The 288,358-nt window shown below is 37.0% G+C and overlaps 2 protein-coding genes and 1 long non-coding RNA gene across 11 annotated transcripts; 1 reads left to right on the top strand and 2 right to left on the bottom strand.

The window, feature by feature from the left end:
* Positions 1-59,939: 59,939 nt before the first annotated feature.
* LOC117196096 (uncharacterized) lies at positions 59,940-69,002 on the bottom strand. The gene is made up of 2 exons (XR_004476104.2): positions 64,981-69,002; positions 59,940-62,426 (listed from the first exon to the last, which is right to left on the bottom strand). It is a non-coding gene; the product is annotated as an uncharacterized LOC117196096 (long non-coding RNA).
* Positions 69,003-69,187: 185 nt separating this feature from the next.
* FBXW7 (F-box and WD repeat domain containing 7) lies at positions 69,188-277,010 on the top strand. 9 transcript variants are annotated; one of them, XM_033403279.2, is made up of 14 exons: positions 69,189-70,429; positions 129,638-129,677; positions 183,850-183,899; positions 184,548-185,117; positions 247,087-247,169; positions 250,155-250,296; positions 259,827-259,961; positions 265,150-265,273; positions 267,021-267,157; positions 268,103-268,216; positions 269,476-269,657; positions 271,672-271,897; positions 274,097-274,307; positions 275,090-277,010. In XM_033403279.2, the coding sequence occupies exons 4-14, from the start codon at positions 184,617-184,619 to the stop codon at positions 275,356-275,358; spliced, it is 2,124 nt and encodes a 707-aa protein (XP_033259170.1). In that variant the 5' UTR covers positions 69,189-70,429; positions 129,638-129,677; positions 183,850-183,899; positions 184,548-184,616; the 3' UTR covers positions 275,359-277,010. The 9 variants fall into 9 exon arrangements, with proteins under 9 accessions (XP_049565033.1, XP_004263680.1, XP_033259170.1 ...); XM_049709076.1 differs by lacking the exon at positions 129,638-129,677 and having other exon boundaries at positions 69,188-70,429; XM_049709077.1 differs by lacking the exon at positions 183,850-183,899.
* Positions 178,669-180,265, bottom strand: LOC125964225 (oxysterol-binding protein-related protein 9-like). The gene is given in 3 exon segments (XM_049709133.1): positions 178,669-178,801; positions 178,804-179,285; positions 179,288-180,265. Coding segments are annotated over 3 exon segments (1,230 nt in total). The 5' UTR covers positions 179,956-180,265; the 3' UTR covers positions 178,669-178,721.
* Positions 277,011-288,358: the final 11,348 nt, after the last annotated feature.

Below are 288,358 nucleotides of genomic sequence, written 5' to 3'. Positions count from 1 at the left end.
AACTGATGCCTGCCTTGATTATAAGCGTCATGAGAACAGATAAATGTTTGCCCTTGATTGTAAGCATCACGAGAATAGATTATTATCTGTTTGGCTTACCATCGTACCCCAGTGCCAAGCATCTCTTGAGATAATACGCCCTCAAAACATTAGATCAATGAGTGGAGAAACTATAGGATTTGATAACTGATTAAGAGGAATGGAGGCTTTTGAACACTAGTGACAGAAAAAGTGGCCCTGCCACTTACCGCAAAAGGGAACAGGAGAAAAAGTTTCTAGGGATGATTATGAATCCGGCATTGTACATGTTGATTTGGAGGGGCCAGCAGGTGATGAATTTGGCCAGCAGGATGTAGCAAATTTAACACTACAACTTAAGGGAAATATTACAGCTAGAGGGAAAGAGAGAAAGAATGAAGAGTTTGTAGGTATATCTGTGAGAGTTTGCAGAATAAAATCTAAAGACAGAGACTTAAATTTGTAAAGGCTTACTTTTCTCTCCCCTAAAAGAAGTCTGGAGGTAGGAAGTCCAGGGCTGGTCTGGTGGGTCATGGTCCCCTGAGCCCACACTCTCCCTCTCTTTTCTGTGCCACCATTCAATCCTCAGAGTTGCCTTTGTCCCCGGGTGGCTGCTGGGGCTCCAGTCATCAAAGCTGTCTTTCTGGCAGCAGGAAGGAAGAAGAGGGAGGTGAAATGGACTCCCCTGAAAGCCCGACCCACTTCCATCTCATTGGCCAAAGCTTAGGCAAGAGGTGCCTCTTGCTTTAAGTAAAGCTGGGAATGTAGCCTTTGAGATGCGCGCACTGCTACATTGAAGAAAGTCAAGGATTCTTCTACTAAGAGTAATGTGTATCAGGTGGGTGAGGGCTGATTCTACCACACAAAGTAACAGCCTAGAGGAGACCGTGGAGGTCATGAGAGGAATGTGAGGTTTCATAAATGTTCGCCCAGCTGAGATGCATGAGGGTCCAGTAACAGACGCGTGGAATGCTAGAGCAACAAGGAAGTTTGGGAATCACCTAGTCAGTCCCCGCATTTTGCTGATGAAGAGACGACCCCTAGAGACGAAGGGACTTGGCCAACATCACACAGCAAGTAGGAGGCAGAGCTGGGCAGAGCCAGAGCCCCTGGAGGAAGTGAGGGAAGAGTCAGCGGGAAGAGTTCGTAGCAGCTGCACCTGAACCTGCCTGAAGAAGGGCTCACTTTAAACAACTTTATAGTGACTCAGAGGAGAGCTGGCAGGGAGCAGGCTTGGATTTGAATCCCAGCTGTGTGACCTTGGGCTAGTCACCCAGCTTCTCTGAGCCCCAGCTCCTCTGCTGTGTGAAGGGGGAATGGCACACAGTAGGCAGTCCAAAATTGGTAGTCATTATTACCGGTATTATTAGAAAGCAACAAATCCTTTTTGGAGTCATTGAATGAATTGGTGAATAAATAAAACATGAATGAATGAAATGAGAACAGCCAGCCAGCCAGCCAGCCATCTGAGATGCTTTCAATGTAAAGCTGGATAGGTAGCTTCTCATGGGCCTCAGCCTTAAATTCCATCATTCCAGTTCTCCGCATCTGTCCTACTAGCATCTCTGCTTCCTTGGACTCATTGTGGTCTGCCTGCCAAACCATGCCACTCTTCTCTGTGGCACCGATCCGCTTCCAAACACACCAATCCTATAAAGGCTTCCTCCACGCCTTGATTTCATTTTCCTTTCTCACCTTCACATATCTTCTCTCCCACTATTTCACCTTCACCTCAACTCCCTCTTCCATTCATCAGGCAACATTTTTGAGTGTTTCCATGAGGCTGAGCTTAGTGTTGCAGGACAGTATAAAGAAGACAACAGTCACAGACTCTGGCCTTGAATTACTTCCAATTTGATGACAAATGCACGGGTCTCTAAAGCATCATGACTTGGAGGTAAGATACAGACACCTGTATTGTAGCTATGCTTTCCCCACCTCCCCCCTTTATCCCTGACATTTCCCAACTCTGTCATGATCTACTCTTTGCTACTTTACATAGTTTTGTGTTAGCATTAGTACTTCTTGTCTAATATAAAAGGCTGGGAAATACAGTTATATTTATGGTCTTTTCTTTCCTATCTTAAAAAAAACCACTTCATCAATTCAATATCAACACTCAATGAAAAATAGCATAAAACTACTAAATGAAACATGCAAAATCCATAAACACTGTGAGATCCTCATTAAAATTAATTTATTTTCATTGGGCATATACTGGATTTGAGTTTTATTTGGAAACACAGAATTTACGTCTGTTGTAAAATATGGCAATAAGTCTCCTATGGCTGTGGCCAGGACTGGATGCCAGCTGGAGCGGAAACAGAACTCTGTATTTGCTTGTCTGGGAAGGTCTCTCATCCGGAGAGCCTGAAGTCCTCTCTGCGGTGAGAACACCCCCGAGTTTCCTCTCCTACGGACGTCTGCAACTACCACTAGCTAGCTGGGTGACTTTGGGACAGCTGCTTCACTTCCCTGGCCTCAGTTTCCCCATCTGCAATATCAAGACACTAGATTAAACCATTTCCAAGTCACCAGTTCTCACACTAAACTGTGCATAAGAAGCATCTGAGCAGTTTCTTAAAAATTCATAGTCCTGGGAATCAGCAGCTTTTTTTTTTTTTTTTTTTGCGGTACGCGGGCCTCTCGCTGCTGTGGCCTCTCCCACTGCGGAGCACAGGCTCCGGACGCGCAGGCTCAGTGGCCATGGCTCACGGGCCCAGCCGCTCCGCGGCATGTGGGATCTTCCCGGACCGGGGCACGAACCCGCGTCCCCTACATCGGCAGGCGGACTCTCAACCACTGCGCCACCAGGGAAGCCCCTGAGCAGCTTTAATGAGCACACCAGATCATTTTCCAGCAGGAATCTGAGGACCACACTGTGAAATCCACTGTGACATCATATTGGATACCACCTCAATATGCTGGGTCTTCCTCGGAAACATATTTCAAATAAATTCTCGAAGAAGAAGAAGAGGAGGAAGAGAAAGAAAAGGGAAGAGAGGAGCCTGTTAGCCCTGAGAAGAGCGGTCTGTAGGGCAGGTGTTACGGTTCCAGGGCCGAGCTGTTTGCGCTGATCTTTTTCTGCCCTGAGCACCCGGGCGCTCCCATCCCCACAATACGATGGGGAGGCCTGATCAGAGGCTGCCTTTTACATTATCCAACTGTTCCCACACTGCTTCAAAGTGTGAGTGCTCTGGCTGCAGGTCTGCTTTGACAGCCCCCCCCAGTGTCAAGTGAGCCCCCCAGGACTTGATGAGATACCAACACAAGTGAGGCATGACCAACCGTGAGTCCTGGGAGAGGAGATCTTTTCAGTTTTTCACCCGGAGGAAAACACAAGCACGGCTCCATCAGCACCCAGGAGCAATCACCCTCAGAGACCAGCTCCCTTCACGAAGGCTCTGAGAGGCGGGGAGGAGAGGCTTCATTTCCCCCGACGAGGTCTTCTTATTGCCTATCTAGGGTGATGGGCGCCATTGGGCGCTCTGGGGCATTTAAAGCGGGAACTGCTTAGTACAATAGTTGAAATAACAACCGTGGCTAGAACTCACTTTGTGCCAGGCGACAGTCTAAGTGATCTACCTGCACTAAGTCATTTAAGCCTCTCAGCAACCCCCTGCGAGAGGAACTATGATTGTGTTCACTTTCTAGAGACTGAGGGTCACACAGCTACTAAGCAGAAGACCCAGGATTCCAGGCAGGGCAGTCCGACTCTGCAGCCAAAGTCCTACCCTTGGCCGTACCACTTCTTGTATGTTTTGAGGAGTCTCAACTCTCCCTTGGCTGTAGCTCATGACCCCAGAGAGCTGCTTGGCCATCCCTTTCTCAATTTGCCCATCTGCATCTTTGGTCTGCAGGAGGGCTGTGCAGAGGGGGGACCAGTCAAAGAGAAATCCGTGCTCTGGAGAATAACAGAGGGCAGCCTCATGCCCTCCTTGGCGGTAAACATTCAGAAATCTGGGGAAAGCAGAGAGCCTGGTGGGCAGAAAAAATACAGGACAGCTCAACAGCCATGATCAGACCCTTGGGGGCTCTGATATAAACACACAGGCAATTGCAAGAAAAGCTGGAGCCACTGCGAGCCCCTCTACACCCGGCCCCAATCACCTTCAAGGCAAAGGTCTGATGCATTTTCCTTTGAGGGTTGTACTTTTTTTTCTGACCGAGTAACTATGCTCCTTTAGTCTTCGGGTGATTAGAAGAAAAAGATAAAACGCCTTGTGCATATAAAGTTTCCTCCTGCAGGAGGTGAGCAGCTGGGAGAGAATGCGCTGTAACGATGAGTCACCCACTGGATTTGAAGCGAACACCTACAAAGATGCGCAGGGTGTAGGTTCAGGAAATAACCAGCTGACTGGCGCTTCTAAGACCAATTTCACGTTCGTTTTCCTGATTTTTTTCCTCATTGTTTTTCACTGCTGTGGAGCTGCAGTCAGCAGCAGCCTGCTCACTGTCTCCATTAAAATGCAGATGGATCTATGTCTCCTCTTCTACCTTTGAGTCCTGGGAGCCGGGCTTGGTACAGAGGGGAGAAATGAGGGCAGGGCTAAAGAGGAACATATAAAAAATAAATGAGCCATTCATAAAAATGAAGATTATTACCAAAAGGAGCCGTCTGCCAACATCTCCGTGTGTATATTAACTCCGGATGCTGGGCTCTGTAACAACACGGAATGAAGCCAACGCATCATCTCTTTAGCAGTTGCTCGCTTGATCTATTATTGACTTTAAACAACCGATTGTGAAACGAACGCTTGGCTCTGCCGTAGCGATGATGGGGCTTCGCCCAGGACTATGTTTTACAACGTAAGCCTGAAAATTGTTAAAGTGAATTTAGCTGTGCTTAGTACACGCTCACAGCTCTCCAAAGAAACCAGATATTCGGGTGGGGGGGTGGGGGCGGGGAGGTGGGACCTGCTTCACTCAAACAGCTTCGTGAAGTCATTTGCATGCATTCTAAAAACTGATTTTCTTTCTCTTTGACTCAGCATATCTTCCCCTGAAAAACCGATATGCCAGGATGTTGGGCTTTTTGCTGCCCCCGTGAGCAACAGCAGTGGGGCCTTTTTTTCTTCACACCGAAAGACGTACGTATTGGACGCCTGTGTTTTCCTCGAAGATCTGCTAGTCTATTGAGGTGACAGTAGGAAAGAAGCCCAGAAACAGCCTTCCTGTCCCCAGTACGGTCCCCGAGACAGTCTGAGCACCTGTTTCTTACTTCTTCCTTGGCATTTTGCTGGGTCGCACGAGTCTTTTTGTTCTCTGATTCTCACAGTTGGTGCTGTGCTCAGGCCCCTCTGGTGAGCTGTGACTCTGAAAAAAAAACAAAAAAAAATACTGATTTCCACCTGTGGCTAGTGCAATCGGTGTTGTGACTTTGCAGCCACACCTTGTAAATCTCTGCAGGCTACAAGCTTGCGTCTGTCTCCGTGGTTCCGAGAATAATGTACCGCAGACACTGACAGGTAGGACCGTTATCGTCGCTGATGTTCTCACCATCTGGAATGGTTACAGTTGTCAGGATCTGAGCTGACTCATGGTGCTGAGGAATCATTTCACTAATAGCAGCTCTAATCAGGACGGATGAAGCCGTTGCTAAGTACTGCTGCATGAAGAAAATACCCTGCCAGATGAAGAGGAAAGGCTGTTGATTTGCTCTTGCCCATTTGAAAATAAAGTGGCTTGGAATGTCCTTCTCGGTTGCATCTAATAACGGGTCATCCTTCATGCCAGGATCCAGGCCAGACTTCAGGAGCTTGGGCTGGGGCTATGCGCAGAGGACCTGTCCTTCTCTGTGGCCACCTGTGCCCTGAGGAGACGGAGCAACCCCCTGATGGAGGCTTAGCAGTTTGGTGTGGAGAGAGCTGCACAAACAGACGTGGATAAGGTTTTTCACCCAACACCCTGCCTCCAGCATTTGCCCTCGTGCTGTTCTGTGCAAACCCTGAGCTCACCAGAGGCACGCTATTACTGTCACAGTCTGGCCCTGTGGAAAGTTCCGTCGGCAGCTGGAGGCTCGGAGGGGGTCACTGAGCTCATCCTGAACCTTAACTGTTGACTCCAGAAGGAATCGGCTCTGGCAACCCCTTGATCTGGGACTTCCAACCTCCCGAACTGTGAGAGAACACCCTTCTTTTGTTCTATGCCACACTCAGTTTGTGATCATTTGTTATGGCAGCCCTGGGAAACTCATCCAGTGGGGGATCAGCAGACCTTACGTGTCACAAGAAGCAGCCAGCAGACCAGAGCGAAACAGACTCCCCTTATGACTGAGGGTTTTCATCAGCTCCTCCGTGAGCGGCTACACCAAATATGTTTGGAGTCTGTGCTTAAGACTGTGTCATAAAATATAGAGTTTTCATCTCATGACGGGGACTGGCCAGGGGGGGTTGATTTCCTTGCATCAACTCCTTTTGTTACCATCAAGGACCCTAAGTCTAGGCTGAAGCATCACCCTTGTCCTTCTCCCCCCCAACCCCTGCACTGGGCAGAAACAGGGGTGCCATGACTACTTCTCCTGCAGGTGACAGTGCAGGGTATCCTTTTAAACCATTTCCTGTTCATTGCCATGTGACGGCCACATCGTCCTCTTCTTCGATCGTCTTCCCATATCCCCTTAACCCCTGGCCTTGCCTTCTGTAGCTGCACACGCATTTCACCAGTGATCCTGAGAAACATTGTTATAAGGAAATCCACCAGTATCCTTAATCTTACAAGAAAAGCTAACACCTAAGTAGTATTTACATGTTACCCAATAAACTCATTTAATCCTTACAACCAACCTGTTGCATCCCCCCTTCACAGACAATGAAATTGAGGCCAAGAGGAGGCTAACTTGCCCAAGGTCAACAACCAATAAGCAACAGACAAGAGACATAAACCCACAAAGTCTTGCTCAAGGGTCCGATGGGTAACTACCATGTAAACTGCTTCCAAGGTGGGCAGCAGAGGAAAAAGCACCACCGGGGCTGGTGGCCAGATGCCATCTTCTGCTTCCCATGCTCACCATCCTTTTGGGACTGTCCCACTTGAGACTGGAGTACCCCCTTGTAACACAAGCTGCCCCTTGACCCAGGAGAAGATGAACCACCCTACCTTTAACTCCTCACAGCCACAGCCACAACTGAGCTAAAATCATTAAAGCAAGCCTAAACGAAAGCCGCAGAGAGTAACAATGTGCTCCGATATCCACTGGAGCCCAGCATGAGTCTCGACACCCTGCTCCCAAGTGGTCTCCACGGTGCAGAATTATGTCTAAATCCTGGCCCTAGGCCAGGGAGAGGCCATGAGAGGAAGGGGTTGCCCTTCCTGTCCGCATGCCCTGCCCTCCCACTTCTAGCTCCTTCCCGAGGACCAGCCTCCTTCCCTGGGAATGACCAATCCCCGCCCCCTCCCCACTCCATGCCAGGAAAATTTCTCTCCTCACCCACGGGGATACGGTCTTACCCTGTGCTCTCAACAAGACCCCTGTCCTGACACAACACAGCAAACCTGACATCACACCCTGAGACCTGCCAGTCCAGGGCCAAAACGTGCGAGTGTCCCTTACATCCCCTGTTCAATGCAGGGGGCAGGTTCTGGCCATCGGAACTGTCGCTTCCTCCTGCATAACCTGTCAATACAGACTCACTCGTACCTCTACTAGCCATTTATTTACTCCTTGCTACAATCAAAATGACATTCCTTTAAAAAATCTACCGAAGAGTATAAGGAATATTTGTTTCTTATTTCAGGTATTCATGGCAACGTGAAGGTGTTGTGACCACAGCGGACTCACTGTGCTGTCCAATCAGCCCCAAACCCTTAGGAAATGAAACTGACAATGACACTGCACTGAAACAACACCTGGCTTCCAGCAAGCTGTCCTATGTGCTTTATTCTACCCATTCCTTACTGCCAAAAACTGGCGTCTGATTTCTGCCTCTGCCAATGACTCCAACTGTTAACTCGATGCCAGGGTGTGGCGTGTTTGAAAATTATTGCAAATTTAGTGACATCTCAGTGCTGGTCAAAGGCTGTGCTCACTGCAGAAGTGAAAATATGGTTTTTGCTTTGGGAAAATCTGCAGAACACTTTCTTAAACCACTGCCTGATGAGAAAGAGAGGGGTTTTTTTTCCCCCTAGTAGAAACCTATTTCTGATTTTGAAGTAAAGAGAAGTTGTATGTTATGTACTGAAAATGAAGTTATCTATCTTTAACCACTTCTGGTTCAAAAAAGCAGCTTGCTATAGAGATTATGATAGTGCTTTAGGATCAAGTTCTTCAAAAGACAACTAGGATATTCCCAAATGTTGTCACATTGAAATACAAAACATTAAAATCTCAATTTATCGACAGTTCATAGGATATTAGGAAAGCACTGAGTCAGTTATAGGGCAGCCTCCTGCAGAATCTAGAAAGATGCTTAGAAAATGAAAGTTATTGGTTTTTTGAGTTAAGGAGCAGGAAAGAAACTTAGTGATTCAAATTCTTATCTCAAAGATGAAGGGGAAAAAAAGGTGTGCAGATAAGTTGGAAAAAGTCATCCGCCCCCAGAAAGGACCGTTTTTCAGCCCCGCAGAGCATTCACATCTGCCCACTGGTGCTGTGCACGGAACTGCGGGCTATTTTGGTGTCTAACCTGAACCGAATGCCACAGTGAACCAGACATGGGCCTCCTCGTCGTTTTTCACACCTCCCTTGCACTTAGCTCCTGTCCAGCTCACTTAAGGTTGGAGGTATTTCATCTTTTAAAACCTCAGGGCCGCACTAACCAACTCAACCACGCTCCCACTGTCTCACCAGCCAGAGGGGGAGGCTAGCACTCACAGCATCCTGTTCTTGTTTGCTTGATTTCTCGCTCTTTTTTGTTTTTGTTCTGTTTTATAGCTAATTAAATTCCTCTGCACCTCTGACTGGCTTCATTTTGGCCCATCAACTAAGCAAGAACCAGCAGGGCTTACCATCAAGTTTCTGAATATAAAAAGGCCCTTAATTTTGCCAAAAGCTACCCAGAAGACAACCTTAACCAAATCATACTTAAACATTTCCTCTATCCCTTCTCTGGATCATACTTTAAAAGAGACTAATTTGGGCAGGAAAAAGGAATTGATCGTGTATTCACTTAGGCAAAAGAAAGTGGGGCATTTAAATTTGAGACCAAATTCAAAAAAAGTAGAGCAGAAATCTACTTTCATACATTAGTAACCAATACAAAACAAACAAAAAGTGGTTATACTGTTAGGACCCAGAGGAAGGCTAAGGCAGTGATCAAAATGGGAAGGCCCTCATGTAAAGAGATCCTTGTACATTGTTTATATCAACATAAAATTCAAACTAGCGCTCTATTCCTAAAGTTATTTTTCAAAATGGGATTTTTTAAATGTAAATGTAATACCTACCTATTATTAAAAATAAAATGAAATTTGGACATCAAAAACCAAGCAAAACAAAGCAAAACACGAGGAGGTCTGGATTTGAAACTTAACCCTGCTATTATAGAGCGGTTTGAATTTAGAGCTATCATTTAAACTCCTCTGCACCGCATTTCCTCCTGTGTAATATGGAACTGCAAAGTAAATAATTTTTAATTTGCTGAGACCTTAGATGCTTTTTAGTACAGAAAAATATTTTTTCTCTCTTTTTGGTAGATGAAGAAATTGAAAATGAAGGACGTTAAATGAATTGCCCGAAACTACCACCTCAAAGGATTGAGAATGAAAATGAAGTAATAAGCAAAGAATATATAACTTATTTAATACTCTGAATTTGTCATTGTCTTTGGCAAAACATTGGGGTAGATAAGGCCTGTTTTCTGAGCTGCCTTTCAGCCCCGACTTCTCTCTGAGCATCATTTAACTTTGCAGCTATTGTTTGCCAGGAGGGCCGGGGGAACTGGTAACGTAGTTGTAGCTGTCTGGTGTGGCTTTTAACCTTACGCTTCAGGACAGCTGGATTTGTATACCTTGGAAAATATACTGCGAGGAATATTGAGAATTAAGCAGCTTTTGGAAGTGTGAAGGTTGGATGCTGGTAGTTTGTCAATCTTAGCCTTTTATGGCTGCTACAGAATCTTGAATGTAAAAAGATTAAGGTGCAAGGAGACAGCCCCTGGAGAAAAGTGGACAAGATGTTGGCAGCTTAGAAGACAATTTCTGGGTATGAAAACCATTCTGTTCTTCCTTCCTAAAAGCTGACCATTTGGAAGGCAGCCCAATATAAAACAAAGTTAATTTAGAAAGTGCACGTGAATGAAATGTGATTAATTTTCAAATATCTTCACTTCCATATACTTTGGCTATTGTGGTTCAGAAATGCTGGCCTAAGTTCCTAAAGTGGACCTAGAACTGCATTGGTTCAGGGCTACAAACCATTGGTTCCAGTTGCTGGGGGTTCATGTTGGACTTTGGACCAACAGCATTAGAATCACTGTGATACTTCCTTAAAATGAAGATTTTCCAAGTCCTAGAACTAGATTTTTTGAATTGATTGAAGTGGAAAGGAGCCTGGGCATCAGTGTTATTTTAAATGTCCAGGTGCTTGTCAGTATTGAGCAGTCATATGCCCAGGAATTCTTTGAGGGGTGTTCAGTTGTTTCAGGACTAAAGTGGAGAGAGTTTGTAGCAAAAGTTTAGTGAAAGTCAGACCTGGCCGGGAATAGATGTCACACTCAAACTGGGTAACTCGAAGAAAGATTAATCAAGGGAGAATTACCAAAGCATGGCTAGGGTATAGGGAAGCCCACAAGGCATGGTGCAGAGCCCCAAGACTAGCAAGAGTAGGGACCCCTCACCACCCTAAGCCCAAAGGGCCAAGGGAAAGGGAGTGTTATTGGAACTAGCAGAGGATAGCTGTATGGACAGGACTACTGGACAGGATGTATAGCCTTGAAAAAAGATGCAGACATTGTACAGCCATGTTCATAGAAGCATTATTCACTACAGCCGAAAGGTGGAAACAACTAAAATGTCCACCAACAGATGAATGGATCAACAAAATGTGGTATATCCAGACAATGGAATATTATTCAGCCTTAGAAAGGAATGAAATTCTGATACATGCTATGGCATGCACGAACCTTGAGAACGATGTGCTGTGTGAAATAAGCCAGACACAAAAGGACAAACATTGAATGATTCTCCTTATAAGAACTTCCTAGAGGAAGAAAATTCATAGACACTAAAAGTAGAATAGAGATTACCAGGAGCTGGGGTGGGGGGCGGGGAGGGTGAAGAGCTGTTGTTTAATGGGTCTGGAATTTCTGTTTGGGGTGATGAAAAATTTCTTGAAATGGATAGTAGTGATGATTGCACTGTGAATGTACTTAATACCACTGAATTGTGCAACTAAAAATGGTTAAAACTAAGCACTGAAATTGAAACTGTGATTAAAAATCTTCCAACAAACAAAAGCCCAGGACCAGATGGCTTCACAGGGAAATTCTATCAAACGTTTAGAGAAGAGCTAACACCCAACCTTCTCAAACTCTTCCAAAATATAGCAGAGGGAGAAACACTCCCAAACTCATTCTACAAGGCCACCATCACTCTCATACCAAAACCAAACAAAGATGTCACAAAGAAAGAAAACTACAGGCCAATATCACTGATGAACATAGATGCAAAAATCCTCAACAAAATACTAGCAAACAGAATCCAACAGCACATTAAAAGGATCATACACTATGATCAAGTGAGGTTCATCCCAGGAATGCAAGGATTCTTCAACATACGCAAATCAATCAACGTGATACACCATATTAACAAATTGAAGGAGAAAAACCATATGATCATCTCAATAGATACAGAGAAAGCTTTTGACAAAATTCAACACCCATTTATGATAAAAACCCTGCAGAAAGTAGGCATAGAGGGAACTTTCCTCAACATAATAAAGACCATATATGACAAACCCACAGCCAACATCGTCCTCAATGGTGAAAAACTGAAAGCATTTTCACTAAGATCAGGAACAAGACAAGGTTGCCCACTCTCACCACTCTTATTCAACATAGTTTTGGAAGTTGTAGCCACAGCAATCAGACAAGAAAAAGAAATAAAAGGAATCCAAATCGGAAAAGAAGAAGTAAAGCTGTCACTGTTTGCAGATGACATGATACTATACATAGAGAATCCTAAAGATGCTACCAGAAAACTACTAGAGCTAATCAATGAATTTGGTAAAGTAGCAGAATACAAAATTAATGCACAGAAATCTCTTGCATTCTTATACACTAATGATGAAAAATCTGAAAGTGAAATTTAAAAAAACACTCCCATTTACCATTGCAACAAAAAGAATAAAATATCTCAGAATAAACCTACCTAAGGAGACAAAAGACCTGTATGCAGAAAACTATAAGACACTGATGAAAGAAATTAAAGATGATACAAATAGATGGAGAGATATACCATGTTCTTGGATTGGAAGAATCAACATTGTGAAAATGACTATACTACCCAAAGCAATCTACAGATTCAATGCAATCCCTATCAAACTACCAATGGCATTTTTCACAGAACTAGAACAGAAAATTTCACAATTTGTATGGAAACACAAAAGACCCCGAATAGCCAAAGCAATCTTGAGAAAGAAAAACGGAGGTGGAGGAATCAGGTTCCCTGAGTTCAGACCATACTACAAAGCTACAGTAATCAAGACAGTATGGTACTGGCACAAAAACAGAAAAATAGATCAATGGAACAGGATAGAAAGCCCAGAGATAAACCCATACACATATGGTCACCTTATTTTTTGATAAAGGAGGCAAGGATATACAGTGGAGAAAGACAGCCTCTTCAATAAGTGGTGCTGGGAAAACTGGACAGCTACATGTAAAAGAATGAAATTAGAACACTCCCTAACACAATACACAAAAATAAACTCAAAATGGATTAAAGACCTAAATGTAAGGCCAGACACTATAACATCTTAGAGGAAAACATAGGCAGAACACTCTATGACATAAATCACAGCAAGATCCTTTTTGACCCACCTCCTAGAGAAATAGAAATAAAAACAAAAATAAACAAATGGGACCTAATGAAACTTAAAACCTTTTGCACAGCAAAGGAAACCATAAACAAGACCAAAAGACAACCCTCAGAATGGGAGAAAATATTTGCAAATGAAGCAACTGACAAAGGATTAATCTCCAAAACATACAAGCAACTCGTGCAACTCAATATCAAAAAACAGACAACCCAATCCAAAAATGGACAGAAGACCTAAATAGACATTTCTCCAAAGAAGATATACAGATTGCCAACAAACACATGAAAGGATCCTCAACATCATTAATCATTAGAGAAATGCAAATCAAAACTACAATGAGATAACATCTCACACTGGTCAGAATGGCCATCATCAAAAAATCTGTACAAACAATAAATGCTGGAGAGGGTGTGGAGAAAAGGGAACCCTCTTGCACTGTTGGTGGGAATGTAAATTGATACAGCCACTAAGGAGAACAGTATGGAGGTTCCTTAAAAAACTAAAAATAGAACTACCATACGACCCAGCAATCCCACTACTGGGCATATACCCTGAGAAAACCATAATTCAAAAAGAGTCATGTACCACAATGTTCATTGCAGTACTACTTACAATAGCCAGGACATGGAAGCAACCTAAGTGTCCATCAACAGATGAATGGATAAAGAAGATATGGCACATATATACAATGGAATATTACTCAGCCATAAAAAGGAACAAAACTGAGTTATTTGTAGTGAGGTGGATGGACCTAGAGACTGTCATACAGAGTGAAGTAAGTCAGAAAGAGAAAAACAAATACTGTATGCTAACACATATATATGGAATCTGAAAAACAAAGAGAATAAAAAATGGTCAGAAGAACCTAGGAGCAAGATGGGAATAAAGATGCAGACCTACTAGAGAATGGACTTGAGGATATGGGGAGTGAGAAGGGTAAGGTGGGACAAAGTGAGAGAGTGGCATGGACATATATACACTACCAAATAGATAGCTAGTGGGAAGCAGCCGCATAGCACAGGGAGATAAGCTCGGTGCTTTGTGACCACCTAGAGGGGTGGGATAGGGAGGGTGGGAGTGAGGGAGATGCAAGAGGGAAGAGATATTGGGACATATGTATATGTATAACTGATTCACTTTGTTATAAAGCAGAAACTAACACACAATTGTAAAGCAATTATACTCCAATAAAGATGTTAAAAAAATGGTTAAAACTGTAAATGTTATGTGTTTTTTATTATCACAATTTTTAAAAATGCAGATAAGATAAAAAAGAGGATGCAGCCAACCTGCAGCAATTCTTCATGGGGCAGTCTCAGGGATAAAGATGCAAATTGTTTGTCCTTTCACCCTCCAGTTGTGGCCAGTCTCTCATCTGTTGATCCTACTGGAGTGCACAGAGCAAGGGATCCCATTTATATCGTTCATGAGAAGTCTGAAGGGACTAACAGACGCTAATTAGCTGGGTCCCGCCGTTCAATCAACTGTTCTCTAGAGGAAGCAACAAACCTTCTACCCTAACCTTAACCCTAATCTTAACCTTAACTCAGCATCAAAAAAGGGTTGGAATGAAAAGAGCTGATGGCAGGTGTTTCTCCTGATCCAGAAACAGTCGCACACAACAAATAAACACAGTGGTGTGTTTTCCAGTTAACCTAGAAAATCTTTGTTTAAATGCCATGATGTTCATTTCTATCATTTGATCTAGAAATCCCACTTCTAGGAATCTACCTTAAGGAAATAATCAGAAACATAGACTGAAAATTACACACAAGGAGATTCACTGAAAATTTTTTCATAAAAAATTTTACAAAAAAAGGAGCAACTAAATGTCCAGAGGTGCAATATAATATTAGATGAGAAAGCAGGCTACTAACTGAATATAGACTGTAATGCCGATTGTGTAAGAGGCTGCAAAGAACACTAAAATATTAGTATGGTTATCTTTGAATGATTGAATTAAGAATGATTTTTTTTTCGTATTTTTCAACATTTCTGTATTGAAGGCGATTAACTTGGATAAACAAGAAAATACAACACGTGTTAGTTTTTTAAACCTCATGTCTGCCTCACATGATAAATATTCCCAATATAGAGACCTACAGAATCTCCTCTGCCATCCTGCATAAAAGGCATTGATTACCTGCTGGCTGCCTAGTAACTTGAAGGGAAGCAGCGGGGGGAGGGAAACCATGTCCTCTGAAATAGACAGCATGCGTGGCTGAGGGTGCAGCTTCCTTTGATGGAATATTGCTAAACAATGACATTCTATCTCCTGCAAGAAATTATTTCTGCTGGCTGTGCAAACATCAGGCTGGAGCCTGCCCTTGGAGAGGCGGCTGCATTACTATGTATTTGTAAAATCAGCAGAGCCTGGGCATGAACGGTCATAGTGGTTGGTTTTACAAGCTGCTCACGACAGGCATCTGCACACAGAAAACCATAACTCAGAGTAGATTTAGCCTATTGTGATTCCTCCTTATTTTAGGTTTTGCCATTTTGAAAGGGTGTCATTTTACCCAGGAGAAAATGTGCTTTGTGTAAAATGACTTCAGAGATATGAAATTACAATATATTAACCTAAACTTGGTACATTCTAGTCTACCTTTTATACTTTGTTTAACTATTTCTTATCCTTGCACCTCTCATGCTATGGGGATGGCGGCTTTGGAAGGTCCACTCCATGGATGGTCAGTGGACCCCAAGGCTTCAGGGATCCTCTCCAGGAAAGAGGACACCTACGCAGGTAAGAGGCCCTGCTGAGTCTGCTTGGTGCTCGACCTCTATACTTAAGACTTCCTGTTAGTGACAGTGGCCGCGCCAGTATTTGGTGGTGGGGAGGCACCGGTCTGCTGCTGTCTTGGCATCAAGTCTTGCACAGGGTCAGCAGCAGATGGCAAGAATTTTTAATCCCCACAAACGGTGCTTCCTTCAAACTGAAACTTGGTGAACTCCCCAAACTTTCCATCCCATCTGCCTAGCCCCAAGTATCATTTGCTGTCAACTTTACCCTTCAAATCATCTTCTGGACTTGTGGTATTTTAACCGGCAAAATTAATTTTGCCATCAGTGAAATCAATAAAACATTGCAAAAAGTTCCAAGAGGGCTTTAAATGTTTTTTCCAGTTTTATTGAGAAATAATTGACGTGCATCACTGTATAAGTTTAAGGTGTACAGCATGATGGTTTGATTTACATATATTGTGAAACGATCACCACCATAGGTTTGGCTAACATCCATCTTCTCATATAGATACACTAAAAAAGAAAAGACAGAAGAAGGGAAAAAAAATTTCTCCTTGTGGTGAGAACTCATAGGATTTACTTGCTTAACAGCTTTCCTATATATCACACAGCAGTGTTATAGTCATCATGTCGTAAATTACACATTTAAAAATTTTTCAATACAAAAATAAACCATTTGAGAGAAGTTGCTCTTAGCCAATTAGGGTAGGCACAGCAAAAAAAAAAGAAAAAAATTGTGAAGCTTTTTGTTTTTTTAAAGAAGTGTAGTTGATTTACAATTTTTTTGTTGTTTTTTGGGGGGTATTTTTGGCCATGCTGCGAGGCATGTGGGATCTTAGTTTCCCAATCAGGGATGGAGCCTGCACCCCCTGCAGAGGAAACACGGAGTCTTAACCACTGGACCACCAGGGAAGTTCTTGTGAAGCTTTTTTGACACACTGCTTGGGTCACATCCCAAAAGATTCCAACCTAGTTAAGTCTTGCGTGGAAACTGCATCATGTCTGTATATTGAAAAAGCTCCACTTAAGAGCAATTGCATTAAAAATGACTGGAAGCAATGAGGCAATTTTAATAGCATTTATTGTTAGTAGAATATCTTCTGAAAAATATGAGTTTTTTTCTTTTACACTTGGTTGCATCTGGACCAAAAAAAATGTTTACCCACTGCTTATTCTCGACCCCAGATTACTGACTTAAGGTTTGAGTGAGGGCCAAGGAGATAGCCACCTTGACATAGAGCAGAGGGATTATCCTCCAACATTAATAATGTCTTTCATAACTGAGCAGCTTACTTTCCCCACGATTTTCCAAGTTATGGCTGAAAGCTCCCTGATCTCAAGCCAGAATGAGAGGGAATTCATATTTCTTAATGATTAATATGGCATTCTTTCCAGAGAGAAATCAAGTGTGAGCATAAATAACTTGGCTGAGCGTACGAAAGATGAAGACAGACATATCTAAAGAGGCCTCAAGATGCAGAATGTAATACTGTGGTTGCGTTTGACTAAACATAATGTATCTATTCAGAGAGGAAAATGGAATTTTTAAAATCTGTATTGAGCAAAAACTGAATTCCTTTTTCTTTTCTTCTGTCCTACGTAAATGTATCACACTGTTGAAGTTATCGAAACAGTATCAGAGAAGGCCAGAAAGGGATGCAGGGTTGCCAAGGTTTTTTATGCATGTGATTGAGTTCTGAAAAAGTTTTTATATGACCAGGTCAGGTGACAAACGTTCAGTGAACACAAAGGAAAGTGTTGCAATCAAAGAATCATTCCTCTATAAACTTAAAAATACAGAGTGGTAATTGTATGTTACTATTACTTCATAGCCAATGATTCCATCTGTCTGGGTTGAGCCCTCGGGAAAGGTCTTGATAGCGCCTGCTGCGAAGGAAAGACCCAGATTCATTTTCAAGGAAAGGACACAGATTCATTTTCAAGCGGCAACGCTTTCAAAAACAATGACGCTTTGTGGGCTCCCTGCAAATACCAAATGATCCATACAGAAGAAGTTGGGGGTTTATAGTTCCCAGAAAAAGAGATGCTACCAACAGGAACGAGCCCTTCACAATGTCTCCAGTGGTTTCGGATTTCTGTCCCCTCTCTTATTAGGGATAGGTTAGGAGGAGAGACTTCCAAACAATATCTGGGAAGAAACAATAGTAATAGGCGGAGAAGAAATTCCCTTGAAGATGAATCTAACTGAGATGAGGTCAAAAGCAGAAACACCCTGCCGCCCCGGTTTGGGGGACTGCCCTGCGAACCCGCTGCTGTTGTCTGGGAGTTGATGTTTAAATCTCTGCAGCATCTCCCCTAGATCTTTCCAGAGAAAGGATTACTAACCAGGAGCAGGATGGTCACATCGTTCCCACTTGAACTCGATGCGATGAGCACATTTGTTTGTCCTCATTAAGCGCAGCGTGGCCAGCTCTAACGGACATGCAGAGGCAGCGTGCTGGGGCCGGGCCAGCGAGCCAGGAGCTGGGCAGGAGAGGGGGACCCAGCCCACGGTCTGCCTGAGACAAGCTTTGCCGCCTGGGGAAGTTAGGTGCTTCCCTGAGATCTTGGGTAACTTGTCAATAAGCAGAGGCCTTTAGGTAGAGGTTTTCCAGAAGCCCCTGGGGTCCCAGGAAATGCCCAAGGCTACCTCAGGGGTGGCAGGATGGCCAGACAGGGGCATTGCCTACAGATCCTTGCCCCCACTTTAAGCAGGGCATCTCTGATTGGATCCTTTATATATATTGAGTTCTAAGTAAGACAGATTTTAAAGGTGTGAAGCCACAGGACTAGCTAAGCTTCCCATTCCTTACTTACGAAAAGGCAAAGTGAGGAATCTGATCATCTTTCTTCGTGGCCAAGCGTAATGGTGGTTAGAAGCATGGACTCTGGAGCCGCTTGCCTGGATTCAAACCCTCATCCCTTCTGTCTGGAGCCAGGTGGCCCTGGAAAAGTTTCTTAACTTCCCCGTGCCTCAGTTTCCTCATCTGTGACATGTGTGTACTAACAGTACTTGCCTCACAGGATTCTCGTGAGAATTAGATGAGGTAATATGTACAAAGCCCTCAAAATAGTGCCCAGCACAGAAACAAGTGTTTCTTATTATCCTTGGCCCCAGTGAGCAGCGAGCTTCTGGGCCAGCATCGTGAATAAAGCCACAGAAGGAAATGCGGAGGAGCTCACTCATTCCGTGTAAAGGTGCTTGGGAACGTCGTTGGATTGGCTGAAAGTGCCTTTTAAAATGATACTGTTGGTTTCTGAATCATACTTAGTAAGAAAAGCAGAACAGAAGGTGATAAATGCCTTTATGGGAGAGCTTGGCACGAGAGGCAGGTGCGACAGTAAAGTTAATTGGTGACTGGGAGGTGGAACCTCTGGGCGAGGCGGGGTGACAGCATGAGCTAGCTCCTCTCCTGCTCTGCTGTATGGTGATTAATTCATTAGGGATTCTGAAAGCCCGTTCTTGGGTGGCTGCTGGTCCTGCCTTTGCCCAGACAGGGATGATGTCAGCCTACAGTTCATGGAGTTCTGCAATCCTCTGGAGGATTCCGGGAGCTTACAGAGCATCTCCAGGCTGCCAGCCAGCACTCTGAAAACTAAATCCCATTTGGACCTTGCGCATACTGGCTTGCTTGTGTCTAGCAGATCTTTGTGGCTGTTGCTCTCTGTACAAGCACGGGGGCATGAGAAGCAACCTCCGGAGTTCCTTATGAAAGACTCACTTTTCTAGCCCCCTGGCTCGCTGAGAATCCGGCTCCGTTTCTCAGCCTCTTCCCTCGTTCACAAAGGGCAGGGAATGGTCTAACACAGCAGGGATAGATGGAATTTAAGATGCAGGATTTCAGATCGTAAAATGTATCGTTATTTTAGGTACCACTAAGCAAGAAACAAATACCTGCTAATTAAACTCGGACACAAGCTTTAAAAAGTCAGTTTGAAAATGCTCTTTCAGACATACTCAGGGTTTTTAAAAAGTCACATAACACTCTTGTGCACAAATAAAAAGAAAAATAGCAGGTTGGGGTGTTCCTAAAATTTTTGCATGCAGAGTCTGTCTTCTGAATCACTCTTTATCCTCAGTCAACAATATCTGTGTTTTCTTCACGTAACATCATCCTCTGTGTGGTCGGGAGCCCTGTTTATGTAGAACGTCAGTCAAATCATAGAGTAAATTTCTGAAGACATTGTAAGTGGCCTGGGGACGCAGCACAGGTAGTGACAACCAGGCACGTATCTCAGTTGAAATGCCCCACGAACAGCTGTGACAGGTCTGTACTTGTGCCAGCAGCGACAAGTACTCCTTCACGGCCGCCACCAGACCAGCAGTAACTGTAAGGTGCATCCCAACTGAAAGAACCTTGAAATGTGAAAAAATGTGCATCTTAAGATCCATGAAATTGGCAATAAAGATTTACTCTTATTTCTCTAAGAGGATGGGTTACATTCTCAGGAAACTTTTCATGGATTATTGAAAAACTGTACTTCGTCCTATTAGTGAGAAGGTATATAGTGAATTTTTGGCCCTTTTCAAAAACTTGACACTTCCTCCAGTCAGGGTATGCTGGAGGATCAGAGGATTCCAGAGGTGAGAGTCAGCCTTGGGAGAGGACAACTGCTGTTGTGATGTGTTTTACATTTGCTGAAAGTGTTTTCCCCTTAAGTAAGAGTCATTCATTTGTGTGATGGCATTGCTATTCGCTGTGAAAATACAAGTACCCTTAGAAAGGTCACTCGGTGTTCTTCCTGCCTGATTCATGATTTCTGCCTTCTAGGGTGGATTTTGCCAGAGGTTTATTTAAAGGAGCCAACCTTTTAAAAAGAAAAATCTCTGAATGTTTCAACAGCATAAAGCTTAGATCATAAAACACCACATATTGTATGATTTCATTTACATAAAATGTCCAGAATAGGAAAATCTATAGAGACAGAAAGTCAATTAGTAGTTGCCAGGGACTGAGTGGAGGGGAGAGCAGGAGTGATAGTTAATGGGTACAGCGTTACTTTTTGGAGAGACAAAAGTGTTCTAAAATTAGATTGTGGTGATGATTGCACAACCCTGTAAATATACTAAAAACATTGAATTGTACACTTTAAATGAGTGAATTGTATAGTATATGAATTATATCTCAACAAAGGAATTTTTATTGAAGTATAGTTGATTTACAATGTTGTATTAGTTTCAGGTGTACAGCAAAGTGATCCAGAATTTTCCAGATTTCCAAAGAATTTTCCAGATTCTTTTCACATATAGATTATTACAAAATGTTGAGTATAGTTGCCTATGCTATACAGTAGGTCCTTCAACAAAGAAATTTTTAAAAACACTTAAGAGAATGTGCTGTGTGTATATTAAATAACCTAAACAGAAGATCTTTTACATTTATCCCAGTGATATTTATTTAATAAAAGCTTAGAATTATTTTGTTCAAAGCAATTTGACAGACTCAGCAAAGCAAACTGTTACAGGCTGTGGCAAAGAAGAGCTGATCTCCCCTTTGAGGAACCCACAATGAAGGAGGGGCAGGAGAGAGACACATAAATAACTCCGGAGGACAGAGGAAATATTCTGAAAGGCTCTGAGGATCTTTGCGGGTGAGCTCTGGATTTGACTTTGATAGGTAGGTATGAGGGGAGGGGACGGGGAACATATACGGAGCAGAGAAATGTCTCAGATCCTTTGCAGCTGAAAGAGACTTTCTTGGAAAGAGGACCCACTGAGAGCTTCTCTGGGGTGAGTTCAGGAAGCGATGAGCCAAAGAACATGTGGGCAGGTAGAGTCGATCCAGAGAAGGTTCTCGATCTGAGGGGGAGAATGTTGTCAGCAGGAATAGATCATGAAGCGATGCGAAAGGATCAGGAGAGTTGAGCAGGGTCACTCAGCTTGTTGCTGAGACAGATCATGAACTCAGATCCAGTTTCCTAACTCTCGGTTCAGTCATCACTCCTCGGAAATGAATGGCATAATACCTTTGGTGCCGTCCCCAGCAATGGCCACCAGTGGTCTTGGGAGACTGCAGCCTAGTGGACAAACACAGTCTTTGGAAGGATGAAAGACAAAAGTCAAGGAGATGGCAAAGTAAGAAGGACCTGCCATTGGTCCTTTTCCTTACTTCTTCAACCTCTCCCTTTAGGATCAGAAGCACCCATGTTCCATTAACATCCACTCCTGCAAGCGTGGAGTAAAACCCACCTGGCAGGAAAATGTCCCCTCCCACCCCTGTTCTCTAAGGGATGCTGCTGACCTGGTCTGCCCACTCTGGAACCTTGATTGCAATTAAAATTGGCTTCATGGAGGACAGCTTTCTTTCTTTAACAAAGCCTCAGATATTTTTAAAAAATTCAGGTCTTTATAAAGACCCTCAAATAAGTAGAGATTGATTGAATCTATACTCTGGCAACTGACAATATAGAGGTAACTAGTTAACCCAATGGTTGACCCAAATAGTTGACCCAAACAAAACGTGTATGTACTAAACCTATAAAAATATTCCGAACAGTTCGAGAGTTAACTTTTAATCCCTCCTCACAGGGGATTTCACTGAGGTCACTGTGTCTGTGTTGGCCTGTCAGCATCTTCTCCTTTTCTTGCCCTGGATGTTTTCATTAAGTAATCCCCTACTAGACTTCATGATGTTCTTTAGCCATGCTTGTCGTCATCAGAATGGTTATTTCCGTGCACGAAGGCGTTTCATTAATTTCCCGTCTCCATCTGCAGTTGCCTGAAGTGCTCCTTTTAAGAACAGAGCCTTCGTCAGCCATGTCTCTGCCTTGGGCCAGTAAGTCTACGTGGGGAGCAGAAGGCAAGTGTTTCCTCCCGGGGCTCACGTACTGCGGCGGCCCCCTGTTATCCAGGAAATTCTCCCTCCGCCCTCTCTCTCAGCTGATTCTTTGCTCTGTGCTGAGCTGTCCCCGTAAGCTCTCAGAGAAGTGGAGAGGATGTTTACGACTTCTAGTTTTAGTGCTACCTTAAAACAAATCTCCTATCCTGCTCAGAAATCCTTGGTGTTTGCTGTTGAACCTGCTCTGTGTAGGCTCTGCTCAGCTTCTGCTCTTGGTGTGGGCATCTTTGCTCCCTGGGGTGGTAGACTTACATGCACCACAGGCACATGTGTCACTTCTGCTGTGGGGATTATTCCATTTAAAGGAAAAGCTGAAAAAGACAAATATCATATGATATCACTTATATGTGGAATCTAAAAAAAAAATGGTACAAACGAACTTATTTACAAAACAGAATAGAGTCACAGGTGTAGAAAACAAACTTATGGTTACCGGGGGGTGGGGGTGAGGTGGGGAAGGGATGAATTAGGAGATTGGGATTGACATATACACACTACTATATATATAGTAGATAACTAATAAGGACTTACTGTATAGCACAGGGAACTCTACTCAGTACTCTGTAATGACCTATGGGAAAAGAAACTAAAAAAAAAGTGAATATTTGTAAATGTATAACTGATTCACTTTGCTATGTACCTGAAACTAATGCAACATTGTAAATCGACTAGACTCAAATAAATTAAAAAATAAATAAAGGAAAAGCTGAGAGGCTCTGGGAGGGCCCGCCTGGCCTCTCAGCCCACCTCTCCCCAGCCTTCATTTTGTACCTGAACTATTTCCTTACTTCATCAGTAGATACATGCTAATATACTGCTATTACTATAGACACCTAATTCATTCAAGCAGTGAATATTCCTGTCCATTTCTCCTCTCATGGTGGACGATCAAAAATTTGCACACTTATCTTTATTAAATAAAAGAACAGTGTACAGGTAACTTGCTCTCTAGTTCCATAACGTCACTCACCAAAGACTCCTTTCTTACAAAGTATTTGAATAGACTGGCTAATTCATGCTACGTGATCTTTTAAACTGCTTACCAATTTATCGAAATGGAAGGAATTCAAAACAGATGTTTTTAGAACATGCATTCTTCACAAACCAGGAAAGGATCCCTAACTCTGAGAGAATCTTAGATGTTTGAAGGTTTTATCTGAACCTGTGATGATAACCATGATGATAAAACCTTCTTGTCACTCATTTTGTCAGATCAAATGACTTCTTTATGGTGACTGATAATCGAACAAGAGCAGCCTTGGCTAACCCCTTTCTTGACATTATCTCTTCCCATAAATACTAGTAGAGGGAAGTTCTGAATCCTTAAGGATGGTCATGTTCTTTGACTGACTCTTCTGTGATTATTTCCACCAGTATTCTTGATCTTCAGTTAGACATTCCCAACAAATATACAAATCAATGCCTTTCTTGCCTTGTAGGTCAATTTATGGACAGCACTGTTACTTAAAATTATTTTATTGGCTTAAAGTGTCAAATGATTATAAACCTAGATTCCAAACAATGGAAATTTTCAAAACTTTTTGAAAGTTTAAATCGTCTTCCCCTCCTTCTTAAAGCCAATTATCTTGTGCTCACATTTTGTAAATTATTCATTCAACAAATATTAATATTTGATCAACTAGTGAAAACATAAGTGGCAGAAGCAGTTGATGGTCAATAAACAGATAAAGAGAAAATGCACAATTAAATATGGTATAAATGAAAAGATGTAATGGGATACTAATGGGGGGGGTGTGTGTGTGTGTGTCTATTAAGGTAGAGGGAGGCCTCTCGGAGGAGGTCATACTGAAGCTGAGGCTTGAAGAATGAACAGAAGGTAGACAAGCAGAGTAGGGGAGCAGGGTCCCGAGCAGAAGGAAGAGTAAGTACAGGGCCTTGAAGCAGGAAAGGGATTGGCATATTCAGTTAGAGAAAGGACTTCAGTGAGGCTGAGAGCAAGGGAACAGGTGGGACAAGATAGGAAAAGGGAAGAGGCCATGTCACATAGGCCATGAAAGAAGTCAAGATTTTATTGGGAACGTAATTCATTTAAGGTTGTCAAACGATAGTGCATCATGATTCAATTCGTGTTTTTAAGAAATTACTCTGGCTATCTTTTGGCAGGAAGCAAGAGTGGGAACAGGGAAGTCAGTTAGTACACTACTGCAGTGATCCAGGAAAGAGTGGAGAATGACTTATAGGTGGAGAGAAACTGCTGAAGATGAGAAATAATCAAGGAAGGAGAAATGGCAGGATTCATTGAAAGCGGGAGAAAGAGGGAGGGAGGGAGGGAGTGTGACACGGCCTTTCCGATTTAGCAACAGGATGGAGGATGGAACAACTCAATGAGATGAAGGGAAACCAGGAGAGGGAACATTCTGAGGCGGGCATTGGGTTGAGTCAAGAGTTTTATTTGGGAGACACTGAGTCGGAGGTGCCGGTGAGGAGAGTTCTGAATTCTAAAGTACGGTCATGCTCTAAGATTCTTCTGTGATTGCCTCCACCAGCATCTTCAATCTTCAGTTAAACAAGGGAAAAGGCAAGGAGGCAGTTTGATAAGTCAGGTGAATGTATGGGATATATGAGCTTAAAGGAGAGGCTTGGAGAAGTATTTAAATCATGGAAATAGATGACCTGCCCTGGGGAGAGGATATTGATGAAATTAGGGCTCCAGACTGAACCCTGGAAAACTCCAGCATTTAAAGAGGAGGAGAGAGAGAGAGACAGATTGGGAGTTTGAGATTGACATGTACACACTGCTATATTTAAAATGGATAACCAACAAGGACCTACTGTACAGCACAGGGAACTCTGCTCAGTACTCTGTAATAACCTAAATAGGAAAAGCGTTTGAAAAATAATAGACACATGTATATGTATAACTAAATCACTTTGCTGTACACCTGAAAGTAACACAACATTGTTAATCAACTAGACTCCAATATAAAATAAAAATTAAAAATTAAATTAAATTAAAGAGAAGAAGTCATCAAAGAAACCTGAGAAAGGGTGGCTGGAGAAGTAGGAGGGACACCAGGAGGATGTGAAGTCAGGAGAGTATTTCGAGAAGGTGGAGTTGATCATTCATTTCAAGAGGAGAAATTTTAATGAAGTGGCAGAAGCTGAAGCCACATGGAAAGTTGGGACAGCCCAAAGATCATTGGTTTTAAATGCTCTGTTTAGTCCAGCTGTGTATAAAGTTTGGGTTACAAACTAAAATTCCACGGACAGCACAAGTCCAAAAGTCAAGCAAAATGTCTAAGGTCCCGCAGGATCCTTCATTCCTGGAAGGAAAGAGGAATAGAAGAACTTAGGCAGAACTTGTGAAGTAAAAGATTTGGCAACGTCTGTAGTAAATTTCAGTCAACAGATCAAAGAACAGGTTTTTATTCAAGTGGTTGGATTTATTTGCTGTTAAATATCTCTGCATAATATTTCTGTATAAATACACTATGAGTGTAACTATATTTGAACTATTCATGTGGGAGGTAACATGCAAAAATGAAGTTTTGTTCAAGTTATGATATTTACATGGTTTTTAAAAAATTATAATGTTTATATTGCTATTTTATTATAGTTTTCTAAAAGAATGAAAAAAATCTATTTCATGTGACATGGAAAGAAAGGAACTCAGGTTTCTGTAGTTTCTGCTCAACAGGTATATATTTTTGCGCAGAGGCGCACTCCCCAGGTCCCCAAGCCACACAGAGAGGCAGTGTGGGAGAGTCAGTAACAGGTATTCTTCATTAGCGTGTGCAATTCTTTTTCCGCTGTTCCTTCAATATTACCAGATAACCAACCCATCACTCTAAAATCCATTTTTCATTTTATTTCCCTAACTTCTTCTAAGTAACAAGATCAGAACCGGCTATCAAGGCCGCGTTATTTATCTGCCTCATTTCCCACTGTGATTTTTGAACCTAAACATGATTCCGGGGGTTTGTTTCTCCCGGTGGCTGGACCACCATGGCTTCCCTGGCAGCTGTCCAAACCCCAGCTGTACTGGATTTGGGCGGAAATCCAGGGGAGCAGTTGCCTTAATGTTATCAGCTAATATTTTGTTACTTCATTATTGGCACCTTCCTGCCATGAGCCAGCAGAAAAACCTCAATTTAGTTCCTGAGGTCGAAGGTGGGATGGAGCAAGGGAAGAGAAGCGGCAGAAGAAACCTGGATCAATCTTCGCTGACCTCTCAGCCCAGTGCTCGCTGAGGTCAATCTCAACTTCAGCTTTTGTTTGCTAAGCATTTGTTGGGATCTTTGGATGGTCACAGGGTTTGTTGCTGGCCAAATTCTTAAAGCAAGCCACTACTATTATCAATTATGAGAGACAAAACAGTGTCAGGATATGTGTCTTTTCGAAATACAAATAACCTGGAGAAAAGTAATAAGAATTGCCACTGCTTTTGTAAAATTCAGAAAACTTATACCCTGCTCCTCTGAGCCCCATTTAACACCTTTTACACATCTACCCACTCAGAGGAAACTGACAAGGTGAGAGGCATAGAGCTTTCAGATTAAAATTTATCTCAAGAAGTTTTTCCATGCTCCAAGGTAGACTTCTAGATAAATAAAATCTCCCTCTTTTAACTTTACAAAACTGTTTAAAGCACCTTTTCCCGCACTGTAGTCAAATTATTATTTCTTATTCCTTATTTTTAAATGTGTTTTATTTTAGAGTCAGCTACTTCTCCTCTCAGTTACTGTGACATCCGTTTATATTTGAAAGAATATAACCTAAGGTCAGGCAGTAATGATATTATTTGAAAGGTGGGTCATTTACTTGCATTAAGAAAAGACAAATTTTTTTCAAATGGCATCTTCAGAATGTGTGTAAGCATCTTTAAGAAGCCACTCCATTATGACATTACAATTCTCTTTAATAACATGATTTTAAAGCTCATTCCTTTTCCATGACATCTTTTAATGCTCCCTTTGCACAAAAGGTTCTCAGAAGGATGGAGAGAAAAAACACTTAAAAAAAAAGGTAAGATGTTACATAAAAGGGTGGTATAAAAGCAAAATGGCTTAGAATCTAGAGACCTAGATGAAGCCCTTCTGAGCCTCAGTTTCCTCTTCTGTATAATGGGGATAATAACAGTACTCACCTCCTAGAGTTATCATGAGGTGTGCGATAGATGTGGCTATCATTATCAGAAAGTTTTATTTGGCATTTGATCCTGATGAGTTTGCTTTGGGAGGATGATGCCCCAATTGGGAGTATAAGGATAACTCGAACCTGTAGGGCCATACATGTATTTTTTGATTCTGTGACAAATTCACATTAGATATCCCAGTTTATAGGACATGAGAGAAATTTCAAAGCCTTTGTAGAGAAAGAAATCTTACCGAAGTCTTCTTAAAAGAAACATTCATTTATTAATTCAGCAAATATTTATTGAAACCTGCTATAAAGGAAGCATTGGGGTAGGTACTGGGGTGTGAGCTAAATAGTTTCTGATTTCATTGAACTTGGACTCATGGAGGAGATTGTGATTAATCAAATAACCACCAATAAATAACACAGTCTATAATAAAAGCTATGAAGAAAAATTCTGATTTTTTAAATCTTGGAGAATAGAACAGATGTTGAAAAAGATACTTTGGAAGTGTAATTTTGCCATTTCTCAGTCTCAATCTCTTTCAAAATTGACAGTTATGATGTTAGTACTTGGGCTTCCTTGTTTGTGTGTGTGTTTGTTAAGAAAAACTGTACCAATTACAGCTTGAATTTTCAAAATTGGATTAAAACATGGAATCATTAAAATGACAGATGGACAACTCTCTGAAGCTTCAATTTCATGTCATGGCCATGCACACATTTTCAAGGGGCAAGAAACTCCGGACAGGAAGCCTGGCTCAGAGCTGGGGAGTGGAGGCATGAGCAGGGAAGGTCAAGGTTCCCAAGGCAGCTATTGAGCCCCCTTGATCAGGAAACCCTGAGTCAGAGCGACAAAAGGAGTGGGGCAGGACCAGAAGGGCTAGGTCATGGCACTCAGGAAAGCAAGCCTCCAGCGGTGCCCCTTTTTATGGGTTTTCACTTGTATTCAAAGAATTTATCCAGAAGGCCTTCCTTCTCTGAGTATTTTTCTAAAAGTAGGTCATGACCCATTCGTGGGGCACAGAATAAACTTAGTGGGTACTTACCGGCATTTAAAAAAATGAAATAGAAAAAATTAAGGTAGAAAATGTCAGTGTGCTCTCTCTGTAGTAAGGGTGAGGGGTTCTGTGTTTTGGGGTGTATGTGTACTAAGTGGGCTCTGGAGCTCGGAGCCTATCCAGTAGTGGGAGTTCTCTGAGGAACATCCTGTCCCCTACTTTTCTCAGGATACGGTCCTTGTTAAGTTCAAACCCTCTCCCAAGCAAGCTGGGCAGAGACAGGGGCCGCAGTGCAGAGCTCCTGCCCAGGCCAAGTGCAGGGATCAGTTCAAGCTAAAGATGGTGTCTGGATGTGGGGCTGGCCTGCAAAGGAACAATCCAGGAGAGAGATCCCTTGGAAGGGAATGAGGTAGAGACCAGGTACAAGGCAAAGCTGCCACCTCCCCAGGTGGGAAGGAAAGGCATAGGTTGGAATTGCTTCTATTTGGCCATTTTTGATCTGCAAATCTGGCAGTCTCACAGACGAGACCAACAGGTGGGCTGGTCAGGCCTTAGAGAGGTCTCCTGAAGACACGGCCTCCTTTAGGACTTCGCCTTGAGTGGGAAAGGTGCTGATAGCAGAGACAATTGGATTAAACTGAGGGCTTACATCCATATTTTCTTTGCTGGGTTCTTTGCCCTTGAGCAACTGCTCTGGGCACCTGTCAGCTGCCTGTAACTGAAGCCTTTGTGTTTTAAACAAAGTAGGCTCAGAGGGAGCTTCCTCCTCTCCTTAGCACCTTTATGACTGACTGCTTTCCAAATAGTGTAAATGTTTTCAGTTTTATTTCCCCACTTGATAAGATACTTCTTTACCATAGTTAAAAAAATTAAGTTAACTTATGTAAGAACTTTTCCCAGAACGATAAAGGGGACACAATTTCTAACTTCAGATCTTCCCACATTGTTGTTTTTTTAAAAAATAACAGCTTTATTGAGATATAATTCACATGCCATAAAATTCCCCCATTTTAAAGTGTTCAATTCAGTGATTTTTCCCCCCATGATTGTAAGATATTTTTTTCCAATTATACATATACATGTATCTATTCTTTTTCAAATTCTTTTCCCATTTAGGTTGTTACATAATATTGAGCAGATTTCCCTGTGCTATACAGTAGGTCCTTGTTGGTTATCCATTTTAAATATAGCAGTGTGTACATGTCAATCCCAAACTCCCTAACTATCCATCCCTCCCACCCTTCCCCCCAGTAACCATAAGTTCATTCTCTAAGTCTGTGAGCCTATTTCTGTTTTGTAGATAAGTTCATTTTTTTTTTAGATTCTGCATAAAAGCAATATTATATGATATTTCTCTTTCTCTGACTTACTTCACTCAGTATGACAATCCCTAGGTCCATCTATGTTGCTGCAAATGGCATTATTTCATTCTTTTTAATGGCTGAGAATATTCCATTGTATATATGTACCACATCTTCTTCATCCATTCCTCTGTGGATGGACATTTATGTTGCGTCCATATCTTGGCTATTGTAAACAGTGCTGCAACGAGCACTGGGGTGCATGTATCCTTTTGGACCATGTTTCTCTCCAGATAGAAAACGAAAAGGCAACCCACAGAATGGGAGTAAATATTTGCAAACAATGTGACTGACAAGGGATTAGTCTCCAAAATTTACAAACAGCTCATGTGGCTTAATATCATCAAAACAAACAACCCAATTAAAAAATGGGCAGAAGACCTAAATAGACATTTCTCCAAAGAAGACATACAGATGGCCAAGAGGCACATGAAAAGATGTTCAACATTGCTAATTATTAGAGAAATGCAGATCAAAACTACAATGAGGTATCACTTCACACCAGTGAGAATGGCCATCATCAAAAAGTCTACAAACAATAAATGCTGGAGAGGGTGTGGAGAAAAGGGAACTCTCCTACACTGTTGGTGGGACTGTAAATTGGTGCAGCCACTGTGGAGAACAGTATGGAGGTTCCTTAAAAGACTAAAAATAGGGTTGCCATATGATCTCACATTGTTTTGAGGTGACAGAATTCTCGAAGAAAAAGGAACGGATAATTGGTCTTCCTTAGAGTTCTTAGAGCATTCCAAAGAGGACTCCTTGAGGACAAAAGGGGAGGAAAGTCAAGGGGTGACTTTGTATGACAGTGTGGTCACTTTCTGCTGAAAGTTATCAGCTGGTGGAGAGGCGGGGAGAGAATAGGCTTGTCCCTGGGATATGGACAGATAAGACACGGGGGAAGAAAAACTACTGCAGCCATGAAAGATGCCAGCTTTCACGGCAGGTGTGAGTGCTGAGGGGCAGGGCTGGTTATCTACAGAGGCTCAGAGAGGAAGGAGAGACTCCATCCAATGACCCAGAATGTGGCGGAAACCATAAAGACGGAGATGGCAGATCTCAAGGATCACCATCCTTTTCTTTTCTCTCTTAAAAAAATTTTATTGGTGTATAGTTGATTTACAATGTTATGTTATTTTCTGCTGTACTGCAAAGTGAACCATTTGTACATATACATACATCCACTCTTTTTAAGATTCTTTTCCCATATAGGTCATTACAGACTATTGAGTAGAGTTCCCTGTGCTATACAGGAGGTCCTTATTAGTTATCTATTTTATGTATAGTAGTGTGTATATGTCAATCCCGATCTCCCAATCTATCCCATCCCCTCCCCTTTCCCCTCTCGTAACCATAAGTTTGTTTTCTACATCTGAGGATCACATTTCTTTGAAATGACCTACCCGATACTTGCTACTTCAGCCTAAGTCTCTGATCTACTCTTCAAGAATGTGAGTTCTTCCACAAGCTTTCCTTGGTCAAGTCTGAAGGCCTATTTACTTCACATGTGGAGAAAGAGCGAGGGAGAGAGACGTATCTTTAAAACTCTAACATAAAGCTTTTATGTTGTAGAAAAAGTGTGTGCCTGGAAATGACACAGACCTGGGTAGCACTGTTTAAAATTCTCACCTCAGACTAGCTCTGAGCCCTTGGGTAAGATAGTTAGCAAGTTAGGCAGCTCAAAGAGCTGCAGTTTCTTAACCTGAAAATAAGGGAAATAATACTTCTTTTGTAGGGTTGTTGTAAGGATTACATAAGATAAAGTGTATAAAGTGCAAGGCCGTTGCTGGGTATTCAGTAAATGAAGTCGGTATGTATGTTATTATCTTTCCATTCCAGGAAGCAGTTAAAGGGCAACCACAACAGAATCTGTGACTCTTTTAGAGCACCAGTGTTGATCATAATATAAACATTTGGGGCACATTTACAGAATTATAATTCAAGATGGGGTCTTTTTAAAGGCTTTCATGAGAGTGTTGCATGAAGTTGTTTAGACAGTTACGTTAAAATCCCATGTCAAAATAAAAGGAAACATATCCAGTTTTAATTCTTCAGTGAGTCTCAAATCTAAGAATTATCTAAGCACTTTGCTTTTCTTCCTTTCCACTTCTGCTGTGTAACCTTCGTCTGTTTCATTTAATTTTGGCTTCTCTAGTATGGTTAATGTGAGCAAGTTTTGGAACAAGGGCTTAACAATTATAGACATTTTAGACTCAGAGCTAAAACATACCTTGGGGATTATCCAGTGTAGTATTTTCCAGATGTTACTCATTCAAGAATAACATGTCACTATTTTATGGCATATCCTCATAGCATTTACTTAATATTTTTCTTTATGTTTTCTGGCTTTTAAAAAAACTTAATACCTACTTTATTTCTAAGCGGTAATATTCACAAACATCACAGGTTTTTATAAGCTAGTAAATAAATACATAACTTCAAGCAATTATCCACATACCACCTAAAATCATCTCCTCTACAACCAGTGCCATGGGTAGCACACTTGGGTAAACACTGATCCCATGCACCCCTCACTTTATAGATGAGAACACTGAGACCCAAGGCAGGGGGGTGATTTGCCCTGTGTCTCTCTGTGATGGCAACTCCAATAAGAGTCATTGTACGATGAAGAATTTGGTAATTAAAAACCATCTAGGTATTTCATTTGGACCAACTCTCCCTTTCCATATTTCCCATCTCCTCCCCAAGATCCAAGAGAATAGGCAAATTAAGGATTAACCTTGGTGACAGAGAAAACACTACTTATTGTATGTACCCCCTTCAAAAAAAGCATGGAGATGGGTCAAACGACAGAGAATTAGATCTGTAACTTGTTTCTCTCTTAAAACAACTATAAAAGTCATCTGGGGCTTCCCTGGTGGCGCAGTGGTTGAGAGTCCGCCTGCCGATGCAGGGGACACGGGTTCGTGCCCCGGTCCGGGAAGATCCCACATGCCGCGGAGCGGCTGGGCCCGTGAGCCATGGCCGCTGAGCCTGCGCGTCCGGAGCCTGTGCTCCGCAACAGGAGAGGCCCCAACAGTGAGAGGCCCGCGTACCGCAAAAAAAAAAAAAAAAAAAAATCATCTGAACACAGCAAAAGCTGAAACACGTTTCCCTCTTTGCTTATACCTGTTGATGGAGTTTATTCTTACTGATCAGATTCAGGTCAGCAGTACTGGCCTCCTCCTGACCCTGAATGCCTTGTTCATTGAAACCCAAGTGTTAGTTCCTGTTTGCACCATTGAACCTTGTGAGGGAAGGTATTTCTATTCTCCAGAGAGTGAACAATAAGCCACTGTATGTTTGGCCTCTACAGTTCATTTCTTCATGTTTTCATTAGTTTTATTCATAAGATTCTATTAGAGTCAATTGTTAAATTGCTGGAAATGTCCCCAATGAAGGACAAAAAGGTTCTTCTATAAAACAAGAACAGCCCATCCCCTGCCCAGACTTGAAGGACCATAAATTAGTGTAATAAATTGTAGAATATAAGCAAGTAACTTTTCTTCCTACTCTCCTAGGGGCCTGGGATTTGAGAGTCCACATCTGAAAGTAGGTCAGTAGCATAATAATAAAAAAAAAATCCTACTAAATACAAGTTGAAGTTCATTGCTTTGAAAGATTGTAGTCCCATCTAGTTAAATCAGAGTCCACTATGTTCATTTTGATGGATTCAGGTTATGGTACATAACCTGAAGTAATTGAAATGATTGTTAAAAAGGTTAATAATATCTCCTTTGAGGTATTCCTCTTTTTTAAAAGTTCTCCTTCCACTTCCGGAGGTTATGGTCCGAAGAACATTCCTCAGTTTATTCTCAGGGTTTCATTTGACACAACTCCATTGTAGCGTCACGTTTCTCTAGTGTTTTGAAGATCCTAGAATCCCTTCCTTTCTATTTTGAATTGAAGGAAGCATTTGAATATAAATTTATTTTAATTTGTTATCACAAAAAGCACATTATCCAAAAATGTGCAAAATTTGAGAGTATGCCTGATTATGTAATTTCTAGCCAAGAACATAAAGGGAAATAAACCACTTAATATTTATTAAGAATTAAGGGGCTTCCCTAGTGGCGCAGTGGTTGAGAGTCCACCTGCCGATGCAGGGGACACGGGTTCGTGTCCCGGTCCGGGAAGATCCCACGTGCCGCAGAGCGGCTGGGCCCGTGAGCCATGGCCGCTGAGCCTGCGCGTCCGGAGCCTGTGCTCCGCAACGGGAGAGGCCACAACAGTGAGAGGCCTGCGTACCGCAACAACAACAAAAAAAAAGAATTAAGTATTCGTGGGGTTAGTCACTAACAAAGACAGAAACACACGCGATTCTATGTCGAGTGAGAAATTTGAGCATATTCATTGGAGCAAGCCTTAATCTTTTATGAATAGTACAATTTAAAATAAAGCAACATGAGGGAAATTACAATAGAATGAAGAAAAGAGGCAATTTTCGGGAATTATAATGTATTGAAAACACATGCCAAATACTTCCCTCAATACTGATGAATGGGATCAAGCCATATTCTATCTGATCTTCACATTGTTTTTCCATCCTACATTCTAACAAAGTCTGAAAAAAGCAATGTAAGGAGGTAGGGATGGAAATGTTGCAAAAATATTTGTTTTATAGTACAATGGATGTTTATCTTATTTTAAATTAAAACTTCCCTAACAGACAGCTTCTTAATGGCCCGCATGCACTCCCCTCCCCCCTCCTCTCTTGTAATTTTTGCCCACAGCATTCCCCTAAAACTGCTAGAGTGGCTTTTGCTGTTCTTGGAATTTTAAAAAACAAATGGCCAACCATCTCTCTAACGTGCTGGTGGAGTGTTCCCGGAACAGTTATTAGGCCCTCTATTACACATCAATGCCTAGTTCATTCCACGAACTTCAAGACAATGTCCCAGCTGCTTATTTGCCTTTAGCACTTTTCCCTGCAAACTCAGAAACCAGCTGCCATTTCCTTTATACCCTTAAAATGAGGTGGGAGTGTGTAAAATGATGAAGGGCCCCATCCCTCCCCATTGCACCCGTGGAAGAATTTCTTTAGGAACTGAGGGAACTTCCAGGGGCACTGCCCCTTCCTGGGCTGCAGCCCCAGCCAATGGCACCTGCAGAGTCTCAACTTGCTGTGGAAGAGAACACACCTGCCAGGCTATGTCAGCCCTCTTCGTCACTTGCATTTAAAACCAAGGCAGAGGAGACTCCTGATTTGGAATCAAGAATCATGTTCTGACAGTGCCCTTGTGAACTGTGTAATTTTAAGTAAGCAACATGGGGACATTACAATAGAGTGAAGAAAAAAGGTAGTTTGGGGCATTATAATGTATTGAAAACATATGGCAAAAACTTCCCTCAATGCCAGTGTATGGAATCAAACCTCTCTGCTTATCCTTCCGGCCCCTTGAGCTGGACATGCTTTCCATCCACTCCTTGGACCCTTATCTGGACACTTGGACTCCAAGCTCTGCCTTCTTGCCAACTCAGGACCCTTAGTTTCAGTAGCTATTTGCCTGCCCAGAGGCCCCATTTTGTCATTCCCTCTTGGTCATTCAGAGTCCCCACTCTGCTTGCTCCTGTGTGTGGCCCCTTCACGGTCTACTAAGCCAGGTCAGTCAAGACAGCGTCACCCTGGGACATCCTCCATCCTGGTTCTCTGTAGTCTATGCTTCCCCCCACCTCCTGCAGTCTTGCACTGACTCCACTCCAGTTCCCAAATTCATGAAGTAAGGAATCCAAAAGTAGATTAAAATTCTGGCCCCAACTAAAAAAAAAAATGTAATTTTGTTAAAAATGTGAAAAATGTAAAGTACTTAGGTAATCAATATTCTCAAAATTTATCATTTACTCAGAGGAATTGATAGTTTAAGCCAATAAGTATTTCTTAGTACCGTGTTCTGGAGGGAAAGCGTTCAGATCTTCAGTTTGAGGGGAGAAAGTAGAGAGAGGGTAGCAAAGTGAAAAATGTGAAAAGGGCTGGAAAATGGGACCAATGGGAAAGATGAAAGGATGGATTTATTTGTGAGAAGAAATTATTTTGCGACTTCTTGACTCCCTTTAAGAATGTGATGTTACTACATGAGCATTGGATTGTATTGTCCTATCGTCCTCTCATTTCTTTTGTTCAATGAATTCTACTGACCCACCCCCCAATAAAGGAATGTGAAGAGAATTTATTCATTCTAGTGTTTACTGAGGGTGGGACAGGCAGTGGCTTAAAAGCCATATCACGAAGATAAGGAAGATCTTCTTGAGAGTCGCCAGACCAGTATTTCCCAACACCCTTATTTCCTCTCCTGTCATCAGCATGGCCCAGGTCACATTGTCTAAGGATAAGTAATTGACTGTTCCCACTCTGAGGGCCAGTAAGTCCACTTTGAAGAACATACTCCAAGGACAAATAAAAAAGTAACTTCCACAAACTCGTTCATAGCAGCATTATTCATATCCTTCAAAGGTTGTGATATCTTTTAGGGGTCAGTCCAACCCATAATCCCTCTTCTCTAGGAACTCCTCCCATTTCCCACCCCATGTGTGTAGTGGATAATCCCACCTCCTGATCTACAATTCAACCAGGAACAGATTTAATGCAAGCTAGCATATGGAACTGGAATGCAAAACTGCAGGTCAGTCTCTGTAGTGGATGGTCAGTGTGGTAAAGTGAACCAGGCCATGGGATAACTCTATTCCCCTATGAGGAAAGATAATCAGGGTAAGAGAAGAAGAATGAAGCAGATTCACCAAGAAACATGGAGATAAATAAAGGATGGACTGACAAATTTCTGGCTTCTTCCAGATGCCCAAACTGAATTTTTTTCCTTTGACTCCACGATACACCCCTCTATCTTTGTAATAACCCTTTCAACTTCAAGTAACTTCAATCACTTTTTTGTTGCTTATAACCAGAGTCTTAACTGAGACACAACAATAAAAAATCAGAAGCAATTCAACCCCAAATAAGAAAATTATTAAATGAATTGCTATCTGTTAACATAATTGAGTATCTTTTAAAGTGATGAGGTTTCAAATTGTTTACATGAAAAAAATGCAGGCCATAAAGCAAAATGAACATACTGCTTGCAACTTTTAAATTGTAGATTTAGTCAACAAGGACTGGAAGAGTATACAAAGAAATGTAAACACTTACTAAGTGTATGGGATTTTTTGAAACACTGTTTATACAATATCTTTAAAATAAAATTTAGACCACTGACTTTTTTTTTTAATTATTTATTTATCATTTATTTATTTATGGCTGAGTTGGGTCGTTGTTGCTGGGCACTGGCTTTCTCTAGTTGCATCGAGTGGGGGCTACTCTTCGTTGCAGTGCACGGGCTTCTCATTTCAGTGGCTTCTCTTGTTGTGGAGCACAGACTCTAGGCGTGCGGGCTCAGTAGTTGTGGCACACAACTTAGTTGTGGTGCACGGCTTAGTTGCTCCGTGGCACATGGGATCTTCCCGGACCAGGGCTCAAACCCATGTCCCCTGCATTGGCAGGCGGATTCTTAACCATTGCTCCACCAGGGAAGCCCTAGACCACCGACATTTTGAAATAGTGATTTAATAGTATCCTCAAATCTTTCCCAGCATATTCATTATTCTGATACCGATATTTCCCATCAGTCTTCGCCTGAAATACAGAAGTTGTTCTTGAGTCTTTCTTTTCTCCAAGGAACCTTTTATTGGGAAATGGTATTTAGAAGTCACAATTCTGGGTGTGATTTTAAAATCATCCTTGCTTTTATTTATTTATTTATTTATTTATTTATTTAACATCCTTGCTTTTAAATAGAGGATGGAATAAAAGCAAGTTGAGTGGAATTGGAGAAACTGGTTAGGAGGTGGTGTGGTAATCTACTAACTACCAATAAAAGGAATCAGGGCTCCTTGGAGAATAAGCTGCTTACAAGTCTGGGGCAAGAAATGTGAAAGACTAGCCTGGAACATCTTGCTGTAAGATAACAGTGAAGCCATCTAAGACTACTGAGAACATGTCAAAAGGATTCAAGAATCAATGGGAAAAGATGCCCACTGGCCCCACATGGGATAATCATATACTGGTAAAAATAATAATTGCAAGAGATTGAAACAGATTAAGGTAAAACTAACAATGATATATTAAAAAAAAAAACAACCTTTGAAGGATACTAGATGATAACTTATGTAGAAAATCCCCAAAATCATTTTTAAAACTCTTGAAACTGATTCGTGATTTTAGTGAAGTTGCAGGATACAAGGTTAATATACAAAAGTCAACTGCTTTCTTATATACCAGCAATGAGTTTGAAATTAAAAACATTAACACCAAAAGAAATACTTAGGTATAAATTTAACAAAGTATGTTCAAGATCTATATATAAGGAAAACTACAAAACTCTGATGAAAGAAATGAAAGATCTAAATAAATGGAGAAATATTTCACATTCATGGACAGGAAGACCCAATATCGTCAAGAAGACTCAAGATGTCCGTTCTTTTCAACTTAATCTATAGATTCAACACAATCCCAATCAAAATCTCTGCCAGTTGTTTTGTGAATATCAACAAACTGATTATAAAGTTTATATCTTTTTGATGCTAAGGAACCTACTCATTATTTTGAAAACTGGTAAATAAAGGTAAAGAGTAAAGCAAAAATAAAAGCAAATAAGATATGTCACTTTTCAGATTAAAACCTTTCAGCTGTTTCAAATTGCACTTTATTCATTTATTTTTTAGAATTTTAATGTAACTTTTTTTTCTTGGCCACCATGTGGCTTGCAGGATCTTAGTTCCCCGACCAGGGATTGAACCCACACCCTTGCAGTGAAAGTGCGGAGTCTTAACCACTGGACCACCAGGGAATTCCCTCAAATTTCACTTTAAATAAAAAACAACCTGTAAATGTTGTGCTTGATCTGCCATCTTCTAACCACACTCATCTTATTTTGTGCTACTTAACTTCTTGATTATGATGTTCCAGTCATAATAACCCTCCAATAAACTCTGTTTTTTCCTATCCTAGGCTGACTCCTCATGCTTCAAATCTCAACTTACCTTTTCAGAAGGACCTTCCCTGACAATTTTAGCAAGAAATCCTATTTGTTTCCCCCCTAGAACTTACCAGCTTTTAATTTATTTTATTTGTTCACTTGGTTTTGCTTGTTCCTCCCAGTAAATTGTAAGTTTCAAGAGGGGAAGAATGCCTTGTTTCTGCCCAGGACCTACAACATACAGGCATGACATAACTATTTGTGGAAAAAGTGAATGAAGTTATCCATCAAGATGAGGCTAGGTGGCTGAAAAATAGGTGAAACTCTCAATTAAATCATGGAGGGTGATTGTGAGAGCTCTGAGAGGGCAGAAGTGCCAAGGTCCACACATATGAAAGAGCCAGGAGAGGACTGGGAATATAGAGAAATGTGATTTTTCTGTTTTAAAACAGGTAGGATTACCCTAGGCTTTTGTGGTGTGCTTAATTTTTAAAAATTGTAAATACCACTTTAAAAATAAAAATTGTAGAATTCCTGGGCCTTAGACTTTTATTCTCAATTAACTTTTCCCATGTTACAGGTAATAAATAATGGACCCTTTACACTACGCACTCGAGTGTGGCATTGGGACTAATAATTCTAAGAACTTTTTAAATTGTGTCTGATCATTGATATGTCGTAAAGTAAGCTACGTGTACATATGGAAAACCCATCATGGCTATGTTTTGTGATTTGGCAGCTTTAACAATGACCCAGTGCAAGTTTATCCTTTATGATTAGGAGTACTATCATACCAAGCACTCTTTTAAATGTTTTTTCAACCAAGAGATTTTCTGAGGTTAGTTGTTGGTGAAACCTGTCGTTAGAATTTCTGAAAATTAAGACTAGGGTAACTGAAATTCTTCATAAAAATGCCAGGAAACTAGTGGGTTCTGAAGAGCATATGACGTTTTTCTATCTGTGCCCTAATTAATCAAACAATATAAATACATTACAGAAAGTTTGGAAAATCAAAAAAAGGTGAAGGAAATCAGACATATCAGGTCTCATCACCCCAGTGTTACAAATGTGATATATTTTCTCATATATTTATTGTTTCCTAGTTGTAATCAGTGCACGTACAAGTTTTTATTCTAAAATTTTCCTTCATTCTAAAACAGAAGGCAAATACAATAAATAAAATAATTTAAGTTGGACATCGAAAATGTGAAATAAAAGAGAGTAATGTAGAGTGAGTAGTTAGGAAAAGGATCACAAGTGTCATTTGAGGTGGGACTTGATTGACAAGAAGGAACCAGCCTTGTGCAGGTCTGGGCCAGTGCAATCCTCACACATGGGACAGCAAGGGAAAGGACCCAGGACAGGAATGGACTTTGAGGAACAGAAAGGTGGCCAGTGTGGATAGAGTAGATGAGCCAGAGGAGCATGGAGGGAGATGAGTTGAGGGAAGGATGGTGTGTGTGTGTGTGTGTAAGAGGAGAGAGGATCCTGTGGGACCTCATAGGACGTGGTAGGGAGATTATCTCTTGGTCTCAGAGCAACGTGAAACTATTGTAAGATTTTCAACATTTTAAAGAGTACCCTGGTCACCAAAAATACTGTACAGAAATTATTTCTGCATGAATGAGGACACAAATGTTAAGGACTGAATCCCAACTCAAATTGGCGTAACCATTGTAAACCAAGTGTCAGGAATACTCATGTAAGTGAGAAGTATAGGGGGTTTAGGTAGGGCTATATCCAGCAGTCTGGAGGATGTCCTCACATCTTTCTTTTCTCTTTAATTAATTCTGTTTCTCTTGGGACTTCCCTGGCAGTGCAGTGGTTAAGAATTCACCTGCCAGTGCAGGGGACACAGTTCAAGCCCTGGTCTGGGAAGATCCCACATGCTGCGGAGCAACTAAACCCGTGCGCCACAACTACTGGGACTGCGCTTTAGAGTCCGTGAGCCGCAACTACTGAGCCCACGTGCCACAGCTACTGAAGCCCGTGTGCCTAGAGTCCATGCTCTGCAACAAGAGAAGCCACCGCAATGAGAAGCCCGCATGGCGCAACCAAGAGTAGCCCCCGCTCGCCACAACTAGAGGAAGCCCGCAGGCAGCAATGAAGACCCAATGCAGCCAAAAATAAATAAATTAAATAAATAAAATTTAAAAACATTCTGTTTCTCTTTGTATATTGCCTCCATCCTCTCCTCTGCCCTTCTAAATCCAGTCAGTGGAGGGTAGAGGTGCCAATAACCCAAGATCATCCAAAAGGAAGAGAGCCTCTGTCTACCTTCACTTTGGAAAAATCTGGGAAAGGACTCAAATTGGTCAGACAAGAAGAATGTATCCTTCCTTTGACCAATTACCATGCCCAGGGTCATGTTACATTATCACTAATCCAACCTGGGTCCTATGCTCACCAGTTGGCAGAGGTGAGGTTCGGCCATCATAAGGCACATTCCCACCAGGATCACACAAGATTGAGAAAGATTCTCCGAAGAAAAGGGATGCTGTTAGCAGAAGGAGATTGGTAAGCAGAGGGGGGGAAAACCCAAAACAATAGCTGCATTGCATGGTCATTCAATTTGCATAATGATCTCTTTTTTTGCTGAATAATATTCTACCATACGTATATTTCAACCATTCAAATGTTTTTCTTCGAGCTATCATTTGCCAAATTCTATGTTTAACTAAACTAATTCCTGGTTGTTATGTAATTTTGTTGCTTCCAATCTTTTATACTCATAAACAATATTTTATGATTGTCCTGGTGCATATGGCTTTTCCATACCTTTTATCTTCTTCATCTCCAGAAAAGGGACCCTGGATAAAAGGGCATAAGATCTTTTTTCTTCTTAATACATTTTGTCAAATTTATTACTGTCTAAAAGGTTGTATCCATGTGAAATGTCACTAGAAATGCGTAAGCATATCCATTTTTCTGTCCCTTCTACAGTAATGAGTATCATCACCTTTTAATTTTGCCAATTTAATAAGTGAAAATGACATAAATTTGTTTTATTTTTTGCTTTTTAAAATCACAACTGCCAGTGAACATTTTTTGTCTAAAAGTAGTTGTAGTAGGTCTTCTGTAAATGTCTGCCCATGCTCTTTGCTGGATTATCTATTAGAACCTTAGTAATTTTTATATCTATTTATCTGAATTATTTAAAGTTATTAGTCTCTTCCCATAAATGATTTCTATTTTGCTGTTTGCCTTTTTAACTTTCAAAAGTATGGTTGTTTTTTTGTTGTTGGATTTTTATTTCTTCTATTTTTTTCAAGCTTAGAAATTCATCCTTTTCCAGAGGCTTGAAAAATATTTAATTCTATTTTCTTTTAGTGTATCTGAAGCTAGATTTTTCTTTTTTATCTCTTTACATATTCTGAAATTTATTTTTAATTTATTATGTGAGGTGAAGATATGAGTTGATTTTTCTCCCAATTGCTAGCTGTTCAGACTATTACAGTTTATGGAATGAGCTTTCCTTCCCAATTGATTTGTGATACAATATTTAATATGTACTTTATACATACTAGAATCTATTTATAGGCCATTGTGTTCCAGTGAGAAATTTATCAACTCAATCTTCATACCAGCACGACAAAGTTTTAATTCTTATTGCTTATTTTTTAGTGATGGATAAAGCTAGCTCTCTACCTCATTTTTCTTTAGAATATCCATGTTGTTTTCATTTGTTCCTTCTTCCAGATGAAGGTTAGGATAACTTCCAAGTTAAAAAAAAAAATCCTATTGAGCCGTTGATTGGAACTGCATGACCCTTAAGGGAGAAAACTGGAACAGACCCAATTACTAGAATCAGAGTTCCCTGTCATCAAGTAGACCTTGTTCTCCTCTGTCCAGTTCGCTCCCTCTTTTTGAAAATAAAATTCATTTGGACAAAGAAGATATTTCCTATTCTTGTGGAGTTATTATTTAAAATTTGCTATTAAAATAATAGCTTTATTGGTTTTCCAGGCAAAGGGGGACACACAGTTTTGAGGGCACAAGCCCGCTATTCTTTTCTACTTCACCCAAAACTCTGTCTCCAAGATTTGATTTGGCACTGGTACACAGAGGCCGAGTTTTCAGCATCAATCTCAGAATTCAAGGTAGGACTTAATCAGTGGGTTTTATTAACTAAAATTTCTACACTTTTTGTTGTCTTTTTTTTAGTTTTAGTATATATATATATATATATATATATATATATATATATATATATCTTTTGGCACTTAGAAAAAGAGACTTAGAGATTCAGGATGGAAATTTTACTCATTAAATTTATTGTACTTCTCAAATTTATTTGAAAATATGAGGGTCATGTACCACTTGTTTGGATAGCTACCTATCTGGTTTGCTTAATCATTTATGAGTTTATTATAGAAAGTAAGATCTGAAATTTTTACCAGTCACTAATCCTTAGTTTTCTGCTGCAGATCCCAAATTATATGAATGTTGCCCCGTAGAGTTGGGCAGTGTATAACTCACATGGCCATGTGCTATAGTCTTGGTGATAACCATCTGCTGAACTTGAAAGCAAATATATATATTTCCAGTCTTCCAAGGTCACATCAAGTGTTGCACTATACCCTAAAATTACTTAGGTGCTTTCCTGGGTACCTCTTGGACAACCTGCATTTTTCGAGGGAGTAAAGAAATGATGGTGATGGTGTACCAATAACTTTTGTTTTCATTATCTCATCTTATCTTCTTATAACTCTGTTGTGAAGGACAAGTGTTATTAAACCCCTATAGTAGAGATGTGGAAAATGAGGTTCAGGCAGACTATGTGACCTTTCAGGCTAGGAAGTAGTGGAACTGAGCCTTCTGACTGTAAAGCTCTACCTCCACACTATTTCTTCCTTTAGAGATAGTCAAGGACTGTCCCCCACCTGTAGTAGTCCAACACTTTAAGGCACTTTCCTAATGTTTGGAATCTCAGGGGATTGTGTGTGGGTTTCTTTCAAAATCTATCTTGAGTAGGTTATAGCTCTCAAACTCTATATTCAACTTTGGGCTCTCTGTGTGTGTAGTGGGATTTAGGGAAAATCGTACTGCTTTCCTTGCGTCATATTTCTTTATCACTTGATGCATTGCAGTTGTTGGACAGATAAAACCGGCTTAAATATACACCCAGGCCAGATTTGAAGAATAAAGGAAGTAACAAAAGGTCAGCCAGAGGAGTGCGTGTGGAAGAAGGAAGGGGTAGCACTACCTCTCTGCCTTATTGGTGATGAGAAAGATGTCCTAATTGTATAAGCCCTTGTTTTGCTTTGTTTTGTTTTAAGCATCAAATAAGAAAGCTCCTTCTCCTCTCCTTCCCATGGCTGTGTTCAACCGGCTATAACTTGGAGATCCTTAGGAAGAATACAGCCTGTGTGTGGGGGGGGGGGGCGGGGGGGTGACTATATCGGTCTCCTCCGATGACTTACAAAATCATACACAAGCTTTCTGACTGCTTCAGGAGATCGTAATTCTTCCATCCATTTATATGCAACATGGACTGTTTCACCTTCACTTTTATTGAGGTGCTTTCCCTGACTTTATATATTTACTTAGTCTTTGAACTTTTGTTTTCGTCCCAATCCGTTTAATTTATATCCCTACTTAATTGTCACACTCCCCAAAGTTTTTCTTTTCCCTCCTTTGGCAGGTAAACATATGCTCTCCTGAAGAACCTTGTGGTCAAGAGAATAAAAACCTCTTTGTAGTTCTCAGAATAAGGAGCAGTTTCTTTTCTTTCTTTACTGTATACTGCCTAGCAGTGCTTCAGTTGGCACGCAATAGATATTTATTTACTCAAAATAAAATATATTCTAAAGAATATTACCTCAAATGTAACATTCATTCATTCATCTAGTTCCTGTTAGCTCCTTTTATATTATGCTGGAGTGCAAGTCAGGAGCACAATAAAGCTTCATAGACTTCTTTTTAATTAATAGATTTCATTATTTTAGAGCAGTTTTAGATTTACAGAAAAACGAGGGGAAAGTACAAAGCGTTCCCATATACCACCTTCCCTCTCCCCGGTTTCCCCTATTATTAATATCTTTCATTAGTTTGATATATATGTTATAATTGATAAGCCAATAGTAATACATTTTTATTAACTAAAGGCCATAGTTTACATTAGGCTTCAACCTTTGTATTGTATGTTCCATGGGTTTTGGCAAATACATAATGACATATATCCACTGTTAGAGTATCATACAGAAGAGTTTCACTGCCCTAAAAATCCTGTGTTCCGCCTATTCATCCCTCCTTCCCCCAAACCCCAGGCAAACCACTGATCTTTTACTGTCTCTGTAGTTTTCCGTTTTCCAGAACATCGTATAGTTGAACTCATACAGTATGTACCCTTTTCAAACTGGCTTCTTTCACTTAGCAACATGCTTTTAAGGTTCCTCCATGTATTTTCAAGGCTATAGACTTTTACAAATTTATCAACAATATGTATTAAACAGCAGGCAGAGTGATAGGTGCTAAGTATACTGCAGTACACAAGACAAGCAAGATTGCTGTCCTTGACCTAAACTTCAAAACGGTCAGATATTCAGCACTCAGCAACAGTAGGTTTTCCAAGACCATGAGTACTGCACCTGTTACATTAAAGGTCTTCTCTTTCTTCCCTAAGGAAATCATTTGTTTACATCATAAACATAAGGAGACCAGTGGTGCCCACAAATGATTTACTGTATTCCCGACTCACCAGTTCTCTCTCCATAGTGTAACAGGCATGCACCTTCTGGTTCACAATGTAGACGCTGTTCTAATTCTTGACTAGGTAACTTGATGAAGCAAGAGAAATGCAACTGCCCCAGAAGGTGGTCTCCACCTGTTTCCTTAGCCTGGAATACATCTGGATCTTTCTTCCTACATATATAAATTTATTTCTGCCTATAGTCAGTGATAAAATCTACATCTGTAGTTAAACTCTCAAAGATAATTTATGAATCACCAATAATATTGATGTAAATGAAAATATAAAGCATCTTCTAAGTCATTAGCTGCTTCCTCCCCCTGAGATAAGCAAGATGCATCTTGTATGTACTAGATTTCATTGGGTTGACAAAATAAGGACTCTAGTCCCAGGCTCAAGTCAGTTCTATTTCATATTTTAAGGTTTTTGTTTGTTTATTATTGTTCACTTAAAAGATGGAACTAAAGAGATGGATCTCCATTATAATTCATAGTAGTTTAAGTTTCCAGTGAATGTAGGGCATAATTTACCTTAATTTAAGATATTTATCTTCTGTTAAGACCAAAAAATATATCACCAAACAAAGCAGTATTACATATACAATTATAAACAATACTACTAAGAACCTGAAAATGTACAACAAGCAGATCAGTGAGTTATGTTAGGTGGTTTTTTTTTTTCTCTTTAAACCTTGAGGTTTTCTGTACTATAAGGTATATTTACAGAGTAATAAGAACCAAACCAGTTTTAACCAGATTAGAAAATAGACTGCATATGATGATATCATGATGTCTGAAGAAATAAATTGAATAATTAAATCTCTGATTAATACACAAACACAATGGTAATACTGAGATACCCTACTTGTCACTCAATACTTTCATGGATTTTATTTTAAAGTCTTCGGCCCACAAAAGAGGACTGTCAAAATGGTTATTAAATCACAAGGAACATGAACTCCCACAAACAGACAATTCTTTTCATCCCTACTGCAAGAAAGAAATCTTTAACTGAAATATGAGAAACCCTGGAAAGGGGCTTTAAATAATATATTAATTTTATATCAAGAATGTGCATCTGTTTATGACCAAAAAAATTCTACACCAAGATAAGAAGGGGACATGATGATTTCGATTATTCAGGATGATTATTATTAGTATAAAAGAGCATTTTAAAATGAGAAATATTTAAGATAATTGCTTGTTTTTTCCCCTGTGGTCTATTGTCACATGCAGGATGCAGCTGAAGTTCTTTGTCTTGGAGACAATCTGTATTCTTTTGCTTACAGACCTGTTATATTTTTTTCCTTCGTTAGTTTTCTATCCTTAGATGTCTTAATCACAGCCCCTGTTTTCTTTCCTTCCTTTAATGAGGGAAGTAATACATGGAAGGAGAGAAAACTATGATCAGATGAATGGGTACCTGGGACCTGTCAGGCCCTAGCAGATGTGCTGAGGGGATCAGGGTTATGAGCCTGTCATTCAGGCAGAGGGGGGATGAGCCAGTGCTGCCTGGAGCCATGTTGGAGCCTGAGGCTCAGGAAAAATCAGTCATACTGATCCTGTCTTTATTTAAAATTCTGATATCATCAAATATCATCATCCATGTTTTGCATTGATTTTGATTTTTAAAATGTTTACATAAAGTGTTATATAATATAAATAAATATTATAAAGTGGAGCTAGTTAATATGTACTAGATATGGTACATTCTGTAAGGTACATGTTTTAAAAGGTGATGGGAATGTTCTAGATTAAAAAAGACTAAAGAGATAACCAAATGCAAAGAGTGAAATTTGACTGGGTACTGATTTGAAAATACTTGATTACCAAGTTTTTTGCTGTCCTCTTAAAATTTGTATTTCAAGTGAGTGCCTCCCTTGACTCACCATCATGCCAGCCCTGGAGTGGACAACAAGGGCAGTGTAAACCACAGGCTAAACGATCTAAAGGGGAAGAAGACACATCTTTGCTGAGTGTCATCAGCAAAGTTTTCAGAAGAAGCCTTAAAGGGTGAATAGAGTTTCTGCCTGCCGGACACAGGTGAAGGGAGAGGAGGGCACATGTGAGCAGAGGCATCTCATGCAGAAAGAACACTATGGACAAGGGTACCAGCAGTGCAGGCATGAGGGCTGCAACTGGCAGGCAGGCCAATCAACCTGGGAATGGGTCATGGACAAGGCAGTAACAAAAGAAAAAGCTGAATGGAGAAATTTAGATCCTTCAGTGAACTGCCTCTATGTTTAAATCAGGAGGCAAGGGGGAGCTACTGACAATAATTTTTCTTTTGGTTTTGAAATTAAAACGCATCTTAAATGTTTTCTTAAATTATTTTCAAGCACTTTCATAGAAGTAGCTTAAAACTTAAAATGTATTTTTGCTATTGTTCAAGATATAGGCCTCTGGGCTTCCCTGGTGGCGCACTGGTTGGGAATCTGCCTGCTAATGCAGGGGACACAGGTTCGAGCCCTGGTCTGGGAACATCCCACATGCCAAGAAGCAACAAGGCCCGTGAGCCGCAACTACTGAGCCTGTGCGTCTGGAGCCTGTGCGTCTGGAGCCTGTGCTCTGCAACAAGAGAGGCCGCGATAGTGAGAGGCCTACGCACCGTGATGAAGAGTGGCCCCCGCTTGCCTCAACTAGAGAAAGCCCTCGCACAGAAACGAAGACCCAACACAGCCAAAAATAAATAAATTAATTAAAAAAAAAAAGATATAGCCCTCTTCTAAATCTAGTGTAAAGTGATGTGAGTGAAAATAGGATATCAGAGAGAAATTTAGAGACAAGGAGGATAAAGCCTTGGTGATTGATTATAAGCACGATTTCTATGCGTGCTGAATTTAAAAATTTCCCATTTTAAAATTTTTTGTCCTATTATTTTTACTAGTATATTCTGCCCCCCCCAACTTTTTAACAGTTTTGTTACATTGTAATTTATATACAATAAATGGCACATATTTAAAATGTACAGTTTATCAGTTCTGATATGTGCATACAACTGTGAAACCATCACCACAAACAAATAATGCACATACCTTCACATCAAAAGTTTCCTCAGAATCCTTTGCAGTGCATCCTTCCTTCCTCTCACCCTCTGCCCCATTCCCAGGGCACCACTGGTCTGCTTTCTGTCACCATAGATTAGTTTGCACTTTTTTGTTTTGGGTTTTTTTTTTGTTTGGTTTTTAAAATTTATTTTTGGCTGCGTTTTGGGTCTTCATTTCTGCAAGAAGCATCTCTCTAGTTGCGGTGAGCGGAGGCTACTCTTCGTTGTGGTATGTGGGCTTCTCATTGCGGTGGCCTCTCGTTGTGGAGCACGGGCTCTAGGCGAGCGGGCTTCAGTAGTTGTAGCACGTGGGCTCAGCAGTTGTGGCTCACAGGCTGTAGAGCGCAGGCTTGGCAGTTGTGGCACATGGGCTTAGTTGCTCCGCAGCATGTGGAATCTTCCTGGACCAGGGCTCAAACCCATGTCCCCTGCATTGGCAGGCGGATTCTTAACCACTGCGCCATATGAAATTATGCAATATGTATTGAATATGATTTATTCTACAAGATGCATTTTTAAAAGGTGGAGGAATGTTCTAGATTAAAAGAGACTGAAGAGCATATCAACCAAATGCAATGGGTGAGAACTGACTGGATGTTGATTTGAGAACACTAGTGACAACATTAGGGAAAATCTGAATAGGACTGGCTGCTACATGACAATAGGGAATAACTATTAATTCCCTTAGGTGTGAAAAGTCATACCTTTTTGTAGGGGAATATCCTAACATTGCATTTAAGTGTAAAGTGTCATGGTTTCTGCAATTTACGTTCAAATGGTTCAGAAAGATAAATAAAGCTATATGGAAACACTTTAACAACAGTTGAATCTACGTTGTGGGTACAGGGGTGTTTATAAAGGTTCTTTTCAACTTCTCTGTATGTTTGAACTTTTTTAATAATAAAAACTGGGAAGGGGAGAAGGACATAAAATTAAAAATTGAGATTTTTCCTGGAAAATCTAAGCTATAAAAAATCACCAAGTCTTTTTCCTACTTCTAAATCTCTCACAGAGAGATATAGATATTTCTCTATATATTTAATCTTATCACCCCACACCTGATTTGAAATAAGCATACATCTTAACCAAGAGCAACATTGAATCTTGACCTTCACCTCACATCATATATAAAAATTAACTTAAATTTGATCATAGACCTAAATGTAAAGGCTAAAATTATAAAATTTCTGGAAGAAAACAGAGAAGTATATCACAGTGATCTTGAGTTTGGCAAAGATTTCTTAAATACAACATAAAAAGCATAAACTATAAAAGAAAAAATCAATAAATTGGACTTTATAAAAATTAAAATGCAAATTAAAATCACAATGAGATACTACCACACACCTGATAGAATGGATGAGAAACTTGTTCATAAATGTTCATAGTAGCTTTATTTGTAATAGCCAAAACTGAAAACAACTCAAATATCCATCAACCAGTAAATAGATAAACAAATTGTGGTATACCCACAACAATGGAACTCAGCAATGAAAAAGAAGGAAAAAAATCCTCAAAATAATTATGCAGCAGAAAACCTACATAACCTTGGGCATGATCAATGAAAGAAATAATTAATAAACTATACTTCATCAGAATTAAAAACTGCTGGGCTTCCCTGGTGGCGCAGTGGTTGAAAGTCTGCCTGCCGATGCAGGGGATGCGGGTTTGTGCCCCGGTCCGGTCCAGGAAGATCCCACATGCCGTGGAGCGGCTGGGACCGTGAGCCATGGCCGCTGAGCCTGTGCGTCCGGAGCCTGTGCTCCACAACGGGAGAGGCCACAACAGTGAGAGGCCCGCGTACCGCAAAAAAAAAAAAAAAAATTAAAAACTTCTGTTTTATGAAAGACAAAGTTGAGAGAATGAAAAGACAAGCCACAGACTGTAAGAAGATATTTGCAAAAGACACATCTGATAAAGGACTCTTATCCAAAATATAAAAGGACTCACAAATTTCAACAATAAGAAAACAAACAACCAGGCTAAAAAATGGTCCAAAGACCTTAATAGACACCTCACCAAGAGAGATATACAAATGGCAAATAAGCATATGAAAAGATGCTCCACATCATATGTCATCAGGGAACTGCAAATTGAAACAACAATGAGATACCACTACACACCTATTAGAATGCCAAAAATCTGGAACACTGACAACACCATATGCTGGCAAGGATGTGGAGCAACAGGAACTCTCATTCATTGCTGGTGGGAAAGCAAAATGGTACAGCTACTGTGGAAGACAGTTTGGTGGTTACTTTACCATACAATCCAGCAATTGTGTTCCTTGGTATTTACCCAAAGGAGCTGAAAATTTATGTTCACACAAAAACCTGCACACAGATATCTACAGCAGCTTTATTCATAAGTGCCAAAATCTGAAATCAACCAAGATGTCCTTCAGTAGGTAAAAGGATAAATACACTGCAGTAATCCAAACAATGGGATATAACTCAGTGCTAAAAAGAAATGATCTATCAAGCCATGAAAACACATGGAAGAACCTTAAATGCTTATTACGAAGTAAAAGAAGCCAGTCTGAAAAGGCTACCTACTGTATGATTCCAACTATTCCAGAAAAGACAAAACTACGGCGACAGTAAAAAGATTGGTGGTTACTAGCATTTAGCAGGGAGAGAGGGATGAATAGGTGGAGCACGGAAGATTTTTAGGGCAGTGAAATGATTCTGTATATTATAATAGGGCATGCATGTCATTATACATTTGTCCAAACCTATAGAATATATGACACCAAGAGTGAACCCTAATGTAGTCTATGGACCCTAGGTGACTATGACGTGTCAATGTAGATCCATCAGTTGTAAAATGTGTACTACTCTGGTGGGAGATGTTGATTCTGGGGGAGGCTGTGCATGTGTGAGGGCAGGGGGGATATGGGAAATCTCTGTATCTTCCTTTGAATTATGCTGTGAACCTAAAACTGCTCCAAAAAATAAAGCTGAATAAAGAAAATTATGGTAAGTGAAAGAAGCCAGACAAAAAAAGACTTCTTTGATTATCTCCTTGTGGTGGTGTTTAACTTATACCTCAATGCTTTGGAAGGTAAGTCTAAAAGCTTGATTTATTTTGGGTAAGAATATTTCATAGGTCATGCTGTGTACTTCTTATTACGTAACATGAGGAGGTCAATAGATTGTTCCACTGTGTGATACTCAATTTGATCATTTGCTTAAGGTGGTGATTGCTAGACCTCTCCCCCATGTAGGTCTATTTTTTCGTTTGCAATTAGCAAGTGATCTATGGACTACGCATTAGCAACAAGTGAATATCTCATCTGCGTTCATGGATAATCCTTGCATGGACTGATTATTTTATTAGGTTTTTTAAAGCATTAATTAAAAATTGCCATTATTCTTCCTCAGTGAATTAGCTGGCTTTCTTCTTAATCAACTGAGACTTAAAAGTTTTTGAGCAGAACAAATTTCTTGTGTTTGTTTCCCTTGACAAATCATGCTCATCCTTCAATGAGCCCCTCTTCTGAAACCCTAACCTCCTCCTTCCTAACTTCCTAACCACAGAAGCTAAGTGTTTTCAAGCCATGTTGCAAATAGTACCGTTTTTTCATTCACTCACTCATTCAGAAATACTTATTGTGTCCATGCCATGTTTTAGGCACTGTTCTAGGCATGGGGCACATAGTGAATAAATCAGATGAAGTCCCTGGCCTGTACTGTAGTGTGTGTGTGTGTGTGTGTGTGTGTGTGTGTGTGTGTGTGTGTGTTTGTGTGTGTGACTATGAGTAAATAAATATAAACACAACAGAATGCCATAATAGAAATACTACTGTAAAGAAAAAGAAAGCAATGGATGAGGGAAGGGTAATGATGGGGTGTGTGTTATTTTAGATAGGAAGTCAAGGAAGGTATAGCTGACAGCCATCAGCGCCCGGCCCACATTCCCATTCCCTAAGCACTCTGGAATGATCCAGTTCAAGCCAATCTTACTGGCAGCACTTGTGACCCTCTGTCCGTGGCCTGAGGGCTTCTCTCTATCTGTTTGTGTGACAGGTTCATGCTCGAGGAACAGCTCTCAGCCAATGGTCAACAGGAGTGGAAGGACAAACATCCTGTTTCCCTGCCCCCTTGAGTGGAACATCTTTGATGTGTGGTCCATGTTTCCCAGAGGATCCCTGTGGGCTGAGCTCCAGTTGTCATTGGTAGAACCCTGCTCAAAAGTGCTCTGGATTGTTTCTTTTCCTCTGCGCCTCATGTCTCCACTCCTCTACCACTGCTTCCTGGTATCACATTTTACTCTTCAAACATATCACTCGCACTCAAATCCTTAAGTTTTGGAGGAACACAGCCTAAGTCAGTAGGTCCTAGAAGTGATGCAAGGAAGGAGACCCTCAGAATAGGATTCTAGAATTGGATCACTTGCTGGTCAGATGGCAACTAAGACCCTGCTACTGTTGGTAAGTGAGGCCACGATAATGTCTGGCTACTGTAGCATCACTACCACTAAGAGTCTTACCTGTGGTGAATGGGGCTGGTGTGCAGGGGTAAGACAATGTTCTGACCTATAGAGTAGCTCAAGAACAGAATGGGGAGCAGCAACAATTATTAGAATTTTGGAATTGGTTTGTTGTTGTCAACTGCTAGAGAGCCATGAAAGAAGAAAATAACAGGATCAGGTCAGGTAAATGTTAATTTAGAATTTGGGTTGAAAGAAAGCCAGAAGTCTTCCATCTCATCTTTTAAAGCAGGTCTCATTTCCTGTAGACAGAGGGTAGACTGAGCTGAAAAATAAGACCTCAAATATGATCTTAAATACAGTAGAGCTAAAAAAGGAGGGTGAGTTCACAGCCCAGAAGTGTTCTTATGCTAAAGTCAGGAAACAGAAAGGGAAGGAGAAGAGCCCATTTGGGTAGATGGGATTGAGGATTTAACTCTCTAGATTCCACTGAATAATCTGAGCCAGAATTCTCTGGAGCCCTACCTCTTGCTAGAGGAAACTAGTCTCCAACTGACTGGAGATTGTACAAAGGTCTTACCTAGGGCAGATGCCTTGCAAGATGATGCTTGTCTGTAAGATCTTTCCTTCCCTCTCTTTATTGCTCCTAGACCAATAATTAGAAGTCTTACTATGATCCCAGCAGAGAAATACCACTATGTGGAGAAAGAGATTATTCACTGAAAGCACTGCAGAACCTGGCAGTGTTATGTACCACCAGGAACTGGGAGAATTTGCCTGGAAATGGATATTAAAGGTGGTGGAATCATGCGGGACAGACTGTGAGGCTGGATAAAAGAGAGTTTATTAATATGGGTGCATTATTCAGTGACTCAAGACTTACTGTCTTGGTAGGATGCCTAGAACGGTCCCTGGTACATTGCAGGAATAGCTCTTCGAAACTTGAAAACAATGATGAGATGGAGGTGCTTGCATTTTGTAGAAGAAAGCTGAGGAAGGGGTAAAAATATTCCAACAGACTAGATTTAAGAATGCATTTATTACCTAATACCAGATAACCTACCCGCTAACAATGTTCCCTGGGCGGGGTGGGGGGGTGTTCAGAGGGCACTCCCTTCACTAAAATATGGAATGTGCTAGTACATTCTGAGAACCTCAGAATTGTTTGTCCTCTACATTAAGCTTGTTGCCCCAGAATCAATGGGAATAACAGGATTCTAGGGGCCAGGCTGGCAGCACTATACCGTCAGAGGCAACAGGGATGTAATTATGATCACATATATCAACCTGAATAAATCTTAGGGGTCTAACGTTGATGGGGGAAAGTGAATCCCAGAAGAACATGGGAGTTATTTAGATTTTGAAAATACACAAAATGAAAACGTAAGTGTGTGTGTGTGTGTGTGTGTGTGTGTGTGTGTGTGAGATGAGAGGTTAGTAAACACAAAACTAGAAGAACGCTTCTGGGAGGAAGGGGGAAGAGAGAAGGGTTGGGGAGGTTATAACAAGACTTCTAAGGTCTTGGGAATATTCATTCTCTCAAGCCAGATGCCGAGCACACAGGCAATCACTTTACTGTCACTATTTATACACATAAGTTATACTTTTTGAATGTATTCAATATTTTTTAAAAAATTTATTATTTATTTATTTATTTTTGGCTGCGTCAGGTCTTAGTTGTGGCACGTGGGATCTTTTCATTGTGGTGCGTGGGCTCTTTGTTGTGGCACAAGGGCTCTTTGGTTGTGGTGCGTGGGCTTCTCTCTAGTTGTTGCGTGTGGGTTTTTCTCTTCTCTAGTTGTGATGTGCAGGCTCCAGGGCACGTGGGCTCTGTAGTTTGCGGCACGCAGGCTCTCTAGTTGAGGTGTAGGAGCTCAGTAGTTGTGGTGCACGGGCTTAGCTGCCCCGCGGCACGTAGGATGTTAGTTCCCCGACCAGGGATCAAACCTACGTCCCCTGCTTTGGAAGGCGGATTCTTTACCACTGGACCACCAGGGAAGTCTTGAATGCATCAATATCTAACAAAAATTATTTAAAGAAATAAAGCCTAACCACAGTTTCTGGCTGGTTGTGGCACAGTAGAGAGTAGTGAAAGGAATGCAGGTATTGGGCTTTGGCATCAGATAGAGCCAAATTCAAGCCACTTACTGGCTACACAACTTTAGGGAAGTTACTGAGTCTCTTGGAGATGGGTTTCTCATCAGCAAAATGATTTTGATAATAACTATCCAGCAGAGTAGTGGTAAGGATTAAACGAGATAATTCACATAAATCTTATAGTCAGCACCTGGCACATATCAGGGGCTTAAGATACAGCAACTGCTATTCAAAAAGTTTGTCCATGCTTCCCATTTTTTTCCCTTTTAGGAATTGTCCATGTTCCTCACTTGAATTTGACTGCATTCACCTTACTTATTTCCTGAAAGCACAGCTTTATGTTCGGTGGGCTATGTCTTATTTAAAAAAAATTTTTAAAGTTAGTTTCAAAATACCATTATCTCATTTGACCCTCTTTTTTAATCCTAAATTCCTAGCACAGGTTGGAACATGAAAGGAGCCCCAATAAATCTTAGCAAATGAATGAATGTAGCAGGTAGGTATAATGGGCTTAATTGTGTTCCCGCCCCCCGAATTCATATACTGAAATCCCAATCTCCAGTACTTTCAGAATGTAACTGTATTTGGAGATAAGGTCTTTCAAGAGGTGATTAAGTTCAAAAGAGGCCATTAGGGTATGGCCCTAATCCAATATGACTATTGTCCTTATAAGAAGAGTAAGAGGGGACTTCCCTGGTGGCACAGTGGTTAAGAATCTGCCTGCCAATGCAAGGGACACGGGGTTCAATCCCTGGTCCAGGAAGATCCTACATGTCACAGGACAACAAAGCCTGTGCGCCACAACTACTGAGCCTGCGCTCTAGAGCCCATGAGCCACAACTACTGAGCCTGTGTGATACAACTACAGAAGCCCATGTACCCAGAGCCTGTGTGTGTAACAAGAGAAGCCACTGCAATGAGAAGCAGGTGCACCACAACGAAGAGTAGCCCCCGTTCGCCACAACTAGAGAAAGCCCGCGCACAGCAACGAAGACCCAATGCAGCCCAATAAATAAATAAATACATAAATCTTAAAAAAAGAAGGGTAAGAGACCCTGCAGATGAGCTCCCACAGGGGAAGGCCATGTGAGGACACAGGGAGAAGGCCAAAGAGAGAGAGGCCCCAAGAGAAACCAACCCTGCGACACCTTGATCTTGGACTTCCGGTCTCCAAAACTGTGAGAAATACATTTCTGTTGTTTAAGCCACTTGGTCTGTGGAAGTTTGTTATGGCAGCTCTAGCAAATCAATAGAGTAGGGCAATATTACTATCCCCAAGTTATAAATGTATAAACTGAGTTTCAGGGGTTAAGACCTGTACAGACTTAACATAAGCAGTAAAAGGGTAGAATTGCTCACTGAATTGAATCTAGGTATCAGATTCTGACATTACAGATGCTTCAATCTATACAAACAATTTTTAAATCAAATTCTTATTTTTATCAAAGTTAATATATGGGTTTCTGAAAATAACAAGATTCACCTGCCTTTCCCTCATCTAACATGGCTTCCTCCAAGGCAACCCCTTTGAGCACTTTAGGTATTTCTACGCTTGGTATACGTGTCTAAATAACATGCTGATACAGAATATGTGATGATTTTTCAAACCAAGACATCACCTATGAGGTTCGTTATTAAAGATGAGTCTTAATTATCTCCACACACACACAGAGACACACACATAATCACTATCCTTCGCCTTTCATCTCAAAGTTTTATCACGACCTTTGATAATTGTTCTTCTTCTGTGTTGTCCTAGTTTTCTCCAGGTTAATTTTATTTTTTGCTTTCATATTAGACTTTCCTCAAATGTCTGGTGATCCTTGGCTGTCCATTCACATTTAAGAAAAAGCTTTTTTCCACTTTACCCTGCTCCCATCCTTCAAAGGTGACTAGTTACTTCCATTTTTGACATTTTCTAGGGTTTCACATCAGAGATTGGCCAGCTATTGCTGGACACTCTGCAGGAACTTAGGTTTTAACTTCATTTTCTCTAAGTTAGTTGTTCATTGTCTATCTTTCTATCTTCTAGAATTTCCTGACATCTCCTCTCTGCTGTCATTTCATCTCCTGTGCTCTTTGTACTTTTTATGCCTTTTTATTCCTTAACTGCTCTTTTAGGGGTTTTTGAGAGTAGAGACAAACACAGGCTTTTAAACAGAAGCCTACATTTCTAATTTTGACTTCTCTTGGGTTTTTACTATTCGTCAGTAAGTAATGGTTAGTATCAGCTCAATGCAAATGAATAAAAATATCCCTATTTTTTCAGTTGCCTTTGTCAAAGCCTCTTTTACTTTGAAAACCTTGTGTTATGAGTTATGAGTGTCACGAATAAGAAGAATAACAAGAAATTTCTTACTTAAGCATCACTTATACCTGAAGACGTCTGTGCTCAGAGCAAGGTGAGGAGGGTGTACACACAGGACAAAGGGCTGGTGTGGAGTTCCACGGAGGCTGCCCCAGTGCGTGGTGACAAAGCCTGTGCAGGGAGAGAGGTGAGAATCTGTGCAGGGGCAGAGTCGGGGTGGGACGGGTCCCGGCCAAACAAAGAGGTCACCCACACTATGGGGCGGCCTGTGGTGAGGTGAGTGAGAGGGTGTCCACCTGCGGGGATGTCCCAGCATGGGATCTGAGCACATGCAGGGTATCCTCATGGGGGAGGGGGCAGGGACAGTGATGGGAGTTTGGTCATATATCAAGAGATTGATAAAATAAGTAAAAAATACTAATGGTAATGAGAGCCAGGGTTCTCACCCTCATAGAATGAAGTCATAAACACAGAAAGGGAGAAAACCAGAATACACCTTCAGCATTGGAATTAGAAGTTATCAGTGTGAAATCACGGACTGCAACGTATCTGTATCTTTATGGCATCAATGTTGATATATAAATATAGATGTAAATGTCTGCGTGTGTGTGTATACATGTTCCCTAGCTCCGAACATCAAGAGAGCCTAAAAGCTGGGAACTCAAATTGCAACAAGCAGCCCTATCCAGATTGTGGATTCTAAATACCATTTGCTACGTAAGGGAACCAGGGCTCCTTGGTAGGGTGCCAGATTTAGTACATAAAAACACAGCAAATATTTAGCAAACAAGAAATTATTGCATGGGACATACCTACCCTAAATATTTATTAATTATTTATCTGACTTTCAAATTTAATTGATTAACCTCTATTTTATCTGGTAACCCTATTCCTTGGAAAAATGGCCACTTGCAATACTGGGGCAGGGAAAAGACAACATGAGCCGGGAACATTTTGTTGTGTCAGAAAAAAAAGAAAATACTCACAGAAGGATGGGGCAAAATGACAAAGAAGCCAATTTGAAGGGGTTCTCAAATATGGGACAATGTGAGCATCAAAATAAATAATAATAGTAACAAATTATAACCCAACGTACAAAATAGGAAACCAGGAGCTGATACTGATGTGAATAAAATAAAGGCGTGATAAGGAATAGGATATTTATTTAGATCTAAAGTAACTCTTCGCAAAATTAATACTTGATAATTCCAAATGGAAAAAATAGTAACTTCATTTTGGAGTTACCTCCTTGTGGAGAAGCCTGGTAGACACCATTTTAATCAAGCGATTAAAGTGAACATCACCAGTAATAGGACAAATCAAAACTGAGTGTCACCTGAACACAACATCAATTTGGTGATATTCCTGCCAAACACAAACACACCCAAATTGAGGAATATTCCACAAAATAACTGAGTCTTCAAAAGTATCAAGGTCATGAAAGTCAAACAAAGAGTGAGGAAACATTTTTGACTAAAGGACACTAAAGAGATGTGACAATTAAATGCAATACATATTCTGAAGTGTAGCCTTTTTTTTTTTGCAGTACCAGGCCTCTCACTGTTGTGGCCTCTCCCGTTGCAGAGCACAGGCTCTGGACGCGCAGGCTCAGCGGCCATGGCTCACGGGCCCAGCCGCTCCGCGGCATGTGGGATCTTCCCAGACCGGGGCACGAACCCGTGTCCCCTGCGTCGGCAGGCGGACTCTCAACCACTGCGCCACCAGGGAAGCCCATGTATCCTTTTTTTGCTATAAAAGATATTACTTGGATGACTGATGAAATTTAATGAAGGTCTTAGGATTGTTTAATATAAATGATCCGTGTTTATTTTGATGGTTATATTGTGATTACGTGGGAGAATAACTGATTGCACTCCCTTAAGTATTTGGGGATGATGGGGCATCAGGTTGGCAACTTACTCCCAAATGGCAGTTCAAGATAAAAAAGTTCTTCCTGGGCTTCCCCGGTGGCGCAGAGGTTGAGAGTCCGCCTGCCGATGCAGGGCACAAGGGTTCGTGCCCCGGTCCAGGAAGATCCCACACGCCATGGAGCGGCTGGGCCCGTGAGCCATGGCCGTTGAGCCTGCGCGTCTGGACCCCGTGCTCCACAGGGGGAGAGGCCACAACAGTGAGAGGCCCGCCCGCGTACACGCAAAAAAAAAAAAAAAGTTCTTCCTACTGTACTTGTAATTTTTTGTAAGTTTCAGATTGTTTTAAACTAAATAAAAGTAATGCTTATGTTTGGTTTTAAAAGGGAAATGAATATTTAATCATTCTTACACATGGGTCTAAAACAAGAGCTTAAAATGCCACTAATAAGCAGTGTTTTGCAATGATGATGTAAGAGATTAAAAATGAGCCACATGGAAGTCACAAATTCATTTATTAAAAATGCTCCTGAAAGTATGTTGCTGGAATTTTTAAACTACAAGAAGCCAAAAAGAAAATTCTACATATTACTGATGTTTGTATGCCAAGCATTGGGGAAATCGCCATTTGAAACAAAAACCATGGTAGCTGTTTCTGGGGTTTAGACCTTGGCATTTCATCTCTGGGGTAGATGGTCTTTTTATGAAAAACATCTTTAAGGGAGCTATGGACTGAATGTTCGTATGTTGAAATCCTATTCTGCCCTGCCACCCTCCTCTCCTTCCCCCATTGTGATGGTACCAAGAGGTGAGGCCTTTGGGAGGTGATTAGGATTAGATGAGTTCATGAAGGAGGAGCCTCATGAATGGGATCAGTGCCCTTTTAAGAGTTAGGAGAGAGGTTGCTGCCCTCTGCTCTCCATCATGTGAGGATGCAAGAAGTCAGCAGTCTGCAACCTGGAAGAAGGTCCTCTCCCCAGCATGCTGGCACCCTGCTCTCAGACTTCCAGCCTGCAGAACTGCGGGGAATAAATTTCTGTTACTTATAAGCCACCTAGTCTATGGTAATTTTTTATAGCAGTCAGAACAGACTAAGACAAAGTGTGTCAGACACTCCTAATTTCCTACTCCTTGTCTATTCTTCCCGCTTTCCTTAGTTACAGAAATCCAACCTCTTGTTGGGCAACAATGCCCAGCTAAAATACTACTCAGCCTTCTTTAGATCTAGGTGTGCCCCAAGGTACCACTCTATCAATTAGACCTAAACGGAAGTGTGCTGGAAATGCTGGGAGAAGAATCGGCTTTCCCTCATACAGGCACCACCCGTTCTCCTTCCTTCCAGTCTGCAATTTGGCTGTAGCTCCTGAGGAACAGCAGCCTGTTTGTGACTCATTAAACAACAGGCTTGATGATAAAAGTCAACATGACATTGATGGCAATGAGGACGGCAAGGAAAGAAAAGCAGCCTGGGTACTTGATGGCATTACTGAACTGCTGTGTCAATCTTGAACTCCCTACCAGTGGATTTTTTATTAAGAGAAACAGCAAACTCTCTACATGTTTATGCCAGTTGGGTTTTCTGTTATTTGCATCTGTATAAATTATTAACAACGAGTTTGATGGGCTTTTTTAATCAAAGGTGGAGACCCAAGACAGTTGAATTGCTTGTAATAAAGTAAAAGGAATCTTGTATTTAAAGAGACTGTTCTGGAGAGATGTGAGGGGGATGTGGAGTTAGAGTAGCAAATCCAGGGTGACTGGAAGAGACCTAAGGAAAGACATAATCAGTGAGAAATTCCCTAAGGTTGCAACTGACTAACAGTTTTAGGAAAAGTTATATCTGACATCAATTTTGAAATTGTTTCCTGTGCTGTAAGTTGGTTCTTATACTATAATAACCATTTGTTACCCCTCAGCCTAAAAGTCTGCTACATAGAACAGTCTTATGTTGATGAAATGAAACACTCGTGTCCAGTGAGGGGCAAGGCACTGAAATAATTTGAGGACACCAGCCATAGTGGAGAGAGCTGGCTCTGAACTTTTCATAACATATAAGATGGTAGGTCATAACATTTTGTTTGGTTATTGAAAGAAATGTCAATCCTGCAACGACAGGCTGGAGAACCTAAGGATATATTATCCTCGAATTGGAAGCCTATTGGTTGACAAGGAAGCCTTCAACAAATATCTGGAGGGTGCTGATGTTACACCATGTGATTCTTTCACAGAAGAGTCAGTACCTAGGATTGTTGTTTTCTTTTCCCTAAATGTCCTTTTATAGCTTGAATTGGAACTCAGAACTCATATTTCTATAAAAATATAACAAAAGGGGGTTGCATTTTCTCGTCAGGTCACAAAAGCTTACTTATATCACTTAACCTCACTAGATTAGAATACTAACATTCTTTATGTTTTAAATGCAGGCTTGTTATTAAACTCAGCAACTTAACATAACTTTATATGTTTTGCTCTGTTAACTGTTTGATTTAAGTCAGATAGCACTTCTCTAAGCAGCAACTAAGGAATCTGGACTCCTTCTAGCATGTGATCCAATATCTGCACATCCTTTGCTTCTAAGCCTGTAGACAGAGGAGCTGATTATCTCATGGGAAACTTTAGGGATCAAGCCTGGGCATGACACACATTACTCCTGCCCACATTCTGCTGGACAGACTAATCACTGGACTCCAGCCTAACTGCAAGGGAGGCTGGGAAACACAGTCTTCCTTTGTGGCCAGGGAAGAGGAAAAAGGAACATGGGCATCTTGCACCTACTTTGCAAGGTTTTGTGAAGATTAAATAACTGCACATTCTAGGTTCTTGTCAAGTGTGTCTTTTCCTTCCTTTGGAATCAGCTAAGTACATACTGTGGTGGCAGGCTGCAGTGGTGGTGGGTTCTGGTGCACAGGACTCCTAGTGAAAGGGTTTTGGTAACGAAAATCAGATGCAGATTCTGGTCGAGTTAAGCAGAGGTTGTGGTAGCCTGAAAGACAGGTAGAGAATGAGAACATAAGGAACTGTGAGTTAGATGCTCTTGAAAGGGCTCCTAGAAATTTAGGACAAATTCAAGGAGAGGAGAAAGAGGGAATAAGGGTTTTGGCTGGAATATCAGAGCCTTCCGGGAAGACATGGTGGGGCAAAGGAAGAAGGAAGCAGCGTCTGAGAAACGTACAGGTTGCTTTCGGAAAACAGAGTAATGCTGAGCACCTCCCCCAACCACTGAAGCCACACGGAGTCAAAGGTGAGTGAAAAAGCCACTGAAGGAAAGGAGATCACCCTTTACTGAAAATATATAACGTTCTTAGTAGACTTAAAAATACAACATTTTAAAAAGGAAATGATATAATGTAAAGCAATTACTTCCAAATAGTATTGGAGAGCCCAGTTTTTAGTTTCCCTAAAAATATTTACATTTAAATATGATTGAAGAATGCAATGTGTGAACCTTGATTGGATCAGGTTGGGGGGGGAGGACACAAGCTATCAAAAATAATGTTGGTATTTTATGCTAGAAATTTGCTAAGAGAGTAGATCTTAAATGTCCTCCACCCCCCACCCCACAACAAACACACAAAGGTAACTATGTGAGGTAATGGATTTGTTAACTAACCTTATTGTGGTAATCCATTTCACAATACGTGGGCATATCAAATCATCACGTTGTACACCTTAAACTTATACAAAGTTATTGTCAATTATATCCCATTAAAGCTAGAAAAAAATATTGTTGGGGACAATCAGGAAAATTTAAATGTGAACTAAATTTAGATATAGATTTTTGTTAATTTTCTTAGATCTGACTAAAGGTTGGGGTTAGGTATATCCTTTTCCTTAGGTGATACCTGCTGAAGCATCACCTAAGAAAAAGGATGAAGCATCATGATGCCTGCAAATTAGTTTCAAGTGTTTCAGAGAACATACATAAAGCAAATATAGCAAAATGTTAACAATGACTAAATCTAGGTGGAAGGTGTATGAACAGAAATCATATTGTTCTTTCAATGTTTCTGTATGTTTAAAAATTGTCATAATGAAAATCTGAAAAATGACAATATGACTGAAGGTTTCTAGCCTGTGATCATTTATTTGCTTATCAAGAGAACAAAGCAGTCACCCAATTATTCATAAAATATATCATCAGATGATAATATAGCTCAAATAGTTTTAGATGGAACTGGCTGGGGTCAAGTATAAAGCCTGGGACATGTTGGCACCGGACCGTGAACTCCATGAAGCCAGGACACCATTGTTTTCACCATTATACGTCTAGCACTTAGTCAAGTGCTAGGAAATAGTAGGTGATAAGTAAATTTGTTCATTGAATGGTGAAGTAAATGTGAAAGTTCTATGCTTAGAATAGATATTCCAACCCTTTTGTGTTTTCTACGTACCACTGCTTTTTGGAAGACAAAAAATATACAAATAATATTTATGCATCTGGTACCTTTGGCAACTCCCTACCGTTAATTCAATAACTCAGTTTTGAATTTCAAGCCAAAACATTTAGAAACCTGTGCTTTTCAGAGCTAAGTTATGTGTAAGCCTACCTTAATATTTTTATGAAGTTATTTTCTTTAAGTCTGCTTTCACTTGATATTTTTTTTAAAAATAACAGTCAGATTTTACTGGATAAAAATAGTGACTATTAATGACAAAATCAAATGAAGGATTCTTCTGAAACTTTAAAGGTAAATTATCAAACATAACAAAAGTATTTCAAAATTATTTTATTAATTTATTTTCCATTAAAACTAGTAGTCATCTATCATTCATTTTTAGAATCAATCTTTATGCAAACCTAGATGATGATAAAGGCCACACAGGGACAATCTTATCAAACAGTTGATAAGTTTTCTAGATTGATTTGTTCTTGTATTTAAAAATGTCTTTCAAGTTCTGATATCTTCCAACATTTTTAACAGCATTATGATATTATTAGGGAGCTGATCACCAAATCCGAGGGCGTTTGCTGCATCATTTTGACACTACCAACCACTTTTTTTTCAGTTTTTTCAGATGTTGAGGAAGTATGATAATTCTCTGGAGAGGCGATGGGGCCTAGTGACAGACTGGCTATAAGGGATGAAGGCAAGAGTGGAGAAATCTGCTTTTTAAAAAGCAGGTTTCCATGTAACCCCTTTTTAGCACTATTATTTATATTAATCTCTAAAAATTTTATTCTTTTATTTTTAATTTTTTTTCGGTACGCGGGCCTCTCACTGTTGTGGCCTCTCCCGTTGCGGAGCACAGGCTCCAGACGCGCATGCTCAGCGGTCATGGCTCACGGGCCCAGCCGCTCCGCGGCATGTGGTATCCTCCCAGACCGGGGCACGAACCCATGTCCCCTCCATCGGCAGGCAGACTCTCAACCACTGCGCCACCAGGGAAGCCCCTATTCTTGTATTTTTATTTAGACCAATCTTAATCTGATCCTAAAGCTGTTAGGCTTAAAATAAAGTAACCTTATCCAACGGTAGAATAAGAGGTTTGCCATGTGGAAGTGAAAAATACTCTACAGACCAGGAGAATTAATTTACCTTACTGCTCCAGGAGCCTGAGTGCCACTGTGATATAATAGCGAGCCTGAGGGCCACTGTGATATAATAGCGAGCATACTCTATTTTGAAGACTTGGGGCCGAGTCCAGGCTTCCTTTTTACTTGCTCTTCTGACCCTGGGTAAGTCATTTAATTTCTCTGGGTCTTCCTCCAGCCTTATAATATCACTGACTCTAAACGAAGAAGTGACAGAAAAGAAAATGATAAAACAGTCAAGTAGAATATGCTGGGAAAATTTGCCAGGGAGTGACATGGATAGTATGTATTTGATATTAATGAGTAAAATGAAAAAACAAACAAAGTATGTATTTTAGCAGGAACTTTAGGAGGAAAGAAAAAGCCATTGTGATTTTTATAAAATGAATGAACATTGGAAACGAAAAAAAATTTGTGCTGGTGAAACAATTTGTTACACAGTTGCCTATAAAATACAAAGCAACAAAGAATAGACTTTAGTTACACAGATTCAAGAGAATAAACATCTGGCTTTACATACTTGAGGGAAACTAAGTCACAACAAAACCGGAAACCACCATGATGGATTCCAGCAACAATTTAGTAGCCGAAAGCATGGCATTATTTTGGAATGTAAAAAATATAGCCTTATAGGGCTTCCCTGGTGGCGCAGTGGTTGAGAGTCCGCCTGCTGATGCAGGGTACACAGGTTTGTGCCCCGGTCCGGGAGGAGCCCACGTGCCGTGGAGCGGCTGGGCCCGTGAGCCATGGCCGCTGAGCCTGCGCGTCTGGAGCCTGTGCTCCGCAACGGGAGAGGCCACAACAGTGAGAGGCCCGCATACCGCAAAAAAAAAAAAAAAAAAAAAAAAAAATATATATATATATATATATATATATAGCCTTATAGTCCTACTTTTAAGAAGTTTATCATCAAATTCATAAGAGATAATTAGGTAAACTATAATTATCCTTATTTTGGAAAGAACTTGTCCCAAATGTAACTCATTTGGTAGTATTACCTTACCTGAACTATATTATTCAAAAGTGGACTATAAAAGGATATTGGAAAATCGGGTATCTCGGTGATTAGGCATGAAAACGATAACACATTTCACAAAATAAGAAATACAAATGTCTAGTTGATCTATGAAAACGTCCTCAATAGCATCAGCAATCAGGGAAGTGCAAGTTAAAACCACAATGATAAGTATACACCCCCACCAAGCTGGCAAAGCTGAAAAGGACTGACTACACCAAATGTGGTTGAGGGTGTGGAGCCATGAGGCTCATACACAGTGGGCGTGAGTGTAACACTTTAGAAAACAGCGCGGCATGATTCGTTCACATTTATAATACACATAACCCCTCCCAGGTATACACCATACAGAAACTCACATAGACGTGATGGAATACATACATGAGGAATATTTACAGCAGCATTTATAACAGTTCCAAACTGGAACAACCTAGATATCCATCAACAATAGAATGCCTAATAAATGACGGCATATTGCTACAACAGAACACTGTAATATGCAACAATTAAAATGAATAAATTACAGTTATAGGAACAACATACGGATTAAAAATGATGTTGAGCGAAGCCGTAAGCACAACAGGTTACATATTATTTTGTTCCAAGAAAGGGCAAAACCAAACAATATACTGTTTAGGGATGCATGCATACTTGTGATAAAACAATAGAGAAAAGCAAGGAAATGGTTATCACAAAAGTTAGAATAATGGTTACCTCTAAAAGGGAGGGAAAGAGTTGTGTTCAGGAAGGTCACTGGGGGACTTCTGGGGTGCTGGCAGTGTTCCAGTTCTTCACCTGGTTCGTTACATGGAGGTTTCTTTTACAATTACTCATTACAACTGAATAACTGATTTATGCATTTTAATGCATATGTCACAGTAAAACCGCTAAAAGTAACTGAATATTGTAGATGGAATTTCTAGAAAGAAATTTTGCTAGAAAATTTAGCTTATGAAATCTTTGACAGCAAAAGCTACTGATGTGGGATAATAAAACTGATAAAATAGTTTCTCAGACGAGCTCACTTTCAAGTGTAGCAGAGAAGAGCCTTATACAAATATCCCATTGTTATATTTTAACATAGTATGCAGATCTTTATCACACAAACCGATGTACCAGGCAAAGAACGCTGTTACCTAAAACTTCGAATTTTTTTTGGAATTGCGAATGAACCAGCTGTTTTCTCCTCTGGATTAATAAGAAGTAAAAGAACTAAAGAGATGCAGACCAAGTTGGAAATGTATGAACTTCCTTCTCTGCCGTCACCAGTTCCAGCTGTTTCCTCCAGTTACCATACTGGGTGAAGTGGGTGGATCTTGCCTAGTAAGCTAGTGCAGCTGTAACTTCATCAGTAGGTGGCTGAGTGCCATTCTGCCTCTCAGCACCAAAGTTCTCTGGTGGAGCCACTGACAACGAAAACAGATCAGGCTGCTGAAAAGCTCCATGTGGTTACACACTTTTCTGGAGGCGTCCTCTGCTGGGTTGCAGAGCTCTGATGTTTGCATTCTTTTCATCCAAAGCTCTCAGAGGTGCTTGGCTTTACAAAATCCCCTCATTCTGTATATTTTATTCTTGCCATTTTCATCAAAAAATTAGGAAGAGGAGCAAAATCCAAAAAGATTTACTTTGTAGCCATGTGGGGCCATCACTTGCTGGTTTGATTTCCTGTGAGTCTTATTTGGAAGGACCTGGCAAGGACTGGTCACGAGAAGAGAGTCAAATCCAGGGTAGCTGAAAAGTAGGAGAGTTAACCTGGTTCTTAGAACTTTGGATGAAGGGCAGCTGTGCAGACGCTACTTTGTGAGTCTCTTCTTGCTTTGGCAATATCCATCTCCCGCCTCCCATCACTTTTACTGCAGCATTTTAATAAAAATGAGCCCTTGGATTTTACCCAGTTACAAGTTTCCTTGGCCTCTTTGCATATGGTGGTGGCAGGAGTGTCAGGAACTCTGAGCTCCCCAGATCTGCCTATAAACACTTGCGCCTCACCCCCTGAGGTGGAAAGACCTGTAACAGCCACTACTGCTGCTTCCAGACGAGGCAAGGAGTGCCAGAGTCCGGAGACCCAACTGTGGAATCTGCTTCCTTTCATCACTGCTGCTTTTATCTCGTTCTCACACTATTCACCAGGACAGGTTCAAGACAGATTTCTGAGGATTCTGAAATCCTTTTATCTTAAAATTTCTTGTCCTAGAGAACCACCCTTTCAACCTCATGAGTTTTTTACTTTGATTTACTTTCCAGGATAACACCCGTAGGAAGACCTGCCTAAATGGTAATGATATTTTAGAAAGGAAATAGCCTTTGAGTCAGACCTGAAACACAGGCCAAAATTTCTTGATGACGGTAATGGACACTGATTAACAACGAATACCAGCTCTCCAAAGCTCCAAACCACAAGCAAGAATGATTCCTGAAAGGGAGGCACTGCTAAATTCTCCTCCTGAAAAAGTCAAAAATCCTTCCACACTCTCCGGGAGGATGGCTCCCTTCCCTCGTCCCAGCAATTCGCCTCCTTTTTCACTAAAGACTCAAGTTGTGTGACTCCTCACTCAAGCCGCACCCCTATTTCCTTGCGGGGAGGGGGACGGGGGGGGGGAGAGGGATGTGTTACAACTCTCATCTTTACAATGCTACGCAGTTTACAAAGCGCTTGCACTTCCGTAAAACTCCTCTGAGCTCCGCGAGGGAGGGAGGGAGGCATTCATTCATTCATTCATCAAACATTTGCTCGGCCCGACCACGCGTTACCGGGCGCTGGGTCTCGCCCCACACGGCGGGAAGGGTGGGGCGCTCGCTCCCTCGAGCAGGTGCAGCGGATCAAGCTGTAAGATAACTTCTCGCTCAGCCGGGCTTTTCGAAGGCCCGTTGGGGCCAAATGCCTCACCTTCGGGTGATGCGCGCCCGAGCATGGCCGCGCGGCCTGGGCCTCCTCCTTGCTCCCCAAGGAGCAGTCACCACCTGCTCTGAAGGAAACCGCTACGGAGCAAGCTCTCTCCACTGCCCTCGGGTCAGGGGTAAGCTTAGGCGGCAGCTTAGGCTCCAGGCGGCTCCTCCCCTTCCTCTCCTCAGTTCTGACGCGGCCGTAGAGGCGGCGGCAGCGGCGGCGAGTCCCGCGGCCCGAGGCGCACCCACCCGCTCGCCGAGCCCGACTTCCTCTTCCCTTGGAGCGTCATCGGGCGCGCCAGAGGCGCCCAGGGCGGGGTGGTTGGAAAGGGGAAAAAAGGCCCGCGGAGGAAGCCTCCGAGCGGAGAGAAAAGGGAGGGGGGAAGAGAGCGGTTGCTAGGTGACTTGCGTCATCGGTCCGCGCCGTTTTCCTCCCGCCCCTCTCTCTGGAGTGAGGCGAGAGCCCCGCACTGAGCGAGGGAGACAGCGAGCTGAGCTCGGGGCGCTACCGCCGCCGCCGCCGAGAGCGTGAGAGCGAGGGAGCATCCGAGAGACCCAGCGCCCTTGCACTGGCCGCCGCCGAGACCTCCGCCTTAACCTGGGCCAGAGGGAGCCGCGGCCACCCCTCTTCTCCCCCCCTCGCCTTCCCGGCCGGCAGCGGCGGCTGCACACGCCGGAGCCCGAGCCCGAGCCGGAGCCGGCGGCTGGGGGGCAGGGAGGCGGCTACCTCGGGTCGGGACTAGTCGGCTGCTCCGCGGTGAGAGGACGCTGAGGAGGGGCCGGAGCTTCTGTCCGTTCCGGGGCGCGGGGCGAGGGACCCCCAAGGTGGAGGGAGGGGGTCCCAGCCGCAGCGACACATGCTGGAGCCGGGAGCGGGGGCGGCGCCGAGCGGAGCCGGCCGGGTCCCCCACCTCGCCGCCGCCTCGGCCACCCGCCCGGGGCCGTAGCATCTTGCCCTGGAGTGTATGAGCCGGGACCCCAAGCCCGGCAACCACCCCCCGACCGGGGGGGCGGGGACCCCGATGTGAAGCGGAGGCCGGGGCGGCGGGGACAGCAGGACCGGCGCCGCCGTCCTTTCCTTCCCTGCCCCCTCCCCTCCGCCCCCTCGGGGGTCTTCTTTCTTGGCCAGTCGCCGGCCCCCCGGCTCCTCGGCAGGACTCCGGGAGGAGTTCTTAGAGCCCCCTCCCCTGCCCCAGCCCCGAGGGCGGCGGGGCCGGGGGGGACCCGGGGGGCCGGCCGCAGCCTCCGCCCAGAAGAAACTTTTCAAAAACAAAATCCGGAGCCTCCCAAACGTGACTGTCTGGGGAGAAGTGGCCCGGGACGGGCAGAAGACCCAGCCTGAAGAGACCCAGGAAGAGGAAAAGAGGAGGTAAGCGGTGCCGCCGCCTCGTCTGCTCCGGCGGCGCGGAAGAGTCCCGGGTGGCCGCCGGCTTAGCGATCCCAGCCCCGCTTCTTCCTCACTAACGCTCCGGAGCCTGCCGCAGCTGCCGCCTGAGTCCCAAGAAGGAAGGGAAGCACCCCACGCTCTCAGCGCCCGGCTCTTCTCTAAAGTGTGAGTGGCCCTGGGAAAGGGAATGGAGGGATAGAAAGGGGGAGGATGCTGGGGCGTCCTCCGGAGTTTTGCCGGTGTTTTCTAGGAGTGTTAGGAGTGTATAGCCGAGAGGGGTACCTTAGTCCTCACTGCGGGGAGAGGCATCCGGCAGTCCAGTGTTTTGTAACCTTTTAGCGCTCTGTACGTGTGATACGCAAGCCCACAGGTTTCTCTTCGAGGAGTTCTGTCTTTCTCCAGGGTGGACACTTGGTATCTTTCTGGCCAGTAATTGGCAAAAGGAAATTGAGGAAGCCAGAGCCTGTGTGCGCACAAGGGACATCTCTGTAATACACATTTTCCTGGTACACCCGGTGGGAAACAGCGCGGTAGTTTTTGTCTCTGGGCAACTCTTATTTGGTTCCCAAGTGGGAACCCCTGACTCTTTGAACCCCTGAAAGTAAAATTGCTTTCTTTTTTGCCAGTCTTCCTTGAGAGATTTCATTTCAGTACCTAGTGGTACAGGAATTTTTTTTACCTTCTCATTTCCTGGGTGCAGTTCCTGCGTATCAGGAAGACACTGTAACATTTCAGTTACTCAGGAAATTCTGAGGTCTTTTGATCACAACTGATTTGGGGGAGAGCATTTAGTACTTTAACCAGTTTATAAAAGGTGTTAAATTTTTTCCTTACCCAAATGCTTTTTTTTTTTTTTTCAGTAGCATATGTCCTAATTGCTAGCAGTTTTTTGTTTGTTGGAATGACTTGAAGCTTTGCTTATTTGAGTTATCTCATGCTTCTGTATCAAATGAGGAGAAACTTCTGATGTTTAATTCTTTGAAGAATGATGTTTTTCCTCTTCCTTTATTTTAAAGGTGAAGTCTGTAAAATCTTTGATTTGTAATTTAGGTATCCCCTCAGAGTGCCAAATTAAGGTGCAGGAAAGTAATTGACATTTCATATGTTTATACAGACCTTAGGGTTAAGCATAGGGTGGAATTTTATATAACAGAACATAGGCAGTACTAAGAATTATGGCCCCTCCAGACAATTGTGTGAGCTTACACTCTCTGAAGCCACTGCTGAGAGAAACTTTGTGGGAGTGAATGTAAGCCTGGGATTATCCATGCTAACTTTTCCATTCAGGATCTTGATTAAACTTATTTAAAACTTTCTCAAACACTTTTCATCCTGTACTTTTTCTCTTTTGAAGAGATGAATTCTGCAAGTTTACTAGCCCCTGAATTATGTAACAGTTCATTTATTCATCCCAAACGTTTCAAGACACATCCCAAGTTCGTATTTTGAGAATTGCTAGAACAAGCTGGAGTTCATCTTTTCCTGGTTTGTAGATTTTGATTGTTCCTCATTACTATCATCTTTCCTGACTTTTTGTCTTAAAATAATTTCTTCCATCCTTTTGATCACTTTGCCCTCCTCTGGAACTTCACCAGCTGTTTTGTTTTTCTTTATATGCCTTTTCCTTGTTATGCTTTTGTTAGGAACCTTTAATTCTACTTTAAATAAGTACTGGCATCAAAATATTGAGTAGTGGGGCTTCCCTGGTGGCGCAGTGGTTGAGAGTCCGCCTGCCGATGCAGGGGACACGTGTTCGTGCCCCGGTCCGGGAAGATCTCACCTGCTGCGGAGAGGCTGGGCCCGTGAGCCATGGCCGCTGAGCCTGCGTGTGCTCCGCAGCGGGACAGGCCACAGCAGTGAGAGGCCCACGTACCGCAAAAAAATATATATATATATTGAGTAGTGGATGTAGTGTTAGACGTGGAATCAAAAACAAATTTCGCGGGCTGCCCTGGTGGCGCAGTGGTTGAGAGTCCGCCTGCCAATGCAGGGGGACATGGGTTCGTGCCTCGGTCTGGGAAGATCCCACATGCCGCGGAGCGGCTGGGCCCGTGAGCCATGGCCGCTGAGCCTGCGCGTCCGTGAGCCTGTGCTCCGCAAGGGGAGAGGCCACGACAGTGAGAGGCCCGCGTACCGCAAAAACAAAACAAAACAAAAAAAACAAATGTCTCTAGATCTGTTATTTTGTGACCTTGAGGAAGTCATGTATCCCATACTTCACAAACATAGGAGGAAGAGAAATCTAGTCTTGCATAGGCTGTTTTTTGGGGGAGGAAAAGAGGACAGACCAACAAACTAGTTTGAGCGTAGATTATACTCCATCAAAGTTGCTTACAACTTTGACTTGTATTGTTTTGACTATAGATTGGTTAAAAATCATGGTAATGTTTAATGTATATTTGGGTAGCAAAGAAACAACAGAGCATTTGTGGGTCCCTGCCTTTGAGATGCTTTTGCTTATGGGTGGCAGAGGCAGTGAAACGCAGATTGCACAAAATTATATAAAAGGAGGAATGGACCAGTTTTTATCTACGATGACTGTATGTCAGCAACTGTTTGATACCTTATAGATGTACATGTATTTGTACATTTTTCACTAGGGAAATGTTGATGTTGGACTATACAGAACTTATTGGAGTGTCTGAGCCAGGAGAAAGTGTTTTTTAGGAAGAAAAGAACAGGTGGAGATAAAGTGTTTAAGACTTTTGGAATTGGAGGGGGTGAGGGACAAATGTAATTAGGAAGTTAGCTTATGGGAATACAGAGGGAGATTGTTGAGTAGGCTTAGGGCCAATTTGTGTTTGTGTGGATACATGTTTACAGCCCAAAGAATGAACTGAGAACAATGTTTCTGAGAGGGTAGTTTTAGACCACTGAGAAGAAATCGTATTTTAAGCCAAGAGGCATTATACCTGGATTAGGGTTTTGTTTTTCTAGAGAACTAACATTTTTACACTACAGTCATTGAAGAGCTGTACAGATGGAGGGGTGAAAAAGAAGGTGCTTCCAGTATGTTGGTATGGTGCTAGTGGTTTCTTATAAAAAGTAATTCAGAAGTGAGGCAGTGGACTTTGGACATTAAATTTTAGGGTTAAAGTTGGATACCAATGCAATCTTAAGACAGTAAAATAATGAGTGATATGCTGAAAATGTAGAATTGGGAGTCATTATAAAAGTACTAAGGTTTCTCTATAGTGCTGATGGAGAGTAGAGAGCTGAAAAATGGGTATTTTGGGGGGAGGGGAATGTGTTAAAGTTAGCAAAGATACAGGAAGAGGAGAATGGATGAGACTCTCCTGTTTTAAAAGTGAATAAGGGTTGAAATTGAAAAAGGAGGAACAACCTTTAAACATGGGCACCAGTTCAGTCTTAGGGCAGATGATTATTTTTGAAATACTAACAAGCTTTTTGTAAGGTATATAGGTCCCTTGAGATTGTTCAGAAGAATATATAAGATTTCAGTGTTAAGGAACTTATACATAAAAGGACAGATCTGTTTCATCAAATTCATGTTTTTAAAGTTTGCCTTTCATTATTATCCTAAGTTTGGTCTCTAACATGACGAAGTGGGGCTAAAAATAGCTGGCAAAGAACGCTGCTTCCCCTGCTCGCAGTTGGTGTGTGTCTTTGTGTCCCATACAATGGAGGGGATATCCCTGTGTTGGCACAGCAGTGCTGAAAATGCCTTAAAAAAAAAATCTTTTTATTAAAAAACAAACAAAAACCAATTTGGCACTTAAAAAAATTCAGACGTCTTCGAAGCATTTATGGACATTGGAAGACTGATTTTTTTAAAAATTAAAATTTTTGTGGTGAAACTTGCATTTAGTGTTGACACTAACAAGGATTAAGAATTGTGAGGTAGGGAATATGTATATCCACACTTTTTTGTGTTCCTTAGTTCCAATTCACCTTCTTAGTAGCCTGTTTGGCCTCTTCTTAAGAGTGATAATTCAAATGGCAGGACCTTCTGGGCCACAGCTATTTAGACAGGGAGCTAGATCTATGGTGGTTCTAGGATCTGGAATATATGCCATATGAGTGCCTTCTCTCCTCACCCACTATTTTCCACAACAGTTTTTATGCAGGCGAAATCATGTTTCGATGAACTTTAAAGGGCAGCCTTTTGGGGTTAACATGATTTACTAGTGAAGGCAAGTGGGGAAGGTGGGACCCTGGTAGTAGGGAGTGATCACCTCGTGTGCTCTGCCTTGGCAACTTTGGGACTGATATGGGATGATTAAAGAGCCTTGAGGGTGTGTGTTTGTGTGTTTTATCACCGGATGGTCCCAAAGCCCACACCTAGGCTAGCAGCAGCCCAATTCGTGTACTTGGAGATGGTTTTTGGAGAAGTCTTGTGTTGCCTCCGGCATCTCATTGTGTAGAGGAGGGGTTGGCATACTTTTTTTTGGTGAAAGGCCAGTTATTGAATAGTAAATAGTTTAGATTTTGTGGACCATATGGTCTGTGTCGTAACAATGCAGTTCTGCTCTTGAAGTGCTCTTGAACGCCACAGACAGTATGTAAGTGAATGAATGTGAATGTGTTCTAATAAAACCTTATACATAAAAACAGGAGGTAGGTTGGGTTTGGCTCGTTGTTTATGGACCCCTGGTATAGAACACTGACTGCCAAGTCCACCAAAATGCAGTATGAGCTTCATTCCACTACAAAGCTGGGACTGGCTCTTTTAGCTGGTCTCCGTTTTCTAAATGAGATGTGTTCCTTGGAGGCAGTCTTAAAATGATTCTGCATAAAGCACAGAGTCTACTGTTCAAGGTACTTTTGCCTCCACAGTGATGAAAACTATGGACTGAGGAGCAGGGGCAATGCCATCTATAAGGTGATGAAGCTAAAAAGTAGGTAGGACTACTTGTATTTCTTATTCAAAGATACCATACCATATAAGATACCATATAGTGATATACTGGCCGTGTATCATGGCCAGAAGTATCTTTGAAGAAACTTGTGAGTATAATTTTGAAAGGTTCTGAAAATAAGTTGTAAAGCATTTACTTTAGATGTAAAATTAGAAGTATTGATGGTTTGTTTGAATCAGATGAAAATATTTGTCAAACTATAAGAACATTAAGGTTTGGTACTTCTGTTTCTTAAAGCTTTTATCTTTTGCAGTGACCAAGTTCATTGTGTAGAATTATTAGCTCCACAATTTTTGTTTTGTTAATTTCAAGTATTATATCTTACCAGATCACTTAAATCATTTAACTCTGTACTTTAAAAAGTTTTGCTGTGTTCTTAAGGGTAAATGTAGCATGGGTTAATAGATTCACCCAAAAAATAAATCTCAGATGTGTTGTTTAGAAAGGATAATTCACTTTGTGCAATTTTACATCACAGCTAATATCAAAACATCTGTTTCATATGTCAGCATTGGACGGTGGTATATTTTTACCCTGGTTTCATAAATCTTATTTATCTCAGGAGTCCCCTGTTTATGGCAGGGGAAGGGGTTATTCTTGCAGTAGTGACCACTTTTTAGTTTCAAACCTGCTTTTACTTTATATAATGTTTCTACATATATAATTGATACTTCAATTCCTCTTCCTTTAAAAAAGAGGTCTGACAATTTTACATGACCTGACAATTTTAGTATACCTTTTAGAAAGAAGGTCACTGTAAAGTTGCTTTTTTTTTTTTGGCGGTACGCGGGCCTCTCACTGTTGTGGCCTCTCCCGTTGCAGAGCACAGGCTCTAGACGCGCAGGCTCGGCGGCCATGGCTCACGGGCTCAGCCGCTCCGCGGTGTGTGGGATCTTCCTGGACCGGGGCACGAACCCGTGTCCCCTGCATCGGCAGGTGGACTCTCAACCCCTGCGCCACCAGGGAAGCCCTAAAGTTGCTTTTTTATTCATTAGGAGAGGATTCTTTCCTTGCTTTTTAAAAAAATCTTGCTTTTATTTCAAGCTTAAGGATGAGTGGCAATTTAAAAGACACAAGGTGTCCATCTGCTATCTCCTGCCTTCTATCCAAATAGAAATATTCTGTGTTGGTGACATTTCCAGTGGACCAGGGAAAAGAGTGGTGTATTAGGTTTCATTTATTTATTTATTTTAATGTAGCTGAATTGTCATTACAGATGAGTAAAGTTGTTTTCAAATAATGAAGTCTTGCTGTTAAACATTTCTACTTTGAGACTTTTCCCCACTGAGTGTCAAACCAGTCTGTCTTATGCCTTAGTTTAGTTTTAGATTTTTGCTACTTTTTTATGATACCTTATTGATACTGTCTCATGATCCCTTTCACACTGTGTTTGGAGTCTGTTTCCTAAATCTACATGAAATTTCCTGAACACTATAGGATATATATTTTCTAATAATTATACTTTTACACACATGTATATTTAAAATTTCCTCCTGTTCTACCTTCAGAATTGTGAAATATTTGAGGGAACATCTGTACTTGATCTGGATATTGAGTGACAAACCAATGTATACAGTTTTTTCTAAAATGTTCCCTTAAAAAATTTTGAGTAACAATTGATTTCTCTAAAACTAAGAAAATATTATGTTTGTGTTGTATTATCCTGCAATACAGGTAGTTGGAAAATAATAAAAAAAAATGGGCAAAGAGACGTTATTGTTTGGTATCTTATTTTTTGCTCTTTCGCCTCATCTAAGGGATAGCTAGTAGATCAGTCTGATATTGTGCAGTTTCTGTTGCTCTGCTGTTTCACCTCAGCCCTTTTTTTCCAGCTGAAGGTTAGCTACTGGAAATTTGGGTGGCTTTAGGCAGGAGGTAGCATGTGCTGTTTGTGTGTCTGTGTGTACATGTATCATGCTAGATGCTCCTTCATGACTGCTGTGGAATTTAGGAAATATTAAAAGATAGTGGTACAAAATATTTTTAATATCACTTAGCCTTTCCTCTGAGAGGATCACCATAGGAGAAGATACTGAACCCATCAATATATGTTAGGCCAAATGTGAAGTGTCAAGACAGATTGCTTGTTTGTTTTTGGAAGAATGTATATAACTTAATGAGACTTTTAGGATGGCATGCTTTTCAGGGTAGTGTAAGGGGTAGTAATAGACCTTTGCATGACATCCTCTAGGTCTGAGAAGGACTTGTCCCACTAATAATGGTGGGTAATTTATAACTATCTAATGGTTGAAAATATGCATACATGGAGCCAGCAACAGTTGCTAATTCATTTCTCATTTCCCTCATAAAATACTTTGATACTCTGGAGGCAGAAGACTCATTAGTCAGGCAGTACCTTTCTTGGCTTTGTGGCACGGGACAAGCTACTTATCCTTTTACTGTCGACTTTATCACCTGTTGATGGGGACATGTCTTACACAGGGTTGTTGTTAGGATTAAATGAGATAATGTAAAATATGCAAAGCTCTTCCAGTGCCTGGCATATAGTAAGGTGACCCATCACTGTTAACTTATTAAGTTAAAGATCTTTTAAACTGTGGCATAGACGGAAGGCTAAAGTCAGGCTTTATATTGCCGAACACTTAAATTCAGCCACTGAGTTTGACAAATAATACTGAAGTAATTCTGCCGTGTTTCCAAAAGCCTCTGAAACAGTGTATCATTCATTAATGTTTTTATTTTAAAAAAGTCTTAAAAAGTAAAGAAATGGCAGAACTGCTGTGCTTATTGTTTATAGAAAAGAAAGACTGATTTGAACATAACTGGAATTTGAATTCATCCCTAAAGACTTCAATAGTGCTTAGATCAGAAAGGACTCTTTTTTGAATAATTTATTATCTCTGAAAATGACTGTGGTTTAAATTGTCCATTTAGAAATATCAGGATGTAATTGGATTATCCAGTCTTTAAACTATTCATCTCTTTAACACTGGGAATAAAAAACTTAAAAAAAACCCGTGAAGTTTAATAAGTTTTATTTGTATCGTTACATCTCACATTAAGATTGAAGGAATTTTATTTGAAGGATTTTATTGAAGGATTTTGTTTTAACTAAATTTTTAGTTTTCTCCTTTTCCTAAAATGATGAGAGTGAGGGAGGGAGGGTTGGCTATTCCCTTTTCATGCTTAATATTTATTAAATACAGGATCAGTTTTCAGAAATAACTTTTCCTTCAAACTTGGCATAATCAGTGTTCTATTGGCCAATTCAAGAAATAAATGCTTCTTGATAGTTTTTTGTATTTGGAAAGTATTTCTACTTTGAGAACAATTCGTCTATGCCTTCATAGTTTGTTTGTTTAATAGAACTGTATATTTAAGATAAGTGTATGAAAAAAATCCAAAGGCAGAAAGAAAAGATTGAGCTATGTTCCTTAGCACTGTTTGTCTTGCCAACTCTTGTTCTCATTCTTTAACTTTTAAGGCAGATTTGCTTTAGATTTTGGTGTAAATGCAGAAATCAGATTGACTTATATATTAGTGGATCTCTGGTTAAGTAGTTAATTTAATGAATATTCTAGTTTTTAAACAAAGTCAGTATTTTAAATATTTCTCTCTGTTGGTAGTGATTGGAGTTATAATTCTGGAGTTAGCTTCTTTCCATTTTAGAGATTTTCAGAAAGAATTATAATTATGAATAGGTTACTGGATAGATGGGAGAAGAGCATAATCTCTAGTGAGTTTAATTTCTTCCTGTTTATTTATTATGTCTATAATACCAGGTTATATAAATAAATATGCTGGTCATCAGCTTTCTTTTGCATGATTGGTTGTCTCTTCATTGACTAACATAACTTTTGGAATGCTGCTCTAACGAGTAGGGAACCTTTTTTCTACCTGAGTATTACACAGGTAGACTTTTTTTCCTTAGAGAAATATAAAAGTTTTAGCTAGATTAGAAATTGAGAGTAGGAAACACAAAATTTCCAAGTTTTTGTAAAGGCCTTTTAGTAGGAGAGGAGAGATGGGATGTATAGAGGAGGGGAGAGACGCAGAGCGAAGGAGGGAGGGAAGTGGCAGATTCGGGGAGAATGGGTCAGGAAATTTTGAGGTCAGCCTTAGTCAGAGGTCACACCCTGTTATTTCTTTGGGTTGTGGACACGGGGTGTTACCACTCGTTATCTACCACCCTTTGAAATGTTGATTAGATGATTGACTCTAGCTCCTAGTTTTTCAACATCTGGATTCTTTAAACCATTGAAGTTTTAATCTGTATGGGATAATCAGTGTATTCTAGGGTGGGAAAAAATCCACAGTACCTGCTAGGAGAGGGGGCGGACATATGGTTTTTGACTACATTGGAATTTCTTTTTGGTTCTGGTTTGTTGTCTTTCCTCATTGGCTACATTTCCCTAGCTTTGCCTTAGAAGGATACTTGTAATTAATGTATGTGACATAGTAGTTGAGAGGCAAGCCTTGGAGTTGATAGACCCAGGTTCCAGCTGTGCTGCTTTGTGACCTTGGTCAAGTTGTTTATTCTGTGTGTGAACCTGTAAAACTGGGATGATAATAATAGTACCTACCTCTCTAAAAAGGTAGTTAAGGGGATTGAGATAATGGATCACAGTGTCTGGCTCAGAGTTAGTGCTCAATAAATGTTAGTTGTTGCAAAAATAATAAATATTACAATATTGTTATTTTTTTGTGGTTGCTGAAGGTCTTTGTAACCTTTGTTTCTGAATATGTCACTATTTTGAATAGTGCCTTTATTCAGCAGCAGATATTTACTGAACACTTACTGTGCCAGGCATTGATCTAAGTGAACAGAACATTATAATCCCTGCCCTCTTGAAACTTACATTTTGGCTGAAGGAGACAAAATACATAAAGCAAAGTAGATGACCCATCACTCTTCTTATGAAATTTGGTGTTTGACTCATATGTCTAAGCCTCCATTAACCAACCCTACCAGTCTTCACCTTTAGGTCTTTTGCATTCATTCCTGTTGCTGTGCTTGAGAGTGTTTGTGGCAGGAACACCCTAAAAGCACACAACTAGTGTCATTGTCTCCAGCTATTGGGCGATCTTAATTTTAAGACAGACTTATTACTCCATCATTTCCTTGGCTTACTGTTTAAGTTGGCTATCACAAATCTTTCCTTTCAGTCCTCATACTTCTGTTTCACATTGTTTACAGAAGTGTTGCTCCTCCCCAGCTTATCATGTTTTGCTCATCCATTTCATTTCCAAAAGGGGATAATAGAAACCTCTTTTCAGAAGTATTCCCTGACTAATCTAACTATATACTTTCCTTCTGCTCTTTTTTAACTTCTCACCTTCTATGTGTTGTTAACGGAGATATTTAACTTGCTTATTCTGTCTTTTTAAAAAAATACTGTTCTTTTATCTTCAATTAAATTGTAAGCCTTATTAGGTCAGGGACTACTTTTCTATTCTGAGCCTTAGCTTCCTCACTTGAAAAAAAGATAATACCTACCTCACAGGGATGTTGTGAGATTTCAGAGAGAGAATGTATGGAAAAGATAATACCAAATCCTTAATAAACATAGTTTTCTTTTCTTTGAACCACTCTAGTTCCCGAAATTTGTACGGGGCATGCATACAGTCAGTGCTTAAAAAAATACTTGTTAATTTATCCTGAATTGAGGTTGGGAGTCTTTTAATTTAATTTCCACTTGTGTGGATAATTTTAGTTTTTACTTCCAGATAAGATTCAAAATATTAACTTTCCAAGTATCTGATGAAAAAAGCTGAGGCATGAATAAGAGACAACAGAACCGTGCTTAGAGTAGGGATTGAATCCCTGTTGTGTGGGTTCAGTTCGGGCTGGTTGTGTGACTTTTAGCAGGTTGTTTAACTCTTGGCCTCAGTTTCTTTATTTGTAAGATGGGGAAAATAATAACTACCTCATGGATACTATGTTGTTAGATTAAATGAGAATAAATGAGAAGCACAGAACATTGCCTGGCATATAGCAGTAGCCTCAGGGAACATTTGGCAATATCCAGAGATGTTTTAGGTGGTCACAGCTGGGGGAGAGGTATGTGTGAGGGTGCTACTAGTATTTTGTGGGGAGAGGCCAGGTATAATCATTGTACACAGGACAGCACCCCGCGAAGAGGGATTATCTGGTTCAAAAGGTCAATGGTGCCAAGATTAGGAAACCTTGCTTTATCGTTAAGCTGTTTCTCATTTGCTTATCTTTGTAGTATAAGGTACTTTGCCAGTTAGATTCTGTATAAATACTGACATCCTTCACTTGTATCTAAAAACTGACTGTATATCCATTTGTATGCAACATATGCATATTTGTGTGTGTGTGTATGTATATGCTTTTACGTATGTCTCTGTACCTTGCTATTTCCTCTGCCTGGAGTATTATTTCCCTTTCATCTGTGAAACATTTATCTCTTAAGACTGTACTTAAATATCATCTCCTCTAGGAAGCCTGTCCTGGTTAATGTGAGTAGAGTTAGCTGTTCTTTCTTCTGGTTACCCACAGTATCTATGTGACTTTTACAGCACTTAACATAGTTACTTGTATTTTTCTCTTTTACTGGTCTGTCAAGTTTTTGAGAACAGGGGTTCTATCTTATTCATCTTTTCAGTAAATATCTCCTTCTGCCAAATGCCTAACATTTGCTGCCACATAGTAGGCATATATTAAGTTAATGAATGGAAGAGAGAAAAACAAACTGGAAAGATTTTTTAATAGGCTCTACAAGAAAAGGATATTATCTTGTCACCTTTGTTTCCAAGTGAGTGCTTAGTGTTCAGTGAATATTTATTGAATGAATTAGAGGCCAGTTGCAAAAGTTGATAGATATTTCATGTGACCTTTTTTCTTCATTTCTACAAAGTGTATCCTAGAAGTAAAACAGCCTAGATACTTGGTGCATGTGATGCATTAAGTCGACCTTTCTTTCCTTGACTCGCTTAATGAGACTTGATCCAGCAGGTACTTCCTGAAAGATGTTTTTGGTTGATTTCTTTTTCACCTGTGTGTCCATTCTAGTGTTGAGCTTGTTGGAAAGATGAACGTGTGGTATCAGTCTTACATTATAGATGAGCTGTCATTAAGTACAAGTGTTAAATAAGGCTTTTGATCTCCTTTACATTTGGGCCCAAACTGAGTGAGTATGTATTTACTCTCAAGTATGGATAATGACTGAGGCTAGTGAAGCATGGGAGAAAAGGAGGGTGAGGAAGTTGCCTACTAGGTCTCTTTTTCTTGGTAATGACTGCTTTTTACCTCAGAGCTGCCCCCAGCTATTTATAAAGCATTAGCTAGGAGAGGGTTGTGAATCTAGAGGATAAGAATATAGGTTTGATAATTTGATAAAATCAATTAATAATTTGACAAGTCATGGTTTTTTAAATTTATTTTGTTGAAGTATAGTTGTTTTACAATGTGTGTTAATTTCTACTGTATAGCAGAGTGATTCATTTATACATATATATGCATTCTTTTTCATATTCTTTTCCATTATGGTTTAGCACAGGATATTGAATATAGTTCCCTGTGCTGTACAGTAGGGCCTTGTTGCTTATCCATTCTATTTACAATAGTTTACATCTGCTAATCCCAAACTCCCAATCTATCCCTCCTCCACCCCCTCCCACACCGCCCCTTGACAACCACAAGTCTGTTCTCTATGTCTGTGAGTCTGTTTCTCTTTTGTAGATAAGTTCATTTGTGTCCTGTTTTAGATTCCACATATAAGTGATATCATGTGGTATTTGTCTTTCTTTTTCTGTTGACAGTCATTGTTTTGATTATCATAGTTATCACTTATTGAATGTTTGATATATGTCAGGCACTGTGCTAAGGAATTTTACATGCTTTTTAAATTTATTCTTCACAGCAGTGCCTATGAAATACATACTAATAAGCCTGTTTTATGGCAGAAGAAACAGATTCACAGAATTTTCTAAGAACATATAGCTAGGAATTTGAACGCGCAGACCTGAGATTCAAATCCAGATCCATTGACTCTGTGGTCTATGTTTTAATGACTGTGCTGCTGCCTCCTAAGTTTCAGTGGAGGAGTTTTGTATTGAAAGTGGTAGTACTGAGGTAGGAGGGGAAAATAATAGGATTTCATCCTGTACAGATATTAGAACGAAGAAGATTAACAGACTCATGGAGAAGCAATTCCCAAGTTTATGTCCTTATACAAAATAATTATGAAATTTAAACGTGTGATTTAACTAACTTACACTAACCTGCATTTTTTATTAAATTTAGTCTTGCTCTTGGTATCAACATCAGGACAGGTGTCCCAGATACATCTTTAGCAGTAGAAGAAAACTTTCTAGGTAAAATCTAAAAGATCATGAAGCAAAGTGATTTTTATAAATAATTTTTTTTCTATATGTAAAATGTGTTTTGTAGTTAGAGTTAAGTCTTTTGAAAGAGATTCTTGTTTAGGGGATAAGCCTCAGAATTATATTATTTAGGACTTGAAAACCTATGATTTGTTATGCTTGGAAGGTGTAGCAGAAAATTTGATAATTGACACTTGCTAGTCTCTAAGATATAAATTATTTAAGTCAGTGGATATCTGTGGAGTACGTTTGCTCAGACGGTGTTTGTCATTAAAAAAAATTACTTTTTCCTTCCTTCCCATACTTTGTACTGGACTATTTTTTACACAGCTAGTTTACTTATAGGTGTTGTACATTTAATAAATAAAGTGAGAACATAGTTTTGACGTCTGTGCACTATTATTTTTATTCATTAGGAGATTTAAATAGTTTTAAATTTTATTTTGTTACCTTAAAAAGAGCTAAACCTGGATATTGGTCTTAAAAAAGTTTCTTGAAAGATTTTCTCTTTCCTCTTGGTTGTGTTTTAATACTGTATTTGTAATCATAGTTATATGCATTTGAACTTTGCTCCTTTCAGAATTATAATTCAGTGCTTTTGTAAGATTTTATCAAAAGTTACATGCAAACACTAAGAGCAGTGTGCTGAATGATGTTATATTAAAGACTAAAGATGCCTGAATGAAATTGAGCTCTGGTAAATAAGAATTTAGGGTTGGGGTACAGGGAATCAGATAATCACGTCAAGATTTTAGGATTCTAAGTCTTAGGCTTGTTAGTGCTTTCACATTATCTACCACAGGTTGCCTTTCTTTTTTTCTTCCAGGCAAACAAGTTTTATTTTCACCTTACAAGCTTGCATACTTATAAAAAAATGTAGTTTTGTAAAAAGTTTAAGGTTATACAAAGTTTATAAATAATCCTGCAACCATACATAGTAGACAATCAAGTAAATGTGCATTAACTTTGAACTACATCAGCAGTAAATAACATAATTTCTTTGTAATTCACGGGCTTGGTCATAGGTGCACTTGTCTCCAGGCGTAAAGGTTGGGTTTCAGTATTTTAGTGTCCTGTTTCCAGCATTCATACATTTTCAAACTCGATCAGGTGGAATTGCATTCAATCTAGTGATGGAAAACTTAGTATAAACTTACTATACCAGAACCACTATTCTAGTAGTTCCCGAACTTTAGCATGCATCAGGATCACCTGGAAACCTTGCTAAACCATAAATTGCTGGTCCACAAACCTAGTATTTGATTCAGTAGGTCTGGGGTGAGACCCCAAAATGTAATAATTCTTACAGTTTCACAAGTGATACTGTTGATCGAGGGACCAAACTTTGAGAACCACTGTGTTATACTAATGAGGTGATATCAAATCAGTTATTTCAAAAGTTCAAGTACTTGCATATAAAGATTAAGACCTTGAATTGTAACCTTAATTAGCAGTACCCAGTCGTAGGCATCAGTTTTTCATGTTATAGTTGTGACCTAATCCCACTTCTTGGTGGCTTGTGCCATTTTTTGGTTATAAAGCAACAACATTAGCTGTAAACCAATATTTATTTGAATTTGAATATTGCATTCTCGTATTTTATTTGCATAAAATAATATTTTTGAAAGGCTTCTATGGCCTAAATAATGTTATTTTCTCCTTAAAATATCCTGAAAAATAGTGTTTCACGTGCTGTGAAAAGACTGAATAGCATCCAGGAGCCTTAAAGGCACAGAAAAGGAAGTAATGAGTATTAAGAGAAGAAGAAAAAAGCCTGCAATGTTATCCCTCCCATGGAAAAGAAACATAAACTATATTGGCCAAATGCACTGTGTCTTTTGGGATTGTGCATTTCTAACAAGCATCTAGGTGATGCTGATTTGGTGGCCCTCAAACTATATTTTGCATAGCAAAGCCCTAGAATGTCAGTTTTTAATGTTTCCATATAAGTTTCAATTAGTATTTAACATAGGAACAGACATAATACTCAAACCCGTAAACATATCATTAAGGTTAAAAAATACAGTAATAATTTTTAACTGTGCCCTGGCAGATTCATACAATTAAATAAAACTAAAAGCCACCCAGGGGGACAGTCCGGCAGGTTCCTCGGCAAATACACAGTTTGCCTTTGTTAGAGGTAACTGTTAATATGATATTATTATAAAAATAATATTGATGTCATCATTTGAGTGCTTAATATGTGCCAGGCATTCTTCTATGTCCTTTGTATATATTAACTCATTCAGTCTTCACTATAACCCTGTCAGGTAAGTATTGTTAATGTCCCTATTTTTTAGTTGAAAATTTGGCCCAGAGAAGTTAAACATGCTCAAGATCTCACCTTTAGTTAGTAGTGGACCTGGGATTGTACCCAGGCAGTCTGGTTCTACAGCCTGGGATCGTAATCACTATTCTGTACTATATTTATCGTCTATACATTTATTTCTTATATATTATTTAGAGAACAGTGCCTGGCACACAATAAGATCTATAGAAGTGCAGGCTGTTTTCAGTGGCATTTAACTGTATACTACATAAGGTTGGCAGAGCAAGTGTTATTATCCATTTTTGTATGTATATTTTTCTTCTAGTAATTAGATTCCAGACTTTATTCAGGTTTCTCTTAGTCTTTTTTTTTTTTTTTTTAAATACCTGAGTTCCCTGAGGTCTTAGAAACTGGTTGTCCCAAATTATATGGCCTTGCTAGATCTAAAAATTAGCTTTTCTTATCACACATTCATCTTTACTTTCATTCCTTTAGAAAGTGATAAGGACTGAGATATTTACTTATTTATTTTTGGTATGTCACTGGTTTAGAAAGACAGAAGCAAATATACTAAATTTGTGTGCCCAGTTGATGGAGGAAATAAATTCTTAGATGTTATAAAGTTGTTTTTTTTTGGCCTGTAAAGTTTTGAGAGTGGTATCACTTCATCCTACTGATTTGTGAAATTGAATAATAACACTAATAATAATGTGAAGTATAAGAAATTGTTCTGATGATAGAGCAGATTAGCAGCATTTAAGAGAAATAATATAAACCATATTTCCTCAAATCTAAGAAGGCATCTGTGTTAGTTTTCCATTGCTGCATTGCAGATTACCACAACTTTAGCAGTTTATCTCACACTTTCTGTTGGTCAGGAGTCTAGCCGTGGTTTAGCTGGGTCCTGTCCTCAGGGTCTTACCAGAGTGAAATCAAGGTGTCATCCAGAGCTGTGATCTTATCTGAGGCTCATGGTTCTCTTCTAGGCTCAGTGGTGGTTCGCAGAATTCAATTCTTTGCGTTTGTAGGAATGGCATCCCTGTTTTCTTGCTGGCTCTCTGTCATGGACCACTCAGTCCCCTAGAGGCTTCTAGAGGCCACTTTGAGTTCTTGCCGTGTGGTCTTCCCTATGGGCAGTTCACAACATGGTGGTTTGCTACTTTAAGGACAATAGGAGACACTGCATTCTTTTAAGAACTGATCTCTTTAGGTCAGGCCTACTACAATAATCTCAGTAATTTAAAGTCAACTGATGAGAGATTTTAACTACATCTGTAAAATCCCTTCACAACAGCATTTAGATTAATATTTGGTTGAATAACTTTGAGAAGATGTGTACACCAAGGTGTTAGAATCTTGGAGGCCATCTTAGAATACTATCTACCACATGATCAATTTTAAGACAAATTGTTATTTTATTTATCACTAAGGAAGAAAATGCTGGCTTAAAGTATGATACAGTACATTATTAGTACTTGGATGTTGTCTTCTTTTAAAAAAAAAAAAGCGGAATTGTAGTCATTCTTCTAAGCACAAATACTTGCTTCACGAATGTCAAACTTATTCCCCATTGCTGCTTTTCTGTGCTTTTTTGCAAGCATAATTTTTTGTTTCAATGCTGAATCATAGTGTAGTCTTTTAGGGGACATTTAAAATTGGGAAGTAGACTCGACATGTGTGTACCAAAAGTACACAGAATTCAGTAAAAATTACGGTGATATAAACTGCCATGACCAAATTCCCACATGCACAGGGAATGGCAGCTACATTGTGACTGCCACAGGGCAAATGGTGATTGCTTTTTTTTGTTTGTTTGTTTCCTATTTCTTTTCATTCAGCTTTATTGAGGTATAATATGTACAGTAAACTACAACCATTTAAAGAGTTTCATTTGATGAGTTTGACAAGTGTATACATGAAACCATTACCACAATCAAGACATTTCCATCAGCCTGAGAAGAGTCAGCCCCAGGCAGTCACTGATCTGTTTTTTTGTTAGTGTAGATTAGTTAGCATTTTCTGGTATTTTAAGCGGTGAGAAAAAAATTAACAGTGTTCTTAATTTTTGTGTTTTCTTCAGATGCCCCTCATTCTTAAAGAAATAGTTTCTTTGTTAGGTCCTAGGTTTATTCCTTCATTGTGGGGGTAAAATGGTTCTCTTCGAACCTTTCTGAACTCAATTCTGGGATGTTCTTGACTTCTTCTTTGCCTAGGTATTTTTTTCCAGCATAATCAGGGTTGGCTCTGCTAAACCATACTTGTGCTTGCATGGCTTCCTGGTCCACTTTTCCTTACTGTCTTTGAAAGGGCCATAAACAGAAGCAGTTTTCAGCTGGAAGTTCTAAGCTCCTAAAATATTACACTTTGTTATTGCCTGAAGCTTTTCCCTTGTTACTTAAGATAGTCCTAACCCCCAAGAGAATCTCAAAATGTACTCATCTCAGTTTTTCTTGTTAAGATTCATAGTACAATTTGAATTTTAGGAAACGTAGGAGATTTCCCTCCTAGTCACTTCTTAGGATTATTACTTGTTTCATGTTGCCTGGTGTGTGCAGTGCTTTCCAGTATAAGAAACACTCTGGGAAAAGTCTTACTTCCTGCGTATAAGACAAAGGGAATTGAAGGAGGACTCATGAAGCTCTGAAAAAGCTCATTTAGCTGCCATTTAACACAACATTGTCCAATAGAAATATAATGTCAGTCAACCTCATTTGAATCAGCCTCTGATACATGAACTCAAAATCATTCATTTTCTAGTTAACACTATTAGCAGTTTGTTTTTTCTGTTTTTAGGCCTCAGTTTTTTTTTTTTTAACTTATCTAGATAGAGTCAGTCTTTTTCTGCTTTTGACACATCTGAAATAGTAAAAGTAAAATATTTTTACACCTATTTAAAAATTATAGAATGTCTTTATGTGCATGCGTGCATGCGTACACACGCAGAGATACAAGCACAGATGTATAGTGGTATTCTCTCCTATTTTACAGAAAAAAGAGCATAGTATACAGACTTAAAAAAAAATTTCACAGTGTATCCTAGAAATCTTTTCATAATAGTACATTGAGAACTTTCTCATTTTTTTCCCCTGTAGAATAATTTCTTCAAATTACTGGCTTAAAAAGTGTATCCACTTGAATTTTGATTACCTATACTTAGAAAAAGAGATAAGGGAATATCAGTGCGAAAAAGGACACTATGAATGGACTTTTGGACTTTGTTTACAAATGAAAAAATGGAGGATCAGAAATTTTAAATAATTGCCCCTGGTCATGCAACCAGTGCAGGGTCAGGATGCTAATCTAGGTGTGCCTGATTTTAACTAAGCTCCTGGCCTTTCTGTTATATCCATATTGCATTTGATGAACAAAAGGGGAGATAAGTCATGCCAACTTCTTTTTGGAGAAAAATAATCAAATTCCAGACTTTATTTTTGGGATCAGTCCTTTAAGAAGCTTTGCATTCTGAAGCCCATAGGTGTGCTTTTCAGTTTTCAGAAGAACTATTTCTGATATTAAGAAGTATCCTGAAATGATAGTAAATGAAACACTCTAGGATGAATTTGAGAAAAGTACTTAAAAAAGAGATCCCAATATACATAGGTATTTATCACAGGCAGCATTTCAAATTGGTGAGGGAAAAGTTGGCTGATTTGGTAATTTATGTTGCAACAACTTTCTTATCATTTGGCAATAACAAAAATCAACTGTTCATTGCTTTACTTTTTACATAAAAATAATTAAAAATTAAAACAAAAGATAATATGAAAAGACTTTGTGAGGTTAGCCTTTTTACTAAAAAGACTGAACTCAGTGAGTATAGTCATGAAAGTTTCATTTTTTTTTCCCAGTCACTATCTTTTGAATTTTCTTCAGTTGCCCCTTAACATCATCTTGGGTCAAGCTCATAGCTTTCCCAGTATTTTTTTCAGTTACAAAATGTCTAATTCTGCTCTTGTCCCTTATTAGGCTTGACCTGTGGCTGGAGGGATCTATAGTACTCTTTCAGGCTCCTTCCCCCGTTGTTGGGAGTGTAAATTTATGCAACCTTTTTGGAGAGCAGTTTGACAATATCTGTGGAAAAGAAATGCAGTGTGTATGCCCTTTGACTCAGGAGTTATACTTCCAGGAATTTAGTACTACAGATATACTCACACTACTTTATTTGAAAGGTGAGTCCATTAGGGGTGAAAATTCTTTGTTAGTTCTGATAGAAATTCAGAAAACTTAATGTAACTTAATGTTTGTTAACAAGAGCGCTGTTAAACTTATTCTGACTCTTCCAGTGAAATGGTGAGATATGTTATAATTTAACTACTGGACACTTAAGTTGTTCCCAGTTTTTTAAATAAATATAAAAAAATGCTGCAGTGAACATCTTTGTGTATATGCTACTCATTCACGAGTGTTGAGAATGTTTCTTAATGGCCGTATTGAGAAAAGTCTTCTGCTTTATATTTTGCGCCCCCCCCCAACGCCCCCATACTTTAAGGAGCACAGGAGACCTCAGTTTAAATCACAACTAATTGTCTAAATGGGTGTGTGACTTTATGACGGCACTTTAACCTTCCTGAGCAGGAGGTTCTGCAAATCTGGGTGTCTCAGACTGACATTTAACAGCTGTAACAAATGCACTCTTCATTGTTGCCCACTATCACATTCTTCACCATCCTGTAGAGAGTATGTGTCAATAGGGGTGCTGTTAGTATTTTGGATAAGACAATCCATTGGTGAGATAGTCCCATGCTTTTCTGGTCTCCTCCTCCATTGTGATGTCACTGTGCTGCAATTGTGTATAATTACAGATTCAAAAAGCAACTTCAACAGTTATTAAGGAGATAGTACTGCTCCCAGTTGAAAACTACTATAGTAAAAACTTTTGGCAGGAATTATATAAGATTATTTCTGATTTTTATTGGCTTTTCTTTATCGCATTCTTTTAGCAAGAAGCAGTGGTAGTTTAAGTTATTTAATCTCAGTATCTACCCTAGAACATGTCATTTTGTTTATTATCCCCATAAAAGACTGGGTCAACAGTAATAGTTTCTTCACAGATACATCAATAATTTGGTATGATATAAAAACAAGACTGTATTCTGATTTATTAGCTTTGTTTTTTAGGTGGTTTTACATTTTTTTTTTTCAAACTGAGGAAAAGAATGGCAAAAATATTGCCACGAATTCTCATACAGCCTTCATCCAGGTTCCCCAAGTGTTAACATCTTACACAGTGACAGTGCAGTTATGAAAATCAGGGAACTAATGTTGATATAATACTGTTATCTAATCTCCAAGCTTTATTCAGATTTCACCAGTTGTCTCACTAATGTCCTTTCTCTGTCCAGGATCTAATGCAGTTGCATTTTAGTATTCATGTCTCTGCTTAGTTTTCTTTAATCTGAAACAATTCCAAAATCTTTGTCTTTCATAACTATTACACTGTGAAGAGTACTAGCCAGTAATTTTGTAGAATGTTCCACAATTTGGATTTATGTGATTTCCTCCATGATTCAAATAATGTTGAACGTTTTGGTTGAGAGTACGATAGAAGTGACATTTTTAAGCTTAGTAGGAGGCACATGATACTGATTTATACAATTACCAGTGATGTTAATTTTGTTCATTGGTTAAGGTGATACAGTTGTCCCCCATAGTTGTGTTTTTCCTTTGTAATTAATAGGTATTCTGTAAGAAGATACTTTGTGGTCAGATAATTATCTTATTTTTCATCATACCTCTCTACTTTTTACTTTCATTGATGATTCATACCTGAAATGATTATTACTAAGGTGTTTGCCAAATGGTGATTTTCTATTTCCATCATTCCTTTTACATTTTGCACTAATTAGAACTGGAGGATTTCTTTATAAGTTACATTGTGCCAAATATGTTATTTCATGGAAACGTGGTTGAAAATTTTATTTGGTTTTATTGGGTATTTGATAATAACAGTTTTAAAAACTTTTCTAAGAGCTTCCTTCTAATGCTTATGGCATAGAAATGTTTGTATCCTTTATGTATTTATTTAGTATAGTGGTCTCAATTTTTTTTCCTTAAGAAAAATCTTGACTTTGACTTAAGTTCTTGGTTCGTTTACAAAAGGTGGGTTGGCCATCTATCCAGAGTACATTTTTAGTTAAGCTGTACAATATCTACAAAAGATTTCAGGCTTTTCTGCTCATTTAACTTCTGAAACACATGTTTGCTCTTAATATACAATATACATTAGATCCCTGTCCCAGACTATAACTTTAAATTTGCAGTCTCTAAAAGTCGGAAAAGGAAAATTGTAAAGCATTATTTACAAGCCATCAGCTCCTAGATATTTGAGCTTTTAACTAAGGGCGGGATGAGATTAGAACCTCATGTTCTTAGACTGTGTTGTTTTGGCACCACAGAATTCATTCATACTGTCCATTAATTTATCTTGATTTTACCTTGAATTTATTTGTACATTGTCCTTACCAGTGGTTCTCAAAGATGGTCCCCTACCATTAGTAGTGTCAACCTCATGTCAGAACTGGTTAGAAATGTAAACTTCTTAGGATCCACCCAGAGGAAGCAGTCTGTGTTAACCAGCCCTCCAGGTGATCCTGATGCGGGAGAAACATTGCAGTATACATTTCCTATAAATTGTTTTGGATTGTTGGTGGAGGTAGAGAATAGAGTGCCAGTTTATCCATCTGCTGTGTTACATTATCTGTTTTACCTAGCTTGTAGGGGTAGTGAGATATTTTGAAGATTAACTCTCTATTCTCTACCCACCCCCGGCCCCCGAACCTGGTAACCTCAAATTTACTTTCTGTCTCTATGAATTTGTCCATTCTAGATATTTCACATAAGTGAAGATTCATGCCATATTTTTCCTTTGTGTCTGACTTATTTCACATAACATAATGTTTTCAGGGTCCATCCATGTTGTAGCATATACATCATAATTTCATTTCTTTTTGTAGTTGAATAGTAGTCTATTGTATGTATATATCATATTTTGATTATCCATTCATTTGTTCATGTATACTTGGGTTATTTTCACCTTTTGGCTATTGTGAATAAGTCTGCAAAGAACCTTGGTGTTAGAGCCCCTTTTTTCAACTCTTGGGTATATACCTAGAAATGGAATTTCAGGTCATAACGGTAATTTTGTGTTTGTCTTTTTGAGAAACTGCCAAACTATTTCCCACAGTGGCTGCACTGTTATACATTCCCACCAACAATGTACAGTTTCTCCACATCCTTGCCAGTACTTACTATTTTTTTCTTTACAAAATTTATTAAAAATAATTATAGCTATCCTAGTAGGTGTGAAGTGGTGTCTCATTGTGATTTTGATTCTCATTTCCCTAATGACTAATGATGTTAAGCATTTTTTCATATGCTTATTTGGCCATTTATATTTCTCCTTTGAAGAAATGTCTGTTCAAGTATTTTGCCCATTTTAAAATTGTTTTTTTTGCCTTTTTGTTGTGCTATAGGAATTCTTTATATATTCTGGATATTATTAAACTCTTATCAGATATATGGCTTACAAATACTTTCACCCATTTGGTAGGTTATCTTTTAATTTTCTTGATATCTTGATGTATGAAAGTTTTAAATTTGATGAAGTCCAATATATCTATTTTTTTCTTTTGTTGCATATACTGCTGTCATATCTAAGAATCCATTGCCATGATCGTGGCAATCCAAGATCATGTAGGTTTACCCTGTGTTTTTGTGTGACAGTTTTTTGGTTTTAGCTTTTACATTTAGATTTTTGATCCATTTGAGTTAATTTTTGCGTATAATGTGAGGCAGGGATCAACTTCATTCTTTTACATGTGGAAAAAATTCGTTGAAGAGACCATTCTTTCTCCGTTGAGTGGACTTGGCACCCTTATTGAAAATCACTTGGCCATAGATATATGGTTTAAAGTCTGGACTCTCAATTCTGTTCCATTTGTGTATATTTTCTGTCCTTATGTACTATGGTATTTTGATTATAAATTTCTCATGCCATTTTATTTACTTAAAAAAAACTCTTGGCACTTTGCTGTTTTAACTTTTTGTTCTTAATAAAACTAAAATTATGAGTAACCTTAAACATTAAAAATACTACACTTAGTAAATTCTAAATAAATAAATTTAGTATCATGTGATAGGTACTCTCCTGAGCTTCTGTGGGAAGCATGAGGATGGGCAAGACTTGTTTCTGTTCTCTAACAACTTGCAATTCAGTTCACTAACTTAAAAAGTACTATACTTTTGCTTTGTCATTCTGTTTTTTGTGTGAGTCCAACCTTGTGATGTCTTTAGTTCAGGACATGAGATGCTTACTCCTGTTGCAGCAAAATTGGAATGTTTAGCTGTTATAGTATTACTTTTTTTTTTTTTTGCTGTTGTATAGTTTGTGTCTTTACCTTAATAAGCACCTAATTTTATTACTCTCCTTATCTTTTTGTAATTTGCTTCCATTATATTCTGCAACTAGTTTCATAGAGAACGGTTCTCCCCTGTTTTAGTTTTATAAAAGACTGAGCTGTTATAACACTGAAGTTTGCCTCTTTCTGTATGTTTTTTACGTATCCATTTGCAAACAACTGAATCTTTCTTAGGCACATTTATAGTCTGATACTGAGACTTGTTCACTGTGTGTTGTGCATATAGTGGGATGGGCTATTGTAATGTGAACTTCCAGGGTGAATTTTTTTTTTTTTTTTTTTTGCGGTACGCGGGCCTCTCACTGTTGTGGCCTCTCCCGTTGCGGAGCACAGGTTCCGGACGCGCAGGCTCAGCGGCCACGGCTCACGGGCCCAGCTGCTCTGCGGCACGTGGGATCTTCCCGGACCGGGGCACGAACCCGTGTCCCCTGCATCGGCAGGCGGACTCTCAACCACTGCGCCACCAGGGAAGCCCCAGGGTGAATTTTTAGTAGTTGATAGTGATGTTCTAAAGAATGTGCTCTTCTTGCAAGAACATAATTACATTCATTTTTAGTTAATCTTGCCTAGAATAGCACTGTGTGTTAGAAATATAATTTGAGCCACATAAGTAATTTAAAATTTTCTAGTAGCCTCATTTTAAAAAGTTTAAAAGATTAGATTTATTTTAATATATTTTAGTTAATCTGACATATCCAAAATACTATCATTCTAACATATAAACAATATAAAAATATTGAGATATTTTACATTTCTTTTTTGGACCAATTCTTTGAAGCCTGGTAGATGTTTTATATCTCAATTTGATCACCAAATTTTTATCAGAAATATGTCATCTTTCTGACTTCATAAAAATTTATGGTTGAAAAAGTAGATTCACATACCTAAGTTGTTCCAAATAAACTTATGCTTTTCAATATCTGAATTAAGTGCCAAAAAATAAATTTCGCTTGTATTTGCATCCAAATTGATAAAACTGTTTCATATTTTTTTAATAGACTTCATTAGACTTTGAAGCAAAAGCTTAACAGTTTCAAAACTGTGCTACTCAAATTAAGCAAATTCACTGACTCGTGTCAACTCAGTATTATTAACCTCAGATTCCTTAAGGATATTGCATACGTTGAAAAGCAACACGCAATTCAGTCAGTATCATAGTGTTCAACTGTTTTCTTGTCATTTTCTCAGCCAGTTTTCATAAAACTGTCCATTGTAATTAAAATATTGTGTATATGGATTCATGTTAGGGAAAAGTGTGTTAATCAATCTTTATTATTGATTTGTATTGTGAAAGCTTTCAGTTTCAACACAAAAGTTTCCATACCTTGTAGCTAGGTCATAAATAAACTTTTTCTTTCTTTGATACTTCAGATTAAGCTTGTTTACATATAGTGAGATACCAGTGACAAAGAATACTGCCATTTTTGTTTTTGATTATTGCATATTGAAAAGCAATCCTTACTTGAATCAGAGTCAGTACAGTAATACAGTAAATCTTTGTGAAGTTCTTCCACTACTCAACCACTGAGCAAAGAGTACAAGATTATTAAATTATTAAATCTTCTGGTTTTTCAACAGCTTTGTAAACTGGCTAGGATTCGTATTATTTGCATGTACATACTTCTCAATTTTAACAAGTTAATCCATTACACTTTTCATAGTTTTAGAAAGCTGAGCACAGATATTTTCAATGTATATCATACAATGGAACAAAACAATAAGATAAACATCAGTTTCTTCTTTTAAAATTCCAATAAGCGTGGATGTTTGAGCTAACGTGACTGGAACTGTCTGTTGAGATAGAAACTAATTTTTTAATATATAGCTGAAATTCTTTGATAGATGTAAAAGATGAGAAGAGGTCTGTGCCACAATTTTGATTTTTTAAAGCTACATATCGACATTTCTTTTTAAATTTCAAAGTCCTTTCAAACAAAATGTGTCTAAAGTTTTAATTTGGCAGTGGCTCTCATATCACATGGCTATCTAAAGCTAAAAGAAAAATAATTTCTCAAATCTATTGATTTTTTTATACTGTTAGAAAGGTCTTCCATATGATGGACAATTGTTTGGTGGCTTAAATGAAGACCTTCCACTTTTTGTAAAGTAACCTTTTTAGTATTCCTCATAATGTTCTAACAAAATGTCTATAATTGAAATATCTTTACTATCTTTCCATTTAAATATGGTTTCCTTCCTCCCTCCTTCCCTCCCTGTCTCCTTTCCTCTTCCCCTTCCCTCCCTCTCTCTCTCTCTCTCTCTCTCTCTCTCTCTCTCTCCCTCTCCCCCTCTCTCTCTCTGTCTTCCTCCCTCCCTTCCTTCCTTTGCCATTTTATAGATGACCAGAGTCATAAACCCAGATCCCTTAAAAATCTTTTAAAAATGTTTGTGGGACATTTAATTCTATATCAGGTGACTAACTTTGTTGCTTCTCTTTTTTTAATATAAATTTATTTATTTATTTTTGGCTGCATTGGGTCTTTGTTGCTGAGCATGGGCTTTCTCTGGTTGGTGGTGAGCAGGGGCTACTCTTCGTTGCGGTGTGCCGGCTTCTCATTGCGGTGGCTTCTCTTGTTGCAGAGCACGGGTTCTAGGCGCCCGGGCTTCGGTAGTTGTGGCATGTGGGGTCATTAGTTGTGGCTCGCGGGCTGTAGAGTGCAGGCTTAGTAGTAGTGGCGCACGGGCTTAGTTGCTCTGTGGCATGTGGGATCTTCCCGGACCAGGGCTTGAACCTGTGTCCCTGGCACTGGCAGGTGGATTCTTAATCACTGCACCACCAGGAAAGTCCCTGTTGCTTCTCTTTTGACTTAGGAAACTTCTTATAAAAATTTATTGCATACTTGCTGAAAATGTCTCTTAATATTGTCTACTTTTTTATTTGAAAAATTTTCTACATAAGAAACAGCTTTTTAATTTTGCTGTACCACAGCTAATTGTGATTATTATCCCTATTAGAATTTGTGGATTATCTTCTTCCAGTCTCACTTCACTGTTCTAGTGATAGTACTAACTTCTGTGTCTCTCCTTCATTGTGCAGGGGTAGAATGCCTTTGTTTTAATTTAAAATTTTTGTTTACCCCCACCACCCTTTTGTCCATTTGTTTTTTTAAAGTTAAAGGAAACAATTATATTCAAAATATATTAAAATTTAAAAATTAAAGTAAAAATTAAAAAGTATCTCCATTTGGTTATCAGTTATGATATACATAGGCATCACTGCAACTTGTGTTCTTTGCAAAAAAAAAATTAAGTAAATGCTTTACACTATCATTACATTGGTATGTAGAAAAAAAGTCATTTCAGTTGAATAGTTAATTGATGCCGCTGAGATCACAACAATACAGTTTTCTTTAATAGGAAGACATTTTACATGACTTCAGCTTTTAAATTTAGATAAAATTAATTATAATTAAATAAAAATTCAATTCCTCGGTAATGGTAGTCAACATTTCAAGTGTTCACTAGTCACATGCAGCCAATGGCTATTGTATTGGAAATTAAACTTTGATAGTTGGTTATATACTGTATACTTCCAGGTCTGGAAATGAAAACCTTGAGAGTTGGGCTTAAAATATTTTGGTGACTTGAGACCAAGCATTATAGTCTTTTTTTGATAATGCTAATGTTACAGGAGCAGTACCAAGAGGACCTAAGAATCAAGAACCCTGGAAAGAGTTGCTTAGAACTACAGGAATACCTTGTTTTTGTTTTGCACTTTGCTTTATTGAGCTTCGCAGATATTGTGTTTTTTTTTTTTTAACAAATTGAAGGTTTGTGGCAACCCTGTGTCAATCAAGTCTGTTGGTGCCATTTTTCCAACAGCTTTTGCTCACTTCATGTCTATGTGTCACATTTTGGCAATTCTTGCAGTATTTCAAACTTTTTCATTATTATTATATTTGTAATGGTTATCTGTGATCAGTGATCTTTGATGTTACTATTGTCATTGTTTTGGGGCACCACAAACCACACCCATGTAAGATGGCAAACTTAATTGATAAACGCAGTGTGTTCTGACTGTTCCATCAACTGGTCATTCCCCCGTCTCTCTCCCTCTTCTCAGGCCTCCCTGTTCCCTGGGACACAACAATATTGAAATCAGGCCAATTAATAACCCTACAATGGCCCCAGTGTTTAAGTGAAAGGAAGAGTTGCATGTCTCTCACTTTAAATTGAAAACTAGAAACAATTAAGCATAGTAAGGAAGACATGCTGAAGCTGAGATAGGCTGAAAACTAGGCCTCTTGTGCCAGTGCGCCAAGTTGTGAGCAAAGGAAAAGTGTTTGAAGGAAATTAAAAGTGCTACTCCAGTGAATACACAAATGATAAGAAAGCAAAACAACCTTATTGCTGATATGGAGAAAATTTTAGTGGTCTGGATAGAACATCAAACCAGCCACAATATTCTCTTAAGCCAAAGCCTAATTCAGAGCAAGGCCCTAACTCTCTTCAATTCCCTGAAAGCTGAGAGAGGTGAGAAAGCAGCAGAAGAAAAGTTTGAAGGTAGCAGAGGTTGGTTCATGAGGTTTAAGGAAAGAAGCTGTCTCCATAAAAGTGCAAGGTGAAGCAGCAAGTGCTGATGTAGGAGCTGCAGCAAGTTATCCTCAAGATCTAGCTAAGATGATTAATGATGGTGACTACACTAAACAACACATTTTCAGTGTTGATGAAACAGACATATTGGAAGATGCCATCTAGGACTTTCATAGCTAGAGAGGAGAAGTCAATGTCTGGCTTCAGAAAGCTTCAAGAGAGTCAGGCTGACTCTCTTATTAGGGCCTAATGTAGCTGGTGAGTTTCAGTTGAAACCAATACTTACTTACTATTCTGAAAATCATCAGGCCCTTAAGAATTATGTTCAGTCTGCTCTACTGTGCTCTGTAGATGGAACAACAAAACCTAGATGACAGCACATCTGTTTACTACATGGTTTACTGAATATTTTAAATCCACTGTTGAGACCTGCTGCTCAGAAAAAAAGATTCCTTTCAAAATATTATTGCTCATTGACAATGCACCTGGTCACCCAAGAGCTCTGATAGAAATGTACAACAAGATTAATGTTTCTGTGCCTGCCAACAACATCCATTCCGCAGCCCATGGACCAAGGAGTAATTACAACTTTCAAGTCTTATTATTTAAGAAATGCATTTTGTAAGGCTAAAGCTGTCATAGATAGTGATTCCTCAGGTGAATCTGGGCAAAGTAAAGTGAAAACCTTCTGGAAATGATTCACAATTTTAAATGCCATTAAGAACATTTGTGATTCATGGGAAGAGGTCAAAATATCAGCATTAACAGGAGTTTGAAAGAAGTTGATTCTAACCTTCATGGATGACTTTTTTAAGGGGGTTCAAGCCTTCAGTGGAGGAAGGAGCTACAGATTTCTCTTGCTACAGAAATAGCGAGAGAACTAGAATTTGAAGTGGAGCCTGAAGATGTGACTGAATTGCTGCCATCTCATGATAAAACTTGAACGAAGAGTTTGCTCCTTATGGATGAGCAAAGAAAGTGATTTCTTGAGATGGAATCTACTCCTGCTGTGAAGATTGTTGAAATAACAACAAAGGATTTAGAATATTACATAAACTTAGTTGATAAAGCAGCAGTAGGATTTGAGAGGACTGACTCCAGTTTTGAAAGAAGTTCTACTGTGGGTAAAGTGCTATTAAACAGCACCACATGCTACAGAGAAATCATTTGTGAAAGGAAGAGTCAGTGGATGTGGCAAACTTCACTGCTTTAAGAAATGGCCATAGCCGCTCCAGCCTTCAGCAGCTACCATCCTGATTCAGTCAGCAGCCACCAACACGGAGGCAAGTGCTTCCACCAGCAACAAGATTACAACTCACTGTAGGCTCAGATGATGGTTAGCATTTTTTAGCAATGAAGTATTTTTTAAAAAATTTATTTATGCATTTATTTATTTTTGGCTGCATTGGGTCTTTGTTGCTGAGCATGGGCTTTCTCTAGTTGGTGGTGAGCAGGGGCTACGCTTCGCTGAGGTGTGCGGGCTTCTCATTGCAGTGGCTTCTCTTGTTGCAGAGCATAGGCTATGGGCAGGCGGGCTTCAGTGGTTGTGGCACGTGGGCTCAGTAGTTGTGGCTCGCAGTCTCTAGAGTGCAGGCTCAGTAGTTGTGGCTTGCAGGCTCTAGAGCACAGGCTCAGTAGTTGTGGCGCATGGGCTTAGTTGCTCCACAGCATGTGGGATCTTCCTGGACCAGGGCTCGAACCTGTGTCCCCTGCACTGGCAGGCGGATTCTTAACCACTGTGCCACCACGGAAGTCCAGCAATAAAGTATTTTTTGATTACGGTATGTACATTGTTGTTTTAGACATAATGCTGTTGCACTCTTAATAGACTATAGTATAGTGTAAACATGACTTTGTACTGGGAACCCCGTAAATTCGTGAGACTCACTTTATCGTGATGTTCACTTTACTGCGGTGGTCTGGAACCAAGCCTGCAATATCTGAGACATGCCTGTATTTGCATTTTCTTTGTGGCATGCCTCATAGTCATGAAAAATTAAAAACATTTCAAACATTGTTTATGAGTTAAAGGATATTTAGTAATAAAATACTTGGACACATGTATTATATATGAAGTCATGGCCCGCCCGCCTTTTATCCTCCAAGTGTTCTGTAGGAGTACTTGGAGAGTGGGAACATGTCTATATTCTGAAAACTATTTCATCACTTCGGTGAAAGACCAAGCAACAACAAAATTAGGGGAGTTATTTTTTTTAAGTGCTCTCTCACAAAAAATTAACATTTTATCTGTAGAGATCTATAGGGGTCTCATCAGGTTCACAACAGATCTTTAAATTATGAAATTTAATTTCAGTTGACATGGACTGTGGAAAGATTGTTAATGGAGCTTAAGTATTTAATATTCTGAGTTTGGTTAAATATGAAAATGTTTTATTAAGTATCCCTCAACTCCTTTGTGGTTCTTAAATTAGGAGGGGCCATATCTCAACTAGTTATAGCACCAACCTTTTTTCTTTTCTTTCCTTTCTTTTCTTTCTATCTTTCTTTCTTTCTTTTTGTTCTTTTCGTTCTTTTCTTTCTTTCTTTTTTGTTCTTTTTTCTTTTTCTTTTCTTTTTTTATTTTTTTGCTGTTGTCTTCTGAACAAGCAGTAAGTTCTCCAAAGTTTCTGATTTTCCCAAAATAAAGGAATGACAATGTTTATTCATTCTCAGTTATGATCTGTGAATACAGGGGGATGTCTAAAGACCTGTTTTAAAAATCAGAGGAGCAAGTCTGTGAATAAAAAGGGAAATGAAACTTGTCTTAATAGAATTTGTCCACTAGATTGTTTCCAAAATTTGTTCTGTAGAAGTAGTCACTATCGATGGTCCTTGAAGAATGCTTTCTGTGATTAAGTTTGAAGAAATACTATATACCATAATAATGGCCTATTGAAGATTCACAATGCACAGTGATATATTAAAGACTCTGGGACATCTTACAAGAAAGAAACTTGCTAAAGCTTGTTTATCCTGTGTTTCTTAAACTTCTTGGACAATGGAACTCTTTTATTTGTCAAACCTGTCTATCCTATGAGAAATGCTGCCCTCTAGAGGCATAAATTCAGTTGCTCTTGAATTTGAGTACCATAATGCTGCCTCATCTTAGTATGTAGAAGTTGTAACAATAAATAGTAAATACATAACAAAATAAAATAGAAAAATCTTATTTTGTTGAATTTTAATAAAATTTGGGGAGATGGAACAGCAATGTAAAATATATGCTCCTCTTTTTATTGGACATATGCCATATTTATGGCTGCTAATAATCTTTTGAATACATTTTCTTTATTTAGGGAATTATGAACACAAGGCAAGTCAAGTCTCTAAACACCATAAAGTCTCTCTTGCTGTCAGAAGTCATCTTTCCCTGTCTTCTTTGAAGACTTGTAACAATCTTGCTTATGAAAGTTACCGTTCAGGGGGAAGCCAGTTTCCTCATAGCCCTTCCCATAATTCTCATTGTTTCCAGATCTGTAACTGGAGTCAGATTGTAGCATGCTGTACTTTTGGATAGTCAAAATGAGAAGAAGGGATTATATATCAACTTAAAATTTTTTGCTAACATATCAGAAAAAATTTCAGGACTATGTGTAGACGTGGGTTCTGATGATGAGAGGGAAACATGCTTTTACATTTGGCTCAGAGTATTGGCATGGTGCAATTACCAGAGATTCTCAATTCATTATTCCAGCTCAAGCAGCTAAGAGAGGTAATTGTTTGTTTCTTTGACTGATCTCAACATTGGCCTATACTAATGAACTTGAATGCCTATGAACTCATGGTATAATGTAGAGGAAGAAGTCAAAAGATTAAGGGTCAGAGGACTGATGGAGTGGATTTTTCATTGTGCCCATTCACCCACCTCTTTTATTCTGTCTCCACTATTATCCACTAAGAGGTCCAGAAGACACTTTACTCACCAAGGTAATGTGGAATACGTTGAGGACAAATAGCAATAATTGCTATTGTCTGTAGGTAGGAGACCTACCTGCATTTAATTTAATTTAATTCCATTGAAATTGTCTTTCTGATTTCAGATGGTGGGAGTCTAGGGTGCCTCTAAATTTCACAGGCAAGGTGGGCATCATTTCCATAAGGTAGCATGACCCGCATGATGATGAGAGATGCAGCGACCTGAATGCTTCTTTTTGGCTGTGGCTAAATGATCATGGGATCTCTAGATCTAAAGTAGATGGGCGGACCATTAAGGTCCTACTATATCTGTATAACCAAAAGTTTTAGGTTTCACAAGGGAAGGTCTGAAGAGTGAGTTGTAGTTCTTCACACGGTTCCTAGACCCAGGTCAGGTCTCTAGAACCTATTAAGTTTTCCTTCTCTCAGTGTTTATGCATTTAAAAAATATTTTCATTTGTTTTTCCATTCCCACCTCCGTTGCAGTTTTGTCCATAGGTTATAGAAGAAACCAGGAGGGCGGGGGACACGACCCAGAGGTTCTGATATTGGAGCTGTGCACAATAACTGATGAGACTGGTTCTCATCGCCCTTTGAGGAACAGAGAGTTTTGTTTGTACAAGGCTTGGTTATAATCTGTCAGGCTTGAGAATCTTGTTTGGCGCTTGAAGTTTGGAATAAATGTGCATGTTGTTCATTAGCCAAGACTTGGTCTGTATTTGGTCTTATTTCAAATAACCTCCCACTGTTGGATAAATTGGTATGTTAGGAGTGCTACAGAAGGCAGAACTCAGTTTCCTAACATCCCTTGCAGCTAGGACATGGGCACATGACCTAGATTCTGTTGATCAGATGCATCTGTGGAATACATGAATTCAGAAGAGAGAATTGCAGGGTAGCAGCTCGTGCTTGGATTGCTTCTTAGCGTGGATGTTGGGTGCTGAGACGTTGAGCTTTTAGTGTGGCCAGACGTTCTGGTGAGCCTTACAGTCTGAGGCTCTACTTTCATGGCACCAAGGGCTCAAAGAGTGGGAATAATTAATTGGTGAGGATACTTAGGTATTTTTCTGGCTGTTATACCCCCAAGCTGATTCTTTGCTTCTTTGCAGGGAATTCTGTGTATCATCTAATGTGTTTTAATGAATTCCTTTTCTGGTGAAACTACGGGAGATAGGTTCTGTTGTTTGTAGGTAGAAACCCTGATTGATCTACTGATTGTAAAGACTTTGTTTATTGTTCAAAGTATTTTATTTTTCTAACTAAGATCCAAAAATTACCAAGCACTTGCACTCTATTTTTCCTCCCTGGAGGTGTACCATTTTTTTTTCTACCTAGAATGCCAATTTTTGTACCTTGTGAATTGCTTCCTGTCCTTCACTGCTCAGCATGAGTTCCACTGCTGTGGTGAAACCTTTCTTTTACATCGCAGCAGCCTGATGGATTCTTTCCTTCCTCTGAATTCCAGTGGCACTTGTTTAGGCGTTAAGTGCTAGTTTTTTTCTTTCTGTATGCATCTTAGCTCTCACACTAAGGGATAAGCTTCCTGAGAACTGGTAGTATACCTCTTTCTGTCCCTTGCATTATCTAGCAGAATGCCTAGCACCTGTTGGATTCAAGGTCCAGCACGGTCACTTTTATAACATGTGGTGATTAGAGTTGCTTGAGAATCACAATGATGCCAGGTCAAGTGAGCTGAGATGATAAACTGATTAGACTCTATCTTGGTCCTAGTGAGACAAAATTGTCTGGCCACGAGGCCCAATTTCATCTTCCTCAGGAAGTCTGAGACTTGCCTCTTGTCCCTGTTTTCATCACTAGGTGGCCATATCTTTTAAATTACCATCTTCAAAATGTTTTGTAAGTTTTTGCCTTGACAGAAGCCTTCCATGTATTTCTCTCTTACTTTCTAGTTACTTGCATTGTACCCTCTGGAATTGCTGTTCATAATCAATGAGCTTACTGTTTTAAATCTCTTAAAATGAAATAATTCAAACATACAAAAACGTACAGGAAGTAATATAACAAATACTTGTGCCTCGCCTCAAGATCAAGCACATGTTAACTTTTTTCATTTGCTTTTTCTCTTCTTTTAAAATTCTCCCCTCCTCATCCTTTCTTCCCTCCTTCAGAGGTACCCATTATCCTGAAGTCCTGGTGCACCATTCCCCTGTTCTTTCACATGTAGGTTTAGTTCATTCTTTTTAACTGCTGTTTGGTATTCCATGTTGAATGAAACCCAGTTTTATACTGAGAGATAACTAGGTTCTACCTTTTGGCAAATAGTATTGTAATGAATAGACTTGTACATAGATACCTAGTCACTGTGTAAATTTATCTAGACTAGACACCCAGCAGTAGAATTGCTTAATCACAGGGTATAGGTGCCACTTTATCTTACCAGGTAAAGCCAAGTCCAGTCCAAAGTGGAGGTACTACTTTGTAGCCACCAGCATGTTTTTCCACATCTTAACGACATTTTATTTTATCTAGCTCCTAATTTTTGCCTCTCTGAAAGATAAGAAATGGAATTTCATAGTTTTCATTTCATTACTTTGATTTTTAGTAGAGTAGAATGTCTTTGCATTTTGGTCTCCTAGTCTGTGAATCTTTTCTCAGTGTCCTTTGCAATTTTTTTTTCTTTCCTCTTAGGCGTTGGCTTTTATTGATTTGTGGCAATTCTTTTTATAATCTGGATATTAATGTTTTTGGTAATACGCATTGCAAATATCTTTCTAGTCTGGATTGTTTTTAACTTTGTTTAAAAGTATTTGATTTGTCTACTTTCATGTCACTATCATACTGTGTTAATTACAGCCGTTTTGATATGTCTTGATGTCTGATAAAGTATCTTCTCTCTCTTAATGAATTTTAGGTCAGTTTGTCAAATTTCACCCCACCTCAAAGAAAATCCAAAAAAAAACAAACCCCAAACCCTGTTTGGGGTTGTGATTGGAATTTCTTTGAATTTACTGGTTTACAGTCGGGATAATTGTCATCTTATTGGATGACTGTGGTATACATCTCTATTTAGGTATTCTCTAATATTTTTCAATACAGTTGTATTGTTTTCATGAAAGTGTTCTATTAGACTTATTCTTAGGTTTTTTATGATTTTTGTTGTGAATGATACATTTTTATAAAAGTACGTTTTGTAAATGGTGGTTACATACTAGTAACCACCAGTAACCAATTAATGTGGGAAACAAATTGCTATTTGTGTATTGGTTTTGTATTCAGCAACCTTGCTGAACTCTTAATTCTAATGATAGATTCTCTTGGGTGCCCTATGTAGTTAACCATATAATCAGGGAATAGTGATGTTTTTGTTGCTCTCTAGGCTTAAGCCTCTTTATTTTACTTGTCTTATTGAGATGTTCAGGGTCCCTTACTAAAATTGCAGCCCTCCCTGGGTCTATATGAGTGTTAATGTACAGAAGAGGAAGGGGAATCTGAGTTCTAAAGTCTCTCACCAAGGGCCAAAATTCTCATCTGCAATCCCTGCATATGAATTAAAGGGCAAATATATAGGTTAAGACTAGTAACCCATCCTAGGGCAGAAGCACTGCCAATTTGTAATCTTGTTAGTTTTTCCTGTATTACCGGCACTTAAAGATTTTTCTTTCATGGTAGCTAAAAGATTTATTTAAATGAATGATTTTGATTTATCCTTTCTGGATGAAGTTTTTGTGGGAAGGCTTTTCATGTGATCTAATCTGATATATTGTTGGGACTAAAGGATAGCCTATGCTTTATACATTTCTGTAATTGAAATTTCACTCTGGGGATTCTTTGTGGTCTGTACTGCTGTCACCTTGGTTTTTGATGTATTGCAGTATCATATTGCATAGTGGTTTAAGAGAACAACCTTTGTTAAATCTCTTAAAACTTCTCTGAGTTTGTTTCTTCATCTGTTGTAGTAGTAGTATCATTTTTTCCTTATAGGTTATTGAAGGAATTAAGTAAATTAATACATATAAAGCTTTAAAACAGTGTCAGTTATTGTTCTTAGCCTCCTTTTAGCTGCCACCTACTGCCTTCCTGGTAGATTCTGCTTATTTCTCTAAGACAATGGCTCATTGCTCCTATCTCCTTGTACATTCCAGGTCCTACAGTGATTCTGGATGATTTCAGCATCTGTATGAATGATGCACCAACATTCTGAGTCTCATTTCCCTGACCTCACCAAATCCAGTGACTTTCTCCTCCAGTCTACCCTATTCCTCAATCTCATGGGAATTATTATATTAATAACTGTTACATCTAGTAAATCATTAATAAGCACTTTGTATCCCTTAGGGTTGTTTGATTAGCTATATAACTGTTGATTAGCCATTATAACTGTTCTACCAGTTCATTTATACTTCGTCTTTTGGCCTCTCATTTTTCCAATCATCATACTTTTCCATTTTTCATATCTCTTGTTAACTAAGAGTCTGTTGTCTACTTCTTGTTCATATCCTAAATTTCTTTTACTTGCATGTATTTCTCCCAATTCTTTGGCAAAATCCCAATTCAGAATTATCTGCTTCCTCCCTTTGTAAAGCACATGAATACTGCAGTCAAAATCATCTGAAAGGACGTAGTTCTTTCATTATAAATTCATGATAATTTAAACCACAATGAGATATCATCTCACACCTGTCAGAATGACTGTCATCAAAAAGAGCACAAATAACAAATGTTGGTGAGGATGTGGAGAAAAGGGAACCCTCATACACTGTGAGAATGTAAATTGGTGCAGCTACTGTGGAAAGCAGTATGGAGGTATCTCAAAAAACTAGACATAGAACTACCATATGACCCAGCAATTTCACTCCTGGGTATATATCTGAAAAAAAATGAAAACACTAATTCGAAAAGATACATGCACCCCAGTGTTCATCGCAGCATTATTTACAGTTGCCAAGATATGGAAGCAACCTAAGTGTCCATCAACAGATGAATGGATAAAGAAGATGTGGTGTATGTGTGTGTGTATACACACACACACACACACACACACACACAATGGAATATTACTCAGCCATAGAAAAGAATGAAAATTTTGCCATTTGCAACATCGTGGATGGACTTGGGGAGGGTATTATGCTAGGCCAGACAGAGGAAGACAAATACTGTATGATATCACTTATATGTGGAATCTAAAAAATAAACTAGTGAATACAACAAAAAAAAAGTGCATTCACAGATATGGAGAATAAACTAGTGGTTCCCAGTGGGGAGAGAAAAGCAGGGAGGGGCAAGATGGGGTAGAGGATTAGGAGATACAAGCTATTATGTATAAAATAAATAAGCTACAAGGATGTGTTTTATTATGTGTAAAATAAGCTACACCGGGAATATATTCAATATTTTATAATAACTATAAATGGAGTATAACCTTAAAAATTGTGAATCACTGTTGTATACCTGCTATATAATATTCTGTTTTCAACTATGCTTCAATAAAAATTAATTAAAATAATTTGTGATCTTCAACCATAAGTAGGCCGTACTACTTCTTGGAAATCTGTTGCATTACTCTTGTCAGCTGGTCTCGTCATCACTGTAACTGTTTCAGTCTTCCACTCTCCTCACACTTCCTCCACTATGGCCCTTCTCCTCCTCCAGAATGCTTTTCCTATTACTTTACAGTGAAATAGAAGTACCCGTAGTTGCCCACTATCTTTACTATTTTTTCTTCTTCTTTTATGTTAAAATACAGGCAACACTGCTTTTTGTCTAAGGCTCTCTCCGTTTCCTTCCCTCCCTCTTGGGTACCTTACACTGTTAATTATCTCCTCCTTCTTTTGTATATTCAGTTTCTTTCCTTACACTGGATTCTTCTCATCAGTGTTTAAACATACCCAGTTCTCAATATTTAAATAACCAAAACTATATGTCTTCATAGGTACTAACATTACTGATCTTTTTGTTCTCTTTCCTAGCCAGATGCTTGAAATCATTGCTTAAGTTTGTTTCCATTTCTCACCTTTGACTCACCTCTTCAATTTATTTACTCCACCAAATAGTATTTGCTAATGATACCAGTGACCTCTGTGTTAATAAATTAAGTGGATATTTTTAGACTGGCTCTTACTTGACCCTTGTGTTAGTTTGCTAGGGTTGCCACAACGAAATACCACAGACTGGGTGGCTTAAGCAACAAAAATTTATTTTCCCCCAATTCTGGAGGGTAGAAGTCCAAAGTCAAGGTGTCTAGAAGTTTGGCTTCCTCTAAGACATCTCTCATTGGCTTGTAAATGGCCACCTTCTTGCTGTGTCTTTCTCACATGGTTTTTCCTTGGTGTCTCTGCATTTCCTCTTATAAGGACAAGTCACAGATTGGATTAAGACCTAGGTGATGACAGAATCACCTCTTTAAAGGCCTGTTCCCAAATGCAGTTATGTTCTGAGGTACTGGAAGTTAGAGCTTCTATATTTGGATTTTAAGGAACACAATTCAGGTTAGAACAACCTCCTGGAAGCTTTTGGCATTGTTGACAACTCCTTCAAACCTTTTGGGTCTATTACTCTTACGCCTTTTTTTAAAATAAGCTTCTCTTCTGCTTGGTTATTAAAAGTTGTAATTTCATGAGGTTTGGTCCTGGCTGGTTTCTCTTGCTTTTTTGTTCTTTCTCCCCAGGCAGTCTCACCATTTTGATTTTCACTAATGAAGTGATTTACGTGTTTGTTGCTTTAGCCCTTCCTTATCTAAGTTCCAGACCTATTTTATAACTCTACTTAGCTATCCCAGAGGCACCTCAAACAAAAAGTCTGAATCTGAACTCATGATAATTTCCATGTGATTTAACTAGTCTGTTCCTTGCTATAGCCATTGCTGGCCTCTTTATCCAAATGTGATATATCTTTTACTCCAGAGCGTTTGCTCTTGTTATTTTCTATGTCAGTACACTCCTCACCTTCATTTAAAAAATTCCCAATTTTTAAAATATATCAAAGTTATAATATAAACATTAGTCATTAAGGAAATGCAAGTTGAAACCATGAGGTGGCCACTTAAAACCAACTAGAAGGGCTAAATTAAAAAAGACTGTAACAACAAATTTTCCGGTTAGATACCCAGAACTCTCATAAGTTGCTGGCATGGGTATAAAATGGGAGAGCCACTTCGGAAAACCATTTGCCATTTATCAGTTTAAGCATACATCTACTTTTGAATCCAGCAATTCTGCTCCTGGGTGTTTTCCCAAGAGAAATGAAAACATATGTCCACAAAAAGCCTTTTTCAAGAATTTTTGTAGTAGATTTATTCATTATAGTTAATAACTGGAAAAACCCAAATATCATCAACAGGATAATGGATTAAAAGGTTTTGGTATATTCATACCTTGGAATGCTAGTCAGTAATAGAAAGGAACATGCATGCAAATAAGGTGGATGAATGTCACAAACACAGTGGAAGATGCTGGGCACAATATGGCATGACTCTATTTATATTAGAATCTAGAACAGGCAAAGCTAATCTGTGGTTAAAGAAAAAAATTGAACTCAAAATTGTTCAAAAGAATTGAACATGGTTCAGTTCTTTTGGTTGTGGGGAGTGCTGGCGCTCCACTGGGAAGAGGCAGACGGGAGGTTCCTGAAGTGATGAACACGTTTAGTATCTAATAGAGATGTGGGTTACCCGAGTTTATCTGCTTGTCAAGAGTTGTATAGTTGTATAGTTAAGTTGTATAGTTAAGAAGTGTATATTTCAATATATGTAAATTTTACCTAAAAATATAAAAACAGCAGTCAAGTTGGTGGCAGGATGTGGAGGGTATAGATGAAACAAGAATGGCAGGATGTTGATGGTTGCTGAAGTTGGGTAATGAGTATATAGGAATTTATTATGCTATTCTGTTTATTTTGTGTATGTTTGAAATTTTCCACATAAAAAGTTTTTTTTTAATCTGAAAGTTACAAAGACACAAACAGCCCCATGTTCTCACCACCATCTTAATAAATAAAACCTTACCAGTATAATTCTCTTACCTGTGAACCACACCCTGATTCCATGTCCCATCTCCCACCAACCACTATCCTGAATCCCTCTTCTCTCTTAAACATTTCCAAATCTCACTCTAAATGTCGCTTCCTTGGGGGAAGGTCTTTCCTGATTCAAAACACTCACTAGTTAAGTGCCCCTGTTATGTGCTTTCATGGCTTTTATCACAGTTGTGATTTATTTGAGTACTCCATATTATTAATCTCTCCAGTAGACTAAGTTTTCAGAGGGCAGAGTATATTTATTTTTGCCGTCTTAGTGCGTAGCATAATAAATTTATTAAATGACTGTGTTGGTGTAGTTTTTTTTCTTTATTTCAATGAAGATATCTTAAAAATTGGAGAGCTGTTCTATTATTGCATACTTAGATTGATGGGTCATGTGTTATAAAAAGTTATGAATGTGAGCGAATGATTGATAGGTAGTAATTCTTTCTGATTTTATTGGCATCAGATAAAAAAGGAGCAATAATACTGTGTCCTTAGATTGAAACCATGTCCAAAAGGACTGCCACTTGGTTCCCAAATGCTCCTGAGCTTTATTATTATTTATTTTTATAAGTTTATTTATTTTATTTATTTATTTTTGGCTGCATTGGGTCTTTGTTGCTGCACGGGTTTTCTCTAGTTGCAGCGAGCAGGGTCTACTCTTGGTTGCAGCGCGTGGGCTCCTCATTGCGGTGGCTTCTCTTGTTGCGGAGCACGGGCTGTGGGCACATGGGCTTCAGTAGTTATGGCACGTGGGCTCAGTAGTTGTGGCTCGCAGGCTCCAGAGTTCAGGCTCAGCAGTTGTGGCGCATGGGCTTAGTTGCTCCACGGCATGTGAGATCCTCCCAGACCAGGGCTCGAACCCGTGTCCCCTGCGTTGGCAGGCCAGTTCCTAACCACTGCGCCACCAGGGAAGCCCCGTGAGCTTTATTATGTTGTCTTGGAAGCCATGTGAGTGAAAGACCCCTTTCCTGTTTACAAAGATTATTTCTAAATACCTTTTCTTTTTCTCTTCTCTAATGTGCTTCCTCCTTTGGTTATTAGTTTTGGTGTTTATCAGGGATAATGATCTTTAAGGGCTTGTTGTTTTCTTATTTTTTATACTGATACTATATATTTTAAACTTTGATATGACTTACTGCCAAATGACAGTATGAACTAATAAATAATAGAGATTAATAAAAATGCTTTGCTTATAATTGTACCATTAAACATTATCATTAATGCAAATAGACATTAAAAGTATTGAAGGGGAAGGATTGTATTTTGATTTTTGCCATTTTATATTTACAAGGAATACTTAGGCAGTTTAACACAGTAGTTAAATTTCTGCTATGATTGTTTTTTGTTTTATAAACTTTTGCTGTCTCTGGAAGACTCAGACCGCCAGGGTTTGAGTCCCGGTTCCATTATTTCCTAACTGTGTGACATTGACTAAATGACTTAACTGCTTTGTGCTTCAGTTTCCTTATCATTAAAACAGATATTAATAGTACCTGGAAGCATTGTCGTGGGGATCATATGAGGTGGTATGTATAGTGACTGATACTTAGTAAATGTTAGATACTTACTACTTTTTGGGTTCTAGGGAACCTAATAAAACCTTTTCCTTTTTTTTTTTTTTTTTTTTTACTGTGGTAAAATATACATAAAATAGAAACCATTTTCACCATCTTTAAGTATACAATTCAGTGGCATTAAGTAAATTCACAGTGTTATGCAGCTGTCATCACTATCCATTTCTAGAACTTTTTCATTGTCTCAAACAGAAACTCACTAAAAAAGCTCTCTACCCATTAAATAAAGTTCTCCATCTTCCCCTCCCCATAGTCCCTGATACCCTTTATTCTCCTCTCTGTCTCTATGAATTTGACTATTCAAGGTACCACATATAAGTGGAACCATATATTTGTCCTTTTGTGACTGGCTTATTTCATTTGGCATAATGATTTCAAGGTTCATCCATATTGTAGCATGTTATTGTAGCCATTGATTTTTCTTTTCATTCTCTTGTGATTGGAGAAGATACTTTATATGAGTTCATTCTCTGAAATTTTTGAGACCTGTTTTTTGGCCTAACATATGTAGAATTCTTGGAAGAATGTATATTCTGCTGCTTTGGGGTGACATGTTCTGTAGATATCTGTTCTGTCACTTCAGGTTGACATGAAAAGACACAACTTTCATTCACATGAAGAAATGAAGAGAACCATTACTTTTCATTTCAACCTGAATGATTTCTTTTAGTACTTCTTGTAAGGCAGGTCTGCTAGTGATGAATTCACTGTTTTTGTTTATCTAGGAATTTCTTAATCTCTCTTTCATTTTTGAAAGATAATTTTGCTGGATATTCTTGGTTGACAGTCTTTCTTTTGGCATTCTGACCTCCTTGGTTTCTGATGATAAATTTGTTGTTGATCTTATTCAGGATCTCTTATACATTAGATTAGCTTTTTAAATCAAATTTTGGAAGTTTTTGGCTGCTATTTCTTGTAATATTCTTATTGCCTCCTTTTCTCCTTTCCTTCTGGAATTTCCATTTTGTATATGTTGGTAAGCTTGATCGTGTCCCAGAGGTTCTCTGAGAATCAATTCCTGTTTCTTCATTCTTTTTTCTTTTCTGTTCCTCAGACAGGTTAATTTCAATTGACTTGTCTTCAGATTTGCTGATTATTTCTTCTACCTGCTGAATTCTGCTGTTGAACCCCTCCAGTGAGTTTTTCATTTTAGCTGTTGTACTTTTTAATTCCAGAATTTTTATTTGGTTCTTTAAAAAATGTCTTTCTCCTTATCGATATTCTTCATTTGTTGAGATACTATTATCTGACCTTTAGTTCTTTTGGCATGCTTTCCTTTAGTTCGTTGAACATGTTGAAAATAGCTGATTGAAAGTCTTTGTCTAGTAAGTCCAGTGTCAGGGCTTCCACAGGGATAGTTTCTTTTGACTGCTTCTTTTTCTCTGTGCATGAGCCATACTTTGAAGTTTCTTTGCATGTGTTGTAATTTTTTGTTGGAAACTGGACACTTTAAATTATATAGTGTGGCAACTCTGGAAATCAGTTTCTTCTCCCTCTCAAGACTTGCTTTTGTTGTTACTTTTTTTTTTTTTTAAGTGATCTTTCTCAACTAGTTTTGTAAAGTCTGAGTTCTTTGTTGTGAAGCCACTGAAGTCTTTGCTCAGTTAGCTTAGTAGTCAGCTAAGAATTGAACAGAGACTTCCTTGAATTCATGGAAGCAGTAAGTCTACTGGAGAGATTGTTATGAAGTACTGAAACAAATTAATCACAGCTGTGATAAAAGCCATGAAAGCACATAATAGGGACACAACCTAGTGAGTGTTTTGAGTCAGGAAAGACCTTCCCCTAAGGAAGTGACATTTAGACTGATATTTGGAGAATGTTTAAAAGTGAAGAGTGATTCAGGATAGTGGTTGGTGGGGGATGGGACATGGAATCAGGGTGTGGTTCACAGGGAAGAGATTTATATTGGTAAGGTTTTATTTATTAAGCTAGTGGTGAGAACATAGGTACTGTTTATGTGTCTTCAGAACTTTCAGGTAAAAAAACTTTTTATGTGGAGAATTTCAAACATACACAATATAAACAGAATCGTATATTAAATAAACTTTTTTCCTTCATGTTTTTCAGTGTAGACTGGCTTTTCCACATTGTGGGAAACCTGCAGAAAGAGCCAGTCTGAATTTTTTATCTTAGCACATCAGCCGCTAAAGAGGATCTGATTAATTTTTGAGCCCCAAGCATTAATAGACTCACTGGTATGGCTTGGTCAAGTTGGACTAATTCACTGTAGTCCAGGGTCATGTAAGAACACTGAGTTCCCAAGGTAGCTGTTGGGATGTGTGTGAAAGGTGGGGAGTTAGGGAAAAGAGATGGTGCTTGGAGGAAGGCAAGGGTGCTAGGCAGACAGTACCTTGGATGTTTGCACTAAGGATTACAGTGAACTGAATTTTGTGACTTAATTTATAGATTCTAAATGCAATCTGTTGACTTTAACTGAAACTCATAAAATTGACCAATAATATGACTTTACAATATATGAAAACTGATGTTTTTCTAATACTTTGAAGGGGTTTAAAATGCCTGATTATTATTAGAACCAGTATTTTATTTATTCATTGATAGTTCTCTTTGATTAGCAATTAGTTTAGAAAATGCTAACGTTAAATTAGCAGTACATAATAGATATATAATTATACTGAGCATGAATCATATTTGAAAATCTAGCATTCATGTATTCCTGGGGTACCCTGCATGCCCCAAAGCATTATGTATTCTGAAGTTACTGAAAATAGAAGCTTTTGGGGGTTCACATATCTCAGGAGTAAACTTTCTAAGACAACAAACCTGAACACCATATATCTTATAGTCTTATATATCTTATAATCTTTTAATGACTACCCATTGCATAGAATAAAGTCCAAATTCTAGAGCAATAAAAACATGGCCTTTCAAGGACTGACAGACATTTCCTACTAACTCCCTACACATATGATACATTCTAGCCTTGCTAAATTAATTAAAAATGTCTGAGTTTATTGTGGTGTTTCATGTATCTGTTTTTGTATATGTTATTCACTAAGCCTAAGGTATACTTTCCTTTATTTAGCTTCAAGAATCTCCTCATTAAAGACTTATCTTGTTTAAGCTCAGTTAATGATATCCTTCATGCTATTATATTTAGTAGTTAATACTATTATAAGCTACCTTATAGTAATTTTTTTAGATGCCTGTCTTACTCCTTAAAATGAATTGCTCGAGGGCAAGGATTGTGTATTAATCTTTGCAGTATCTTCCATGCCTTGCTTACTGTAGTTGATTGATTAATGCTGATTGGGTAAATGAACATTTTTGTTCTTCATTTTGAGACTGTTATAGGTGTTGTTCCTTTAGTTGTTTATGAGAAGATGGCACAGATTTCTACACAACTTGGCTCCATGGGAAAACAGAAGAGAGTAATTAAATAAAATATAAGTAGTTTCATCTAGGAACAGCTTTCTGAAGTTGGAACTAATATGTTATTAAATTACCTGGAGTGGAAGGTCAGATTTCTAGAATGATCATGTTTTAGTTGTTAAAGCAAATGGCATGTAAGAGAACTTTCAAGTTCGTATGGCAAAAACAGGGAAAAATTGCAAAGTTAGAGTCTCTGAGGTTTCTGATGTTTCATAGACTAACAAAAGGTTGCTTTATTAGCAGCATTAATGAAGGAATCGCTTTATTGGCTTAGGCATACTGGTAGCTTTGTCGGTCCAAAGAGCTAAGAGTTCTTATTTCAATTCATGATTATGTTGGAGTAGTGAAGTGAAAGCCGTTGACCTTCTCTTAAGCAGAAAATAGAAAGTTTTTACAAATAGATTAAAGCATTATAAGGAATGTGATGAAGAACTAACTTATGATCAAATCACTTAAAATTTGAGTTTTCAGAATCTTTTTGTGCACCATTTTTACAACAGTAGTAGATTTTTTATAGACTTATTAATTGGTATTTAAAGTTATAACTTTAATAGGATGGTTATGTAAAATTAGGTCAAAATGATTGAAAAAAACCTGAATTATTAGAATGGATAAACTTTCAGTTCTCCAAATGGTGATACATATTAAGAGCAATATGAGATACAGGAAGTATCAAACTTTAGAGATGGTGTAATGCCACTCAGATGGTGTACCTTCCAAGTTGTTTTTTATTTAGGTAAATGAAATGCATTTTGCTTTTTAGAATCATTTTGAAAGGGCTGATTTGCTTCTGTTAATTTACATCAGAGATTAAAGCAGAAGGAGACACTGGGGGCCTGCTTCTAAATTAAAGTTCTTCAAATCAGTAGTCTTAAATACCAGGAATTACAGAACTAAGTATTATATAGGTGTATAACAGAATTAAGGTTTTTGTATAGCAGCAATTCATTTAAAATTTTAAATTTCTAAATGATGGAATATTTAAAAGTATAAAAATTACAGGGACGAATATAAAGTGCTCATGTATCCACACTGACCAAATTAACAGATATTAATATTTTGCTATAATTGTTTCAGAACTTTTAAAATAAATTAAAATATGGCTGAAGATTTCTAATCTCATTCTTTTGCTTCCAAGAGGTAATTACTAATCTCAAGGTATCTTTTAAGTTTTTTATACTTTTATGCACACATTTATATAAAAAGATAAATAGTATTGATTTGGTTTTAAAATGTAAATTAAGTAGTATCATATTGTTTACATACATTTGTAACATGCTTTTTTTCACTCAGTGTTCGAGATTTATACATGTTGATATATGTATGTACTTAAAGTTTGCTTATTTTACCCTTTGTATTATTATGTTTGTTCCATTATTTGTGATGTTAAGCTAGATTATTTGGTTTAGCTGGTGCTGCCAAATGTCTCTGTTGTAAAGGTATTACAAAGGTATTTTTCCCTTTGGTAATTAATCTATGCCTTCAGGCTGAATTAATATTGTTTCTCAATAACCTTTGACCTAATGATTTTAGTATCCTTTGTTGATTTTTGCCTGAACCGTTGATTATATTGATGCTTGAAAAATGATGATTTTCTAGTTTATTATTCTTCCCACATTTATTAGCTGGCAGAGTTTCATGGATTCTTTTTTTATTCAGTGGGCTAAGATCCATTATTGTTACATTTCTTTTGAAGGCTCAAAATGTTAAAATTCAGCAGTAGGAACTCATTCAGTCTGGTTTTTATGTCTCTTTGATATGTACCATTATTTTAGATCACTTCTTTACTTTCTGGCACAACAAAATGTTCCATTCTTATTACCTTATGCTTTCACTGCCCCTAGACCTGGAAACAGCTATTTCTCCAGGAATCCCCGTTCCTCTTGTTGGGTACTTAAAAGCTACCTCATGAGCTCTGAATGTGTTCTGTATTACTGGTCGTCATTGCTTCTAGGGGTTCTTTTCATTGGACAGAGAACAAGGAGTTATACTTAAAAAAACTACTAATATTTGTGATTCCAGTCGAGTACCCCAGGGTCCTTCTCTTCTCCTGTTTCATATTTGGATCTCTCTTCTCCCACAGTGAGGATATTGGTTAACAGTAGCATCAATATACATATATTAATTTTCTCTGACCTATAAATATACATGATGTAATATTGGAATTACCACACCAATACTACTGCCAACAATAAACCCAGTAAGTAAAGAAAGTTGAAGATTTCTGTGCATTTTGTTCATGTAATATATCCCAATGAAGGTATGCATCAGAGTACTATGCTCATAAATTATTTTAATTAGTGATATATTTTTATGCCACCAGTTTGATAAACACTAGGTTCATTTGTTTTTGCTTCTGTTCAGTTTTAGCGCCCCCATTATTGATTTAATTTTTTAAAAAATTTGAGACTAGTAAAACAGTAAAATGGCTAAAAGTCAAAACTATGTAAAAAGGCATTCTCAAAAGTCTTACTCCCTTCTTCTTCCCTGTTTTCTGTTTTCACTCTCTGTAGGTTACCAGTTTCATTAGTTTCTTGTTTATCCTTATGTGTCCTTTTATAAAAATAGGCATATTATGTGTTCATGCATTTCTGTTTGTATCTTTATTCATATTCTTATTTTATATAAACAAGAATGTGCTATATATACATATTCTCTATGAGTGAAGTTGAACATCAGCTTATTGAGCTCTAGGAAAACAGTTGTTGGTGTTTTTATTTGAATAATGTTATTCATTAACTTGGGGAAATCAGTATCTTTATGAGGCTAAGTCATACTTTCCAAAAGAATAGGGGATGTTTTTTCATTTGTTTACTTTGGTTTGTATCTTTCAGAAGTGTTCTAAAGTTTTCCTTTTAGAGGTTTTACACATTTATGTTTAATCCTAAATATGTTTTCTTTTTTGTTGTTTTTGTAAATACTGTTTTCTCTTCAAATAAGCAGTTTGAAACTTTTTTCCTTTTAATAGGAGAGTTAAGCCTATTTATATATCTTGATATGACAGTGTTTCTTCTAATTGATACATTGCACTTACTGCTGTTTTATGATGTACTTACTTTTTTTCTTCTCTATGGGCTGTTTTTCTACTCTTTTTGAAGATTATTTTCTTATTTAGGAAGGTTGATGTTTTTGTTTTAATGGCTAACTTTATAGTAATACCTTTTATAATATCATTAGGGTCCCTTTAGGCAAAGGCTTAGACTGCTGATAATTGCTTTGTTTGCATTAAATGAATATCCTCTGACATTCACTTATTACCTATTCAACTCCAATGAGCTGATTCTTCTGTTTTTTACTTGTTTTCTTCACATTAAAAAAATTGCATGATAATTTGTCAGAGAATATAATATTTGAGTACTATTTTTCTGTCTTTGTCCATATCTTTGTTTTAGTAATATATCTAAAATTAAATATAGTCAATGTTTATCCCACTGTTTAGTAAAGTTTTTGCCAAAGTTTTTGCTGTCTTTTTTTAATGGGATGAATCTCATTCTTTTGTAGATTGCTCAGAATGGGCTATGAATAGTATAGTCCCAGAGTTCTTGCATGTTTATTTCTGTAATAGACTTTGTAGTAATAAGGATACATGACTGGATATAAAATCCTTAGTTTACACTTTCATTCCTTGGGTTTCTAGAAAAAGATGCTACACTGTTACCTCACTTTGACTGTTGCTCTTCAGAAATCTGATGCCAGCCTTACCTTCAGTCCTGTGTAAGAGGCTGAGTGTTTTTTGTCTGGAGGACCCAAAGATTTTTTTCCTTACTTCCTTTTGAAGTTTTACTAGGCTATATTTTGGAGTTTATTATTCTGGGTTTTTCCAAGTGTATAGTAGGTTGTTGCCAGAATTAATGTATCTTGTACTTCCTCCTGCCCACCACAACATACAAATACATATTTGTTTTGGAAATACTCTATAAATTATAGTTTTAAATATTTATTCCTTTATTTTGCTTTTTATTCTTCAGAGTTTTCAGTTATACATATAACTTCTTTAAAGGTATATGTTAATAATGTTTTTCTCCAATCATTTTTTTCTTCTATAGTTTTATTCTCTTGGCTGACATTTTCTTGTTCCTTATTTTCCTTTATATTTTTACTTGAATCCAACCTTACTTTTTTTTTTTTTTTTTTTTTTTTGCGGTACGCGGGCCTCTCACTGTAGTGGCCTCTCCCGTTGCGGAGCACAGGCTCCAGACGCGCAGGATTAGCAGCCTCGGGCCCAGCCGCTCTGCGGCATGTGGGATCTTCCAGGACCGAGGCACGAACCCGTGTCCCCTGCTTCAGCAGGCGGACTCTCAACCACTGCACCACCAGGGAAGCCCCAACCTTCCTTTTCATTACTTTTTTTTTGGCCCTGCCAGAGTGTGGGATCTTAGTGCAGCATGTGGGTGAGATCTTAGTTCCCCGACCAGGAATCAAACCCACACCCCCTGCATTGAAAGCATGGAGTCTTAACCACTGGACCACCAGGGAAGTCCCTTTATTACATATTTTAAAAGTGATTTGTCTTTTTCTCAATCCCCCCCCCTTCCTGAGCATGCTCAGTTCTTGTTTCATATCTTGTGTTTTGACCATTTCTGTTTTTGATTTTTGGTTCAAGATTTTTTAAAAATATGTAAAAGTCTGTTACAGATTCATTTTGGAATATTATTTTACAGTTTTCTGTTTGTGGATTTTTTTTCCTTTGGTGAGAATTTTCATTAGCTGGAGTGTTTGGACTTGGAATGTCTGTGTTCTTACAGTAGCTTTTAAAATTAGTGTTGTCTGCTATTTCTGTTCATTTCATAGCTCAGCATTACAACTTGTATGTAGATGGGGTGAGGGATTTGCTTAGTTTATAAGGTTTTCAGTTCACGAAATCGCATTTTTGTTGGTATGGTGCAGTATAATTTCTTTAATCTAATTGATTTGTTTGATTGTTAATCAAAAAACAATCTTTTTTTGTTTTTTGTTGTTTTGGTCTGTGAGGGGGAAGGGGTAGGTATATTGTACAGTTTTTGAAATTCTTTTTTGTTCTTTCAGAGTACTTAATTTCTACCCTTTGCTTCCTTCTTTTCCCTTCACCACCAGGCGTCTAAGGGGTACCCAATCCAAAGTATTTTACTGTTGCCTTCCTGGGACTGCCATCTTTGATCCTGCGTACTTTACGTCCTCCTTTTCTGTTCTTTAATAGCCAGTGATCTGATCTACCCTTGTCTCAGATGCCTTTTCTCAATATTTTCTATTTTCTATTTTCTCAATATTTTCTATTCACTTTTCTCAATATTTTCTATTCAATATTTTCTATTCACTGATAGCAATAATTATTTGTATTTACTGAAACAAGGGTTCAGGCTAACATTTTAGCACCTATTGTGTGTACTTATTATCTGATTTGTTCTTAAGCGGTTGTAACATGTAGGTATTACTATGCCTGTTTTACTTTGATGAAACTGAAGCTTAGAAAAGTTAAATAATTGTATTCAATAAATATTGAGTGCCTACTATATCTAAGGTTGTTTCCTATATGCTAAATGTGGAGTCATAAATAAAACTGATACTATTACAAAGATTTTAAAAAAGACATAATGATCCTTGATAATTATAAAATGTAGAATTGCTTGGTTATGTTGTTTGTTACATATATTTTAAATAGGTAAAGAAACACATTAACCAGAATTTGCAAAATAGACAAAAAAATAGAAACCACCTGCATAATCTGCTATCCTTTCCTGAAAAAATATTGTAATTCATATCTACTTCCTTGATAGTTACTTGGCATCTAATATTTGTTGCCACAAGTTTATTTAATATTTCAATAATATGTCTAAGTGACATATGACAGTTTCTTTTTTATGTACAAAACAAAATGTAGTTGTATTGCATATTGTAAAGCAGATCATTTTTAGATACCACATGGCTGTGTTTTAGTAAATAGATTAAATAAAAGTGAACCTTTTTGGTTGGGTCTTAATGATATTGCATGATGGAAGGTATCTATATTGAGATTATGTTTATATCTGTATCCTTGTTTATAGAAAAGGGATATTCATTCTAACTTTGCTCTGAAGTCATATGTTATGGGCTGCTGTGGGGCTGGGGAGTTTCCACCAATAATATAATATATCCTAATATTGATAATGTAATGAGTAGATATCATTCTACTCTAAGGAAAAGAATAAAAGGAGCAGAAAATGATAAACTTGGAGTGCATATACAAATTTCTCTTTTGTAAAATAATTCATTTACACTTGGAAACTTGATTAAGTAATTTGGGTTGTTTGCTGTGATATTTTGCTTACTGTAATGCCTTTTTAAAAGAGGTATGCATGACCTGAATGTTAACTGAATATTTTCCATATGGAAGTAATTGGAGATAGGACGCATGGGACTAGAGACTGAGAACTTTTTGAGTACAGAGCTGTGCAGCCAAGTTTTACTTTCCGTGGCTTATTCCCAAATATTTATGCTTAGAAAAGTTTCAAGTCATCTTATTAGTTACCCCATTGGAAAGTTTGGAATCTGCTGTATATTTTCTTAAATACATAAGCTTATTATTATGCCAAGGTTATGTACATTGGTGTATATTATTTCTTTTCTTAGTGCTAGATAAAATTTGTTAAAACAGGTTTTGGTGCTTGAGAAAATGTATGTTTCCAGATTTTCCTCATTTGTAAAGATTATTATTAAAGATAAAATAGAAGACAATTCAAAACTTTTGTAAAATGACCATTAAAGATAAATTAAATGATAGGTTAAAAAGATCATTGTTACAATCCTTTCAATTATGAATGAAAACTACGTAATTATTTAGTAACTATAAATGTCCACTGTGGTCATATTTAAAGGAAAACCAAATACTACTTTTAGTTAGTTCCTGATTTAAAAATTATTATTTTGCCAAATTTTGTTAAAAGTATTAGAAATACACACACACACACACACACACACACACACACACACACACACATATCTCTATATATGCTTGTTTCTATTCAGTTATTATGAACTTATATTTTCTGTCATTATGAACTTAACATTAAAGGAAAAATATATCTTATGAACTAGTATCATTTGATTTTACTTCTCACCTTTACTGTTAGTTTCTTGTTTTTAAAGAAATTTATGAGGTCTTACTTTTATACCTGATTTAAATAGGAACTTTAAATATTTGACTGTTTAACCATAAAGTATTTGTCTATCAGGGAATATATTAATGTGTATTTTATTTATATTGTCTTGTTCTCGATTTTCTAAGGTCTGCTTTTTATGTATAATTCCCTAGCATTTGGTGGTGTGGTCTAGTATGGTCTAGCCTGTGTGAAGGGAGAGTCATGTACCCAGAAGATAAATACTATTTGTTAGAGCATCAGTTTTACTTGAAGAGTTGGAAAAAGGGAACATTAGGCAATTTAACTGTTAAGTAATTAGAAGGTTATTTATATAATAGAATGAATTCACAAATAATACAAAGTTGAATGCAAAATGTGTGTTAATTTTTAATGTGAGTCAAGCATTCCAAACAATTTGGCTTTCATGTAGGCTGTTTCAGACTGTACTTTTCATTGTCACAGGTTAGATGGAGCTGAAGAGTAGGGGGGATAAGATCGTTATATGTTTTTTACTTTTACCTTTGGTGGTTTTTTGCTAAACTGAAATGTGAGAAGTATTGTCCTAAGGTATTTACCCCTAACTCTTCAGCTGCCTCTGGATACCTTCTTTGTGCCTAGGATACCTTCCTAGGAAATCAGTTTGCCAGCATCTGCTTATCAGGACAAGGCCTGTTTCTGGGTTGGTAGTATAATACCTAAAGGCTTTCTTGTCTTGAGGTGTATCATCAGCAGAAGTTTGTCTTCCTTTCTGTAGATCTTTAGAATTTTAATCTTAGCCCTTAGATAGTGCTTTCAGTCTTTTTGGTATTTTTATTGTCATTACTATGTTTAATTTTGTTAACTAGAATCTGCATTTTCTTTTTTTCTGTCCATTTAGTTGGGCTTTATACTTTTCTTTGCAAAAATCTTGTGTCCTTGAGGTAAATTTGCATCTGAGCATTTAATAATTAAATTACCATTGTGAGTGGATTTATTTTATATGAATAGTGTGCCACAACTAAATTGTACTACGGTTGATTTTTCCTTTTTGTGGAGCTTTTACAGTGTTGACAGTATTTTTGTTTGCTTGCTCCCCCATATGTATAGCTAAGTAATTACCAAAAAAGGTGTTTTTTGCCATATTTATTCTGTAATTGCTACTGTGCAATTGAACTGCAAAAGGAGGACATTCTCACAGTGGTTATATGTCACTGCAATAAAGTGATCAGTTGAGACTTGTATTGATTTAAGGAGTATGAAGATGGTAGTGAAAGATATAAGACCCAGGCTTAATGAGAAGTATGTTGTAAAAAATTGGCAATTGACAAGAACTGTGAGGAATTTAGAAATACTTTTAAGGTTTGTGGAAATGTTGAAGAAAAGCGATGAGAGCATAACTTTATAAAGGTGTAATTGTGTAGTGAAAAGGATTATAAAAATACAGGTAAATTGTACTGAAACTTATGTTTTGTAATGTTTTAATAACTGGGGCAAGTAAGATATTTTAAAAGTATCATGTGTTTCTTTTTAAATTTGTTGGTAGTTTCTATGAGACTGTCATCAGAACATTGAGGGATTCCTTTCAAACTGTTGGAGGCATTGTGGAAGCATTCCTTTGCAGTTTTGTAGCAATCAGGCAAGAAGCTTGAGAGGATAAATGCTGAGTGCTGTGTCTTCTTTGTTCAAGAAATAGAAATGCAGCATGAGATTTTTAAAGTAAAATTTTACATCTTTTACAAAAAATTATGATAGTGTGGAGTTTTTTGAAGATATGTGAAGGATAAAATAGGATTTAGTTCTCTATAAGGTAGGGATAAACTGTCGATTTGGATTGTGTTGATTTGTGAAATATTGTAATTAGGGTAAATTGAATGGGTGATGGGCAGTTTGAGAAGTGATTGCTAATGCTTTTTTTTTTTTCGGTGAAGATATTTTATTTTTCATAAAAATATAATTGTACAATGCTCTTCAGAGAAAGAAAAATTCCTTCAGTGCCCCAAAATACCATGTGATTTAGTAGTAATTTTCCTCTCCTTTAAAACTAAAAATGTAATTGATAATAGGCAACTGATTTCTTGTGAAACATCGCATTTATGTTTTTAAATTTTATTTGCCTTTGTTTTAACTAAAGGTAAGTCTGGTTTTAACCTATAGTTTTTGGAATGAGCCAAATCAAGCCTATCAGTTCAAAGATGATAAAATAAAATGCTAAATGGTGATGCTGATAGATACTGTCAGATAGCTGGTAAACAGTGATATCAATTTGCTGCAGCAAGATTCTGATTCCGATATATTAGAAAGATTTTAGGTAAAATAGAAAAATTTAAGAACTTCAAGTATATCCTAAAATTTGATCTAGTCAAACTTATTCCATATTATACTCAGTTGCTCTAATATCCAACGAATCTATGCTAAATTAATGACAGAAAATTAATGACTGGTCTAAATTTTCCCCCTTTCCTTTCCTTCTTTGGGAAAAGGAAAAAGGAAACATTACTCTGTGTACTCTACAGAGCAAGGAGAACAGCAGAACAGATGAAAGGGGACTGAGCTCACTGACTCTTCAACCGGCTTCTGTTCTCTCTCAGCCTGTATGTTGTCCTTATAGGTGAGTGAGAGATGCTAGGATTTCAGCATGCTGCTCCTTAACTGGAATGGGACAATTACTTAATTTATAATTCAAGATCTGATATCTATGTAACAACTTAAAACTCTCGACTAGCTGAGACCTTGCTTTTTAGATATTTTTCACCAGTCTGGCTCTAACTTTTCCACCTCTAAAATTAAAATAGAAAACAGCAACAAAAAATAACAGAATCCTAAGAAAATATATCATTAGCATTATTCAAAGATGCTAGCTTTTCAAATACCAGTTTTTACATAGTTATCATTAATGAGCAATCTGTATTAGATTTATTGCTGACTGAACAGTGTGTAGTCACTGAATTCACTATGCATCTTTTGTTTTAGGGGAAGACTGCTGTGCTTACATCCTTATTGTCCTCTCTGGGATTTTTAGTGTATTACTAGAAATCATGAAGTTAGATAATTTTCCTAACAAACCTTTGTCTAGCCCTGTAGGTTCTTTAGATTTGGGATGGATCTATTGGCTCTCTGCTTCAAAATAGGTCCTAAATCGTGATCATGGTCCTTCTCTTAGTGTTTGTCTGTCTTACTTTAGTGAGATGTGTGACCTCTGGGGAGGTCTCCTTACATTTAGTAAGTTGATCTTTCTCTTTTAGGTAGATAAGCCAAACTTCTCTTGAGGGAGAGTTTTTTTGCCTGTATTTTCTAAAGTGCCTCTCAAATGAACACTGTTGTTCATTTCAAAAGTTGCCCAAAGTGGGAACCTGTAAGTCTTAAGTTGTTCTTAGTGAAAATATACAATTTAGAAAGATAAGTACCTGAATTAGAAGAAGTGGGTGTCTGGCTTGGGGGTGGGTTGACTGATGAAAAAAGTCAGTTTTGTGCAAGTGTTGCTTTTGCACCTTATGTCTTAGAACCACAACTGAATGGTTGGCTACTTTCAAGTAGAAACCTGATAAATCCTGGCTGGTTGGAGGTTTGGAGAGATCTCTACCAGGCCAGACTCGTAGGTAAGGCAACCCAAGACTGAGGAAAGTTATTGTAAGGTTTTGATGAGTCATCTAATGTTTGTCCAAAGGATACTCAGACTCTGGGAATTGTTCAGGGAACTAACCTGTTGGGGCCTATGCCATTCTGTTCCTCTGAACATTGTCTTAAGAGACTTATATGACAGACCCCACCCCCAGCTCAAGACAACTCTGTCTTATGCAAATAAGACAGATTTCCATCAATGATACAAGTTTTCAAATCTGATCAAATAATGGTATCATTTAATTTAGAGAGAAGTTAGGTTAAAAAAATAGTTATTAGGTAAATATAATGGAAAAATAAAAGGATATACAGATGAAACTGTTTATATTTTTAATAAAGAAGGTATACCATTGTAAGTATCAACGTAAAAAGTTTTAGATATGTAAGAATATTTATTTGGAAGACTTTTCTTCAAACGGTTACTGGTTTTTAATAGTCTTAAATTTTTTCTGAGAAACAGGGCCAAGTGGTGTGCCTTAAGGTTTTTATGAATGCCTGTCTTGGCCATACAATTGCTTTTAAAATCAACTTCTGAGTTAGCTATTAACACTTTTAATATGTGTGAAGTTATACATTTGTGAACCTAACTTGAGCCTATGTAGAACAGGCATTGGCAAGACTTCATGCAAAACTTTCTCTGCTATTAATAGAAAATCATAAGGAATCCCTTCTTGGTAAAATTTATATTTACATTGAAACTATTCTTAAAACTTATTAATACAAAATAACCAGACATATTTACTTTACCTTTATGCAGTCTATAGAAATAAATTGAAATACATTGTTAGGAGATCCAGATTTTCAAATGAGTGAGTTACAGATCATTAGTACAATGACCTGGAGTTATTTAACTGAGAAGTGATTTTTCATCTATTTTATTTTTTTTAAATAAACTTTTAGGGACGTCCCTGGCGGTCCAGTGGTTAAGACTCTGTGCTTCCAATGCAGGGGGTGTGGGTTCAATCCCTAGTTGGGGAACTAAGATCCCACATGCTGCAAGGCGTGGCCAAAAAGTAAAAAAAAGTAAAAAAAGTAAAAAAAAAAAAGAAACTTTTAAAATAATTGAAGTATAGTTTATATACAGAAAAGTTTAGGTGAACTTTTCTATACTGATGAACTTTTACAAAATGAACACACCTTTGTAACCATACCTAGATCAAGGTATCCACTCCTCTGAAGCCTCCCTCTGTTCTGCCCCAGTCAAATAACCCATTCACCCGAAGTTAACTACTGTTCTGACTTTGTGATCAGAGATTAGTTTGGTTTGTTTTTGAATTCAATAGAATAATATATAGGCTTCTCCTCCCCTCCCCGCCAGCTGCTTCATATAGCATTGTGTTTGTGAGATGTATCTTAATTTTGTGTATGGCACTAGTTTTCTCATTTTCACTGAGGTGTAGGAATCCACTGTATAAACTACAGTTTATTTCTCCTTCCTACTGCTGACGGACATTTGGGTCGTGAGTTTTGGGCTCCTTAAATAATGTTACTATGATAAATCTTGTACATATCTTTCTGTGCACAAACATATACATTTCTATTGATTGTATACACAGGAGTTGTATTACTTAGTCATTGGGTATGTGTATTTTCACCTTTAGTAGATATTTCCAAATAGTTTTCCATACTGGTTATACGAATTTCCATTTCTACCTGCAGTGCATGAGAATGCCATTTGCTGCACATGCTCACTTACATTTGGTATTCTCTGATTTTTCGATTAAAAACTAGCCATTTTGGTGTGTAGTAGTATCTTATTGTGTTGTTTATCTGTGTTTTCCTGAGGATTAGTGATGTTGAGTACCTTTTCAATATGCTTATTGGTTTTTGAAATTATCTTTTATGAAGTTTTTTTTTGGTCTTTAGCTTATCTTAAAAACTGGGTTGTCTTTTTCTTGGTGATTTAAAGTTGTTTTTTTGTTTTTTAATATTTCATACATGAGTCCTTTGGACATGTGCATTGAGAAGATCTTCTCCTACCCTGTAGCTTTTTCATTTTAAGAACACAACTTTTTAATGAAGTCCAATTTGCTGTGTTTATCTTTGTGTCTTGTTTAAGAAATCTTTGCCTACCTCAAAGTAATGACAGTATTCACCTGTCATCTCACAGCTTTATTGTTTTAAACTTTATTGTTCAGGTCATACTTTCTTCTTCCCTCCTGTTCCATGGCCTGTGGATGGATGTGATTCATTTGACTGATTTTGATTTTAATAGTAGTAGTGATAGAAAATATACTGGTATGGCTTACTCATAAGAAAATGTTTTTATTTTATTTTTATATATGGCATTATAATTTCTGTATGATAACTTATTGCTAGTTAAAATAGATGATTTTTATTTTGTTGATTCTTTAAAAGGAATTTAAAAACTTTTTTTTTGTCTGACTCTAAAAGAGGCAATCAGTTTTACTATATACTATGTCATGTTCTGTCTTATTTGTTTTGTTTTTGAGGAGTCATAGTGTGATGCCTTAAAGACATTGGATTGTGCAGTCAATGGCAGCTACTATATTTAAGCAGATGAATGAATCTCTATAAGGTTTGGTTTTGTAATCTATAAAATGGAGAGTAAATAAGGTGATTAAAAAAAAGTGTGCGTAAGTTTTTTCAAATCTTTGGCAATGTGCCTGACAAACACTAAGAGCACTATAATATTTAGTGCTTTTTTCTTGAATTTTTGAACTTCATTTTGAAGATTATTTTGACCTGAGACTTGACTGAAAGGACACATACTATGTTTATTATAAAATTATTCACAGCTAACTTTTGTAAGTAGTAAAATTAATTTGTAAGTTTATGCATTTCTTTTTATTGTGGGTAAAATCTTAATTTTTTTTAGTATCAACATAAGGTGGATTTAAAAATACTTATGTTAATTTTTTAATAAAATAGAATATAATAAATAAAATAAATAAATAGAAAATATATATTAATAAATATTTTAAAATATCTTTCTATTTCATTGGCTCTACTTTAACTCTGTAGATGCTACAGTTACATTGTCTAGCTGCTACTTAAAAGGTGGTAACTAGATACTAGAATGTAGAGCTTGGCATTGTATGTTGATGGTTAGGAATAATTTAACATATGGATGCTTTTCTAAGACATTGTTAGTATGCTGTTATCTGATTTGTTATAGAGCTCACTCTTTTTGTAGTCTAGTAACTGCCAATATCTGATAATTCATTAACTTTTCCATATATTACATTTAAACTTTCAGTTGTTTATAAGGTTAGGAAAAATTTTGTTAATCATTTGCCAAAGTTCAGCACGTGCTTTGGGTTTTAAAGTAGTGTGAAAAAACAAATTGCTGTCATTAAAATGGGATTACTGCATACACTTTACAGATTAGAGGTAACTCCGAAGTTGAAAAATTATTCCTGATATATTTATTTTTTTATTATTTAGGGAGTCTCAACGAGATTTTTAAAAGGCTATCAAATATTTGGTAAGTACATATTCTCCATGTTAAATACTTTGCATGTTACTTAAGTTTACATGTATATTACATTAATGGCATTTATAATAATAGCCTGTGTAAATTATAATTTATATTTCTTTTAATTTTTACCCAGTATTGGAATTTCTTCTCTTTATATTCTGATCCTCTTCTGATTCTTTCTACACATTGCATCAAGAAAATTCTTCTAGCATGCAGGCTAAGTATTAAAAGAGTTCAAAGAAAATAGTAGCCTTCATGGGCAGAAATGCTAATACTTTGTGAATGAAACAGGATTTTCCTCACTTGAGATTTTTCTAACAGTTTTTGATTAGCTGTTGATACGAGTACAGATATCAAGATTCTTCAGCCATCCCTTACTCTACTCCTTACATTAGGTCCAGTTCATCACAATAAGCCAATGTGAAGACTCCGATCAGACCTTATGCTGTTTCCTATTTGGGCCACTCCAGTTTCTTTGTAATAACATTATAATATGAAAATTTGATAAGGGCCTGTAATTAAGAATTTCATAAACTTTTGATTTCACTAGATAGTGCTTTTACTGTTTTTACTTTTTTTTTTTTTTTTTTGCGGTACGCGGGCCTCTCACTGTTGTGGCCTCTCCCGTTGCGGAGCACAGGCTCTGGACGCGCAGGCTCAGCGGCCATGGCTCACGGGCCTAGCCGCTCCTCGGCATGTGGGATCTTCCCGGACCGGGGCACAAACCCGCGTTCCCTGCATCGGCAGGCAGACTCTCAACCACTGCGCCACCAGGGAAGCCCTACTTTTTAAAATTTTTGAGTGAAAGTGGGAGAATTAATCTCAGAATGTGTTTCACTTCACTATATAGGATTTTAGAGTTTTGTGCTGTGGTGATTATATAGGTGTAACAATGCTTTGGTTGGTTACTCATGGTAGATTTAAAAATTTTTGGATATACTTCAACAGTGAGGGGAAAGTATCAAGTGGCATATGTAGATTTTGATTATTTTAATATAGTAATAAAATTTTTTTAAGGATGAATACATTTACTTGATTAGCTAAAGGAAATTTCCTAGATACATGAAGAAATATTTAATCATTAATTTCTTTTATTATACTTTTTATGTGTTTGAAACAATAAATATTCAACTGAATGATATTTCTAAAATTCTGTAATAATCATAGTTAATGTAAGTATTCAACAAATTATACCACTCTATTTACTGTATATTTATAATAAATATAACATTTTTAGGAGCAAATGATGTTACAAAAATCTCTTAAACAAAATTTTACTACTTTAAAATGTGGTAACTGATTTCTGGTGATGTATTAAGTGGAAAAAGCAATTTACTGCTGTCTTTTCCCCCATTGATGCAAATATTTGAGTTAGTTTGAGTGAACCATATTCAGAGTTGTGTATTCATTACTGCTATCTAGTTTTAGACATCTCCCCCCCCCACCCCCTAGGCAACCAGTAATATACTTTTTCTATGAATTGTGTATTCTGGACATTTCTTATAAATGCAATCATACAATATTTGTCATTTTGTGTCTGGCATCTTTCACTTAGCATAATATTTTCAAGGTTCACCCATGTGGTAGCGTGTATCATTTATTTTTATGGCTAAAAAAGATTCCATTGTATACCACATTTTGTTTATCCATTCATCAGTTGGTGGGTTGTATCTACGTTTAGGCTATTAGGAATGCTTCTGCAGTGAACATTCTTGCATAAGTTTTTGTGTGCACTTATGTTTTCATTTCCTTTGGGTGTATACTTATAAGGGGCAGAGTTGCAGGTTAGTATAGTAACTGTGTGTAACTCTGAGGAACTGTCAAAATGGATGCACTGTGTTACAATCTCACCCCAGTGTATGAGGGTTCCAATTTCTCCACACTCTTGCAGACATTGATTGTTACACTGTCAATCTTTTTTGTATTTTAGCCATCCAGATAGATGTGAAGTGGTATTTCATTGTGGTTTTGATTTAGATGTGAAATGGTATTTCATTGTGGTTTTGATTTTCATTTCCGTAATGACTAATGATGAGCATTATTTCATGTGCTTATTGACCATTTACATATGTCCTTTGGAGAAATGTCTCTTCACATCCTTTGCCCATTTTTTAATTAGGTTGTCTTTTTATTGTTAAACTATACACGTTCTTTATATATTCTGGAAACTAGCCCCTTATGAGATAATATGATTTGCAAATACTTTCCCCCATTCTGTGGATTGTCTTTTCACTTTCTTTCTGGTGTCCTTTGAAGCACAAAAGTTTTTAATTTTGATGAAGTCTGATTTATCTCTTTTTTTCTTTTGTTGCTTATGCTTTTGGTGTCATATTGCAAAATTATCTTTAAATAAATATTCATTGATAGTCTAGGTCTGTGACAAGGTTTTAATTATCACAGGGCTGTAAAGCATTGACATTTCCTGTGTTTGACAGCCAAAGCCCAAAGGAAGCAATTATCCTTGTATTTGTGCTTCAATTCCTCAGCTAATTGTTTTAAGCAAAACATTATGTTTTGATTCCATGTGTTGCCATGAAAACGTTAGCTGTGTGTGATATGTTTATTGATATTGGTCTCATGAATTCATAGTTAGTTTTTTAGATTGGAGAAGAACTAAGTATTTAGTTTATGTGGTGTTTATTGCATATTTGATTTCATACCTTAATAAACCATCGCTTTTTAGGCTAAGAGTATTATCAGGGTTCTTTTTAGCTTTCCTGTGAGGAAAAAATAGATTTTGAGAATCTTATTGATTTTAATCTTGTGCAGGTTATTTGTAGCAGTGACATTTTGATGTTTTTGTAAACCTACATATGGAATACGTATATTTTTCTTCTGCTTTATTAAGTATGTGCCTTTTTAATTTTTATGGGACCATTTTAGTTTCTTATTTTTTACATTATGTGGTTTTTAAATCAACTGGAGGCATATTTCAGGATGTATTGGCCTGTAATGTCTAATTCAGTTTTTTAGAAAAATGGCATGTGACAATGAAGTGTCACTACTCTTAGTAGATTGGCTTTCTGTGTAAGGGCAAGAGGTTGTAATACAGTATAACAAATATATTTTTATTTGGGGAATTTACTTTTGTATCTTTCATATTATCTAATAGTATTCTGTGTTAACTTCAGGTTAACCAAAGTCTATTTTAATGAAATTTTATAGAGCTAAGATCATTGATATTCTTCTTGTTAGTTGATTTGAAATCATAGTGTCCATTGATGAACAGTCCTTAAGTGCCCATTGGATGAGTGATATTGTTCTTTACATTGATGTGTGTTATACTATCTGTGGACATTTTGCAGTGGAAAAGGAAATAAAAACTGACATCTCATTCATGGTGGTATTAATTGTGGTGGTATTAAGTGTGATAAAAATAAGGAAAAGATTTAGCTGAGAGAGTTACCTCCTCCTATGGTTATATGTCAGATATGGTGATTAAGAGGATTTTGATGATCTATTTATGGCTGAATTAAGGTGAAATGGCTTTTGTGCACTATTCTTTCCCCCTTCCCTTCTCTTGTTCTAAATGCTTATTTACTAACATAATAACTGAATATATATTAATTCTCTTTGAGTATTTATATTTGAAATGAGGTTTTAATATTAGTAGAGACCTCTTTTTCTTACAAGGGTAGGAAGGATTACCCTTTAGTTAAACCACTAATTTGTCACTAAAGTCAGTAAGGCCTGCCTTATACTACAGGGGGCAGCTTCTCAGCACATATACTAGAGTTTGCCATTCCGCTGATCCATAATACCTTGGAGATATTGGTCAGGGTTGTATGGATAGAACAATTAAACTATTCTTCATCAGAGGGGTCTTTCACTACTTGCTTTTTTTTTTTTTTTTTTTTTTTTTTTTTTGCGGTACGCGGGCCTCTCACTGTTGTGGCCTCTCCCGTTGTGGAGCACAGGCTCTGGCCGCACAGGCCCAGCGACCATGGCTCACGGGCGCAGCCGCTCTGCGGCATGTGGGATCCTCCCGGACCGGGGCACAAACCCGCATCCCCTGCATCGGCAGGCGGACCCCCAACCACTGCGCCACCAGGGAAGCCCTTTCTTTTTTTTTTTTTTTAATTAATTAATTAAATTTATTTATTTTTGGCTGCGTTGGGTCTTCATTGCTGTGCGTGGGCTTTCTTTCTGTAGTTGCGGCGAGCGGTGGCTACTCTTCGTTGCGGCAGGTGGGCTTTTCATTGTGGTGGCTTCTCTTGTGGCTCTAGGCATGCGGGCTTCAGTAGTTGTGGCACGTGGGCTCAGTAGTTGTGGCTCGCGGGCTCTAGAGTGTGGGCTCAGTAGTTGTGGCACACGGGATTAGTTGCTCCATGGTATGTGGGATCTTCCTGGACCAGGGCTTGAACTTGTGTCCCCTGCATTGGGAGGCGGATTCTTAGCCACTGCGCCACCAGGGAAGTCCCTCTTTCACTACTTTCTAATCTCAGGAAATCTCAGCTAGACTTGAATTATTCTAAATGTCACACTGTTTTTTGCACAAATGTCTGAAAGCTATCGCACAAGTAGTATGACTTTTTTTTTCTCCCAATACAGTTACTGTAGTAACCACATCATGCAGAGAAGTTTTCCTAAAAGCTTTTTCCTTCAGAACTTACTTTTAAAAAAATTTTTTTAATTTAATTTTATTTACTTTTTTTATACAGTAGGTTCTTATTAGTCCTCAATTTTATACACATTAGTGTATACATGTCAATCCCAATCGCCCAATTCATCACACCACCATCCCCACCCCCCCACAGCTTTCCCCCCTTGGTGTTCATATGTTTGCAGAACTTACTTTTTAAATGAAAACTTAATCCAGATTAACTCACATTCAGTCTAGTAGCCATCTTAATTTTATTCTTATTAATATCTAAGATTTCCATTCTCTTGATCTTTCTTCAGAAATTTCTCAGTCTATTAATCCAGGGGTCCCCAGTCCCCGGGCCGGGAGCCAGTACTGGTCCAAGGCCAGTTAGGAACCAGACTGCACAGCAGGAGGTGAGCGGTGGGCAAGTGAGCGAAGGTTCATCTGTGGTTCCCCATTGCTCACGTTACCGCCTGAATCACCCTCCGCATCCCCATGGAAAAATTGTTTTCCACAAAACTGGTCCTGGTGCCAAAAAGGTTGGGGACCACTGTATTAATCTAAAGAGTTACAACCGTTCATTTCTTCTGTTTTATCCCCTGTTCGTGGACTGCTTTATTTTGCTAGAGTGATATCAGTTTACTGTCTTGAGAGGTTCCTAGTATAAATTCACAACCCCCCGGCCCTGCCCCAGTATAGCCTCAGTGCTTCTTGGTCATCTTTATCTCTTTTTCATCTTCTATTTCATTCCACATTATTAGTTATTTGGAACCTTTCCACTCTCCTCAAATGACCAGTCCTGTCCCTATTTCGCTTATTCTTTCTTCATTTCATATTTTATACTCTTTCTTTCCCCAGTCTAAGTTTACTCAAGGAATAAAATGTTTTCATTTCTTTCAAAAGCTAACATCTATATTCTCAGTCTTATTCCTCCTTTCCTTCACTGGAACCTTGTTATTCTTCCTTTTATGCTCCATGCCGGGTTCTCTGCCTTATCACACTAAATCTTGAAAAATATCTTACTTCTACTATTTTCCTATCTTTCCCGTTATCACTGAGCTTGTTTGATTTATAGTTGTTGACTCTAGGTGTCCAATTTCTCAACTTTTATTCAACTACCTTCTGCAGTTTGACTATTGTTTCTACTAGTGTTCTGCTTCCTCAAATGAAAGTAAACCACTTTTCTTACCTACCCAGATAGACATTGGTTAGGTTGATGATAGAATGTTCTGTATCATCCCCCAAATAAGACTGAGTTCCAATTGCTAATCTGTGTCTTTTCTTTTCTCATCCTGTCCTACCTTTTTCAGCATTTGGTATTTTGCTTCTCCTTAACATTCAGTTCTCCCTTGTCTTCTGTAATACTTTAATGGTTTTTCTACTACCTCTCCAACTAAATGCTTGCTTTCTTTGTTATTGCTTTTTTCCTTTACATACCCCTTATGTATAAACTGGATTGAAGCTTTGCTCCTCCTCATTATATATCATTTTTAGGAGGTGGTCTCTGCTTTTATTATGTAAATTATCACAAATTTGTGATGACTCACAGATGCCACATTTTCCTTTATTACGTGTTTTACTTGAGTTATTAGGTCTTAAGCACCACAAAATTAAATTAATATTTCTCAAGCTGAAAATATTGCCTCGATATATGCATGGAACTCAGTAAACACTTGTTGAATCACTGAATGACTCATCTTAGTCTCCTGGTCTGTTTAGTCTGTTCTTTTTGTTTTAGATAACAATTTTAACCATTCACCTATTCTCATATTGCAAGGCTTATAACATCTTTGACCACCTCTTGTCTGTGCTGGTTAATATTAATTATCGTATTTTGGTCCTAAGCTTAACTAATGAGGCAGATGATATTCCCATTTGCAGATGGTAAAAATAAGGATCACAGAGGTTGTGATTTGCTTATAATTTCACAGGTAGTGGTGGAGTTGAAAATTAACATCTGATTCCTTATCACATGTTTTCTGGTTTTCACAGAAAACATTCTAATGATAAAAGCAGTATGATGGACAAGAAATTATTGTCAGTGTACTGTGTGAGTTAAGGTAGAGAAAACAGGAAGGTGGGAATACTTTAAATTGTTACGTGATGAGATGAAGTCCTAATTTGGTGGGAGGAATGAAAATCAAGGATGTGAGAAGTTTGTCCCTGAAGATTAATAGAATTTTGACATCTGTTAGTGATGCAGGGATGCCGGTAAAGTATTGAATGATCCCTCAGATAACAGTGATAAAATCCGGATAAAATATTGAAAGAAAAACTATTTAAAAGCAGCAGAAAATGACCAAAAGGAGACAGAAGTCAGCTGAGAAGTTATCCTTTAAAGCCTGAAAATACAATGTGTAAGAGTTGTACATTTGTGGTTTTCTTGCTTTTGAGTGCATCCCAACCTCCTGTATTTCCAGTAGTACAGGACAGAAGTTAAATCTAGCCAAGTAGCTGGAAATTTATCGAGGGAAATCCTAGAAGCAAGTGAACCACTGAAAAGTAAACAAAAACTGATGGAATTTTTTGCCAGCCCACCACCATTACAAGCAATTCTAAAGGAAGTTCATCAGTCTGAAGGGAAATGGCACCAGATTTCAAGTGTTATTTACAGGAAGAAACCAACATCAAAAATAGTGAGTAATTGGGTAATTATAAAAAACTATATACAGTTGACCCTTGAACATTATGGCATTAGGAGCACCGACCCTCCACACTGTTGATAATCTGAATATAACTTTACAGTTGACTCTCTGTATCTGGGTTCCGCGTCTGAGGATTCAACCAACCATGGATTGTGTAGTACATATTTAGTGAAAAAAATCGATGTATAAGGGGACCTGAACAGTTCAAATCTGTGTTGTTTAAGGGTCCACTGTGTGTGTGTATATATATATATATATATATATATATATATATATATATATATATATATATTTTGCGGTACGCGGGCCTCTCACCGTCGCAGCCTCTCCTGTTGCGGAGCAACAGGCTCTGGACGCGCAGGCCCAGCGGCCATGACCCACGGGCCCAGCCGCTACGCGGCACGTGGGATCCTCCCGGACCGGGGCACGAACCCGTGTCCCCTGCATCAGCAGGCGGACTCTCAACCACTGCGCCACCAGGGAAACCCTCCACTGTATACTTTTATTATTAAAAAAAAATTACTGATTAAAGCAAAACTTATAATACTGTATTTTTGGGTTTGTAATGTATATATGAGAACAACAGCACAAAGTTGGGGGTGTTGTGTTCTTGTATTTCTCTGATGTTAATGTTGAGCATCTTTTCATGTGTTATTGACTATTTGAATATCTTTGGTGAAGTATCTGATCAAGATTTTAAGAATTGACATATTACACAGTATTTAATATAACATGTCATAATAAGACCTATTATGACAAATTGACATACTAAGCAATATTTAGTCTTTTTTTTTTGGCTGCACTGTGCGACTTGTGGGATCTTAGTTCTCTGACTAGGGATTGAACCTGAGCCCTTGGCAGTGAAAGCACTCAGCCCTAACCACTGAGCCCCCAGGAATTCCCAACAATGTTTAGTCTTCTAACTTACGAACATGGTATATCTTTCATTTATTTAGATTGTTTTTTCATTTCTCTCAGTAATGTATGGTAGTTTTTTTTTCTTAAGGTGGTAAAAAAAACTGAACTCTGTACACATTAAGCAATAATTTCTCATTTCCCCCTCTCCCAGGCCCCAGTAGTATCTAATTTACTTTCTGTCTGTATGAATTTGCCTATTTTAGATATTTCATACAAGTGTACTGTCATCCAGTATTTGTTCTTTTGTGTCTGGCTTATTTCACTTGGCATAATGTTTTCAAAGTACACCTGTGTTGGAGCATGCATCAGAATTTCCTTCCTTTTTATGGCTGAATGATGTTCCATTGCAGTATTCCACATTTTGTTTATCTGTTCATCTATTGATGGACACTTGGGTTGTTTTCACTTTTTGGCTGTTGTGAATAATGCTGCAATGAAATTTGGTGTACAAGTACCTGAGTCCTCTTTTCAGTTCTCTTGGGTGTATATCTAGGAGTGGAATTGCTGGGTCATATGGTAGTTCTATGTTTAGCTTTTTGTGAAGCTGCTAAACTGATTTCCATTGTGGCTTCACCATTTTACATTACCATCAGCGATTTACAAGGGTTATAGTTTCTCCACATCCTCATCAGTGCTTGTTATTTCCTATCTGTAGTACCTTTGTGGGGCAGATACCTTAGGATTTTCTACATAAACAATCATGTGAACAGAGACAGTTTTACTTCCTTTTTGATCTTTTTGCTTTTCTTTTTCTTACCTTTTTGTTTGGAATTTCTACAATATAATGTTGAATATAAGTAAGGAGAATAGACATTCTTGCCATGCTCCCAAACTTAGGGAGAGTATATTCGATATTTCATTATTAAGTATGTTGTTAACCATAGGACTTTCATAGGTACTCTATCTGGTTGAAAAAGTTCTTTGCTGAATGGTTTTGTTTGTCTGTTTTTAATCATTAATGGTATTTGATTTTATCACTGACTTCTGCATCTATTGCCACAATCATATAGATTTTCTCTTGAACTATGAATGTGGTTGAATTACATTAATTATTTTTCATGTTAACTCAACCCTGCATTCCTAGATAAACTTTACTTTGTCAGACTGTATTACTGTTTTTATGTATCACTGGATTTGATTTGCTGAAAATTTTGGCAAAACTGGAAAGTGTCCTCTTTTCCTCTATTTTGTATACTACTGGCATATGTTTATATGCCAAATATATAGTTTGTGTAAATCTGGCATATGTTTTCCTTAACTGTTTGGTAGAATTCACCAGTGAAATCATCTTGGTCAAGAGTATGTTTTGAAGGAAGGTTTTGGATTTATGGATTTTTTATTCTTCCTGGTTTTATTTTTTTATGGGTAAGTCAGCTGTTTTAGTAATTGGTGCTTACCTGGTTAATCCATTTTTCTGTTATGAAATCTGGTTACTGGATTGGATTTTTTTCTCTCTTTTCAAATAGTAGTTTTATTCCTCATTTAGTTTCCTTGGGTTAGTTACAGTAATGAAGAGAGCTACATCTTAAGTATTTAGCGATTTAAAAATATGTAAATGGACTTATATATACTACCAAATGTAAAATAGATAGCTAGTGGGAAGCAGCCACATAGAACAGGGAGATCAGCTCGGTGCTTTGTGACCCCCTAGAGGGGTTGGATAGGGAGGGTAGAAGGGAGACGCAAGAGGGAGGAGATATGGGTATATATGTATATGTATAGCTGATTCACTTTGTTATACAGCAGAAACTAACACACCATTGTAAAGCAGTTATACTCCAATAAAGATGTTTAAAAAAATGTAAATGTATAAATTGTCTTCGGTTCACCCATGTGTCACCTAGGTTTTGAACTGCTTTTTCCTCCCTGTTTTAATGTTTTTGCTTGGATGCTAAAGAGGACTTTAGTTCATTGTAGTTTTGTACTGTAGGATTCTTATAATAGCTTTTTGTGTATATGTCTGTGTGGTCCTATGTTGTAGTATAGTCTTGCCAGGGAAAACTTGATTTTGTTTGATTTAAGGTCTGGTGAATGCCATTCTTCCTCCTGTACATTTACTGCTACCCCAGCACAACCTTATATATAATAAAAACAAATTTCTTTCCTAAACTGTAATGTGAACTTTTGATCTATAATAGTTTTAACCTAACTCACAGTATACAGAGTAGGCAAATGTGAAAAATACCCAGCTGGTTATTTGGCATATGGCAGTTTAATAAGTTAAAAAAATTCCTGTTATTGCCTATTTTGAAATTGCATAGTGTTTTGAACTAACTAGTGTGATTTGAACCTAAATTTTAATGTGAGGCACGTTCTAATCCTGCTTCTCTCACTTACCCTTCTCACTGTGAATTTCGTAATACTTTGATTATATTCTTTGTACTTTATTAGAGATCCATTTTTTATTTTCTGTTGCACTTTCTGAAATTTGTTAGTAATTTTTTTTTCTTCTCCTACTGTTACATAAGATTTGAATTCCTGGGACAAAACTCTGGTAACAGTGGGTAATTCTTTTAATATTAGCACTTCTTTCTCTCATTCAGTTATGTAGTTATTGCCTGGCAAATGTCTGAAAAGATCTTTTAACACAAATTTAAAGATTTCTGTAGGTATAAGTGGCAGACAATTTGTTTGGTTTTGGCTAAAGTAATCTGAGCTGGGGATATATTTCATTTAATTTGGGTGTAGTGGTATATATTTATATGGAGATCAGTCATGACCATGTATAATTGTAGGGATGTGTTCTTAATGTCCAGTGGCTCTAGCCATTGAGACAGGAATGTATAAGGCTAGAGCGCATATACATTATGAAAGTGTCCTGCGATGGTCGTTACTAGAAGTATGAGTACACTACTAGTAGCAGCAAAGGAGAAACTAGGTTTGAAATTTACAAAGTCAGAATCAAGTCTATGGAAATGTTTACAGATACATATCTAAAACTGTAAGATTAGGTTTTCATCCTACTCATTCAAAATGTCTGTACTCCTGTATAGAAAATAATACATAATGTAATGTGTATATTGTATATTCACCAAATATTTTTCCTATTTTAGTTGAAATAGCATATTTAATAAAATTAAAATATGTGATTTCATCTGCCTGTTGGAACACTTTAGTAAAGCAAGTATGGAATAATAGACTTCTGATTTGGAAGTATGTTGAAGGTGTATTCTTTTGTCATATTTACATTTATTTAAGAATTAAGATAAAATTTAGATTAAATTAATGGAATATGAAACAAAAATGGTTAAAGATGTGCCACAAGTAATTAGAAGTTATTCTGACATTGCAAAGTGAATTGTGACATAAAAATGTTTTGATCATGCAAAAACAGTAATTCATTTAAGAGGAAAAAATATAAACAGAAGTAATAGGCTCTTGGTTTTTTGATAGTCCAATTAATGAAAATGAATCTTATGAAAATATTGGAAAAATATTTAAATAACTTACTTGTTTGAAACCAGAATCTCTGATCAGTGAACATAGCATAAAACTCATAACCCACCAAGAATGACATTGATGATTGTCTTATCATCAATGAATGTCTTAAATTTAGGGTATGTAAGATTAGTTACTGCACAAGAAAACTTGAATTGAAATCTCAAGTTTATATATGAAAGGAGCGTGATAGGAGTTCCTCATATTTGTCAACTCTCTCAAAAATTTACACGACATTCCCAATAACAGGTTGTGAAATTTGAAGTTTGTAAACTTTGAATAATAAAAAATAAATTATGATAAACTATGCTAGAGGAAAGACTAAATTATCCTCCTAATCTCTGTATAAGAAACAGTATAAAATTTTGTCACATGAAAAGCCAAGCAAAGATTACTCAACCAAAAAATGAAGGAATTATGGCATAACAGAATTGTGTCAGACATTTAATTAACGTGTTATTTTTCTGGATTTATTTATGGTATTTGTCAGTCTTTTAAAAATTAGTATTTTGTTATTTTTTCACATTTCAAATATGTATTCACTTTCATTTCTAATTTTGTATTTGTAATTTTGTATTCTTTCTTTTAAATCCTCCAATTTTTAGAAGCTTCAGGCCCCTTAAAACTTAGATGTGCCCCTATTAAAGGGATAGAGCACACACAGATGCAAGTGCAGTCTGATGGGCTTGGCGGGGGATGGTTTAGAGAGACTGTCTTTCTGAAGAGGTGGCACTTGAACAAAGATCTGATTAAAGGCATGGAGAGAACCTTATGAGGGTTTGGCGGAAAGAGCAATTCAAGTAGGGGCACTGTTGTGGGAATGTCTGGTATGCTTATTAAGAGGAGGCAATGAGGTTGGAGCCCAGTGGTTGGAGATGAGATTGAAAAGGAAAGCAAATTATATACTTAAAGCAATTATATATGGCCTGGATAAAAATTTAAGGAATCTAGATTTTGATTCTAGTTATAATAAGCTTACCATTGTAGAATTTTTCACATTTTCAAACTGGCAATGAAACTTTTTCAAGTGCTCATTTGGGGACCCAGTTTGCTTTCATCTTTTAGGTCCTTCATCCTTGTGCTTTATTTTCATGTTCCAACTGCATTAGGAAGGAGAAATAATCTGCATACCCACTCTCTTAAAATGCCCAATGCAGAAGGGCACACATAGTTTCTAAAATTCATTTTCCTTTGATGAGAATTTAGATGTAATTGTAAGGCAGAGTGCCCTGCTACATTGCCGTTACTATGGAAGGCGAGAATGAATTTTGGTTAGAAAATTTGTTGTCACTACCACATTAATACTTAGGTGTTAGGACCTAATATCTGACTTATTCTGACTTCTTCTTAGGATTCCATATGAAGGTTGTACTATAGTTTAATGTTTAGCCATTCTCTTATTGCTAGATTAACGTAATTTTTAAGTTCTTGGTATCATAAGCAAGGCTGCAACAAGCAACTTTGTTATGTTTACTTGAATATTAGGGTAGCTAACAAAAAGTATAATTGCTGTATAATAAACATTAAAAAAATGTAATAGATACTGTGAAATTGTCCTTCACGTGTTACTTTCGTCAGTGGATGGGTATATCCATTTCACTACCTCCCCATTAATACTTGATGTTGTTTTTGATAATCTTTTAACTGAAAAATATATTCTTTTTGTTTTGGTTTGCATTTTCTTAATTATTGGTGAGGCTAAACACCTTTTTGTAAGTTTTTGGTAATTCTTTCTACTGTGAATTGTCTACTTATGTATTCCCATTTTTTCTATTAAAATTGTCTTTAAAAAATATAATCTGGTTATCATTTTAATCCTTTGGATTTTCCGTCTCTTTCAAAAACATTGTCCCAGTTTTTTGCCAGTTAAAAAAATTTTTTTAAATGGTGTTTTATGTCGTACGTGGTATTTCTATATTGTTTCAATATAGAAATGGAAAATATTGATATATTACTGGTTTCCAAACTACTCTGTGGAAGCAAATATTTTACAGATTCTATAGACTAAAGTTTTTTAGATTAAAAACGTCTAATGTTTATTTATTTTCTCCTTTTTAAAAAATTTCAAACCTACAGGTGAGAAAATAATACAGTGAACACCTGTATACTCTTCACTTAGACTCAACCAGTTGTTAACATTTTGTTAATATTTTGCCACATTTTTTCCAGTCTGTATCTCTATTTCTATTCATACCCATATCTGCATTTACATATATACATATAATCTTCTTTTGATTACACATTTAGAAAGTAAGTTTTGAGCAAGCAGGTGGTTGCCAGAAGGGAGGACGGGGTTGGAGGAAAGAACTAGGTGAAGGCAATTAAGAACTACAAACTTCCATTTGCAAAATAAATGAGTCATGGGTAAGAAATGAACATTGTGGGGAAATATGGTCATTAACTATGTAAAATCTTTGTACAGTGACATATTGTAACTATACTTAACATGGTGATCATCCTGAAATGTATAGAAAAACTGATTCACTATGTTAACAGGAACGAACATAGTGCTTGAGGTCAGTTATACTTCAAAAACAAACAAACAAACATACATACATAGAAAAGGAGAACAAATGTGTAGTTACCAGAGGTGGGGTATGTGGGGAGGGTAATTGGATGAAGGCAGTGAAAAGGTATAAGCTTCCAGTTATAAGACAAGTACTAGGGGTATAATGTACATGATAAATGTAATTAACACCACTGTGTGTTATATATGAAAATTGTTAAGAGAGTAAATCCTAAGAGTTCTCATCACAAAGAAAATTTTTTTTCCTGTTTCTTTAATTCTGCATCTATAGGAGATGATGGATGCTCACTAAACTTACTGTGGTGATCATTTCATGATGTATGTAAGTCAAATCATTTTGCTGTATACCTTAAACTTATACAGTGCTATATGTCAATTATATCTCAAAGCTGGAAAAAAAAAAGTTTTGTACGTTCTGACATTTAACTGCTAAATACTAAGCATGTTTGATATAAAAATAAGATTTTTGAAAATGTATAGCAACAGTATCATTATTGTACCCATGAAAATTAGCCTTGATTTGATAAAATCTAATAATACTGTCCATTTTCAAATTTTCCTAATTGCTTTCTAAAGATTTTTATAATCACCACCCCCATCTGCTGCCTGCCCAATCTAGGATCTAATCCAGGATCACTCGTATTTGGTTATAATGGTTTTTTTAGTCTCTCTTAATCTGAAACAGTCTCTTGCCTTTATTTTATATTTTATGACACTGACTTTTTAAAGAGTCCCAGCTAGTTGCCTTGTAGGCATTTTTACATTTTCAAATTTTTCTGAGTATTTCCTTATGATTGGATTCAGGTTAAAACATTTTGGCAAAACTAAAACATAGGTGATAGTGTATGCTTTTCAGTGTATCACACATGCCAGTTTGGTTCATTATTGTTCATGATAAGTTTGATTATTTTCTCAAGGTGGTGATGGCCAGATTTCTTTATTATAAAGCTACTTCTCCCTTATCGTTTATAAGTAACCTGAGGGTGATACTTTGAGGCCATGTGGATATGTTTCCTACCAAGTTTTCATCCAACAGTTTTATCGTCTATTGATGATTCTTGCTTGAATCAGTTATTACACTGAGTTTTAGTGTTTATGGTATTTAAAAACACAAATTTAAATTAAACACAAATTTAAAACAGTTGTGGTATATCAAATTTTAAAGTGTTAGACACCACTAGTATATTAACTTGTGCTGTCAGAGCAGCTTTTTAAAAGCATTTCCTGCTTTCTTCTAAATGTATTGTCAATGCCCTCCAGCAAAGAGCACCAGAAGCATACCTGCAGTTGGACAAGTTGGGTGTACTACTCATTGCAGCAAGGGAGCACACACACTATGGGAGACCATGGGGTCCCAGTAAGAGGGTGTCAGGACTTAAAGGATTTGGGCTTTGGTTGAGTGATTTTGGGAATGGTCCAAGGTAGCAGAAGTCCACTCTGGATTAGGTACTGTCAAAAAGCAGGAACAGTTTTATGATTTCGTACCCCAACAAATCTTATCTATAGGGACAGCAGAATAAAGTGAGACTAGAGCTGTAATTGTTAAAGAAGCAGCATTCACTCATACCTTTTGCAAGAGGGGGATGTTTGGTATTTTGTGGCTTGGAGAGTGTTCATATTTTGCCTGTGTCCAGATGCGATTACTGAGTGGTCTTGTAGTCACGGTTCATCCTGATCAGAGTGACCATGTCTAATGCAAATGTTCTTTGAAATTGTTTTATGTTCAACAGAAGAATATCAAGGCTGGCAGATGGTACTAGGCAAGTTCCTGGATATTAGGAGTTCTTTTCCATCTCTCAGTGTCATTTAAAAGAAAGTTTTAAACTCACCAGTGTTTTTTAAGGAAGTTTTCCAACTGGATATATTCTGTATGTAAAGTTTAAGAATGATGACTCTACTGCATAGGTGAGGGGACTGGAGGGTGTGGGCTCAGCTAAATGTGGCTGAGACTCAGATGCATATACAGCTCCTGTGTTCTTTTTGTGCTTTGTCAATAATGTATATAGTCATTGTGCAGTTAATGAATCTGTAAATATTTCGAGCATATTGTATTACAGATAATATTAGTACTCATTTTAAATTTGGAGTGTTTAGTTTTACACATTTATAATAAGTTAACAGTTGTTGGAAACTGTTAGTGATTTAGCTTTGGATTGAAATGTTCCAATGTATCTTTTAGAAATTACTTATTCAGATACTTATCTTTATGTATCAGGATTTTCTTAATATAGTCTAACCCATACAATACAGAAATAAATTGCTGAAACTGATAAAAACTCATGACTACATATTTTTACATTTATTAGACAGCCACATTGTTTTATTAATTCTCTTTATGTAAGTAAATATAACTTAACATAACTTTACACTAATAATATTGTTAATATCTTTCAAATATAGTTCCATTTAAGATTTTGTTTGCAGATATTGTTAATATCTTTCAAATATTATAGTTCCATTTAAGATTTTGTTTGGGAGGAAATGGTTGAATATCACTATCTTATGAATAGCATAAAGTAAACATTTTCTGTTTGTTTGGTATTGTTACTTCTTTAACTCAGAATAGGTATAGTACATATTTATTTATATAGTAATGTATATTTATGTGTATTACATCCCCAGATCTTGCTTTTGAGGATTTCTGACTTCTCCGAATCTATTTGTTATGGAAATTAGCAATTTTAGCTCCAGTATAATTAGAAACTTTATGATAAAATGTAAATTCCACAGAATTTGTTCTGGATAGTAAAAAGAAAAATTTTAATGTTTTTGATATGACTATTTTAATAATATGTCGTACACTTTGCTTTTTTAAAAAGTAGCATATCATGACCATAGTTCATTTTTGGATAACTTAGGGTCCCATTTGAATCTCGGTTATTGTACAGGGATGCCATTGCAGAGAGTTTACAGTTTAACTCATCCCTGACTTTTCCAAATAGGCAAGTCAGTGCCCTAGGGCATTTTTCTTTCCGCATTCCCTCCTTTCCCCCTCCCTTAATACCTATTAAAACCATTGTTACACTCCATTTTATAGTTATGGCAGAAGGTTTGCCCTCCCCCATCCTTACCTATTATTATCCACAGTTGGAAGGTGTTAGTATTAGGGATTTATAAAGTATTACTTTCTGTACTTTGTAGTACAAAGAAAATTGGTGTTTTTATTGTAGTATTGATTGTGCTTTTTCAAACCACACTTCCCCCATGGTTTGGAATCACTGCTGTATTAATGTAAGGTCAGTCTGCCTATGATATGATTCCCCATTTATCACCAGGGTTAACTGAATTAACTGCTGTCTATAAAAAGAATCTTAGGAATGACTATTGGGTTTGCTCTTTGCATGTTTTGGCTACTCTTGTAGTTAACTTGGCTATAGTATTGTAGCGACTTATTTGCCTCAAAGAGATATGCCCCAAAGCTTGATTGAAAAAAGTGGATCTGCTGATAGTTTTGAAAATATGATGATCCTGAAGTCATCTTTCTGGCTTGACTATTTTTCTCATGGCATTAATGATAGATGGGATGTTATTTTAGGTAGTAAAGTTATGTTGTAGTCTGAACTTGCTGTACTATTTTGGCTAGTAACTTAGCGGAGAATACCACTTTCTTAGTGGCGTGCAGGCTTCTCTCTAGTTGTGGCATGCACGTTCTTTTCTCTCTTCTAGTTGTGGTGCATAGGCTCCAGGGCACGTGGGCTCTGTAGTTGTGGCGCGCGGGTTCCAGAAAGTGTGGGCTCTCTAGTTGAGGCATGCGAGTTCAGTAGTTGTGGCACACAGGTTTAGTTGCCCCGAGGCATGTGGGATCTTAGTTCCCGACCAGGAATCGAACCCATGTCCCCTGCGTTGGAAGGTGGATTCTTTACCACTGGACCACCACTTCTCACCTGTCATTTGGGGCTGTTTCACTGCACCTTGCAGTGAATATGCAGAGGAGTAACTAGATCCTAATTTCCATAAGTTGATCATGCCAGTTGGGGAACATTTTAATTGTGGTTGTCTAGCTATGTTAGGGCTGTATTGGTTTTGCTTTCAGCTGTGCTACAAAGTGGAAAAGATTGAATTGCTTATCAATCTCTCATCACATGCTAAGACTTTCCAGTGACCCATAGAAGTGACATAGCAAACCAAACATAACTGGGGTGGTTTTCCAATCACAAACTCCCACCTTCCTCTCTCTGTCTCTCTCTGTCTGTCTCTCTCTCCCTCCCTCTTTCTCTGTTTGATTTTTGGACTTGTTTCTTTTCATACCCATACTGTAAGCAGTGCTTTCCAGTTAGAAGTCAGTTGGCTCTTAACAGAGCTGGTTTACACAGAGATGGGACTAGGGTAGCAATCCAACATGAGATTATTATGCTGTCATTTTAAAATGAGCAAATGGCTCTTTATGAGATGGTGGTTTGTCTAAGATAGTATTGCCTACTGAGGTTTGTCTGACCTGGAGCCCAGATGTGTTGATTTCCTAATAATGTCTCAGTGTTATGATGGATCATGCACATCTGGATCATTCTTTTCAGTTGACTAAGTTGATACATATCTTTTATCTCTGAGAGTTAAAAATATTAAAAAAGTCAGAAATTTATTAGGCACTCTCTCTGAAGGTGAAAATAAATGTGCCTCAGAAACTAGTAAAGTTTATTTTTGACCACTGTGTCAATCTGCTTAGAAAGTTTATTTTAAACATCAACTTACAAAAGTCTCCTGAACTTTCTCCTTTTTATGGTGTTGGGGAGGATAAGAGTGGTGGAGAAGTCCAGTGGAAACTGAGTACCACTACCCTTTTCCTTTACCTTCTAACCAGAAATCTTTCCTAAATTCCACAGTTAATATCTGTATTCCAGCTCCAATTCTCAGGTGTCCTACAATTCAGTTTAATTCAGTTTGGAAACTAACTATCGTTAATGTTAAATCCCACAAGTTAAAGGGCAAGGTTTCCAACAAAACTGCCTTTACTTGAGATGCCAGTCACAAGTGTGTTCCCCAAGCTACCTGCTCTTCTGTCTGACCTGTTTACAAATTCAGAGGTTTGTACAACTAGAAAGATTGGATGATTCCCTAGAATGATTCACAGAACTCGCTGAAAACTCTGTACTTATGATTATACTTTTATTTTAAAGGATACAACTCAGCCAAATGGAAGAGAGGAATAGGCAAGGTCTGGGATGAGGGTAGGGGCCATATAGAGCTTGCATGTCCTCTCCTCACGCTTTCTGTGAATGCCACCTCCTACCATATCAATGCATCCACCAACAAGGGAGATCCCTTAAGCCACAATGTTTAGTGTTTTTATCAAGGTCTTATTATGTAGGGGTAATTGATTAAACCATTGGTTTTGTGCGATCGAATTTAATCTCCAGCCCCTCTCCTGTCCCTGGAGATTGAGAGGTGGGGCTGAAAGTTTTTCTGGTGACCAACCCCCATCCTGAAGCTCTGTAATACCACTTTTAGTCACCTCATTAGCATAAACTCAGGAGTGGTTGAAAGGGGCTTTGACAGAGGTAGTGTCAGAATGGAAGGATTGTACCTTTAATTTGTGCATTCTGACACTAACTCTGGTTAGTATCAGAATTGAATTGAATTGTAGGACACCTGGTTGTTATCCGAGAATGAATAACAAAAGACACTTTTATCACTCAGGAAAGTCACGGGCTTTTGCCGGGAACTGGGGCCAAAGACCAAATACATATATTGAATGTATTTTAAATTGTATTACAGTGTCAGTGTAACATCTTTAATCTTTCAAGTTGTCTTTGGTATTCTTTACTTTGCAGACTGTTTATTAAGATTCTACCAAAAAATTAGGTTTCAGATTTTAATTTCTCTGCTTCATTTCCATGTTCTAATTTTTAAATTTAAAAAGTTTAGTTTTATTTAGATGTAATTAATGCATAATTTGATGACTTTTGACACATGTATGTACTCATGAAGCCATCACCACATTCAAGATGAATATATACGTCATCCCCAAAATCCTCCTTATAACTCTGTAATTCCTCCCTCCCCTCCCCCACTTTCCCGGCAAACACTGATTTTCCTTTCTGTCATTACAGGTTAGTTTGTATTTTCTTGAATGTTATATAAGTAGAATCATATAATACGTCTCCTCTTTTCTCTGGCTTCCTTCCCCCAGGTTAATAAATTGGAGATTTATCCATATTGTTGGATGGACTATCAATACTTTGTCCCTTTTTATTATGGAATACTAAAATTTTGATTTGATTTTGATACGTCACAATTTGTTTTCCATTTACCTGTTGCTGTGTTGGGTTGTTAACAGTTTTTGGCTATTGCAAATCGGCTACAAACATTTGCATGGATTTTTTCATGTGGACATGTGCTTTCCTTTTTCCTCTGAGTGCAATAGTGGAATCATATAGTAGGTATATGTTTACCTTTATAAGAAACTAGTCCTTTGTGTAACTGTTTGAGGTTTTTCCCTGTTTGTGGCTTGCATTTCATTTTTTTTAACCAATGTCTTTTGAAGTTTAGAAGTTTTTCATTTTGATGAAGCTGAGTTTATATCTTTTTCTTTTATATTTCATGCTTTTTTGGTATATTGTGGGAGGTTGGCTAGTATCCCCAGCCCCAAAAATGTCCATGTCCTAATTTCCAAAATCTGTGACTATACTATCTTATGTGGCTAAAGGAACTTTTCATATGTGATTAAGTTAAGGATCTTGAGATGGGGAGTTTATCCTGAATTACCCTGGTGGGCCCAGTATAATCACAGACTCCTTAAAAGAGGGAGGTAAGAAGGTCAGGGCAGAAGAAAGAGATGGGAGACTGAAGGTAAGAGGTTAGAGTGGTACACTCTGAAGATTTAGGAAAGGGCCAGGAGCTAAGGAATGAGGCAGCTTTCTAAAAGTTAGAAAAGGCAAGGAAACAGATTCTCTTTTAGAGCCTTTAGAAAGAACACTGGCCTGCCAACACCTTGATTTTTTTTTTTTTTTTTTTTTTTTTTTTTTTTTTGGCGGTACGCGAGCCTCTCACTGTCGTGGCCTCTCCCGTTGCGGAGCACAGGCTCCGGACGCGCAGGCTTAGCGGCCATGGCTCACGGGTCCAGCCGCTCCGCAGCATATGGGATCTTCCCACAATGGGGCACGAACCCGTGTTCCCTGCATCTGCAGGCGGACTCTCAACCACTGCGCCACCAGGGAAGCCCCAACACCTGGATTTTTAGCCCACTGAAACTGATTTTGGGCTTCTGACCTCAAGAACTGTAAGAGAATAAATTCATGTCGTGATATGCCAGCAGCCTTGTGGTAATGTGTTACAGCAGCCCTAGGAAGCTAGTACGGAAGTGGGCGGAGCTGCTGTAACCAATACCTGCACATATAGAAGCGACTTTGAGATTGGGTAATGAGTAGAATTTTGAGGAATATGGTAGGAAAAGCGTAGATTGCCTTGAATGTACTGTTGGTAGAAACATGGATGGTAAAGATCCTGAAGATGAGGACTCAGAAGAAAGTAAAGAAAGCCTATAGCTTCTTAAAGAAATGCCAAAATGTCATAAACAGAATTTGGTGGAAACATGAACATTAATGGTACTGCTGGTAGGGGCTCGGAAGGAAGTGCACATGTTATTGGAAACTGGAGTAAAGGGGATCCTTGTTAGATAGTAACAGAAAGCTTGCCTGACTTTTGTCCTATAGTAACCTAGCTATCTCTCTTCTGTCTTGCCTTGTTAGAGTAGCAGTCATGTTTGTATAAATTTTGCTCTTCTTTTATGTACTTGCATAAAGTACTTCAGTTTTAATTAAAGTGACAGATTTATATTTTTATATAAATTAAATTTACATTTTAACAGAATGTCAGGATTTTTCAGAGCAAACATCTTAGTAGTAGTAGACTATGCTTATTCTTGAGATGTCATTATTACTGGTCTTTTTGCAGTTTCCCTTTGAATAAATGGATATGCAAAAACAACTTGCTGTGAAACCCTTAATTTCTGGATTTTCCTGATGACTTCAAGAAAACTATTTTTCAAAACATAATTTTAACTTACCATTTTGAACTAAAATGGCTATTATAAAACACATACCTTGGTTTTAATGTATATATGCTCATTGAAGATAAATATTTAGAAAGTAGAAATGTATTGTTTGGTAAAATAATTTTAAATGATAGCTTTTGTTAATGGTTATTATTTATTAGTATGATACAACTTATAAATATCTGTGCATTCAGTCTTTACCCTGTTCTTGCAAATCTTTTTCTTCTGTATTCTAGGGTTTTTGTTTGTTTTGTTTTTGGAGGGAGGATATATAAAGTAGTAATCATTACTATATTTTCAACCATTGCCACGTTGAAACTCGGTGTTTAAATTTGAAACTAAAGTTAGTGCTATTTAAATGTGGAATTCCTAAATATTATAGTTCCCTCTTCTGTCTTTTCAGAGCTATTGCACCACATTAAATGTTTCAAATTAATTTCAGCAAGTGTTTGAAAATTACCAATAGCCTTAAATTGCTGTTTGATTCTCTGGAGTTAGAAGGACTCCTGTGTCTGCCACCTCAAATCTCTAGTATTTCTGTTAAATTTGGAATTTGGAATAGTCATTATCAAAAATTATTTGTGGGAAATAGGAAAGATTGGGGTACAGGGTAAATGACATAGTGAAGAAGCATATAGACAGTTTCAGGATATAAGAAAACTAAAGTGGTTTCTGCAAGTCAGTGGCATGAAAAAGAGGGGCAGGGGAGTTGCTCTCAAATGAAAGAGATGTGAGAAACAAGAATCACATACCAAGAGTAGTTCTTTTTGGATTCTGTTTAGATCACATTATCTAAAATAGACATTCTTGAGGCAGTCTTAGAAATTTGAGTATTGACTGGTATTAGTTAATACCTTGGAAGCTTAATTTGATAAGTGTGATAATAGTGATTTTGTTATTATATAAGGCAATGGCAAAATTAAAGATATGTGTGTGGGTGGGGGAAGGGAGTGACATGATATCTGGGATTTACTTTAAAAATACCTTAAAAACAAAAACAAAAGACAAATATAGAAATATCGATAATATCTTGAATCATATTCCTAAATCTTTAAAAGTATTATTTATATTTCTAATAAGAAAAATGAGGCTTTTCCTGGCCATTTCGTTCTTCTTCTTTTTTTTCTCCTTATGATTTATCACCATCTCCTATAGTAAATATCTGTTTTGTTGTTGTGTGTCTTCTCCTGGAATATAAGTTTAATGAAGGTAGGAGGGATTTTTATCTGTTTTGTGCATTGCAACTTCTTCATTACGTATCCCTGCCTAGCACATGGTTGGTGCTTAGTAAATAGTTGAATGAATGAACGAATGGGAACTAAAGCTCTTGAATACTGAGGACATGGGGTTTAGCCAAAGACAACTAAGGAGAACCCCTTTGAAAATTAACCATGTGGAACTTACAGGGGAAAACGTGGCCTAGTACATTAAAATTTAAGGTGATAAGCCGTCTATCCCGTGTTAGACTATAAAGTCATAATATATCAAATATTCAACATATTCTCAGCAATAGGAGTTGCTATAAAGTAATTGTTGTCTTACTGTAATTTCTCTAGTTGTCTTTCATATAGTCTTTATCGTTTCTTCTCCCCCCAGTCATCTGTTTATCACATCTTGAGGTGTACAGCCATCCCTTGGTGTCTGCGGGAGGTTGTTTCCAGGACCCCCCCCAGACACCAAAGTTCGCAGATGCTCAAGTCTCTCATGTAAATGGTGTAGTGCAGTTGGCTCTCCGTATCCGTGGGTTCCACATCTGCCTATATGGAGGGCTGACTCTTTTATTTGAAGGCTATGTATTTCTTCTTAGGGGGAAAAAAAATGATTTAAAACTAGTAATTTTGTACAGATAAGATGAATTTTAGAAACTGTTCTTATGGTTTATTTTTATGTTAGAATATATGTAATCTCACATTTCTCCTTTTTCTAACAACTGCTTTGCTCTCTTTTTCACTGTATATGTGTTTACAAGCTAGATTTTAATATCTCACTTATGAACATAATTATCAGTTATCTCCTACTTTTAAAAAATAGATTTTAGTTTTTAGCATTACTGTGAGACACAGCTGATAATAATTGTACTCAATAATTAAGGTGACCAAGTTGAGTATTAAAATGACATCAGTGAAAATTCAGACACTTTTTATATTTGATATTCTAAAACGAATGTTTTTAGAATCACTGCTTTTAAAATTGCTGAAGTCATTTTTATAAACCCAAACTGTAAGCCTTGACTGAAGGAAAAATGTGAGCAAAAATTTTTAGTCAGTGTCAACTTTTTTGTGTTTCAGGACCCTATTATACTCTTAGAAATTATTTAGGACCCCAAAGACGTTTGATTTATTTGAGTTATATTTCTCAATATTTAACCTATTAGAAAGTAAAACTGAGAAGTTTAAAAAGTACTGTATTCATTCTTTTAAATTCACTTAAAAATAACTGGTAATTACATGTTAACGCAATTAATATATTTTGGGGGAATTAGCCTTATTTTCCCCAAACAAAAAAAGTCAATAAGAAAGATGACATTGTCTTACGTTTCTACAAATGTATTTAAAGTCTGGCTTAATGAAAGATAGTTGGATTCTCTTATCTGCTTCTGCATTCAGTCTGTTAAGATATAACAAACCATGTTGTCTGAGGAAAACTTCATTGTATACTCATGAGAGATTGAGAGTGAAAAACACAACTAACATCTTAGTATTATGAAAATAATTTTGATCTCATAGACTTTATGTCAGGGTCTCAGAGACCACACCCAAGTCCATATTTTGAGAACTGCTGGAATAATTTCTCTGGGAAACTGTATGTGGCAATATCTTAAAGTCTTTAAAATGAAAGACAAGTTTTAAATATATAATAGTGTCAATTGAGTGTTTCTGTTCCATATGCTCTACTTTAGGGGAATTATTGAAGTTAGCTTGTGCTTACTTATGTATATATCAATACATTTGGGCATTGAGGAAGGATGCCCTGACCTGCAGGGCTGTGTTTGTAGATTTCACATGTTTTAGACTACCATGTAATAGAACTGGTCACCTTATTTCTTAGAGAAGTAGAAATTTATTCAATAGTAATAGATGGTTAAAATTTTTAAAGCAAGTTTTTGGTATTCAGAGTTACTTGTAATTAAGGGGCAAAGCACAACTTTAAAATGCAGTTAATTTATTAAAAAATAATCATGATGCTTAATGTCATTAGTGAGCAAATATTAGTGTTGTTTCCACCTCTTGGTGAATATAACTCTAGCCATACAAAGATAACTGTTAACTGTTTTTTTTCCCTAAATATGTTATGTTTCATTTTCTGAGAGTTTTTAAAGCTGTTTCTTTGTTGACTTGCCTTCTGCCTCCATCTGTATGCAACCTAAAAATCAATAGTACATTAAATTAGCTGACACAGAAGGAAAAATAATAAGTAAAGAAAATAGCACTTATTGCTTACATTCGATTTTAGTTATAACTAGTGTAAGATCCAGAGGGTATTGATGGGGAATGAGGGAAACGAAGCACTACACATCAAGTTATTTCACAAGTAGTAATCTATACTTTTGCATCTTTTATTTCATGGTTTTGTTTAGAAACAACATTGATGCTGAGTAGCTAGTAAAATAACTTACTTTCACTAACAGCATTTGGTGAGGATTGTTATTGATGCTTGTCTGTAATGTTAGACACGATGATTTATTTAAAGGCTGTGTTAATTATAAAGCTAATAAAAACCTCATATTATTATGGGCATGCTATATATTTGTTGACAATATAAATTGCATGAGGTTTTAATGCTCAGTACATTGTCCTTACGTTCGGATGATGTACTAATTTTTTCATTACCTCTCTAAGCTTCCCAATCTTGCACATTTGCTAGGAGGAGTGCATTAGCAGCAATAAGATCTTTTTCTCCAACGTGTCTGACAAGCCTCTGAAAATGTGATGGAGCAAGCTATAGCTAGATTTTAGAAGTTCTTTTGTTAAATCATGTAAGAAACTTAAACTTACAGTACTTCACATTTTCCATGGTAATTTGCTCTTTCGATGAATAGCTGGGTAGCAGCAGCACAGGAAAAGCAGAGTACTTGGCAATACCAGCTCAATTGCCTCTGCAGATGAGGATTTAAAATTCTATGCAGCAGACAGTACCTCCAGCAGGCGAGTAAAAGGTTACTGCATTATTTTGCTTGTTTGTTTCCGTAGCCTTTATCTACAAGCGGATTTTTAAAAATGCAATGTGAAGTGCATGCCTGTTTTTAGATATTCTGGAAATTGATTTAAGTTTAACATGAATATCAAAAGGGCAGCGCAAGGTGAAGGAAGAGGCAATACTGGTTCTTTTTAGATTTAAACCAAAGAAGAAATTGAACATGAGATATACACAAATAAAGAACCTTTCAATGCCACAGAAAACAGGAAGTTTTTAAAATATACATTTTAATACAAGGTATTTCTTTTTAGTTTTTAGACTATCTTCCTCAAAAACGGTGCTGTTAACAGACTGATAATCGTGGATCTGTGAATGTTCATTAAGTTACAGTTGCTTGAAGTCTGATTATTTGGGAAGACTATAAAGTATTTGTATTAATGTGACCCTCTCTTGTCCTGTGGATTATAATTACATGGTATACATACATATATATATCTTTATACATTATTGGCAAAAGATACTAGAGTATGGCTAACATAATTAATACTGTTGTTTATGTTTTCAGGGTGGTTTGTGGTTTTTGAATCTTTTAATGAGATGCAGGTAACCAGGTAGGAGAAGATTCAGTATCAAAACAACCAGGTTTTTGGTGGCTTTTCACTTACTGTCAATACCTATCTATGTAGTCACATGCCCTTTCCTTCTCATTTTAAACTCTTCTTACATTTATGATAGCAGGGGTCTCCTTGGATTCTCTTTCTTAGTTATTCTGTCATTATCAACACCACTGGTTTTGCTATAGAATTGTATTGCTCCATATTTCTCAAGTTTAAGTACAGTATTCAGAAGGAAGTTTTTACTTTGCCTATCAACCACCGTCCTGCCCTCTTCCAGCAATACTCAAAGATTTTTACTAGCTACTGTCTAAATTTTGTTTAAAAAAATAGTTATGCCTATGTTTTTGTATTTTAGATTGAATAACAAGATTGAAAACAATCCTATAAATTAATCTGTAATAAAGAAGTAAAATCAGTTGATTATTCTTACTGTGAGAGTTTGGCTGGCTTCTTGAATCGTAGAGTCATAAAGGGTCAGCAGTTCTGATTGGTAAGTTAAAGAATCCGTCCAGTAATTTGCTCCCTGTTGTTTCTCAAAGCAATGCAGCAGCAGTTCTTTTCCAGTTATTGAGCGGTTCTTGAACAGAGTGTATGGGGACAGGGAGGGGTGGGGCTCATTCCTGTTGGTTGTTGAGACAGTGTGCATTTACAGAGGGAACAGGTTGGATAGGCTGAGCCGGAGGAGTAGGCAAGCAGATCTAAACTGATGGAGGACAGAAAGAGTGGTTAGTATAATTTGGGGGTACATTATCTTGAGTTTGCTCCTTTATTCAGTACTTGGGCTTTAATATAAAACAGTTTAAAATATTAAAGCACCCTACCTTCTTTCTAAAGAGTAGCCGGGAGACTTCTGCTTTTAATATCGAGTTTTTCTTGGCAGTGAGTTTGTGGCTGGTATCTTCTGTAGGGAAGCTGTTGTTTTATTCTTTTTTAACAGTGTTTCTTTCAGCCAGAGAGCTGCAGAATGAGGCAGTTAGCCAATTTTGAGTATACATGGGACATTACCAGTTCTGATTTTTTAAGTTAAATTCTCTGATTTTTTAAGTTAAATGAGCAAGTCAATGTGTGGCTGTGGCTGCAGCGTTATTTCTTCTTTAATGAAGAGGTTGAGCCGTTCGACCTGCTGCTCCGACCTGTTCCCTGGTAGCCATACATCAGACCAGTTGCAGAGATTATCCATCGAGTGTCCCAGGCAACCAAAGGTAACTACATAGATTTATTTCAAATAAAAATATACAATTAAAATGGATGCATTATAACTAAGACCAAATGATTAAAAATAAAAGATCTATTAAAGATGTTCTGAGCAGTTTTCTTGACCTTGCAGTAGCTATCCAGTATCATTTTGTCATCATCAGATTGTGTAGCAATGGAAATGCACTGCAGTAATTGATTTTGTAATAGGATCAGGTGATTTACTAGCTGCACTGACAACCACTTGCTTGCCTGCTCTGAGCTGTGGAGGACTCTAATGGATGTTGTGATTGCAGCCCCGAGTTGCTGTGAGGCTGCTGGCCACTTAAAGCAGCAGCATGTATTTTTAAAATTAGAATAGTAAGTTTCTCTTTTTTGTTTTCTTTGCTGTAAGTTATGGGTAACCTCAGTAATTTTACAGGTAATTGAATGCCCCCATGAAATTTTAGAGATTATGTGTTATTTCATCCATCAGTTCGCAAAAAGTTCATTGGTACTAGTAGTCTTGAATATAATCTCTGCTCCCTGCTCCTAGTTTAGCATCAACATGTGTATCAACATACTTTGGTGTTGAACATGAGAGCACATCTCTAAAATATAACAATTTATGTTAACTGTCCTATGTCATCTAAATGAAACAGAATATTTCTCACATTTGTAAATTTCATCAATTTCATCTAGCTATAATTATGATAATGGGATTATGGTAAATTCTTGTACTAGTGAGGAGTTGTATTAAGAGTTGTTTTGTATCCTTTTTTGGTCTTTTGCTTTCTTAGTGGTCTCATAGATATAACAACATTTAGGAACTCTGAGTTGAACCAATTCTAAGGAATGTTGATGAAAACATAGTAGCTATTTTAGAGTAGTGTTTAAGGGTATAGCAATTTAAAAATTTAAAAATTGGATATTAAAAATTTAATATCCAAGATTATGAATTTTCAGTGATTATATTTTAATAATCTTTGCTTTCATCTTTCCTTTATGCATTTTAAACAAATAGTTGATTATAAATATAGAAGTATAAGACCAAAGCTTAAAACAGAATAGAACTAGTGTTATGTAAAGGACCATCAGACTCAGGTGCCCAAGATTTTGCCCACTTTGAAGTTCTGCTTAGGGCTTTGCATTAGGAAAGAAAATTATCTCCCCTCTTTACATTCCTCACCAACTCCTTTACCTCTCCTAACTATCTAACATGTGAAGTGTTTTGTACACAGCCTGATACATAAAAATACTGAATTCTCTGTCCTTCCCTAATTTACATTCTTAAATCATATTTATTTTCTTGCCACAATAGAGGTGCTATTTCTTTCAATCACATCTAAAACATTTACATTAATTAATGTTAATAATTTGCTATAGAAGCAATTGGGCATAAAATTGCCATTGTATATGATAGCCAAACCTCCAAGTGAAGACAGCTTCTCTTTGTGATGTACTTAAATACTTGCCCGTAGTATTTGAGGCCTTTGTGTTTCTTGAAAGATGCAAACATTTCCAATATCATTCTATACTTTATCCTAAATTCAGATACTTAAAACTTTAATTATGGAAGACTAATATAAACACTAGTATTTGAAATCTTTTATTATTCAATTGGTAACAAGTTTATTAACCCCCCGCCCACCCCCACCCCCACCCCCCAAAAAAACCCTCTATGAACACTGATAACATGAACATAAGGATGTTAATACCATAAGAGATTTGGTCAAGGATGTGTTGAAATTTCATATATATTGAAATGTTAAGTGGTGGATTACCAATAAATTACTAGTAAGTTTCACTGGATTGGTGAAAGCTTTTTTGCAGTGGGGCGGGCAAATAGGAGGAAAGGAAGTGAATATCAGAAGTGTTGACTACTTTTTAAAAAGATTGGTTATAAAAGATAGGAGATACTGTGACCTGTAATTCAACACTCTGTGAAGTCCTAGCCCTAGTGGAACTGCTTTTTCTTAAGAGCTCTAGATCAAGCATTAAAAGACCTGGATTTAATCACACTCTGCCACTAATATGTTGTACTTGATGACCTTGATCAATTTGTATATGAACATTTTCAGGGTTCCTTAAGCATGCTTCTAAAATGTCCATTAAAAAGAAATGAGTTGACTCTTACCACTGTGAGGTATGGTAATACTTGACCTGGAAGCATGTTAAAGTTAGGAGGAAGGATGAAATTTCTTAAAGAACCAGGTTCTAGGTGATATTGAAATGTCTCCTTTCATTTTTCCTGTTTTGGGGCTGGAGGGCAGAGAGGCACATGTTTTTACTTAAGAACACTTGTCTTTTTGATATCCAATATTCTCTAAATAGGATAATTATTCTAGATAATAAATAAAAGAACAAGTTTGGGATTAAATTCTGGAGCTGCCATTTTTTCCTATGCTCTCTAACAAAGATAATGTTGTTAAAGAGTTTGTTTCCACACCTGGCATATTTTTTAGTCAGCATTTTTTTTTAAAGGCAGCCTTTATGTTGCTACTGCTTTTTCCATATAGGGCCTATCAGATAAGCTGAACACAGTCCTCTTTTTTGCCTGGGCAAAGTCATTTGTGGGTTGATTGAATTAGGTGCATTCACCATGATGATCGTGTCATAATAATTATAACAAAGATTTATTGGACCCTTAACTTGGACCAGATGCTATCCTAAGCACTTCTACATTAATTATGCCATTTATGAGATAGGTGTTCTTACTGTCATTTTTAAAAATGAGGAAACTGAGGCTCTGAGAGGTTACATAACTTACGTTAAATCACACAGCTAGGAAATAGCAGAGCCAATATTAAAACTTATACTTAAAAAAATATATATTTTTTAATTGTGGTAAAATACTGTACTTTAATATACTTTTAAAGTATTTGCACTTTCAATTAAGCAGTGACTGCAGAGATGAAGCCAAGTTTTTGTCTGAAGACATTATATGATTACTTAACTTTTGTGTCTTGAATGAGAAGAAAGTGATATATTCCCTTCTTACTCAGCTTTTTGGAATATACTTCTCATTGTTGCAATAATTATTCATTTAAAGCATTTGTACTATGTTTGCAGTAATGTTTCTCAAAGTGCGGTTCAGAGATCACTTATATCTGTATCATTCAGGATGGTAGTTGAATGCACAAATACACATCAGAACCCACTGACAGAATCACTAGAATTGGGTCCAGGGATTTTCATTTTTAAACAGTCCACTCAGGTGATTCATGTGCATATCAAATTTTATATGTCCATACACATGTAGTGCATGTATGGTGTTAGGTTGAACCGTATGAAATTGCCATTTTTGTAGGCCTAGTGGTTTAATATCGACATTTTCATGGAGTTTAACCTACCATGACATCAATTTTGAAAATATGTATTAGTTGCACATTGTAGTGAGGGAGACTGGAAGCAAATACAACAAATTTATAAAGTGATTATCTCTGGATGATGAGATTATAGATAATTTAAAATATTTCTTCTTTACATGCCTAGGTTTTTCATGTCTTCTTTACATACTAGGTCTTAGATTTGACCTTTATAATAAGGCAAAACAAGTTGCCTTACTGATAATGGTTCTAATAAAAATATTAATATAGCTAAACATTTGTACCCAACATCAGTTAGTCTTCTCCTTTGAAATGTAGGTCCATGAGGGCATTCAATTCTGTTTAAGATAAATTGTCCAAATTAAATATTCTGATCCAGGATGTAGCCTCCTTTAGTAGTCCTCCCTACCCCCAACCCCCCTTAAGAAAAAGGAAACATGGGAAAGGTATTTTCATGGATTATTTATCTGTACTTACAGCTTGGCCAGATAATTTAACATTGTGGAAATCCTAGCAGTTCTTGACCATTAACCAGCCTCTGCTTGGCCTCTTCTACAAAATTTTTAGTTTTTTTTTCCTTAAGGTCATCATATATTGCTAAGGCTCTCTCTGTGAGGAAGCTTGTCCCTGATGGCTTTAAAACATTACTATGCTGGAGAATATTTTTTCTGGGCCAATGTGACTTTTACATTATTCTGACCTCATCCCTTAATGATGAATGAATGAAGTAATTCTCACTACAGAAACGTGTTTTGTAGAAAAATAGTAGCCTCTAGTTGTCCCATTGCTTTGTCATCATTCATGTATTGAACTATATTTGTGCACATTCATGTTTATATTTATATATTACCATGTAGTAAAGGAAAGGGGCTTTGGAGTTAGGCTGATTTGTCGGAATGAATCAAATTTAGGTGACTGAGTTTTGGTTGTGTGAGGATAATACTAATTATCTGGTAGGATTCTTTTGAAGATTAAGACAGAATGTACATAAAACATCTAGCACAGTGATTGGCATATAGCAGATAACAAATGTTACTTCCTTTTCTAATGCTGACATTTGAGACTGCAAAGATTAAGTGACTTGCCCAAGGTTACCCCTCGGCAAGCAAAGGGGCAGGTAGCAAAAGTCAGATTCACTGACTACTATAATTGCTATCTTAATTCCTATCCTATCCTAATTCCTGTATGTACACATATACATACATTTGGGTGCATACATGAGATTCTCCTACTGATTTAAGGTTTATTCTTCCCTTAGTTGATTAGTGTCTCACTAATTCATATTCTTTTCTATTCAGATATTGATGCTGATAATGGTAAAAGATTGGTAGGGAAGCTCTTTACTTTATGTAAGTTCCTGTTCTAATTAGACTAGTACTGCTCTGAAGTGAAGGATGCTGTACTTAAGGTTGTGTCAGCAGTTTTATTCATGCCTGTTTGCACTCTTCCAGTAGACTGTAAACTGTTTCCCTAGTTACACAATAATAGACAGGCATTGGCAAATTCATTGTTTACTTTTTTAAAAAACATGGCATCTTCCCCCAGTCAAAATAAAATATACCAGTTTACTTATTTTATACTAATGCATTATGTTGATCATACAAGTTTTCCTTTGGAGTAATTTATAAATGAATATGAAATTAATTTGGTTAATATGAAATTAACCCCTTTCTATTTGTTTCTCAGTAAAATTTCTTTAATATGGTCATTATTTTATTCTTCTATTTATAGATAAAAATACAGCAACAAAGATTATTTTCTTTTCCCAAGCTTGCTACCTTTTAGTATAAAAAAGAAGGAATATCTTCCTATATTTCTGTAACTGAGATTTGTGTACATTATCTGCAGTTATTTACCTCACAATACCATTTGCAGTAATGTTAGAGGATACGCATGCTGTAGATTTTATGGAGGATGTGTTATATGAGTTTGTAGTGGTTGTTATTATGTTCTTTTATGTTTTGAAATTTTAAGAATCAGAACTCATAGGATTTGACATTGCACCATGTCTGGCTTTCATTAAATTTTTGAACTGTTACTCATAATAAAAATTATAATTACATATCCAAATTTGCATGTAGTAAGTGATTAATTTTGAAATCATGTTAACATACAATATTAGAATCAATTGATATATTTGATCAAATCTATGAAGCTTGAGGTACACAATTATTTTAACTATAAGAAAAGGAAAAATGCTGCTTATTTAAACTATGGCATGCCATCAATTTCAGAGAAGCTGAGATATGAAAAAAATGTGCCTTTTAGAATCTATGAAATATTTCAGGTGTGTATTCAGATTTTAGGGCTCTTTTTCGGTGAGGAGCAAATTTTGTGTTGCTAGTTGTTGAGGACCCTACTTAATTCTGTACAACTTCACCAATTCTTTTTGTTCATTTGTTCTGCCTTTAGTATTTATCTAGTGTCTTTCATGTGCAGAGCTGTGTCATGTTTCTGGCCACGTAAGATTTCTTCCTCCTTGGAACTTCTATTACATATCCAGAGCATAACAGAAAACCAAGTTATTGGTAATACAAAGTAGTACTTACTTGTATCTCCAGCTAGGTTTCAGGCTATCTTAGGGCAAGATTGTTGGTTTTTATGTGTCATGTATCTGCTTCATTTCCTATCACATACTTGGTAATTCATTGTAATTTCTTGATTAAACTTTGTTTAAAATGGTAAGAAAGAGAAGTAGCACATACACCTCAAAAGAGTGTCTGTATGATTATGTTTTAATAGTAGTTTGTATCTCTTAATCTCCTATCCCTACTACTATGTATAAAATAAATAACAATGATACATTGTATAGCATAGAGAAATGTAACCATTATTTTATAACAACTTTAAATGGAGTATAATGTATAAAAATATTGAATCACTATGTGATTCAATTATTATAACTATGTTAGTTATAATACTAACATTTTGCAGCCTCCAATAAATTAATGGATGGAGACACTGAATATCAACAGCTGCTAACATCATGAAAGGAAGGACACCAGACGCTAGGTGACTCCTAATGAAATAACTCACCACGCTGTGACAGAGGGACCAAACCAAGCCTAATAAAGCCTCTGGATCCAGCTGCCAGTTTGAATGAGGAAATACAAAGGACGGATAAATGTGTTGAACTGTATCACGTGTATGCAATTAGTCAAATCCAGACTATGAAAAACAGATCAAACAGATAAATTTTAAGAAAGGTATAGAAAATAAATCTGTAGATTGAAATAGACTTAAAAGAAACATCAACCGTTTTTTTTTTTAATGGTCAAGATTGAAAAACAGTATCTAGGGAGACATACTTCAGTGAGAGAATCATAAATAAAAGGAAGTGATTTCTGCAAGAGCAACTTAGAGGAAAGGAGTTACTTAAAGGAAGGGAAGGGGCTATGATTGAGTCAGGGCACTTGGAGGCACTTCTGGGATAGTTGGCAAACTTCTAAGTATTGAGCTGTGTGGTAGTTATAAGAATGTATATCCATGAATATAAAAAAAATCTGATTAGAAAATGGGCAGAAGATCTGAATAGACATTTTTCCAAAGAAGACATACAGATGGCTAACAGACACATAAAAAATGCTCAACATCGTTAATCACCAGAAATGCAAATCAAAACCACAATGAAATATCAGCTCTCATATGTCAGAATGGCCATCATCAAAAGTCTGTGAATAATGAAACGTTGTCAAGGACATATAGAAAAGGGAACCCTAGTACACTGTTGGTGGGAATGTAAACTGGTGCAGCCACTATGGAAATAATATGGAGGTTCCTCAAAAAACTAAAAGTGGAACTACCATATGACCCAGCAATTCCACTCCTGGGTATATATACGAAAAAAACAAAAACACTAATTCGAACAGGTACACGCACCCCAATGTTCATAGCAGCATTATTTGCAACTGCCAAGATATGGAAGCAACCTAAGTGTCTATAAACAGATGAGTGGATAGAGAAGGTGTATATACATATACACAATGGAATATTACTCAGCCATAAAAAGGAATGAAATTCTGCCATTTGCAACATCACAGATGGGCCTAGAGGGTATTATGCTTAGTGAAATAAGACAGAGAAACACAAATACTGTATGTTATCAATTATATGTGGAATCTTAAAAAATAAAACAAATGAATGAATATAACAAAACAGAAACAGACTCACAGATGTAGAGAACACACTAGTGGTTACCAGGGGGAAAGAAAAGGGGAAAGATAGGTTGATTCCATATCTTAGCTATGGTGAATAATGCTGCAGTGATCATGGGAGTGCAGATATCTCTTCAGTATCCTGTTTCCATTTCCTTTGGATATATACCCAGAAGTCGTTGCTGGATCATATGGTACTTCTATTTCTAACCTTTTGAGGAACATCTATACTGTTTTCCATAGTGGCTATACAAGTTTGCATTCCCACCCGTAGTGTACAGTAGTTCTCTTTTCTCCACACACTCTCCGTGAATATTTGGTATATTTGGGTTTGGAAGGTAGTTACTCTGACCTTGTAAGTAGTACCCAAATTGAGTTAAGGTTTGAATTAGATGTCTTTAATGACTGCTAATCTCCTTTCTTCTGTGTCATATTTAACTCATGATGAGGTAACCTATTTTAAATATATATTTTTAAATTTTTATTTATTTATTTGGTTGTGCTGGGTCTTAGTTGCAGCACGTGGGCTCCTTAGTTGTGGCCTGTGAGATCTTAGTTGTGGCATGCATGTGGGATCTAGTTCCCTGACCAGGGATTGAAACTGGGCCCCCTGCATTGGGAGCGCGGAGTCTTAACCACTGCGCCCACCAGGAAAGTCCCTGAGGTAACCTATTTTAAAGTGTTTTTAAAATTGGTAACAGAAGGTTGTTTAATAGCTAATAACATATTAAGTACTCACTATGTGTCAGACACATCTTTAAACATTTTACATGTATTATCTCTCTAATCCTCACAATAATCTTGTGATATAGAGGTGCCATTTTAAATCTCCTTTTGCAGATGAGGTAACTGAGATTTAAAGGTGTTGAGTGATATATCCAAGTTTACATAGCTAGGTAGTGGTAGAACTAGAATCTGTATTGTCATCTACTACTAACATGGGCTCTTGACCACTGGGATTTATAACCTCAATTTTATGCAGCTGTTTCCCTATCAATTTGGCTTTGACCAAATGGATCCCCAACCCACTGTCCCTGACTCTGATTGGGAGAAAGGTGATGTTTAGGGGTCTGAGAAAGCAGAGTGGGCCCTATCTTAAGGGGCTTTTATATGAAAGAGATAGTTGTAGTCGTGTCATGTTACTGTCACCTGTGCCCATTGTTTTTCTTGGTGCTTCAAGATTTTTATTATGCCATGTTGGAAGACAGGTTGGTCTAATGGAATGAACATAAACCATGGCTCAGACATATCTGAGTTTCAAACATGTTACTAAATCTTACTAACTGTAAATCTTTGGGCAAGTGACCTTAATCCGAGGCTGTTTCCTGTTTTGTAAAATGGAAGTAATGATCTCAGGGTTGTAGATTAAATGAATGTGCTGTACCTAGCATCGTGTTGGTCCCTAGTGGACACTCTGTAAATGTTTGTTGATTACATTAATGCATTGGAAGTATCTTTACTAATTTGAATATAAAAACAGGCTTCTTAACCTATAAGATTCCCTACTAATATTTTGGTTTCTATATCCGGAGGAATCGAATTGCTGCAGTAGAAAAACAAAGGCCTATTTTATGGCTTTCAATTAATTATTATTATTATTATTCTTTTGACTTAACCTTCTACTTTTGTCTAGGGGAGAGGAGTAACTTCAGAATGAAGGAATCCTATCCAGAAACTTGGAAGTTCTAAGAAATATTCCTTCCAACAAATCTGAAAATCAGTAGTTTTGGAGAGCAGCGACCACCGTTATTGTCTTTCCAGTTATTTGAATGGCTGAGTTTAGTGGTAAAATCCTTAGGCCGTCCTCATTGTGATAAGGAATTCAAGTTGTGACCAACCCACAATGCTTCCTCTTAGTTTTAGATTGAGTGTACAACACAGCATTGTTTGTACTGAAATTGAGGGTGTTTGGAAGTTTGAGAGTGTTGTACAACTACTGCCTTGTTAGGTTTGTCCAGAAATACTGTTCTATAACCTGAAAAATTTTAAAAATTTCTTGTCTGAAAAATAACAGATCATTACATAAGGGATCTAGTTTACTGATTTAATCATTATGACAGTGTTGCTTTATTTCTACATAAATAGAAAACGTCTTTGTAAGAAGATCATATTTCTTACTATTTAAAAAATAATAGCTCGTAGTCTTTACTAAAAAGAAAGAATAGTTTTGAGTGGATTATAATTGTTTCTTGCTATTAGAATTAGTATTTTACATGTTATTTTCTTAGTGGTGGTGATGGTTTTTACCTTTTTTTTTTTTTCTTTTTCAGTTACTGTAGACATTGGTGGGCACTGATGAAACTGGGCTAGAATGAAGTTTATTTTACCTGGTTTCTACTATAATTATATAACTTTTAGAAGTTATTTTGTCCATATATCTTACAAAGGTCTAACTAGAATAGATGTTTGTCTCATAATTTTTAAAAAATAATATCTTTATAGCGATTGCACTCTACTTTTTGGATGCAGGGTTTATGTCTTTGGTCAGCATTGTATCCCCAGTGCCTGGCGCATGTTAGAGTTTAAATCTTTTCTCTTTTTCAGTTCAAATACACATTTTCTGAAGGCACGTTGTGTGCAGTGCAGTCACGCACTATCTTCCCCCAATATGTCCACTCAACCTTCCTGCCAAGAATTTGAAGAGGAAGATGGAGTGATTGTAGAGTCTACATGTGAATAGTGATTTTCTGGCATATTCATCTAAATGAGGTCATTGTTTTGCCTCAGAGAGCAAGAAAAGAAATCTAGGCAGGAGTTACCTGAGTTCTAATTGCACACATACTGACTGACACTTCCTAGGGATACAGGCATGGGGGGGATCAAGCAATAGCAAATGAGAATAGGATTCCTAAATTTAAAAAGCAAATAATAAGACGACATTTTTTTCCGCTTGTTGTTTTTCTATAGTTGCCAAGCTAAAATTATGCTCACCAAGATAGGAACCCTATTTAAAAAACAGACTCACTGGTTTTCTATAGACAATACATTTTCTATATTACAGTGGTGTGCTTTTTCTGAAGTGCAAAACCTTGTAAAATGATAGTGAGGCAGAGTAGAGGCCAGAGTTCCAGGATTTGTTCAAGTCAGTAGTTGCTCATTGTGATGGTATTGAGGCTTTCCTTAAAGATGCTGAGTTATTTCTGAAATTAAGCAGATTCTGGCTTTCTTTGGTCCTGTAATCACTGGCTCTTTAGGTAGTGGCTTCAGATGTTGCTTCTTCTAAGTACGGTTGCTTATGTGTCCCTATTGTATTCTTCATTCCAAATTCTGTCTGCTTGCTACAGAATGTTTCACAGTGAACCATGTGTTGCTGACTCTTCATCTATGGGCCCAGAGCAAAGAAGACCTAAGCCTTCTTCAGCATGTAACAATCTTCAGCACGATGGGAGAGTCAAGGAGGCAGAGAAGTTTTTGCATTGTCTTCAGTTAATTACACATTTTTAATTGAGGTGCTTTTATGTAAAGTGAAGGTACAGATGAGTTTTGACCAATGTATGCACTTATGTAACCATAACCAACACCTCAATCAATATACAGAGTATTTCTGTCACCCCCCCCCCCCAAATTTCTCTCATGCTCCATTCCATTCAGTCCACACTTAGGCAACTACTGTTCTGATTACTCTCACTGTAGATTAGTTCTGTGTGTTTGCAAACATCATATAAACAGAATCACATAATGTTGCTTTTTTGTGTCTGACTTCTTTCATTCAGTGTACTGTTTTTGCCATCCATGTTGTTGCATGTATCAGAAGTGCATTCTTTTTTATTTCTGTGTACTATTCCATCACATGAATACAATTCAATTTATCCATTCTTCTGTTGATGAATATTTGAGTTGTTTCCAGTTTTGGCTATTCTGAATAAAGCTGCTATAAACCTTCTTGTACCAGCCTTTTTTATGGACATTTCTCTTGGGTAGGTACCTAGGAGTGTATATGCTAGCTCACCGCATAAGTGTGTGTTTGTAAGAAACTGCCAAGTGGTTTTCTACAGTGGTGGTACCATTTTATAGTCCAGTAGCCAAATATGAGAGTTTCAGTTGTTTCCTATTTTCAGCAACATATGGTGGTGTTTGGTCTCTTTTAATTTTAGTAATTCTTGTAGATGAGAAGTTCTTCTGCATTGTGGTTTTAATTTGCATCTCCTTGATGGCTGATGTTATTGAGCACCTTTTCATGTGTTTATCAACCCTTTATATCTTCTTTTAGTCAACTGTCTTTCACCCAATTTTTTGACCTATTTAATGTTTGAATGGTGAACGACTGAATTACTACATGACTGAATTCTGTGATTATTTACCTTACTTACCCAGGTTTCAGCTTTCATATCCAAACCTGACACCCCTCTTGCTCCAAGCCATGATGACAGCACCACTCTACCTAAAAGACTTCTAGGAAGGTTCTGTTTGCTCAGTCATAAGGTTTTTTTCAGTAGACTTCAGTTCAGTAGACTTCTTGAACTACCACAAAGAAATAGAAATATCTGGTAACAACTTAAGATGGACACTTAACATTTTTGTTTTAAAAATCTATAATCACTAAGCTTTTTTGTTTACAGTCTATGAGAAAAGTGATTGAATATAAAGACAAAGCAGTGTGTATTGAAGATGGATAGAGGTGAGACCAGATTGGGTATGTCTTAAGTACTGTGCTTAGGATTTTAGATTTATCCTACAGAATGGTAGTTTTCAGAAGTTTTGCAGAGTCGCTCGAGGGTTGCTAATTCTCTCTTCTCCCCTGCTCTCACAAGCTCTCTCTTCACCTTTTTAATATTTTGCTCTCATTTGAGCAAAGGGTTCAGCATGTAAAAAGTTTAAAAGCTGCCACTGAGTTGTTGACATTTCCTGTTCTGGCAGCAGTATAGAGGGTAGATGAGAGGGGCAGGAGACAAAAGATAGGGAGATTACTAGGGATGTTATTCAAGTAGTTTGGGCAAGAGGCAGATGGCATGCGCTTATTAAACAGTACTAGAAAAGTGGGACTGGTTGTAGTGGACTTAGGAGAACTTAAGATGTGAGTGGGTGACAGAAGTGTGGGGACAGGCAAGGGTAGTTTGTAACAAATGATAGGAACCAGAATGACATCCAGATTTCTCCTTTTACCCCCTTATTTCAGAAAAGTTCCAAGTACAGTGCTAAGAACTTATTTTGCCCCAGAACCATTTGATAAGTTGCCAAAATGATGCACCATCACTCCCAAACACTTGAGTATGCATTTCTTATAAACAAGGACATTCTTCTGCATAATCACAATATAACCATTAAAATCAGGACATTGGCACTGGTATATTAGATTGTTTATTCCTCAGACCCCATTGTTGTTCAAATAATATCTCGTATAAGGACAAGATTCCATTCAAAATCATGGGTTGCATTTATTATCATGTATCCAGAACAGTCCCTTGATCTTTTATTTTCATTCCTTTAACACTTTTGAAGATTACAGGCCAGTCATTTTGAACTGGGACCCTTAATTTGGGTTTGTCTTGTGTTTCCTCGTTAGGTTAGGCATCGTTGACAGGAATATCACAGAAGGGATGCTGTTACTCCCACTGCTTCCTATTAAGTAAACATAATTTCAGTTTGTCCCATTACTGATTTTCACTTTCAGCCTTTCTCACTCTTACACTGGGAAAACACTTAAAATAATTTTCTGATCTTGAGAAACCTACGTAAAAATTATTTTATCTACAGCTCATGGTATATTCGCTTGATCAGAAGTTGTAGATATAATGATTCATTGATAATTGTCAGTGCTCTTTTGAGTACAGAATGCTTTTTTTTCTCTGTGGACATGTTTATACTGGCAAATTTATTAGCCTCTTCTTTTTGTGTGGTTCCCCCTTCCCACAAAGGATGTCAGCTCCAATACAAGTTAATGGAGCAGATAGAGGAAACTCCAGTTTTTTCTTTTTTTAACTTTACCTTCTTAACCTTGACCACATAGGCCTTATCACAAATTCTTACTATTTGAGATCCAAATGAGATATGGTACGTGCAAGAGCAGTCCCCCTTCCCGCCCCAATATTTAAGACTAAACATTTTAGCCACCTTTTCTTGGGGGAAAATACAACCCCCTGGTAATTAAGCTTAACTTACTTTCCTTGAAATAAATCTCTTTTAGGGAATTCCCTGGTGGTCCAGTGGTTAGGACTGTGTGCTTTCACTGCCAAGAGCCCAGGTTCAGTCCCTGGTCGGGGAACTAAGATCCCACAAGCCACGTGGCTCGGCCAAAAAAAAAACAAAGAAAATCTCTTTTATCATTTCATAGATTTTGCAAACTCGTAAGAAACATAATAAATTTCATGTAACTAACTTAAACCAAAATGGGACTCAATTTTTCTTAATGTAGGCTTAGCAGATTTAATTTAAATAAAGGTTATAAATTAATTTTAATTAATGTTATTTACAGCATGAAAATTTATTGAGTGTCGAATAGTAGAGCAACTGAAATCATAAGCCAAAGCAATATGAATAAAAATATTGCCTAGACACAATTTTATACAAGACTGAAAAAGCATTTCCTTATTCAGTGACATGATCAGGCTCAAATATAGACCAAGCAGTTAGAAAATTACTTCTTTTATAGGCTCATATACACATAAAAGTGTTGTTTTTGAATCTTAAAAATTATATTTACCTCCTTACAGTGAATTTACCTTTTTAATGTAAAAATTGTATTTATCTTGTGTGCTTGTTCTTTGCTTTAGAAATACCATTCAGGGTCAAACAGGGGATGAGCAAGCACATACAAATTTTTCTTTCAGCTGAAATGAGACCATTTTTTAGCTTACTCTTGATGTTCATTGAATAAGTAAAAGATTGTTCAAATGTGTGAAAAGTTGGAAACTGTAGCATAATGTTCATTGTTTCCTATGATAGCAGGATATTCTTTTCTTTGCAGAAATCCAAAACTTGTCTGGGCAGATCAATAAAACTCATCTTGAATGTATTAGACTGCAGCTTCTTCCTTTTTTCTCAAGTCAAATTCTCACAATCAGAAGATTCAGAAAAAGAGTACCTGCTCATTGATAACACTTGTTTTTGAAAGGGAAGGAAAATCGTTTCAGTTTGTTCTTCAGCTTCACTAGGTGGTTTCCAGTAAGACTTGAGACTTGCTGATGACTTCTTCACTTGGGCCCCAGCAGCAGTGGAAACATTTTAGGATTTCTTTTTTGTAACACGATGTTTTCTAAAAGCGCATTTTCCTTTTAAATCCAAGAATTTTGTCCCTTGAAGTCAAAAACATTAGAGACTGAAGAGCAAGTGTGAGATCTGCAGCCGTTCTTCATCTTCAAAGTATTCAACAAAATCTCTTCCTCTGTTGTCTTAAAAGGACCCCTTTCAGCTCAAATACCCTGTTGAGAATTTTTCCTCTGCTAAGCCACTGGATTTCTTTATGTAGTAGGAGATGATCTTTAAATACCCTGGAGTGAAATGACCTTTGTTTAATGAAGTTAACCATTTTGTAGTGTCTTCCAGAACAGTTTTATTTCATCCCGAGTGTTTTTGACACCAGTACGTGAATACCTTCTGTGTCAGTTCAGGTCCCCAGAGAAACAGATGTCAAGACAAGATTTGATGTGCAGGGAGCCCCATCCAGAGTTGGCTATTGGAGCATTCCCACCATGCTCAGGCTTCTGCTGGGAGAAGTCTAGAGGAAGCATGGCCATGTGTGAATGAATGTTACTGTGGATTCCAAGGTGAGGTAGCTGGGGGCTGTCAGGCAGCTCTGCTCCTCATAGCAGGTTCTGTTGAAGGGATATCTGAGCAGGGCACCACTGTGGCCACCACACCCATGATATCCCATTTGGGCTCTGACGCCATCCTGTCATGTGGATGCCTTTCTTACCCTGCTGACGTTTGACACGCCCACCCAAGTAGAACTTCTCATTCTGCTCTGCCTTTGCCCTGCTGGGTCTCTCTGCTGTATGGATCACTCCTCACCCTGCTCATAGTCAGGCTGTTTCCTCCCACCTTCCCCCACATACTGGGAAGCCCTCCTCCCTCTGCTTGGACTGACCCCTCTGCTGGACTGCCACCACCTCCCACACATACACCTAACTTGCCTGGCTCCACTTAATGGCTTTAGGACTGAATTGTTGAGGGGAGAGGATAGTAGAAGGAAGTAGAAGAGGAAGAACCATTTGGGTTTCTTAAATCTGCAACTGACTAGATAGAATATGCTTCCCTTCACCGAGGTAGAGAAAATAGGAGGAGGACCTAAGAAGAAACTTGGGTGTGTGTGTGTGTACAGGAATTTGCGTTTTAAAATAATGAATTTGGGGCAACTGTGGGATATCTTGATAAAACTAATAGGCTCAGTGGAGGAGTTTGGCTAGAGAGAATAGAATTGGTTGTCATTAGCTTCTATGTGGTAGTTAAAATCCCAGGTTGCAAAGAAACTGCAGAGAAGGAAGGAGCTGTCAGTGGAGAACAATAGTGCTGCCTGGTGGACAATACTAAGAAAAGGATTATATCAAAGGAAACTAGGGGATGTGAGAATTGTAAAGAGGGGAGTGCTTGTTTAGTAATGTCAAAAGTTTACATTTTTTACAAAAATGGTAAAAGATCCAGTGGGATTTAGCAACCAGTTTAAAATTTAGTTACAATGGAGTAAACCCAGATTGCAGAGGGAGTGGAGGTGAACGGGAGTGAGGAATTAAATTTGGCCAGAAATAGGTATGTTATTTAACTTACATATACATATGTATATGTAAGTTAAATAACATAAAAAGTAGGTATTGACATATGGACTGAAAAACAGTGTTTTTCATCCTTTCTAGTAAAGATATACATGATTGATGAGGCATGTGGATTTAAAATATTCAGTTCAGAACCATAAAACTTCAAATGAATAATTGCTGGTTGTATGAATACTTGTACGATGTGTCCCGTATTTTTCATTTTGTGTTGATTTTATTAATCTACAGTACTAAGGATCTGTACAGCTAATTTTGCAGCCTCTGGAAGATTTTCACCTTAAGCTGCATAAATGATTTCCCAGTTAGCTGCAGTATGGGAGATGTGAAACTAGAATTACTCCACAAATTATGTGCTTTTGAAGTTTTCATCTTTTTAGTCACACATTTTTTATAACATGTGCTGAAAATAACAAGAAATTTGATAAAGGGAAAATATCTTTATGACTTAGAGGAAGATAATTTATAAATAACTGTTAACATATTAGATTTATATCCTCTGAGTTTCAAGAGTACTACAAGTGACTTGTTCAGTACAGACTACAACTTAAAAAAATGTGTTCAAAATATCTGGTACTTTTTTGTGACCTGGCTTGTAGCTCTTCTTTGATGAGGAAAGAATTCTCAGCACACGACTGGCTTTAAAAAGATGTAATAATTATTTACTCACTAAATGTTTTGAGGACCGACTGAGCCAAGCATTTTTGTAGGTGCTGAAGATAGTGGTGAAAAAGGTAAGTCTCTTTCCTTATGGAGCTTAAATTCTAGTGGGAAGAGGCGGATAATACATGAAGAAATGAATGGATGGATGGATGGATGGATGGATAGATAGATAGATAGATAGGTAGTTAGGCACTCTATATAAACAGACACTATTCCAGTGCTTTTATACAGTGCTTGGAGCAGAATAAAGCAGGGCAAAGGGGAATAATGTGATGCAAGGGAGTGATTATTTTAAATAAGATTATTAGGGAAAGTGCATTTCTTAGAGGATGTTTGAAAAGAGTCCTGAAGGAAATAATGGGAAGAACCATGCAGATATATGAGGGAGAGCATTCAGATAGAAGGTGTATCCAGTGCAAAGGCTCTGAGGTAGCAGCGTATTTTCCTCTTCCAGAAAGAACAAGGACAAGAAAGAGTGGAGCAAGGTGAAAAAGAGAGAAGAGTGGAATATGAGCTCAGAGTGGTGGGATGTGTGTCGATTATACAGGGCCTAAAATACAACCATTTAAAAAAAAATGACCTTTATTGTGAGTGAGATGGGAAGCTCTTGGTGGATTTTGAGTAGCAGATACTAAGTATCTAAGTAAGTGATGCTAAGTAAGTGATACTTAGTATGTGTTCCAGATACTTACCTTTAATCAGTTTGAACATAGGGATTAATACTAAATTATTAATTTGTCATATAGAGAGTTCATAATATGCAGTATTATTAAGTGGTGCGTCCAGAAGAGGAATCCTGGTGATTAGTGAGGTTCTTTTAGTTTCATTGAAAATCCTAACCTGCTTATAGAAGGTGATTCCCAGCTTTGAGTTATCCTCGATGATCAGTACAATTTGGTTGATTTTCCTACCATCTATATCTTAAAGCTTCTTAACTGACTTTGTAGATCAAGCCTAGTGGCTTCTGAAAATGTTAGTATTGCACAGTCTTTGAAGGCTTTGACAATTTGCTTGTCACCCCGTGTACATTAGTGTAACCAGTATTACTCAGTGTCTACTATGATTTCAAGGTTAATCTTTGCCTGGTAATCTTCTTTGGAGGCTCACAATTCTGGTTCACTCTGAGATAGGCTTTCAGAGCTCACTTTAGCATGTATACTATGCCCTCTTTAACTCCTTTAGGCAACCTAAAATAAGCTGTTCAAATGGTTTTGGATAATCAAAGGTCTTTTGAGAAGCGACGTTCATAAGAAACTATTTAGAAAGTTTGTGAGAAACTTAAAAAAAAAAAGGCACTGAAATTAGGTCTGAAGTGCTGCTAATTTAACCAGGTATAATGACTAAAAGTTACCCGGTATTTTCTAGGACTTGGGGAAAGTCACATAGTAGTTCTCTTTTATCTCAATAACCTTATTATTGAATTTTTTTGAAGAGCAATTTATTATAATACTTATAATACTTCTCCTTCATCCTGGAATGGAGATGCCTGTAGGTGTCTCTTCCTTTAGGTACCCTTAGGTTTGGGCCTCTCTGGACTTTCACACTGCCAGGAGAAGCCTGTTCTCACCACTTACCTAAGGAAAAGTGGTGCCCCTTTTCCCTTTTCTTTCTCCAGCCGTTACTTTATACAAAGTCCAGCTTTATTTAATATGGGATTTGCCTACTCACTAAAATTCGTTTGTAACACCAAAAATCAGTACTTGTGGTACTTTCACAGTCATTTGTGGATGTTCGCATGCACAGGGTGGCAAAAAATTTGAGTCACCTGACATGGACTTTCCCGTCTGAACCAGGTGACACTCTGCTTTCTTGTTTCAGCTCTCATATTCTACACAAGTGTCCTTTTCATCATCTGTTTACTGAAACATTTTTCACTAAAAGCTTTTTGTGTTTATTGTTTATGGTTTTGCTGTTCAAAATGATTCCGAAGCAGTTTTGAGGTACTGCCTAGTGTTGTGATGGAAAACATACATGTTAGATAAGCTTCTTTCAGGCATGAATTTATAGTGCTGTTGACCATGAGTTCAATGTTAATCAACTATATATTAAATAACGTGTCTTTAAATAGAAATACACATATAAAAAGATTATGTGTTGATCAGTTGGCAAAAATGTGACTAGCGGCTTGCAGGAACTCAACCATGTATTTCCCTTAGGAACACTCGTTTGGTATTTGTGGCAACTTTATAGAACACAATTACTGTGAATAATGAGAGTCGACTGGGACTTCCCTGGTGGCGCAGTGGTTAAGAATCTGCTTGCCAATGCGGGGGACACGGGTTCGAGCCCTGGTCTGGGAAGATCCCACATGCCGTGGAACAACTAAGCCTGTGCACCACAACTACTGAGCCTACACTCTAGAGCCCGTGAGCCACAACTACTGAGCCTGCATGCCGCAACTATTGAAGCCCGTGCGCCTAGAGGACGTGCTCCGCAACAAGAGAAGCCACCGCAATGAGAAGCCTGTGCACTGCAAGGAAGAGTAACCCCCACTCGCTGCAACTAGAGAAAGCCCGCACACAGCAACGAAGACCCAATGCAGCCAAAAATAAATACGTAAATTAAAAAAAATAATGAAAACGGACTATGTTTAATTAAGGGTAGTGATTTATAGAGACTTTAGGTATAAACATTTCATCATTCCCTCTCACTGAAACCATCGTTTTAGATTTGTTTAAATACATGCATAAAGAGTTGTAATGTAAAATTTAATTTTGCTATGGGTTCAGGTTAAAAGTCACTTATTAACTTGTAAAGAAACATTTCTAAACATTATCTTCTACAAAATTAATATGTGCCTGAGGCATATTGAGTGCTCAGTGAGTATTTATTTTAGAGTAATAATTTTTGAGCATTGTAGGATTCTGGTTTTGGAGAAGAAGGCAATATCAGTGTTAGAGAATAATATTCTTTTAAGACTTTATCATATGTAGTTATGTAGACTGAGGCACATGAAAGAAAACTCAGTTGAATGTCAATTTCTGGTCCCTGCTTTGCTCTAAGCTAGCTAATCTTGAGAAATACTTACTCTCTTTGAGCCCAGTTGCTTTGTCTGTGAAGTGAGGAACATTTTCAATTTGTTCAGTTTCATTTTCTTTTGTCAGTATTATTCCTGACCTTAAATCATTTCCATTCTCATCAAGGGAATCATACAATTTAATGTCAAAATATATTAGCTGTCACATTTTGTTTTACTGACTTCAACTTCAGTCTCACTGATTATTGATAAAAATGTAAGTTATGTATATGATATATCTGCCATTATATACTGGTAAGAAATAAAAGAACATCCTTAAACTTTACATAATTTTTTTTTTTAGGATATAGGATTCTGTTTGTTGATGTTTGTGTTTCATATGATACAGTGTCCTAAATCATACAAAAAGTTTTCTCTAAAAACAGTTTAAAATTAGAATTATAAAAAGCAAAAATGTGCTTTTATTAATACCTCATTTATTAATATTTCCTGTATGGCAGAAGTTTTAGATTATGGGTGCTTAGTTTTTTTTTTGTGGGACTTTATAAACTAATTGTTTTTTTTTTGGAAAAACTGCTTTATGAAGCCTTAAGAAGCACTGAGTGTAATTAAACTGTAGTCCAGAGTTAGATACAATTTAATAATAGTCCAATTCCAAAATAAAAGTTATTGTAGGTGAGACCATGAAATTTCCTAACACGTGATTTTAATACTTTGCCCTAAATTTTCTAAAATGACTCAGAGGAACCAATATTTACAGTAGATGGCATATTTATGAAAAATCTGGCATCACCTATTTCATATATATATATATATATATATATATATATATATATATATATATATAAACCCAAGATTATACGACCTAGGAAACAGATGTTGTATATCTCAACAGCAATACTAGAATGCAGAGTTTGAGACTGGGATTTATAACGTGGGATTTGGAAAAGGAGCAGACATCTTGTTTTCAAAACCTGAAGTTTTTCTCAAGACTGAAGTCAACATTGTAACTGCCACAGAGCAGGAAAAGGGAAGCTTTTCTCGCTTTACTTGTTCATCTGCATCAGAAAGTCCAGTATCCCTGAGATAGGAACCACTGCAATAAGAAGGGAGTGAATAGGTTCTCCCAAAGGAAGATTGTTACTTCATTATGCCTCTGCCCTGGTCACCAGGAGCGAACTTTGCATTTCCCAACCTAATGCTTGGCAGCACCGAGACGTTTCAGTAATGGTTCATCATAAACCCAGCATTCTCCATCTTCATGAAATAACCTGTCTCCCGTTGAATTTCCTTTTGTTTCCTTTCTCGGGCTTCTGCTCTTTGTCTTTCTTCAAGTCTGTGCTTGGCTTCAGTTGCTGCATCAGTGTCTCTGATTTTTAAGTTGAAAATGACATCCTTCCAAAGGCAGTGGGTTTCGTACTCATTCTGATCTTCCAACTTCCTCACTTTCTTCTTGATTATAGGCAACTTCTTGGTATCTATAAAAACTACATTTTCCCCTGTTGAGTATTTTGCATGCATTATACCATTCCATTCCCCATCAATTGAGCAGAAAGATTTCGTGTCATTTGGAGAAAAAATCGCAGCAGTAATTCTGTGCTTCTTGCCCCCATAGAAAGGTTTAGTGTGGAAGACGATATTGGTACCATAGCCAGTTTTGGAACAATTAATATTGCATTTTCCGCCTAGTTCCACGCAGGGCACTGTGTGGAGAGACCTTCCACGACCATTGCGGAATGTGAGAATGTAATGTTCATCATGAGGTACCATTTTACAGCCTGAACCATTCGGTCTGTGGCATCCTTCTGGTCACTAATACTCACAAACAGGTCCGGATGTGCAAAAAAGTCTGCATACATTTCTAAAAGAGATCTTCTTTCAAGAATAAATGTTGGAAGAACTACCTTAGTAAGATCCATTCCAAGCCTAACCTGTGACAACAGATGCATGATAACACTCTTGTGCTCTTCCACTGACCCTGCCTCCCCTTCATCATCTCTCTCATCATGTGAATCGAAAAGTTCAGCATCACTTGTTCCATTGGACATGGAAGAATTAAGTGATTCCATGGTATCTGGGCACTTTAGACTATTCCCTAAGCTGCTGTGTGTCAAGACTGAGGCAGATCCAGAGGAATCTATTAAGTGCTGTGGGGATGAGCCACTCTGTTGGAATTCATCCACATCATAGAATTCATCTTCACATCTAGAATAAGAGAACTCTGGGACTGTGTTTGGAGACAAGTTGACATGGCTTGGAGAAGTTAGACTGCTTCTAGGTGGTGAGTGCCCACTGCCTGTACTAGTTGGTGTTGGAGTCTGATGATGTCCCAAGGTAGCTAATACAGGTCCAACTGGTAGAGAAGATGGATGCTGCTCTGACTTACACAACTGAGCAGGTTCTGGAGGTAAGACAGTCTGGGAAGGCATTGTGTTGATCACACGTTCCAAGGGACTAGGTGGATATATTGCATCTACAGGATTAATAGTACTTTTAGCGATCTGCAGCAACACAATGCAGTGTTTAATTGATTCTACCACGCTATTTGTTGTCTCTTTGAGAGTTGCAGTTTTCTTTCTCTGTTCTTCATCTTTGCAGTTTTGAAGTTTGTCATCAAAAAGCTTTAACTGTTCTATCAAGATTTGTAGGTAAGCATCAGCCTCTGTAAGTTTCTTATCAAAGTTTTGGACACTAGGAACAAATCCTGAATCAAACCCCCAGGGGGCGGTGGGAAGGAGGCAGGGAGAGAATGATATCGATATTCATGCCTGCGGCCCGGCAAGCAGCAGGGTCCCTGGGGACTCAGGGGTGGGAGCCGGCCCCTCCCTCTCCCAGGCCCTCCGGGTCTAATTAGCAAGTAGCCATCAAGAAAGCCATTCGCCAAGGCCCCTGCCCTCTGTGCCTCCAGGGGAGGGAGCCGAGGGCCGCTTCCGAGCACCCACTCTTCTCCACCGTCTGCCGGATCACTGGGCTGCTGCGCAGTCGGTCTGGTCCGTTTCAGCCGGTCCCCCGGGACAGCCCCTCGCCCCCTGTGTAAACTAATTTTTGAATGTTTTTTTCCCCCTTAAAAGTGTTTAATAGTTGATTCTGATTTCCTATTAATTATTAGATAAATATTATTTTAATTAAGTCATTAGCTTATTTAATAGGTTATTATTAGAAAGAACAAATTTTCTAAAAATACTGTTTTTTAAATTAATACCAACAGAAAATGAAAATTTCCTCTTAGTTTCTATATATTTATTACTATTTTCCACTCCCAGAATGAGTCAGAGAAGTCCAATTTTTATGTAAGTCTATCAGTTAGATATTTTCAGCCTCTTCAAATATTCTGGAATTCCTGTAATTTGACTTTCAGTTGTGTCATTGAATATTTTTTATTGGCTGTGCTTTAAATCTGATTCTTCTACTTGGATTTTCCATTATTGACCAGGTCTATCTTTAAGAATCTGTATTATTTTGAAAGCTATTTACGTGCTACACTGTAAATATAAGAGTCAGTTATCTTTATTGGCTTAAGACATTTCTTCTCTGTTCCCCTCAATATTACACTAAAGTTATACAAGGACAGTGATTTGTATTTTTATTATTCATAATTGGTAACGGAAGTGTTCTTCAGTGACCAGGTACTGTTTTTGAAATGCCAGTTATAAACTTTCTATTTGTTGATAGGCTGGCTGCTTACCAACAGTCTCCTCCCTTTACGCACATTCTTTATGCTTTGTTTTATGATCTTGGTTCTCTCATTTTTTTACTTTGTAAGTTGCTCTTAATATGTCATTTAACCTGTTTCAGTCTTGTAAAAATATGCCTGTTAGGTTGGGTACACAAAGGGCAATTTTCCTGGGGCCTGCATTATCCCAGGCAGTGTCCCTGATTTCGTGCCATTCTGTGAATAAACATCCAAGTGAAAAACGTTCTTGTTAGTGTTCCGAGAGCTAGACTTTAGATACAGTTACTAAAGCAAGATTTTGATTCTAGCCTTGAAGAAATCCTGTGTATAGCAGATTTACTTTTATATACACAGGGGTGGTGTGTGTGTGTGTGTGTGTGTGTGTGTGTTTGTGTGTATTTTTTCATTTATGTAGGTCACTGTGTTTCAGCATGTTATTTTTAACCTGATTTCCTGTGATATTTTCATAGTTTGTCTTTGACATATATTAGCCAGCAAGATTTTGATGACCTTTATTTTCTGTAGTTTATCTTCTGAAAACAATGGATATATATATTCCTTTTTCTAAGGAACCCTACCTGCTACCTCAAAGATAAAGTTTGTATTGTGCTTGCCTGAGTTGTAAATAAGAACCACTTGACTTTTACTTCTATTTTTTTTCTTCAACAGCATAGTAACATTTTATTTTTAATTTTTATTTTACACTGGAGTATAGTTGATTAACAATGTTGTGTTAGTTTCAGGTGTACAGCAGAGTGATTCAGTTATACATGTATCTATTCTTTTTCAAATTCTTTTCCCATTTAGGTTTTTACAGAATATTTGGCAGAGTTCTCTGTGCTCTACAGTAGGTTCTTGTTGGTTATCTATTAGAACTACTTGACTTTTAAAAGCCGCATTTAATATATATTACATCATAGTTTATTGATTACATTTGATCATCAAAATCTCTTGCGTGAAAGAAGGTTCCCTTCCTCTTTCTCTAGAGGGCTATTTCATATCTTTCTCTTCAAATTTGTAACATCACTCTCAGCTGATAACCTTGCTTCTTCCTATTTTACAAAGAAAAGGAAAAAATAATTGAAGGAATGAGCAGGGAACTTCCAAAAACTCTGACCACTATAAAAATCTACCTACTTCCAACTGTTCCCACATTGAGAAATATGCTAAAAAGAAGTAAAGTATTTATATAATACTATACTGCTTTTCCATCTATTACCGTAAATGTAGTATCCCCTTTTCTAACGTTTGAATGCTTTCTCATCATCCCCTTTTTAATTACTTAAGGATATCACTTCACTATTTCTTCTCTCTCTTGATTACATTATTGACCTTTTGTTTTGTGCTGGATCATTCTTGTCAGTGTACAGATATGCTGCTAGTTCGCTAGTCTTAATCAAGAATCTTCTCTTGACCCCATTTTCCCTACCAATTACTACTCCCTTTCTTTTGTTCCCTTTTGCATCAAACTGCAAACTCTTCCATACCCACCATCTCTATTCTCTTTTCCCAGTCTCTTAAATCTACTTTTATCAGACTTCAACTAACGAAAACTGCTCCTGTTACTAGTGACTTCCGTGTTACTGAATCCAGTGGTCAGTTCTCTGTCTCCATCCTACTTGATCTCTTGGCGGTAGTTGTCATCATTTACTTTCTCCTGCTGGATATGCTTTCTTAACTTGGCTTTACGGGTAACTCTGGTTCTTGGTTTTCCTACTTAGTCACCTTTGCTGGCTACTTCTCTTCTTTTAGAATGTTGGAGGGTCTCAGGGGTCCATCTTTAGAACTCTTCTCTTTCTACATTTATACTTCTAGAGTAAGTAGAATTTAAGAATTCCCCCCCCACACACACTGTAGCTTATTTCTTAGAAATTGTTGATTATAGAAGAGAAAATAAAATACTGTTATTTAAAAACTATCTTTTGGACTTTCTTGACCCCATCTTAAAGTTTGCCATGAGAACTGTGGACCTTTGGGGGAGTGACCATCTAGTGGCAAGGGTTGGAGAGGTGGATAAGGCTGTTTTATTTAAAGATCATTGTGATATAATGTAGTAACTCTTAGGGCATGATAGAAAATGGATATTGTATTTCCTTATCTCATAAACCTTAAAGGTATTTTTGAAAGGAATTTTATATAAACTTGTGTAATGTGTTGGCATTATTTTCTGTAACCTCAAGCATGTCCATATAGATATCTGCAAAGGATGAAATTTAAAAAGGAACGTTATGAAAAGATTCTATATCAGATCAAATTTTAGAGCCATGGTTAAAAACATAAAAGTAAACATGCTTGCTGGATAAAATTTGAGAAATACGGTAAAAAAATGAATTAAAACACCTATCATACCACTGCCTAAATGCAGTTTATATTTTGAAGTATTTCTTCAGTCTAGTCTTGTGCAGTCTAAAAATCATTCTATGATCATATAATGTCCATCATTTTGTGAAAACGTCCATGTTTTCACAATTTTTTTAATGAACATTATGTTTAGGGATTGTACTAAATATATCCCATCTCATGGGTTCATTTGTCTTGAACATTTGGGTTTTGATTATTTTAATTTACATTTACATTTATTTTTATTTTTTGTTTTTGTGGATAAAGCTGCAGTGAGCATCCTCTGCATCATTTTTTTTTTCTGTTTTAGGATTACTTCCTTAGGATAGATTGCCAGAAGTGGAGTGACTGGGTCAGAGGGTATGAACTTACGAATGGTTTTTCTTTTCTTTTTTTGAAATAAAATTTTTTATTTATTTGATGTCTAGTTGATTTATATTCATTATGAAAAATGAAAATCATAGTGATTATATTTGGTAACTGTCAGAAAACTGTGTCTAAAGGCAAGGTTCTGTGATCCGAAAAGTTTGGGAAATTCCTAAAGTTAAAAAAAAAAGCCTTTTAATCTTGGTTTATCTCAGCATTTCCTGAACTTAACTGAGCATTGAATAGGTTTTTTTGTGATACACTTCTTAACATTTTGTGGAAGTTTGACAAAGGGTATAGTTTATGAGCTACTGATCTAAAATTTAAAAATGTTTTATTGGTTAGATTATGTTTTATTGGTCAAAGCAACTAAACTATAAACCTTTGTTCTAAAGTTATTTTTAAAAGGAGATTAAAATAAAGCTGTTTACTATATGATTTTTGTGTATGTCTTTATAAAGTCTCATACTTTTATAATTTAAACTTTCTATACTGAATCCAAAAGAACATCTTAATGTCTCCATGGCATCAAATACTTTTTACAGTCTTTTATGAAATTTGGAATATAGACATATAACATAAAAGTAGAAGATAATGTAGATTGTACAAACCTTTTTTCCCTCCCCCCATTTTTCTCTACAGAATGTGAAAACCTTTGCATCTTCTGATAGTCTAGCCAAGGTCCAAGAAGTAGCAAGCTGGCTTTTGGAAATGAATCAGGAACTGCTCTCTGTGGGCAGCAAAAGACGACGAACTGGAGGCTCTCTGAGAGGTAACCCTTCCTCAAGCCAGGCAGATGAGGAGCAGATGAATCGCGTGGTGGAGGAGGAACAGCAGCAGCAGCTAAGACAACAAGAGGAGGAGCACACTGCAAGGAATGGTGAAGTCGTTGGAGCAGAACCTAGACCTGGAGACCAAAGTGATTCCCAGCAAGGACAATTGGAAGAAAACAATAACCGGTTTATTTCAGTAGATGAGGACTCCTCGGGAAACCAAGAGGAACAAGAGGAAGACGAGGAACATGCTGGTGAACAAGATGAGGAGGATGAAGAGGAAGAGGAAATGGACCAGGAGAGTGATGATTTTGATCAGTCTGATGACAGCAGCAGGGAAGATGAACATACACATAGTAACAGTGTCACAAACTCTAGTAGTATCGTGGACCTGCCTATTCACCAACTCTCCTCCCCGTTCTATACAAAGACAACAAAAGTAAGTACATTTAGTCTGCTCTTCACCTGAGAAATTTTACGTATCCGTATTAATTGTAACAAAACTTTCCTCACAGTCTTTGTAGTATTGCAAAATTAATCTTCAGATGTGTAGTAATAAAATGAACTAATTTTTGTTTTACAGAAGGTATTAGAAAGTATTAGAAATAGAAATACTGATAATGGGACAATGTTATTACACATGGAGAGAGGGTATCTGATCATATTACTATGAAAAATCATTAATATCAAATTTCATTATCAGTTTTGTCCCTGGGACAGGGGTTAGTAGGTTGCATGTAGTGGAGAGGGTTGGAGTGAAACATGGTTTGTGTAGATCAAGTAGTGAAGGCTCTTTTCTTATTTACCAAGTGCAGCTGGGCTGGTGGGCTGTGTATTCACAGGTGTTACTCCAAGGCACTAGTTACTGGAAGCTACCTCATAATTAGTTTTCTTATTATGATGAATAAGATATATCCTTTGTAAATAGTTTTCTCTTTGTTATGTAAACAAGGTAAAATTACAGTCTGAATATTAGTATTTGGTTGTTGGGGAAATCTGAGTAGGTATTTTTAAAAGTTAAAATGCTAGACGCCGACGTATTTAAGATTATGAAACATTTTTCCTACTTTATAAAACAACAAGAATGTATGGTGCTGTCTTCACTGCTTGTTTTCTTCTAGTTATTTTATTAAAGTTAAAGCATTTAGGAGCCCCAGAGGAATTTTTTTTTTTTTCCTGATTCCATTTAGTGGAACACTCCATTTGCTTCTCCAGGCAATTTGAATATTAAGTATAGGATAACCACACCATTTTGGTTGGTATTTGACTGTAAGAAATAGGAGGTGATATGAAGATGCACTTAGATTCCCAACTTTCGCTCAAGTTACTGCCACAACTTCCCTTGCTTGCAGTTTTCCTTTCCCTTTGTTCCTGGGAGACAGCTCTGTGGGATCTGCCTCCTTATCTCATTTAGCTGGTGGTAGCCCATGGAAACTAGCCATAGCCATGTTTTAAAAGGTGGACAGTTAGACTCTTGTCTAAACTAGAGGAATCCTATCAGTTCAGGGACTTGGTGACTAATCTAGTGCTGAGAGACAATTCCATTTTATACAGTCCTTGGAGGCTGTGCCAGAGTTAAGGACTGGATACACGGTCACTATCACACACCGTCATTGCTTCCCAGAATTGTCCTTGCTGGATAGGCAGGGAGCTGCTGTCTGAGGTGGAAGCGGGAAGTGTTTGAGTAAATATGGAATTGCCAGTGCTAATTCTTTGGGGTGGCATGTGGGCTTCTTTCCTCAAAACATTCCTGGAATTATCACTTAAAATTGCGGTCATAACAAGGGGCAGGGATTGTGGAGAGAAAGAGGAAGCATTGCTCACTACCCAGTCTTTCTATTGTATTCCCTTTCCCCCATCAAATTACAGTCAAAATGAAATGATATAGTGTCTGGGCTTTGCTTCAAAATAATACCAAAGGGGAGAATAGGAAGGAGGGTATAGATTGGCCATGAGTTGCTAATGGTTGAAGCCGGGTTATAGGGACATGGGGGTTCGTGGGTATTCTATGTAGTTTTCCAAGTATGTTTAAAGTTTTCCATAATAAAAAAAAAATAAGTTGTAAAGAATATGAACACACACACACACACACACACACACACACATCCCACCCAAAGTTGGAAATGAGAGTTTTCTTTACATACCTTGGTCTTGTTCACTAGCTCCTCAGTCATCTAAGTGCTGACTTCTCTTCTGCATTGAAATTTATTTTCTCTGTATTTTGGTGCTATTGAAATTACAGGAAATTCAATAAGGACATCATGTGCATTTTGCTGGAGTTAGAATTTATCTTAATCAATATTTTAGGCAGTGTTGCTAAGCAGTGGTCTATATAAAGAGGAGAGAACGTAAAAAGAATTATATTCAGAATGAATGAGGTATGTAGCATAACTTCTATCCTTTTTTTCCCTTCAGGCTTCTTCGCTCATAGATCTTTATCTTTGCATGCTTTCTGTTTCTTTATCATTTAAAAATTAGATAAAAATCATGAATATCCATGTAGAGTAGACTGTGAGTTAAACAATTCTTTGGAAAGGAGCATTTTAACTCAAATAATATCTTACTTATTTTACAGACATTAAAATAAATAATGGCTGAGGTAGTTTATCCTCTTATTTGCTTACTTGTAAATTTTACAGTGAATCATTTATTTAGCCCATAAACAACACACAAACAGATTTAACATCATCCTCTTTAACTTGACCTGCAATAAAATAGCTTAGACACTCGGTTTAATAGTTGAATTGCTGTTATCAGTTTTGCTTCGGCTTATGAACCTTAAACTCTTTCTAAAACATGTTTATCCCTAATTTCCCTAGCCTGTCTGCAAGTTTAGATTTTATTTAATTGGTTTGATCTAAGAAGGAAATGGCTTCAAGTGGTGGTTTTCATCCCTTTTACCATCCCTGTCTCAAGGTGTTGAAGTGGTGCTTTGGAACTCAGCCAGATGGCTCTAACACAACCAATGGCAAAGCTCAAACCTTTTATAGTGCAATTTGCCCAGCTCATATACCTGATCTCTTGATTTCTCTCCCTCAAGGTTACTATCTCAAAAGAGGAAATTTATATCTCTCCTGTTTTTTTCTGAGGATTCAGATGGAGGAATAGGGATTTAGTATTTAATTGCGTTATCTTATTTAAGAAAGAAGTTTAATCAAAACTAAGCCTTTCAGAACAATGCAAAGCTGTCAATGAATTCTGCTGCATTTTAAATTAAAAACTAGAAAGCCAGCTAGATGAAATGTATCATTTACCTAAAGGAGAAGTCATCATAGTGTTCAGTAGGAAAATTTCCAGTATACAGATTTGACAGGTGCTTTATATTTCCCTTCCCTTCAAGATGAAACCATAAACAGAACTTTTAGATATGTCTTATACAGATTAGCTACCTCCTTAAAAAAAAACATACTGAATTTAAGTCTGTTTCCCCTAGTGACTCTTGAGTTGTGAATACAATTATTGTGTTATACATACAAGGCCACAGGAGTGGACTGAGTACTAACAGCAACAGAGCTAGATGTGTTCATGTGTTTATGTGAGAGTGTGTGTGTGTGTGTGTGTGTGTGTGTGTGTGTGTAAAATGCACTTTTGATATGCTGTTTATCTTGAGGTCATTTGCCTTAATAAGTATGGCAAGAAGAATATAAAACTATTTGATTGCCAAGGCAGAGATGCCCTTCTAATAAGTAGGATGTCAATCTGAGATTGGCTCGTTTTCCTTTTTGTTTGTTCTTGAAACGCTTCTTCAGGATCATTCCCAACAACATTTTATTTTTTCAACAACATTTAAAAAAATCACCTAGTACTGTGTTACTTCGAAAGAAAATGTCAGTCACCCATGTGTATAAATCTTTTAACTACAGTAAACAGGGGGAAAGCTCTCACTGTTTCAAAATTACTTTATTTTGGAGCAGCTCCAAATTATTGATTATTATAAACATAAGACACTTTACACTCTTGATCATTATAAACATAAGACACTTCTACAGATATAACCCTAAGCCACAATTTCTTTTAAATCCTCTTAAACTATAACTTTTGAGAAGAGTAGAGGTATAATAAGTATTTTTAAAATCCCATTTTTTAATGTTAACATGGGATTAGCCTTCTACAGTCTTACCCAGCATACCTTTCAAATGTTTTTGTTTGTTTGTTTGTTTGTTTGTTTTTGGGCAGTTTCTTAAACATACCCTTTGGACCACTAGACTTATTTGGCATTCCTGAACATGCTATATATGCAAATATGATATTAATGAGAAAAACCATTTTTGGTCCTTCATTGTATTGGGCTTTTCTTTGAAAGCATATTGGAAACTATCAAAACTCTTAGGACAATCTTTTTTCCCTCTAGTCACCAAAGATTTATTCTAATGGGAGTCTATGGCAATAATATAAATTAGAAATTCCAGACTTTCTTAATGTTAAGAGTCAAGGACAGTGGCAGTCAAGAATTGGTGCTTATTAAGTCCATACTTAAGTTTGTTTGAACTTGCAAACAAACTTAAGTAAGCAGAGCTTGCAGAGAGGCCAACACCCCAAAATTTCACTGTAAGTGGCAAGAGATTTTAAGACAGATCTGCCTAATTTCAGAAAAACCCTTTCTTTCCATGCGCTATGCTGCCCCCTATGGTAGAGTTTGGCAAACATTACTAAACAAGATCTTCAGCAGAATTTTAAGTCTCTAGGTTCTAGGCTTTGGAGTATGGTGGTTTTCTAATACCATATCACATTTGAAATCAACAGAGCTATCCTTTAGAAAGTACAGATTGCTTAGTTAAATGCTTTTCTTTGTGATATTTAACAAGTACTGTACTGAAGTTATGAGGGCTCAAGGCTAAAGTTATAACAGGAAGAAGTGACAATGAAATTTGCGACTGGATAACAGATATCAATTCTCTCTGGATTCCATCAAATGTGCTTCTTAATTAGTGGTTGTGTGCCAGCTATTTCTGTAAGTTTGGTTAGTCTGCCTGCAAATTTGAAATTCAACTTGCTTCCCTGAATAGAAATGCCCATCTCTTCAGTTTTAACTCCCTGTGTCAACAGTCTTTTATATATATATATAATTTTTTTTTAAATCTTGTTTCCTGAAGAGATGCCCAGCCCATACTAAAGACTTCTTTTCCATGTTTAATGTAGAGTATCAACTCATTTTCTACTAAAATGAAAAGCAAATGAGATTGCCATCAGGCCAGATCTTGTATCCTCCTGATCTTCTCATGAAGAGAACCATGTTTGAGCACCGATTTCTGCTTCTTCCATGTCTATCATAGTGCGTTTTATTTGTTCTCACATAACTTCATTCCTTATCTCAAGTTAATATATCTTTTTTGCCATCCTGATTGTTAGATTTCTCCTGGTAACTAAGCCTTTTTTTTTTTTTTTAGCTGTGCCGCACGGCACGTGGGATCTTAGTTCCCCAACCAGGGATCAAACCCACACCCCCTGCAGTGGAAGCGCAGAGTCTTAACCACTGGACTGCCAGGGAAGTCCCTAAGCAGTTTTTTTAAAATCCTTTTTCCCTCAAATAAGAAATAAGTGTTTAGTAAAAATATGTATATATTCAAAGAAGCAGTATGTTAGTGTATAAGAGGCCTGAGACTTTCTTGTCTCTAGATTCAAAACAATAGAGGAGCTAGGGACAAGGATCACTAACCAGTCAGGGGATCAAAACTACAGTTTTGTTTCTAGTCCAGCATTTTTCAGCTGCTCCCTTGAGCCAGACCTACTGGCAAACTTTGTAGGACAATGTGGGTAACAACTGAAATCAAGTAGGGTTCTAAATTCTACTTTATTTAGGTAGAGTTCTAGAGAGCGATGGCCATGTCATGAAGTCCCTGGCCTTGTCTTGTTCTTGTAAGACAAAGAACCAAAGTTTAAATTCTGTTAGGTGGAGAGAGGTCCAGAGATCAGTCATCTTGAATAACATCCACTAGGAAACATAGCCCAACAAATAGCCATGCCTCCTGCATTTGTGAAGGAGAACAGACTGGAAACATTCACTCAGCCCAGTTTAACCCAATTTTAAACATGTGGAGAGGGTGGAAGCGGAGGGAAGGGGACACACTGGAGGAGATGGGTTTCCCCTAACTTAGTAGAGTGAAAAGAGCTTTTCAGGCTTGAACTTGAATTCTGATTTTGCCGCTCATTATATGGCCATAAATATGTAATCTCATTGAACTGTTTCCTTATCTGTAAAATAAGACTATAATACCTACTTCACAGGGTTTTTATAAGGATTGAGTAAAATAATTTATGTAAAGCAAGTAGTGTAGTGCCTGGGACGTGCAAGTAGTTTGCAGATGTAAGCCTGTGACCTCATTTTGTCTGTCTCTTATCCTTCATCCCTAATCTCACAGAACACACTTCATTCCCCACAGAAGATATCAGTCTATGTACTTTTTATGACCTTTAGTGTTCAGTCATCATATCACCCTCTAGTGGAAAAAGTTATTAATAGAGAAATAGATAAATACTTTTAAAAGGATGCTCAGGAGGAGTGGGAGCATATTATAATAAGTGGGCTGATTTCTGAATAAGAATAGAACAAATTTCCACGGGGATGCTTTTCACAGATCGTCCTAGTTGATAGGTAGGCATCATTTCCTTCTATTAGAATTTGTCAGTTTCTCTAAATTTTCTTCTTTAAAACATCTGTATACTTTAAATGCTTTGTGAATTTTACAACTGGATGCCCAAATGAACTTTAGTTTATGGTCAATTTCTAATTAATTCCTGTTAGTGCAGTTTTAAAAATACTTATTAACATTATTTTAAACCATAATAGCTCTCATGTTGGTCATGTTTAAATCTGTTATCCTGTTCACTGCAAATAATTAATTAATTATGGATTTTAATTATAGACCAAAACAAATCTTCCCACAGAATGGAGAATTTAAAAAATTTTTAATAGTGTTCCATTGATTTGTACTTTATGCAGATGATAACCTTCTCTGAAGTATCCACAAATACCAAAGATAGTTATACTCAAAATGTTCCTGAGGCAGATTATTTCATATGTATATAATAAAAATGAACTGATGTTTATTCATGTTGTGTTTGTTGGTGATAAGGAAGAGGGTATGAAAAGGATAAAGGGGTTCTGTTTTTACTTTGGTAGGTAACTCCAAAATTAAGTCTCAAGGGCCCATCATTCACCCAGGCCTCAGTCCTGCATTTCTACCTGTCTCTTGGGCATTGTCACCTGAGCGGTCCACTGAAAGCTAAAACTACTACTGTATGTATTTCTTCCTACCAGTTTTTAATTTTCCTCTTTAGATTTTCTAGTCTCTTAATATCCTAGTCTTCTGTTCATTTGGTGAAAAAATGGTTTGACTTTTTCTTATCGTCTGAGTCTGTGGGTTTGCTGAAGAGTTTAACACATATGAACACTTGATCTTCCTTTTTCTTACCCCCAGGCACTTGTAAGATAAAAATTGAAGGGTCATGTTTAAAAATCTTAAGAGCATCTTTGCTTAATGTTTCTGTTTGCACCAGGCTATAATGCCATGTCCTTGACAATGTGTTGCCAGTATGAATTATTGGATGAATTTTTAAAAATGAATTTTTGTTCTGTGTGGATCAGTAACCTCAATTTTAAGTATCTGGTGCTCCATTTCCCCCTGATGAAACCAAATCCATAGGTGGACACTTGAAGTGTTTCACAATCTTACCAATTTTTTCTACCTGATTTCATCTCCATTTCTCCCCTTGCTTTTAATAAACTCTAGCCAGATCCTTCAAATTCCGGGCCAAATTCCATCTGTGTCTTTACACCTTCCTAGAATTAGAAAATTCAATTCCTTGAACCCGTTGTTGGTTCTCTATGTTACAGTTCATTTGGTGTTACCTTGTGACTCTTGCGGTAAGTTTTATCTTGAGTTGACATTTAATTCTTTTATTTTTTGAACAGTAGAAATTTGATGTATTTGTCTCTAGTGCTGATTCAGGTTGAGAACTGAAGTTTCACAGATTGCAATGTGAGCAATTCTCATTTCACCTCTTAAGATGTACCCAAGCTAGACTATAAATTATAAATAAGCATGCCATTTAAGTTTAGTTTAAAACTCAGATATTCATTATAAAGATAGTTACATTGAGGAACATTATAATAACAATTAGCAGTTGACTCCCCGGAGGAGAAGTTAAAACCCTAGTTTAAGAACTATGTTGCTAAGATGCAGAAATCAATTGTGGGTAACTCATAGTCATTAAAAGTCATATTTTTAAAGGAAATTTAATAACAGGAAAACCTTAAAAATATAACATTTACTAAAAATATAGAACTCAAAACTATGTATATAATATGATCCTAACTATGAAATAAACATACAATAATCTATATATATGCATGGGAAAAGATCAGAAAGAATTAAACCAAATGTTAGAAATTATCTCTGAATGTGGTTGAGTTATTTCTGTTTTTTCTTATATACTTTTCAGAATTTCCCAAGCTTGTTATAACAGGCATATATTACTGTTATTTATTAGGGAAAAAAACTATATCTATTAGAAACCAGTTTTTATTCTACTTACTTAGTCTTTTTAGGTAACTTCCGTAATGTATAATGCTCCAGTGGAAGACTGGATAAAAAGACATCTTTCACAAATAAGGGCATTATATAATGATCTCTTCATGAAAATGCAGCTGAATATAGTGGAAAAAAGCAATGAAATCTTTAAGAGTTCTTTGAATAACCAATTCTTCACCTCTCTAGGACTCAGGTGCCATGCTGGCAATTCTCTAAGGTCACCTTACCACATTATTAGAGGAGTAGTAGTTAGCATGGTGGTATCTTTCTTTGTTTTCAAGACATTTATTTAATATATGGTTTCTTCAGAGTTACTTAGAGTAGCCTTGGCAGCACTTTTGGCTGTCCCTGAAACATGAATATCTTTCATTTAAACATCCTGTGAGCAATTTCAGAATCCATCTTTTTAAATATAATTCTGCAGTGCTTTACCAGGAAGTCACCAGTGCTTTTCCTCCCGTCCCCTGGTCCCAACGCTTCATTTCTTCAAACTGATTAATATATTTAAACTGCTTAGGTTTTCCATCCTAGTTTTAAGCCTCCTGAGATAGAATCCGAAGGAGACCTTTGAGATCACCAAGTCCAAACCTGTGCCCAGTAGCTTTATCAAGAGACTTGGGCTTGAAAATGAAGTCATCACTAGGGAATACTACAGTGTGGAGTAGCATTGTATTTTTAGACAGTTCTTTATGTGGACATCTATTACCTTTCTTTGGTCCTTTCTCTTCCATGTAGAGCAGTAACAGCCTTTCTTATAGGAGAAGACTGCTGTCATATTCATCCAGAATCTTCTCACCAGACTTAATGCCTTCAACATGTTTTCTAGGATCACCATCCTGGTTGCCCTTCTCTGCACAAATTGATCTTGAAGTGTTGTATGCTGTAGTCAATGGAGGTGCTGCTCAGGTGTAGTAGAGCCAGACTATTCCCTGTTCTTACTCTGAACCTCATCAGTGCAATGGCAAGCTGCACTGATAAAAATGCTGCTACTACTAATAAACCACTTACTGAACACTATTTACTATGTGCTAGGACACTGCTAAATACTCTCCATATATAACCTCATTTAATCTCAACAGTCCTGTTATGTTGGTTCTGAGTTTTATCTCCATATTAGAGGTGAGAAACAAGTGAAGAGAAGTTAAGTAATTTGTCAGTGGTCAGTCATGTGGTAAGTAGTGGAGCTAGGAATTTGAGCCTAGATCTCATTCTGGGTCCAAGTTGCACTTTTGTTAAAATTTGAAAATTCAATGAAACAGTAATTTTGGGAGGAGGGGAACAGTAAAATAACCCATAAAGCCAGCTAGTATCTGTTTTTATCCCCCCCGCCCCAAGAGTTTCCCTATCTTAATCTCTACTCCCATGCTATATTTATTATGACTCATTTTGTATTATATTAAATTTGTTTTCCTATCTCCCTCCTATTCAAGCCTTTTGATTTCTTATCTTGCCTAAGAGTACTTATCATGTGTAAGGCACCCATATACCTAATAATTTGTCACTAAATAATTAGTGAATAAATTTTTATGTATTACTTGCCAGTCCTTAACCACACAGATACATATTTTGCATAGCTAGGGTCAGTGTATATACTGTTTCTCATTTCTGTTGCTTCTAACATCCATGTGCAGGTTTTTGTGTAGGCAGAAGTTTTCATCTCTTTTGGGTAAATACCAATGAGCATGATTGCTGGATAGTATGGTAAGAGTATGTTTAATTTTGTAAGAAATTGGCAAACTCTTCCAGAGTGGCTGTACCGTTCAGCATTCCCACCAGCAATGAATGAGAGTTCCTGTTGCCAGCATTTGATGTTGTCAGTGTTTTGGATTTTGGCCACTCTAATAAGCATGTAGTAGTATTTCATTGTTGTTTTAATTTGAAATTCCCTAATGACATAGGATATTCACCATCTTTTCATATGTTTACTTGCCATTTGTATATCTTCTTTGGTGAGGTGTCTGTACAGATCTTTTGCCTGTTTTTTAATCAGGTTGTTTGTTTTCTTATTGTTTAGTTTTAAGACTTCTTTATATATTTTGGATAACAGGCCTCTATCATATTGTCTCTTACAAGTATTTTCTCCTAATCAGTGGCTTGTCTTCTCATTCTCTTGACATCGTTTTTCACAGAGCAGTTTTTAATGAAGTCCAGTTATCAATTATTTCTTTCATAGATTGTACCTTTAGTGTTGTATTTAGAAAGTCTTCATCATATCTAATGTCATCTAGGTTTTCTTCTATGTTATTTTCTAGGAGTTTTATAGTTTTGTGTTTTACATTTAGGTCTATGATCTATTTTTAGTTAGTTTTTGCATGTGCATGTCCAGTTGTTCCAGTACCATTTGTTGAATAGGCTATCTTTGTCCCATTGTATTGCCTTTGCTCCTTTGTCAAAGATCAGTCAGTTGATTATATTTATAATGTAATGTAGGTCTGTTTCTGGGCTCTTTATTTTGTTACTTTTTTTTTGTATCCACAACATCTTTCCCCAGCATGACCTGTGTAAGTCATTGTTGGATAGCTTTCCTCTGTTGAATCACAACCCTGGTGTATAGGTTAGGCAGGTAATATTAGACAGACTTGTGTGCTGAAAAGAATAGGAGGTAAGAAGGCTTACCTGCTCTCTCTCATCCATTAACCTCCTTGAGCCTCAGTTTCTTCATCATTAAACAGGAATAGGATACCTGACCTTATTGCAAAGTGTTGTGTGGAGTTGAAATGACATGATGAATGTGAAATGCTTTGCAAGTGTTAAAAAGTTGTGCAAACATATGTGTCATTTTTATCATCCTTATTATCTCCATTGGTGACATGATCATAAGCAAGGCAGGGATTATCCAGTGTTGCCCTTGCATATTTTTGCTTATTCATTTGCTTACTGGGTTTCTTCTTCCCCAGTTGAGACATGCATCTTTGCTCTTGTGATCAGTGAAGGATTCCTTCCAACATGATAAGAGGTGAACCTAAATGATGATAAGCTAATTACTACAAGTTTTAAGACCTACTTACTGTGGAGAAATGCTTGTGCATTATCAAGAAAACAAGTTTGGAAAGGAAAATGAGGACATTTTGTCCCTTTGATTGATTTGTCTATTCTTCTTCCAGTACCACACTGTCTTGATTAGTCAGTCCTCTGCTTCTGACTTTGTTGCTTTCTTTCAATATTGAATTGGCTATTCTGGGTCTTTTGCCTCTCTGTATAAACTTTAGAATCAGCTTATCAATATCCACAAAGTAACTTGCTGGGATTTTGATTGGGATTACATTGAATCTATACATCAGGTTGTGAAAAACTGACATCTTGATAATGAGTCTTCCTATCTAAGATCATGGACTATGTCTCCATTTAGTTAGTTCTTTGGTATCTTTCATCAGAGTTATAGTTTTCCTCATAGAGACCTTGGACATGTTTTGTTAGATTTATGACTATTTCATTTTGGGGGGTGCTAATGTAAAGGGTAATGCATTTTTAATTTCAAGTTTACTTGTTTATTGCTGGTATATAGGAAGGTGATTCCTTGCTATGATCACTTATTAGTTCCAGTAGTTTTTTTCTTGTTGTTGATCCTTTCTGATTTTCTTCATAGATGATCATGTCATATGTGAATACAGACAGTTTTATTTCTTCCTTCCTAATCTGCATGTTCCTTATTTCCTTTTCTTGTCTTATTGCATTTGCTCGAACTCCCAGTATGATGTCAAAAAACAGTAGTGAGAGAAGACATCCTTGCCTTGCTCCTGATCTTATTTCCTTCAGCTTGTTTCTGCCCTACTGTCTACCTCAGCAGCAGCAGTTTATTTGACATTTCTGAGAACAGAGGAATTCAGACTACCTTTGCTTAAGCTTTTTCCTTCTCTTTTAAATGTCTTCTTCCCTCTGTAGCCTCTTTCAAATTTCTGTCCTTCTTTTTAAGATCCATTTCAAATCTTACCTCCCTTACAAATATTTCACAGAACTCCGAGCAAAATTCTGTATCTCCATTACATCTTTGTTTTTAACTTCTATTGTGATAGTTGTAGTCAGCTTCTTTTTTTTAAATTTATATATATTTAGATTGTTGATGCTCTAGATCATTAATTCATCAGATTGTAGATTCTCTAAGATTCTGCTGTGTCTTACAGGACTTTGTACTTTGCATGTAGAAAATGCTTAAAAATTGAATTCAGTTTTCAGAAAACAAAATCTTATGTATTTTTATAAACACAGTCTAGTTTAATCCTGTTCCACTTAATGTGAATGTTTATAGGTTTTTGAACCTAAGTACAAGACTTTAAATTTGTTCCTATTAGATTTTCTATTGTTATTTGCCATCATGCCTCCATCCTCACTGAGTTCACATTTTGGCTCCTTTACCAAGTTCTTGTTTGTTTGTTTTTTTTAAAAATAAATTTATTTATTTTTGGCTGTGTTGGGTCTTCGTTGCTACGCTTGGGCTTTCTTTAGTTGTGGCGAACGGAGGCTGCTCTTCATTGTGGTGCATGGGTTTCTCATGGCTTGTGTGGAGCATGGGCTACAGGTGCGTGGGCTTCAGTAGTTGTGGCTCACGGGCTCTAGGGTGCAGGCTCAGTAGTTGTGGCGCACGGGCTTAGTTGCTCCACGGCATGTGGGATCTTCCCTGACCAGGGCTCAAACCCGTGTCCCCTGCATTAGCAGGCAGATTCCTAACCACTGTGACACAAGGGAAGTCCCCAAGTTCTTGTTTACTAAGATTATTTTGTATTAAAATTCTGTCTTCCAGCATTTTCATTGTTCCTCCCACTTTTGTAGTTCTCAACACATATGCATCCACATTCAAATAATTAAATCAGTGATATCTTCAGTGAGGAAATGAAAGCTAGGCTGAGACCTATAGGATAGGAATTAGTGTTGGGAGGCTGTAAAGAAATGAAAATGAGGAGTTGTAACTTTTTTGAATAGTGGCAGAATTTGTAGAAGTAATTATAAAACCTTTCTAGGTGACTATTTGAATATATTCCACATATCTATATGGGTTAATATTGGGCAAATTTGTTTAAATTTTCTTTGTTTGTATCCTGTCTTTTTCTAGTGATTTACTGATGGCTAAGTCGTACTTTGAGGGGTCATTTGTAGAGTTTCCAGGCTGTAGTCAACTTACTACCTTGACATTTGGAGGATTGATCTCGATACCAAGTACAAGAACTTCAGATCTTTCTGTGGTTTCTGAAGTTTTAACTTGGAAATATTATTTGCTTAAAGTTATAGGAAGTGAATGACAGAGCTGGAGTATAATTTAGATCTTGCTCATATACCAGTCCCCACCTTCCCCCTACAAAACTCCAATATATAAACAATAAATATATATTTTTAAAACATGTAATAAACTTAGGTCCATTTTGAAATTAGTGTTTCACCAACTTTATTTAGACAGTAATAATCAATTTTATGTAATAAAAAATAATAATCCATTTTTCACCAGTGCTTACAATCTTAATCTCCTCTGAGTCTACTTTTTTACTCTTGACTCTTGTCCTAAAATCTCAATCCCATCTTTGACCTCTCTTCTGGGGAATACAGTTTTCATGTATTTCATTGCTTTGGTTGCTGTAATGAATGTCATCTATAAATTATGATAAAGGTAAAAACGAAGTTGGATGAATTATAGAAGTAGAATACAGAGAAAGGAAAATACGATTAGAGAATATGGATTAGTTGTGTTCTAAATACCTACCTAATTTGTAGTCATGACACTATTATTTTTGTTTCTTCTTTGAAAATTTCCTTAAATTTAATACTGTTTAGTTTTAATTGAGAAATGTTGTTTCTTCTCTGTTTAGAATTGGGATTTTTTTTATGGAAAATCTTTTTATGGAAATGTTTTTATGGAAAACGTTTAAGAATTATTTCAGAATCTTTTGGATACTCCAAACATGGATGGTAGTTCAAAAGAAAGCACATAGAAGTAAAGCCACAGAAGATACAACCTATTTGGGTTTTTGAAGAAGTCACAAATGAACATGTTTAACATACTTAGTAAATCAGAGAAAGTATTATTTTTTACTATGAAATGTCATATATAAGAATTAAGAATTCATCTGTTTCTTCATTGAACACTAGAGGGCCGTATGGTACTTTATTGTTGCTTTTAACATCTTTAAATATAGTTAGTAAGTGCTTTTTTCTCTTATACTTTGTGTTCTAGTACACTGTTCCTTGCTCAGAATTAGAAGTTAATATTTTGAGTAGTTATGTGCCCTGTCATATAATATGTGAGATACCTAGTGTTGTCTTTTTTTTTAACCAGCAGCTAGCATATATTCATTTTGCTATTTTAAAACAACAATGCCAACAAAAAGTGAACAAAAAGTGAGCCTTGGGATGACAGTACATATGTGCCCAGACTTACTGTGCTTTGGGAATATGTGTATGCTTTTTGAAAATTTCTCAAGTATATGCACATAAGTGCATTAAAAACAAAAGTCTTGTCGTTAGTTGCTCTGGGCATCCTCATCATGGATGTGAGAAAAGAATGATCCGTCCAGTCCAAGATGCTATCTTTCTTGTTTTGATTTCCTCTTTTGTTAACATAGAACGTAATATTGCAGCATAGAGCCAGATCATCCTGAACTAAAGAATATTTGAGCAGATGATTCTTCTTCCTCAATTTCTTTTAGTTGCTTGGGGTGAAGAAATGAGAAATATAATCTACAATTCCCAAACAGGTGGTGTGAATGAGTGAAGAAAGAGTCATGACTGAGCCAGTAAGATTGCTCAGGCTCTTACGAACCGCAGGGCACATTTGTGCAGGATCCAAAAACACTGACTTTGAGCCACGTTTGATCTCTGGATTACTATTTATCTTTGATAGCTTCTAAAAAAGAAATTCAACATCTTAAGTATAGCCTTGGTTAAATTTTTATTTCCCCCTCAGACAGACTTTAAAGAAAACTGTTTTGGAGGGAAAATAAGGGCGTTTTCTCTTCAGCTACTATTTATACTTCCCTCTTTGTGAAGGAAGATTAGAATGAACTCAGCAGAAACACATTGTTTATACCTAGAGGAGGGCCTGATCATGTGACAGAGAGAACGTGCAATAATAGTTGAAGACTTCAAAGAACCTTATCTTTTGAGTTTCTCTTCCTTGTATTTGTTAATTTTAATGTCTTAAATTATTTCCTCAGATTAGATACTATCAATATAATGAAGTGACAAAACTTCGATCTTTAATTCTAAATTACACTGAGGAGTTAGTCCTTTTGAATATTGATGAACTTCTTTTCAACTTAGTCACTGCTATGATAAACAGTATTCTCTAACTGATAAAGTTATATTTTGTATATGTTTGCTTTTTTTGGAATCATTACCATTTTCTGAAAACCGCATTTATTGCTGTATTTTTACAGCTAACATTAGCCTAAGTGATTAAACACTGAGCTAGAATTCTGATCTTTTTGCTCAGATAATGAAATTTGCTACTAATAGAATAATTTATTTGGTGAATGTTAAATGGTCAATAGTGTAAAACGTGGGGAAAAAAACCAGATCAGTATCTGGATATGGTGAAAAACACCTGAACTTCTCCTTCCTAGAGAAGGAGAGGTATTAGATGCTCTTGATGGATTGAAGACATTAAAATCCTGCCTCTGTAACATGTTTCTGGATTTTTTTTTTTGCGGTACGCGGGCCTCTCACTGTTGTGGCTTCTCCCGTTGCGGAGCACAGGCTCTGGACGTGCAGGCTCAGCGGCCGTGGCTCACAGGCCCAGCCGCTCAGCTGCACGTGGGATCTTCCCGGCCCGGGGCACGAATCCGTGTCCCCTGCATCGGCAGGCGGACTCTCAACCACTGCGCCACCAGGGAAGCCCTGATCCTAGCTTTTATGGGAGTGGGGAGAGGAAGGCGTGGGGCACAGTACTTCTGTAAATGCATACAACCACCATAAGGGTGTCATGTTTCCAAAGGTTAATGGGGGAGGGGCAAGTGCAGGCTTGAGGGTATGGGGTATTTCACAAAGGTTGGGGAAAATCTGGTTAGTATGAGTACTAGAAATGTTTCTAGAATACCATTCACCTGTCTTGTAACTAATTTCCAGCAGTGATTCCTGGACTATGCTGAAATGATTTTCTTCCAGAAAATCTTCTTAACCTCATTTCCCCCATCACAATTTATAGGAGACACAAACCCGAGGCATAGGGGCCAGAAAGGTAATTTAAACGAACGAAATAGACTAAATATAAGACCTGGGGAGCCAAAGCATCTCTAGATAAAGGGGATGACTGAAAATTGGGATACTGATATTACCATATTTTCCAATTTTTCAAAAGTCACTGGAATTCCAGATTTTTCAATGATAATTTCTCAGTTTTTTGTATGTTGGCATCCATATTTTTTAAATACATTTCTGTGGGCTGGTTTGACCTATAGACCACCCGTTTCCACTAGACGTTATATGTGGAAGAAGAGTGCTGTTCATCACTCATTGCAGAATTAAAATAGTTTGCATCTAGTGCAGATCCATTAAGGGCATTGAGTTGGTTGGAGTGGGAGAGCACCATATGCAGAGCCCATTAAGTGTTTTAGCAGGGACCTACGGACTTTTTGCTTTATGAATTTAATATACTGGTTTTAGGTATTGAACTGCCAAATGAATTAGCCTCGTTTGAAAGAAATATGTATCCTAACTTTCACAAGGAATTTGAGGTGACCTATATATAGGAGAAACACATATAATAAAATAATCAAGTGTCCATGAAAATCAGAGCCAGGGAAAATAGTGGAGTAGACTATGAAGACAAGGCCATGAGAAGTAGTAAGGAATGAATTATGATGAGTTGGAGTAAGCTGTTCATAGGTTACAGGTTGGCCACTCATAAGGACCAATATTCTTTAAAGTGTGACCCATCAGAAATATCTGGAATGCTTACTAAAAGTGCAAGTTGCAGGCTTACACTGCAGAACTACTTAACCAAATCTCTAAGGGTGGGATATGTATTTTTAACAGGCTCCCACGTGATTCTAATGTAGACTAAAGTTTGCACAACATTGGACTCTTAGTCTCTCTGCTTCCTTGTGATAAAATTAAGAGGAGAAAGTGCTGAGTCCTCTCACGGGAAAACATGTCAGTCTCACACACACACACACACACACACACACACGCACCCCTTTTCCTAACATTATATAAAAGGAATTTCTCACATGGGACTTCATGAGTGATTCAGTAAACAGTGCCCTCAATAAGCATAACATCTATAACAAATGCATCAATGCTTATAAATACTGGTAAGTAGAGATCGTGATCTCTGAAGTCAGACTGTGTTTTCACAGTCTGTCACTTCATGGCACTTTGACCTTGGGCAAACTGTTAACTGCTGTTATATAGTTATTTTAAGGATGATAGTAGTATCATAATAACACAGTATTATTGAGAGGATTCAATGAGATAATGTTTGTAAAGTACTTAGAAAGTAACTGGCAGATAGTTAAGTCCTTAACAAGTGTTAAGTATTATATTTTGTAAGATTTATTGTAGTGTTAAAAGACTGCTAAAGCTAGCTTAACAAACTAGTCCAGGCTAGATAATGCTATGCAAAATGTTTTTGGTTTCAAAGATATCAACTCTCTTAGGTGGGTTGAAACTATTCCACTAATTTTTGCCTGAATTATTTTGACTTTTAGAGTAGTGTTCAGCTGTTTGGTACTGTAAATTTAGTATTTTGTATTTTGTATTTAGTACTAACTGTGAAGCACTTTAGCTCTCTGATGGGTGTTTGTTTTCCTAATTGATTGTTATTGTTGAACCTAGAAGGAATTTGAAAGAAAACCTAAAAGTACATTTGGTAGTCTTGGGGCTTTGATTCCTCACATGAGGACTAGTTCTATTCTATAAGTTAGTGTTTGAACTGAATAGCTGGGGAGCTGGGATATAGGCAAGGGAAAATTCTCTTTGGTACTTCTGTAGAAATTCTAGAATTACAGCTTGATACTATAGGAAATACCTACATTTTCATAATTAAGAGAGTATTGTAAACAAATAAAAGCCATCTTTACAAATGGAAGAATAGTTTCAGTCAAGTTAAAATGATCTCTACTTAGGATATATTTTAGGGAACACATTTTGTAAAATGTTGGTATAAGCTACTGGATGTATCTGATGTTCAATATTAACTCAATTGCTCCTAATACTAAGAATTATTGTCAGAGTAGCACCTTGCATATAAACCTTAACCTCTAATTATATGAAATGTAAATAGAAGAATGATGATTATTTTCATAGATCACCAGGGCTAAAAACAATGTATAAGATTGGGGGGGGGCGTCCAGAAAAGGATTTATTTTGTTGAAATGTACCATGTTCTTCTGTTCAGTGGTCTTTGCTGATGGTAGTATTAAAAGGTAGCTTCTGTGCTTTAGAGTAGCAATTGCTTTTAGAAGATACTTTACTTTCAAAGTGAAAAATGCTTTTTTTCTGTGTTTCTGGTTGGTCTTAAATGGCAATTTCTGGTTATTGAAATCAGATGCAAATGAGAAATGGAAGTATGAAGAAAATACTGGTGAATTTGGGAGCTAAGTGCCAAGAGTCATTCATTTGCTTACCTATAGGTGTTGGTTTTATACGTCAACATTATAAATTTAATTGTTAAGAATGAATTGTTTGTACTTTACCGATATACTGCCATCTGTCTTACGGTCTAATGAGTGAAAACATTAAATATGCTGAGGTGCATCTGTAATGTTTATCACTTAAATTTTCAGTTTTCTGATTTGTTTCTTATTTCACTCTGTTAACAGGTATAGAAAAGAAGATTAAAACATTTAGAATCATTATTCTATGTCATTTAGATATCAGTAATCTTATATTTAATCTTTATTATATTTTTATGCTTCTTTACTCCAGAGAAGAACAGAGCAGAGATTGCAAACTAGTGTCTTATATAGTGTTTTGTTTTTCTTAACGAATTTAAATATGTTGCGAACACTTAAAAATCTGGAGAGTTCACATAAAAATATTGATTCTTCACCTTCTTTTGCAAATGTGGACTGTCTGTCCTTACTGGGTTCCCGTGCTTACATGACAACAATCAACGGCACCTTTTAAATGGCCTTTCCAGGCCTTAAACCTGACCTGTTTTTCTCCTTTATTTTACCTGAGTGCTCCTCCAGTCATTTGAGTTTGCTTAGAATGACGACAAAAGCATGACTGTAGGAAATGCAAAAGTAAGTTGATTTTTTCTTTATTTGTCACATGTCAAACTAGTTTGGATGAAGATCCAAGTCGAAGTAATATGTAACCGTTTGTCAAGTTTATTATTAAAATAGAGATTTGCTAAACACCACATTTCTAATGGGTATTATCAAGGTGGGAATTTGTCACCAAAGCTTTTACCAACCTCCAAATACCTACTCGTTTAAATTTTCATTCTAGCTCACCTGTTATCTTTCCCATTCTTGTTAAATTTTGAAGTTAAAACTCTACTAGGATGACTGTCATATTACAACAGTAAACCAGTGTTCTTGGAGCTTCTTATTTTGGAAGATGTTTCAGTTATCTGTTGCCACCTAACTGTCACCCCAAAGATTTATGATTATAACAAGCAACAATTATTTTATTATTTCTCATTGTTCTTGTAGGTTATGAATTTAGGAAGGGCTCACTTGAGCATTGTTGATTCGGGGTTGCAGTCAGATGGTGGCTGGAGGTGGAACACCAGGGGGCTAGAACAGCTAGCTGGGGTCTAGCCAAAAATCTCCTCTTCATACAGTCTCAGGACTTACCCAGATATGGTCTTTTTACCCAGGTTAGTTTGGGCTTTTTCATGGCATGGTGACCTCAGGGCAATCAGACTACTTACAACAGAGCTACTATGTGAGTATTCCAACAAGCAAGATGGAAATGGAATCTCCTTTGTATGACTTAGCCTAGGAAATCACATTCTGTCTTGGTTGAAACAGACTCACCTCTCAGTGGAAGGAGTGTTGCAGTACATTGTAAGAAGAGCATGCGAAGATGTGGGATATTGCCGTGACCATCTTTGAGACACACAGTGTACTATAGAAGGTCATAATATCTTTGCTTTTAGAAGTTTTTGTTTTTCATTTGTACTTCATAAAAATCAGGCTCATTAAAACAGATTTCATATATAATATATGTATCTTATGTAATTCCTTAAAATGTAGACTAATGATACCTCACAGTCTTGTCATGATATTTAAGTGAAAGAAAGCATGATCTACTAGGAACTCTGTCAGTCTTTTATCCTTCCCTCATATCATTGTACCAATCTGAAATAATATGTATTTTTTCTAAGCCCTGTAGCTGCAAACTTCCTTTATATCTCCTACTGATCTCTGATAGTCTCCTACTATCCATAGACTTCCTCCTTCCAACCCAAGATCTTTCTGTTTCAGGCATAATCAAGAATTATAGGGATTGAGTTTTGTTTTTTCTTTGTTTCTAATGTTTCTTGATAAACAGTGTTTTATTTATTGGAAAGAATGAAAACTTGGACTGTCAGTTTAATTTAAACTTCAGTCGATGTTTATCAGACAATGTATTTTGTTGAATATGTAATTTTTTAATTAGTTGTCTGCATTGGGTCTTAGCTGCAGCACGTGGGATCTTTTGTTGTGGCATGCAGGCTCTTCATTGCAGCGCATGGGCTTCTCTCTAGTTGTGTGTGGGCTCCAGAGCACATGGGCTCAGTAGTTGTGGCATGCAGCCTCTCTAGTTGTGGTGCACAGTCTCTTTAGTTGTGGTGCATGAGCTCTCCAGTCATGGTGTTCAGGCTCAGTAGTTGCGGCACACAGGCTCACTAGTTGTGGCACATGAGCTCTAGAGCGCGCAGGCTTAGTTGCCCTGCAACATGTGGGATCTTAGTTCCCCAACCAGGGATCGAACCCACGTCCCCTGCATTGGAAGGTGGATTCTTAACCACTGGAGCACCAGGGAAGTCCCTGAATATGTAATTTTGACAATGTAAAAAGGCCAGTGGTGTCAACTGTCAGCCCATCCAAGAATGAGACCCTAAATATATATTTTCTATAGCTTAATTCTATATTAAAGTATTTTCTATGCTTAAAGTAATTCTATACTTAAATTTGATGCTGAAGTGAATATTGACAAATGAATATTTATAATGAATAAATTATTCAGTGAATATTATTAAGACTCATGCTTTAATAGCATGTTATTGAAAATTATACAATTGAAGTCGTGGAACTATGTTCACCTCACTCATAATTGATTTTTACTTATAATTGCATCAAAAACTCAACAGCGTAGGGGATATAATTATCTCCCCGCCTCCTTACCGTTTTACTTTCTTAAATTGTTAACACTGTCAAATATCTTACATGTCCATTTATTTTTCATAGGATACATTCCTACAGTGTGTTAAGCCATCAATTTGGTGAACTTCCTGCGTTATAGCTTAGTTTAATTTTTTTTAAGTGCAGAAAGAAACCACCTACATTACTTACTGTGCTTTAAAGGAATTAATAGTATTATGTCCCTACTTATTACTCCCTGGCCTATAACACTTTTCAGAATTTTTACAAGAGAGATAAATGATAAATTGTATTTAGTTTAACTGAAAGGTTAATGAAACTTTTATGCTTAAACTTGTTCATAAAAGTAACAAATCATAAACCTTAAAAAACTGATATTAAAGAAGTTTTTGTCCTCTTTGTTACACTTAAATTTTATTTTGAGAATTGTAGAAAATTAAGTTGCTTTTAAATCACTCTGTCATCACATGAGGCTTTTGCATGATTGAAATACCTGTAATTACTATGTCATTTTTGTCATTGTTGACTTAAAGGTGTAACTATAATAATCATCTGCTAAATTCTTGGAGAGCAGCTGTATAAGACCGATTTAACAGCTGGGGTAACCCAGCACAGACTGTAAGAGTTAAACTTAATCTTGAGGCAAGTTATGTTATGGTCGTTGAGGACTTCATACTGGGCATTTCTGAAATACTTAAAAAATTCAATCCAATAATTGGATTTTTGTTTTATCACAAATATTTCTTTAAATGTTTAATGAAAGAGTGAGGAAAAGTATCATTTTGATATTAACAGCTAAAGTTTTCAGACAAAATATGGGAATAAAATCCAAAGTTTACTCATTAAAAAAAATCAGATATACTCTGAATGTCACTGTTCATGCCACCATGGTAAATAGGAAAGGAAAAATACGTTAAAAAATATTATGGAATAATATGGAATCAGAAAAATTCTAAGATCCTTATCTTGAATTTCATCTTTTAAAATCATGTTTTAAAAAATCATTTATGCCTGTAACTTTTTTCCATTGAAAATGTTTTCTTATTGTTATGCAACATTAATATATATTCACAACACAAGGATAGATGCCTGTTTTTAGAAGCTATACACACAAATGAATTGAAGCAGTGAATTTTATTTGGATATATTTTGTAAAACTGTAACTACTTACTAAACTATAATAAAGGAAGGCTCACCAAATTGACAGTCCAACACATTACAAGAAGGTGCTATACTCGTTGCTATTAGAACTGCAGTATATATATTCTTAAAGCTGTAAGGGACTTCATTCTTAATCATTTTGTCCAACCTCCTCATTCCTCATTCTAGAAATCTGAAATCTGAGACAGCTTAAGAGACTTACCTAAGGTCACTGGTTAGTGGTAGAGCTGAAAGTAGAACTTAAAGTTCACCCTATATTTTTTGTATACTGGTAAGTTTACCTGGAGTATTAATTTCAGGTAATTTGGATGAAAGTTGATTGAGGCAATAATTAAGAGTAATTTGATTGTAAATGAATTTAGTTGTAAATAAGTCAGTAAATAGTTGGTGTTTTTTGAGTCATGGAATTTCTAGTGCACTATGCAATGGTGTCATTATATTTAATTTTTCAGGACTTTTTTGGGGTTTTTTTATAGTCTTTACCTTGTAACTTTATTTTCAGCCAATTTAAAAAAATTAACTGGAATTTTCCAGCAGAATTTGGAAATAACCTAAATGTCCAGCAATCAGACCTTGATTATACAAATCAAAGCAGTTCCAATACTATATAAAACGTGATATTGTAACATTCTTATTTTGAAAATGCTACACATATATGTATATATGTAATGCTTTTATTTTGCAAATGTCTAATTACCAGGTCACATTTTTATAACACTTATATAAACTGTATGTGCTGCTTTAGAACCCAAGCTAATTTCTCTTACGTCCTTAGGGGCTACATGTACTTAGGGGCTACACTAAGTCCCTGGATAAAGAAAATTAGCAAGGAAGTACAGTAATAAGTTATGACTCATTAAATGTTTACATGAATATAATATCTTAAATGCATTATAATTAGATGTTGTAATCTTTCTTAGGAACACTTTGAGCATTTAAATGTTTCAGAATTTTTTAAGGAAATGTTTTGAATGTGATTTTAATTTTTATAAAACATTTCTGTTCGTTTGACTTATGCCTTTTATGAATAATAAAACTTTAAGAGGAATGCCATATATTTAAATTTTTCCTTCATAGTAAATTTAATTGTGTTTTTAGTTTCTACAATTAAAGTACGATATGTTATTTGGATTTTTTTTTTTGCAATTGTTTTTTGGTTTTTTGCAGTTGTTTCTAATACAAGCTTGACTGTTCATCATTAAGCAAAGAACTTAATTTCTTGATTCATCATCATTTTTCTCTGTTTTTAAATTGTTCTATCTTTGTACATGAATTGCTTAGACTAGGGAGATAACTTTTAACGCTCTGGTATCTAAGGTGTTAGGAAAGACTAAAAACAATGACTTAGATACAGAGAATAATCTGTTTCACTCTATATCCCAGAATAAATGAGTATGCTCTTTATAATACCGTATTTTCATCTCAAAAGGATATTGATTCTGATTTATTTCACTTTAGGAGTGGTGTTAATTTTTAGAATCTGGAATTCTTTTGTTTCTACAGAAGAGTAAGTCACTTGTTGCTTAAATTCACAGAAGTAATAAATAATACTGAATTTAAATGGTGTATGCTGATAGTCTCCCTGTCAAAATTTTTTGATGTGAGACTGAAAACTTCTGGTTAAAATCATAAATACTTGTAGGTAAACTTGTATCTTCCAAGCGATTTGTTTTAGCTGATTCAAAAATAGTTTATGAAAAACAGAAAATCTTTATGCTGCTTATATGATGTGGCCTTTGATCTGGAGCAGTTAAATCCTGGCCTTCTGTATAATAATGAATGTAAGAAATGGTAGAAATCCAGAATAAACTACTATAAATCTTTTTGTCATTGTTGTAAGAGAATTGGAGTGTATGGAACTGTAATACATTTTAGAAATACTGTATTGGTGATATTTTGTTACATGCAACATTTATATATAATCATCTTTGACTAATACAAACTTTTATTTATTTATTTATTTGGCGGTTCGCGGGCCTCTCACCGTTGTGGCCTCTCCCATTGCGGAGCACAGGCTCCGGACGCGCAGGCTCGGCCATGGCTCACGGGCCCAGCCGCTCCGCGGCATGTGGGATCTTCCCGGGCCGGGGCACGAACCCGTGTCGCCTGCATCAGCAGGCAGACTCTCAACCACTGCGCCACCAGGGAAGCCCTACAAACTTTTAGAAGAAAGAAAAATCAGAGAGTGATAAACAGGCAAAATATCTTGTATAGAGATCTTCTCTTTATCACAAGTTCCCCATTGTTGAGTTCTTGGATGGATAGTGATACCTGAAGTCTTAAAATGCCAAGGCACAACTACTAAGATGCTACAGCTTAACTTTTAGATAAAAATCGTGACAGAATTTAGGAAGTCTTTCTAAAACTTGTAGATGATTGTGTTTTGAAATATTGTACTCCAAAGTTATTATAGGTGGATTTTGCATCTTTGCTTGCTTTCTTAGTGATTTTTAAGATTGAAATGTAATCTGCAAAGCTCTATGTGATTTTTTTTTATCCTAGTAGTAGTAGTAATGGCAGCTGACAGTATTGAGCACTTACTAAATGTGAAGCATTGTTCTTTGTGTTTCACTTATATTAACCGTTGTAATCCTCATAACTGTCCTATGAGGTAGGTTCTATATAGATGAAATTGAGACACAGAGGCATTGATTTAAGGACATACCACTAATAAGTGGTAGAACCAGGCTTTGAACTATGGCCGTTTGACTCCAGCATATATATTCCTACCTACTGTATTATACTCCCATAATATTTATTGATATCATCTTAAAAAGAGCTTGTCTATTTTGAAAAGTCTCAGTTTGGGTGGGGGGGGGGTTAATAATTAAGACTATCTTAAATGCTTTTAAAAGGATCATTGAAACCAAGACTTTATTTTTTCTTGAACGTGTGGAACTAGCTGCATTTTAAAATATTAGCAATTGAGGTTCTCCTACGCATTGTCTTCAGCTTCCCTCACTGACTAGGGTTTTCTTGATTTTGTAGTTTGAATGTTTCCATGCTGATTTAGAGCATTGCTTTAGAAGTACTATTAACTTGAATCCTCAGAAAAAAGATGGAACTCGGTAGTTTGGAAATTAGTACTCACTTTGCTCAATCACTAATAATGTCTCTTTCACAAAAGTGTATTGTTAAAGACACATAATTTGATTTAGCGTTTGCTTGAGTTGCAGTGCTCTGTACTATCCAGTTGAGGGCAGCTACTTACCAATTTAAAAAATGAGTTGAATTAGAATGCCACCACTTTGTATTTACCAAAACTTGGTATCTAGTGTAAAACACAACATTTAATATACAAGACTGCTTTAATTTTCACTCCTATTTTTACCATAAATAATCTCTTAAAAATGAAAAACTAGTTTTACTTCATGGTAATTTCTGCCCTTTCATAAGTACTTTATGTGTATTTTAATTTTCCTAATCCAAATTCTTTTCAATTCCAATCTCCTCCCCCTCCCTTGCTTTAGGATCAGACTCCAAGAAGATTAGAGAGGTTCATATCATCCTTATCTTCAAACTACCTACATGTAAATACATGTGATTATAAATTTCAATGTAAAAGTGAAAACTAATTTTCAGTATGGTGATCTTTATTAAGTGAAAGTCAAAATTGGAGTTGATCTGTTTGATTCATTTTTCTCTGCAGAATATGTTAAATTTGTGGAATGAAGTACTCTTCTAATTTTTCTGGATTGAAATAACACATAGTTTTAATTACATCTTCTATGTGGTATCAAGAAATGAATTTTGGGGGTTAATTAACTATCTGATCAAAGATATCACTGAGACAGAATTTTTTTGAGAATAAAGAATGTCTACCTGAAACTATATGTAATACTAACAAAGTGACCCTGATAGTAACTTGGAGATGGGGCATTCCGCGGGAGCTGCCTCAACAAAGGGATTTTTCTAATAAGGAGAAACAGACACAATATGACTGAAGGTTATGTTATACAAAAAAAAAAAAAATTAGACTTGTGTTAAGGAATAAAGTGAGCACCAGAGGAGATGCTGAGATTAGAATGAGGCTAGAGACATTCATTCTGCAAGGTAGTAAGTAGTCTAGTGGGGCCGTAGACATCCTTATCTCAGGTATCAGTCTCACCTTGTTGTACCATATCAACTTAACAGATTTCCAGTACCCTCTCTCCTATCCCTAGATCTCTGTTGGGTTTTTTCAGTGGTTATGGTTGTATTCTTAGTCATTTACTTTTTTACTAAAACAATTTTTGTATTGTGATTAAATACCCATAACATAAAATTTACCATTTTAACCATGTTTAAGTGTACAATTCAGTAGCATTAAGTACATTCACAGTGTTGTGTAGCTGTTACCACTGTCCATGTCCAGAAGTTTTTATCTTTTCCAGCAAAAATTCGGTACCCATTAAACACTAACACCTCATTCACTTCTCCCCCGAGCCGCAGGCAACCACCATTCTACTTTCTATCTATAAATTTAACTACTCTAGGGAGCTCAGATAAGTGGAATCATACAATATATATCCTTTTTTGACTGACTTATTTCACTTAGCATTATATCTTCAAGGTTCATCCATGTTGTGTCAGAATCTTCTTCCTTTTTAGGCTGAATAATATTCCGTTGTATGTGTATGTACCACATTTTTTTAACCCATTCATCCATTATTGGTTACTTAGGTTGTCTCCACCTCTAGTCTGTTGTGAATAATGCTGCTATGAACATGGTTGTACAAATATCTGTGTGAGCCCTGCTTTCAATTCTTTGGGGGTGTATATCCAAAAGTGGAATTGCTGGATCACATAGTAATATTTTGAGGACTCTCCATATTTTCCACAGTAGCTCTGTCCATTTTACGTTCTTACCAACAGTACACAAGGGTTCCAGTTTCTCCACATCGTTGCCAACACATATTTGTGTGTCTCTGTGTTTAAATAATAGCCGTAATAATGGGTGTACAGTGTGGTTCTGGTTTTGATTTGCATTTCCCTAATTATTAGTGAAATTGAGCATCTTTACATGTACTTATTGATCGTTTACATATCTACTTCGGAGGAATTCAGTTTTTTACTTTTGTGTCACTAAAAATTTCTTCTCTGCTTAATGATTTTGCATTTTCAACTACATTTTAAATTGTGATATCAGAGAAAGGTGTACTTTAAGAAAGTAGCATCATGGTAGGACTAGGGTTATTTCTTGTGTGTGGATTGACTTCCCAGCAACCCACTTCGTGTATTTAGTAGGACAGATCTCACCAAAGTCAAATAAGAGACCACCCATTTCTGACATTCTCCTTTTTAACTCTCTCCATATCACATTCTAAATTCCCACTTATAAAAATCCATAAAAGCAGGTGGAAGGAGAGATAAGTGAGATGACTGGCTGTTGGAAGAAAAAAACAGAATGGAAGGAGAGAACAAACATTAGCTGAGCATTGTGAATGGATAGTTCACTTCTATTATCTATCTATTAAAACTACTATCAATTCTCACACTAGGCTTTTTTTAAATCATCATAATGTTCTAGTTCCTGGGCTTGGAAATGAAATGTAGCATAAAGATTAATTAGCATGGCATAAGTAGTTAATTTAGGGAAATATTTGAGATAATTCCGAAAAAGTGAGTTTGGGGCCACTTTGAGGAGAGTCTTCATCTCCAAACTTTATCTTAGGCTTTGGGGAACCATTGGAAGTTCTTGAGGAGTGTATTGTACACCACATTCCGTCTCCATATTTTAGGAAGATGTATCTGACTAGGGTATGTTAAAGAAATGAAGCCCTAAGGATTTGTGATGAACTGGTTAGTTATTATTCATTTTACTTTAATTACTTACCAACACAGGTTACATTTATAAATACTTGGGTTTCTAAATATATTTAATCAGTCACATTACTGTTATACTTTCAAGTGGAATCCCTAAGTGTTTCAGAATTATAGAGATTGAACTGAAATTTGCAAACAACTAAAATGTCTCCTGGTAAAATTAACCTGCAGTGCATATTAATAGCTATTGAGAGCCTCAGTTGATTTAATGTCTTAGTTTGAGATAAAGACTGGTACATATGGAAGAGGAAAAGAGAGCATGCTTAAGACAAACACTTGAAGATATAGTGCTTATTCTGAATATATCTAAGATAGAACAAATATATGTTTGTCTTTTTTGAGCATGCATAAATGCTGTCCTTAAATTTGAAGCACGATTCGAAACACTCCTAAAATATTAATGCTGATATTTGGGTAAGGAAGACTTAATAAATATTTAAGAGAAAATACAATGTTTATCTTTTGGATTTTTGTAAAGACAAGTTTACTTTCACTTTCTAGGGAATACCTAGGTTAGTCACTGGAGAAGTTTCCAAAGGGACCCTGTAGCACAGCCCTGCTTCGGTTGTCTTCGCATTACTGACTTTGTATGGGAGGTGCACCAGCTGTTTGACTGGCAGGAGCAGGAGCTTTCACTTCAGTAGTTTATAACTCCTGGCTATTCTAGGATAGCTTGCACTTCACCAAGCCTCAGACAGGTCAGGACATTTGGTAGGAGAAGGTTGAAAGACAAAAGCAGCAGGCCTTGGGTTCTCAGCCTTTTTTTAAAATTAGAAAGTTATATTTTAATTCGGTGGTTAGAGTTTTTAGTAATGTGCCTGTATTACATGTAGAGAGTATTCATCAGCCAAGAGGAGTTTTAAAATGTCAAAACCGGGAAAAGCTACTCTAAACCATGGCTTGGTTCCTGTTGATCTTAAAAGTGCAAAAGAGCCTCTACCACATCAAACCATGATGAAGATATTTAGCATTAGCATCATTGCCCAAGGCCTCCCCTTTTGTCGAAGACGGGTAAGTCTCACACATTTGAAAAATAGGAATATTTATTTAAATGAACTACTTCTGCCTCTTTTGGTGAAGAAATGGTTCAAATTTCAATTGGTATTTATAACTAAAACTATCAGTGCATTATGTAGCCAGTGAAAACTTCTGTAAGTGATAGTTTTAATAGTGTGATAGAGAGCCTCTAGGGCAAGGTTACCTAATTCACCGGTTTGTGTCTCTCATTTATTTTTATGGTATTAGAATTCTTTAAACTTACTTAAACTTGGTAAATTTAAAAAGTATGTTTTGAAATATGTCGGCAAATACTAACACCCCAAATTTGTCATTTCTATTTTGTGGGAAAAGTAAAAAGCTGGTGGTATGGTCCTTATACATGATAATTAAAGCATTTAGCTCTCTTAAAGAGTTTATCTGCCAATTTAAGCTAGATTGTTTTTAAATCACTATTTCTTAAATTCAGACCTAACATAATAGAGACGTTACTTTTTGCTGTTATATGAAATAAAAATAGCATGCTATTGTGTGGCAGTTACGATACAGTTTATATATAGACAATTCTGAACTAATATTTTGTAGAACTTGTGCTAATCTATAATCAGGTTATGATCTATTGGATGTTTTTTGGGATTACATTCTCCTCCTCGCCAGATTTTGACCCTGTTAGTATTAACAGTTTTGTTGTATTTTCTGTGTTACTTGGTATTACCATTTTGAATTATTAACTAGAGTGATATATTTTTAGATCTAAAATATGTTTAGTATCCCGAACACATTAAACCAAAAAATACCTGTTGGAGAGTCATTGAGTGTTTTTATATATCAGTGCTATTAGTGTTTTAGTTCCTTTTACCAGCTCCCCCCACACCCTGCTTTTTTCTTTTTTTTTTTACTAAAAGGGAAACATTCTATTAAACAAGTAGGTTAACTTAACAACACCTGAAAAATATTTTTCCTCTTTAGTGAACAGAATCTTCTATTTGCTTGGACTTAAATAGCCTTTGTAAAAATACGTTTTCTAATTACCTTAGTTCTTTTTGAATTGTTTCTACTTCTACTCCAATAAATGGTAGCCATGTTGAAAAACATTTTGAGTAAGTTTTAAATGTAATACAGTTTAAACATTAAAAATAGAATATAAATATCTCTGTCACCCACTTACTTTCTTCTTAACTGTATTTTCAGAAAGTGTGTCTTTTGTTTTGTCTTCTGTCACTTTTATAACTTCTGAATGAGGTCACTGCTCTGATTTAAACATTTACACAGAGGCCTCTAGTAGCTTTAAGGTCATTAATAAACTAATTTATTATTTTAATACTTCTGTAAAAAATACCAATACAAGTAAACTTTCAAATCAAGGAGAAGAAGTGTGAGTTTTTAAAATTAAGGGGTTAAGATCTTAAAAAGATAATTTTGTTCTTGTTGAATATTTCTAATAAACTTAAGTACAGTTTATAGCAGATTATTCATTATGTCACACTGTATGTTTTCTATCTGTATCTTCTTTACAAGTGCATGAAACTTAAAAGGCTCAGGAGCAGATTCTCTAAGAAAAATTAATAGAGAACTTAAGGGCTTTCCTTGCAGGTTTCCTAGGGTCACTATTCAGTTTGACTTTTCTAGGTTACTGTTATGATAAATTATAGCCTGGCATTTGTAATTATAGAAGAGGACTAAATTCAAAAAATAAAATTCAAACTATAACATAGTTCTAGTTTGGGGGAAGATAGATAACAAAATTAACACATTCAGTTTTAGACTGCCTGCCAATAATTTACTATTGTATAACTCATTGACTCTGACTACTAGAAATATTAGAGGGATCGTGTAATTATAACTTCTCCCCTCCTTTTTGCAACTGGTTAATTTAGGTAGCTTTAAATTGATTCACATGTTCTTTGTTGTTTTAACTTACTAACTTTCCCTTGGTAATGTTAATGATAGATACTTTTATATATATATATATATATATATTTTTTTTTTTTTTTTTCCGTACACGGGCCTCTCACTGTTGTGGCCTCTCCCATTGCGGAGCACAGGCTCCGGACGCGCAGGCTCAGCGCCGTGGCTCACGGGCCCAGCCGCTCCGCGGCATGTGGGATCTTCCCGGACCGGGGCACGAACCCATGTCCCCTGCATCGGCAGGTGGACTCTCAACCACTGCGCCACCAGGGAAGCCCTTTAATATATTTCTTATCAAAGATTTTAAAAAGACTTTTGGTGTGATATGTAATTAATCACATTGTGTATCTAATATCCAGTATATCTTTTCCATTAGGTATGTTTAGCCTCTTTCAATCAGATTGTTATACACTGACAACAAGTGTACAGACTTCTCTATTTTGTAGGCCATTTTTATCCTTCCAAGTAGTGAGCTAATGTATAGTGAACTCTTACAAGACTGTATGTAGTCTTGGCCTATTAAAAGTTGAAAAACATGTTATTGCACCTCCATCCATCATAGGTGTTGATCCATTTAATGTTTGCACAGTAAAATAATTTTGAAAATTGTGAAAAATTCTTTAAAATAGTTATCATAACTACAGCTTCAATTTATAGCTCTCGAAATGTTTCCAGGAAATTTATTTACCTCATTATTAAGTACTATTAGTAATGATAGTCTAATTTATTATTATGTAAATTATTCTAGCTCCTCATCAGAGATACTTTGGACTTAATACTAATGACAGTAAAGAAATAGCAATCTAGCTATTAACCAGTTACCGTCAATCAAAGTGTTTTTAGTATTTAGGTCCTCATAGTTCATATAAGTCCTACAGGTAATTCTTAGCATCAGGAATATTTGAGAATATTACTTGAGTATATAACTTTTTATTCTAAAAGAACTGATCGTCCTTTAAAGGAAGAGAATATTTACAGGAAAAACTTACTTAGTCTATAAAATCACTGGAAAATTGTTTTTCTTTGAAATTGGAATACCTAGTTATGGTAATACTGTATTTCCTAAATCCTAAGATACATTATTTTTCTACATTTTAAACATATGTAAAATTAGTGTACGTCTGGATGGAATTTCATAGCTTAGCTGGCAGCATTTTTTTCTTTCTAGTGATAAGAGAAGTAATATCTTACAATTAATAATAGTATATTGAAAGAAAAGTCATTAAAATGTTTATATTTCATTTATTAACTCGTTTTTGTTTGGAGACTTTCAAGCATTGACAGTATTCTCATAAAGTTATTCTTCAATGTTACTATTTTGGTAGAAATTTCCAAAAGACATGCAATTGGTTATGTATATAGGGCTTTTAAAGATATCTGGTTGCCTGTGTTGGTTTATAGAAGGAGAATGTTTTTAGAGCGCCTTTATATTCTTGGGTTTGAACCGATTGTGTAGCATAAGCATCAGCAACAGAGCTAAGAAAATGGGGTAGAGCTGCTGGTGGGAGCAGCAGGGAGGCGAGGTGGGAGCAACGTGGTACAAGGACTTGTTCACCTGAAACCCAAGAGCTCAGGCAACAATGAAATGTATGACTAGATTTCTGATAGTTGAAAACAATTTTGTACTGGTTATATTCCATATCCAGTTCTGTTTAAAGTACCATATTTAAAATAATCTTTCTTTAAAGTGAAAATAGAAATAAAATTGAAATAGAATATTTGAGTCATTTGAGAAAATATTTGAGTTAATATCACTCCTGTGTATTTTTATCTTTGAGGGTTAGCTTAAGTCAGGGGTCCACAAACTTTTTCTGCAAAGGGCCAGCAGCTATTTTATACTTTGTGGACCAGATAGTCACTGTTAGAACAATTCAGCTCTGCCTTTGTAGCATGAAAGCAGATGTAGGCAATACTTAAAGGAGTAGTTGAATGAGCATGATTGTGTTTTAGTAAAACTTTATTTACGAGACAGTGAAATACAGATTTTTATGATTACAGTAATACTATAGTAAATCTTCTTGTGCTTGAATATAAGTTTCAGCTAACAGTAAATTTTTAGAAGGAGATTGTTAGAGCCATAACGTTCCATTTTCTTTAAAAACCCTCATTCTCTCTTCTAATTCTTTTGTAGCTATATAGAGAAAAAATTTTATGTGTATAATCACTAGAATTTTAACATACTGCTCTTTTTTGGTTTTTTTTTGTTTTTTTGTTTTTGCGGTATGCGGGCCTCTCCCGTTGCGGAGCACAGGCTCCGGACATGCAGGTTCAGTGGCTGTGGCTCACAGGCCCAGCTGCTCCGCAGCATGTGGGATCCTCCCGGACCGGGGCACGAACCCGTGTCCCCTGCATCGGCGGGCGGGCTCTCAACCACTGCACCGCTGGGGAAGCCCAACATACTGCTTTTTAATTTTCCTTCTCGATGTACAGTAGTAGCATAATAATGCTATTAATAATTGCTCTTATTTTAAAAGGACCTACTATATATTCTAGGCATTGTCCAGCTGTTTTTTATATTTTAAATAATTCTTAAATGATTTAAACGTTTGTTAAGTACGGTAAGTTAGGTATTATCTCCATTCAGTAGACTAGAAAGCTGAGGCTCAATCAAGTTACCTCTCCCCAGTTTTCTTGGTAAATAGTAAAGCTGGTATTTAACCTCAGGACTCTAATGCTGCAGGTAGTAGCCATTCTCTTTCTACTGTGTTTTGTGACCTTTTCTTATGAACTTAACTTTTTTCAACTATTATTATATTCATATTTTGGTGGGTAAACCTGGGAGCCTATCATTGTTGACATTGTTTCTTTGAGAAAATTCAAAGATTCAAATAATTGAGCTACAAATAACTTGGTAGCATGTTACATTTATAAATTTAGGATTTTTTGTGTAATCTCTTTCAAGATGTTTCATTTGTAAAGTTATCCCACAGATGATGCAATGATTATAGTGATAAAAAACTAGAAATATTCAAACAGTATGCATGTTTGTAGTCTTTCTGTAAGCTGAGGGATGATACCTGTTAAAGAAAAAATCATTCATGAACCTTGTTAAAATCATAAGACAGATTTTATTCAGGGGGACTGTCATGATATGTATAGGGACTACTACAAGGGGAGTTTGCAGTAGGGGAGATAGATTGGGCTCAACTGTTAATAGAACAAAGAAAAGTGAGAATTTATAGCCAAGGAGCAGCATGGGATTCAGTGGGTAGCTAATTTCTAAGAGGAAGCATCAGGGGTAAAGGGTGGGGGGTGCTCTGGTTAAATGAACTTAACCAAGGTGGTCAGAAATCCCCTGGGGGATGGTGGAGGATGGCGAACCCAACAGATATGGAGAGGGTGACCAGGTACCACAGGTGATTGACATCAAGGGTGGGGAATTCTGGTTAGACTGATTTAGCAGGATTCTTGCTAAAATTTGGTTCCTGAGAACATGCCGAAGGACAGGTCCTAGTTGAAAAAGAGCTCAGGAGCCTGACTAGAGTTTGGTTAAAGAGAGAATCGTTGTCATACCTCAGGGTCTGTGTTTGGTAGGAAACAACTCAGAACAGGGTGTCTGACAGATTAACCATCCTCAAACTGCAGTGCAGTACCACTCTCATCAGTTTGTTCATTTAGTACTTTTGACTATGATGACAGAAATTAAAAACAGCATTATACCTCTCTTAGCTTCAATACTGTCTTGGATTCAAGCTTTTTCTTTATTGTTGAACTATTGATGATACTAATTAAAAAAAACCCTATATTTAAAATTTTAATCTCATTCAGGCATAATCTATTCTGCTGTTTTTGTGTGTATAACCTTCAGTTAGTTCAAGGTATATATAATTATAGTCTATTAAGCTCCTTTAATAGACTTTTCAGCAAAGGTCTGCCAGTTTTATCAAACAGTTGTATTGTCTTTGTTTCAAAAAACAACCTCTCTAATTATTTATTCTACAATAAAATTTTCACTTGTAGGAAGATTTTATAATCCATCATAAGTTCTGTTGGTAAAGCAAATTTGTGAGTTATTACCTTCCTGAATTTAATAATTTGATAATCCCCTAAATTCCCTGAGTTGAATTATGATATAGAGAATTTTTATTTTCTTCCAGTAGTTAATATCTTTTACTTCTGTTTATAAAAATTAGACATGCTCAGTATGTAAAATGCAGAAGAAATGTTTCTTTACATTTTCCTAAATTATCAGTAATTCCACTGCTCAGAAATAACCACAGTAAAAATTTTAAGTAAATAACTCTTTAAACAAAATCGATACTTTAATCCATTTTTCATATATTGCTAGTACTTCCTCATGGCTATAGTTATTCAAAAGTGTATAATCTGCCAAATGAATGTGTCATCATTTTCTAACTGCTGTTGATTTGGTCAGTGACCTGCTTTGAACTTTTTTATACATAAATCTTTAACATCTCTATATACATTTTTCCAGAAGTGGAATTACTGGGTCAAGGAGTGTGAATTCTTTTAGATTCTTAATAAATACTGCTAAATTGTTTTCCAGAAAGATTGTACCAAATAAAAAACAGCACTAGGGACTTCTAATTGTTGTTTAACAAGAGAAAGAAATCATATTTTAAGCAAATTTATTCCTACCATGGCAAAGTTTTATGGATTTTACTTAGTTGATACTATATCATTATATTTCTATGTTTATTCTAGGTTTTCTATTGAAGGAATTTTTTTTTCATTTTGAGAAAATAATGATATGTGTTTATACTTACAACATCATTAGGAAAATATATAAATAGATCAAGAAATTATTTGTTGTTCATGGTGATTTTTTAAAATAATACTTTCTGGAAAATAATGTTTGCCATAAACCTGTCACCAATATTATTTTCAACTATAATTTTCTTCTACTCTTCCCATAGTTTTAAAACTATTATCTCTGTTTTTGTCTAAACAGATGATCCATGTGTATGGTTTTATAATTTATCATTGATTTAACACATTTTTACTGTGTCTTATGGTTATCTCAGTTTTTGTCATCTTAGTTTATACTTTTACATTTCTGAGTTTTAGTGTGTTGTTTGTACAGTTTAAATGACAGTTTCTCCCAAAGTATATTGCTATTAATAATCTTTACTACAGGAGTACTTTTCATGCTAGCAAAAGCAGCTGCCAGAAATACTTGCCTATTTCTTAAAGCACTGCAACTTAGTCTTACATTTCTGACATAGCTTTGCCTTTTGCCCCAATCCAGGTTCACCTTTTATTTTTATTTTTTAATTCTAGTCTAGCTATGATTAATTCTCATTTAAAATAGTTGTAGCAAGTCTCCCATTCTAAAATGCCTTGATGCCTGAAAGACATTTCATGAAACTCAACGTTTGTTTCATGGAACTCTTAGCCAAGAGGAAGTAGATGGATATTTCCTTAACATATAGAAATATGAAACCTTTAAAAAGCCAGTATCATGTTCCCTTCCCCCATACTAATCTATTCAGTATCTGCCAGTTACATTTGTGCCTCTTTCTCCAAATCCTTTCCATGACCTCACAGTCTAGCTTGTCTCTCTGGTTGGAACCTTCCTCCTGGCACTGGTTGCATCTACCGTTGTCCTCATCCATTAGTGGAACGTATTGTAGTTGTTGCAGTTACCTTTGGTGCTTAGACATATATGTACTGCTCAGTGGTGTTATTTGACAGCTTCATTTAGTTATCTTGTTTCCTCAGTTGAGGCTATGAACTCTTATTAGACTTCAGAAATTATCTCTAGGGCTTCCCTGGTGGCGCAGTGGTTGAGAGTCCGCCTGCCGATGCAGGGGACACGTGTTCGTGCCCGGGTTCGTGACCCGGTCCGGGAAGATCCCACATGCCGCGGAGCGGCTGGGCCCGTGAGCCGTGGCCGCTGAGCCTGCGCGTCCGGAGCCTGTGCTCTGCAACGGGAGAGGCCACAACAGTGAGAGGCCCGCGTACCGCAAAAAAAAAAACAAAAACAAATTATCTCTAATATCTTTTCATGCTCCCAGTGATGTGCAAGAGAAAGTTAGTGTAAATATTTGTATGACCAATTTGTTGAAGCTTTTGTTAAGTTTGGAAAATTCTTTAAGGAGTTTTTGTACTGTTAGAATATGGCATGTTTTTGTTTACTAAATGTTTTTAAATGACTGTGCAGCTGTGATTTTGAATATTTCATTTTCTAAATATAACTAAATTCAGATACAGTTTGACACTTAATTTTAAAAGTAATTACTACTTAGCAGTTCCGAAAACGAAGGAGAAACAAACATAGGGTGTACTCATTTAGATGGCACTTTTGAGAGTCTACAGTAGCCAGACAAGTCAGAAAATGCTAAAATAAAAATTATTACAATGCTTTGGAGAGAAGGAAGAACAGGGTGGTGCTATGAGCAGATTTGGAGGGAGATTTTAATAGTTTTATCTGATTTTTTTTTTTTGAGTAAACTAAAATGTGGCTTCCTAAAGTTTTTTTCCACAGATATATTCTATTGGAACTTGGGGGAAAATTGGCATTTTCAGATCATCTGATATCTTTTTGTGTGTGTGTGTGGTATGCGGGCCTCTCACTGTTGTGGCCGCTCCCATTGTGGAGCACAGGCTCCTGACGTGCAGGCCCAGCGGCCATGGCTCACGGGCCCAGCCACTCCGTGGCATGTGGGATCTTCTCGGACCGGGGCACGAACCTGGGCACGAACCCATGTCCCCTGCATCGGCAGGCGGACTCTCAACCACTGCGCCACCAGGGAAGCCCCATCTGATACTTTTATTGTCACTATTTATTTTATCAATAAAGGAATTAACTAGTTACCACATACCAGGTCATTCTATTTTTGATCCTATCAGTTTCTTCTTAAGAATGTTTCATACATCATGCATAAACATGAGTAAACAGAATATAAATTGTAAATTTTCTTCTGGTCTTATTTTCTGTACTGTGCAAGGCGGTGGCTGTAAATAAAAAGGTGATGATTCTTCCTCTCTGTCTCTGGACATACAAAAATGAAAATTACAATCCGTTAAGCATTTAATAGGTAGTGGTAAAACCACAAACAAACCCTTAGACCAAAGGATAATTGCTTTAAATGGACCCATATACAAAGTACTGTGGGAGCATGAGAGGGCCACCCAAGTCTCAATTCAAATGGCTCAGGAAAGGCTTCACAGTAACTTTAACTGAAAACGTGAAGGATGTTTGCTAAGCAGATGATCAGAGAAGTTATGGACAGAAGGAACTTGTATTATTGCTTGGTCTTACATCTTGTTTTTTTCACATTAATTATACTGCTGCAAAATTATTCACTTATATCCGGATATGAAGTTTATTAATAGTAGTAACAGCCCCAAAATATGTATTAAGGACTTAGAACAGAGTTGGGAACTTTTCTAGAACCTGTAGATATAACAGTAAAGTAGATGGACAAAGGCCATGCTCTCGTGGAGCTTAGGTTCTAATTTAGGGAACCAGAAAAGTAACTGTTAATGCTAATGTTTTGATGATGATAAAACAGGGTAGCAGTATATAATAGAGTCTAACTTGGGATGCAGAGGAAACACTATTCTAAGTATTTTCCACATATGAACTCATTTAATCCTTAAAATAACCTCATGAAGTAGATTGCATTATATTATCCATATTTTATAGATGTAGAATCAGAGGTATAGGAAGTTTAACTAACTTGCCCTAGAGCTAGTAAATGATGGAGCTAAGATTCTAACCTACGTGTCTGGCTCCAGCATCATGAACAGTGTGGTGTACTGACCTGGGTAAGGGTTTGTTGAGTGAATGGATCCTTAGTTTCCAAATATTTCAAGGTTAACTTTTGCCATGTAATCCTGGATTTTTAAATACGTAATTTATACTTTGTTTTCACAATTTATGAAGACCTCAATATCTAATTACTGATAACATTGCTTTCTAGATGTTTTTGTCATCGGGTGATGTCATAGTATTAGGTTGTGCCTCAGTTATCAGATACAAACGCTAACATGATTTGTAAATCTACAACTACAGCATAGAAATAACTGCCCTGAATTGTTATCCCTTTTGTTGATAGTTAATCTGTACAAATAGTATAGTAATTTTAACATCACAGGGCAAGGCTATTTAAATTTGTAGGTTATATTTTACAGAAACTAAATATTAAGACTTGGAGTATGGGAGACAGATGAAAAATATGCTAAAAATAAACTTGTTACAAAGCTTCTGGCTGGGTAAACAAGTATGAAATAAATCCACGGTCCCTTGTCTGCAAATCAGGAGTCCAGTAAGCCCTGAAAACTAAGAAGTGTTTTAACAAGTTGGCCAAACCTAACCCTAACTAACTAAGACAGTCACTTTTATTGTTTATCTGAATATTTGTATATTTTGCTGCAGAAATGTTTGTACGTGATGTACTGGAAGTGTTCTGCCATACGCTGTATATGTACCATATTACCCTTCTAAACTCCAAAGGTTTTGAAGTCAGGAACACAGCTTTCTCCAAAATTGTGGAGCTAACTGCAGACCTTTGAGTTTTACAGGTATCATCCACATTTAGAAATGGAATACACTTTGAAATGTCGAAGTAACCTAAGCCTTATCTTCAGTCTCTTAAGTACATTCATATTTAACTGCTTTAAAACATACATTACATAAATGAATACCTAAATTTTATTAACCTAGTTATAGGCAGCTCAATATAGTATGATAATAGTTCAGAGCTTTTGTATTATTTATCTTCAGTGATTAAAGGCAACTCATGCTATCAGATAGATACTTTAAATGAGGAATGAGAACCGCAACAACTTTTTAAATTTTTCTCAGCATTTCCGTGGAATATTAACACCTCTAAATTAATTTTAATTCTGCTAATATGTATTAGGCGTATACATACTCCCTGCTTGTGATGCTAATGTAACAAAGGTGAATAAGGCAGAGACCTTCCTTTAAGGAGGCCACTGATGCTTTCCTGTCTCTGAGAGACTTATTGTCACCGTTCCATGATATCCTCATGATATCAATCAGAGGAACATGGATTAATTAATCCATTCAACAAATAAGCATCTACTAATTGCCAGGCACAGTTCTAGATACATTATTGAACAAAACAAACAAACAAAAATCCTACCTTTTTATAATTTAACATTTTGGTGACCCTGAGAATTCCACCTAGGCATGGAGAGCATGTTTGATCTGCTCCAGTATACAGTGTTTCATCAGACTCCTTTATTCAGTTGTACACTTTTCATTTCCAAGTCAACTGGTGATCATTTGTAGTTTATAGTTTCTCCATATGTATATAAGGATACCTCCATACACATGCCTGCATATGCAGACACTCTACCTGACTTGATAGGATTATTTTGGTAACTTAAGTGAAATGTATTGATAGTAAAATCTACAAGTTTTCAAATACTGTTAGGTAGTATCCAGTATATTATATTATTTTGAGGCTCTGAAAGATTAAATATGATTCCATATTATTTCATTTTTCATGTTCTTGCCAGAAAACTTTAGTCTTTAATATCCTATCAGGTCCACCATAGTGATTTCTTTCTGGATCGTACCTGGGTCAGAATTAGAGTTCTTGGCCCTATCCCTGACTTGTTGTGGAAAGTTGCATAAATTAATGTGTCTCACATATAAATCAGTTAAATAATGGTAGATTAATTGCGGTAGATGCAAATAATGATAGATATAATGTAGGATTTTTAAAATGTGATGTAAGTTTTACTATAGAAATAATACCAGAAAGGACTACCATTTGTGATAAAAGCAATGACATTCTTATTTCCTTTTACAAAGACCTATTGATGCAGCACATCTCTTTATTTGCATATATAGTGCTTTATTCCTACAATGTTGTAAAAGGTAAAATAATTACAGTAGATTTTTTAAAAATAAATCTGGTATTAGATTAATAAAAGTTTCTGTTGTGGTTTTGGTAGTACCTATGTATATATGTGTTTATGTATACATTTATGAGCTTTATAGAAATTTATTTAGGTCTGGGGGAAACAATTCAATGGTTAGTATTTCTCAAACATTAATATATAAACATTGATCCCAGAAGCACATAGGTGACTAGCTATTTGTTTATGGTTATTTTATGATATCTTCATGTAAGGTTGGGGAAATCTGTTTTGAGAGAAAAAAATATAATGTTGGATGAAATTCTCTTATCTTAAGTTTCTTCTCCTTGCTAGTATTGAAAGTGAAAATTGAAACTTATGGGTTACTCCTATTTTTAACTACCTTTTTATGTGTGGGTGATTTCATATCATTCACTTGGGAACAATTTGAGCTTAAAGAGCTTTTCAGTAATCCACAGAAATCTCTACATTATCACTTTAGATTTTGAAATGTCATTGTTACTACTAGTTTGAACATGTAGGGGCAGTATAGTACTGTTTTTGTAAATCTCATCTGAATTTGTGGGTTTTTTAAATCTGTAAGTGTTCTTTGAGGAAATACAACTTATGTGTTACTTTTTAAGGGATGATTGGTGCTGTTTTATTAAGTTGGAACTATTCTTTCAATTCAGGTTCATATATATATATATATATATATATATATATATATATATATATATATAGTACAGAAGCTTTTATATTATAGAAGCTCATGGCCCTGATTTATATTTGAAGTCAAGGAATACGTTAAGCTAGTTAACAGGGAAAATGCATTCTTATAGTTAGACAATAAAAACGAGGACAAGTGGATTCATGGAAATGCTAAAATCAGTGCAATTTTGCTCTTATTCATTCTGTACCAACCTTTCAAAATGAATGTTTAATCATGAGAATTTTAAAAATTTAGTCTTAATTTTTCAACCTGACAAAGAGATTCCTAAACAGTCTTATTTTAAGATTCTTTAATTGGTAAATAATTCTTTTAGTATCAAAATGATTAAGGGTTTTTACAAAATTTATGGTTGCCTTTTTTTTCCACTTAAAGTGATGTACACTTAATAAAAAAACAACTGATCAGTTATCTCTTCTATCCATTCCATCTATTTATTCAATCTATTCAACAACTTCTATGAACCAAGGACTACTTTAGACATTTGGAGTACAGTAGTGAATGAAACAGACCCACATCTTTGCCCTTGTGGAGTTTATGTCAGGATGGCAGACTGCTTAAGAACATAGAGATAGAGTCAGTTAGACCTGAGGTTAAGTTTTCAGCTCCATCACTTACTAAGCCACCTCTGTAGGATGGCAATAATAGTACTACCTACTTCACAGGATAGTTTTATGGGTAAAATGAAATAACATAGAGAAAGTATGGTTATATAATAAGAACTTAGTAACTGTTATGAAGTCCACATAAGACTTATTTAGATGTGTTGGTAAAAATATAATTAATTCTCCTCATATAATAGTACTTATTTCTTTCACTTACGGTTAGTATTTTGAATATTTTTTCATTTTTAGTTTCTTCAGATTGTGAGAGAAAATGCATAACACCAATTTTGATAGTCATTTTTCTTAAAGTTTCCTGATTGACTGTTAATCTTTAAATGGAAAGATACTGCACATAAAAAATTAATGTGATTTGGATCTTCTTGCATTATATAGAGTCATTCAGTGTGACTCTCATGTATATAAAAATTAACCCCAATATGTCTTCCTGAATTAAGAAAGTAACATGTGCCACTTAGTATTTTGTTTGGAGTTTCTCTGTTCAGAATAAATGTGTTGGCTTCAAATACCATTAAATTTTTAGAAATTAAATTGCTATATAAGAATTAAAAACATAGTTTGTTGATTCACATATTATGTTAGCAGCTAAAATGTCTAGGAAATAGTTTTCATTATGATTCTTAAATTTTGACGCCATTTCTTTCCCTAAATTAGGCCCCAAAATGAGTTAATTAAGAAATGGAACGTAACTTGTTAACATCTTTGAAAACTAGCTTGTCCAAATGGCACCTGGTATATTATTACCATATAGGAGTTGAGACTTAAAACATTTAAAGAATTGATTCACAAGTCTTAACAAAAGTACTCAGAAATTTAGATCCTTCTTGGGTACCCTGTACTACTCTTGGTTCTTTTTATTTTTTAATTATGTGGAAGACCCATGTTTAACACACACGTGCGTGCACAGGCACAAGCACACATCCCCCACATACAAACAAATAAAATTCTCATCACCACCCCCAACCCCCGTTTAACAGCTTATCTGCTGTGTTCATGGGACAACCGCTTCATTGAGGGGAAGTCGTTGTTCTGCCGTTTTCGTATTAGCTTTGTTATCATGCAGGATTTTCAGCTGCTCACACTCATTACCATACAGCTGGTATGTAGAGAAGGAAGCAAGCAGAAGTTGTACTGTCTACAAGAATAAGAAGCTCTCTTGCAGATGGGGTGCTGGCAGATGGGGCATGTGTTTGAACAGGTTTTACTAATGACAGAGTGCATTAAAAATCATTCTGAGAAAGTCTAAGGTCAGTGCCATGAATTCAGAGCTTGAGAGGTTGTTCAGCTTTTTGTAGACCTTTTTAGAATATTAATTAACTCTAATGCAAATAAGTAATAAATGGCCCAACCACAATCTCTTCCAAAATTTTTTTTATCAGTTTTCCTTTTTTATTTTAGTATATTTTGTTTTTCTTTAATATAATTTAAAAAGCACTGTTAGCTAGTGTTTCTCATCATCTTGCACTATATTTTGTAGTCTTCAAATATATTTACTTAACATTCCAGAGTATGTTTATATACAAAAGTGTTTTGTATACATGCTTTGAAATGTATACATGTATACATTCTTTGAGCAATGTAATAACATTCCTCAGTTTTGATATATGAGAGTATTTATCAGAAGATGAAAACCAAAGAGGATTTGGAAATCCATATGTGTAGTATTGACTTCGTTGAAGATTAAGATGAGGTATGTTCTATCTGCATGCAAAATTAGAAGTGGGGCTTCCCAGGTGGCGCAGTGGTTGAGAGTCCGCCTGCCGATGCAGGGGACACGGGTTTGTGCCCCGGTCCGGGAAGATCCCACAGGCCGTGGAGCGGCTAGGCCCGTGAGCCATGGCTGCTGAGCCTGCGCGTCCGGAGCCTGTGCTCCGCAATGGAAGAGGCCACAACAGTGAGAGGCCCGTGTACCGCAAAAAAAAAAAAAAAAAAAAAAAAAGTGAATGGTATGCCCCCAAATGTATCTATTGTTAAAATTATTACTTGCATATGTTCCATATTCACAAAACCAAAATGAATAAAGTAGTAATTGAAATATCTATCAATATATTTTTTAAGATATTTCAGTGGGATCTTAGATCTTTTGACCCTTTTCATTAAATGTAGTGTTTCTTGATATATCCTATCTCAATGGGAGATGGTGATAAAAAGCAGGTAAAGCAAAATAAAGCTAGGCAATTATATGTAAAAATGCAGTTTTCAATTTAATTTTAATGGAAATGGAACTCAGCCTGTTATTCTGTTCATAGGGATTAAGATATATATTGCCAAAGTTTTTTTTTAGTTACAATGCTTTTGGTAACTCTCAAAAACTTACATGCTGTAGATTTCCTGTCAGTAAAATTGAAGCACAAAAATGCTATCTGTTAGGTTAATACCTATGAATCAATAGAATACTTGGTAAGTGAGATCTGTAGGAAATGGTGTACGTTAAGTGTTGTTAAAACTATATACTGCCTTTATCAGTAAAAGTTTATATTCTGTTGGGCATTTTTAAAGGTACAGGAAGTCCCAAACCAGGGTGGCTTTTAACAACAAAGATAGTTGCATTTTCATTGCATATCAAACTGTATATTTTCTTCCAATTTAATTTATACTTGACTTGTGTAACTGATAAATATGTAGAAAATTTTATTACTTTTCCCTGAGGGGGAAAACATATAAAATATTATAAGTAATAATATGTATAGTGCAATAGTAAATAAATAATAAATACGTGAAATGTATTGTTTACCTATTAATATTTTTCAGTTATTATTTCTGTACTTCTGTCATTGTAGATTAGAGTGTATCTCACATTCTTAATTATCTCATATAAATATTATTTATTGATACCCTGATATGTGCAAGAACTGTGTGAGGAGCTGAGATACAACAGGAATCAAAATAGATGTGGTCACTGATTTTATGGAACTTACAGTCTAATGGTGAAGAGAGACAAATAATTAATGTGCACACATTGTGACAGGGTGTTGGGTTCAAGCACTGTGATTCACAGCTTTAAAATGAGGAGGAGGTGGCTCTGCGAAGGAAATCGGAGGTGGCCTATACACAGTTAGTTCCCATGTTTTTATCTTCAATCTAGACCTTTTTTTGAGCTCCAGAGCCAGTTGGAGCATGATATGAGTTGAGACCTGGATGTCTCAAAGACACCTCAAACCAAATAAGACTAAAAATGGAACTTGTGATCCTCCCTACTCTAGAAAACAAACACTGACCTTGTTTAGTGTCCTCTGTCATCTTCCATCCAGTTGCATAAGTAATAAACTTTGGCGTCCTTGTTAATAACTAACTCCCTCTCCTTTATTTCCCATGACCAATCTGTCACCAAATCCTATGAGCTTTATGTCCTAAATATCTCCTAACTCTTCACTTCTGTCCGTCTGTAATGCACCTAGCTAGTCCAGGCCAACATTATCTCTTGCATGGTCTAATGGAATAGCTTCCTCCTCAGTCTCTCCACATCAACTCTCACTTACTTCCCCATTCTGCTCTTTTTTATTTTCTTCTTTTTAATTTTTATTGGAGTATAGTTGCTTTACAATGCTGTTAGTTTCTACTGTACGCAAAGTGAATCAGCTATATGTATACATATAGCCCCTCTTTTTTGGATTTCCTTCCCATTTAGGTCACCACAGAGCATTGAGTAGAGTTCCCTGAGCTATAGTGCAGGTTCTCATTAGTTAGCTATTTTATACATAGTATCAGTAGTGTATATGTCAATCCAATTTCCCAATTCATCCCACCCCCCTTCCCCCTTGATATCCATACGTCTGTTCTCCGCATCTGTCTCTATTTCTACTCCTCATTCTGTTCTTAACATTACATTCAGAATGATATTGCAAGAGGTATATCTGGGTCATGCCCTTCCCTTGACTGACTTTACTTTTCATTATTCTTATGGTAAAGACCAAAATCCTTTATGAGGTCTTGCATAAGCTGTCCCTTCTCTACTTCTCTAGCCTCATCTTGCACCTGCCATAATACCTTTATTCTGTGCACTGCAGCCCAATGGGTGCCCCTCCCCCGCCACAGCACAGCTTAGTCGTTCCTTTAGAGAAGAGAAGCATTCTCTGAACCCCCAAACTAGGTCAAAACCTTAACGTTATGCATTTTTCTAACGCTGTGTAGCGTATACTAGTTTCAGCTTTGCTCTGTTTTAATTGTTTATGCTTTCTCCCCTACTACACTGTGAACTCCAGTCATGAAGCTGAGACCATACTTAATTTAGCTTGTGTATAATAGGCAACCAAGTAAATGTTGAGTGAATGAGTGTCTGTGGGAGATTAAAATAACCATATAAATCTAAATTTGTTGTAATTGTGTATCCTACTTAGAATAAAGGTAATTAGAGATAGTTGAAACAAATTGTAGGATAGACTCATAGAGATATGCATGTATCAACAATGGTGTTTACTGCTAGAAAGTGATAACCACACATGGATCAAATTGACATTTCTTAAAGATGGATTGGCTCTTAGAAAAAGGTCATATGTGATGAAATTAAGAAACATGGCCAAAGTGATAATCACATATTGAAGAGTATGTTCTGTATGTACTCAGATGGAAAAATGCTGTGTGTGTGTGTGTGTATGTATATGCACACACACATACACATTACTTAGTTAATAAGTATTTTTAGGCTGTCTGCTAAATTAAGCTAAATTAAAAATCAAGTAGAAGTCATAATTCCCTGTTAAGTGTATTTGGGTTAGAGTAACCAATAAAGATCACTTGAAGCAGTTCCTTCAGTAAGTGTTAAAATGTATACAATAACTTTTGCCTATCTGCTATAGCGTTCAGATCATTTTGGTAATGGTGAGAGACCCAGTAGCCTCTTTGAAAGGACCTTCCAGTGAAGACACTTTCGTTGTATTCTGTTCTCAGCTCTTTTTCATTATTTCACGTTTTGGGGAAATAAAGCATGGAATATAAAGAAATAAGGGTAGGAGATAGAAGTTCTTAGAGTATTTGGGAAAAGGAGGCAAAACCCATGTGTTGTTGTGAGCACCTTCCATCAGACTTTCTTCCACTCTGCCTACTGATGGCTGCTTAGCCTCAGTACATGTCCAAGATGCCATCATCTTGGAGCAGTTCTTCACCAAGTAAGCATTGGCAGTAGTGTGTTAACTCTTTGTCAAGTTGCTCTTAGTAAATTCCCACAAATAAAGTGTATCAGAGTACATAATTAGCTGCCTAGTTTGTCTTTTCTTTCTCTGTGTCTACTGTGAGTCTAACATAAATTTCATCCGTACATCACACATTTGCATACTGAAATAGCCCAGGAAGCATCCCAAAGATTTCTTAACTACCAATACTTCTTGCTATATATGTAGAAAACCCTATTTCATTTTCTATAAACTGGAGACCAAGATCTCCCTGTGGTTAAATTGCTGTTACCAACTCTATAGTTGTGTGACCTTGGGAAAGTTACTTAAACTCACTGTGCCTGTTCCTTATTTGTAAAATGGGTTAATACTTCTTAGGGTTGTTAACAGTTTCAGTGAGTTAATATAAGTAAAGCACCTAGAAGAGTGCCTGGCATATAGTAAGTTCTCTTCCCTGTATATTTCATTTTCTTAAGAGATCATTTTTTTTAAGAGTTGATTATTCAAAGCTGAATAGTTTATAGTATCTTTGATAGTGAGCACTGAAGGAGCACTCAAGTCAGAATGACATCTAGTGTTTATTTTTCCTTTATTCTTTTGGTTTAAAATATTGCCACGTGTGACAACATTTATTTCTTCCTCTTTCTAGGTCTGTGTATTGTCGTATAAACTGAGCAATTTTATTTATCAGTTATATTGCTTTGTCATTTTTTTATTGATTTGTCTGTCCTTCCCTCTGAATTGGGGAGTTCTTCCAGAATAGAGACTACATCTTGCTCAATTTTGCATTCTTTTTTGCTTGGAGTCTGGCTTTCAGTAACCTTGGCTAAATATTTCTAGAATGTGGTAGGTCTAGATCTATAAAAATAAAATGTTTGAGTCACTGTTTAGTTTTTTTCCACCTCTTGTTTCATTGTTCAGAAAATAGAGAACCATTATATGACTCAGGATTCATTTGGATGAGACTGATAATATTGAAATGAAATGTGGGGTTAGAAGCTCACCATAAATTTTTCTCACAGTAATTTCCTTTTCCTTTGCTACGTATATATAAACACACAGAGTGAACTTCACAAAGTTAAGGTCTTTGAAATAAATGAATTGGTGGGGAGTAAATTACACCTTGGCCTAACAAAATCTGTTTATTATAATTGTTCAGTAAAAGCTAGTTGAGTAAAAATATCTTAGAAGATACCGTCTAATTTTAGTCTTGGTTTTTTACATTGTGATCATGATGATTAATATCACCTCATTCAACATCTCTGGAAAAAATTCTAAGTTCTTAATTTGCTGTTTTGTCTCCTGATAGAATAACTCTAAAGGAAAGGCTTAAAATGAAGAGGGGTGTGTGTGTTTCTGTGTGTGTGTGTCTGTCTTTATCCTAAGAGCTAACAAAATATTACAATTTTAAGAATATTCTAAACTTCAACATCTTTTTGCTAGCTTTAACTTTATATTCTTTGGTAGATTTAAGCTGTTCCTCATAGAATTTTTTTTTCATGTTGTAGAAGTTTGAACATGCATTGACTCAATAAAAATAAAATTTAGATTTAGTTTTTTGAAGTGGTCTCATACCACCATGTAACAGTTTCCAGCAGACCAGCTGTGTGCATAAAGCAGTTCTTAATTAAGTTGTATGCAAATTTGTTTAATAGTCAGCATGCCATCACTACATACCATGCTTTCATGCAACTGGTGGGGAAAGCCTGATATCCATCCTACAGAAAGAACTGTTTAGAGTCATGTATCAAGTGTGACAGACTTTCAAAGTTAATTTTTAAACATTTGGAGGCCTCAAGTATTTATAGGTAAATATTTTTTAAGTTATGTGCTAAATTTTAAAGAACTTTTTAATAAAGAAAATGAACTTATAAATAAAATATTTCTATTACAATAGTCTTGCCAAGATATCAAAGTACTCCTAGTCATTTGCAATCTTACAATTCATTGCAAATAAAAGACTACTGTAGATCAGGTACTTTTTCAAATTAATAGTTATTTTGAAAATGTCTCCATGACAGACAAAATTATGTCAAACCCTACTCATGACTATTTCCAGCAATATTTCTTTGTACTCAGATTTTATTTACTGAATCTTCACAGTCTTTTGGAATCTCCTGAAAAGGTAGGAGATCATGTAAGTGTTATGCTAGTCATATAATTCTTGATAGTTTCAAAGTAAAGAATGCAGTTTGTTAAATTATAGGTACAGTAATTGCTTTAAAATGTAAATTGATGTTTCTCAAATGAATATTTAGAATCCTCCTTTTTATATGTAGTGGGGGCATGATTACTAGGTTCTTCCCTACTCACTTGACAGCTACATCAAACACTTGAATACTTAAAGAGCAGGCAAGCGACTCTAAAATAAGTAAAGGATTGATTAAAGATCACTATGATGTACACTTTCTAGAGGAAGAACCCAGTGTGATTTATGTTTCTTACTGACCTAGCACCAATGTGGAATAGGTACTTAATAAATGTTTTTAAGTAAGGGAAGTAAGTTCAGGTTCACAGACCTTGATTCTTGACTGGAGTTTGAAGAGAATGGTTTAAGCTATCCCTTCTCATTTTGAATTCTTCTGGAAATTTTTTAAGATATTTGGAAAGAGATGTTATGTTTTAAAAAGTGCAGTAAGTTTGAATCTGGACTTTATGTGTCTGCTAGTCAAATATTTATAATTGAACATAATTATCAAAATCAGTAAGCCAACTAATAGAAGACCACAGAGTTGAGAATAACTTAGTATTTTAGGTTAACCAGGTCCTGGATGACAACATGCTAGTGAAAGTATACGTAAGAGTGTAACGGAGGCTGTACTAAACTTTAGTTGAAGGCTTTTTCCAACCTTAAGATTCAGTGATTATGTTCTGAATTCCTTTATGATTACAGAGAAGCAGTTCTAAAAAGTGTACCATGGGTAAAATCATTTCACCTCCAATAACTAAGGGTGACCATGTCTTTCACCATTGTAGACATTTGCTAAAGTAAGGCTGGCAGATGCATTAACAATCTACAGAGATCTGAGCCCAGTATCTCTCTCTTTCTCAAAAAGAGTAAATTATCAAATTTAAAGATAAAATCAGGGCATAGAAAGTGGAAGAGCAAGGAAATAGAGATGATATGGTAGATACCCTTTCATTCTTATAGAATGGAGTTACTAGATATAAAGGCTTTAGAATGGTGCTTGGTTCATGGTACAGAATAATTAAGTATTACCTACTATTCCAATTCTCTTCCTTTTCCAAGTTTAAGAATCTTGGAATAGGTGCTAAGTTTGAGAATTAGTATGAGGTGACAAGTGATAAGGGAAATGGAAGAGTAATTGAACATGAAAGAGTTGAAAAGATTTTTATGCATTTTCTCTATATGTCTAATTTCAGCAAGTGAGAATTAATTACTTTGTGAGTGGTCTTCAATTTTATATACATTTTTTAAATATAAAAAATAATATTAAAACATATACACAGAAATTGTGTATTCTCGAAATCCTCGGAATCCTCTAATGGCTTCACATTGCGCTAGAATTCCTTAAATCCTAACTCTTGACCGTGGCCAAGATCCTACATGATCTGGCCCTTGGTTACCTCTCCATCTTCATCTTGTACCAGTCACTTTACCTAGCCAGATTGGCCTTATTCTTGCTGAGTCTAGACTCTACTCCATTTTGACTTAAAAGTTGTTTCCTGGGTAATACCTTTCAAAATTAGCTACAGTTCTCTACTACCCTCTGTTAACTACTTACTTCTTTCATAGTACCTACCCTGTTTTATTTCTCTCTTAGAGCTTAGCATTATATGAAATTATCTTTTTCATTTATTAGTTTATTTATTGTGTGTTTTACCCCACTCCAGAATACAAACTGTATGAGACTAGGGAGCTCATCTGCATTGTTTGCTACCTTATACCCAGTGCCTGGAACAGTTGTTAGCACATAATAAGGAATACTGGTTTATTGACAAGTTAAAAGAAAAAGAAGGAAAATCTCTTATTAAGCAATTTAGATGACCACTGTGCACATTTTTATATATTTATGTAGGCTTTTCCCCATCCATACACATGTGTGCGTGCACACACACACACACACACTTAAATATACGTGTATATATTTTCGAAAGGACCATACTTTTTATCATGTGTTTGAATCTCACAACTCCTGCTTTACAGTAACCTTTCTCCTAGTTTTGTATATGGTGAACAGTTTCTGTGCCTTCAGAATGCTCTATACTGAAATCTATTCCTTAGCAGGAGGCTTTGAGTCTGGAGGCTGGAGGGGCAAGGCATGGGAAGAAAGGGCTGGGAGTGGAACAAGACAAAGTATTTCATTTTCCAAGCAAGCTGTGTTTTTGAATAGTAGAAGTCCTTTTGGCCACATGTTGGTGAGAATGAGTCAGGTATCCACCTTGGCCCTGAGTTACATTTTTTATTGTCTTTTCATAAAGTTTTTTGGTGAATATGACATTTGAATGTTTATTTAAGAACTCTCTTATATCTGTACCATCCCCCCCTATATTCAAGAGTACAACCTGCTTTTATATATGATTTCTGTATGAGTACCTTTGGAAACAGAAGGACCCCTTCATAGTCAGTGTTTGTAACTAAAATAAAAGGTCTACAGTCTTCACACCCACACAGTAAAGTTCTTCTTGTACAGAAAGACACATATTAGCCCTAAAATGGAAGAATGAGTCATGGCAGGAAGTACTTTTGAAGAAACCATTAAGTTAAAGGCTATTTTAACTGTAGTATTAAGTGTTTGAATTAGGAGATAATAATATTAAAAAGGTTATTCCCTAATGAGCCTTATAAAAACTAGTGACTGCTAGAAGTCTTATATTGTCAATCCTTCAAGTTAATGATTGTGGCATTTCCACATATATCTTAGGTCCACAGATGATAATTTCCTTCTATCTCCTCAACATCTACCAAACTTACGTCTTTTAAATTTAGAAGCAAGATCGTATGTTTTATGAAATCTTAGACTAGTTAAATGATTTCTCCATTCTCTGACTTCTTATACTACCCAATTTGGCACTTGATATCCAGTCAAATATTGTTCTCTATTAGTCTCTTGTCTTGCCAGTTGGATTTTAAGTGTCTTAGGGGTGGAGGGTTATTGCAATGTTTTTATTTGACTTCAGTATCATTTTGCAGATAGTGGGTGATTTTTTCTTAATTGATTGATTTCATTTAAGCTAACTCTTTCTCTCAGTTTCTGTTACCTTTTCCCCAATTACCATGTCTTTGCCTCAGATTCCCAAGTGTAGCAGAAGCATAGTTACATAGACCTAGATATTCATTCCATGAACTGAATAAATAAAGATTTAGTTGTGGTTTGCATATTTCATTGATATTTGCAATCAATATGCATATATCGCAATATATATTTGCAAAATATAACACTTTTTTCCTTCTTTAGTAATGTCTGATTTTTTTAGCTGGACTTGAGCCCTCACAGAGCTAATGCAAATCAGTTAAAAGTAGTGAACCTGGGACCTGAGCCTACGCCTCTAAAATAACTGCGTGACCCTGAGCAAGAAAATTCTCTACCTTACCTTTCTCACCTGTAAATAATAGTTATTATTTTATAGGGGCACCTCTGTGTTTTCACAATGACTCTGTGGCCTAGGTTGGTAAGGTAAATGGTATCACCACCACATTTAACAGAAAACTGGGGCCTTCCCTGGTGGCGCAGTGGTTGAGAGTCTGCCTGCTGATGCAGGGGACACGGGTTCTTGCCCCGGTCTGGGAGGATCCCACATGCCGCGGAGTGGCTGGGCCCGTGAGCCATGGCCACTGGGCCTGCGTGTCTGGAGCCTGTGCTCCACAACGGGAGAGGCCACAGCGGTGAGAGGCCCGCGTACCGCAAAAAAAAAAAAAAAAAGAGAAAACTGGAACTCATCATGGTCAAATAACCCCTCCCGAGGTTAACACTCTAGTAATGGCGTAACTGTTGTTTAAACTCAGATTTCTCCGATTCCAAAACTTAGGTTCATTCCACAAATGAAGGAGAATTAGATTAGGTGATTTCCAAGATCCCTTCTAGTTCTACACTCAATGGCTTCCTGCTATTAGTGGTTTTTTTGTTGATTCAGTGGATATAACTTTTTTACTTCTTAGCCTTTATCTCTTTTCTCAAAGCTTTTTAGTCATGACTAGTAGCTGGTATAAGAAATTAATTTCAGAATTTTAAGCAGTGCTTAAAATGAAAGGTTATTTTAATATTAAAATACAAGGTTGATATACCACATCTATAGGAAATTTTTCTCAAGCCAGGTAAATATATTTGAACATTACGAACAGCAGCAGTAAATATCCAGTTGGATAAAGAAAGAAGAGCAAATGTGGTTCTAAGCAATACATGGAAGGAAAATTGATTTCATTCTTTCTCCATGTTAATTAAATTCATTCCTGGGTCATATTTGCTGTTTTATTTTTCTTGAACTTAACCTTTTAAAAAATAGTTTCCCATGGTATTTTTCTTACTTTACTGAAGGGATTACTACAAAAAATTTATAATAAAAATTTGAGAGGAAACTCCTAGGTATGAATTCAAGATGCTTACTGGTAGTTTATTTTGGATTCTAAGCATGAGATTTAAAGATTAATTGCCTTCTAGATAATTCAGGATAAACTCCAGAGTGACTTACCAACTTTGTCAAATTATTGCAGATGTTGCTTGTCTACAAAGAAGTATTGTAAGTAATGTTTTGGTATGTGTAGTAAGTCTCTGACAGCTCTATAACAATATAAATTTTAGAAGAGCAAACAAACAGAGCTCCCATCTTCATTATTTTCTTGTGTGCCTGTGATAAATAGAACTCTTAACTTGCATTATTGTGTGAAATTCTGTATGTGTCTATATTTATTTATTGGTAGATACATATATTTGTGCGTGTTTATCAGATCAGTAATTTGGCCCAAATTAAGGGATGAAAAAAACCTTTATCTTGAATCAATATTGTAATTTGTGTCAAATCTTCAGGGGCTGCATTTTTATAAAGAAAGTTATAAATATTTTAAACATCAGGAATAAGAAAAAAAATTTTAAGTACCACTCCTACAATCATAGTTATCTTAAAATTTTTTTAAACCAGTCTAAGCTGTGATAGTTTGATTTGCATTTTGATTTACTGAGGTTAGGATTTTGTATATTATTAGAAGCATCCCCCTCACTTCCCAACAAGTGTATTTTAAACAAAGTTGTTATATATTACAATATTTAGTGTTTGGGATATTTTCTAATGCAGTAGTATTTTAATATTTGTTTCCTTGGATGGTAATTTCAAACTAAATCTGGCTTACCTTGTTTCGTTTTACATATTCTCAAAAAATTTTTTGAACTAATTTCAGTGTGAGTTCTAAGAATCAGATGTGTATATGTATCACCCTATTCTCTGTCTTAAATTGAGCATAAATTCAATGGAGGAAGAAAAAGTTTTTTAAATTATGTACTATCCTGTGCCTGACACATAGTTGGTGTAAATAAATGCTTAATGAATGAATAAATGTGAAAATAGCTTATTGATCAATACTGCCACCTACTTGTATTAGGGAAAATGTAGGTGCTGGGCATACATCCTATTTTAATAGATAATACCTGTGATAGAACAGGTTTATTAACTTGCCAATTTCAGTTGTGAACCTTTTAATAAGAACTAGCACCCCAGAAACCTGATGACTGTGGGTTAGTGAGATTTCAAGTTTGTTTCAACCTCAACATGCTTGCCATTCCTTTCTTTGATGTTGAAATCCCAAACTGTCTCTAATCTAAATTCTGTGCTCAGGGCAAGACAGCTAACTGTGCTAGGTGGTTTTCTTAGTGTAACATCAGAGTAAAGAATGTTGTCATAATAGTAATGAAGAAAATCACTGATGTACAAATATAAACACATTATCCTACTATTATAAAATGGAAATAAAATTTTAAATGTTGGCAAAGTAATGCAAAGAACCAATAGTATTTATAGTATCATCAACTAATTATAATACAATAGTTGGACTTTTAGCACTAAGTATAATTTAGTACTAGTTATATATTTATGCTTTAGAAAAATGATGCCATGGTTGCTACTACTTGCTTGTATGGCCAGTGATTCAAAACTATTAATTATTTGTTATATATCATTTTTCTGCTGTGTCTTAGAAAGCTGTGAACCTTTGAGTGGTAGGGGAGAGGGATGTATAAAAATTACAATGAGGTATGATAAGTGCAATGGAAGAATATATTTAAAATGGAAATAATGAACTCTGAGAGTCAAGGTGAGGAAAAGTACTCTATTAACGACTCCTTCCTCTGTCGACACCATGTATAAGATACATACTTCTCTGAAGACACATGATACATGAAGACTGTTTTACTGTTTGTATTTTTCTCACTATTTACATGTAGATTGTTTTTTGTATCTGCCCATAACCACAGCTTGCTCTTCTGAAAACGTAGTCATCCCCACCAATTGCTTAGAAAGAGCCGTTTCTCTTATACTAGCTCACAAGTTAATCGTTCTACTGCTACTGTTTCCCAGAGGCTTATACTCTGGGGCAGTACATCTTCATATCTTTGTGCTGTTTTTCAGTTTTCAAGCTACTGCCCTCGTGCATTGCTCATACACCTAGCTCAATGGAGTTGTGATGAAATGAGCACTGAGTCTGAATTAGCAGATAGGCTATGATCTAAGGACTTCATTGTTAGTCACTCCCTTACTAATAGATTTTCAGCAAGGTTTATAGCACGTCCGTCAGCACAAGAAATAATTCTTTATAGAATGGGAAATTCATTGCTTAGCTGATATTACATGAAGATTTAGTTTATTGTAGTGAAAATGATATTGAATACACTGAGATATTAATTCTAAAAATGTGGATGAGAAACACAAGTATTTTCTTAGCTATAATGATTAACTAGCTTTTTCAGTGAACTTAGTAGCTAACATTCTAGCATAAAGCATAAAATACTTTTTTTGGTAAACTTATTTAACATAGATTATGGACTGACCTCAGTTTTACAATGTTTCTGTCTACCACAGGGATAAGATAGATAAAGATTCACACACAAAGCCTTTTTCAGTCATATTAGTAAAAACCTTAAATCTCTGAATAAAGTTTTAAATGTTTGTATTTTAGCCAAGACTCCCAGAAACAGGAATTTGAGAATGATTTCATTTGCTTTGTTCATATATAGATTATGATGAAAATAATATAATAGATCACAATTTTCATTCCTAGTACTTTAGAGAATATTGAAAATCATTCATTTTTATTCTGTTAATTTGAAATCTACTTAGAGACTTGGTTGACTAGCTTTGCTTAAATTCTTTCTTTGCAATTCAAATTAACATTATAAACAAGATATTAGGGAGAATTGTTTAAATATTTGGAAAAATTAAGTCTTTGTGAGTATTTATAAGCATACACATTCTCACTTAAAGGATAAACAAACTAATGAAAATCATTTCCAAGTGGGAACCATGGTAGATGGGTGGGTGGGGGTGTTGGAGAGTCTTCTCAGTGTTTACTTTTTGCATATCATTTTGATTTTTGAGCCAGATAAATATTTTACCTGTTTAAAAATAAGATATGAATACACATACCTACATATAAACATACATTTGTGGGAATCAGGTTTTCCTGTAACTTCATAGCCATACATAGGAGCCATATGACCAGAAGAGCATTCCGTTGAATGTACAAAGTTAAGATATTTTCTTCTTCAATTATCCTAGATTTTGAGACGGCATTCCTGGTTTATTAAAGTTGGTCGGTGTCCTCAACTGAGTAGACTTAATTTGAAAAGGTTAGTTCAACTAGAGGTAGGACATGATTTCAATTGAAGTCAAGGTATATACCAGTATGTGACTGGTAGGTAGTCTCTTTGTCCTCCGACAAGCTTTAGAGGAAATTTCAGGTGTTCATTTTACAATTAGTTTCTTCAGACAGCCCAGAATGGCGGGAGGGGGTATCCTTTTTTTTTTTTTTTTTTTTTTTTTTTTAAAATCCTGCATGCTCTGAAGCTCTAATAAAAGGGTTTATGGGTCTGTTCCTAACATTTGGGATTTTTTTTCCTAAGAGTAAGAGATTTCTTTTTAAAAGGAACTTTCCTTTGAAGTAAGCTAATTGTTTATTTAGAAAACTAACTTTTGCTGGGTACATGTACATATTGTTTCTGAGGGTAAGAATTAGTTTAAGAGCCAGGAAGGGGATTTTTTTTTTTAAAGATAATATGTAGACTATAACTTCCAGGAGAAGACCCAAGATGTACATTTTCATAAAATTTTAGATTATCTTATTTATGTTTTAAAGTAAAAGACAGGAGGGAGACGCAAGAGGGAGGAGATATGGGGATATATGTATATGTATAGCTGATTCACTTTGTTATAAAGCAGAAACTAACACACCATTGTAAAGTAATTATACTCCAATAAAGATGTTTAAAAAAATATAAAGTAAAAGAGGTTATACTGACTTAATGTCTTAATTAAAAAGGTAAACATTTATTTTTAAAATTATACTACTTTATGCAGTATTTAGAATCATTTTTCTAACAAAAGCCATTTATTACCATAGCAGAGAGTATTAAAATGTAGTAAGTCAAAATAGTATTTCTTTTTTCCTGAAGAAACTTTTTAAGTACTTAAGTAACTATAGGCACATAGTTTGCTTGTAATAAAGAACATTAATGGGGAGGGTAGGAGTTAATTAACTAGGCCCTTAATAATGGGCCTTTCTAGTCCAAGGAATCTTATAATTGCCTCTGAAGCTGGTTTTGTAGCAAGTTGAGTGATGAAATATCTAGATTTGCGTAGTAGTCATTCTAAGAAAAAGGTTGCCTTCAGGCAAACTTTAGTACCTTTATTATTCTATAAAATAACTTTTTAATGATAAGCAGTACACATTGTGAAAGTAAGTTTAGAGGTAGAAATCCAGTGCCTCCTGTTTACTCAACAGTAAATGAACAAATAATTATAAGACTCTCCAATGAGCACAGTTTTTGCTCTCTTGGGAGAAACAGAACCTTTCAGCCAGACTTTATATACTTAGTTTGTTAATCATAAAAAGATATTCTCATGATTAGTAAGGATTGGCAGTGTGTGGTAATTTTCTTGAAGACTATGTTTTAAATGAATGGAATGGGAAAGCAAAGGGAATATTTACATTAAATCTTAATATAAGAAATATACAGATTGAAGTATAACTTATTATATAATTTCTGCAAATGTCGTATGCTCTAAACTGGTTTACCTTTTTGTAAATTGCCCCAAAGAATATCTAATTCCTCCCTTTGGAATTGCCCATTTTGGACTGTCCAAGCTACTTGAAAAACCTAATCCAGGACTGACTGTAATAGGGTAGCAGTTAGTGAAAATAGACTGCTTTGCTTCCGTTGGGAGGACCATATGAAAATATATTCCATTTTCAAAATGTTTCTGAAAGGACTTATTTGCGGAAACGATGCTTGCCATTTAAAACTCTTCAAAAATGCAGGTTTTACAAAATACAAAAATAACCTCCTGAAAGTTTGAAAGGGGAGAGAGGGGGCTGTGGTATGGGGGCGGTCTCCTTCATTGCCCACCTCCTCCCTCTGTTCAGCGCGCTGTGTGCTTACGGGTTCCCTGGAGCGGATCACCATGTAATTGATGTGCAGTCTGCATTGCTGAATCCTGGACTGCACCATTCTGTGTTCAAGGGAAGATGTAATCTGATCCCTCTGCTGCTGAGGGAGGAATCTGTTCAGTCCAGGCTTTGACAGGGCATAGTCTCCTCCAATAATCTTCTCGGTTCTCTCTCATTATTCCCTTGAGTTCTCCTCAGTCAAGCTGCATGTATGTATGTGTGTCCCAAGAAGCGGTTTGATACTGAGCTGCATTTGCCTCTACTGTGGAGTTTTGTTGCCGGTTCTGCTCCCTAATCTTCCTTTTCTGACGTGCCTGAGCATGTCCACATTAGAATCTGTGACATACCTACCTGAAAAAGGTTTATATTGTCAGAGACTGCCAAGCAGCCGGACACACGGGGGCACAGAATCACTGAAGGGGAAAAATCCAGAAAATATGGGTTTCTACGGCACACTAAAAATGATTTTTTACAAAGTAAGTAAGCTGTTTTCTTCCTGTGTTGTATGATTGTGTGTGTGTGCCTGCCTGGGAAGGAAAATCTGTATCATCAGAGATGGCTGCAGTATCCTCTAATTTTGGTGGGTGGCTGGATGTCTGATATTCTGTTTTATATCATGAATGTAAGCAAATAATGGAAAGACAACATAAACTGGAAAAAGCTTTACATTTAAAATAAAATGTACATTTTAATGTGAGAATTTTCCTCTAAAAATATATTCAGACTTTAGAAATGTGGCTCCGTTAAATGCTGACCTGGAAATACTCTATCCTTAGTTAGCTTTTAGTGAACCTTTTGCCTGTAATTTTTCTATACCTTATATATAGGTTTTTCTTTTTTCTTTAGTTACCTCTCTTAAAGTCTAGAATTGCTAGAATATTGGGGATTTATATTCAAAGAGGTTATATTTACTTTCGGTACCCTTTCAAAATTGCAGGATTGATTTTTGGTTCTAAAGTCGGTATTTTCAGTAAACAATATAATATTTAAAAGACATATAGTCATACAGAAAGTGCTTTATTTTATAAAATATTCTAAATTTAAAAATCCTTTCACAGCAGTTCCCTTGATATGAATTTCAGGCATTTTTATTCATTGAAGGGATTTCTAAGATGGAAATAAAGTTTGCTTTAGTGGCAAATGGCATTTGCACCAATGTATTTACAAGATATCCAGGGAAGTTCTGAAAGCCAGTATTACAAACTTAATTACAGTGAATATCAAAGTTTATCATAACAACTTTGAAAATGAGGGTTGTGGAAGTTATAAAAAAATAGATTTTTAAGGTAATCTGTACTGACTGACCTTCCTGATGGATACATTTGTGTGTATGTGTACATGTGTGTCTATAATTTATATATATGCAAGCATGTGACTACCTATGTATTAAAGTATTTATTTTTGCCTTTTATTAAAATTATTTGGAGAAAGAAAATAATGGGTTTTGAGAGGAATCACTTTAAAACAATGTTATGAGCACAGAAACTTCTGAAGGGTTGAAATAAGACCAATTCCGTTTCTGTCGGTATTTCATGAACTAAGGTATAAATTGTGGATGAGCTTGTCGTATGCTCACCTCTTGCCTCTAACGTTGTAAGATTATCCCTGTGTTTTAGAATACTTTCTTCATGATGATAAAAACAGTCTTTATTACCCAGAGTGTGGTTCAAAAAGCTTTTAGTCTTGTTGCTTCTCTCTGGTATTTACAGTGTGGCATGCTGTGTTATGACGTTCCCATGTGAGGAATAGGTAAGAAAATAAGGCTGCTGCAAAGCAAGGGTTTTCACCTTATTACAAAAATGAGGGTAACTTTCTATCACTCTGGGATTCCCCCGCTTCCATCATTTTCAATGATACAGTAATTAATTAGCAGACACAAATCTTAGAGGGGTTGCTGAAATAGAGAAAGTTGAATCTTCTCAGATCTTATTTTATAGTTTTATAACATATCTACAGTAAGATGACCTCAGTTAACCAATAGTAAAATATAAAAATATATATATTTCAATATTGATGACGACAAAATATAATTCTGAATATATTTACAATATTACATACCTATATAGCATAATAAAATACTTTAAAACTACAGATGTCGGGTATACCTTACAAAGATGCATAACTCATTCTTTTTAAATCTTTCTGTTTTTCTTGTTGGTTTTCAAGTTAGAATATTTTGTCCTGAGTGAGTATCTGTCAGTAGAGCTATGTATTCTGTGTAAAATATCAATTGATGGCTTTTTTCCTACCGTTATTATACCATCTCCAGATTTCCCTCTTATTATGGACTTACTTATTTGTACTGTCTTCATTGCCCATATTCATTGCTTTATGCCTTATCATAATTACTTTTCAAGAGCATTTTATTTACATTATTTTCCTTACCCTTTTATAATAATGTGTTTTAAATTCAGTGACTATTACTTCCATTCCGATTTTGAAATTTTGAATTTGTTGTTTATCTTTCTTAAAATACGTTTTTAAAGGAAAATGTAAATCACTAAGAACAGTATATTAAATATGGTTCTTTTCTGTGTGGGTTAACATGACATGTTCCTCTGTGTTGGTTCTTAAACTAGAAAATGTGAAAGGTATAGTACTCTCAAGGAATATATACGATGGATATCAATTTTTAAATCACCATACACTGTTCTTCTGGACAAATATTAGGGGGGAAAATTCACCTTTCCAGTCTTGTAAAGAGTAAAACAAAGTAGAACTAATAGAAGAAAGTATGAAACATTTATTTTCTATATTAATTAACTATGCCTAATTAACATTGAGGGCATTTGAAAACTTAAGAATTTTTTCAGTATTACTGATGCTAACATTAAGATTTGATAGTTGGACAGGTGATTTTTTTTAAACATATCTCATTTGTTTTACCTTATAGATGAAAAGAAAGTTGGACCATGGTTCTGAGGTCCGCTCTTTTTCTTTGGGAAAGAAACCATGCAAAGTCTCAGAATATACAAGGTAATATTAAGTATAATAATTCATTCTCTCATGATTCTCATGTTTCTTTAAAGAGTTGATGATTCTGTCACTAATGCTGTTGACTGTTTTAACACATTTTGAGATCACTGAAAGTTGAGAAACATACATTTTAAATACGGAGAAGAATGACTGCCACTGTGGCTTTATATTACTAATACATTGAAGTAAGACACAAGCAGAAGTTCTCTTATCTACAAAATTTTTAAATCATAATTTTTAAGGAATTCTAAAAAGTAAATCGTAAAATATGGATATGAGCAAATGTATCTTGTTACTATAGCAACAGCTGTTCTAGGGTGGATAGTTATATATGCATAACTGAAGATACATTTGTTAGCAGTGAAATAGACCACACAATTACTAACTGAATCTTATTTCATGAGATTACTATGTTAGAAACTCCCTTTATTTGCTTCGTAAGTCTTATGTTTTTAACACATACATTTCCACACCAGTAGAATAGTTTCCATAACAACTAAATACAACTGTACTCTTGTTTCCTGCACCATTCCATCATTTTTGGATTTTGCATCAGTATAAAACTTTTCCCACTCTCACGCTAATTAGGCTAACTTAAGCACAATATCTATTACCCAGCTAATTAAAAATGGCTTTGGATGTCACTTGGAATGTGGTATTTTAAAATTTAAATGACAAAAGCATCTTAAGGGTTTTATGGGGGGTCTTTCTTGCATAATTGTCACTTCTTCAAATAACTGATGGAAAGTTATAGAAACCATAAGAACTTCATTATGGTGACATTTCTTTTTTTTCCTCTCAATATTTTGATTTAGATTTATTTTCACTCTTTAAGATACAATAAAATTAACATTGCTCAGACATAAGTTTATGTGATTGAACATTGTTACAGATTGCATCTCTTTTTTCCAGGGAACCAGTTTATACTTTTACTTCATTCAGTTGTGGAAAATATTTCTTTCAGATGCTCTTTGGTGAAACTTAGAAATCATAATAATTAGAGTAGTTTTATATACAAAAATGATACAAAAGAGAAAAATAAAGCTATTTCTTGGTTACTCAGGAAATGCTTTTTGTGTGATGATCCCATGTTAATTGTTCCCTTCCTCCCTCTTATGTAGGCTTTGCCTTTTGAAAATTTCACTGTGTTTTGGCACTTCCGCCAGAGGGTGTGGAGTGATAGACAAGTGAAACTATTCACTTCATTTTTGTTTTTTTTCTTCTAATCTTGATAAACTGTTTCTTGGATGAGAAAGTTGAGTTTAATGTTTAAAATGTGCTGTTTTTTTTAATGTATAGATTTCAGTTAACCATATAATTTTGGTCTTCAATTAATATGGCTAATGCCAGGGCAAAAGTATTAAATGGTTCAGTTGTTTTTCAGGCAGTTTATAAATGACTGCTGAATTTTTACCACAGAACACATTTTAGTAAAATTTTTCTTTAGTTGCCGACTTTTTTATTGAGAAAGTACCTGCAAAGGTGAAAGTTTTATTTTTAGCCTTTTAACACACAGTCTTACTAAAGCAAACCAGACAGCATATTGATTGCCGTGTCTTTTTGGAGACTTGATCAGTGTATTTTTGATGTTCTTTAATTTTGTTGAAAGATTTTCTAATAATAAGATGAAACTATGATTTTTCATCATTTTTGTTAGAAAATTTAAGTTATAATCACATCCTATTTCATTTCAGAGAAGAAAATAGAGCTTACCTTTGAAATTTGATAAAAGAAAAATAGATTTAGTTGTTGAATGTTAGAGACCATCTTAGATGTATAATGCTAAAAGATTTAAAGGTGGTAGATATGAAGATTTTTCTGTATTATCTGGTGACTGAGATGCATTTTTAAGCAAATAATGAGATATGCTGGATAAAAAAGAATTGGAGTTGTTTCATTAGTAATTTTTCAGAGCTTGATAGTTAACTGTTAGGATATAATTTATACGTTCTTTGGATTTAAAACACTTTACTGTCATAGCTCAATAAAATGAAGATTATTTTACAAACACGGTTTTGTTACCTGAATCTTCCTGCTCCTTTTTTTCCACGTGTCTCTAAGATAGAGATGTTCAGTACTTACCTCGAGTTTAACTAATTTAATTAGGCATTGAAATTAGAAAGCAAAGTTTAATATACTAATAACATAGTTCTAACTACTTTTTCTGCTATTAGGCATTTTTAGGAGAGTTGAACAATTTTAGAGATAGATCATCTCTTATTTTACTAGTGGCAGAATTAACTGAATTTCAGGTTTGTGGTTTTTTTTTTTTTAACTGTCTCAAAATTTAAATTATTGGCTAAAAGTATTTAGCCAAAATGATCTCATTTTACAGTATTTAATTTTGCATATAATAAAATAAGTTCTACCTACCTACCTGTTTGAGTAAACACATTTCTAATCAAGGCTTATTCCTGTTAAATATTATTTAGACTAAGCTTAATCATAGCAATAGAAATTAGAGAGGAATAGACAAATATTATAAATAACTTAGAAGGCATCTGGGGCAAACTTAAGGAATAATGTGACTAGTGAAATGTCTAAAACATTGAACAGACTACTGCTACATATGATTTTTTTAAAGCATTAATAATCTCACACCCCTTTTTGTGAAAGAAATTTAAACTTTTGTTTAATTATGATGCTGAAGACCAGACATAGGCAAGTGGAACCTGAATCTTCTAAGCAAATATTTTAACATTATTTGTATGTTACCAACAACTTACAGTTTTGCCATAGAGATTCTGTCATTTGGTTGCAATTAGCTGTGCCGGGATAAAAACAGGTGGTTATGTAGGAGGGAGGAAGCTTACTCTACAATAGCAGAAAAGGTTTTGTGCATCCTTGCTCTCTGGGAACAAGCAAATAAAAATAATAGTTTGATTGATGTTTGAAATATGCCGTGTTATCCCATTCTTATTAAACTAGAGCCCATTATTCTTAATAAATATCTGTCTTTGTCTCCACTCTTGTATTTTCTTGTAGTACCGCTGGCCTCGTACCATGTTCAGCAACACCGACAACTTTTGGAGACCTGAGAGCAGCCAATGGCCAAGGGCAACAACGACGCCGAATTACATCTGTCCAACCACCTACAGGCCTCCAGGAGTGGCTGAAAATGTTTCAGGTGACATGTCTAAACACAGTACTTGAAATGCTTCACTTATTTGCTGCAAAAAATAAGGGATTATTCAGCCATGAAAAGGAACATGCTACACCATGGATGAACCTTGAAAACCTTATGCTAAGTAAAAGAAGCCAGACACAAAAGGCCACATAATGTATGATTATATGAAATATCCAGAACAGGAAAATCCATAGAGACAGAAAGGAGATTAGTGATTGAGGTGATGTTAGGAGGGCAGGTTGGGACTAACTGCCGATAGGTATGGGGCTTCTTTTGGGGGTGATGGAAGTTTTCTGGAATTGGATAGTGGTGATGGTTGCACAGCAAGATGGGTGTGCTGGGAACTATTGAAGTGTACACTTAAATGGTGAATTTTATGTTTGTGAAGTATATCTCAATTAAAAATGTTATTAAAAATAAGGGAACTCACTTTAATTTTTAGGTATATTAATCAAGAGAGTCCAGTGCTTGTTTTGTGTAAGTGTGCATTTGCATTGTTTATTGCTTTTTAGATAATAAGACCTTTCTTTTTCTCCTTTATGTTTGGGTTTCTGGTATTACTGAATGTACTTGTTTTCTAAACTGCACTGTTTGGAAGTTAAGCATTCTAAGAACTCTGCCTATTAGTCACTAGTGGTAACTTATCCATCACTGTTACCCTTGTAGCCTCCAAGAGTTGATGCAGCTTCTTTCCATCAGTGCCATGCTTGTGTGTGGCTTACTGTGCTCAAAATTCTGATTACTATATTTTACTAGCATTTAAAGTTTTGGGAATTTTACCGGGAAGTTCAGCTACAACCAAACCTTGAATCTTATGAATTTTATAGCTCATGATAGTGATATTAATTGATTTATCTTTTCTTCTAGTGAGATAACACATAGAAGTCAAGTATTTAGCAAAGTAGTTGGCATCAATTAAACACTTGGTTAATTATTCCTTGTAAATAGTGAATAATATAAAGTATGTAAAGTGAAGGTATCTCTGATGCTAGCCACTGTACTAATGTAAAATGAATATATTTCCTTACCTCTGGCTACTTTATTGATGGTATTTTATGAATGCATAGGGGAATAATGGTTGAAATAGAAGATATTGCATAGATTTTATATGATATTTCATATTTTATGGTGTCCATTTATATAAATCCCAATATTTTAAATACCTGGGCAATAACTAAGTAAATGTCCCAGTTTTTTTCTTCTGGAGCTGGAAAACTCACTTGAAGCAATGTTTATTTAAAATGGATTTTTAAAATTGTTTTCTACCCTTCAGGTGATTTCAGAGAAATTAGGATAACTTCTTTTTTCGGTTGATAACTGAAAGGTTAGAGCAGCACGTCTCGACAGGGGGCAAATTTTCCCTTGGTTGAAACATTTTTAGTTCTTACAACTGCCTGGGTCGGGGGTAGGACACTGCTGGCATCTGATGGGTGGAGCCAGTGTAAGGAACAGCCTCCCCCAACACAAAGTTATCCAGCCCAAAATATCAATTGCTGAGGTTGAGAATCTATGGCTTCGAGGCATAAAAGTTATACTTCACTGTTACAATAATGTTATGAACCACTACAGTTACAAAGATTTTGTGTTTTATTTTCACAGTCATTTGTTAATTAAACTTACCTTTTCTTAAGGATCATTCCCTCCCCTCATCTGAGTTCTTTTATCTTAGGTTCATGATTTTTAAATTTTATTTTAATTTTTTCCTACACATGCCCTCAGAATTCTAAATTATTTGTCACATCCTTTTTTTTTTTTTTTTTTGCTGTACGCGGGCCTCTCACTGTTGTGGCCTTTCCTGTTGCGGAGCACAGGCTCCAGACGCGCAGGCTCAGCGGCTGTGGCTAACGGGCCCAGCCGCTCCGCGGCATGTGGGATCTTCCCGGACCGGGGCACGAACCCGTGTCCCCTGCATCGGCAGGCGGACTCTCAACCACTGCACCACCAGGGAAGCCCCTGTCACATCCTTTTAAAAAGAGATGTATCCCGCCAATTAGAGGTGAAAATAGCACTCAGACACTTACAAAGCCTAAAAAAAATGCTTTAAAGACTTGCATCATCTCTGATTAAGCCAAGGAGACAGGAATATGGGTGTGGATTGTCATGCTTACACACACATGTAGTGTGAGCAGCACAGCACTTGAGAGTATGCAGAGGCTGATTTCATATCATTTTTATAGGAAAGTACCAACATGATGGAAAATTACACTATTAGTAATAGTTTTATCATCATTGTAGACAGCCTCCAAAATGTTTATTTTATATGCAAAGCTTTATTTCTTATCAGAAGGTAGTCTAGACTGAGATTTATTTTGTATGTGGTATGGACCTATTTTTTTTCAATGTTTCAGAGGCCCAGAATATTCTTTGCTAGCCATTTAGGGTTTTTTTTTTTACCAGTTTTAAGAGAACTATCTCAAATACTGATATATAAAATATAGTTTTAAGAGAACTATCTCAAATACTGATATATAGTAGGGGGCATTTGTGCTCTATTTTGCAGTGAGGATGTTTTAGGGAGTCCTTTGTACAATGTTGGCTTGTTTATTAGCTCACTCATGCTTTTCTTAATGAAACGTCCTCGTGTTACCACATACTGTATGTCATCAAATCAGAGATACCATAGATTATTAGATGCATCCCAAATTTAGAAATGTTCATTGTAATTTTAAAAACTTGTTTTTTTAGAACTAATGATATTCAATAAACTATATTAGGCTAGCTTTTGTCCTATAAAAAGGCCCATTTGATCACTTTTCATAGGAGAAGTAGAAAACTTGTTCTCAGTTAATAGGAATAACATAGAATTATCCCTGCAGGTGTAGTACTATATTTTTTTTTTCACATACATATTCTGTAGCAAAGAAGTTTACTAGCAACAGAAGGTCAACTAGACGGGTAGATCAAGACCTTAATCCTTTGAGTACCATTTCTGCCTTGACACACCCAAGACCCCATTGTGGTACACTGCCCTTAATTTTCAGGGCTGGTGCCAAACTAACTAGAAATGAATCCTTTGCCTAAAGGCTTACAATGCTTTAATGCTTAACTTGTAGAGAGAGATAATTTCATAGTAAAGTGGGGGAGTCATGAGTTGACCTACGTGGTATACTTGAGGGACAATTAAACTGGCATGATTTCTACAGATGTGCTATGCAGGCATTTAATGATGACTTTTCTGTGGCATAACAAGCAAAATGGGAGAGCTTGTCCCCTTACTGTTCTGCTATTCCTCCTAAGATGGTGGTACAGCATTGTTTCGGTCCAGCTCCATCTATTCTGACAAAGTACTCTGTACTCAATTTATAAATTGAATGAGAACAAATGATACACCATTTTAGGAAAAGGGAAACTGAAACAGAATGCCACTCTAAAATAGAAGTACCAATTAAAAACAAAACTAAAAAAAAAACAAAACAAATTTTGTACTGTTTGAATTTTCAGTTGCCCTTGATTCTGCTTTTTTTGGCAGCCCCAGGTTGATGCTTTCAGATTGTTAATTTGGGGGAAGAGGATTGGTTACTTTTTTATTTTGTTTATGTCATTTGAGTGTAAATATGTAGTTTTTCACTTGCAAATAGTAGACTAGGTAAAGACACCAATAACATTGACATTCTCTGATGTTGAAATTGATATTCAGAGGTATCCTGATATAATGAGAAGCACTTTGACTTAGAAGAAAAAGCTCTTAGTACAAATTCTGGCTTTCCCTCTTAATAACTGGGTAATTTCATTGATATTATGTAACTACTTTTGCCTGTGTTCTTATCCTCTGTAAAATAGATATAACACTAAAAAGTTGTCGAAAGGGAGAAAACATGTAAATGTGCTTAAAGCTGTTCTTGGAAATACAGTGGAAACTCAATAAATGTTAGTTTCCTCTCTTGGTTAAGAAATAGCCTTTGTGAACCTCAGTTTTCTCAGGTGTTAAAAGAAGCTATTAACACTAGCTTCATGCAAATGTCATCAGATTAACATTATTAGCATTATTTTAATCAAAGCATATTTGTATTGTATTAAAATTATGAATGTACTTTGAAAATGCCTGTTATACTCCATAATATTTTTTTGAATGATAAAGTAGAAAATACTTCTGTGTTTTGAAATTAAAAGTGGAGTAAAAACTATTCCTTTGAAGGACTTAATCAAGTTTTATGGTAACACTTAGAAATTGTACATGTTTTCTAACTTATTTGGATCTCTTTTATTTGCTAGCCAACGACATGTTAAAACAGCAAGGTACCAAAAGAAAATGAATTCAGTAATACTTTGCCATTGTATTTGAAACAGTATGATCAAGAAGTCCTGTTGGGTGATGAAGAGTTAAAGAAAGTCATGTATTTAACCAGAGAAGACTAAGGGAAAAATGTTGTTTCTGTCTAACGTTTTAAAGACTTTTGTATAAAAGTAGAATCAGACTGATTCTTGGTTTCTTCAGCAAACAAAACCTGAATCATATTCTTTGAGTCAGATTTTGGTGTAAGTTGAACTTAACAATTTGAACTGACCCAGAGTAGAATGGGAGCTAGTAAGTCTCCACTCCTGGAACTGTTCAAACAGACTAAGTAACCATCTTCTGGAGGTACTAGAGAAGTGAGTTCTTTACCACATGAAATGCAGGTGCTAGACTGCCTAAAGTCATAAAAATATATATATCTGAATGAGATACCACCAAGGATCATCCAGACTAATAACCACTGCTGGTTTGTGAATCATCCACATCCATACGGGATGAGTTGGTTATTTAAAGCATAAACTGCCCTCAGCCCCACCATGACCACTGAATCAGACTCTTTGATGGTGGGCTGGGGGACTCCATGATTCTTGCACCACTCAGACAGCACTTGGGAACCCCTGGTATGGCCAAGCCCCTCATTATACAGGTGGGGTCTCTGAGACACAGACTCATTAAGGGGCTTCCCTGCAGTTCCACAGTGAGTTTACTGGTGAAACCTTGGCCCCTGATTACGGCTCAGTGCTCCTTCTACTCTTCTCTACTACCTTCAGGTATTCTCTGATTACCTGAAATCAAATACCGCTTCCATGGGGAATTTTCAAGTTTGCATTTGCAATTTTGTCCACAAATTAAATTTTGTTTATCTTGATTCTTTCTGATTTTGGAATGTTTTTCCTATCCCTTTCAATGTGTTCCCAGTAACTTTACCATGAAAGACCAAAGGAAAGTGCTTTTTTCTTTTCCAGAAGAACTACTTTTCAGAGCAGAAATAAAATAATTATCAGAATTTACAGCACTTTTTCAGATAAAGAAACTAAAGCCTGCAGAGGTAAATTGTAACCTGATTAGTGGCAGTTATCTTCTCCAAAAGTTGTGTTTCCTGATCCCCAATTCGGTATTCTTTCCTCCAGTCCTCATTAAAGATTGGTGTGGGTTCAACAATCCACACCGATAATAATAAAATATTCTTTTATTTTAATATAGTCATTAACTGCAAGGTTTTCAAGTTAATACATCCTTCCCTTGCTGTTAAATCGTGTATGTATCAAAACTGGGAACCAGTCTCGGAACCAGACTAAGCAAGCAAGTCCCAGTGATACCATCAGGTACATAGATTAGAAACTTTCTCAAGAAAGAGGGGTTTTTTTTTTTTGGTTTTCTTGGTTTTTTTTGTTTTTGCGGTATGCGGGCCTCTCACTGTTGTGGCCTCTCCCATTGCGGAGCACAGGCTCCGGACGCGTAGGCTCAGCGGCCATGGCTCACGGGCCCAGCCGCTCCGCGGCATGTGGGATCTTCCCAGACCGGGGCATGAACCTGTGTCCCCTGCATCGGCAGGCGGACTCTCAACCACTGCACCACCAGGGAAGCCCAAGAAAGAGTTTTAAGATAGCATTGGTGCAGTATTTCCTGACTCTTTGGGGATTCATTCATTTATTCAACAAATATTTACGGAGTATCTGTCAGGTGCTAGGCCCTAATTTGGATCTGGGATACAGTAATTAACAAAACAGACAAAAACCCTTTTTTGGAGAACTTAACTCTAGTCAGGAAAGGGAGGGGGTTGGGGGATTTCAAACTGGTTTGCAGTTTTAGAAAATTGCACAGAGAAGGTCTCAGAGAAGGAGGTAGGGAAGTAAAGCACGTGGGTGTCTAGGGAAAGAATAGTCCAGGGATCAGCAAGTGAAAAGGCTCTGAAGCAGAGCATGCTGGGTGTGTTTGAGGCACAGAAAGAGTATCTATGGCTAAAGTAGAGTAAGCGAGGGAAAGGAATAGGAAATTAGAACCTTGTAGGCCAACCTGAAAACTTTGGTTTTTGCTTGGAGTGAAGTGGGAAGCCACTGGAGGGCTTCAAGCAGAAGAGTGAGTGAGTGACTTTTAGCACGGTCACTCTGACTGCTTTGTGGAGAACAGAACTAGGAGGGCAAAGGTGGGAAGCTGGGAGACTGGGTAAGAGGTTATAGGAATAACCCAGGTGAGAGACAATAGTAGCTTAGACCAATGTAGTAATAGTCAGATTCTGGGTATATTTTGAATTTTAAGGTCTTAGAATTCACTGATGGATCAGAACTATCTGATGGTGAAAGTAAGAGAGTTGGGGATGACTCCAGAGCTTTGGGCCTGAACAAACTAATATAATAAGAGTTACATCTTACTGAAACAGGGAAGATTGTGGACATGCATATTTGAAGAGAAAGGTCATGGATATAGTTTCTATTACATACCCAAGAATACATGTTGGATAAGCAATTTTATAAACAGGTCTGGAGTTCAGGAAAGAAATCCAGGCTGGAGAGAGAAAAACTAGGGACTACATGGTCCAGACCTTTGCTGGAACCATCTAAGAGATGTGACTTAAAGTAATTGGACTGTCAAATATGTATGGTCGGTGAAAACAGTCTCATTTACTTTGTAGATTACAGCTTGTTACTAATCTTTGTCAGTTGTATACTTTTCAGTAAAATGTCACAAAGTAACATCTGCTGAATATATGTATAATTCAAATTGAAATATAATTTAAATTTTATTTAACTTATTAAATATTATCTTAAAACAGAATAAAAATATTGTTTAAAGTCTTAGAAGCATTTTGCTCTATGGGCATAATTTCCATCATGGACTTTGCCTTAAATATATAGAAGTTTCTGACACAGTTTCTAACATTTACCTAAGGTCTGAATTGTTTATCTTCTGTTCTGGCTTTTTTCGTTCTATACTCCAGCCCCTAAAATCCTGGAAAGGATATTTTTTCATCTGTTAGCAGTTATATACCATGTATTGATACTGTTTTTCTATTCCTTCCTTTTTTAAACACTGTAATAATATGTTAACTGAAAAAAAACAAAACATGAAACTTGTATAGTATATTAACCTTTAATTAGAAATATTCATAATAGTTGTAATTTATATAGAATAGTAATATATTAAATTATATAGAATATAAATTATAATTAGTAATATAAATAGTAATATGTTAAAAGATGTTTCACTATCTTTTTACCATAGAAGATCACATACCTTTATTTAACCATAAATATTTCCAAATATTTCCAAAAATATCTGTAAAGCTGGCGTTCATATATGCAAAGGAGATTTAAAAGTTTACATTAAAATTATTCTATCAAGTGTCTTAATTAAAGCTGCATTTTAATCAAGTCAGCATAGTTATCCATCACCCAAAATGGGCATGTTTTTATACTAGTGTCCATGAATTCTTATAATGTAGATGGAGAGGAACAGCATATTATAAAAACCCACCTCAAATCCTGTGAGGAATATAAATCAGTAACTTAGAGTTTATAGTTTTGGTACTGTCAGGGATGAGTGGCGATTGATCAGCAAGAGTTTTGTCAAAGAGGTATTAAGTTTTGAACCAGGATTTTAAGCTATGTGAGGGAAATGGAGTGAAATAAACTTCAAATTAACTGCTTTTAATTGGTCATGTGTGTGCATATACATGTATATGAGTATTTTTAACTTCTATGTATAAATCCTCACCCTAACCAAAAAGGATACACAGTGAGTACTCAAGGAGAATGTTCTGGGTATATGTATGTGTCAAAGTAAAAAGAAAGGACACAGCTTATTAGAGCCTCTGTTTCCTCATATTTGATGGTAAAATGAGGATATTCTCCAGGGTTTTTATTGATGATTAAGTGAGATATACATATATAGTAGTACTGTGGAAATACTACTGAAATGTTTGCTAGTATTAGTGTAGTCTACACTTTATGATAGGAAAGAAGAGATGAGATTTCATTGTAGATTCTGATAAATATTTTAAGAAATACTTTAAAAAGTAGTGATATTCTGAATACGGCTTCCAGTATCCTCAGTATCTCAGTTTTCAACTATTATCTATTTCACATGTTACAAAATCCAGGTTCCTAGTTTGAGCAAGAAAGGGAATGTCAAAATCCAGATCTTTCTAGCTCCAAACCTCACCTATTGTTCTCTCTTCTCCCACTTCCAAAGTGGACATAATAATTCACAAAGGTACTATATCAGCTTGCTCAAGGATGTTTTTTCACCTAAGTGTTTCAAGGTTATTTAAATGTTTTACTTGATTTTTGTGAGGGGAGGTCCTAACATTTTAAATGATTCATGTGGCTTTTTAGTTTCTCCTTTTAAGAATCATGGCATTTCTGTGCAGGTGTTCCACACTGGGGAAACAACCCCCTTAGTATGGTTTAAAGGAGCTCATATTTTTGAGGTATAATTGTTTTTGTTTTTCCATAGCATATACTTTATTTCTTACCCTCTTTTAGCCTTTGTTCATATTCTAATTTTACTATTAAGTCAGCTACCATTTTCTGTTGTTTTCTTTCTTTTTTTTTTTTTTTTTTTTTTTTTGCGGTACACGGGCCTCTCACTGTTGGGGCCTCTCCCGTTGTGGAGCACAGGCTCCGGACGTGCAGGCTCAGCGGCCATGGCTCACGGGCCTAGCCGCTCCGCGGCATGTGGGATCTTCCCGGCCCGGGGCACGAACCTGTGTCCCCTGCATCGGCAGGCGGACTCTCAACCACTGCGCCACCAGGGAAGCCCTTGTTTGCTGTTTTTTATTTGAAATTATTTTCACATAGCAAATCAAAGCCCTTTTAATTTGTAGAAGACACTTGTCAGATGTGCAGTCTATCCAGTTATTAATTTTTCTCTAGTTGATGCTGCCAGTCTCAGATGAGTGCCTTACTAAAACCATCAAGTTTTATGGTGCCCACTAGAAAGAAAGGGAAGAAAGGAAAATCATCTGTCAAAATTCATTTACTTAGTGGCCCAAACCGATGTTTCTGAATAAAATTTTGGTTTCTCAACCAGTATCTTGGTGGTGGATGGACGAACATATAGCAATTATAATAATACAATGCAAAAATATTTTTCTGTCTATCAAGCCTAAAAAAAACTTTTACACAATAAAGGTAGCTAATAAACTTGATGAGACTAAATGATTGTCACTTCAGTGCCTTCTACTGTAAGCAGCCACTTTTTATGTTGTGTGTGGATGTGGATTTTCCTTTATGAGTTTATAATTTGAGACATTTATTAAAATAATAGATAAAAATTTATAATTCCTCTTTGATAGAGCTGGAGTGGACCAGAGAAATTGCTTGCTTTAGATGAACTTATTGATAGTTGTGAACCAACACAAGTAAAACATATGATGCAAGTGATAGAACCCCAGTTTCAGCGAGACTTCATTTCCTTGCTCCCTAAAGAGGTAAGGATTATCAATTATATTCTTCATTAGTGCTATTTGAAAATATAAATCAACAGCTACCATCTTTAGACATTGTCATTGCTAATTATGGTATTCAGTATTGTCAGTTTAACACTCTTAATTAGTATTACAGGGGGCTGTAAATGATAAGGTGCTGTGACTTAATATAATTCTCAGATTAAATTATACCTACAGACTAAGTGTCTTCTTTCCATCACTGGAATAAGTCATATGTGAGACTAAGCTATTGAGTTTCGTTAATTTGACTGTTTCTTTACCAAGATTTTTTCCTAGGTTATTTGAAGTCCAACCTTTAGTTGTCTTGGTATGTTCATTTATAGTAGTAGATTTTTTTAAATTCTGATTTTATTAAAACAGCAATATTTTTTTTCTTATTTTGTTTTTTGTTTATCCTAAGTCCCTTCAAGACTAATAGTTTCATGATTCTATTGGATAGTAGTTCTCAGTGACTTACATTATGTAATTATTTTGAAGTGTATGGAATTTCACATGTACGTCATCTTCTATAAATCATTCCCCTTTCTGCCGCATCACACACACACACACACAATCACAGATTTCCCATACCAGTTACATTCTTATAGTATTTCTTTTAGAATTATTTATGCCCATTTGTTTTAATATCTTTATATAAAATAAAACATCTTTGATTTTTTATCATAGATTGATTATGATCACATGTGCATTCTTGACTATGTAAATGAGGCATAGTTTAGATGTAGTTCTTTTATTGATGTTGTAGCCTTCATAGTTTCATTTTTGTCAGCAAACAGAAATAAGATAACATTAAATAATCAATGTTACCATGATTTATATTTTCACAAAAGTTTTATATATGCCACTAATCATACATAGATCAGCTAAGAAGACAATATAAAATACCATTTATGTTAATATAAATATAAATGCAAATGGTCCTGAAACTTCAAATTTGAAGAGAAAGGAAGTTGATTTTTTTTTTTTCAGATACCCATGCTAAATATCCTAAGGGCATTAAAGATAGTCCCAATACTAATTTCACAACGGATATTAATAAAATGGTTTCATCATAGTTAATGGATAAAATTAAGCATAACTACAGGAAAAAGCAAAGTGGAAAAAAATATCTTTTTCCTGAGATGTTGCTTCTTTGGAGTGATTTTTAAAATGACATTGTCCCAGAAAAAAAAATCTTTATTCTTGATGGCTCATTCTAAAACTGAACTCTTTGGATAGATTTCGCTTATGAAAGTGGCATAAGCGCTCTCTCTTTGCTTCCAGAAGGGTGGTAATAATAGGAAGCACTTTTATAAGTATTTGACTGAAACTGAATTTATTCTCCTTTGATATATTTTTCATAGTTTTCCTTGATATCCTTCATATTTTAGAAGGTAGTATTTTTGTTAAAATATAGACTTTTTCTCAGTCTAATTTATCCTCTTATGTCTAAAGATTGTGAGGTTTTTGTTTTGTTTCGTTTTTTCTTTATTTGGATTTCCACAGAAGCTTCATAACACAAAAAAAACATGATTTGAAATCAGAAGAATATTAAAGTATTCTTAAGAATCTAAAAATTAAGCACAAATTATCCATAACCAGGGCAGTAAAGATTTTCTTGAATTAAGTGTTCCTTTGAAGATTGCCTGAGGGGAAAGAAGCTTTGCTAGATAGAATGAGTGAGCCTGACTTAGCATGGCACCTGTCCCCCCATCTTTTTTAATTTGTTTTTTATTGAAGTGTAGTATTGTATATAAGTATAGTATTGTATATTGAATTACAGTGTTGAGTTAATTACTACTATACAGCAAAGTGACTCAGTTATACATACATATACATTCTTTTTCATATGCTTTTCCATTATGGTTTATCAAAGGATATTGAATCTAGTTTTAACTGCTAGAAAAAACGTTTTCTTTTTTGAAAAATGCTTTATTTTATATGTAGAGAAATAATGGTATAGATCTAAGTCCTGAAGGAAACTAACATCTTATTGGAGACTAAGTACTATCATTATTTAAAACAGTATTACCTTCATGTCAGGAAATGGACTTATAGTAATTTTCTTATAATTCCTTTCAACAGATCGCAAAGCTCTTTACCAACATTTACTTACTAATCTCAAAAACCTTGACAGAAATCTCACTAGTCTCACATGGGAGACTTGTGATAAAGAGCACTATCTTTATTTTGTAAGTAAATGCCAAGAAAAGCATAGTGATACAGTAGATGATCTAGAACAAAGCCTAAATTCTTAACATAGGATTGGCCAACATTTTCTTTATTCTTTTCTTTTCTTTTTCTTTCACTATTTCAATCCACTGAAATATAGCAATTCTGGGAAAGTATTAGCTACTTTTTAAATATAATATGGTGGTCTTTTATATTGGGTTGGCCAAAACGTTTGTTCAGTTTTAAGTAAAAATAAAAGACACGTTTTTTCATTTTCACCAAGAATTTTACTGAACAATGTATTCACTAACCGAATGAACTTTTTGGCCAACCCAATATAAGTTATAGTGAAAAACAAAAAACAGCAACTCTCATTGAAATGACAAGTTTGGCCAAAGAAAAGATAATTATCTGAAATGAATTTTCAATATAAGAGATTTTCTTGTGTGGAAGTAGTCCTTAGGAAGAATTACTAATCTAGAGTTTACCTTTAATACAATTTAATAGAAAACTGCATTAGCTAGACCATTCAATTTGGCTCCAAGAAACCTGTAACCCCCTCTGTGGTATTGTAGAGATGTAGTTTGGGACAATGCCCACTCTCTGTCCGCTATAAGGAACCCTACATGACAAAACCTTGTTTCCTTTGAGGAACTGGTATAACTAATTGCTGTTTTCTTTTTGCTTGGCAGCCTAATTAAAAAACCATGTAAAATACTGTTGCCAGTATATTTGTGTTCTACTTTTCCTCTAGTTTAAACCTTTTCTATTTATATTTTTCCTGGTTCTGATTTTCTTATTCATATTTTTCTATGTATGTTTTCTCTTTTTTAAAAAATTTTATTATTTGGCTGCATCAGGTCTTAGTTGCGGCATGAGGGATCTTCATCGCAGCATGCGGGCTTCTTTAGTTGTGGCACATGGGCTTCTCTCTAGTCGTGATGTGCGGGCTCCAGAGTGCACAGGCTCAGTAGTTGCGGCTTGCAGGCTCTCTAGTGGCGTACGGGCTCAGTAGCTGCTGAGCGTGGGCTTAGTTGCCCCACGGCATGTGGGATTTTAGTTCCCCAACCAGGGATTGAAACCTTGTCCTCTGCATTGGAAGGCAGATTCTCAACCACTGGACCATGAGAGAAGTCCCATGCTATGTGTATTTTCTATAATACAGGGATGTTTTGATGGCATGGACAAACATTTAATAAGTTGAAGTTTATGGTTGAGTTAGGGACTGTGCTGTTCTAAAGGAACGGGCACCAGTTACCTATGGAGTTAGCACTTCAAATTTCTTTAGCACCTGAGTGTTTCTTTACATTTCTTTTTAATGCATGCAGACACTGGACTAGATGATCTCTTAATCACCAGTAATGACAGAAATTTTACCTGTTGATTTAAGGATAAATCTAACCTGCTCTGGATTTGTTTCTTAGCATTTAGGATCCATTGAATGTTTCTATAACTTACCTGATTTCTGCTTCAGCTGGATAGCTAAAATAAGAGTAGGCTTTTTCATATGACCATTCTCAATATCTTGGGCATTAACTAGCATCTCTTTTCCACAAATATAACTTTGTGCCTGATAATTTCAATGTTAAATATCAGTTTCACATAGAAGATTAATAGTATGCTGTTAGACTGACACTAAGCAAACTTGTCTAGGCTTTAATTGATTGAGAATTTCAAAATTAATTGGTTTATGGGGTATCCATTTAAAAATATATTGTTGAGTTATGTATGTATGTGTATATTTGTATATGGGAACACACACGCATATATAGATTGTTTAATATAGTTATGCCTTTTCATTTTAAATGACTCCGTTTCTGTATATAATACTGAATGGTCTTCTCTGATAGACCAAAAATAATTATTCCACAAAAAGTTTTTCACTGTCATTTGTCAGTAGTAGTATTACGTTGAATACTGACTGGTTGAAGTACTTTCTATATAGAATATACTCAATAAATATGTGATTAATGATGAACTCTGTATATATATTGATACAAAGTCATTGGGAAAACATAATTTATTTCATGTAATTCCTGTTTAGCATCAAAAAATAATTCAGATTGTGCTTTTTTACTCCCTGTATGACCCTAGGTCCTTTAAATGATAGTTTGTTTTAATCTTTGTAACTTAGTTTATGTGAAAAGTAAACTTTACTACTCTGTTTAGATCATTCTGTCCTAATATCATAGTTTAAATTTTTATGTGATTTGTAAGGCTAATTGAACGAGCATAGTCGGAAGCTGTTGTTCTCCTTTTTCTTCTATTTCCTTTTCTTTTATTTATTTGAATTGACTTTACACACTGGAAGAAAAATTGATGGTTTGCAAGTATTGGAAACAAAATTTTTAAATCAGTGATATATCAAAGACTTAGCTCAAATATACAACTCTATCTGGCCCATCCAGAAAATCTCCATAAGCAATATAAAGGAATTAGAACCCAATTACTTTTGTAGGTCTAGGAAGCAGTTTAATAATTGTTCCTTTTTGTCATTTACAGTAAAGGATTAAATGTTTGAAAAGTACATCACTGTGATATAAACAGTTTGATACGATAAAGAACTATTAATTATATCTAACTATCTGAAGGATTCTGAAATTATGCCACACAGAGTATATAGGAATCTCATTTCTTAAGTCAAATTATATTGTAGTGAGGACAGAAAAAGACAAAATTTAAACAACTAATAAAGTAAAAAATATATAAATAAATAGTAGAATTCTTGAGATGAGATTCACAGAGCAAAGGCAAGAGAAGAGGCAGAGAGGTTTAATAAGTATTCCTTGAAGAGGTGAGGAGCTAGTGGGGTGAAATTCATAAAAACCAATAGGGTGTTTTTAAATCTGGTATGTGTTTGTTAAAATTGAATATTAGAAGGTACTGCCTTTCATAATTTTAGAAATTAGAATGTAAAATTATATTACATTTATAAGTACTTTATACCATAGGGAATAATTAACTTATTTTTTATCGTTAAAAAGAGACACATGGTATACTATGCTTTTTCTTTTCATAGCTGGCACTTTATGTGCTTTCATTCCTGGAACCCAAAGACCTGCTACAAGCGGCTCAGACGTGTCGCTACTGGAGAATTTTGGCTGAAGACAACCTTCTCTGGAGAGAGAAATGTAAAGAAGAGGGTAAGGTTCAAAATCACAGAGAGAAAATATTTGTAGTTCGAAAAAGCAAAGTGATTCTGAAAAATAATAATAAGTTTTATGTGCACATAGAATAAAGTGGTGGATAAATAAAAAAAGAGAACTTTGGCAGCCTATCAAAGAATCAAGACTGTGTCTTCATTTACATTCACCTACTTATATAAAATCCACAGGTTATTCCACACGTTCAGATGTGCCAAATCTTGCCACTAACCCCTTTAGTGAGCACTGTAACTAATAGTGAATATATCTCATTTGCTTCCCAGTCTCCAGTAGAATTAATAAACAATGAGAAAGTCAAGATGAGGACAACTTAAAGAGAACCCCCAAATTAAATTAGCAATTAAATACTCAAATATTTGTAGTCTATTCATTTCTTCCACAAATATTTCTTGAGCACCTCTTATGTGCTAGATATTCTTAAATCCTGGGGATGTAGTAGTAAAGTCCCATTTTCTTCCTACCATGGAGCCTGTGTTCTGAGACCTGTTTAAAAAAAAAATCCCCTTTCCTAGTAATGGAGTAGGTATCATACATATTAAGAAAGGACATTTTTTCTTTCCAGCAGGCATCTAGAAAAATATTACTTTTGAAAAAAATATTATTTGCCTTCAACAAGCAAAATTTTTAAGAAAGAATCATAGAGTGTAAGACAGATGCGCTATGGGTTCTCTTTAGTAAAGCTGAGAGGTAAAGAAAGATCCAGGATACTTGGTTTCTAATCCTGCCTCTGCCCTGCCTGTGGCTTGGACTACTCAGTGAAACCTTCTCTTCTCAGATATATATAAAGTGGGATTAATTATCCCTGCCTTACCTTCTCATAGAATCATTATTTTAATGACTTTTTTAAATTGTGATAATTTATACGTAAAATAGAATTTATCACTTTCACCATTTTTAAGTGTATAGTTCAGCGGCATCAAGTATGCTGACTTTGCTGTGGAACCATCACCACCATCCATCTCCAGAACTTTATCATCTTCCCCAGCTGCAACTCCATACCCATTTAACAGTAACTCCCTATTCCTCTTCCCTGCAGCACTGGCAACCACCATTTTGTTTTCTGTCTCTATAAATTTGACGACTCTAGGGACCTCATATAAGTGGAATCATACGGTATTTGTCTTTTTGTGACTGTCTTATTTCACTTAGCATAATGTCTTCAAGGTTCATCCAAATGTATCAGAATTCCCTCCTTTTTTAAGACTAAACATTCCATTGTATGTATATACCACAATTTTTCTCCATTTATCCGTCAGTGGACACTTGGGTTGCTTCCACCTCTTGGCTGTTATAAATAATGCTGCTACGAACATGGATGTACAAATACCTGTTCAAGTCCCTGCTTTCAGTTCTTTTGGGTGTATGTTCAGAAGTGGAATTGCTGGATCATATGGTAATTTTATGGTTAATTTATTTTGAGTAACCACCATACTGTTTTCCATAGCAGCAACATTATTTTATAGTCCCACAAGCATTGCACAAGGGTTCCAATTTCTCCACATCCTCACCAACATTTCATAGAATTATTCTGAGAGAAATGAAATAGTCAGTAGACAACATGCCATACAGATTGCAAATTTACATTAGTGTCTCATAATAACAGTGTTAGAAATTAGTGTTCTGCATTTCAGTGGTTTTCAGCATAGGAGAAAATGAGATGCATTATAAAATGTGTAATTTGTATTATTGGTGAAGGCAGTTATACTCTAAATTTTCTAAACCTTAGGTATTGATGAACCATTGCACATCAAGAGAAGAAAAGTAATAAAACCAGGTTTCATACACAGTCCATGGAAGAGTGCATACATCAGGCAGCACAGAATTGATACTAACTGGAGGCGAGGAGAACTCAAATCCCCTAAGGTAACTGAACTCTTGCATGATGTAACAGAAACCATTAATCAGTGTTAGTACGTAGTGTACTCTTTCGTATCTGACAAGTAGTATAACTTGACAACCTATGTCCTGTAGAAAGAAAACAATATATTTTAAAATAACTGAAAATGTAACTGACAGTATTCCTCTGTGCTAATATCTCTAGTCTGACAACTAACTGTACTTGAATAAAAGACGAATTGACTTACGTGTTGTTCTGTCTATTGCATGTAAATGAAAATTTCTGAATATCCTGTTGAATTTTGTGTCATATACGTACTACCTAAGAATTTGCTCCCTCTCTGACCAAACATGATTTTTTGAGGAGTACCCATGTTTGGGGGGTTTTTTGATGGCTTTTGTGTGTTTTAATTTTATAAATTTAAGCATAATTCTGATTTTCTGCCTTATAACATTTCAATTATATAAAGAATGGCAAAAACACTTGAAATCCTTAGCTATATTTTTTTCAACTGGAAAAAAAGCAATTTGGGGAGACATTTTGTATTAAAACGTATACATTATGACAGGCTTTTTTGTTTAAGTTGAAAAAGTTGATGATTATTGTCTTTCTACTTAGTAGGTACTTTTGTGTGTCAAAATTGCACAACTTAAGTGCATATTCTTTTGGTTTGAGCAGATAAAATAGATGATTATAAAATACGTTTGTGTTTGAACCATATTTATGAGGTCTTGACTGAGTAAAATTTTAATAGTTGATGTCTCAAGTATAAATAATAGAATATGGAAACAATAAAATGTTTAATATTTAATTCATCTGCCAGGAAGGATGCTTCATATTTTATACAAATTTTTACTCTGGAAATAGACTATGGATTACTGTTGCTATTTATGGCCTCATTTTTCTTTTCACTAGTATTTTAAAAAACATAATGTAGTAACATTCTTCTGATCTGTACATCTATGTTGTAGGTGCTGAAAGGACATGATGATCACGTGATCACATGCTTACAGTTTTGTGGTAACCGAATAGTTAGCGGTTCTGATGACAACACTTTAAAAGTTTGGTCAGCAGTCACAGGCAAAGTAAGTGTACTTCTCTCTACACTTCGTAAAGTCACCATTTGGTACATACCTTTACAAGGATCAACCAGTGAAAGGAAAACAAGGATTCATTTTTGCGTCTAGCTTATTTTGATAGCAAATATCAGAGCTTCTAATTCAGCTTTTTTCTTGGCATGAAAATGATGTTTCTCATGATAGGGATGTCATTAGTTTCTTCTTCATTTAAATAGTTTGTCTATCTTTGTGACTTAGCTATTTTAAGATTTTACAGATGTGCTTTTTTTTCTTTCTTTTTTGGGGGTTAGTTTTTCCCACTTTTATTAACCATAAAAGTTATATCTCCTTCCTTTTTAATCTTTTTCAAAACTATGACTGAGGGATATATTTTTTTCCTTGTAAACTTTGTTGATAACCTACCTGGAGTTTAAAAGTTAAATAAATCATGTTAATTTTGATTTATCTCAAACCCTGTAAGATAGAAGTTAAGCAGGCTAGTTAGTTATGTAAATAGGAGTTTGAAGGAAACAAAGCAGTCCAAGCAGTCAGTTTCACTTCATACAATACTATACTTTAATGGTTCTCTACTGAATACTTATTTTTATCTGTCCAATGGAAAATATTTTCTTGAATTAGGTAATTGACCACCTAAAAAAGAATAGAAGAAAGTGTGTGGGGAGGGGGAAATCTGTCTTTTAAAATGTCTTATAACATGTTGATTCTTGGGCAAGAATCTTCTAAATATTCCAAGTCAGATGTAAAAGTTTTTTTAAAACTGCTTCGTATTTCCGTAGTGTAATATTAGTTTTGGATTTATTTCAGGGTTTTAGTGTCTGTCTTTACTTGTCTAGAAGTACCTTGCCGTAGAAGTACCCTAACTACTGCCTTGGGGCAGATTCAGATGAAATGTGGAATGTAGCCACACCCAACTCTGTTGGCATTCTTTCACTGAATCCATTCCCGTGGAAGAAACCAAGTTGCAATTTTAGTATTATTTTATCAAAGAGGCCAGGCCAGAGTTGTCATACTTTAGTGAGAAAGGTTTACTGTCTGCATACTTGTTCCCCGACTGTGTGTGTGTGTGTAATATGCAGTGCTGCTGAATAAACAAAGAAATACACAGTGATGGGATCATGTTATATTGATGTGAAAAATTATTTTCTAATATGCCAAACATTCCAACTGAGTAAATAACTTTACTTCAGATTTTAATGAACTGCTAAAATCTTATTTACATTGTTTTTCTTTCTACCCAAAAGTAATCATCTTAAGTGTTTTTGCAGTGTCTGAGGACATTAGTGGGACACACAGGTGGAGTATGGTCATCACAGATGAGAGACAATATCATTATTAGTGGATCTACAGATCGGACTCTCAAAGTGTGGAATGCGGAGACGGGAGAATGTATACACACCTTATATGGGCATACTTCCACTGTACGTTGTATGCATCTCCATGAAAAAAGGTAGGGGAAACCCTGTAGGGGTTGGGAATTCTTTCTCTGTTACTTGTGAACTTGGGGCCTTTTGTATAGAGTTCAGTTGTACAGTACTTACTATGTCTAACAGAGAGATAGTGATAATATGCTCCTAAACTAGACTCATCATTCAACTTCAGATATTTCTCTGCTAGGAAAGCAGTAGTGTATTGCCTTAAGATTGGGCAGTAGGGTATTGCCTTTAAATTTCCGTCCTCATTTAATGTGTTGTTGGCTTCCACCTTGAAACTCTGTTCTCTGATCTTGACTAACACCTTACTTGATTGTTCTAAATCTTTGATGACTCATCATCTTCAAAAAAAAATGGGGAGGGGCATATATATCCAGTAGTGGGACAAATTCAGTAATTCAGGCTTCAAGTCTCTGAGTCTTTTTAATTACCCACCACCCTTCCCCCACTCCATCATATCCCCTGTGTCTGGGCAAAAGCTGAGGCCTGTGGGTTTTAACTTATTCTCTCATTACCTATCACCTGAACTACTGACAGAGCTTTCAAACTTGGTCACCTTTTACACAGCTGCAGAGAACCTCCTCTAATTACGGTAGTACCACTGCCCTTTGGGAGCCTACTGTTACCTACCGAATTAAGGAAGAAACCCTCAATCCAGTTTTCAAAATAGTTTAAGCCAAACCAGACTGCTTGACTTTTTCTTCTCAGCATCTTTGCTGTTGCTTTTATCTCCTCCTACAGAGCCCTCCTATTAAAGTCCTTTCTATCTTCCATTGGCGTGTCTTCACAGTACCCCTGTTAAACAGATGTGATTTCTACCTCCTTTGTCAGAAAAGGTCTCTCTGAAGGGTCCTTACAGTGAATCCACTCCAGTTTTTACCGTTCATTCATTCTGTCCATAGCATCTTCTTTATCAAGAACCATTACATTTAGCAGATTTCACTTTAGATTTGTAATATGTGCAGAAAAGTACCTTCTCACTTGTAATTTGAATCTACTTTGAACAGTATGCTGTACTATTAAAATTGGGGGGGATTGGTATCAAGAGACCTTGCATTTCAGTTTCCATTATATTCTGACTTAAATCTCTCAATGCTTCCATTATCTACTGTCCCAAAGGTGGAAACTCTGGCCTTTCTTAATCTCTTAGGAATGACATTAAAGACATCTGAGTTTTCAGCTCTCCTTTGTAATCCAAAGGTGATTGCCATATTTGTATCACTCTGGTCTTCGGAAGAGAATAATGTTGGGTCAGAGTTTCAAGGGGTTTCCATTGCCCCTACATGCGTATGTTCTAAAAATCTGTATGTCTTAATGCCCCGGTAGCCTACAGAATATTTTTAAATATAAGCATAAGCAGCCTTTGTTTGAGGACATGTTTAAAACTGGTTAATTTAACCAGAGTATATGGTGTAAAGCACATATGTTTAGCTGTTTAAATTCCAGATTCTGATTTGTTTTGTTGAAAAACCTTTATTGAATTTTTTCCCTAGTCACGAAGGGACTTTGTGCTCATAATTAAAATAGGGGGAAATAACAAAGAATAAAGAAGAAAATTTAAGTTTTTCAAAATACTACCATCCATTAGCATTTTACACATATTGCCCACACTAACATTTTATTTCTAAAATCAAGATCTTATTGTATGTGTTTAGAGCTGGCTGCTTCCGCTGCTGCTTCTTTATCTTCTTTGACTTGGTCTTCCTCTCCTTCCTCTTTGTCATTTCTAATTACAGTACAGTAGTCTTAAAACTGTTCCACAGGACCCCAAGGTGCTCCTGGGTCCCTCATAGGTGGAGGAATCAAACAGGCAGAATTCTAGGCTTTCCAACTTCCCATCCCAATCAGAGTAACTCAACTTTTGCATGTTTATATATCAAGGTTTTACATAGTATGTATTTATTTTGAAAACAGGTATTTCTGCTTAAGAAAAGGTAAAAAAGTTTTAATAACCACAGACTTTTTATGTATCATGTTTTCTCACAATATCAAAATTCTAATACATTCTTTTTTCTGTTTTCCCCCCTACAGAGTTGTTAGTGGTTCTCGAGATGCCACCCTTAGGGTTTGGGATATTGAGACAGGCCAGTGTTTACATGTTTTGATGGGTCATGTAGCAGCGGTCCGCTGTGTTCAATATGATGGCAGAAGGGTTGTGAGTGGAGCGTATGACTTTATGGTGAAGGTGTGGGACCCAGAGACAGAGACCTGTCTGCACACGTTGCAGGGGCACACCAACAGGGTCTACTCGTTACAGGTAAGAGACCTATCTCTCCTGCTCTTGAGATGCTATATTTTTGAGTCATAAGGTTGTCTTACTCATAATCACTGTCAGATTGCTGATCCAATACAGTCCAAAAAAAGATGAATCAAATTATTCTGCCGTTTACATATACTTTATTTTTTTTTTAAATAAACTTTATTTATTTATTGGCTGCACTGGGTCTTCATTGCTGTGCGCGTGCTTCCTCTAGTTGCAGCGAGCGGGGGCTACTCTTTCGTTGCGGTGCGCAGGCTTCTCCTGTTGCGGAGCATGGGCTCTAGGCGCAGGCTTCAGTAGTTGTGGCTCGCGGGCTCTAGAGTGCAGGCTCAGTAGTTGTGGCTTGCGGGCTCTAGAGTGCAGGCTCAGTACTTGTGGCACATGGGCTTAGTTGCTCCGTGGCATGTGGGATCTTCCCAGACCCGGGCTCGAACCCGTGTCCCCTGCACTGGCAGGTGGATTCATAACCACTGTGCCACCAGGGAAGTCCCTACATGTACTTTAAAATTGGCATGAAGAAAGCATAAATTTTGAAATTATTTAAATGATTTCTTTCAGTTTTTCTGTGATTGATTTCCCTCTAAAATACAAATATTTGTCTTGGAACCTGAGACTTCGGGGCCTTAAATTTTGCTGTGTTAATTAATGGGTAGATAGTCTCCTAGGAGAATAACCTGGATTTTAATAAACTCCTTAGAGGATTAATTTGGCCCAAAGCTGCCCCTTTGCCTTGATAGCTGGAAGTTGATGGACCACGTAATTGTGATTCCGTCCCCATTCAAAGTGGAAGTGAACTTCGCACAAAGCTGCTCTGCCGTCACAGGGCTGCTGGTTTGTAGTCATGAAGAAGTAAATTTGACTTAAACTGATTTTTGGTTTGTTTTCATTTGAACCTGATATCCTAGAATAGATTGCCATATTTTGACATAAATAACTAGATTAATAGCAAGTTTAGAAAATAGATCTTGTTTCGTTTCGTGAAAGACAACATTTTCAATTCAAAACTACAGTTGACCCTTGAACAACTTAGGAGTCAGGGGCACCAACCACCCCCTCCCCACCCCCAACTCCAGTCGAAAATCCTTGAATAACTTTACAGTTGGCCCTCAGTATTTGCAGTTCCACATCCAAGAATCCAACCAACCTGGGATTGTGTAGTAGGTATTTAGCAAAAGAAATTCGAGTATAGGTGTGGACCCTCCCGGTTCAAACCCATGTTGTTCAAGGGTCAGCTGTATTTCTTATTACTTACATAGCTTGTTTACCAGTTACTGCCCGTTAGTAATCAGCAAATTAGTATGTAGTCCCAGGGCTCACAGTTCTGTCGTTGGGGTATTTGTATCTTAACTGATGGAATACTCTCCATGTCATGAAACATTGACATATAATAAAGATGTCTGTTAACTTAGGAAAGGTTATGAATTTGGAGGAGAGGGAATTGGCTGCAATTGTTTGTATGTTTTGTGATATGTTCGAACCTTAATGAATATAATAATCTTATTTAAATAAGCCATTAGATTGAAGAAAGAGGTGGTAACATTATTATAGATCTGGGAATTGGTAGATATTTGTTGACTTTGGGTATAGCTGGGAAGCTGGAGAAGAGATGCTGTATATAGTTTGCTTTTGTTCTCAAAATGCCACCACTTCTAATTCCAGATATAATTGTCTGTTGGCACATTTCCTAAATAGCATTAGGTTCTTGTAAATGAAATTTTTATTTTACATACAATTTTTAATGGAACTTACTTTGAAGTATCATGAAAGCTATCTCCAGCCCTTTTCTTGCCATAGGTGTTGATAAGCACACCCTTTATTCATAAACCACGTCAGCAGTTTTAGCTTCCTATTGGGAAGTAAAACTCAAATGGCAATCCATATTGAATCATTCATGATAGGTAGCTAGTAAGTGTGGCCAGATGATCTGAAAATAATATGTTCATTTTAGGTGGTTTTTTGAAAATTGTTTCTGCATCTAGTTTGAAGCCACTGGCCATAAAAAATTAGCATTTCTGGTAGAAGCTTCTGAGAACATGCCCTGTAGAGTTGCTTGATTGCATGCACTTTGTCTTGTACCCCATTTTGTTCCTGGCATTTTGTTCTCATGCTTTACTCGCGTCCCCTTTTAGGATTAAGGTCAATAAGTAATATCAAGAATGTGTATACTTCTAGTCTAATAAACTGTGTCTGTTGTAGTTTGATGGCATCCATGTGGTGAGTGGATCTCTTGATACATCAATCCGAGTTTGGGATGTGGAGACAGGGAATTGCATTCACACGTTAACAGGACACCAGTCATTAACAAGCGGCATGGAACTCAAAGACAACATTCTTGTCTCTGGGAATGCAGATTCTACAGTTAAAATCTGGGATATCAAAACAGGACAGTGTTTACAAACATTGCAAGGTAAATATTGGCTACCCACCTTTAGTTGCGTTCCTTAAAAATGAGATTGTTGGTCAGAAGAGAAATGTGGAGCTTTTGTGTCACAGAAAGAAGTAACCTCATACAAAATGAAAACTTATTTTGGATAAGTTTATGAGCCTTTCCACTCTGACTTGAGTAGGAGTGGAAGTAGGTTGGGAAGGATTCACAGTGCCCACTGAACTAGAGGAAGAAACATGTGAAAGCCGCTAATACTAAATGAGGCACAGCAGTGTTAACTTCTTATATCTTGATTAACTTCTTTTTATTAGTCATAGCCCTTAGAAAGTGTTGTTTTCATTGAGGCCATCTGGTGGGCTATACTGCAGCTTTTTTACTCATTGATTTTGTCTCTTCCGCAGAGTTTTGGAATAGTGTCCATTCAGCCTTTGCCTTTGACTGGTTAGTTCAGAGTGGTAGGGTAATAGATTGTCCATGAGCAGAATACGTGATGCTGGTACTATCTACATCACCACCGAGAGAAGTGCTCATTCATGCAACCAGGACACAAAATGTATGCCTGGTAGCTAACCACGCTTCCTGGAACACAGAACCCTCAGAGATTAACGTTTCAGTTACAAATAGCTACCAGATTTTCTTACATCCCTGCCGATCCTAAAATACTCAGAACACAGTTTCTAAATGTGCAGCGTTTTAAATATTTCATTTATTGTGTGTTCCAATATAGATTCCACAAATTACAGTATAACTGACCCTTAGTCATGATTTCTAACCAGTAACGAAATTCCTTTGGTTTTGCCTAGGTCCCAACAAGCATCAGAGTGCTGTGACCTGTTTACAGTTTAACAAGAACTTTGTAATTACCAGCTCAGATGATGGAACTGTAAAACTATGGGACTTGAAAACGGGTGAATTTATTCGCAACCTAGTCACATTGGAGAGTGGGGGGAGCGGGGGAGTCGTGTGGCGGATCAGAGCCTCAAACACAAAGCTGGTGTGTGCAGTAGGGAGTCGCAACGGGACGGAGGAAACCAAGCTGCTGGTGCTGGACTTTGATGTGGACATGAAGTGAGGAGCAGGAAAGGTGGCATCGTCCCAACGTGTAGACGACATACTCCCTGCCCTTCCCCCTGCAAAAGAAAAAAAGAGAAAAAAAGAAAAAAGAAAAGAAAAAGAAAAAAAATCCCTTGTTCTCAGTGGTGCAGGATGTTGGCTTGGGGCAACAGAGCGAAAAGACCTACAGACTCAGAAGGAAAAGAGGAAGCGATGACAAACCGCAACTGACAAGAGAGGCGCCTGCCGGCTCGTCCCGGAAAAAGCTTCACTTTGGACTGAGGGCAGCTTTGCAAAATGAGACTTTCGAAATCAAACCAGGTGCAATTATTTCTTTATTTTCTTCTCCAGTGGTCGCTGGGCAGTGTTACTGCAGAGATGTCGTTACAGATTCTGCTAGCCTGTTCTTTCACCACTGAGACCTAGAAAGAAGCTGCAGTAACATCCACACAGTACCGGTGGACTTTCTCACCAGAGAGCATCTGCAACAAAAAGTCATTTTTCTGGAGCGGAAAAGCTAAAAAGGAAAAAAATTACTGTGAATTGTTTTTGTACAGTTATCATGAAAAGCTTTTTTTTTTTTTTTTTTTTTTTTTTGCCAACCATTGCCAATGTCAATCAATCACAGTATTAGCCTCTGTTAATCTATTCCTGTCGCTTCCACATACACTCTGCAATGCCTGTGTTGCTCAAAGGTGGCAAGTTGTCCTGGGTTCTGTGAGTCCCGAGATGGATTTAATTCTTGATGCTGGTGCTAGAAGTAGGTCTTCAAATATGGGATTGTGTCCCACCCCTGTACTGTACTCCCAGTGGCCAAACTTATTTATGCTGCTAAATGAAAGAAAGAAAAAAAAAAGCAAATTATTTTTTTTTATTTTTTTTCTGCTGTGACGTTTTAGTCCCAGACTGAATTCCAAATTTGCTCTAGTTTGGTTACGGAAAAAAAAAAGACTTTTTGCCACTGAAACTTGAACCATCTGTGCCTCTAAGAGGCTGAGAATGGGCGAGTTTCAGAAAATAAAGAGTGAAGTTTGCCTGCAAGTAAAGAATTGAGAGTGTGTGCAAAGCTTATTTTCTTTTATCTGGGCAAAAATTAAAACACATTCCTTGGAACAGAGCTGTTGCCGCCTGTTCTGTGGAGAAACTTTTCTTTTTGAGGGCTGTGGTGAATGGATGAACATACATAATAAAACTGACAAAATATTTTAAAAATACATAAAACACAAAATTAAAATAAAGTTGCTGGTCAGTCTTAGTGTTTTACAGTATTTGGGAAAACAACTGTTACAGTTTTATTGCTCTGAGTAACTGACAAAGCAGAAACTATCCAGTTTTTGTAGTAAAGGCGTCACATGCAAACAAGCAAAATGAATGAAAAAGTCAAATGGTTTGCCTCATTCTCCAAGAGCCACAACTCAAGCTGAACTGTGAAAGTGGTTTAACACTGTATCCTAGGTGATCTTTTTTTCCTCCTCCTGTTTATTTTTTTTGTTTGTTTTATTTATAGTCTGATTTAAAACAATCAGATTCAAGTTGGTTAATTTTAGTTATGTAACAACCTGACATGATGGAGGAAAACAACCTTTAAAGGGATTGTGTCTATGGTTTGATTCACTTAGAAATTTTATTTTCTTATAACTTAAGTGCAATAAAATGTGTTTTTTCATGTTAGTATGCCTGTTTCTTCCACTGAGGTAATAACACTTCATTATCAGTATTTAGGGTTTGTCTCTGATATTTTAATCTTCGCATCCCCTGTAGTGCGGCATGGAAATTGATGCTTCCAGGCCTGTTGTCCACAGCCAAAGTAAGAACAGTGGGCTGCAAGATGCCAATTATATTTATTTAGACTGTGCAGGAGGATGTGGTGCTGTGCTCATCTCTATTACATTGGGGTATATATGTATGAAATCTGGTCCCTCAAAGAGCCACCAGACTTTTATGGTAGTTACAACTAGAATTCCTGTAGGAAGTTCATTTTTAAAACGTGACCACATGTCGACTACTTACCAGGAACTTTCTACGCGTTCGTTCTGAAGCTCCCACCATCCTGAGATGGAGACACCGTTCTCTCCACTTTAAAGATGAGGGCAGGACTGCGGCTCACACGGGTTAGGTGTTTGTCAGGAGTCAGGTACCTGGCCAAGCACCAGGATTCACACTCATGCCCTTTAAGGAGAAAGAAACCTAGAATTTTGACAGACTAAAGCAAGATTTGTGGCGGGGAGGATCATTTTTGTGGTAATTTCAGGCTCTTTTGTCTCTGTTTTATTGAATAAATCTAGCATTTTATAAAGTAAGGGAAAAAAATGAAGTTCAGTTACTCAAATTAGGTAACCTCTCAAGAAGCAGGTTTCTGCCATGTGTGTATCTCCAGGAATCTCAACTATCCAGGCCCAAGGTGAACATTGGAAAGTTAACAAATACTGATGCTACTTAGAGAATAAATTTCTCACAGTCACAAAGCATGTGTTCTTTACTCCTAAGGCAGCAATTCTTGGGCCTCGCTCTCCCACAACTGCTGAATGAGAACATCTGGGGGTGGGACCCAAGAATCTGCATTTAAACTAGCTCACCAGGTGGGGTATGGACACGACTTTAAGAACCACTGCCCTAGAGACCTTCCAGTACGTTTGGTTATTTGGTTTTTTAGTCCACAGCACATTACAGGCACAAGAACATCAGAAAGAAGTGACAGGTTAAGGGAAAAGACAGAAAGCCACATGGTTAAAGACAAAAGTCGTATTAGGCAATGAAGTGCGGGTGAGCGGCCCGGCCTGCTTTAGGGAGAACCGGGGCGAAGCCCAGAGCCATGACTGCTGTTCACACGGACAACCCGGTGATCAAGAAGAAGCTGTAATCCTACTTGGTAGTCTTGAAACTGCTTGATTTTTCATAACGTAAGTGTGGCTTGACTCTAATACAATTGAAGAACATCATCAATAAAAATAAATGTACAGAACAGAATAGAATGAGTTCACAGACAGATACGCCTGAATCCAAATCCCAGTTCTGTCTATTTACGGGACCTTCGTCAGATTACTTGACCTCATCTTCTAGGAGGCAGAGAATACCTACCTCCTAAGGTTATCGTAGGGATTAAACGCAATGTTTTAAAGCACATAGCACGCTGTTGGCACTTGTAGCTCAATTCAGTGGTAGCTGCTATTACAACTTTAAGAAAATAGACCCAGATAATTGTAACTTGCTATATTTGGGAGCAATTGAATGTATTTGTGACTCACTCAGGTATGAAATAAAAATAGTATTTCTATATAGCAATTTACATTTTTTAAGTAGAGTCACATAGATTTCTCATTTGAGTCTTACAGAAACCTTGTAAAAGACAGATATGGAGCACCTAGGAGTGATTTTATATATGTTCATTAAGTATTATTTATGAATAAATGAATAATCTTTATTACAGTGGATCTGTTCCTGAAAGGGAAAATATTACCCTCATCCTAAAGGAATTAAAGTATTGTCATTGAAGGAAGAAAGGTCACAAAGGGACCCCTGCTTTGTGGCCTCCTTAATGAAGAAATTCACCACCTTATATAACTGTGAATTTTCAACTCTTTATACTGGAGTAAAGGCAGTCCCCACATTTAGATGTTACAATTTCCCAAAGATCAAACATTGCCTGAAACTAAAATTAGGACACAGAGTAACCCATAAAAGCTCAGTAAATACCTGTTGAACTGAGCAAAGAGAGTTTACTATCTCTCTCTCTTTTTTCTTAATTGGAATTGTTTATAATTTTGCCACTTGGAAACTCCTTGCTGTTTAAGAAGCAAAGCTATTTCATTAATTTGTAACAGCTAGTACATGCCAAATGGTTAAGTTAAGTAAATGTTTCAACCTACCTATTTGTTTAATTTCAAAAGGTAGTTGACATTTAGTTAAGTGTATTAACTGTTTTTAAGCCATTTTCTCTATGCCTTTTGGGCTAGCCTGTTACAAAGTCTCCTTTCTACTTCTCCGAATTGATTGGCGGCTACAATCAAATAACAACAGGGCCTCCCTGGTGGTGCAGTGGTTGAGAGTCAGCCTGCCGATGCAGGGGACACGGGTTCGTGCCCTGGTCCAGGAGGATCCTACATGCCGCAGAGCGGCTGGGCCTGTGAGCCCTGGCCGCTGAGCCTGCACGTCCAGAGCCTGTGCTCCACAATGGGAGAGGCCACAACAGTGAGAGGCCCGCGTACCGCAAAAAAAAAAACACCACCAACAACAAAGAGCTCTGTGCCTTTCTCTTCCCTGAAGTGAAACAGGATAGAGGGCAGCTTCCCCAGACCCAGGCTGTGCCTTGTTTTCTGCACACTTTTCCCGGATGCACTGACTGCACTCTGTGAAACAAAGACACCAAGGTGGACAGAGAAACTACCTGGTGGAGCCTGCCCAGCTCTATCCTGTCTCCTATAACTCCTAGCATCCCATATTAATAGAAACCAGAAACAAGCGGCTTGCTTGGCACGAGTAGATTAGATTCATATCACATTGATTCTGATTCCTTCCCTCAGATACAACTTTTATTCATTCACCCCCAATAAACGAGTCAGTGTTGTAACCTCTACTCTATCAGATTCATCGGCAACAGAGGATTCAACCTTGTCGTCCCTTGCAGCAATTCTAGGAGAAACTCCTAGTTTGTAAAGCCATTTGGAATTCTACCGATAGTCAAAGTGGTTTAGTGTTGCTGGTGAATGAATCTGAATAAATGCTTCTGACACAGGTTGTTTTCACGTTCCCTGACTCACTGCGTTTTGGAGATAGGTTATGTGTGTGCATGTGTACACAACGTGCATCTACAAGAATATATTGGAACCTGTTTATATAACATTTCCATTAAGCCTTTCCCCTCATCATCCGTGAAAAAAAAGAATGGGCCATACGAAGGGAAGGTTGTTGGTGGCCAAGAGACTTCCCAAGTCTTTTCTGTGATAGATCAATGGCCTCTGTGTGAAGAGGGTGTGTTTTCACACAATGTTCTGCATTAAACAAATGGTAATTACCATATGGTAACTTGAAAAGTGGGTGCACGGTTTTTTATTTTGGCATTGCCTGCCAAGGAGATGGATTTTAAATTGGTCCAAAGTGGCTGCACCCAGCTCCCCATTTTGGGGAGTGCCAGGCGTCTATTTGAATTGCAAACAAACATAGCGTGGCATAGTTCACTAGCCAACACGTCTCATTGTCCATTTGATTAATACTAGTGATGCCCAAAGGTGGGAGGTTCTTGCCAACTTCGTTCCTCTACCACCTTCTCTTTCTAGGTGGAGGAGATCAGAAATATTAAAAGGTAATTTCAAAGGTTCTTCAAAAAAAGGAAAAGCACCAAAAGCTGAAATGACTCAGAATGCACCTTCCTCCCAAAGTGTAAATAAATTCTAGACCCAGTTCCTAGGAAGACTCATTGCTGAGATGAAAGCCTGGCGACTTCCCAGTTTGCAATTGGGTATAAAAATAGCAGAGTTTCTATTTCAGATGATCTGATTCTCCCCAGGATTCTTAAGGACAAGGAACCACTGAGCGGACATTTTGATGTTTTATTCTTTGCTTTGGAAAATCTATCGTGGCCAAACTTACGAAGGCTGTTTATCTTTGGGTTTTGCTTTGCTTCAGCAGTCATGCTCTGCAAAAGGAAAATTATGTTGAAATCACTCTTGCAAATCAAAGGTTCAAACATAATAGAGCACAGAAATATATTGCCAGTTTACTGCTTTTCTAGGAGATTCATAGATTATAAAAGAGACATCAAACCACTATTCCCAGTAAGAGGAAGGAAGGTTACTTGCAAGACTTTTTAAACCTATATTAATGAAGCCCATTAATACTTCACCAAACCATTATGCCTTACTAAACGCAGGCAGCAAGACAGTCTAGTCCCCTGCTACCATGAGCCTTTCCGTTTGAGGATTCTCTCCATTCCTATAAAGTGACTTTATGATCTTAAATCAATCTAGCAAGGACATAATACGGTGTAGAGATTAAAAGTAAGACCAGATGCACCTCTGTTAAGAGTCAGATTTGAGTTTGGGAGACCTGAAGCTCATAAGCTTAAGGACCCTCTTAAAGAAAAGAAAAAACTTACAAAATTAGATCCCAAAGTGAACATTTAGAACGATAAAGATTATGACAACTTACTGAGGCCTTGGTAATTCAGATCCCTTTCTCTGAGATCTCTTCAGGCAATTGCTAGAGTTGCTTAGTAGAAGTGCTTCTGACTGCAGGCTGGCTTCTCCTCCCCGCTGCACCTCCTAGCACCCCCAGCTCTCACAGGGATCTGTTAAAGGAGGGGCCCTGAAGCTCAGCTTCATCAGTTTCAGGGAAAATCCTCCTCTGTTCTCCCAACTCTAATCCACTCATCTGTAAATGGGGTAACATGTCATGGGGATTACATGTCATGAGACATTGTATGTTGAGCATTTAGCAATGTGCCTGGTATGCAGTAAGTATTCATTAATGGGTTGTAGATATCAACAGTAATAATGGTAGCTAGCTGCTATCATACACTTATTATAACTTAGCACGGTGACAAGTACTTTAAAATCATTTATTACTCATTAATCTTCTCAGCTGTCCCATGATATATTATTATTAGCCCTATTTTACAGATGAGGAAACAGGTACAGAGATGTCAAGGCACTTGCTCAAGGCCACGCAGTTAAGAAGAAAAAAAAAAACAACTTGTAGAAACTGGGATTCAAACCTGGGCTTGTGGCCCCAGAGCCCAAGCTCTTACCCACTTTATTATGCATTGATTCACAACTGCCTTGCAAATATAGGAACATGTAGTATGTTGTAGATCATACCAGAAAATGACACGGTCTCAGTCCCAACCTGCCGACCTGGGAGCTGACAAAGCCACAGAAGCAGGCATGGGCCTGGATTTCAACGAGGGAGCCCTGAAGCACAGTGGGTAGTAGATTCCTGCTGTGGTTTGGCTGGAATGAATCCCCTTTGGTTGGAAAATTGGAATCACTTTTTCCAGTTGCAGAGTCAAAAGAGAGTGAGTTGCCTGAAAAGAAAGGCATAGCAATGAAAATATAGGAATAATGGGTAAAATAGTGTATTATTAAAAGAAAGTTTGCTTCCAGATCATTTCGGGAAAAATATATGCTATTCCTACAAAAGATGGACACTTCAGTTATACGAGAATTTTTTTTTTTTTATAAATCACGATTGATGCATTTGTGCCCCCAAAAAACTAGGCAAATGAGGATCAAGCTTTTGCATTCTCAGGATTGATACATGGTGAATCCTCAATAAATGTTAGCAGCCTTTGTTGTTGTTATTATTATCAAGAAATACAGCTGTAGTCAAATTCCATCTCAGCCACTTGTGTGACTCCGGAAGACTTTTTTTTTTTTTAATCTTTCTGAACCTCTGTCATCATCTGTAGAGGAGAAAGTTGTGAATGTTACATGAGATAACTCATAAAGCACCTGGTACCATCTTGGCTAATTATATACTCAATGAATGGTAGTTATCTTTAGTATCATCACCACCACTAACAACAGAGATAGTGGTGACTGCGTTTCAGGGCGTCATTTCAAGCTAAATCTGGAACAGCAGACCTGTAAGACTTCTAGAACACCGTGCCCCAACTACCTTCCAAAATATGCCAGGAACAGATATGCCAGAGAGCAGTCTCCCCTGTTAGAAAGTAATCCAGTTTAAAGTGACAATTCTGTTTCTTTCCAAAGACTTATTTAAATAATAGGAGAGAAATTAAACAGGCATAATCCCAAAAGGGGAACAGGAGAGGAGAGCCAAGTAGACCAAAGATTTCACCAACTTTGGATGCAGGAAAACAGATGGAGTGGTGGTCTTTAGACGAGTAGTTTAGAGAAACTACAACCTAAAGTGCCCACGAAGAGGGGGGCACTAATGGGAAGTGAGCTGACCCCTCTATGTGGACGGCGAGGCCAGACACAGGGCTCAGAACTGGGGACTGATTGTAAGTAAGAGCAGGGGTGAGTGGGACCTACCTCTCTTTCTCATCTTCTTACAGCCAGGGGACCATCTGTGTTGAACCCACCCCTCTCCGGGCCCAACACACCCGCCATTTACAAGAACTATGAAGGGATGTGACCCAAACTGCATACCCAGGCTTAGGCAGAGGCAGCAGGGAGTGAGGTTCAGAAATGAAAATGGAGATTAAGTTACAGTCTGCAGTTCTCCCCCACTCTGTTCCAGAAGGCCAACAGTCTGGCATATACCAGAGGATTCTTCCCCAGAGAAGCGAACAACAGGGAAAAAATTTCCATGTACTGGTGTTGGTGGGAGAGGCGAGAGTTCCTCCAATGAAAACTGACTCCCCTCCCAATCAAAGGAGAAACTCCTCTTCCAGAGAACCCCAACCAATACAGAGAGCCTTCTCTCTGATTTTTAGTGTCTGTCTCTTGAATATGAACAGATAGTCAAGAATCACCAAACATCTAAGAAAGACCTCCAATTTGAAAGACTAAGCCAAAAACGTATGAAATAAACTTGGAAAAAGAACAGTAGAAAGGTAAAATACTATCTTATAATACAGGAACAGGATGTAATATTTTAAAGGCCTTGTGGAAACTAAAATGTGGTAGAAATTCAAAAAGAAAAAGAAAAACCTTCAATAGAAAATAAAAATTTAGCAAATCAAATAGAAATTTTAAAAAGAGATGGAAATTAGCAGAGAAAACATAAAAGACTTAGAAGATCAGTCTGAGACATCTTACAACTAATAAGTGTCAAAAAAGAAAATAGCACAGAATAAATTATTCAAAAATTAATATAAGAAAAATTAGCAGAATTGAAGGACAGAAAACCTCTAGATTGAAAGGGCCACTCAGTGTCCTTTGAATAAATGGATGAAAAAAATCCATACCATGATTTATTATTATGAAAGTTTGGAACACCTGTGCTATAAAGAAGTCCCTAAAAATTTGTGGAGGGAAAAATCAGGATTAAAAAAATGAGAAATGGAATTCTGGACTTCTCAATAGCAACATCACATGCTAGAAGACGAAGGTCTTTGAAATTCTACAGGCAAATTATTTTTAATTTATAATTGTACACCCAGCCAAATTATTGACCAAGTGAGAGGGAGAATTAAAAACATTCCCAGACAAAGGACTCCAAACACTACCTCTCACAAACTCTTTCTTAAGAGGCTGTGGACAATATGGTCCAACAGAACAATGAAATAAACCATAGAAGAGGAAAACATAGTATACAGAAATTTGAGATTTCAATACAGGAGAGGGAGTTCTAGGGTGATAGACGGGCATTTGGACTCAAGAACTACCAGTCGAGGTGTGAGCAGGGAGGGCCTTAGGAGAAAGGCCCTAAGAATACAAAGGAAGTGAAAATTCATCTCACAATCATGGTACAGCATTTAGAGAAAAACACTTCTCAGAATTCAGGACATCAGATGATAAATTCAGAAAAATTTTAAAAGGTTCAATATATTAAAAGCTATGCAACACATCAAAATGAGGCAATTTTTTTTTTTTTTTTTTTTTTTTTTTTTTTGCGGTACGCGGCCGTCTCACTGTTGTGGCCTCTCCCGTTGCGGAGCACAGGCTCCGGACGCGCAGGCTCAGCGGCCATGGCTCACGGGCCCAGCCGCTCCACCGCATGTGGGATCTTCCCGGACCGGGGCACAAACCCGTGTCTCCTGCATTGGCAGGCGGACTCTCAACCACTGCGCCACCAGGGAAGCCCGAGGTAATTATTAATTCAAAATAGTATGTGAAAAAACTTAAGCATAGTTGGTACACTGTGTAGCCCTGCAGTAAACCATATTCATGCAGCTATAAAAATGTGAATACTGATTAGAGACTGTGCTAAAACATATGTGAGGGAGGGGAGGGATGTGGGATGGTGGGAGAGTTAAATCCTCCTCTACCATAATTAGAAGTTATTAATGTTTAATATGAAAAAAAAGCTAAAAATAAGAGGATGAGCACATTATGAAAAGATTGGAGATAGCATCATAGAATTAGCTAAAAGAGTTAGAAGTGTTTGCCTTTGTGCTTGAGGAGACAGGAGAGGGGTGCAGCATTTTGATATGCTTTACTTTTTTTGCATTACTTTGCTAAAAATATATATTTTAAAGGAAGGCCAAATAAAAATTAGTAGGGCAGGACTTCCCTGGTGGAGCAGTGCTTAAGAATCCGCCTGCCGATGCAGGTGACATGGGTTCGATCCCTGGTCCGGGAGGATCCCACATGCCGCAGAGCAGCTAAGCCCGTGTGCCACAACTACAGAGCCTGCAATCCTAGAGCCCATGTTCCACAACAAGAGAAACCACCGCAAGGAGAAGCCCACGTACCGCAGTGAAGAGTAGCCCCTGCTCGCCCCAACTAGAAAGAAAAGCCCATGCGCAGCAACGAAGAACCAACAGAGCCCCCCCAAAAAATTAGTAGGGCAAATTTCAGAACCAAAGGTACTTCTTTACCCATGCCAGCCGGCATCCATTAACAAGGCACTGATCAAGCTAGTCACCATGAGTTATTAGTCTAATGGCAAAAAAGAGGGGCATGGGGGCGCTCCTCTGGAGGAGTTCCACAGGGTGAGAGCCGTGTGGGCACAAATGACCTAGGTTCTCTTTGTCCCCATTTTTCATCTGTAAAATGGGCCCAATGATAAGCCCCCTCCTTAATACACGATGCATGTGATGTGCTCAGCATAATCTCTGGCTCACGAGTTTTTAATAAAGGGAGCTTTATTTTTACCACCACCCCTCAGTCTCAGGGTGAAAGCTAACTTACATTAAGATCTGGAACTAGTAGCATCCAGTACTTTTGACTTCAGGTTCTAATTTGAGCATGAAGAGATGGGTAACCTGAGTTATAACCCCGTGTACCTTATATCAGGAGGATTAGACACTTGTGGAGACCCAAGGATATAGACCTCATCCCCTCCCCAACCTGTTTGCCATCATCTCTTTTTTTTAAACTTAATTTTTATTTTATATTGGAGTATAGTTGATTTACAATGTTTTGTTAGATTCAGATGTACAGCAAAGTGATTCAGTTATACATATACATATATATATTCTTTTTCAGATTCTTTTTCCATATAGGTTATTACAGAGTATTAAGTAGAGTTCCCTGTGCTATACAGTAGGTCCTTGTTAGTTATCTATTTTGTATATAGTAGTATGTCTATGTCAATCCCAAACTCCTAATTTATCCCTCCCCCGCCACTTTACACTTTGGTAACCATAAGTTTGTTTTTAAAGTCTGTGAGTCTGTTTCTGTTTTGTAAATAAGTTCATTTGTATCATTTTTTTAGATTCCATATATAAGGGATATCATATGATATTTGTCTGTCTCTGTCTGACTTCACGTAGTATGATAATCTCTAGGTCCATCCATGTTGCTGCAAATGGCATTATTTCATTCTTTTTTATGGTTGAATAATATTCCATTGTATATATGTACCACATCTTCTTTGTCCATTCATCTGTCAATGGACATTTGGGTTGTTTCTATGTCTTGGCTATTGTAAATAGTGCTGCAGTGAACATTGGGGTGCATGTATCTTTTTTGAATTATGGTTTACTCTGGATATATGTCCAAGAGTTGGGTTGCTGGATCATATGGTAGCTCTATTTTTAGTTTTTTAAGGAACCTCCATACTGTTCTCCGCAGTGGTTGCACCAATTTACATTCCCACCAACAGTGTAGGAGGGTTTCCTTTTCCCCAGGCCCTCTCCAGCATTTATTATTTGTAGACTTTTTGATGATGGCCATTCAATCATCTCTTTTTAACTAGCTTTGGGTTTTACTTCCAAATTCTCCCACCAGGTATCTTAAGCTTTCTCTCTACTTGGAAATACTTCTCAAATGAAAATGACTAAACTTTTTGTAATGTGAAATCCAGAGTATCTCTTTTGGACACTCTGTCTTTCCCTTAAAATTCTAGATCAAAATTTCAAAAAGGCCAGAGAGGGGTGAGTAGAAGAGCAGAAGTGATGAATTGGAAGGACTTCCATTGTGTCTGCATTAGGTCCTGCTAAATGGAGCACTGAGGGTGAGTGCACAATTCCTCCCAAGCCAAAAGGCTTTTTCCTACCTGGGAAGTGTGCAGCATGAATTAGTCTGGGTGCGTATTGGTCCCCAGCACAGCAGAGCTGTGACAGGTGTGCTGTCCCTGTGAGTTACTCCTGACCTTCCAAGCCTGCCTAAAACAGACAGCAGCAGTGCCGTGAGTTCTTCATCTGCCCTGGCTGCTCTGTCTAAAGGCTCTAGAACCAGTGGAAGCCTCAGAGGTGCACAGGGTTTGGGGACTGGGGCTGGGGGTCGGTGTGGGCTTGCTGCTGTCAGCTCAGCTCTCCAGGCTGAGTTCTAAGAACCACGTGACCGGCTGCAGCCACCTGATCCTTTTGAACACATCCCAGATGGCCAGAAAGCCCCCCAACCACAGACCTTCCTTGTGGCGCCTGGGTCCTGAGCGCCAGGCTGGTCATTCGTGTACATTTCCCTGTGGCTTTCTGGTTGGCGATCTAGACTCTCACCCAACAAGATTCCTGTAGGTTTCAAGGCAACTAGAGGGACCGATAACAAGCTTGTCTTTTTTGAGGACTGTATAACCATCACTTGACAACTGAAATCAGCTGTTGGTTGAAGTGGGCGGTGTCTTCATTTTCTGAAGTCATCAGTGACTTCATAAGTTGTATCCTCGAATGTTAAGGATGTGTGAACAGATCAGGCCCAGTATCATTACCCTCAGTGAAGGTTCTGTGTTGTGGTTTCGTTTTTGTTTTTGTTTTTAATTTAAAGCAGCCATCAGAGGCCCAGGGTCTAATTTAATTAAGCAACTCGGCTTCATGACCAGGGCTCCAATGAAAGAGTCTTCAGAATTGATTTGCTGCTTCTGGAAGTTGGCCCAAGTTCCCACACAGGTGTTGAGAACACCTAGTTCTAGTTGGAAAAGAAATACCAAGGAGAGAAATGCTGTGACATTTCCTCTTCTCTCAGAACCCAAGTCCTTTGCTTTGGTGAGAACAATTCTTTAAAACTCCTAGG

The sequence above is a fragment of the Orcinus orca genome, chromosome 4 (genome assembly GCF_937001465.1).
Source record: "Orcinus orca chromosome 4, mOrcOrc1.1, whole genome shotgun sequence".
Taxonomy (NCBI): domain Eukaryota; kingdom Metazoa; phylum Chordata; class Mammalia; order Artiodactyla; family Delphinidae; genus Orcinus; species Orcinus orca.
The sequence above is the reverse complement of the archived record's forward strand: the minus strand, read 5'-3'. Positions and strand labels throughout refer to the sequence as shown.

Excerpts from the sequence above, each read along its gene's own strand:
- FBXW7 (XM_004263632.3), top strand. The coding sequence starts at position 184,617 with ATGAATCAGGAACTGCTCTCTGTGGGCAGCAAAAGACGACGAACTGGA. Across the intron at positions 269,658-271,671 it reads ATGCATCTCCATGAAAAAAG|AGTTGTTAGTGGTTCTCGAG; the intron begins GTAGGGGAAACC and ends TCCCCCCTACAG. Across the intron at positions 271,898-274,096 it reads ACAGGGTCTACTCGTTACAG|TTTGATGGCATCCATGTGGT; the intron begins GTAAGAGACCTA and ends TGTCTGTTGTAG.